The 259846-nt window shown below is 48.4% G+C and overlaps 1 protein-coding gene across 1 annotated transcript; it reads left to right on the top strand.

The window, feature by feature from the left end:
* The first annotated feature begins 55159 nt into the window (after nt 1-55159).
* Nucleotides 55160-238577, top strand: PAPPA2 (pappalysin 2). Its single transcript, XM_030572563.1, is given in 26 exon segments — nt 55160-56212; nt 102603-102748; nt 122414-122707; nt 129861-130053; nt 132864-132985; nt 137875-138367; nt 142006-142134; nt 143785-143876; nt 144030-144223; nt 145702-145838; nt 149885-149957; nt 149960-150017; nt 150674-150731; nt 150733-150829; nt 150831-150889; nt 168940-169108; nt 174190-174210; nt 174212-174347; nt 174350-174367; nt 176147-176360; nt 185323-185491; nt 187740-187872; nt 192192-192301; nt 197630-197701; nt 235484-235582; nt 237991-238577. Coding segments are annotated over 26 exon segments (4305 nt in total). The 5' UTR covers nt 55160-55268; the 3' UTR covers nt 238066-238577.
* The last annotated feature ends 21269 nt before the right edge of the window (nt 238578-259846 follow it).

Genomic DNA, 259846 nt, shown 5'->3' on the forward strand with positions numbered 1-259846 from the left:
CAACTTTCTCTCTCAGGGATGTGAAAAAAACACACCCCTGAGCACAGCAAGTTTCAGCGCTGTAAAGCTCCAGTGTAGACTGTGCACCAGTGCTGGGAGCTATGCCTTTCGTGGAGGTGGTTTTTTTAGAGCACCGGGAGAGCTCTCTCCCAGCGCTGCACCACGACCACACACGCCACATTAAAGAGCTGCCACAGCAGCGCTTTAGCAATGCAAGTGTAAACAAGCCAGTAGTAGCTTCAGGTTCTGGTAAATAGGTTGAGAACCACTGCTATAGTGTATGGTTCCCAGGTCTGTAGGTAATTCACACCTGAACTTTAGCCATCCCCTCTGGCATTCTAGGTGTGCCCTGTACAAGTGAAACTGAGTTCTTCTTATAAAGATTCCTTATGCCATTTGTGACTTTGCATTCCATAGGTTTATGGAAATATGCTTATGAGTGTAAATACAATGTAATTGGAATATGCTTTATGCAAAAGGTCACTTGTAAGGTATCATTACAAATCTTATCTATCAAGTGCGTTCCTCCTATTTGTTTGTATGTATGTATGTCTCATTCTTGTATCTAAAACTAGAAATATGAAGCTAACTCTGAGGTCTTACTGTAATTATGCAAAGTGTGGGCCATTAATAGTGGTTTAGAATCTTGACGGCTCCCTTTAATGAGGACAATTGATTGTAAATGGCTCTGTTTACTTGTAAGCCTTCCTGTGTTCATGTGAGTCAGGCTGGAAAGAATGAAGGCTTGGGGTCTCACAGGACATGTGGCCATGTCATCTGGTACTGGAATCCATCTTAAACCTGGTGCTTTTACATTTAGAAGGAGGGGTAGGGACCCACAGAGACAAAAGATTCCCTCCTTGTGCCAAAGCCATAAAAGGAGGTGGAACAGAACAAAGAAGGTGGTGCCAGTCATGAGAAATCCCCTAGTTAACACCTGAACTGGAACAAGAACTGTACCGAGGAAAGGATTGGGTGCAGACTAGGAAGGAGTTTAGTCTGTGAAAGAAGCTTATTGGAACATCTCTGAGGGTGAGATTTACCTGTATTCAGTTTCTTAATGTATAAGGCTTAGACTTGCATGTTTTGCTTGATAACTTACTTTGTTCTGTCTGTTATTACTTGAAACCACTTAACTCCTACTTTTTATATTTAATAAAATCACTTTTGTTTATTAATTAACCCAGAGCAAGTGAATAATACCTGTTGGAGCAAACTGCTGTGCATATCTCTCTATCAGTGTTATAGAAGGCAGACTATTAATGAGTTTATCCTGTATAAGCTTAATGCAGAGTAAAACGGATTTATTTGGGGTTTGGATCCCAGTGGGATCTGGGTGCTGGAGATAGGAAACCTGCTGAACAGTTTTGGTTAAAATCTGCAGCTTTGGGGGTGTGGTTCAGACCCTGGGTCTGTGATGAAGCGGAGTAGCATGTCTGGCTCAACAAGACAGGGTTCTGGAGTCCCAAGCTGATAGGGAAAATGGACTCAGAGGTAGTTTCAGCACATCAGGTGACAGCCCCAAGGGGGTGTTTGTGACCAAACCCATCACACCATTGATCTGGGGAGTAGGCATTTCCTGGGCCCTTCCCATTTGGTTAATCCATCCCCAGGAAATATCCTGTTGAAGGCGATTTCTGCACTTATTAAAGATATATAGCATTTGAACCTCACACTGTACAAAGCCAAGTCTTTCCTTCTTGCCAAGCTCTAGTGACTGTCTCTTTTCTTTCCCGAGTGAGAACTGAGGAGTGTACTTTAAGGTCCTGGGGATCTTCTCCTCAGCTAGTCATAGCAAGGACATTAGAAACAGCCAACACATAGCTAGCCCTAAGCAAATCTGTTGCTTGTGCTGTGCCCAGCAGCTGCCAGGACAGGGCTTTGGTGAAGCTGATGGCTATGTAACTCACATAAGGAAATCTCAGTAGCCATGGATGAGATGGGAATGTACACCCATACGCTCAATTTGCTCCTCCTGCTTGGCCCAGCTGTGTAGAACAATCATGTTCTTTGTGATAATGGGACTGATTTCCAATTGCCCTGTCCCTTGGGTGGATGCTGACACCAATGCGAAGTGATAATCAGTGCACATGACTGCATGGGGTCTAGGCCTGGTGTCAGAATTCTTCTGGACTGCTGCTATGCTCTCAGGCTGAGTCTGGAGCTACAGCTGGGTCAAACCACTTCAGTCCATCTCTGAAGGACCATAGACCCCCACACGCCACGTGGGTTCCCCCTTCACCTGGAGACCCAGTTCAGAGTCCTGTTTCACACGTTTAAAGCCTCCCCTGTCCGAGGGGCCATTTACCTGCAGAACTGTTCTCTCCTGTGCCACCCAATGCTCCTGTGATGGACAGGTGCACTACAGCCGATGGGATGCAGGGAGGCAGCTTCCCAGAGGTGGAGATGCAGCATCCTTGGTAATGGTCACCTGACTGCAGATCTCATCATACATTCATAGATCCATGGAGTTTAAGGCCAGAAGGGCTGATTAGAGCAGTGGTTCTCAACCAGGAGTATGCATACCCCGGGGGTACTCACTGGTCTTTCGGGGGTACATTAACTCATCTAGAGATTTGCCTAGTTTTACAACAGATTACATAAAAACACTAGAGCATGCCTTGTTTATGCTGCTCTATATACTATACAGGGAAATGTAAGTACAATATTTATATTCCAACTGATCTATTTTATAATTGTGTGGTAAAAATGAGAACGTCAGCAAGTTTTCAGTAACAATGTGCTGTGCCACTTTTTTCCATTTTTATGTCTGATTTTGTAAGTAGTTTTTAAGTGAGGTGAAATTTGGGGGTAGGCAAGACAAATCAGACTCTTGAAAGGGGCACAGTAGTCTGGAAAGGTTGAGAGCCACTGGATTAGATCATCTATTCTGTCCTCCTGTCCAACACAGGCCATTACATTTCACCCAGTTATCCCTGTCTTGGGCCCAATAACTTGTAACTCTCTGTCAAAGGAGAATGAAATCCTGTCCCTCCCCACCCCCATTTTGGGGTACTACCCCAGATTCAGCTGTTTGTGTAAGCCTTTTCTCAACAGAGGGAGTGAGCTATGTTTCCACTCACCAACAGAAAAACCACCTGTGACATTAGAACCTCTCTCCCTCCCCTCTCAAGGATGGGACGCTGGGTACTGCCCTACTGGTTTGACACTGACATGTGCCATTTCTGTATTCTGTGCCTAGGTACTATGATGAACAGCCCAATATAAATGCATTGTGTGATGGGGTCTCCAAACCCTACTGGAGTCAGGAAAGGGCTAATGTGCTGCTGGGGGCCCAGTCATCTCCCCTCCCACCCACCCCCCACACACACCTGAAGTGGGACTTAGGCTCTGAGGGAAGAGCTGAAAAGGGAGAGCCCAGCTCAGCTGCTGCCTGGCCAGGAGGGAGAGCAGGGCTGGAGCTCTCACTGTACAAGAGAAGGTGGGCTGGGCTGGGCACTGAGCAAGATGGCCACCTATCAGTGCCTCCCTGAAGGAAGGCATGAGTGGGTTTATTTTGGACTTTGGATGCCGTGGAAGGGCTATGAGCGCTAGCTGGAGGAGTAGGCCACCGCAGCCTGGAAGGTGCTGGAGACTGGAGGGAAACAGGGGTGGAGCTGCTGCTGCTGCACTGTCATGCCATGAGGGGTGTATTCAGGGAAGGTGTGCAGCCACACTGTACAGGTAGGTCTGTGAAATTGGGATGGTAGCACCTATGCGTGCCCTGAGCATTAATAGGCTGAAAGGGAGTCAGGTATAGCTTCCTGAGCCTGGGGATAGCTCAGAATAACCTGGAGATTTCTCGAAACTATGCTGGATGGCTGTAGCCCCGGAAGAGACCATTGCCAGCAAAGGAGAGCCAGCATGCATGATCACCAACATGTCTCTGTCACAGGGCCTGTGGTGGAGGAGCTGTCTCTGTCAGTTCTAGCACCACTGGGGACTCCCTCCTCTCAGGATCTGCCCAGTAGGGGAGATGCGGCAGCTTTCTTCTCCCTTGGCCCTGCCGGAGATGCTGGGCCAGTACTTATAAGGCACTTTGCAGAGGGAAAGGGCTAAGCTTTTTTTTTTGTATTACAGTCTCACTGGACAAGACAAAAGTGGTGGAGGGGAAACAGGTTTCTATGGAAAGCAACTAAATAATGACTGGAAGTATCATTGCATTATCAATCCTGCAACCACTATGAGTCATTTCACTCCTGTGAGGAGTGGTATGCAGCTGCTTAAGACTGTGATTTCTCAGAGGCATCTTAAGGTGTTAGGTGCCCAACTAGAGCCGGCCAAATATTTTTTTTCAATATTGTTTCTAATGGAAAATTGCGGTGTTGTTGAACATTTTTTCACCAAGAAGTGTCAGCTTTCCACCCAAAAAATAATTCAACTTTGCATCAAACCCGAGCATCAAAGCTTTTGTTTTTTGGACAAAACATAACATGTCTAGTTTCAAAATCGTTGGGCCAAAACATCCAAAATTTCCAGTGTGGCAAACCCAGGACAAATGGCTACAAAGGGAGGGGTAGTAATTAGTCCCAGGGGGTTAAAAGGCCTCTTCCAATCCACTGAGGAGAGATAACCAGGGGGAAATAAGGTTCAGCTGGAACAGGGGTTACCAGGGAACTAATTAGGTTCAGCTGGCTGCAACTGCTGGAGACCTTTCTAAACCTTCCCTGGCATGGAAGCAGGGGAGAGAGTGAGAGAAGCAGGGAAGCTGCCAGTAAGTTAGGTGCAGCAAGGCAGGCTGTGCTCTGTCCCCAGAAGGAGAGAAAACAAGCACAAGAGATTGACTGAGGGAAGGATTAGCCAGACCCTGTGCTACATAGAAGGGTTTGCTTTGCCCAAGCCTGTGTCTCCAAGGCTAAAAAGGACTGAGCCTGCTGAGGAGAAGAAGGTACTTTGCCACACCAGGCATATGTTAAATTTTCCAAACAGCCATAGGGCATCAATGGCAGTTCACAGCTTAACTCCTGTAGGACTCTGAAAATCCTTACATCCATGTTTGCAGGACTGGGGCCATGGACACCTGAAAGTAAAAAAATGAAAACTCTGTGTATGACCTCTGGAGAAATCCAGCCATTTAACCTGCCTTGGTTGGATAATGTCACCTACCTTCCCAGCCCAAAGGATCCCAGGGTTTAGATTCTAAACTCCTTTGGGTGGATGAAATGACTCCTGCATATGCAGTTGGGACTATGATTACTTAGGCAGCACCCAAGGTCTTGCATATGCAGAAGTTAGTTCATCCAAAAAAGAGCAGCTACCCCTGGAGTGGAACAGGGAAGCTGTTCAATAGCACACAGCAGTTTAAAATAGAGAAGAACAACATATCCAGTTGAAAATACAGAAGGATTTCTTGAAAGGTGACATGTCATTATCCAAACTGGAATTTGGCCAAGGCACATACTAACACCCAGACTCTTATAGAAGTATGAAAGGATTTTTTTAATGACTGCAACTAAGCAGGCCCTCTGTTTCACTTGTCCTCCAATGGACAGTGCCTTCGGCAGCAGAGCTGGGGCACTTGTCCAGCCTTGGTTCAGATGGAGGAGTGCCACCTATTAAATCACCAGCATCACTCTCCAAAGATGGTTCTTTGCTTGGAAGATGTGACCAGATCCCAGTCAGAGGTATTCTTGCATCCAGCTTTGCCAGTAGGTTTCTCTTACTGCTCCTCTGGTGATGTTTCTTCTGTTGTTGACAGGCCCCAGGCCATGAGCCACTTGGCATTAGTAATCCAGAAAGTGTGCTTTGCTTTTTCCACTCAGGCACTGGCCCTCAGATGGCTGATTTCCTTCTCCCTGGAAAAAGACACATACCTACTTCACCAGTGCAACCCACACAGGAGCATTGCTCACCCTCAATACACAGTCCCTGCTTTTGACCTAGGTTGTCATTTCTAAGCCTGCTGCTGGTGGCAGGAGCAGCTCTAGGAAGCAGCAAAGCAAGCACCTGCTTGGGGCAGCCCATTTGCAGGGGCGGCAGGGATCTAGCATGGGAGCTGAGAAGCAATAGGGGGCTCTGGGAGCTGTAGTTCCTTGGTTAGCTCCCTGCTTATAGAGCCAGCCCTGGAGCAGGGAAAGAACTACATTTCCCAGCATTCCCTTGACCACTACCAACTGGAAAGAAAGGAGGGGGACCTCATGCGGCAGCGTGCTGTGAATGGTAGTGATACCATGTTTTAACATTCAAAAAACAGGACACTACACGGGGAGGGAGGGTAGCCCCACCTGCCACCATCCACTCCCTCCGACTGCCCCGCACAGAAACCCCAACCCATCCAACCCCACCCCTGCTTCCTGTCCCCTGATCACCCCCTCCCGGGACCCCTGCCCCTAACTGCCCCCCAGGACCCCACTCCCTATCTAAGCGCCGCTGGTCCTTGTCCCCTGATTGCCCCCTCCCAGGACCCCTGCCCCTAACTGCCTCTTCAGACCCCACCCCTTATCTAAGCCTTCCTTCTCCTTGTCCCCAATTTCCCCCGCCTGAGACCCACCCAACTTCTCCCCTAGATCCCCACCCCCTACCTGTCCCCTGACAAACCCCTGGGACTCCCATGCCTATCCAACCGCTTCCTGTCCCCTGACTGCCCTCCTGAACCCCTGACCCATCTAACCCCCCCTTCTCCCTGCCCCTGACTGTCCCCCTGAACCTCTGCCCCATCCACCCACCCCCCGCCTCCTGTCCCTTGACTGCCCCCCTGGAACCCCCTACCCCTTCTCCAACCCCCCAGCCCCCATACCGTGCCACTCAGACCAGCGTGTCTGGCTCCGTGCAGCGCCAGACACGCTGCTGCATACATGCTGCCGTGCTCCCCCGCGGAGCCCACAGCCCCCCCCCCATACCCACAGCACCTGCCTTCCTGATTTGAACACCTCAAAATTCAGGCATGCTCAAGCTCAGTTTGAGCAGCTTTTACTTCATTTCTCCCAAATCAAATATACTGATCCACTGTAACTTGCTGTAGAAAAAGTAGGATAAATTTGAGCAAGAAATGCTTCCCAGTGGTTATTAGGACTGGGGCGTCAGAGGGGTGTGGGGGGGAGCCCAGGGTTGGGGCGGGGGGCAGCCAAAATTATTTTTGCTTGGGGCGGCATAAAACCTAGGGCCGGCCCTGGCTGGTGGCCAGCTCTGATGCTCCTGCTAAGGGGCATCATTTATGACCCTGGAAGGGCACGGGCCCAGCATGGGAGACTGCAGTAAAGCAGCTTTCTGATTTGGCTATACAAAGAGTTTGCAAAATCCAATTCAAAGAGAAGCATTTTCAAAAGATGCACTTGATCTGCTTTGGTTTGTCTCTGGGATTGAAATGCACAGTAAACAAACATCAGCAGGGGCAACGAGTAAATCATATTGTTTTTTTTAAATCCTTGAATTTTTAATAATTAAAGGTGATATCATCATCCTAGGCATTTGAAAGCTGCTACTCTTCTGAATCCTCCTTAAAACTTCTCTTTGCCATTATGTCCACAAATCATTACAGTGTTGGCAAAACAAATGACAAGCTGTCTCTGACTTTTTTGCTCTTTTTGTTACCTCGTCCTTCCATCTTTGCGGGAGGCTGGTTTTGGGGGTTCTTTTATTCTCTTCTCTGACGTAGATTGTGAGTGCTCTAGGACAGGGACTATCTGCCTGGTGATATGTCCAGTTTGAGCATATGTCCAATTTAATCTGGGATGGGGGTTCCTCAGTGGTACTGGAATATCTATAGTAAATGATATCAGTAGAGGTAGGTAGAGTAACTGCAACCGATGTGTCACTGAAATAATTTTTGCTTGGTTTGGGATCAATAGAACTGGAACAATTTTGAAGCTTTTCTGCACAATGTTGTGCAAAGCTCTTTCCACTTTTCAGATGTCTAAAAAATTGAGTTACTTTAGCACAAAAATCTGCCTAGTGAACTTGGGGGGCAAGGGGTTGTAGAAGAAGGCTCATTAGCAAACCTAGCTCTTCTTGGTACTCTGCTCCGTGCACCTGTACAAAACCTGAGCAGGGAGCTATAGCCATGCTTAGCAGAGCCTGAATAGTGCCTCTGAAAACTTGTCTGGTGGGTCTGTCATGATACAGGGATTCATGAGAGTCCAGTTCAGCTCCTGGCTCTGCCATAGATTTGCTTGGGCAAGTCATTAAGTATCTCTGTGTTGCATTGCGATCTCTTATTCTGTCTGGCTTGTCTATTTAGACTGACAGTTTGTTGGGCCAGTGTAACATATTCAGGGTACAGTGCAGGCTAGTGAGTAGCTGTGCCATCTCTGACCTAGGCTGCCCTTTATAATGCCTTGTTGCTGTAGCCTCTGGTGTGAACTGCTCACAAACAGCCTCCAGCATGTAAGTCACTCCCAGCCACGTTTGTGTGTGCTGCAGCCAGCCAGACCTTGGTTCTCACCGGCCTTGGTTATACTGCAGGGTGACCTGAACACACTTCCAGTCCTAGATTTTTTTCCCCAGAAATGTACATCTTGTACTGCCCAACCCCCTCCTGGACAATATATGCCTATATAAAGTCTGGCATTCTTATACAAATCCTGTTATCTCATATAGAGTTTCCCAAACATTTCAATTCAAACATACCAATGTAGATAAAACAATAAAACAAGAGTATTGACTACAAAGAGAGAGATTGAAGTGAGTACAAGTAATGAGGCCTGAAAGTCAGAAATGACTATAAGAAATATAAAGATAAAATGCAGCTAGTGCCTAACTCAACAAACTATGTTAAATTCAAAGATAAGTTTTTCTCACCACATGTGCTCAGTAGTCTTACTGGCCAAACTCCTTAAGCCAGGACCCCTTCTTTAGTGTAATGACTGCTTCCTTTGTTCCTTCTCTTGCAGTGAATGGATGGGAAGAGGGCAGGGTTCCCTGTGGTATCTTCCCCTTCTTTTTATAGTCCTGTCCCCCCTTTGAGAAGCATTTTCCAGCTGGGAGCACAGCAACAGGCAGGCAGTGTGGACGGGAACCCTATGCTGTTTCTTTGCTAACATATCAATTTATAGCACTTGCCCCTTTTCCTACCAGTGAATAGCCACTTAGCAGGCAATGGCCCATTGGCCTTGTTCACACCTGGCTGAGGTGTCAGCTTGTCCTTTGTCTCTGAGGAACTGGTTTGGCCACTCCCCAGACTTGGAACATGTTTTAGTAACACCATACAGTGGAATATTGTAACTTTACATTATACAATGTTGCCACACAAATTTTTAGCAGAACAATATTGAGCAGCAAATCATGTGTTTTCAAATGATACCTCATAAGGTGTACTTTATCCAAAGATTATTACAGTAGTGTGCAAGGGATGAATACAGGGGTATCAATAGCGTAGCTAGTGGGGTGCAGGAGAAACAGCTGCTTCCTCTCAGCACATTTTCAAAAAAGCCGGGGCTTAGGCGGGGTTGCCATGGTGCCGGGGTGGGGCCCATGCTCCGCTCTGAAACTTGACCTGGCTTCTTTATTGGAGCACCTTTTGTTGGAGAGAGAGAGAGAGAGAGAGAGAGAGAGAGAGAGAGAGAGAAGCTTTGGAGCTTTCATGCAGTTCTTTCTTCTTCCTGAAGAAGAGTTCTGTGAAAGCTCAAAAACTTGTCTCTCTCACCAACAGAAGCTGGTCCAATAAAATATATTACCTCACCCAGCTTGATATATATTACTCCCCCTCACCCATATTACCTCACCCAGCTTTCCAGGAGTGAGTTTTCATGATGACATAGGAAGTGCTCTGACTGGTCCTGACTTCTCTGTATCAGCCCTTCTAGCTTGCCCTGCAGCCCAGTACCTGGGGGCCAGGTGCCTGCGGCCCTGAGACTCTGTGACATCAGGGACTCACAGACCCTGCTGGGAGGGGAAGGGCACTCCTCCTCGGCCTCTCTCTTGCTGCCTTCTTTTCCTGAGTGCATCATGATACACGGAGCCAGCGTGGCTAGGTGCTGCTTTGGAGATCTCCCAGTGCAGCCCCCTACCCCCTCTCCCCCATGTGAACTCTATCCGATTGTCTCTCTTATGCAGAGGACTGTGCTACCCCCCTCCCCCACTCCTGTGTGCTGCCTGCTTCCAGGGCCACAGATTGCAAAGCAGTCCCCTCAGGAGAGATAAGAGGGGCTGTCCCACTGGGTGCGTGCGCAACCCCCTGGAGCACTGCTTTGTCCCGTTGTATCCAAATTCGTGTTATATCGGGTTGCGTTATATCGAGGTAGAGGTGTAATTTGATATGTCGAGTGGCACCTTTTTTTTATGTGTTTGCTCCCCCTGATGTTGGAACCTGGCTACGCCACCGAGGGGTACAGTCTGTAATAGGGAAAGACTGTCTCTACCACAATAGAGCCCCCATCTTGGTTGGAATCTATGGTTACTATTGTCAGAAAAAAACCAGTAAATAAGAGATCCTGTGGTCCCTCATGCTCTAGGCAGAAAATGCTGCAAACTAGCACAGTCAAAGCACTACTGTTTACTTAGGGTGAAACATCTAAAGCTGCACTCAGTCTCCTTAGAATGGATCTACAACTTTAAAAATCTCTTACAACAGTCTTTCTCTTTTGAAGAATCTATAATTATAAAATCACTTCCCCCAATCTTAAAACTGGGTGCTTTTTTCTAAGCATGCCAGGACTTGTTACAAATTTCCCAGTTGCTTTATAATGAATTTCTTCTATATTTTTGTAGAGCACCTAGCACAACAGAGCCTGAGCTGTCTGCCCAGTAGGGATCACTACCGCATGATCTTAAATAACGTGCAAGGCAGCTGTGATCCACAGACCAAATATATAAATGACTATGAGTGGAAAGGCTTTGACCTTGGTACTTTTGTATTTAAAGAGAGCTATTATAAAAGGAGTGGGTCAAATGTATTGCTCCACTGGCTTCAGTGGTGTTACATCAGGGATGGATTTGGCCCTACAGCTAAAACACAGCCTGATGATTAGGGACCGAGATCTGCAGGTTGTTCCTTGTTCTGTGTGAAACGAGATGGGTGGTCAGTCTGGTTTCCAGTGACGAGGAGTCCATATCCTAAAATATGCCACCACAATTGGCACTGGCGCTGCTATTGAGGCATCTCAGCAGAAAGGCCAAATTTTGAGGGAGACTTTCCATTGACTTAAATGGGCTTTGGATCCATGGGTATACAGCTGCCCTGTCATCCCTCTGGATTAAGGTCGAGATCAGTTGAAAGGACAGCATGGAGGGGGAGCTCACTGGACCTAGCTCATGGATAAATGGAGGGCTTCCATTTCCAGGGCTGCCCATCTGACATCTTTTGCCAGAACTAAATTAATCTTTTTTAAAAAATTAATTGAGAGAGAATATAGGATCAAACTGATCCCCTCCGCTCTTGCACCCTTCCCCCCACGCTTGGCATCTAGTCCCCAAAAGGAAATCCAGAGCCCAGCCACCTGATAGCCATATGACTGACCAAGGGCCAGGTGGGAATCAGCATTACTGCATTGACACCAATGTGGCTGCCCCCACTTGCACTAGCTGAGAATCTAGTCCCCAAACCTACCTGGGTCATGAGCTGTTTTTTAAAATGACTTATGCATGACTGCTCTGACCAGCTAGCCAAACTATACCAGCGGGTTTTGTATCTCCATTCCCCCCCAGGATACAAAGAGTAGCCCCCAGCCTAGCTCTTGTCTTCCATCCCTCCCTCTCTTCCACCCCCTCCCCCTGGCTGCTCTGCCATCCAGCCGTCCGTTCTCTCCTGAGCTAATGGAGCAGGAATGCACAAGCAAGGTTTCCGAAAAGAACTCTGAACCTGAAGTGACAGGAGAGAGAGGCTTTTTGAATATTGAATTAAGGCTGTCTCCAGCAGTATTGATATTCCCATAAGAAAGCAGTTAGCTGCCTTAGTGCCCCATGAATATTTCATCGCTTGATTTAAGCACTGTGAAAATAATTTGACCACACAAAGCACCTTCCTGGCGTACAGACCTCATTCCAATCAAGTGCACACGGCTCCCAAGTCTCGCATCAGCTATGAGGTCACTATGGCTGGCAGTCGGAGCCATCCAACACTTAGCCATCTAAATATGTCTAACCAGGGCAAAATTTTTGGCAGAAGCAAAGCAGGAATTTCCAGGAGATAACTGGTTGGGATTCAAAATGCATTAGTGGCTGACTGAATAAAACTGCTGTGAAAGCTGCGAATGTCAGGGCCGTTAGCTCAGGGTGGCTTCTTAGGCTGCTTGCTTCAGCATTTGGCTTCTCGCTCTGCTTCAGAGTAAAGAAAAATGAGAGGGTGACTATAACACTAGCTCAAGGGAGTCTTTCCTGGGGCTAATTTCCATGGGGTATTTATATGTCAGGGAGCTGATTCTCCACTCGCATATGCTGAGTCACTCATGCTTTATACCAGTGTTAGTGAATCGAGACTAAGCCCCATAGGATTGAGGTGTTTAAATCTGAGAGGGTGGTCAGGGACCAGGGGCGGTTTCTTGTTGGATGTTAATGCTGAGTTGTTTCTCTCAGGCTGTTTTTATGGGAAGATAAGCCTGGTCTCAGCGGGATGCCTTTAATACGGATTTCAGTGCAAACAAGAGGTCTAGGTACTTGAACTGCTCTGGGACAATCCTCAGTGACTGAATTCTCTGTCCCATTCCTAGAGCTATTAGCATATTGCTCTTCAGTGGCTGTAAGCTTCACAGAACAAAGCCTGGGCCCCAGCCTCAAACATTGCTGGTAGTTATGCAGATGCACGACCATAGAAGGCTGAGGGTCTTTTTCCTTGCAGCATCTCACATGCTTTCAAGCTGCTGCTGACGTAGGCTTCACAATACGCCTGTGAGATGGCTAAGTGTCATTACCCCGTATTACAAATGAAGTCAATGAGGGACAGAGATCATCTAGCAGTTCAGTGACAAAACTGGGATTGAATCCCAGACACCCTGACAGCCATTCTTATGCACTGCCCGGTAGGCTGTGCTGTCACTCCGTTCCCAAAGCTTTGGATGCTTCGCTACTTTCCAAAACTCTGGAATCTACCAAATTAGACAGAAAAACTCCCAAGAGCAGGCTCTTTCCAGAGATTATCCCTTTATTTCCACCTACACCACTGATTCTCCAGTGCCTCACGCTTTGTGGAGTCACTTACATCCATTCAAAACGGAGGTGAAAATGCTACCACTGGGATAAGCAACTGGGCCCAGATTCACTAAGAGTTCATCTACGCTTCCAGAAAACCCCAGCGGCAGCAAGTCTCCGAGCCCAGAGCTACAGACTTGGGCTAACAGGGCTTGTGCTACGATGCTACAAATAGCAGTGAAGATGTTCCTGCATGGGCTGGAGCTCAGGATCTGAGACCTACCCGCCTAGCTGGGGTTCAGAGCCTGAGTGGGAAGGTCTATGCTGCTATTTTGAGGGCCAAAGGCCAAGTCTGAGTCCATTGGGACTTGTTGCTGTGGGGTTTTGTTTTGGGGTTTTGTTGTGTTTTTTTTTTCCCACATATACCCTAAGGGACTTCAGAGTTAGACATTGCAACACCTGGAATCTGCAAACCCTGTGTTAGGTGCCTAGGCCCCCTATACAATGCAGGGGGACAGACAGAGGCCTGAGAAGGCAATCCCCAAAAGCCAGCATGCTAGATCGGGAGCTGTCTAAGGTAGCTAATAGAAGTTGCTGATGAGAGGAATGTGTCCTAAGCCCTGCCCCTCTCAGTCCAGGCTGCAGGGAGGTGCTTATCTCTCCTTGCAATGCACAGCCGGAAACTCCTCCCCTGACATCAGGCACCTAAGCCATTCTTGCAAGAACAGCATAGGTGCCAAAACAGCTGGTGGGAGGAAGACCCCAGGGGTTAGATCATTCACATGGGATGTCAGAGACCCCGTTTCAGTTCCCCCCTCTGCCTGAAGAGATTTCCCATTGCTTAGATGAGTGCTCTACCCACTGGACTACAGAATGATTCTCACTTTCTCTAGCCCAATTAATATTTATTAATCCAAAGTGGCATGACTTCAACCCTAGTGCTTATGAGAGCAAAGATCAGAATATCCCATAGCACCCACCTGAGAGGTGGAAAACCCCTGCTCAAATCCTTCTGGTTAACGAGAAGAAGAGGGGAATTGAACCTGGCTCTCCCATATCCTCAGTGAGCACACTAACCAGTGGGCTAAAGGTTATGATGGTAGCTGCTGCCCCCTTAGCTGCCTGGTGGAAAGTGAGGCATGCTCTGAACTAGGCAGATGGGTGCTTACCTGAAGCAGCGGTGCATGTGCCCAAAGGCAGGTGCCTAAAGTGCTTTCACCCTGCTAGCGTGGGTGCTGAGTGGGTGAGACACCTCCAAGGTTAGGTGGTAGTGAAATGGGGGTTTTGTGGATCGCAGTGGGTTCTCAATCCGAGGCATTGGTGCCCAGGTCCCTTTGTGGATCTGGGCCCTGATGGAACCTGTTTGGATCACATTTCACATCCACTTTGCACTGGTGTACAGGACTGAACAAATGCCTCAGGATTAGGCTTTGTTTTCCATAGTATTTCAGCATTTCTATGTTGCCTGACAGGCGAGTGAAAAAGAACACTACTGAGAAAGAAAAGTTCCCTGAATTGGCAGAAATGAGCTCGCTCTAGTTCTGTAAGGAGGCTCTGGCTGCTTCTGATTTTTACTGGACTCATTCACCCCATCCTTAAGTATTTGCTCTTGTCGCAGGCTTGTGTTTTGGAAGTGCCAATAATCGGCTCTTTCCCCAGGATCCAAGAGAGTCGTCTGAAATCATTTACTCAGCAAACATTCTAGGCAGACGCGGCTGCAGTAAGATTCCATTCTCTACATTACTCGGTGGGTTCAGAGGCCCCCTAACCGCAGCACTTAACATCTCTCTTTGCTGTTGCCAGATGCTTCTGGGTTGATCTGGCGTTACCTGATTCGGTCACTGTTAGCTCTCCCTTCTTGTCTGTTTAGACTTTAAGCTCTTCGGCGCTGGGCCTGTCTCATGTGGTGTTCAGCACAGTTCCAGGTGCTACTGAAATACAAGTGATAACTTATCATAATAATGATCCAAAACAACATGGATAATTCAGAAGAGATGGAATAGTTCCTTCAGCGGGTGCCACCAGCTTGCATTCCTCTATTCCTAGCACCAGCTTGGGGACCAATCCTGGCTTCTTGGCCACTCCCTATAACAGAGCTGTATAAGGCACCTGAACTTTTTCCCTTAACCTCAATGAGAGGAAAGATGAGCTAGTGGTGAGAAGGGTCTGGAACTCTAGTTTCATTCCTAGCTTTGTCGCAGATTTCCTTTTACATCCTATACATTTTGCATCTCCAAAATGGCAGTGCTACAAGGCTCCTGGGGTTCATTCAGCCAGATAAAGTCTTTTGAGATTCTGGGGTGGATGGTTCAAAGTATTCTTACTCCAGCAACCCAGCTTCAGGAATTACAAAGCACTTGGCAGTAGTTCAGCAGATGCCAAGTCATATGACACATCCTGCCATATGCCATCCTCCATCCACCCATATTGCGAGCCCTGCTGGCAGCCTTCTGCTTCTAGCAGCTTTGGGTAGCAGCTAGCCAGGTTAGTGTCCCAGGTTGAGCTCATTAAGGATGAACAAGTGCTACTGACTGTTTCCTGCAGTCTGCCTCTACCTCGTGTGTGTGTGTGTGTGTGTGTGTGTGTGTGTGTGTGTGTGAGAGAGAGAGAGAGAGAGATGTGAGAGCAGCATGTTCTTTCAATAATAAATGAGAACATATTGCTGTAGGGCTGAAATATTCATACTCTTTTGCAATTTAATTAGGAGAAATGAGAACCCCAGGTTAAAAGGTCACACGTTTTTATGCATACACTCTCTATTTTATTATAACATCAAAATGGCAACTCCAAAGTATCTCTCATCCCAGGAAAAAACATATGGCCAGATTTTAAAAGGGGCTCATCATACTGGGAGCTGAGCTTTTTTGGTAATCTGGGCCCAGTGATGGATGCTGATCATTTGACAACCTGATTGTGACCACGTCTGTGAGGCCTGATATTCAGGGGTGCAGCACACTAGCAGCTCCAATTCACTTCCAAGCAATTTTTCAGAAGTGCTGAAAACTGGGCCCATGTAGTCTACAAGAGCAGAGCCCTAAAGTAAAACAATGTATCATGCAGTCATTTGGACTGCATTAGTTTTGGTGAGATGGATTGCTAGGCTCATAAATAGGACAGCTAGATAAGCATGATGGATGGATGGTCACAGAGCAAGTATGCTGTAGACAGATGAATAGGTCACTTTGGCTGTTAATATACTAATGGGAGATGCAGACAGAACTCAGCTTTTAAACTTGGGCACTGAAGTCCAAGTTTAAGCACCTATAATGGTACCTAGGCACCTAAATCTGGTATTTTAAATGACTGCAATTAATTAGGATCGATAAAAGCCCACAAGTGTCCATCCTGTGTTTGGGACACCTTGGCAATTGATGTTATCCAAGCGCTAAACATTTAGGTTGATGAATGGCGCCACCAAAGTGAAATAACCATCCTCCTCCTCCTCCTAGTAGCTCTACTAATAAGTCTTCCTTCCAGCCTTCAACCTGTTCCCTCCCCGATTGTCCCAGAGAAAAGATGAGCCTGAAAAGTCTACGGAGCTGGGCTTAAGCCACCCAGCAGGAAGTGAATTCCAGGGGCCTTGACACACACACTGTCTCCACTGATCACAGCTAAGCATGGAAATTGGGACCAAGCAGGTTATTCACAGTCAGCACTGGGCCTGTACCATAATGGCTGTTCCTATCTTGCTATAGAACCCAGTCTGTATTAGCTGCAAGTTGTATGTTCAGAGGTGATCAGTTGGTCAAAATGTGGGCACGTTTTTTGCACACATAAAAAAGTGTGAAAATATTTGTCCTTCTTTTGTGTGCAAAATGTTGAAGTGTGAAATTTTTCAGCCAGTTCTGGTGATCAGGTCTTGGTGATGCAGAGAGCCTCGTATCTATGAAAACCAGGTACTTGGGGCCTTTACTTTTGGATGTATCCCACCAGTACTTCAGGAAAAGGTAACTTGGAGCTGAGGCAAATTGTTTCCTCTGCTTGGCACACCAGAGTTGCATGGATTTGAGCCTCAGGGTGTTCTCTCCTGATGATGAACTAGTTAAGTGTGGTGGTGAATTTTGCAGAATTGTTATAATTCAGCAGGTCAGTATGACTTCAAGTTTCCTGGACCCCAGCTTAGCGAAGTGCTTAAGAATGATCTTAACTTCAAACACTTGACTAAATCCCACTGAAATGAATGGGACTTCAGTGCATACTCTAGCACTTTGCCAAAGTGGGGCCCTGGTGTCTTATCCAGATGGCTCACAAGAAATGCGTGTCTTTGAATTTCAGGGCACCCTGTCCTAATAGCAAGCCTTAGGTCTGTTGGCAAGCTAGGTGTGGAGTATCTCTGGTAACCTCCCAGCACACAGGTGAAAGAAGTGGGTATCTCACCTCTGCCCTTTCCCAGAGCTCCTTTGTCTCTTTCCCTTCCCAAAGTCACCACCCACCTCTTTCCCTGCAGCATCCACATCTTGCTATACTTCTCCCTGAACAGAACAGGTCTGCCTGCTCCTGTAGCCCATGCTTTAGGGATAGGGATCCTAGAAAATGGGCCTTTTCTGCAATGGAACGTGTGTCAGTCATGATGCTTTACTGAGCTTTCCTGATTCATTTTCAGTGCCCACTGAACTCAGTGGAAAGGTTCCAGCAAGTTTTGAATCAGTCCTATGGTTCTCTAGCTACCTATCTACTCACTCTATGCCTAATGACAGCCTTCACTATCCTGATGCCCATCCATGTAATCATGGCTCTGAATTTTGGGGTCTCTTGCCCTAATTACACCCCAGATGAAGATGACTTTGTGTTCTGTAATAAACATCATTTAATTAATTCCAATTCCAGTTAAATGTGGCAAGGATTTAGAAGGCATACAGGGAAATCAAACAATTAGCAACATCTCCTGGCTTTATTCTCACTCACTTCTGGTTCATCCTTTTCAGTCTGGTTCTACAGACTCCAGTACTTCCCCGCTTTCCTTAAGAGCTAAAGAAAGCTCTGAAAGATTACTGGAATTGATGGGAAAAGTCTGTCTCTTAGGCATTCCCAGCTCTGTCTATAGCCATCACCAGTCTGTTAATTTCACTTAGCAATAAAATAAAAACCTCCATTACTCAGCCCTCCCCACTCCAAACCAGTCTGGATTTTGCATGAAATTTCACTCTGATATCAAAAGCTGATACGGTTGTTTTCCCTCAGTCAGCTCCCCTCTTTTGTCTGACTTAATTATCCTATGATCAATCTCATAAAGACACAGCAATGTGAGAATGGCAGATGGGGGAGCAGAGCATGAATATTAATTAGCAAAGAATTCAAACAGAGGACTTTAATTACATTCAAAGCGCAGGCTTGCAGGCAGAGACTGACTTCCTGCCGCAAAGCTTTTGAAAGGTCACTGCCTCAGCTGTGTCAGTGCATGCACGTACATTTCAAGTGGGTGGGGGGCAGAAATATATTCCTGTTTTCAAATTAAAAAGAAAACAGTCACGTCAGTGAGAGCACTTCTCTTGCTGGATGCTTTTAGAGAGACGATTATTTTGTGATGACATCCTTCTATGGGGGGGGGGACTGAACTGGAGACCACTGAATCTAAAAGTATGATGCCTGAATGTTGGACTATATGATAGGGCCTATACACTTGTTTGTAGCTGCAGATCCAGGAAACTTCATAGCTGGTTTAGACACTAGGGGGGGCCAAAGAGCCACACTGTGTGAGTTTGGGTTACTATTTTCATAGATTCCAAGGCCAGAAGGGACTATTGTGATCATCTTGTCTGACCTCCTGTATAACACAGGCCAGAGAACTTCCCCAAAGTTCTGGTTCCTGGAGCAGATTTTTTAGAAAACAAATCCCATCTTGATTTAAAAATGGTCAGTGATGGCGAATCCACTGGGACACTTGGCAAATTGTTCCAGTGGTTAATTATCACTGTTAAAACATTTAAGACTTGTTTCCAGTCTGAATTTGTCTAGCTTCAACCAGCCGTTGGATCGTGTTATACCTTTCTCTGCTAGATATTTGTTCTCCTTGTAGATACTTGGCGACTGTGCTCAAGTCACCCACTTAACCTTCTTCTGGTTGAACTCAATCTATTTATCTTATCTATTTTATTATCTTTTTTTCAGAAGCACTGTTAGGTGTGTATAATGCTTGCTAATCACTTAAGCATCCCAGAAAAGGAATAAGATCTCTGCCTTGAAGAGCTTACATATTCAAGTCTCCAGTCCTGCAGCCCCTTCCTAGAGCAGTAGCAATGAAACCATCCATCCTGAATCTGATCTTAGAGTGGCATAAATCTCATATCTATTATTATTTTAATTGATAATGTGCATTGCTGTAGCACCTAGAGGCCCTAACTGAGATCACATTGTGCCAGGCGCAGAGGTGAAAGTAAGCCAGTATGGCCCAGTACAGTGTACTGGCAAGAGCCAGTACGCCATGCTGGGCTGTACAGCTTCCCCAGTGGAGATTTAAAGGGCCCAGGGCTCCAGCCGCTGCAGGGAGCCCTGGGCCCTTTAAATCACTGCCAGACCTCTGGCAGCCAGGCTTGGGTTATCCCAGAGGCAGCAGGGCTCCGGCGGCACTTGAAAGGGCCCAGGGCTTCCCGTAGGGCAGGAGCACCGGGCCCTTTAAATCCCTGCCCGAGCCCTGCTACCGGAGCCCGAGCGGCAGCAGGGCTCCGACAGTGCTTTAAAGGGCCTGGGCCTCCCCTCAGTGGCCAGAGCCCCTGGCCCTTTAAATCACCGCCAGAGCCCTGCCGCCCTGGGGTAATGGCGGCAGGACTCCCATGGTGATTTAAAGGGCCTGGAGCTCCGTGGCAGCCAGAGCCCTGGGCCCTTTTATTCACCTCTGAGCCCCGGGTCTCCCAGCTGCCTCTGCAGCTGGTAGCTCCAGGGTGATTTAAAGGCCCTGGGGCTCCCAGCCACAGCCGGAGACCCAGGGCCTTTAAATCATGAAAGGCTCCACCTCTTCTGGTTGAGGCCATGCCTCTGCTCAGGACTCTGGCGTACCACTAAGTCCTTTAAGTTACTTTCACCCGTGGCCAGATGCCCCCAAGGGATTTACAATCTGAATAGGCAAGGCAGACACTATGTGGAAAAGAGGAATAATTACTGTCCCCATTTTTCATATGGGTAATCAAGGCATAGAGAGATGTAGGGCTAGGTTTTCAGAAATCTGCCCCAGGTTACAAGAATTGAAACCAGACCTTGTGAACCACAGGCTAGTACCTTATCTACCTTCTGTTCCTAGAGCTTGCTGATAATCACTGGAATTACCTTAATATAAATGCAGAGTAGTGAGATCAGATGTCAGCCTCGTGTTGACTTGACTGCAATTACATTAGGAATGAATGTGGCTTACCGATCCCTTTATTCCCACCGGGGGTGGTTTCATCCGTGATGTGGAAATAGCCCTTCCTGACCAGCAGGGTAACCATCAAATTCTGGTGGCCAACACAACAGGAACAAGCATGACTGCTGTCCCCTCCTTACCACTGATAGACTCTTCAATGGTAATACCCATGTTACTTCCTGAGGAGGGATATCACTGGTGTATTACTGACCAGAGGATCATATTGGGCATCAGGCTCTTTTGCAAAACTCTCTGGGGGGAGTTATTTTCTCTCTCCTTATTTCAGTATGCACCTTTAAGGGCTGGGGGATAGGAGATCCTGCCCTGCGGCGTGAGAAGCAGCTTACTAAAACTGTCTCAGTTCCATTGTCAGCTGTGGCTTTGGTAGATCTCAGAGGCTAGAAGATGAGTAGACCCTTGCAAGGTTCCTGAAAGGCAGAGCTGAGAATCATGGATCTCTCCTGGGTTGCTCTGGTAGGTTTGATCCCTTGCCGCTGTTTGGAGGTAATACGGGCACCTCGCCACCTTGTTTGGAGGGAGAGGAGGAATGCCATGGACCTTGTTTTCCTCAAGATTCAGGCCGTTTTCCCCCACAGGCTCCCAAGCAATGGACTCGATAGGGCGGCCTTGAGGCTGGTTTGTCTGGGCGCTCACTTTGGATCATTGCTGTTCTGTCAAGAGCGCATGGCAGGTGGCTGGTGTGCCCAGCATATTGGCAATGGAATGCAGCTCTCTTTGCATTTAGTGCATTGTTTCAAATCCAACTGGGTCAGGGCTGGAGTACCAGGATGTGGGGCCAGTCAAGACCAAGGTGCACTGGCAGAGCTGTGTGTAGGGTCCAGGAGTCAAAATGCAGACCAGCAGATTGGCAGCGTTCTGCGCTTCCACCCAAAAAAGCAGGGTCATGGGTGGTCTTGGGCCATCCCTCCACAGAATCTAAACATACATGGAAACTGGGGACCAGATCCTGAGCTGCTGTAATGCAGCGCAGCACCACTGACTACAGTGGAGCTATGACACTTTACACCAGCAGTGGATCTGGCCTAACATAGCTGGGCTCCATGGGGCAGTGTTATACACTGTGCTCCCATGACTACCATGTACACTCTCCCCCGAATCCACCCCGCCAACCTACAGAACACCAGGGAGGAGCTAGCCTCCACTAGCTCTGTGGGCTGCAGAGTCCAGGACAGCAGCTGCTCAGGAGTGGAAAAGACAATAACTGGTGGTCTCTAGCATGGGGCTTGAACATTGGGAGAGTTTGGACCCGAACTCTATGGCTCTCATTGTTTCTGAATGAGAGTGGCTACAAATCCCCAGGCCCCTGTTTGAGACTGAGCTTTGGATTAGGGTCCCACCACCCACAAGGAACTGTTCAGAGACAAATCCATCTTCTCTGCCTCCAAAGCCTGGATTCTCTACAGAGCCTTCCAGCCCTTGAAGGGAAAAGGATTCAAGAGCACAAAGGAGGACAGGACAGAGCGCACCAGAGCGCATCCCCGGTAGCTCCATGAACCACTGCTTCGCCCTAGCAGATGTTAAAAGAGCACCGTCTCCTTGGCTGCAGTACTGTCTGGCAAGCCGGGGGGCACAATCAATCCTCACAGATGGGCAGACTGTGGTTATTGATGAAGCCAATGAGCTAATACAAAATGCTTTCTAGCCTATTTGCATCAGTATCCTTGCTCAGCAGCAGCTCTCAGTGGGTTGTTTAAAATCATGCTAATAGCCGACCAGGGACAGCTGAGGCCTAGACATTTCCTGGCAACTTCCAGGATATTCCCTGGGCTGCAGAGCCACCAGTGGGAAAGAGCGTCTGGATCAATGAATAACTGGTGGCTCAGCCTCCTGCTTGCCTGTGCGATAGCCAAGCCAGGGTAGTTCTGTGGCATCACTGTGCCTCGCAGAGTGCTGTGTAATCACTAAGGCCAGCATTTTCCGAAGCCACAAGTGGGGTCCGAATTTCAGAAGCGCTTAGCTCCTGTTGAAAACGGTGGAGAATCTGACCCCTCCTCCAGACTGAGAGCACTAGGAGCTGCTGGGGATCTCTTTTGAAAATCTGGCCCTGAGAAGGTACCCATCTCATTTCCACACCCTGGCCCTGGGCCTCCAGGCAGGCTGAGAGGGGAAACTGGCAGCATCTTTGCTACTAGAGACTGCCTCACTAGCTCTGCTCCTGGGCCTGTATAAACTTTTCCTTGTCATTTTACACTGGGTGCCCAGCGGATGCCAAGGGAACCACAAGGACCAGTGTTAATAAACCCCGGGGGGACAGAATGTCTACGCTTTTGCCTTAGCACAATCCTCCACAGATTTCCTGGAGGTGTTTCCAGACAGCGATATGATCTGTCCTAGTCCCCCAGAGAAAGCTGTCCCCTGCTCTCCCCATGTCTTGAGGGAGTGACAAAGATTCACAGAAAGAATCTTTTTTTTTCTAGCACTGAAAAAGGAGCTACTCCTTGTCTTCTCCGTCTGTTTCACTAGAACCTTCCCCAACCCCTGCCTGCCTGGCTTCCTGCTACAGATTTAAAGACCACAGATGGTTTCCATCTCCTCTGGTTTTCTGCTTTCTCTCCCCCACCCCCATGCATTTTTGGGGGGGGGCTGATCTTGTAAGATGCTAAGCACCCAACAGCTTCCACTGACTTCAGTGGGAATTGCAGATGCCCGGCACTACTTCAGATCTGAACATGCGGCTCTGCCTGCACTAGGATACACAGTGTTTTTTAACATGTTTGTGAAACTCTTGTGTAGACGGGCCGGAGATGCTAGCTGGTAACGGTCCACCCCTGACTCTCCACTAGGGCCGACCCCTACCAGCTAACCCATTACAATAAGCATTGTTAGCTAACACATAGATTCTAGGACTGGAAGGGACCTCGAGAGGTCATCGAGTCCAGTCCCCTGCCCTCATGGCAGGTCCAAATACTGTCTAGACCATCCCTGATAGACATTTATCTAACCTACTCCTAAATATCTCCAGAGATGGAGATTTTGCAACCTCCCTAGGCAGTTTATTCCAGTGTTTAACCACCCTGACGGTTAGGAACTTTTTCCTAATGTCCAACCTAAACATCCCTTTCTGCAGTTTAAGCCCATTGCTTCTTGTTCTATCATTAGGGGCTAAGATGAACAAGTTTTCTCCCTCCTCCTGATGACACCCTTTTAGATACTGAAAACTGCTATCATGTCCCCTCTCAGTCTTCTCTTTTCCAAACTAAACAAACCCAATTCTTTCAGTCTTCCTTATAAGTCATGTTCTCTAGACCTTTAATCATTCTTGTTGCTTTTCTCTGGCCTTCTCCAATTTCTCCACATCTTTCTTGAAGTGCAGTGCCCAGAACTGGACACAATACTCCAGCTGAGGCCTAACCAGTGCAGAGTAGAGCGGAAGAATGACTTCTTGAGTCTTGCTCACAACACACCTGTTAATCCATCCCAGAATCATGTTTGCTTTTTTTGCAACAGCATCACACTGTTGACTCATATTTAGCTTGTGGTCCGCTATAACCCCTAGATCCCTTTCTGCCATACTCCCTCCTAGACAGTCTTTTCCCATTCAGTATGTGTGAAACTGATTGTTCCTTCCTAAGCGGAGCACTTTGCATTTGTCTTTATTAAACTTCATCCTGTTTGCCTCAGACCATTTCTCCAATTTGTCCGGATCGTTTTCAATTATGACCCTATCCTCCAAAGCAGTTGCAATCCCTCCTGGTTTGGTGTCATCTGTAAATTTCATAAGTGTATTTTCTATGCCAATATCTAAGTCATTGATGAAGTCCAAACACCTTTTCACCCAAGTGAAGATGTACCCTAAAATCTTATCCAGCCTAGGTGGGATGTTAGATGTTAATTCACATGTTCTACAGGACTAGCGCAGCAAAAGGAGTGCTGACTTTAACATGTGCTAACATGGGTGAGATAAAGTCTACACCTCATGTTATGAACATTGTATGTGACCAGGTCAATGAGGGGATGTGATTGCATACTGGGGTTATAAGACATTCCTGTATGAATGCATTGATCTAGCTGCTAAGGGGCTGTGGGAAGAATAAACAAGAAGGCAATATGCTGGTCCCAGACAAGCAACCTCCTAGCAGACATCCAGGGTAGCTATAAGACTTGCATCCTTCGCAGCTTTAGGCTGAGTGACACAGCTGTTTGGCCAGGCTGGGAGGCTAGAGATCAAAAGGACTATAAACTGTTAAACAGAGACTTAATTCCTGCCAAGGGGTGGAGTTGAGTCACCAGGGGCTGTGCGGGGGTGTTGTCAGGGACAGGGAGACCAGCTGACACAGACAGGGCCACTGCAGAAGACTATATAGGGAGTTAGGCCCAGACCCTCAGGTACTGAGGCTCCTAAATCTCATTGATTTTAAGAGCCTAAATACCACTGAGTATCTGGCCTTAGTCTTCCCAGGGTCCCTGCATGGAAGATGGTGATGCATCTGGTCAGACAAATAGACAGGCTGGTTGATTGGTTTTAGGTTATGTTGTCTCTGAGAAGTTTTCATGCTACATGAATGATGCTTTGCTTTGAGGTGACTGTTTGGTCACTGAGGCTGTTGTCATTGCTCCCAAGGGAGATGAGGCTGCAGGGGAACTTGAAAAGGCTCCGAGAAGGGCAACAAAGATGATCAAGGCTTCTGCATGAGGACACTAAAAAAAGCAGAGCTGTTCAGCTTAGAATAGAGACAACTAAGTGGGGACGTCACAGAGGTCCACAAAATCATGAATGGTGTGCTCACGGGCCACCGACAGTACCAGGAGGCATGAGCCAAAGTGACATCGTTCTTCGACTATGAGAAAGGGACCAAGAGACTTTCTCCGTTGGATCATATACTCTGGAACTGTAAATTCCCTGCACATTACATCTCACCAAATGAGGGTCAATCCATCCTCATCATCATATCCACTCATCATACTCCACACCCGAACATAGCCACTTTATGAACTTCACACCCTCATATCTCAATGTCTGTACTTCGATCCATCATCCTTTTACCTCCAACTGGGGATATTGCAGATTATGTATTCCTTATGCCATCCGATTTTAAACCAAACTTTGCACCCTCATAATCTGTATGTTATTCCCTGATAACCAGAAACTTCTATGCTTAAACTCTGTACTATTCACTTTTTCTTAACATCATCTTAATAACATTTTAAAAAATGAATAGAGGAGTGTTATTTACCCCTTCACACAATACAAAAACCAGGGGTCACCCAAGGAAATTAATAGGCAGCAGGCTTAAAACAAACATAAGGAAATATTTCTTCACACAACGCACAGTCAACCTGCGCCATTCATTGCTATGGAACATTGCAAAGGTCAAAAGTATAATTAAGTTCATAAAAGAACTAGATAAGGTCATGGAGGATAGATCCATCTATGGCTATTAGCCAAGACAGTCAAGGATGCAACCCCATGCTTGGGGTAAGCCTAAACCTCTGACTGCCAGAAGCTGGAAAGGGAAAACAGAGGTGGATCTCTTGATAATTGCCCTCTTCTGTGCACCTCCCTGAAGCTATGGTAAGGGCCAATGTCAGAGACAGGATACTGCACCAGATGGCCCATTGGTCTGATCCAGTATAGCAGCTCTTATGTTCTAAATCAGACCAGTGGAGGCAACCACGGTTAGTGCCAGGGGACTGCAGGCCAAGGCCCCATCTGAAAGGAGAGTTGTGTGAGTTCTCCCTGAGCCAGGTGGCAGCTAGCGGCCCCAGGCCTAGGAAGGCGTGCGTTTAACAAGAGCAGGAGGGGTAGTAACTGCATCACTGGCATGCAATGCAGGGGCTTTCTGAGGGAAGCAATGTGGTGAGCCTCTGTTTCAGAGGTGGGTAAACTATAGCCCGCGGGACCCTCCTGCCCAGCCCCTGAGCTCCTGCCCCTGGAGGCTAGCCCTGGTCCCTCCCCCACAGCCTCAGCTCACCATGCTGCCAGCTCAATGCTCCGGGCAGCCGGGCAGCACAGCTGCAGGGTCCAGCCTGACCCGGTGCTCTGCGCTGCGCGGTGTTGTGGCTGGCTCCAGCCGGGCAGTGCAGCTGCAGGGTCCAGCCTGACCCAGTGCTCTGCGCTGCGTGGTGGTGTGGCTGGCTCCAGCCGGGCAGTGCAGCTGCAGGGTCCAGCCTGACCAAGTGCTCTGTGCTGCGTGGTGGTGTGGCTGGCTCCAGCCGGGCAGTGCAGCTGCAGACTCCAGGCCTGACCCAGTGCTCTGCGCTGCGTGGTGGTGTGGCTGGCTCCAGCCGGGCAGTGCAGCTGCAGGGTCCAGCCTGACCAAGTGCTCTGTGCTGCGTGGTGGTGTGGCTGGCTCCAGCCGGGCAGTGCAGCTGCAGACTCCAGGCCTGACCCGGTGCTCTGTGCTGTGCGGTGGTGTGGCTGGCTCCAGTCGGGCAGTGCAGCTGCAGGGTCCGGTCTGACCAAGTGCTCTGTGCTGCGCGGTGGTGTGGCTGGCTCCAGCCGGGCAGTGCAGCTGCAGACTCCAGGCCTGACCCGGTGCTCTGTGCTGTGCGGTGGTGTGGCTGGCTCCAGCCGGACAGCACAGCTGCAGGGTCCGGTTTGACCAAGTGCTCTGTGCTGCGTGGTGGCGTGGCTGGCTCCAGCTGGACAGCGCAGCTGCAGGGTCCAGCCTGACCCGGTGCTCTGTGCTGTGCGGTGGCGTGGCTGGCTCCAGCTAGGCGGCGCCACTGTAGTGCCACCAGCCACCGGTGCTCCAGGCGGCACAGTAAGGCGGCAGGGAGCAGGGGGGGTTGGATAGAGGGCAGAGGAGTTTAGGGTGGTGGTCAGGAGGCGGAGTGTGGATGGGGTCGGGGGGGTCAGAGGGCGTGGAACAGGGAAGGTTGAATGGGAATAGAGGTCCCGGGGGGCAGTCAGGAAGGAGGGGGGGTTGAATGGGGCAGCAGGGGGCAGTCAGAGGTGGGGATTCTGGAGTTGAGAAGCAGGGGGGGATAAGGGGTGGGGGCCGGGCCATGCGTGGCTGTTTGGAGAGGCACAGCCTCCCCTAACCGGCCCTCCGTACAATTTCCAAAACCCAATGCAGCCCTCAGGCCAAAAAGTTTGCCCGCCCCTGCTCTATTTCAAGGGAGGGCAGCGGGGGGCACATTTAAAGGTCAGCAGTGATGGCTTGTAGGCTAGTTGCTGAACATTGACTAGCATGGCCAGCCCTGTGTAAAGAGCCAGTCACTAAATGCGCAGATCACTTTGTGTAATACAGCTGAGAAATTAGAAAACAGCAACCAAAATGATATGGGGAGTTGGAGGGAACAAAGATTAAAAGGACCAAATATGTATCGCTTGGCTAAGATGAGGGACATGATAACAGTCTGCAAATATTTGATGGGTATAAATGCCAAAGAAGGAACTGAACTGCGGGGGGTGGTACAAAGGGCCGAGCTAGGGATAATAGGGTGCCGTTAAGTCTGAGAAGCTTTCGGCTGAATCCTGGCAGTGAGCTCTATTAGCCTGCGAAGCTGTCTCTCAGGGGAAGTGGAGGAAACCCACGTCACTTGGCATATTGGACAGTAGACTAAACAAAACACTCAAGTACACAACAGTGTATGGAAGGAGGGGCTTGTGGGTCAGGCACTGGACTGGAACTCAGGAGATCTGGATACAGTTCCTGGCTCTGCCCCCAGACGCTCTGTGTGACCTTGGGCAAGTAATTGAGACTCTGGGCCTCCATTCCTCATCTATAAAATGGAACTAATAATACTCCCTTTCTCTCATCCTTTGTTTAGACAGGATGCTCCCTGGGGCAGGGACTGTCTCTTGATATGTGTATGTACAACGCCTAGAACAATGGGGCCTGATCTGGTTTGGGACCTCACGGCTGCGCTGCAGTACAGATAAGAAAGGAAGTAATCCTGCAGTGGCAGGGAGATGTACTAGAGGAACAAACAGATCTGGAGCTAGGCACAGCGACCCACTCCTGTTGCTCGGCACCACTCCTGCAATGCAAAGCAGCTCTCAACAGGATTTCACCTTAAAATGGTTTGGGGGCTGCTTTTGCACTCCCAGAGCAGCACGAAGCAGTGACAGCATGCTGGTGAATCTGGGCCCTGCTTTCTGTGCTGGGAACAAAATCACATGCCAAACACTTCTGTTCCTACCTGTACATTTCAAAAAAAAAATCCCCCCAAAACAAAACCCTCCACTGCACACACATTTCTCCCCTGGAGGGAGGATGAGAGAATCCATCGCATGTGACAGGTGTTCATCACCTTGCTTAATGCTGCAGTGCGGAAGGTGCTGAGATACTAGAGATGCGTGCAGTGTAAGAGCCAGAATAGAATAGAAGACTAAGTGTAAATACCAAATAACCCTCAGGGACACATAGCTAACATGGCTGCTGCAATCATACTTGACAAGTCTAGAGCTTGCTTCCTCCAGGGAGCTTAAAACTCTCTACCAATATTAACTGAACGTTCAGAACACCATTGTAAGGAAGACATTGTTTTCCCTGCATTAAAGATGGGAGAAGCTGAAGCCCAAAGCGATTAAAGTAGCATGCCGCAGGTTGGAGAAGGAGTTGAGCAAAGATCCCTGCAGTTCTGCTCTTTGGTCCCCTGCTCTAAGCATCCATTCACTGCATTACCAAATAAAAGCTGTGTGGAAACCATGGCTGGTTGTTAGATATGTTAGATTTGATCATGCTGACATCGGCAGTGCATAGATGGCTTGCATGGAACTATTGAATCAACACCATTACCTTTGATATCCCATCATTCTGTTTATAATGGGACTTAGATGACAGATTTGCACATCTGCTGTGCTGTGGGAACTCTATGAAAAGCTAAGCGTACTGGTTTGGTTCAGAATGTCAGGTACGTTTTTGCAGCCTTGAGCAATGCTGGTGCTAGTGTCCTGGTTCTACGCCTGGTTCTACGTCTCAGGTCTTGTTGCTACTTCTAATCTCAGTTGTCAAAGTTCCACACCACGTCCAGGTGATATGACCAAAAAACCCCATTCAACTCAATTATCCCTTTTCTTATATCAACTTTTCACTCTTCCAGACGTTAAAGATATTGGAAATGAGGAATGTCTTAGATTGATCTGGCCAGGCAGGTTTTGTGTAGTTGGCCTCCTCTTTCTCCTCTGTTGTTGGGTTGCTTTCTCATCTGAGAACTCCTATTGCTGTCTACTTTTTCGTTAAAGCTACAGACTTATCTCATCTTCCCTAGCGAAAGTACAGTTGCACACCACCTGCCAATCAGAATAATTAGGTGGGCATGCAGAACAAAACAACGTCTCGGTTCCACCATCTCTCTTATTCCCGCTGGTGGATCATACTGCTAGTATGACAGACTTTGAGAGATTGGTTCCCTTTAGAGAGGGGCCTGAGCTATAGAATTTGCATCTCGATTTTGGACCCTCCAAAGTCTGAGGTGGTTTGCATAAGGGGCTTTTGCCCATTTCAGCAATAGAGTCCAGCTGCACAATTCACAGCAGCATCCAGTTTGGATTCAAAGCATCTGCCCTCAAAGTTTGGTGGCATTTCAGTGGGAGATTTTGATTTGGCTCCAGATGTCATTTATACATGCTTCCCGTGGCATAATGGCCAAGGGTGCATCTGCTTTAAGAGATTCCCTTTGGGAAGGCACAAGAATTCAGACTGGATACGAATGTGCAGCTATTATCCTTAGTGCAAAGCATATATATATATCTATATATCCCAGACTACAATTAGGGACAGTATATTTTATAGAAACTATATCTCATAATCTTTGCGTAGTTAAATAATGACAAGGCAGTATGTGGTATAAATTACAGGAACAACAAAGTAAGTACACTGCATGTTGAATACCTTTTGAGGATCTCGACCTGAGACCCGTTTACTTGGGAGAGTGCACACACATATTGCAGGAAGTCAAATGGATAATATGTAAGAGCTGGTGGAATATGATCTGTGATGATGCAGAAGTAGGGTCTGAGGGAGGCTGCCTTCTTCCACACAATGCTTGAAGGTGGGAGCCCTGCCTCATCCTTTCCAATATATAACGATGTATAAGGAAAGACATTCAGTTCTGAAGAAGCCTTGGCTTATCCCTCTTTAACTCGTGTTCAGGTTTTGTGCAGGACAGAGCATTCTACTGCTGAATTTTTCTTTGAAGGGAAAAAAAATCTATGAAACTCCACACAGAGAAGACATAAAGAGAACACTGAGGTTGCAAAGTGAAGCTCTCAAAAGCCTGGAAAAACCAAAGTGCATGTTGTGTGCATAAACCTTATCTCTGCCCCTTTGTATGTGTCCATTACAATACAGTCTTAATTACATGATCACATTTCCCCCTCCCCATCACTGACGCCCCATTCAGCATACAGTTGAGATGCCAAACGAAGCAGGTTATGTAACAAACAGGACTGGGGTCTGCAGGACTCCTGCAGTATGTCACACAGCAAACAATGAAGAGGAAAAGTCCATACCAAAAAGCTGCCACTTTCACAGAGCACTATCCAACCTTCACACTGTATGAGATGACAGTCATGCAGACAAAGGTACCGTGTGATCATGTTATTCAAGAATGCTTCGGCTGGCACACCCACAAGGGGCGGAGCTAAGGCTGCATGCTCACCTTCAAATCTGGAATTTCTAGACTACAAAAACAGCTGCACTTTGCAGCCTCAACGGTCTAATAATAAAGTTATTTTTTATATGATCAGAAGACACTTGTCTTCAGTGCAACAGTTAGCTCAAGTTAGTAGACTCGAGTTGCTCCACGCTATGTGACCATGCTGTGACGCTACACTCAAGCTACACGGAGAGATTTGATTAGCAGTTGATGAGTCGTAACTTGAGTTGCTGCATCCCCGCTACCTTACCTAGCTCAAGCATCAACAGCACTGCAGCTCCAACCACCCCCCCACCCCATTTTCCACCCTGATGGGCCAGCTAGGTTGATCGTAACTCAAGCCAGTGATATTTGTGTGTAGATGGGAGTGGGGTTGGAGGCAAAACTTAAATTATTACTTGAGATAACACTGCAGTGAAAACAAGCCCTGAACTGAGAAATGACTGTAGGTGAAAAGAGATTTTGCTGCATGTAGAATAGCTAAGATGGTGTCGACCCAGAGAGAATGTAAACACAATCTCTCAGGTTAGGCTTTGTCTACATGCAAAATATATTCTGGTTTTGCATCAAGATAGCTAACTCAAGAACTATCTGATGGACAGTCCCAGTGGAGACCAAGGCACTGTAGTTTTCACTTCAGTGTAGTTATTCTAGGTCAACCCCAAGTGGATAGGTGTCAGGTTGACCTCGTCTTGTTATAACAAATTAATAACTTCCCTTGCTTTGTCTCTACTAGGATTTTCCAGCATGATAGCTACCTGGGTGTAAAAACACCCCTCTTTGGTACAGTGAAACGCCACCTTCAACTTAATCAAGATGCCAAAACTGGAGTTAAGAACAGAGCTAACTGTGTGGTCAAGGCAAGGCCCTAATGGGAAAGGTCTGTTTTCAGTGTGGAGTGAAATCAAGTTGGATGTTAATCCACTGTGAGAAGATTTCATAATGCCAGGCATAATGGTCACATTGCAAAGAAGCTGTAAAGTTACTGCAATGCAGAACTGCTCCATCCTTTCTCCTTGGGCCAGGGCTGGGTATTATTTTTTGTTTGTTTGTTTGTTTTTGCCAGCTGTGCCATATTTCTTCAGAGCTTTTCTCCTCTAATCCTTTCCCTAATGCCAGGAGAAATATTACCAGCAACACTGGAGTAGCTCCAAGCAATTGATGCACTGATAAGAAACTGGCTACGGAACTGACCAACATTACTTCATACATGCCCTGGAAACTTTTTTTTTTCCATGGAAAGCCAGGGAAATGAGATAAGGCCTCAAAATTCAGTGTTATGGATCAGAACAAAGCAGAGGGAGAGAGGAAGAAAACAATTAAACCAAAACTGATTTTCCTGTCCTGTATCATCCAAAGAAATGAACAGGTGCTGATGGTTCTGAGCAAGAAGACTGGAGACAGTCCTGGGCACTGTGTTTGTATCCAGATAACTAACTTCCCAAAAGTTTAGAGGTGCTCAGCTCCTTGCTTTTGGTTCAAACCACTGTAGGCATGGGGGCCTGACATGGCGTGTTCAGGGTTGTTAGAGTCAAGGATTTTTCCTCCTGCTAACAGGTTCCAACCTATGGCTAAAATATACTTTACTTTGGAGATGGTAGAGATTGGTTTACACCAGGAGACCATTGAACTGGTGTAGTGGTTATCTCATCTGTCTCACACAGGAGCAGTTCCCAGCTGAAAACACAAGGGGAGGTTCTTTAATTTAGATGATAAAACTCATTGGACCAGGAATTGTCTCTGATTCTATGTTTGTGCAGCACCTAGCTCAACGAGGCCCCATTCTCGATTGGCCCCAATCCTAATAAACACACCAAATACTAATATTTAGGTATTTAGCTTAAATATAGTAACAAAACACCTATCAAAGGCTCTATGCACCCAAACACACCATTAATAATACACTAAAATCCACTCAGCCAGCCTGAGTTTCTTAGAGAAACTCCACTGTACATCATCATCTGGAAAACATACCTTCGGCGCTCTCCAAGAACCCTGTCAGTCGTATTCCCCTTGGTATCTAGCTGCTAAATGCAAATGTTAACAAGTTGCATTGGGGTGTTTTTTCAGGGGAGGCAGCCAAAGGCACTTCTCTTACACAAAGGCCACTCTGCTAAATGTAAAGGCCCCACTCCAAAGCATCGGAGTGCTAGAACTTTCTAAAGAAAAGGTTGCTGGGATTTGTTTAACATGGGCAAAAAGATGTGTCCTTCCCTAGCCTCATTCTCTGAAGCAGCTGAACTGTTTCGGCTGGAATCTTCCAAAAGTATTCTGCCTGAGGCAGACACCTGGCATGGAAAATTTCAGCCCAAACCATTAAAGTTTAACAAAGTCATTAGCAAAAGGGCCTTAGAATGGGAAGTCTTAGGCAACCTCAGTAAGAGGCAGTGCTGCAAGCCCCACCTAAAATATGTCTCTTGGTCAGACACTCTTCATGGGGATGATCCTGCTCCTACCTCCTGACTCCTCAGTTGCTATTCTTTTTAACCTCGGTACTATATGCTGTGTGAATGATAGGATGTTCTCCCTTCTAGAGATGCAACCTCTATCTCCATTATTTCCAGTGTTTGTTTGGGTCATTTACACAGTTGAAATCTGCTCTGAAGATGAGACCCAGATTAGCCAAACAGTATAGCTGGGTGAAAAATCCAAGCTGGAAGTCAACTGAATTGTATTTGCTTATACCGGGTTCAAATTTCGCTCCTTGTGTCTATTCTGTATAGTTGCTGCACTTCTTGAGACAACACAGCAGTTGCTGAGTTTGGAACATCAATTGTGCATCTTGATCTCCACTTTTGTAAGCCACAAGAGAGATAGAGAGAGAGAGAGACGGATCAGCTATTGTTCAGTGAAGGATAGATGCACGTTTATGAGTTGTTGGTAAGGTAGGATGTCTCAGGATAAATCTATTTTATGAGTTTTCACAGAGATAAGGGAGCTGGTTAGGATTAAATATGAACTGAGCCTGAACCTTTCATGTTTCTGTTTTGTTGGTCAGAGCCAAACTATAAACAGGTGTTACACAACTGGCTGAATAGTAGGACATAAGACATCATGGCTACACGTACATATTTGGAGCAATGTGGTGGATCCATCTGTAATTCACAGTGCCAGCCAGTGCAAAATACTACTCTATCTTGAAAACAACTAAATCCTTAACATCATCCATGGGCAAGCTAGCTGCTTGGATTTCTGAGGCACTCATCACCTGAGCAGCTGTTCTCTGAGTCTATGTTTTTAGCTGGAGAAATAAGATATTAGGATGGGATTTTCAAAAGCATCTAAGGGTTTCTTTTGAGAAACTTATCTTTAATCACCATAGATGGGATAACTATTGTTTGAAAGATTCTGCAAATATTCGTTCCAGGTCTAAAAGAAATTTACTCTGCCTTGTTATTTTTTGTGATTATTCTAGCAAACGGCTTTCTGGAGAGGAATGGTTGTGGAAACAGCAAATGGTAAAAGGCATATTTGTTGAAATCAGTGGGGTTATGCTGAATTACACCAGCTGATTTAGTTCATTATTTTTCACTGCTATCAAGGTCCAGTATTTTATTCTGCAAGTGTGGATTCATGCTAGGGCCAGCGTGGGAAATGCTGGCGTACAGCGGGAGCAGCTGCTCTTATTATATCCACAGGCCAACTGGAAGCAAGAAGCCCCAGCAAGCTCCTGAGAAAGCTGCTTCTTGCTAGGCCAAGAGAGCTGGCTTCAGGGGTCCTGATCATCTGAACAGGCTTCTAATCCACTTAGGACAAGAGCTGAATGTTGGGTGGCTTACTGAACCTATGATCCTTCGCAGGGTCACCCGTTTCTGGTCATGCTTTGCTTTATGTGCTGTGCCCAGTACATAGACAATGTGAGTCTCTCCTCGCCTGAGCTAGGGAGGCTAGCTGCTTAGCTCAAGTTGTAACAACACATGCTTTTAGCCCTGGGGGTCCCCAGTTCAATTCCTCATGTCTGCAAAGATGGGGACTGTCCTTGAAGTGCAGGCTTGCCTGTTATTCAGACTGTTGGGCCTCAAAAGCCCACAGTGAGCTTTCCCTTTCCAGATAATGTATATAACCCACAGAAGATGCCACCTGTTAAATTCCCCCAGCTAAGGCCCCAGGCTCTGGGAGGATTGGGTGTAGATGGGCACACACAGCTGACATTTGGTATACAGCATGATGTGAAGGTTTCTAACCATTAGAGGATTGAAGTTCTGGAACAGCCTTCCAAGGGGAGGAGTGGGGGCAAAAGACATATCTGGCTTTAAGACTAAGCTTGATAAGTTTATGGAGGGGATGGTATGATGGGATAGCCTAATTTAGCAATTGGTCATTGTTTATCAGCAGGTAAGTATGCCCAGTGGTCTGTGATAGGATGTTAGATGGGTTGGGATCTAAGTTACTATAGAGAATTCTTTCCTGGTTGCTGGCTGGTGAGTCTTGCCCACATGCTCAGGGTTTAACTGATGGCCATATTTGGGGTTGGGAAGGAATTTTCCTCCAGGGCAGATTGGCAGAGGCCCTGGAGGTGTTTCGCCTTCCTCTGCAGCATGGGGCATGGGTCACTTGCTGGAGGATTCTCTGCAGCTTGAGGTCTTCAAACCACAATTTGAGGACTTCAATAATTCAGACATAGGTTAGGGGTTTCTTACAGGAGTGGATGGGTGAGATTCTGTGGCTTGCATTGTGCAGGAGATCAGACTAGATGATCATAATGGTCCCTTCTGACCTTAAAGTCTATGAGTCAAAGTTAAGCTGCCTTGCACCACAGCTGAGTGTTGGATATGCAATACAAGTATAGGGCAATTGGAAAGCAAGACAGCTGAAGTGTGTGATCAGACTCTGCTAGTGTTTGTGGAAACTCCTGCAAACATCTATTCTTTGTCATCCATCAGCCATATGCAAGGAACATATTGCATGAAATATGGTGCAATGTAAGGGGCAGCTTGATGTAAGGCATTGTTTTGCCAGGTTGCTCAGTCAGCATCTTTGTGCTGCTGCTGCTGCTGCTGCTGCTGCTGCTGCAGTGGAAGAAACAGCAACATCGATGATATCAAGAGAGTGCCAAAATGCAGGGAAAAAAGGCATCTAATTCTCCGTTGCCTTGCACCTTGTGCAGTTGTGCAAGATGCTTCCATTCTGCTTTACTAGCCTTTTCCACCTATTTTGCACTGCTATAAATGATTGCAAAGGAGCAGGATGATGGAGAATCAGGCCCAAGATCTCTCTACCATATTGCTAGCACTGATATGTTTGCTAGACTTCATTGTGCAGATATATGTGTCTGCGTTCTCATGCATTCGTCACATGTAAAGGCACCTCAGTAATTGTTAATTTCATTTGAAATATGCAGCTTACCTCCATGCATTTTCAGATTATTGAAATGCCAGTGAAGCCCTGAAAACTGGCCACACTTGTCTTTTATGAATTTATTGTGAAAACATACATAAAAAATACTTTGCACCTATTGTCCATAGCATTTTTTCACCTGAGGATCTCAGAGCACTGCTGCAGATTGTAGGACTCACAACATCCCCTGTTCTGCTGACGTCAATGGGAGGTACTCATATCCTGCACCTGCAGAATAGAGCCCAGGGTCCTGGGTCAATATTATTACACCTGGTTTAGGGAACTGAAACACAGAGGAGTTACGTGAATCATTCAAAGCTACACAGTTGGGGCAAAGCCAGGATGAGAATTCAGGAGTCTCAATTCCCAATTAGCAAGAAACTTGAACTGCAAAATTTTCATCCCAATCTGAATTCTGACCCCTCCCACCCCCACTGCCTTAGTTACAGATGATTGGATCTGGTGGGAGTCGGTCAGGATCTGTTCTAACCACAGTAGAGAATGCATCCTCGCCTATGTATTGTCTTCTCTTTCTTACCCGCACAGTGGTGGAGGGCAGTGGCTCTGACATAAATTTACCCATTGTCAGTGGAGAATGCACTAGAGCTAGCACAAGTTAATATTCAGTGTCTACTGTTGTCAACCAAGGTTGTGTCTTCATTTTTGCATTCCAATTCCATGCTGCAGGTTCAAGACTCACCCAGGGCTTGGCCTCAGCTTTCTATCTATGTGCATTACATGGGGTATTAAAAGTGTTGGACAGCTAGGGGGGACTTCCCTTGGTTGAGACATTAAGCCACCAGCCCTTATGCCCACCTCTGGAGGACACAGAGTTAAGTTAAAAACTCTATGGCATCTTTTGAAATCTGCAGAGGATAATAGTGCCAGCTCTACATGATATCCTGTTTTGTGACTATGGTGGGTCCATGCCTGTGTGTGAGCTTTTGCTGAACACATGATGACAGCTGCTTGGCCTAGGGGGGGCAGGGAGAGATGGCTGGATCAGTGGTTTGAGCATTGGCCTGCTAAACCCAGGGTTGTGAGTTCAATCCTTGAGGGGGCCATTTAGGAATTTGGGGCAAAAATCAGTACTTGGTCCTGCTAGTGAAGGCAGGGGGCTGGACTCAATGACCTTTCAAAGTCCCCTCCAGTTCTAGGAGATAGGTATATCTCTTATTATTATTACAAAGCCATCCTCACTGAAGTCAGTCAGTTGGCATGGTGCCGCTTTGCACTAGTAATGGATTTGGGTCCTGCTAGCTACCTCACTGCTTTGTAAGGCACTTCACAATATCTTGAAATGATCATGTAAATGTCTATGTAAAACCAAATGCTCATTTATTCTACTACAATTGCATTAACTCTGCAGCATTCTGGCACCTCTCACTACATGTGCAAACAATTTTATACTAAGGCACAAGACGAGTATATGGAGAAATCACTCTCTGTTCAGTATAGACGACAGAGGCGAGAAGCGGGAACAATAAATCAGTCTTTCCCTGGGAAAGGAGAGCCTTCTTCACAGGATTTCTCTTCTTCCAACCCAACACTCGCTGAATAAATGGCGCTGCAGAAATATTTGTTTCCGGGTGTCATTTTATCAAGCAGGCAGCTAAGACTGCTCCAGCTCCTATATATAGAACCTTCATTTTAGTGCATATTTTGGAGACTTTTATTGCTACAGTCTCTGGATCAGTCCCAGACAGGCTGTCCCCAAGGAGTCCAGTTTTGAATCAGAACCTCAGTGATCAGAAGCCATTTTAAGGGTCTCTCAGCTGTCACTTCTGTGGACTCTGAACTCCACATGGAGTGGTAATCTAGCTAGTTTAGGGTTCTGTGGGGCATGATGAGCATTAATAATAATAATGAATCATATCACTGCCACCAAACTAAGCTAAACAATCTGGTGGGCTTTGCATTTGTCGAGCTATATTACATCTAGGACTGAACTAAGCTCACACTTACACAAACTGGCACACCCTTTAGACCAGGAGTTGCAAACTATGTCCCGCAGGCTCTGTCTGGCCCGTGAGCCCATTTAATCTGGCCCTTGAGCTCCTGCTGGGAAGTGGGGTCAGGGGCTTCTCCACGTGCACGTGCTGCGGCTCCCGGAAGCAGCGGCATGTTCCCCTCCAGCTCCTATGTTTAGGGGTAGCCAGGGGGTGACGCCCCCGCAGCTCCCATTGGCCGGGAACTGCGGCCGATGGGAGCTGCAGGGGTGGTGACTGGACAGGACCAGGGGCGGCTCTGTGTATTTTGCCACTCCAAGCAGCTCAGTCAGGTGGCTTTTGGCTGCATGCCCGCGGGAGGTCCTCTGGTAACGCGGATTCAGTGGCATGCCTTCGGGAGGTCTGCTGGTCCCGTGGCTCCAGTGTACCCACCGCTGAATTGCCGCTGAATCTGCAGGACTGGCAGACCTCCCACAGGCATGCCACTGAAGGCTGCCTAACTGCTGCCCTCACAGGGACCAGCAGAGAGCCTCTGCAGCTTGCCGCCCCAGGCATGCGCTTGGTGTGCTGGTGCCTGGAGCCGCCCCTGGATGGACAGAGTACAGAGCCACCTGTAGGAGCTGGAGGAGGGACATGCTGCTGCTGCTGGGAGCTGCTTGAGGTAGGTGCCACCCAAAGCCTATACCCCTGACCCCCTCCCATTCCCCAATACCCTGCCCCAGTCCTGATCCCCCTCCCACCCTCCAAACCCCTCAGTCCCAGCCTGGAGCACCCTCCTGCGTCCCAAACTCCTCATCCCTAGCCCCAGCCCAGAACTCACACCTACATCTGAAGCCCTCATTCTTTCCACACCCCAACCCCCTGCCCCAGTCCGGAGCCTCCTCCCACACCCTGAACTCCTCCACCCCAGAGCCTGCATACCAAGCCAGAGCTCTCACTCCCTCCTGAACCCCAACCCCAATTTCGTGAGCATTCATGTCCCGCCATACAATTTCCATAGCCAGATGTGGCCCTTGGGCCAAAAAGTTTGCCCACCCCTGCTTTAGACAATAACTGTTGGCAATGGCCCAGTAGACAGATCATTTGGCAGACACAAGCAGAAGCCAACAGGTAACATTATATGTCTTGCACTAACAGAAAGCTTTCAAAGATAGATTTGCAATATTTTGTATTTGCCTGATGACTGGAAATCTCTGTCTCTGTAATCTCTCTCTATCTCTCTCAATCTCTATTTTATCTAACTGAATCAGTTTGTTGGTGATCCTGGTCTAGCTTTTTCTTCTTGTCTTTTTTTTCCCCTCTGACTTCTTCATTTCTTTCTTGGTTCCCAGATTCTGATCCATCCTTTTCATTTTCTGTCTCAATATCCTGCCTGTCTTTGTTTGCTTTGTATATGAGTGTGTCCCCCCGTTTCTCCCTGAGCTCTAATTCTTCCCCCTGGACATTTACCTGCCGGATGAGACACTTCTTAAGCAGTCCTCAGAGAAGAAATGAGCTGTCTTTCTCCTTTCATCACTTGAGTTTTTCCACCAGTGATATTCCTCCCTATCCCTTTCCCCCTCTCACTTCTTAAAAAACGCAGCCAGCTCCTGCTGCGTGTCCTTAAATCCATTCCCTACAGCTTTGCCGGTCTGAAAGCCGGTACCCTGGAAGGGGCCTCCCAGCTTTTGTTGGCAACCCAGCTCCAGTCTGATCGCCGCAGATAGTGCTTTGGGATGAAGGACTGGGGGAAATCGCTTCTCGTTGAGGTTTCAAAACTGAACGTGCCCACCTTGAGATCCGCGCGCTTGTGTCAGGGCGGACTCTGGCTCTTCATAAACAAATCAACGACTTCTGAAGTCCCCCCACCCCACTTTAAATGGGTTTCCTTTGGCACATACTGCGTCTTTCCCTCTGGCACGGGGGGTGGGCTCTGTGCACTTCTCGCTGTGCCTGTCTCTTTTGATGCGATTCCCCGCGGCGTGTTGTGAAATTAAGCAATTAATCGTTCGGTACGGATTTATTTTGTGGCGTTCCCCCCCCCCCCCATGGCTCGAATCCAGCCCACCTTTCCGCACATGTCAAACATGGGATCATTGGGAGATGCCTGGTGCTTGGATCGGTGCGGAGGGAACAGGGCACCCTGGTCTCTCGGCTTTGTACATGTCACACATTGGAACTGACACAAGCACTCCCCCGCTTGACAAGGGACTTTCTCTTCCCCCCTAGGTGAGGGGTGGGATGGAAAGGAGGAGCAGAGGGAAAGAGGGCGGGCAGATCTATGATGTCACAGCAAGAGTTACAAGAGGAGGAAAACACAGACATGGTTCAACTTTAAAAATAATAATAATAAAAAACCTCTTTGGACTGCCAAGAACGGGCGAGTGGTGAGCAATGGAATGAGAGCGAGAGAGGCTGAGCTGGAGACCTGTGCAGATGCTTGTTGAAGCCTTATGAATGGATGCTGAACTGCAGTGCCCCAGCTTGTGGTCCCCAATAACAGGCAAGGACAGTGGAGGTGATGCAAGCTCACTTCCCATTTTAAGCGGGGGACAAGCCAGCATGTTATTCTTTCTCGTGCAAAGAGTGCTAGGAAGCCTTCCTTCTGGGAAGGGGGAGGAGCCCTCGCGTCTTCCTTGCACCTGGTTCTCTCGCTCCGCTTGTTGTCTCTGCCCTTCTCCCACCCAGCCACTTTCCCCAGCGCCCCGTTCTCATGGATCGAATTTTCCTCTGCCCACTTTTCGCCGCCAGCGCCCGTTTCCACCATTAAGGGTCATCTGGGGCGGGGGTGGGGGTTGGGGGAGCAGCCCGGAGGGACCCGAGAGCACGGAGAGTGGGACCAGAGATGGGAGCACGTACTGACCCCCAACCAAGAAGACCCAGAAGACTCTCCTCAGCCCTGCTCGCCTACGGATTGCACAATGGTGCCAGCTGAGCTCTGGGAAGCGCAATTTAAGCCTCTCCTGGAGACACCCATTCCAAGAAACGAGGTGTTTTATTTCGGGGTGGGCGGACTGGAGGTGGGGGTGGGGTTTGTGTATAGCAAATGTAAAGAACCCCCCCCCCCCGTTAAGAAAGGGACATGCTGTCAAAATAGCTCTCTGAGCGCGACTTCAGCAGAGCAAGGGAGAAGAAGGAGGTTTATATTGCCCAGCAAAGGGAAGTCACGCGGGTTTGCTACCTGTAGCTCTGGGCAGAAGTAGCGAATGTGTGGGAGCCTCTGTGTAACACGGATGGAGTGTGAGAAATCCCCGGTATCTAAGAATAACCCCATGGCAAAACAGGGAGAAAGACTCTTTGCCCGTTTACCTCTCTCCCGTGTGAGATCTCCCTGTCTGGGTCCTGGTCCGACCCCTGTTCATTTCATGTGCTGTCCCTGTACCTCTGTAGCTGATGCTTTAGCAATGTCTCAGAGGCACTTCCAGTAAGAGAGAGATTCATGCAACTTCAGAACGATGCTTCCCGCAGAATAACTACGACTGAGCTCTTAGCGATACATTATTAATAATAATTAATTATTATGATTATTGTTCCCCCCCCGCAATTGCCCATCCCCAATAGCGTGCAGACCGCTTTGGCTCTCAAGAGCAAGAGTGAAGAAAACCAGTTGCAAAAAGGCGTTGCTTAAATGGGACTGAAAAGCGAGATAGACTGCGGGGGTGGGGGGCAAGTGTAGTGATCTGGTGTCTCTGAGCAAGAGTTTGGCCGTATCACTGTAGACTGGGGGCGGGAGGGGGGAGGGAAGAGATTATTGATGGATTGTTATTGATTGTCTGGGCTGAACAAGAGTGAAAAAAAGAGAGGCAGCATCCACCAGTGCCCATGTGAGGAGGTGATGATTTCCAGAAGGGAGGAGGGCACGCGGGGGAGGGAAGGAGGTGGAGTGATGTGCATCGGACATCAATCATCATCATCATTTTCAAATAAAGCAAACAAACAGGGCGAGGGGGGAGCCAGACTTTCTAGATAAGTGCGTCTGATGCGCTGCCCTCTTCTCTTTGCCTTCGCAGGAGCCTACAGGACCCCAAGAAGGGCGCAGATCTCCCAGGGACCTCAGAGCCAGACAGTGACTGGCTATCACCTGAAAAGAACGTGGACCATCTACGGGAAGGGAAGAGCCCCCAAAACCAACCCGAGGAATGAGCTGCAAACAGAAGACAAGCCCCGGTGATGGAAGTTAAGCACTAGCTTGCGTTGCATGCTCCCAACTCCTCTGGGGGGGGGGGCATTGATCGTGTATGTAGGTGCCCCTCGGTCACCTCCAGGGTGATCCCAAGACCAAGCCGAGGGCAGCGGGAAGAGAGAACAACGAACGCCTTGCATAGGGAAGGCGAGTGGAAAGGAGCAGAGACAGGCTCTGCCCGGAAAGATGCTGAAGGGAAGTTTGTGAAGTGAACCTGAGAAGGGATGCGCAAGCCGGAGAGCCATGTGGGAACATGACCAGGCGCTCATTTGCTAGCACCCACTGTCCCACAAACCAAACCTGAGCGGTGTGTCCTGAGCAGGCAGTGGGAAGGAGAGACCCAGGGAAAGGCAGAGAGCAGAGCAGGGACTCCAGGAGATCAGTGGGCAAGGGCAGAGAGCTGCCTGGGTTTAGATCCCAACGGGGAGAGACGATTCCCCGATCCCGCTGGCTGAAGCCCCTGCGCAGGAGATCAAGCGGGGCCACGTGCATTAATTAAAAGCCCGTGTATGTCTCTCCTTGCCCCGTCCACCTGCTCAGTTGGCTCAAGGTCCTGGGTGCGCAGGAGCATGCTGCTGGCAACACCCCTGCTCCTAACTACCTGGGTGCTCAGCGCTGTTGACGCTGACCCAGCCTGGAGACATCCCCAGTCACTGGCGCTGAGGAGGGACCAGAACCAGAGCTCCTTGGAGGGCGAACGATGCTGGCTCGGAACCAAGCTCCGCCGAGCCAGGGCCATCCCGCAGCACCACCCCCGTGCGCTCTACCCTGGCAGAGGCGCGCAAAGCCCGGGCGCAAAGCCCCGCGGAGACTGGGCGCGCAGCGCAGGCGTCCAGGAGTCTCCCAGCAGCACCAGGTCCACAGGCAAAGTCGGCGCCACCGCCGCATGGAGCCCCGGGGAAGGCCCGGGGGTGCAGCGGCTCCGGTACCCCAGGAGCGCGGAGCCCAGCGGCGTGGAGGACACGTGGGAAGAGCCTGATGCCTTGCACCAGCGCGCACGCCCCAGGACTAGGCTGCGCCAGCTCTCCAGGCGGCGCAGCGGCTCGGGCTGGGGAGGGCCAAGCTCCCCCCCTCCAGGCGGCCTCTCCGCCCTCTACTTCTCCGGGATCCGGGAGCAGCTGCTGGTGCGGCCCGAGGTCCTGCCCGAGGTCCCCAGGAACCAGTTCACCATCGAGGTCTGGGTGAAGCCCGAGGGAGGACAAAGCAACCCGGCCATCGTAGCAGGTGAGGTAACCCTGTGCCAGCGCACGAGTGCACGAGAGAGAGCTGCCTGCTCAGCATAAGCTCCCATATACCAGTGGGTGCAAGTCCCCAGGGGAAAGGTCTTTCCCGAGCAATGCTGCATGAGAGGCAAAGCGCCAGCCCCAGACATGGGCTAGAATAGGCTCCCTTGGATCTGAAACTCCAGCACCTTAGGGAGAAGAGTGGGCCAGATGATTAGACTCCATTTAGGTCCAACTGTAGAGCTGGGCACAGAATGGTATGATTAATGAATCCATCTCTTCAAACTGGGTGCCCCTGGGCTGCCCCTTTGTAACCTCTCGTCCAGCCACAAACTGGGCTTGTGCATCCAGAGCATGCAGGTGCTGGGTGGTTTAAGATGTAGCAGATGAAGAGGCATCCAACTGTGCGAGCCAAGCCATGTCAGTCATAAAATACAATCCTGGCTGTCTGATCCAGAGCCAGCAGAACTTTCCAGCAGAATCCCTCAAAGCTCCTACTGCCTGATACTAAAGGTGCAGAGTTTAGACTTGGTTCAAATTGGCACCTCTGGACCTGATTCCCCATTGCCCTGCACCCTGTGCAAAGTGGCTTTAGATCACCTACCATTCTGATTTGGTAGCACTTTACATCCATTTTACACCAATGTAAATGGCTACACAGGGTGCAGGGCTAAGGGGAGCTGGGCCCAACCTTTGTCAGACTCAGAGATTTAGCTCCAGACGGCAACTCTGTGTGGTCTTGGAGTTTTCCTGGAGGAGACCCTTGGGGAAATACATATCTGAAGAATTGCTTAACCTGCTGCTGGCACCAGTACTGAATAGAAAACAGCATCTGGGACTGATCAGTGGAGGTATGTCCTTATGGGATAAACACCTGGCAGCTACTAGCTGGATGCTGTGATACCTTGAAACAGGAAACAAGGTTATTAATCTTTCCCATCAAGGAGTCATTGGGAACATGTGGACCTGACATGCCCTCAGCTATCTGAGGTCTGTACCTAATCTTAAATGATAGATCAACCCAAAAGGATTGGAGTTCAGATTCAATTCCAGTAAGTGCCAAAAAGGTTGGATGCATCTCTAAACCTTGCAGGAACTATGCAAACCTCTTGGGTCTGCAACATTGGTTGAGAAATCTCGAGTCCCTCAGGAGATTTGGTGACTTCTCACTTCCAGTCAGGCCAGAAATACTGTGAGACAAACCTTCCTCCTGGTGTTCTGGAAATTCCAGACCTGAATGGGGGCAGAGAAGAGTAGGGGCACAGGTGAAATGGAAGGATAAAGGTTTGGAAAGTTAATCGAACTGGGTCATTGTGTGAGGGGTTTTTTTTGAGCCTCTAAGCAGTTTTGGGTGAAGGTTGGGATCAATTTCTGTTGTAGTCAAACTGGTCTTCTTATCCCTATGAAGTTCAGACCAAGTTGACCTCTCTCCCATACTCCTCTGGTCTTATAACTATCGTCATTACTGAAAAAATTACTGCCATTTAGGAACATCTGAAGAATAATATGTACATGTAGGAAATGAACCTCTCCTAATTTCCACCTTTCTGTGCTGCTGTGTTTTGTCTGAGCTGTGGCAGGTGACAGCTTGAGGGTGACACCTTGGGTTAATTGAACCTGGTCACTGGCCATCCCAGAGAGATCCCCTGAGTGAAATACTCATATACTGTCTGAACTCAAGATGTGTCTGAAACAACCTCCCCATAGCCCCAAACACCACTCAGCTTTGGTGAAGTTCAGATCAAAATCTAGATCAGATCCAAACTATTATCTAGTTTCTATGTTTCCTTTCATCAACTGGTTCTGGCCTAGGTGAAGCAAGGACAAGTGAAAAGATTCTTTGGGGGTATATCTTGAGTTCATAGGGTTCCTTTAAGACCCTCCACTGCATCCCGCTGCTGTTCTGCAGGTTTGGATGGGGGTTCCCATTCTTCCCAGCTGAGTTAGCCACAGCTGTTCTCTCACATTCCCAGCCTTACTTGGCAGGGCTTCTGTGTTTAGTCCCCTTCAAGAGAACATAACAGCAAAGTTCCTCCTGGTATTTGTCCAAGGAATCCCATGGGAGATCTGGCTGCAGGGAATACGTGCCTGCTGGCCACAGGGTGGCACTATTGCCATACACAAAGGTAGCCAGACCAGTCTGGTTAAGACTACAGGAATTGTAAGGACAGGGTAACTCCGCAGCCTGCACCTGTGCAGAACTATGTCTTCCCTTGGGGCCTTGCTCGCTGGTGGAGAGAGGTGTTTTGGGGGGAAAGAGAGGAGAAGAGCTTTGCGGAGGGAGCATGGCTGATGAACTTTTAAGGACTCCTTTTTCCACCGGCCATTAGTGAATTTAATACTGGGGAAAGGTGCTGACCCACCCGCCCTGGAGACGACAAGGCTTTTATTTTGCAACAGAGCAGACACAGCACAAGTCACAGCAGCTAGGCCAGGCCTCCCTCACCTCGCCCCGCACCCTGTCTCTGTCCTGCTCTTGAGTGAGCCCTTCTAGCAGGGTAAGGGAGTTCCGTCTCCTTGGCTAAGTGTGTTCTGGGCCTCTCTGCTGAGGCTGCCAACAAAGGGTCTGATGCGCTGACAACATTTGTAATATAGATACTTGTCCACTATGAACTAGGCCACCAAATCCTTTCTTAGAGGCTACGAAACAGCTGTGAGATCAGGGCTGGCTCTAGCCATTTCACCGCCCCAAGCACGGCGGCATGCTGCGGGGAGCGCTCTGCCGCTCGCCGGTCTCGCAGCTCTGGTGGACCTCCCACAGGCGTGCCTGCGGATGCTCCACCAGAGCCATGGGACCAGCGGACCCTCCGCAGGGATGCCTGTGGGAGGTCCACCAGACCTCCTGGCAACTGGCAGAGCGCCCCCCGCAGCATGCCGCCCCAAGCATGCGCTTGGCGTGCTGGGGCCTGGAGCCGGCCCTGTATGAGATGGTGCTGGGCTTGGCTGAGGCGGATCAGGAGATCAGAACTTGGAATGAAAACATAAGAGCTGGCTCTGTATGGCGCATTGGTGAGGAGAGGCTCACAGACCTGCTTAGAGAAGGAACCACTCTCTGAGGCCAGGGTGGTGCTGTCTGCTGTGGGTGGGGTTGGTATTAGATTTATGTCTGGCCTGCAGAGGTGGGAATAGCAGCCAAAGGTGTCTGGCCAAAGGTGGGAATAGCAGCGAAAGAGTTTGCAGGTTGAGTGGGTTCAGTTATGGGCGTGTAGAAGATTTTTCTGCTTCTTCTCTTCCTGTTTGATCTTGCGGGTGTTTATCCCCTCCCTGCAGCCCTCTGTGAGCATTTATGGATGGTCTCCCCCGTCTGCCCTAATGCTCTTCCATAACCCCACCTTAGCTCAGAAGGCTTCCCTCCACCAACGGAAACTCCACTTAACCTCAAGGAAAAGCAGAATGTCTTTTTTTCCACTAGTCTGGCAAGCGCTTACCATAGCAGCAGGAGCTTCCTGCGGTCTCCGAAGAGGCGGCTGCATCTTTGCTGCGGTAGCAGCCTCAGGCGCTAGGTGAGAGGCAAGGAGGGGAAAAGAGACGAGCAGCACAAAAGAAAACAGAAACAGAGTGTTAATTGTGCTGCCTGCCGGCCCTCTGAAGGGTTCCATGCCCTCCCCACTGTGTTCGCGGCAGGTTGAGGCTGGCAGGGTGCTCCGCAGATACACCAGCAGGGCAGCTGTGTGGATCTGGCTCTCTGGCCTGCAGGTGTTGAGTTCGGTCTGCCTGGCTAGTCAGATTTTCAAGTGGCCGGGCCCGTTGTTACGCAGAGAGGAGATAGCTGTCCATGACTGCTGGCACCGACGTTAGTAAATAGCTCCAGGGTTCCAGGCCTTGAGTTAACCGAACACTACTGTCCCTTTCCACCCCGGTTCCGAGTCGCTGTCTGATTGGCTCTCTCTGTCCACAGCTGGCAGCTCCGTCTGCATGTGGGAGGAGCAGTTTCCTGGGCACAGGTGGCACTGCCAGTGCTTTCATGCGTGTTGAGCTTATGCCAGTTCTTGGTCTCTTCAGTGTTTCCTCCCCACCCCCTTCAGTGCAGGAGACTGAGGACGGGACTGTCTGGGGTGCCTGTGGTGTTGTTAGGGGTTCTCCCTACTTGAAGATATTATAGGCGATAGTGGAGGAAGATAACAGAACTGGATCTCTCACATTGTTGCTGTTACCTGCTAAGCGAGGTCACGCTGGCTTAGTCATCCTAGGCCTGAACCTCCCTGTAGCTCGGTCCTTCTGGCATCTCCATGCCCTCAGAACTCTCCCCTCTTAGCAGGTCCTGTTGCACTTGGATTGTTCCTTTGTCGGTGATTCCTGGGCTTTGGCTTCCCTGTGATTCCCTCCATGCATCCTGCTAGCATTGTCCACCTGGGCTTAGTATTTACTCCATTGCTACCCCTCTCTCTTTGCTAGCAGTCTGTGTTAGGGAGTAGCAGGCTGTGCCTCTTCATGGCCCAGGGGATTGGTTTCCCTTGACCTGTGCATTTTCTCAACTCCTCTCCTTCTCCTGCAGGAGGCATCACAGTGCAAGGGACAGGGCACCACTGTGTGGCTTAAGAAAAGTAATTTGCCTGGTCTGTGCCTCAGTTTCCCCATCTGTAAACATAGAATAATAAGGCTGAGCCCCTTGGTAAAGCATGCTAAGATCCAGAGATGAATGGTTATTATTTGTACTATTACTTGGTTTTCTTTTCTTTCTTTTCTTTCACCCCTCCCACTCACCACTCCTTTGGCTTCTATCCACATTCTTCTTCACCCACCTCACCCTCATTCTGCTTCCACAACACACGTCAAGCCCCTTCTGTAGCCCCCCTTCAAACTTCCCCTCTACCTCTTTCCACCTTCTAATCCCCCCTCTGCCCACTCCCTTCCACCTTGCGGCTCCCTGCTAAAGTTGCCCTACTCCCAGGGATGAAAGTAACTTAAAGGACTTAGCAGTACGACAGAGTCCTGTGCAGGGATATGGCCTCAACCGGAAGGGGCGGGGCCTTTCATGATTTAAAGGCCCTGGGTCTCCGGCTGTGGCTGGGAGCCCCAGGCCCTTTAAATCACCCCAGGAGCCCTGCTGCTGCTACCCTGGGCCAGCAGGGCTCCGGCGGTGATTTAAAGGGCCCCCGGGCTCCCCGCGGTGGCAGGAGCACTGGGCCCTTTAAATCCCAGCCTGAGCCTGGCTGCAGGAGCCCCAGGGCTCCGGCAGCAATTTAAAGGGCCAGAGGCTCCAGCCACTGTGGGGAGCCCTGGGCCCTTTGAAGCACCACCAGAGCTCTGGCAGCGGGGCTCGGGTGGTGCTTTAAAGGGCTCGGGGCTCCCCACAGGGGCCGGAGCTCTGGGCCCTTTAAATCCCCACCTGAGCCCTGCTGCCGGAGCTCCCGCGATGATTTAAAGGGCCTGGGGCTTCCCGCAGCAGCTGGACTCCTGGGCCCTTTAAATCACCTCTGGAGAAGCCGGTCCAGTCCGGCACGGCATACTGGCTCTTGCCGGTGCGCGGTACCGTACCGGCTTACTTTCACCTCTGCCTGCTCCCCTACTTCTTTGTTCCATGCTGACACCACTCACTCATGGCTGGGTGGAGGGCGGGGGAGGGGGCACTTGCTGGACCCCTGACAGGGGATGGTCCAGATCAGTACTCACTGCCAACAAAGATGTGTGGAAGGTCTAGCCCACTATCACTTGCTGTTCTGATCCAGTTTCTTTCACCAGGCATCTCTCAACATCTTGCCTATTGCCTCTTCACTATCCTCATGAACACTTCTCCCAACCACCCTTCCTCTGCTCAGATGTTTGCTACATTCTAACTTCGCAGCTGGAAAAGATTCCGCCATTGCATTTGAATTCTGGTGCCTCATCCTTCCCTGATCCTCCTGGAACCTAGTACCTCCCCCAGCTCTCCCTGCCTTACCCAACCCTCTGTGCTCCCTAACTAACCTCCCATCTACAGCCACCTTTCATTAGCAAATGCTATTCTTTGCTGTTGAGGCATTCAGACTTTCCTCCTATCCAGAGTACCTTTCTCTGGGAGTTGAAGATGCCTTGTTCCTCGCATCTGAGCATGGATCCTGCTCTCTCCCCATTGCTACTCTTGAGACTATTGATTATTCTCTCCCTCTTTTGCAGCGTCCCCAGCACTCTGCTCTCTTGTCTGGGCTCTATTTTCCTGCCTTCCCAGGGCATTACTACTTGACCTCGTCCCTTCCACTGTGGAATGGCCCAATACACATGCCTTGTCCTAGTTCCTGTCTCCTCTGGGACACATGTCTAGCATTAGCCTGGATTATCAGCTATGCAAATAGCAGCTTCTGTTCTCTGTTACCCTTTTCTCCCCTTTCTTCTTTTCTCAGTTCTTGAAAACACCACAACAAGCAGCTGCTGTGGATTATTTTCTAAGCTGTAATTTTCCATGTCATCGCCTCCAAAACTTGGGTCAGAATTCCTCTTTAACTTGGCCCTAACTTTGCTGAAATCTTTGAAGGTCAGGTGCAAGGGAAGAGCTGCTGGCCTGGATTATCAAAAGGTATTATAGGTCAGGATTGAAATGCAGTGGTGGCATGCCTGGTTTTAGCATGACAGCGTGTCATAAACAGATAGCTAAGGGTTAATGTTCTTTTACCTGTAAAGGGTTATCAAAGGGAACCAAACACCTGACCAGAGGACCAATCAGAAAACAAGATTTTTCAAATATCAAGGGAGGGAAGTTTTTGGGTGGGTGTTCTTTGTCTTGGTTCGGTGGCCCTCTCAGTTCTGAGAGTGATCTCTCTATCTCCAGGCTTTCTAATCTTCTGTTTCCAAGTTGTAAGTACAAGGATAGTAAGACAATAGGTTTATATTGTTTTTTTTTGTATTTACATGTGGGTAGTTGCTGGAATGTTTTAAATTGTATTCTTTTTGGACAAGGCTGTTTATTCATTTTTTTCTTTTAAGCAATTGACCCTGTATATTGTCACCTTGATACAGAGACCATTTTTATGTCTTTTTCTTTCTTTTTATATAAAGCTTTCTTTTTAAGACCTGTTTGAGTTTTTTCACTGGTTAAGGCTGAGGAACGAAGGGAGGGGGAAAATCTCTTTGTGTTAGATTTACTAAGCATGACTTTGCATACTCTCTGGGAGAGGAGCGAGAGATTTGATCTCTCGGTACTTGTGTTTCAAGGACTTGAAGCAGGGAATATCCTAGAGTACCCAGGGCGGGGAAATCTGGGAGGAGGTAAAAAGGGGGAAGGGAAGTGGGTTATTTCCCTTTGTGGTGAGACTCAGGGCATCTGAGTCTTGGGGTCCCCCAGGGAAGGTTTTGGGGAGACCAGAGTGAGCCAGACACTGGAATTTTCTGGCTGGTGGCAGCGATATCATATCCAAGCTGGTAATTAAGTTTGGAGGTTTCATGCTAGCTTCTCATGTTCTGAACTCTAAGGTTCAGATCTGAGTAGGAAAGTTATGACACAGCGGGTGACCTGTACATGCAAGGAACATCCATGCTGATGTCCTGTATGAGATGTACTAGCAGCCTTTGGCATAGCTGATCACAAAGCTGGCTTGTTTATGAGACCTGGCAGGAATGAGTGGGTCTGCTTAACCTGGGTCTGCTTGTTTTCCTTGGACATATTCCAAAGAGTCAGGATGAGTGGCTACTCCTCCTCCTTCACATCTCTTTGCACAGGCCTCCCTGAAATAGAGAAGACCTCAGACCACCCAACTACAACTTCCCTAGGGAACACAAGCAAGAGGAAAACTGTGACGTCTGTGGAGGGATAGAAAGTATGAGCTTTCCAGATCACTGTTGCTCCTTCGTTTGTGCACATAATGCCTAGATATCATGGTGATGGCCAGGTCGGATATGCAATAGGCAGAAAGACAGGACTGGAATGGCAGAGGGTACTGTGAACTTGAGATGCATTGATCTATGTGTAGAGAGGCTTGCACAGTTTTGATTGTAAGTCAGTCTCAGGCCAGGTCTACAAACCAGTTTAGTTGAGCCAATGCATCCCTGCGTGTGGCCCCTCTTAAATCAGTTTAAACCTGGCTTATATTGATTTGGTCTGCACTTGCAAATTACAGGTAATTGACAGGTGAAAGGGAAATTGATACAAACCAGATTTAAGGCAATATAAGCATATCAACACAGGTTTACGCCAGTTTAACTAAGGGTTTGTCAACACACAAACCACTACGGTGGCACCACTGCAGCTGCACCACTGTAGTGCTTCCATGAAGATGCTACCTCCCGTTGGCATAGGTAATCCACCTCCCCAAGAGGCCGCAGCTAGGTTGATGGGAAAATTCTCCTTTTGACCTAGCGCTATCTACACCTGGGGTTTGGTTGGTTTAACTGAGTTGCTCAGGGAGTTATACTGCCCTAATTTCTTAGCATAGACCAGGCCTTGATCTGTTTCTAAACCGATTTACATTAATCCAGGGCAATGTCTGTGTGTAAACAAGACCTTAGCAAAAAGGGAGCCACTATGTAGAACAGGAGCAGAGAGAGATGCATTGACAGGAGACTGAGAAGTGCCCCAGGTGTAGACAGAGGGCAAACTCAGGAGTGGTATTGGAGCATAGGGCATCTTGGAGTTGTGACAAGAGGAAAGGGTGCGCGTGTGAAAGGCATGTATATAACACACTGCAGGTACACTTAGCAGTGTCTGACGTCTCTGCGTGGGAGCCACCACATCTGGCAATGATGTGTCTCAGTGGTGAACCGGAGGGCAAGGGGCTCTAGAGGCCGGGAGGGTAGTGGTGCCGAAGAGTTATCATGAACTCTCCCTTCAAGACGGGATCCCCAGGAAGGGGTTGGAGGGCTCCATTGCTTTTCTGTTTGCTGGGTTTTCTAGACAGTTTAAACTCCATTTTGCTTCCATGAGCTGTTGGTCTTAGGTGAGGGCCAAGATTTTTAAAAGGGAGCTGTGATTCTCGGTGCCTCAGATTTCATGTGCCCAATCAGAGACCCTTGAAAAGTGGTCTGAGGCGGAGCACCCGCCCTCTCGAAAGGTATTTCAAACTGGCCACCCACACGTTGATGCCCCCGGAGGACTCAGTCACTTTGGAAAATCTCAGCAAAACTTGTCCAAATGAGAAAGTGGCACAGGCTTAATTTTACGGTGTAATTTTAAAATAAAACCATTTAGTTAAATTGGTGCAAAAGGGCTATGTGGACACACTGATGTCAGCTTAAACCAGTCTAATTACAGTTTAGTTCAAGTCAGGTAACACTCTCATACTCTGGTGATGGGCAGCAGTGTAAAACCTTAAATTAGACAGACAAGGACTTGGTTAAGCCAAACTGAATGTGTCCACACAGGGCTTTGCACTGCTTTGGCTAAATCTCTTTAAACACTGATTGAAGGCCCTGTCTGCAGGATAAAGTTGCACCAGTTTAACTTAAGTTGGTTTTGAAACACGGAGGGTAACATTTACAAAATGCCGAAGAGCCAGCTATTTGAAGGTATTTAGGCTCCTAGCTGGATTTTCACAGGCATCTACTGATTTCAATGGGTGTTAGGAGCAGAGAGGCTTCTGAAACTTTCATTAGACATGTACATACCTTTAAAGATTTGGCCCTGAGTGACTTAGGAGCCCAAGGCCCATTTCCAAAAGTGAGGTACATCCTTACGAGGCTGTCTCAATGACAGCCAATGGGATTTAGGTGCATTGGTCACATAGGCACTTTTGAAAATTACCCCCCTCTCCCAAATGCATGTAAGGGTAGGTGCAAAGAGACCTGAGGCCAAACCCACCACTACTGCAAACCCGCTGAAAATGAATTATATCTGGGAAAAATATGGGAGACTTGGAGACTCACCTGCCTTGCCCGGCTGGCTGTCCTCTAGCTGGGCTGAGGTGCATTGCTGTGGCATATAGGTGGCTTGCATCACACCTGTCTGTGCTGTACCAGGTCTGGAGAGGGGGAATGAGTCCTTCTTTTCCCTCTCTGACCCTCGCCCACCCATGCGGAGTGCATGACTGAGAAGAAAACTAGAGCGTAAAGGAAAGCTATAAATCTGTCTAGAAGCTGTAAGGGAAACAATTCCTGGAGGAGTCTATTTTGCTTGGGGTTGCCGTGTTCTAATTCTTAAAAGCTTTGGCCTGCAGATAAAAAGCTTAGCATCTAATCCCATCCCAGAGGAACACTGTACGGAGAGCTGCTCAAAAACACCTCGCTCGCCTCAGACTCGCGCTTTTGCCTCTCATGCTTTCTCCTTCCCTCCCTTCTTCCTTTGCTTACTCTCCATCCTGTTCTCCCATCCATCTCTCCTCTCCCCTAGCTGTCCCTCAACCTGCTAATTGCTTCTGCAGACAGCAGTGGCACCCGGCAGAGCACCCGACGGCCTATTCTCTTGACTCAGATCAGGTTCATTTAAGCTTGTGTTTTCAATCTGGCCAAGATTCCCCTTCCCTGCCCCTTCCCCCTACAGAAAAACAGATGACATGTGTTTTGAGTTATTGCTTCTGGTGTTGCTCTCCTGACTGCGCCGCTGCTTTAGATACCTCCTCCCTACCCAGAAAGACAGCAATGCTTTCTGGGTTAGCTAAGGGCTTGGGAACATGGGTGGCGCGCGAATTGCATGTTTGAGGAAGCTAGCCCCCAGCTTTGCCCCTTCTGCCCCCCTTCCCTGCTGGAGCCCCATGCTCCCCACTGTGGCGGGAGGAGCCCAGCCCTAGCCGCCCTGAGTCCTGGCCTGCCAGCCCATCCACCCTAGCTCCAGCCCCGGTCCCCACCAGCTTCAGGGGAGAGGTTGAGCAAAGGCGGGAAGAGGAGCAACGTGGGCAGGGGCTCGGAGTGGAGCATTGGTGGGGCCATGCCTGGCTGTTTGGGGAGGCTTAGCGTCCCCTGGCCTATGATACGCACCACCCATGCCTGGGAAGTGCCAGAGGATTCCATTGGTGAAAGGTTCTCTAGCCAACCTGGTAGCGTGGGTTCCTGCAGCAGTGGCAGCTATGAATTTCAAGGAAATGCAGAGCATCCTTAGGCATTGCTTTAGTGTGCCAGCTAGGCGGTGTCTCCAGGGAAGCGCCAGCCAGGCCAGCTGTGGTGAGCAGTGCAAGATTCCAGCCCACAGTGCTCTGTCAACAAAAGTTATGATTCTAGTGGCAGCAGCTCTGTGACAGTGCCAGATGTGGGCAGTTGCACTCATTCAGGGCCTTGTGTCAAGCAAACGTAGCGCATGGCCCTTGGAAGCACTCTCCAAGGGCACGGGTCATGCACGGGTGGCCGGGGAGTGGAAAGAGCATGTGTAGGCCTTGAGAAAGGGCTTGCATTAGCCATGAGCTCACCCGCCCTCCTGCAGCTGGGCAGGAGGGGGAGAAATCCCCAGAGGGTTGCTGTGGAATGGCTGCAGCCTCAGGACAGGGCACCAGGACATGGAGCCCTCTGGTTCCCATAGCAGGCCCCAGAGCATCCTTTAGCTCAGCAGCAGAGTGAGGTTTTAAGAGGTTCTGCCAGATCCACCAGATCCTCCTCCCCCTGCCTCTGAACCTGTGGGGCAAAGCAGCAGGAGTCCCAGCTCTCCTGTCTCATGACCTGGATGCTTTCCCGTCACAGTTTCTCATGTCCCTTGCTTTACATTTTATGAGTCCCTTCTCTGCTCTCTCCTGCCCCCTGCAGGTGTGTTTGACAATTGCTCCCACACGGCCAGTGACAAGGGCTGGGCGCTGGGCATTCGCACGCTGCAGCGCTCAGGGAGGAAGGATGCCCGCTTCTTCTTCTCGCTCAGGACGGACCGGATGAGGAGGGCCACCGTGGTGTCTGGCTACCGCCGCTATCAGCTCAACACCTGGACTCATGTGGCTGCCACATATGATGGGCAGTGGATGATGCTTTACCTGGATGGGGTACGGATGGGCAACAGTGACTGGCAGGCTGGCGCCCTTCATAGTCCCTTCATGGCCTCGTGCCGCAGCTTGATTCTGGGAGGGGACAGCTCCGAGGATGGGCACAACTTCCGTGGGCACCTGGCGTCGCTGGCACTCTGGAGCGTGGCTCTGCCCCAGGCCAGGCTGCAGCGCGGCTTCTTACAGAAGAGCGAGGATACAGAAGCTGCCATGGTGCTTGGTGCTGGCTTCACCCACCTGGAGGAACAGTGGGTGGCTTTCAAGGACGGGGGTTACCCGCTGCTCGAGTCGCTCCATATGCCAGAGCCTGAACTGCTGTCTCCACTGGTGCCCCCCATCTGCGGGCAAACAGCCTGCGACAACGTGGAGCTGATCTCCCACTACAACGGGCACTGGCCACTGCGCAGTGAGAAGGTGGTGCGGTATCGGGTGGTCAACATCCACGATGACCAGGGGCTCCACCCCACCGTCAGCCGGGAGCAGGTGGTGCGCCAGCATCAGGCCCTGAGCGAGGCCTTCGGCCGCTACAACATCAGCTGGCAACTGAGTCTGCACGAGGTGCACAACTCCTCCCTGCGCTACCGCACCATCCTGGTCAACTGCGAGCCCAGCAAGATCGGCAACGACCACTGCGACCCCGAATGTGAGCACCCACTGACCGGCTACGATGGAGGCGACTGCCGCCTGCAGGGGCGCTGCTACTCCTGGAAGAGACGGGACGGCGTCTGCCACATGGAGTGCAACAACATGCTGGATGACTTCGACGATGGGGACTGCTGTGACCCCGAGGTGGCTGATGTCCGGAGGACCTGCTTCGACCCAGACTCGCCCCAACGGTAGGCAAGGGCATGGGGAGGCTCATGGGTGGTATAGGCTCCCACACAGCTCTACCAGGGCACCTGTGTGCAGGCAAGGCAATACCTCTGCTGGTCCACTGCTGGGCTCCCCATACACACAGCTCTACCAGCGCACCTCTCTCCAGACCACCAGTACCCCCTGCTGTTCCATTCACATGTCCATGTCTTCTAGTGCACCTGAGCCCTGACATGTAGCTCCACCATTGCAGTCCTGGCATAGCCCCTTCTTCCACACATCTCTCCAGAGTTGGTGCTAGCACACGAGGGGTCTTAGCAGGAATATTTCCCCCCCACCCAATACTGAAACAGACACCTTATAATCAAAAGCAAATAGGGAGCCCCCTTGCGCTGCTTAGGGTAGTGATCGATCTATCGGGGATCAATTTATCGCATCTAGTGTAGAAGCGATAAATCGATCCCCGAGCGCTCTGCCGTCGCCTCCGGAATTCCATCACTTCCGAGAGGCGGAAGCGGAGTCAACGGGGGAGCCGCGGCTGTTGACCCCGCGCCGTGAGGACGGGAGGTAATTCGATCTAAGATACGTCAACTTCAGCTACGCTATTCTCACATCTTAGATCGATTCCCCCCCACCCCCAGTGTAGACCAGGGCTTAGTCTGCTTATGCCTAGTGCCAGCTTTGCATCTCTCTCTCAGCATACCTTAGCCCTCATCAGTAGCCCCTGCTATTCCAGTCCTGAGCCTGTTCTGAGGGGCACCTGCCATTTGCCAAATTCACAGTGGTTGTTTGTTCGGTGGACAAACATCCAGTAGGAACTAGGAAATTCATTTCATTTTTCCATAACTAGGATCTGAGACCAGGTGAGCAGAGATGAAACAAATTTAGCATCAGGCTATAGAACTCATCTGGTGTAAAAATCTCTGAATCTAATTCACCGGTGCCCTCCAGCTACTTGGCGTCGCTGCAGTTGAGCCAAGTTCACTGCTGCTTTGCCGAGTCAGCATAGTACCAAGAAGCCAGCGCGCAATGGTGAATCTGGCCATTTGTGTCCATGCGAGTAATTGTGGTATTACAGAGAGCTGGGATGCATACTGCAAACATTTCTCCATCAGTACCCTTTCAATGTTGTTAAAAAAAAAACCCATTTTCAATAAGCTGAACTATCAATGCAAGATACAAACAAAAATAAAAGGTGAGGGGGGAGGTGAGATGCATAAAAAGAAGGCGCTGTAACTCATCAGGGAATCTGCAGAAAAGCTGGGAATCACACGAATAAATTCCATAATCTGGAAACATCTGGAGAGATCCCCCTGGAATGCCCTGTCCCATGCTGTAGGGAAGAGAGAGCTCACTTCCTGTGAATCTCAAAGGGTCGCTAAGGGCAAGTTTCCCACCTGCAAACTGTAGAAGGTGACAGATCTCTTGGCCCAGCCCTTGTGCACCTCTAGCACTACTGTAACCTTGCCTGCAATGACTCAAGAGAGTGGGGTACCAACCTCAGGGCAGATGGTTAGGGACCAGGGCACAATCCTCTAATAGGCTCTGAGTTCTATACTTAGATTTCACCAGCTCCTCGTCAGGTCTACACTCCTCAGGTACTATGACAACCTAAACATGGAATCACAGACAGTCCCCGTGGGTGTGCCCGTCTGGCTTGCCCCTGAGGAAAGCTTATCTTTATGATAGATGGTCCCTGACATTAATAATCACAGCAATGTTAGGGTGACTCCCAGTCCCCTACCCCAGGTCACTGGCACCTTAGATCATACACCTAAGAGAGCGCTATAATAAAGAACATACAGATTTATTAAGTAAGAAAAGGAAACGAGTTTTTTACAGGGTTAAAGAAGGTAAGCATACATACACAAATGAGTTACAATCTTAAGTTTCAAAAAATAATAGAAGCTTTTATAATAAGCAATCTCTGTATGACCCTTAGGGCTAACTAGGGCTAAGTACTGGTGATCTCATGCTTATACCTAGCAAACTTGCCCCTCGGAGTCCAAGCAGCATAGGGATCCTCACTTCCTTCTGTTTGGGGTTTTTATCCCCCTCCTGCCATGTGCACTGAGCTGCAAACTCAGCTGAAGGGAGGAATCCATTTGCATGACTTTTCTTCATGTGGGGAAGAGCAGAACAACCAGTGTATTTTGTCCTTTTTAACCTCCCACAATAGTCCATCTGGTGTTGGACAGGACAGAGCACTTTCTGTGGAGACCAGCAGCTCATGCTACTTAATGTCTTGCTCCTGTCTGGTGGTTTATACAGAGGCTCACAATACAACCAGTCCAATATTATCTTATGATTATGGGATACAGAGGTTATAAGGGAGATTACTGCAGGTGGCAACTCCCCAGCATCCAATCAAATCTAAACATTAAACACATTCTTATAATTCCAATACCCATTTTAATACCACCAACACACAGGTGAGCCAGACTGATCCCAGCTAAGCCTTTGTCAGTGTTCAGTGGAGACCTGGAGACTTCGGCATTTGCTGGCACCTGGTTTGCCAGCATCACACGCACCTTGCCTCCGGAAGGAGTCATGCAGACTATCCCCTGCATTTTCATCAGTGGAATAGGGTTTGCTCCCTCTTGTGGAAAAGGCTGTGGGACCCTTCCCCAAACCATGCACATCCTTGGGGATCCGCACAGATCCTGGGTACCCATGAGGTCAGGGCTGTCCATGCAGATGCCCCATGGCCCCATTGCAGCTCTGTGCTCATGGCAGCCCTCCCCCACCTCTTCCTGGCAGCCCAGCTGTTAAGTTCAACACCATCAATCACACTGTACGAGGTGTCTCTTTCCAGCTGGCTCCATGGGCTATTCGGAGCTGTGCCAACGAGGGAGCAGTTGCTATTAATCATTACTGCAGGTATCATTATTGATTGTTTGCCCTGAGCCAGCAGTGTGCCGAGCAGGGTCTGCATTCCCAGGAATGGGGGGCATAGCTCCTGGCCCTGAGACACCGCAAAGCCCTATGCTGCATCACCTTCCCCAGGAAGAAACAATGTGCATCATCCCAGGAGCCAGCTCACCCAACCTCGCCCTCTGCACCAGTAAAGGCAGCTGTTGGGTCAGGGGGAGGCAGCTGAGCAGGCATGAGGGAGAACCATGCACAGTGCTAAGGGGCATGGTCTCCCTTTGGCCTAGTGTGCAGAGCCACAATCCCTACCCCTTTCATGGTGTGTGTGTGCATCACAGGATCTGAGCACAAGAGGGAGCAAACCCCATTCTGCTGATGAAAGCGAGGGGGGTGGGGTGACGTTGTGGGCCTGGTTCTCACTCTCTTGCCATTGTTGTTGTCAATCACAGTTGTGCAAAATGGACTTAAAACGCTACTATTGTCCACACGCCACACTGTGTCTGCATGGGGTCATTGACTTGGAAAGAGGCGAGATGGTGGAGAACCCGGGCCTGCATCTTTGTATGGATATGACCTATGTCTGCAAAAGTGCACAGTGGTTTGGGGGGCCTATGCTTCTTGAGGCCTTACTGAAGACACCTGAAAGGGGATATGGATTATCTGCTCTCTGCAAATCAGGCCCCTTTCGGGTGTCCTAGCGTGAGCACCCAACTCATCAAGTCACTTTTGAACCTCTTAATTATACCCGTACCAACACTGGCATGGATGGGATCACTGGGGTCGGAGACAAGCCTGCTCATTCCAGGCTAACCCCTGTGCACAGAGAGCACTGGGATTCCCTGCTAGAGGAGGGGCACTACCCACTGCCTCCCAAGAGACAGGCAGATGGTGCCACTGTTGGAGATGGATGTGGCATCGAGAATCCATGCAGCCTATGCTGCTGGATGGGTGAAGGGAGGAGACAGGCGCTCGCACAGATCTCCCTGAGTCAGCAAACAAAACCACAGCAAAAGCAGGCTGCTTCCTTCCCAGGCTCTCTGTCAGCTGGGAGCTGAGCCCACGGAAGTCCGTGGCCTAGAAGAGACATGGGCTGCCTGGTTTCATTCCAGCCATCCGGGCTATCCTAAAGGTGCCTTTGTCATGCTTTCTTTAGTGCTTTCTTTCTGCACACCGGAGCGAATCTCCTCCTCTCTCTCTGCTTCGGCCTGGCTGGCTTTCTGTTGCATCAGTCGCACACTGAGATGCTCCCGGGGTAGGGACGTAGCAGGTCTCAGTGGCTCTGGAGGGAGGAATCTCTCTAAGTGGGTGGAACGCAGTGAGTGGAAGTCGTCAGTGGCCAAGGCAAGTAGGTGAAGTAGCAGAACCTGGTGGGAAAAGGTGCAACATGGACTTCTTGGGATCTGCGACTCACATCCCCACAAGGGGCTGGAGAGCCTGGGGCTGAGCCAGCACTGATTACATGCTAAGCCTCACTGGGGAGGTTTTGGGTAACTGAAGATAAAGGGCTGCAGGGAAGGAGTGGCGGTGTGCGTGCTCAGAGGGGCAGCAAGGCTAGGGAAGCCAAGGAAACAGAAAACTGCACAGAGCTGGGATCGATGTAGGACTATGGGTTTGTTTGGAATTGCAGAAGGTTTGTGTTTGGTGAGTTTTGTTTTGACACGCTCGGGAGAAGGAGGAATGAAAGAGGACTGTGAAGGTGACTGGAACTCACGTGAGTTTTAAATATCAGAGGGGTAGCCATGTTATTCTGGATCTGTAAAAGCAGCAAAGAGTCCTGTGGCACCTTATAGACTAACAGACGTTTTGGAGCATGAGCTTTCGTGGGTGAATACCCGCTTCGTTGGATGCATGTAGTGGAAATTTCCAGGGGCAGGTATATATATGCAAGCAAGCTAGAGATAATGAGGTTAGTTCAATCAGGGAGGATGAGGCCCTGTTCTAGCAGCTGAGGTGTGAAAACCAAGGGAGGAGAAACTGGTTTTGTATCTGGCAAGCCATTCACAGTCTTTGTTTAATCCTGAGCTTATGGTGTCAAATTTGCAGATGAACTGAAGCTCAGCAGTTTCTCTTTGAAGTCTGGTCCTGAAGTTTTTTTGCTGCAGGATGGCCACCTTAAGGTCTGCTATAGTGTGGCCAGGGAAGTTGAAGTGTTCTCCTACAGGTTTTTGTATATTGCCATTCCTAATATCTGATTTGTGTCCATTTATCCTTTTCCGTAGAGACTATCCAGTTTGGCCGATGTACATAGCAGAGGGGCATTGCTGGCATATGATGGCATATATTACATTGGTGGACATGCAGGTGAATGAACCGGTGATGGTGTGGCTGATCTGGTTAGGTCCTGTGATGGTGTCGCTGGTGTAGATATGTGGGCAGAGTTGGCATCAAGGTTTGTTGCATGGATTGGTTCCTGAGCTAGAGTTACTACGGTGCGGTGTGCAGTTACTGTTGAGAATATGTTTCAGATTGGCAGGTTGTCTGTGGGCGAGGACTGGCCTGCCACCCAAGGCCTGTGAAAGTGTGGGATCGTTGTCCAGGATGGGTTGTAGATCCCTGATGATTCGTTGGAGGGGTTTTAGCTAGGGCCTGTATGTGATGGCCAGTGGAGTCCTGTTGGTTTTTTTCTTGGGTTTGTCTTGCAGTAGGAGGCTTCTGGGTACACGTCTGGCTCTGTTGATCTGTTTCCTTATTTCCTCGTGTGGGTGTTGTAGTTTTGAGAATGCTTGGTGGAGATTTTATAGGTGTTGGTCTCTGTCTGAGGGGTTAGAGCAGATGCGGTTGTACCTCAGTGCTTGGCTGTAGACAATGGATCGTCTGATGTGCCCGGGATGGAAGCTGGAGGCATGAAGGTAGGCATAGCGGTCGGTAGGTTTTTGGTATAGGGTGATGTTAATGTGACCATCACTTATTTGCACCGTGGTGTCTAGGAAGTGGACCTCCCGTGTAGATTGGTCCAGGCTGAGGTTGATGGCGGGGTGGAAGCTGTTAAAATTGTGGTGGAATTTTTCCAGAGTCTCCTTCCCATGGGTCCAGATGATGAAGGTGTCATCAATGTAGCGTAGGTAGAGAAGGGGTGTGAGTGGACGAGAGCTGAGGAAGCGTTGTTCCAGGTCGGCCATAAAAATATTGGCATATTGTGGGGCCATGCGGGTGCCCATAGCGGTGCCACTGATCTGGAGATATATATTGTCATCAAATTTGAAATAGTTGTGTGTGAGGATAAAGGCACAGAGCTCAGCAGCCAGTTGTGCTGTGGCATCATCAGGGATACTGTTTCTGATAGCTTGTATTCCATCTGTGTGTGGGATGTTTGTGTAGAGAGCCTCTACATCATGGTGGCTAGAATGGTGTTTTCTGGAAGGTCACCAATGCATTGTAGTTTCCTCAGGAAATCAGTGGTGTCACAGAGATAGCTGGGAGTGCTGGTGGCATAGGGTCTGAGTAGAGAGTCCACATATCCAGACAGTCCTTCAGTGAGAATGCCAATGCCCAAGATGATGGGGAGTCCAGGATTTCCGGGTTTGTGAATCTTGGGTAGTAGATAGAATAACCCTGGTCGGGGCTCTAAGGGTATGTTGATTTGCTCCGGTGTTAGTGTAGGTAGTGTCCTGAGTAGATGCTGTAGTTTCTTAGTGTATTCCTCAGTGGGATCTGAGGGAAGTGGCCTGTAGAATTTAGTATTGGAGAGTTGTCTGGCGGCCTCCTTTTGGTAGTCAGACCTGTTCATGATGACAACAGCACCTCCTTTATCAGCCTCTTTGATGATAATGTCAGGGTGGTTTCTGAGGCTGTGGATGGCATTGCGTTCAGCACGACTTAGGTTATGAGGCAAGCGATGTTGTTTTTCCACAATTTCTGCCTGTGCACGTCGGCGGAAGCATTCAATGTATAGGTCCAGACTGTCATTTTGACCCTGCCCACATATCTACACCAGCAACACCATCACAGGACCTAACCAGATCAGCCACACCATCACCAGTTCATGCACCTGCACATCCACCAATGTAATATATGCCATCATGTGCCAGCAATGCCCCTCTGCTATGTACATTGGCCAAACTGGACAGTCTCTACGGAAAAGGATAAATGGACACAAATCAGATATTAGGAATGGCAATATACAAAAACCTGTAGGAGAACACTTCAACTTCCCTGGCCACACTATAGCAGACCTTAAGGTGGCCATCCTGCAGCAAAAAAACTTCAGGACCAGACTTCAAAGAGAAACTGCTGAGCTTCAGTTCATCTGCAAATTTGACACCATAAGCTCAGGATTAAACAAAGACTGTGAATGGCTTGCCAACTACAAAACCAGTTTCTCCTCCCTTGGTTTTCACACCTCAACTGCTAGAACAGGGCCTCATCCTCCCTGATTGAACTAACCTCATTATCTCTAGCTTGCTTGCATATATATACCTGCCCCTGGAAATTTCCACTACATGCATCCAACGAAGTGGGTATTCACCCACGAAAGCTCATGCTCCAAAACATCTGTTAGTCTATAAGGTGCCACAGGACTCTTTGTGAGTTTTAAATGGGCTCTGCTGAGTGGGAGAAAGAGGCAACCAGAGGCGTTCAGGAAGGCAAAGGGAAGTGGAAATGCAGGAGGACAGGCAGCTAAGGGCTCATGGGTGTGAGATGAGTGAGGGGAAGAGAGACCAGGCACTGCTGGCCTTTGGTTTTCCTTCCTAGGCTCCTTGAATGTTTCTTGCATTTATCTGGACGGGCTGCGGAAATACTAGTGGAAGATGGAAGAGCTGTCTGTCAAATGGTCCTGCTCCCACCCTGGCTACTGTCTGAGTAATACAGCTGGAATTGTGTTAGAGCTCCCTGTCATGAGACGTTCCTCCTGCCACTGCAATTACCCAGGTGGCAATAATATTCACTGTGCTGTGTCTCTAGGTCTTTACATTTTCCTAGTGCTTTCCAAGCACTGACCCATTTATGTGAGGCTGTGGCCACTTGAGGCCACTAAAAAACCCCAGGCATTTTTACCAAGAGCAGGGAAGATAAATCTCATGTCCCATTTAAATGCAAAAGTGGAAAATAGTTCTGCCAACCGAAATTCCTTTTACAGTTTCACATGGTTCACTTCCTGTTCTTGGCTGCTGTGTAGTGTTGCCGCGTGCTGTCCAACAGCGTTCTATCCCCAGAGGTGGCTGCATTTTACTGTGTGTAATGGGGTGAATTGATTCTTGTTATTTATGTGTCATGAATGAAATGCTTTGACTCTTTGAGGAGAAAGGGTCTATCTTAAATAAGAGAGGCCACATTTTATGCTGTTATAAATTGGTGTAGTTCCACTGCTTGTTCATTGACTTCAATGTGGACAACAAAATGGCAGATGAAATTCAGTGTTGATAAGTGCAAAATCATGCACATTAGAAAAACTAATCCCAACTATACATACAAAATGATGGTGTCTACATTAGTTTTACCGCTCAAGAAAGAGATCCTGGAGTCACTGTGGATAGTTCTCTGAAAATATCTGCTCAATATCTGCAGCGGCAGTCGAAAAAGCTAACGGAATGTTGGGAATCATTAGAAATGGGATAGTTAATAAGACAGAAAATATCATAATACTACTATATAAATCCATGGTACACCCACACCTTGAATACTGCATGCAGTTCTGGTGGCCCCATCTCAAAAAAGATATATTGGAATTGGAAAAGTACAGAGAAGGATGTGACAGGGTATATAAACCTCTCACTGGACAGGAGGAGAATAGGGAGCAGCTCTGGGTTAAGGAGACTCCGCCCCTCTGCCCTTGCTGAGCATGCCCGGATTGGAGGCATGGTTTTAAAGCCAGCCAGGCAGCTCAGTCTAGGGCTGGCAAGCCAGGGAGGGTGACGTTCCCTGTGAGCTCCAGGAGCGGACCAGAACTGAACCTGCATCGATCTGAGGAGCAGAGGAGCAACAGCGACTGAGACAGGGGCTGGAAACACAGAAGGCAACGTTCCCCAGGGAAGGATGGTGGCCAGATGGGGTGCAAACTGAGGTAGGAGGTGACTCAGGGAAGCTGACGCCAGACAGAGATGGGTGAGCAGCTGAACCAGCCTCCCAGGGTCCTGGGTTGGAACCTGGTGGAGTTGGAGGGCCTGGGTTCCCCTCCCCCTTCCTGCACCATATCCACTGGTTAGGTGGTTTTGCTGCCCTGCAAACTGTAGCCACTAGGTGGGTTCCCCTCTGGCCCACCCCGCTGCACCCATTGGGGTGACTGCCGCTGTACATGCTAAACATTAGGCAGGAGTCCCCGTGCCCCAGTCACAAATGATTAGGGATATTGAACAGCTTCTGTATGGAGGAGAGATTAAAAAGTCTGGAACTGTTCAGCTTAGATAATGTATGTCTCAAGAGGTATATGATAGAGCTCTATAAATTTGTGAGTGATATGGAGAAGGCAAATTGGGAAGTGTTATTTACCCCTTCATGTAACACAAGAACCAGGGGTCATCCATTAAATTAATCAACAATAGAGTTACAACAAACATAAGGAAATACTATTTCACACAACACACAGTCAACCTATGGAACTCATTTCCATGGATGTTGTGAAGGCCAAAAGTATAACTGGGTTCAAAAAGAATTAAATGAGTTCATGGAGGATAGGTCCATAAATGGCTATTAGCCAAGAGGGTCTGGGACGCAACCCCATGCTTTGGGTGTCCCTAAACCTCCAATTGCCAGAAGCTGATACTGGATATGAGGGGATGTATCACTCGATAATTGCCCTGTTCTGTTCACTCCTCTGAAGCACCTGGCATTGGCCACTGTTAGAAGACAGGATACTGGGCTAGATGGACCATTCATCTGATCCAATATGGCCATTCTTAATGTACATGAGCAGAGAATTTAGCCCAGGAAATTTTTCTTAGGCAAACTCCCACTCATTCAAGTCTTCAGGATTTTGGCCCTAAAATACTGTAATTAAATGAAAATTTATGAGGAGAGGGGGTGTCGTGGGAACTTAAAGAGGGATTTGCCTAATGTGGGGGTCGGTGAGGGGAGAACTGGAATAAAAATAAAATGAACAATCAAGAGAAAGCAGTAAAATGGGAAACTTGTGCTTATATCTGGACAGAGTCTTTTAGTCCCATAATTGCAAGAGACAAAGGGCAAGACCCTGGTGTAAACCATTGCAACTGATTTACACTATCTGAGGATCTCTAGGCCAAAGAGTTTATTTCAGAGATTTTGGGGCCTCTAGTAGAGCTGGCAAAAACTCCAAACCCCAAAATTTCCATCCTGTGGGAATTTAGGAGACTTCAGCATTTCGTTTTGTCCCAAATCAGGATGAAAAGTTGAAACTTGGAATTTTTAGTGAAATGAAATATTCGGGAATGTTTTGCTTCAATCTTATCATTTTAATTATTATGTTATATGCGTTGAAAAACTGTGACTTTGGTATTGTAATATAACACAAATGTTGAAGTAAGACGGTTGAAATGAAATGTTTTGATAACTTCACGTTGAAAAGATTGACGAAATCAATCCTTTCCTGGGAAAGTCTTTGATTGAATCCAATCAGCGGTTTCTGAGGGAGAACAGTTCTGTCAGCACATGTGCAGTTGGCTTTAGTCCAGAGGCAGGGAGGTGCAGATAGCAGTTGGAGCGTGGAGGTGCACGCTGGTGGATGCATTGCTCGCCTGGGCCCATGGCCCTCTCCCAAGGCCGGCTTTGCGCCATCTGCTCATCAATACAGCTGTGTGTAAATAAAAAAACCCCTAAGGAACCAAGAGCACCTGCCAGTTGCCACTGGAAGAACTCCCTCCTGGATGGTAACAATCGTAGGCCAGTGTGTGTTCCATGTATATCTCTGCACCCAGGGGCAAGATGTCAGCCTGGGGATTAATACAAGCTGGTGCCATTTGGCAGAGGGACTAATGCCCATCCTCTCCTGTGCTATGGCATACTGGGAGCTGCCCGTGCATGGGGCACACAAGAACCCTTATCCTAGCTCTGCATTACCTGTGGTTTGAGCACAGGGACTGCTTGATATCTGCTCTGACAAGTACAGACAGAAAGGGAGGCCGGCTGGGGTGGGGAGGAGACAGGGCCACGGTGTCACACTTCGAGGCAACTGCACCTGTATTCCCCTTCTATGGTCCAGCAAAAGCACCTGCTCTAGGCTCCAGGCTCCTCCGACATCCCCTCTCTTGGGTGGTGACATGTGGCTCTTTCCCTCCTGAGTGGGGTGCTTTCAGACTGCTCGGTTCGCTGACTCTGCTGTGATATCCCCGGCAAAAGACAGCCTGGCTAAGCAGGCCTGCTTCCCTTCTGTCCTGTGAGACAGTTCACAGCGCGACTGCCACCGTTGAGTTCCCACACAGCTCTGTCTAAGCACTCTTTGAGTCCCATGGTAAAAGCACTCCAGAGAAAATGTATTTAATTCACTGAAAGGACCTGCCTGCCTTCTACTAAGCTCACCAGAGATCACCCTCTGTCCCAATCCCCACACGAGATCTGGCTGGCGATTAGTCCTTCAAACCCCACTCAGACTCACAAGTTCATCCCAACTGCAGCTCAGAACAAGCCCCTCAGTCTTAGGGGGCATCCAGGGACCAAAGTCCTGCCAGCCCTTCCCTAAGGATTGGGGCCCTCCTTGGACAGAAGGTCCTGCCTGTTTGTTGGCTCAGAATGAAAGCCCCGAATCAGTTTAAAATGAGGCAGTTTATCCAAACCTTCTTTCTTTGTCTGTTGGTCCCTGGACAACCCAGTTTGAACCAGTATATGTGAGCCTCTGTGGAGATGTTACAGCCTGACTGAATTTGCCAGGCCACCCCCCTGAAGATGCTGCAGTCACCCTTCCCTATGGAAATGCATACAATCCCTCAAGAGTATGTACACTTCTGCATTTTGAATACAGTGAACTCGTAAGAGACTTACTGCAGCACAGGGTGTCCAGAATATTGTCATATCTGTCTGTCATAAACAGATAGCTAAGGGTTAATGTCTCTTTCACCTGGAAAGGGGTAACAAAAAACACCTGACCAGAGGACCAATCAGGAAACAAGACTTTTTCAAATCTGGGTGGAGGGAAGTTTTGGGTGTGAGTTCTTTGTCCTTTGTGTTGGGTCTGACCCTCTCGGCTCTGAGAGTGATTTTTCAATCTCCTGGCTTTCTAATCTTCCGTTTCCAAGTTGTAAGTACAAGGATAGTAAGACAATAGGTTTATATTGTTTCATTTTGTATTTACATGTGTGTAGTTGCTGGAATGTGTTAAATTGTATTCTTTTTGGATAAGGCTGTTTATTCCTTTTTCTTTTAAGCAATTGACCCTGTATATTTTCACCGTTATACAGAGACTATTTTTAATGTCTTTTTCTTTCCTTTTTATATAAAGCTTTCTTTTTAAGACCTGTTGGAATTTTTCTTTAGTGGAGACTCCAGGGAATTGAGTCTGCAGCTCACCAGGGAATTGGTGGGAGGAAGAAGTCAAGGGGAAAATCTCTTTGTGTTAGATTTACTAAGCCTGACTTTGCATACCCTCTGGGTGAGGGGGAGAGATTAGATCTCTCGGTACTTGTGTTTCCAGGACTGGAAGCAGGGAATCTCCTAAGGTCGTCCAGGGAGGGGAGCCTGGGAGGAAGTACCAAGGAAACAAGGGGAGGGGGATATTTCACTTTGTTGTAGGACTCAAAGCATCTGAGTCTGGGGGTCCCACAGGGATGGTTTTGGGGAGACCACAGTGAGCTAGGCACTGTATAATTCCTGGCTGGTGGCAGTTTTACCAGGTCCAAGCTGGTAACTAAGCTTGGAGGTTTTCATGCTAACATCCATATTTTGGACGCTAAGGTCCAGATCTGGGAAAAAATGTTATGACACTGTCACACACGGCAGCAGTTGTATATGGAGCGGGGCTTGGGCAGCATGCTACTCCATCTTGGACAGTCTGCCTGGGGCACTGCAGGTCTGCACCATTCCCTCGGCGGGGCTGGGGCATGAACACCATCATCAGGCCCTGAGGGAAGGAGGGTTGAGCAGAAAGGCCATTGTTGGTTTCACTCCAGATGAGCAGTTGTTCCATCGCTGGCTACTGCCATACAGTGTTAGCACAGATGCACGGCTGGCCCAAAATCTGGGACACAGAAGGCAATGCTGGCAGCTTTGCAGAGAACTTTAACTTGCATAGATATCTAAAATTCAGAATAACAGCCTCCACACCTAATATTTGCCTACTGCCATGCCCAGCTTGTTAGTTTGACTTCCCTGGGTTGCATGTAAACCCGTGCTTCAGTTGTCAGGAAACACAGACTCACTAAGATCTGCTGCCCCCAAATCCCCCATGCCTTATTTTTCAATCTGCAATATTTTAGGTGATGCAAAATTAAATTATTTAAGGCTGTTGTGATTAGAGTAAACTCAGAGAAAGTCAGAGGGGCCTAACAAAGTTAGGGGAGTGGGCAACATGATGTCCAACGAAAATCAGTATTGACAAATACAGGGGTAATGCATATTGCAAGGAATACTTCGAACCCATCGTTGAAATCTAAATTAATTGTGACCACTCAAGAAGACATTTATGTCATAATGGGCAGCTCAATTAAAGCCTCTGTTTAGTATGCAGTAATGGTTGATAAAGCAAAGTCTTAGGATGGATAGATTTTTAGGGTAGAAAATAATACTGAAAGCATTGTAATGTCACTATATAAATCAATGATATGCCTTTACCTTGAATACTGGGTTCCGTTTTGGTCACCTCTGGAAAAGATCTAGCAGAAATAGAGAGAGTTAAGCGATGGGCAGCAAGAATGATCAGAAACTTGGAAGACTTCCTTGGGAGAAGAGATTGAGAAGGTGAGGATGGCTCTGTTGAAAGAGGAGACAAATAAGGCTATGTCTGCATGGCACAGTTAACTAGGCACCCAGGTCTGTTCACCTGGGTTAGCTTAGTCTGGGTGTGAGCAGCCACACTGCAAACCCTACCCATGTGACTGGGGGCTCTTGGCTGCTGCACTCATATGTGTTGGGGACATAGACCAGGGTTCTTTGTGGTGTGACACTCTAGGATTCTTTTCTGTTTGGTCATGGGGATTGTGGGGGAACTTGTCTGCCCTTTAGGGGGAATTGTGTGAAGGGCATTGGAGGATTACCAGCAGCTGAGTGCATCCTCACTGCAAAGCGGGCAGGTTTAAAGAGGCTCTTGGTCTCCGATCCACATGCCCAGCTGGGTATGTTAGCTTGGGTTTCAAGCACCTCCAAATCAGGGTCAGTAGGTTTTGCGTGTGTGGAGGAAGGGGAGGGGTTAAGGCTGAAACCCAGGTAAGAGTCTGGGTTAACTGTAGAAAGGGGACATGACAGAGATATGTAAAATGATGAATGTTTACAGAAGAGGTGAATGAGGCGCTCTTGTTTTACCCTGTCTCATAATACAAGACCCAGGGGACTGCCAATGAAATTGAAAGGCAACGGATGGATCTTCTGAAATGACGGAACCTAATTCAGCTACAAACTGTCATGCTTAATGCAGGAATGACAAGGTGAGGTTCTGTGGCTTGTGTGATGCAGGAGGTCAGACTATGTGTTTGTAATGGGCTCTTTTGGCCTTACAAATCTAAGCCTCTATACAGCTGATAAAAGGAAATTTGCCCTTTTTTACTCAATGCATAATTAGCCTATGGAACTCCCTGTGACAAGATGGCCTTGAGGCTAAGAGCTTAGCAGGGGTCAAAAAAGTGATTGGACATTTATAGAAATAATGAAAACATCCAAAGTTGCATTAGGTACAATAAATTTTTAAAAATAAAGAGGTAAAACCATCCTGTTGAATGGCACAAGTCAGCCACTAACTGATGGGATCTGAGAGGGGTTTTTCCTATGGGCAGGTTGTGCCATGACTGTCCGTTTCATGGTTGTTTGCACCTTTCTGCTCAGAGGGAGGAGACTGGGCTAAATGGAGCACAGGTCTGATCTGGTCAGGTAATTCCTGTTCTTACTTACGCGCCAAAGTTCTGCTTATAGACCCTTGGCTAGCGGAATCCGACATGTACTTTGAGTAAATGCTAGAGACTTACCATAAGATTGAGGACATTGGCAGAGCAGTGTGGAAGAAGCTTGTACTTTGGTCCCCCATGCTGTACCTGCTCTATGCAGGGGACAATACAGAGGGCCAGTGGGTCTCAGTTGTTAGCTATGGCTTTTGTCATATCCTCTGAACAGAGGTGAATTTCACACTGGGTGAAAAGAAGACTTATTCTCCAGGAAAGTCAATTCTGCACCTTTCCACACTGCCTACTTAAATTTAAAACAGTTTGAAAAGTTATTTAAAGTCAGCAACTTCTTTTTAATAATTGAAAGTCACAGCCAACAAACACCTCTAAAAGCAATGCTATCTGAAGTTATTTTGCACTAGAAATTTTTCCACTGGTCCAGCAGCTCCCCAAGCCGGCCAGCCATCTGCCTTGCATAGGTTTAGAAGGCCTTTAAGGGTGTGTTGCTTGTCTGTTCATTGTAGTGGTGAGTAACCAAAACAAACGCTGCCAGGAAAGCTGTTCTCTCTCTGCCCTTTTCTCTTCTGATCCTGATTAAAAGCATTTGTGAGGCGTTATTACAGTGCAGTGCCAGAGTCATCCGTAAACTTGCTTTGATTTGCTGCAGACGCACAGCTTACTGTGCTTGTGTGCTGTTCTAACTGGTCCTCTTGGGAAAAAAAGCAGCAACAGCTCATTAGCAGCAATTAACACTTAGCAAGCATCTCCAGATCCCGGTGTGTCACCGTTTACATGACATGGAAAGCCACTGGTGTCTGGATGGCTAAAGAGGATGAGGATGCGGTTATAGAGCTTTTCACCTCTGGGTTGCCAGCTGGAATCCAGGCAAGGTAGAAGGGACCAGAAGTTGTGATCTGATTTGAGATGACTTGGTGGGTCTCAGTCCAGTTCCCAGAAGACAAATGTCCATATCTCATAAGCCAGCCCCATATCTGGCAGCCTAAGCAGAGAGGCCAAAGGGATGGCTGGGCCATGAACTGCTCTCTCAGGCCTGGTCTACACTAGAAAAACCCACTAACAGTTATGTGTTCAGCCACTGCAAATGCAGAGCAAGGCAAATGCGGGTCAGGAAATCTGAACCGAGCCAATGTCTGTTTCCAGCACTTCTTAACTATGGTTTCCTGGTGCCGTGCATGACTGTCCTGATCTGTGCTTGTAGCTAAACTGTGTGCAGCTGAACCTGTTGTTGAGTATTGTCAACAGCAGGCAGTTCTGCTGGTGTAGAGCGGGGCTTGTGAGGTGCCTCTAGAAGGGGTCTGAGATCTGTTTATGGGGCAGAATGTGGAGATTTCCTGGCTGCTGCCCTTATTCTGTGCATGTGTAGAGCCCTTTAGTCCTAGGGCTTGGGACTCAACATGCTTCATCAGTAGGAAGTTCACTAGGAAAAAGAACTGACCAGAGACACCTGCTCCAGATTCTGTTACCAGGCAGCAGTGCAGAGCTGAGTGAGACTGAAAACCTGACCCCTGAATAGCCCTTTGAATCTTTCCATCATTTGCTTGATGCTGCTATGCTTGAAGCTCATTTGGGCTCCTTTCCTGCTGATGTGAAAGGGTGAGAGTTTGTACTGGGAACCAGTGTTTGCAGACAGCGCATCTCACATTCGTATGAGGGATCTTTAACTGGCACATGACTGTTCATGCAGGAAAGGAAAGGCGAGATTGTGACCCTGGCTGAGTGAGGTGTCCTGGGATGACCTTGCAGTCACTGCCTGTATCACAAGTAGCAGCGCAGTGGGGAGAGCAACTTCACAGGCCTGTTGCTTTCCCTCTCTGTGGGTGGGCAGGGAGTGGGCAGAGCTATAGCACCACCTTTTCCCGCTGCAATGCACTGCCTATATCATCAGGGATGGGGAAGTCATCTGCACCATGAACTGGGCTTGCATAGGAAGAAGGTAGGAACCAGGGATAGATTATAACTGAGTCACAATCTCATTCCTTCTGGGTCATCATAACTATGCATGGTCCCTTGCTTAGGACTTATGGCACTGAAGGCACAATGTGACCTAAGTGTGGCTGAAACTGAGCTCCCCATTGCTTCTCCTCACTCCTCTCTCCCTCACTTCAAACACCACCACCACGCTTCCCATGGCTCAGGCTCCCAAAGTCAGCAACACTCAGGGGACAATGTAAGGCTCCTGGATAGAACTCAGAGAACTCTCTGCTGGCAGATGCACTGTTAGTGCTAAAGGGGAAAGAAAACATTAGCTTATAAGCAGAGGCAAGAGAGAAGAAGAAGTGCATGCTCAGTCAGGGATGGGAAAAGCAGATTTAGGCCAGGTCTACACTATCAAGTTGCGTCAACCTAATTTAAGTCAACATACAGCCACCACAGTTATTAAATTGCTTGTGTGTGCACACTCGGCTTCTTGTGTCGGCAATGTGCATCCTCACCAGGAACACTTGTCTCTATTGAATTGTCAGTGTGGGGCATTGTGGGATGGCTCCTGAAAGCCAGTTACAGTCAGTGTAAACAACTCAGTGTCTATACTGAAACTGCATTGTCCTAATTGTATCAACCGTGATTCTACACTGCTCAGGGAGATGGTGTTACTAAATCGGTGTAGCGTCGGCAGGAGCCAAATTTAAGTGAAGACACTTCCACAGCTAGGTCAACTCAAGGCAGCTTACGTCTACAGCTTGCTACTAAACCTGTAGTATAGGTCAGGTCCTAGTGACTGAGCAAAATATAGGAGGTGCTGGGAGTTTTGATTAGAGCTGGTTGGGGAAAAGAAGGAAAATATTTTTTGAAACTAAAAATTTCTCCCTTTTCAAAATTTGAAATGTTAAAATGTTGTTCAGCTCTGTGAAGTTGGATGAAAAATGGGGAGGAAAGAGTTCATGAAATTTTGAAATTTTTCTTGATTTTTTTCCCCCTTGAATTTCAAAATTTTGTCAGAATTTGAAAAATTTCAACCAGCTGTCATTTTAATACCTCATGATACTCAAGTGAAAGCCAGGTAGGTGAAGACCAGATATGGCAAGTGCTAATTTACCATATCTGTGATGAAAGTATTGATGTACCTATTGATGACAAGGAGATATAGTGTAATTGACCCAACATCTGAGGGCAAGTTGCCAGTTGCCTGATGGATTCACATGTGGATTATATAAAGCTTCCACAGAGGCATTGTAATGTAGTTGAACAGTTTCCTAGAATCCTCATGAATTCCAGAATCAATGGGAGAAGCCCATAGCTTATTGACTTTGAACCCAGCAAAGATAAAATTGATTGTGCCTCTTCAGATATATTTCTCTATTACACAGTGATGCCAGGATAATTAGCAAGATGCTTGCTAATACGCTAGACTCACTGCTGCATGGTTAATTGAGACCAGACAGAGCATCAGAAAGGAGGAGTGTAGTGGATTCATTTGGTCCAGTCAAAATGTATGCCTGGTATATTGCAAAGAAGGCCTTTGACCGGGTTAAATAGAATTATTTAAGAGGAACACGTGGGTAAATGGAATCTCTTTATATAATCCATTCAGCCAGAGTCAGAGTTAATAGTAGCCATTCTGAACCTATTGATCTGAACAGAGTCACCTTGCAAGGGTGTCCTCTCTGACTGCAATGGTCATGGAATCTTTTGCAAAGAAAAAGTCAGGAAAAATGACATTATCTTGTCAATTAATGGAGGAGGCTTGGAACACCAAGTGGTGTTTTATGAAGGTAATGTTTTAGTGATGACTGTGGACTCACTCTGAGACTCACATGACAGAATGTACTATGGAATTATCAAAATAACGCCCAGATAAGAAGACCCATCCATTCCATAATACCAACTTGCTCTCACCCCTTCGGACAGCAGCCCTGGCAGAATCTGGGAAGAGGAGAGAACCCTCTGATAATAGATATTGGTTCTTGGAGTAAGAATATGCTCAGAATGGACTAGCTCATGGATGATTGGAGACCTAAAGAGCATAGTTTTCTAGCTTCCTTTTCAAGAGTAGGAAAAAACATAAGATAAAAGAAACAGAAAGACCTGAGAAATACAGACGTTTTGTTTCACTTTGAAGCATCTACACTGTTTAGCCGCCATATTAGAGATGGACAGAGTTAATAGAAAGGATGGCCAGGTCACTATCACCTCTTTAAAAAATAGTGCTGGAGTGTAATATGAAATGTGAAAATGATTTTCCCTTGTAGCTGCTCAAAAGCCCCAATCTAGCAAAACACTTAAGCGCATGCTTAACTTTCAGCATGGGAGTTGTCCCATTGAAATCAGTGGGGCTACTTATGTTTAAAGGTGTTAAAGTGATGTGGCAGGTCAGAGCCAAAATCTGTGAAACATTAAAAAAGAAAAAAGTTTTTAAACAGGTTCTGTGCTGCAGAGACCAGTGAGTTTCACTCTGCAGACCTCTGAAGACAAAACCTTATTCCCGTTTGCTCTAAGGACTCTTTACTCTTCTAGATTGATGTAAATGTGCTTTAGTGGAAAGCAGAACAAGGCCCCGAATCTAAAAACACAGGATTGATCTCACAACCCTTGTTTCCCATTCAGTTATCTCCCCCCATCTGCACATATTGTATATGCCCTCCCATTCACACACACTTTTGCGATATTCCTGTTTCACACACATACACACCCATATTTTCCTTATGCTGAACTATCACTAGATGGGAGGGAAGTCTCTTTTTGATTTTCAGAAGTGATCGTTTTCCCATTCTGCACTTCCAGCGAGCTTTTTCCCCAATATGTCTATGCTCAAATGATTTCACGCTCACCTTTCAGCCATTCAGTGACATACACTCTTATAGTCCTGGCTGGTGGAACAATTTTCTGGGTGTTCTCATCCCACAGTGATAGAAACCTAGCTAGGGAGACAAAGGAGATACATTTCTCAATCATTGGCCAAAGAGAATGAGGAAGGTACTGTATTCACCTTTTACACTCTTGCCACATTTGGATAGTTAAGGGGAATTGCATAGTCCAAGAGCAGTTTTTAGTGGTTTGTTATTATTGCCTTATCTTTTCTGTGATTACTCTGTTGGTTTACTTAGATTTTCTAATTTCTACCACTATTTTTCATGATTCCTTATGTTTTTATGGCAATTTATCCTGAGTTTCTTGTGCCAGTTTGTTTATTTTTTCCTTTCTGTCGAAAAGCAAATTCCATTCATCCATCCCACCACCGTACTAATGTGACACCTATTTCCTTTTCCCTCACAAGTCGTCTTGTGCTGGGGGAGTATCTAGATTAATATCACATGGTGTATGGTTTTGTTCGGCGATAACTTCCTTATATGATGGATGAGGTTGCGTGATTGATATTTCTAATGGCACTTTGTAGCTTTTGATCTCCCCAGGTTTACAGGAGTCCTGAAGGAGGATGTAAAAGAGGAAAGTCTGGGAAAGGGCAATGGAAGCTGATAGCTACACTGCCTTGGGCTGTGACCTTGTCAAAGTGCACACGCTAAACATGGCAGGCCCACTTGGGTTTTGGGTGTGGGATCATATAGAGGAAGGTCAAGGCAGGTTGTGGCCGTGATTCAGGAAGCAAAAGGAAGTTCTGAGGCCTTGATTCTGCAAAGACTTTTCGATTCCATTTACCATTGGAGCAGTCCCAGTGAATTCAGTGGGACAGCTCGTATTGTTACCATATTCAGGTTTGAGCACTGGAGACTCAGGATCGAAGTCATTACTGAGTGTGCCCCTCCAGCAGGGCTGGCTCTAGGCACCAGCGCTCCAAGCATGTGCTTGGGGTGGCACTTTCCAAGGGGTGGCACTCCAGCTCCTTTTTTTTTTTTTTCCGCTTGGGGCACAAAAAGCCCCAAGTGGAGGTGAGCTGAGTGGAGGTGAGCTGTGGGGGGGGGGCTGGGCGTGGGGAGGGCCGCAGGAAGTAACCCTGGTGGGAGCAGAGGAACCACTTCCCCCCAGCCTCACGTCTGCTCCACTGCTGCCTGCTCCCCCGAGCCGCTGCTCCGCTTCTCCCCCTTCTCTCCCAGGCTTGCCGCATGAATCAGCTATTTTGTGCCAAGCCTGGGAGGGAGGGGAGAGAAGCGGAGCGGCAGCGGTGCGCTCAGGGGAGCAGGCGGAGAGGAGGTGAGCTGCGGCGGTGGGGGGTGCGGGGAGGGCCATAGGAAGTAATCCTGGGGGGGGCCAGAGGAACTGCTCTCCTGCAGCTCACCTCCGCCTCCTCCGAGTGCGCCGCCACTCTGCTTCTCCCCCTCTTGAGGGGGAGGTGTAGGAGGGGAAATGCGGCACGCCCAGGGGAGGAGGTGGGTCCTGGGATTTAGGAAAGGGGTTGGAATGGGGCAGGGAAGGGGCGGAATTGGGGCAAGGCCGGGGAGGGGGAAGGGGGTGCAGGAAATTTTTTTGCTTGGGGCAGCAAAAAACTTGGAACCGGCCCTGCCCTCCAGCATGGCATTAGGAGGGGCTGTGCTGCTGGGTGTTCCCCTTTCAGACAGGAGAGGAAATTGATGCGCAGGTCAGTCTAGATCCTCTGGTGCATTTTGCAAGGATGGGGGTGTTAGCCTCATGTACTGGTCTAACACCACTGTGAGTAATAACATAGCACCTTCCTCAAATACCTTGCAGAGTTTTGGTCGGATACAGTGAGTCTAATATGCCACTGTGTTACTCCAGGTTCAGGCTTGTCTAACTCCACAAGTATCAGTGAATTGGACTGGAGGAGTGCAGCAGTGAAGCAAACCCACTATTCATTTTCAGTCCCCAGTTCAGCAACATTTAAGCACTGCTGAATTAGGGCTTTAAACACGTAGGGGCAACTCCTATTGAATTTAACAGAGCATGACAGCATTTGTGCAGAATTCTTCAACCAGGCTTTAGAATTCTACTGCTAGAATATCATCCTCAATGACATTGTGTAGGATAATTTAAGAATTTGATAGCAAGTTTGGGAGGCAATTTCTATAGAACTCTACCAGTTTCATCCCTATTAAATTCCCTTGGACTTTCCCCGTATGTTCCAAACTATTGGGCAGTGTAGCTGTGCTGCCATGCCCCACCCCAGAGGTGGCTGCATTGCAGTGAGAGATGGATGAAATGATCCCTGTGTACAATATGTAGAACACCTGGGTTTCTGTGGGAGGAGAGGCTAGCAAAATGCTAGCTGTTGTTATAGCAAATATGTTTGTAATGGAGAAAAACAGAAGAAAGAGGGGTGATTCTGTAGGGATAACAATTGTGAAAGAACAATATGTGCTTGAGTAGTTAGGGAGGTTGCAGGGGATCAATTTTTGCCCTTGCTTTAATTTTTGTATAAGGCCCTGCACTATGGTGACCATCTTTCTGGCTGCAGACAGCTGGATATTGCTGTCTTCATCTCATCGATGCTGCAGAGCAACCTTGGGGTCACAGCCTCTGCTTTCCTCCCAGCCCCATAGAGTTTAAAGTCCAGCATCAGACTGGACACCATCTCTCATCCTGTCAGCTAGAGAGACCCCCCCCGCAAAACAAAAATGAGCAGCAGCGAGGAGACTGGCAGAGAATTTGGCAGAGAATTTGGTGGGATTCATTCAGCTCCCAGTAGAAGGTCTCTCTGGAATGATTTATACAGCATTTGGGTTGGCAGGCTCCATTGAAACCGTTGGAATTGTTAAATGAATGTATTGTTTTTAGTTTTCTTTGGCTCAGCCAACCCCCTTATTTAGGAAATAGGATTGTCCATTTTGCACGGGGAGAGCGTACTGAGGGCCACCAAGCTCAAGCTGTCCAGAACAGTGCAATCCAAACAAAGCTGATTGAAGACTTGGGGGAGAGAATTCCGAAAGCTAGCAATTATCGCCTGCCAAGGGCAACACTGAGGATGATAGGCGGCCTTGGATTTTTTTTGCCTGTGGTTAAAATGCAATCGTTACATTACAAAACTTCCCCAATAAATTATCAAGTGTCCTTTTTATATTCAAGAATGAGGCATTATTAGAATGCTGGCTTGAGTGTGCCCTGCTCCCAGCTGGAACACCCAATCTTTCGGAGCTAAAAATAAATCTGAGATTGACTTTATTTTTTAAGATTGGGAAGAAAAGAATCCCCCACCCCTATCCTGTTCTTTCCCTAACAGATATTGAGGCTGCAAAAATTGTCCTTGAATGAGAGAGCTTTGGGAATAAATGCATCTAAATGGGAGGCACTGTGGACAGAGCACTGATCTGTGACTCGGGAACACTGGGTTCTAGTCGTAGCTCTACCACTGGCCTGCTGGGTGACACTGGGCAAGTTGCATCCCCATCCCCATGCCTCAGTTTTCCCATATGGGGATAGGGATAATGATACTGGTCTTTTTTGTAAAGTGCTTTGAGATCTACTGAGGAAAAGGTATTATTAAATTTTAGGTTTCATCCTGTTGCCAAGCATTCTGCAGACTCTGTTGAAGGAGGTGGAAGCTAGTGATACCCATCCCACACAGGGGAAGGCTCCTTAGCTCCAGGTCACATCTTTATTGTTATTCAATGGCAAACAAGTCTATGTTAATGCAGAGTTAAGGTTGCTTGGTGGTATGTTGTCCTCTGGCTGAACTCAAGCTTTTGAAAAGCAGGAAATACAGAGTTAAGGTTGTACATGTACCCGTAACTCTGCCCTCATTCACCAATGCCCCATTATGCCCTATTAACACACATACCTGTACTCTGCTAACTCTATAGTGCACCTCCTTTTACAACTCACAGGATCCTATTTAACACTGTTACAGGGAGAATAAAGGTCGGTCATGCCACCCTCTGTTCTCCTGGCAATAGCCAATGATAATTATTTGGATACACTCCAGGCAGAGTCAGTGTGTTAGGTGTACCTACAGTAAGTGGTGGCGGCACTGCTTGGTAAAGGTGTGTTTGTGATACGAGGATGTGTGTGAGTGACTTTGAGGAGTGTGACAGAGCTGTGGTATTATGTTCTGCACCTCTGTGTGTGAGTAAGGGACAAGCTACATGGTTCTTCAATACATCATGTCAGCATAGAATTGTGCATGCTGTACAATTAGCAGGACACAGGTGTTTTATTAGAAAGGGTCCTGTCTGTAGCAAGCTGGGTTAGGAGAGCCATCTATGCGTTTGTTATCTGTATGTACGCCGGGTACAGTGAGTGTGGTCGGTGTCCAGTGTAGCTGTGCTGAATGGTCGAGGTAGTAGAGAGCTCTGCTTGGCAGAAGTGTGTTTGTGACTGAGATCTGTGGATTACTATGAGGGGTATGACAGAGCCGTGACTGTGATAGAGGCAGATGTATGGTTTCCACCCTCTAATGTGTGCGAGGAAAGGGGAGAGGTGAATGGGTACATGCAGCATGGAGCATGCATTGTTTCTCTGGAGAATTGGCTCCGTTAAGTCAATAGCAGGACACGGGGCTTTTATTCAGGGTGGTTAAAAAAATCAAGGTTTTAAAAAAATTGGATTTATATGATAAATACTTTTTGAAGAAAAAACCTATCTAAAGATAGTTTTAATTAAGATACATTATAGCTCAAAGATATCTCATCATGGAATAGGGATTATAAATTCTAATTCTATAGGATGAGACAATATATTCATGTAATGATTAAGACAAGTTTTGTAAATGAGTTCCAATAGTTCGTGGATTAGGGACCCAATTTTATGGGATTCCACAGGCTTCTGTATAGATGATTTAGGTTAATCTTTCTATCTACCCAATGGGACTCAGTGCTCAGTCTAGAAGATACCATCAGAGACGCTTAGTTTTGCAGTTCTCAAACTGTGGATTTGTGTCTCCAGAGGTAACATGCTTGTTAACAGCAAAAATGTTTTTAAAGAAATCAATACATAATATATAGAGGTGAGAAATAACACATCTCAACTCTATTGTCCCTCTTCAAATTTGTGTACACAGAGTCAATCCCTTACCTCTCTCTAAATATGCAACGTTTCAAAAAGTTCAATGAATAGAAGACTGTTGGGGGCCGAATAGATCTGGACGAGGAGAAGTCTGGAGATAAATGTGAGATGTGAGGAATATATGCTTTTATTGTAAAAATATTATGTTTGCTGTTGAAGAAAAAAATCTAGAATACTTAATGTTGTTTTAGTGAAATAAAACAATTTAAATGTCTGTCTGGTGATGTTCTCCTCCTAATACAGCCTGGCAAGAAAATCCTCCAAATATTAATGATTAACCTGTTGAATTGGAGATTGTTCATCTCCCAATGACTTCATAAGTATCTGCCTTAGTTACCATTGGTAAATGAAATAACCAAGCAATCATTCATTTTCTGATATAACTGTAAAACTAATCAGAAAAGTTTTCAAAATAAATCCCTGTTTAAAAATGTATAGTGTGTTCCTTCTAAAAATACAACCCGCATCTATCTCTGAGTTGTGAAGAATATGTAGTAAGATTATAACAACCAACAAGAATGCACTTTTATATAGAAAATGAAGATTAAATCGAGTGTTCCTGACTAATGATTTAAATCATGATTAAATCAATTTGATTTAAATCAAATCCACCCTGCTTTTGTTAGAACAGATACAGTCAGCAGTCAGGTTTCATGTGACAGGGTTCTAATGCTGTAAGGATAGTGAAGTGTGGGGGGAGGTGGAGGGGATCGCCAGCGGGTCAGTAGAAGGAAGCTGTAAAAGGTGTGAAGTGGTTCTTCACTTGTACACAGATTGTATTCTTCATCCTGTCCCCAGACCTTGTGCCCTTCTGTCCCCTAATAGCCTGACATGGATCCAGGCGGGAGTGAGGGTGCGGGATGAAGGTCCAGTTATCCCCATGGAGAGACTTCCAGTGACATCAGTGGGTTTTGGATCAGGACCTGAGATGCCAAGCTGCATGGACAGAGAGACTTTTTCTTTTCCCCTGAGAACTGTGCTTTAAAAGTTTGCTGTGAACTTCAGGATGTTGGGCTATAGAAACTTGCCAGCAGGGGTCAGATGCTCAGAGTTCTCCCTACCCCCACAGCAACAGGCAAAACTGGGTTGTGCCACCTCCTCACTGGGCCAGCTGAACAAAAGAGGAAATGAAAAGCTGGTATAAATCAGCATAATTCAATAAAACTAGGCTGATTTACACTGGGTGAGGGTTTGGCCTTAAAATGGGAATCAAGGGGTCCTTTCACTGGAACGTTTTGGAACTCCCATTTTAAACCATTTTGAAACGGTACAATGTGTCCAAAACGTGAAACCTACATGAGATTCTTTATCTTGGTGCCTGTACTAGAATGAGTCGCCTCTGTCAAAGCCTGGATGCTGAAACTACATGGCTGCAAACAACCTTGTGTGTTTTCCCCATCATCCTCCCTCCCTGTATGTGTTCTGTATAAGACAAACATTCAAAAAGTCAGCATCAACATATTATCCCCTCCCAGACGGGGCCTGATCCAAAAGCCGGGGAAGTCAGTGGGAGTCTTTCCACTGACTTCAATAGACTTTGGGTCAGAGCCATAGAGAGGAGTCCAGTGCTCCAAGGGTGAATGCAGCCAAGAGCAGCCTAGTCTCTCTGAAGCTATGTCCAAAGGTAGAAGAGAGCGATATCTAAGATGCATGAGCTCCTGCCCAGCACTGGTCCCTCCCTCCCATCACAAGTGTCCCATCGCATGAGTGCCATACTGCACCTTTTCTACTGTCTCACGTCATTGGCTCCTGGTATGCACCAAATGAAATGTGCATTTCGAAGATTTTGGCAGCCAGCCCTCTGTAAAGTAGTTGAACATCTGATATTGCTGTTTCTCTTTCTTCCATTTCTGCTCCCAACTCTTTCCCCTCTGTCTTTTCCATTGTCAGTTTTACCTCTTATTAATGGATTTATTTTCCCCCGCTCCTTTTTGTACAGGCCAAATGTTCAGCCAGGCCTCAGGCTGTCATCATGAACGTGGTGTAAATGCTTTGATTGCTAGGTGAATCGCTAGATGCATTTGGGTGCATTTTGGAGCTGCAGACGCCTGTGCATGCACTTCAGACGGGGATTTTCAAAAGAATTCAGTGGCTATGTCTGCACTGCAGCTGGAAAGTATTGTTTCCACCTTGGGGAGAGGTACCCATGCTGGCTTTGATTAAGCCTGCTTGTTAAAACCGGGGTGTAGCCGCGGCAGCACAGGTGATGGCATGGGCTAGCTACCTGTGCACAATCCCGTCCGAGAACCTAGGTAAGTACTTGGGCGGCTATGTCTCTAGCTGCAGTGTAGTCATGCCCTTTGTTGGGCTAATTCTGCCCTCAATGGGAAAGCTCCTGTGATTTCAATGGGAACAGTTTTAGGCCCACACTGAGAGCTTTGGAAAAGCCCGCCCTTCAAATTCTCACTCTGGTGTATGTACAAGTGTTAGAATTTTCACCCACAAGCTCCATTTGTCCAGTGGCAGATCTCATGCACAAGGGCTAGGATTGCTGCAAGTGCATGAAAAGGTTACTGCCTCTGGAACCTTGTAGTCATGTCTTCTGCATAAACCATGGCAAATATGGCACAGGTTGTCCACAGGTAAAAGTTTACAAGGTGTTAGGTGCTTCCATTTGCCTGGATTCTTGTCTAATCTCCCAAGTGTATTTATTGTTTAGGGTCTGTCTACACAGCAGTTAGACACTCACGACTGGCCTGTGCCTGCTGACTTGGGCTAGGGGGCTCGGGCTAAGGGGCTGTTTAATTGTGGTGTAGACTTTCTGGCCCAGGCTGCAGCCCGAGCTCCGGGATCCTCCCATTTTGCAGGGCCCTAGAGCCCAGGGTCCAGCCCAAGCCTGGTTCAATGGGACTCAGGAGACTTGGGTTCAGTTCCTAGCTCTGCCACAGACTTCCTGCATGACCTTGGACAAATCACTTAAATCTCTCTGTGCCTCAGGTTCCCGTCTGTAAAATGGGAATATTAGTTCTTCCTTTGACTGTCTGGTCTATTTCAATTGTAAGCTCTTTGGGGCAGGGACTGTCTGTGTTTATGTAATGCCTAGTACAGTGGGGCCCTGATCTAGGCTGCTGCTGTGATGCAAAGAATAGTGATTGATAGTGGGGAGAGGGCAGGTGTGGTACAACCCTGAGGATTGCTTCACGGTAAAGAAGCAGCACTGGAAATGGGAATGTGTGGGGCCTGCGGATTGCATTGTGGTAAGAGGTGTGCACTGAGAACCCGTAGCCCTGCTGATTGAGTCAGGATGAGCGCAGTTGCATTAGTAATGAAAGAAGTTGGGAGTGCGGCAGAGCATGGAGGGATTGCAGTGGTAATAAGGAGAGAGCAGAGATGCTGCACCCTTATGGGTTGCCTCAGGAGGTTTCATTGTAAATGCAAGGCTGGGTGGTCCATGAATTGTTAACTGGAGTGTGGGGCTCCAGAAGCAATGCAGGCTGCACTGTGGCTTGTGAATTGCCATGGGATAGAGGCAGGGCTGGTGCAAGGATGTTTCGCGTCCTAGGCGAAACTTCCACCTTGCGCCCTCTCCCGTCCCCGAGCCCTGCGGCAGCTCCCTGCCCCCCCCCAGCCCTGAGGTGCCCCTCCCCCCACGACAGCTCCCCGCTCCGCCCTGAGGTGCACCACCCTGCCATGGCAGCTCCTCTCCCCCGCCCGGGGAGCCATGCGGCAGCTGCCCGTCCCAGCTCACCCCTGCTCTGCCTCCTCCCAAGCACGCCGTCACTGCTTCACTTCTCCCGCCTCCCAGGCGCCTAAGCCGATTGGCACTGCAAGCCTGGGAGGCGGGAGAAGTGAAGCAGCGACGGCGTGCTTGGGAGGAGGCGGAGCAGGGGTGAGTTGCTTCACTTCTCCCACCTCCCAGGCTTGCAGTGCCAATCAGCTTAGGCGCCACAAGCCTGGGAGGTGGGAGAAGTGAAGCAGCCACGGTGTGCTCGGGGAGGAGGCAGGGCAGGGGTGAGCTGGGGTGGGGAGTTCCCCTGTGTGCCGCCCCCACCCCTTACTTGCTGCAGGCGGCCCTCCCTACGCTCCCCTGCCCCAGCTCCCTCCACCTAAATGCCAGCAGCGACCAGGGCGGCTGAAGATCCGGCCGCCGTGGTCACCGCCGAAGAAAATGCCGCCCCCCAAATCCTAGTGCCCTAGGCGACTGCTTAGGTCGCCTAATAGGTTGCACCAGCCCTGGGTAGAGGGATGCACTGCAGGCATGTGTGTGGTGGCGGAGGAGTAAGGCACGCATGCTGCAGTGCTGTGAATTGCCTCTTGGTACTTAAGTTGCAGTGGTAATGGGGAAAGGGTTAGGGTTGCCCCAAACCCCACACAGGAAGTGATTTGCGGGTATGGGGCAGGGAGGGCATTGTTATTGCTGCTGTTAGAGAGAGAGAGGGAACGTGAGAACCCCGTGGATTGCACATAGGAGAGGCACTGAGAATGGGGGGATAGCAGAACAGGAGACAGGATTTGCATCCAATGCATCACCTCTGCAGACAGCAAGACAGCTCTGCTATCCAGCTGTCCCTTCCCATTAGGCCTCTGCAGCTCGTGCTCTCCGCTGAAGAGAAATAGCTTGCAACATGCAGGCTGGCTACTGGCGTCAGCCGTGGTCTGCTGTGCCCCATCTGAGGAGAGGTCAGATGGTTCCTATTGAGTCAGCAGCTTGATCTCTCTCGTCTGTCTCCCTTCATGCCTCCTTTAATCAGCTTCACTGCAGCCCTGCTTTCCCTGTTGACAGCCTCCTGTTTCCATGCTGTGCCTGTGTGCTCGACCCGCTTTTTCCCCTCCCGTCCCGTCCGAGTCCCATCTCTCACTCTGTTTTCTAGGAAATGTGAGTCTGGAGTTCAAGACTCTGTCTCTGAGCCTTGTTCCTCATCCGGCACCCCTGCCCCCTGTGACATGGTGCTACCACGCGGCAGTTGGGCTGGGAATCGATGGGAGAGGACGATGAATTGGTTTTCTGTTTTGTAAGAAAATTTAGCTCTGGGGAAGGAATGTGCTGGATTCGCAGCCCTGAAGGCTGAAGCCCTCTTCTCCCCAGGGCTGACATTGGGCAAGGTTCTGCCATGGAGGGACCGCCTACAGGGTAGATCCCTCACTGGATTCTTGGCAACACTGGTGAGATTGGCAACAACTCTACCCATCGGTGCGGGGGTCTCCGTGGTGTAGGTCCCTCTCCACTGGGAACTCTGCCAAAACCCCAAGTCACTGAGCAGTCAACAGAAAATGACATTTGGTCACTTAATGCACCAGGCCAGATTCAGTCCAGTGACTCAGAGGAAGGTGATGAGGGGAGACAGCTTGGAAACTTGTCTAGCTTTGGGTTTATTGGAGGGTGCGGAGGAGTGTGGAAATGGATGCAAACATCGTAAAAGCAGTGCTATTCAGGGATCCAAGCCTCTGATCCACATCTGATCCATGGGAGATTCAAAGCCAGCAAGCTAAGCTGCAGCATAATGCTCAAAGCACTGGCAGGTGAAGGAGAAAGGGAGGCAAAGGAAGGTGGTTATCAGAGCATTCAGTCTGATTAGAGACTGAACTACCCTCAGATATGATTTGCAAACTATTCTGTCTTTTCCACAGAGGGGTGGAGGGAATTCCCCCTCTTATGGTAACGGCCAGACACTTGGGGGCCAGCGACTGATTGATATGGATGGTTTGGCATCATGCAAGAGAAGAATCAAAGTCTGCAAAATATACTGTGAAAAGCAAAGCAAAGTTTTTATTTGAAGGTGATGTGTGTTTCTTGCCACCGAGGGCCTTCCGAGCTGAACATCTGTCTGTGGTTTGTGTGAGTATGTGTGTACACACAGGGCTGCTTATCATGTGCAAGGGTGCAGCTTGTAACAAACTACCCTAGAGGCATGATGCTAATCAGACCCAGCCGACTCCTTCTCCTACTCCCTCAGACAGCTGTGTGCACTGCTGGAAGCTCCCAGCTGTAAATGCATCTGGATTTTCTGCTCTTGCTCTCTGATAGCCAGAACGACTCCCTGGCTGGCAGCAAATAGAAATGCTTCATCTGCACTTGCTTATATTTCTATTTCTTAAAAGCATGTTGTCACGGAGTGTGGGGAGTCCGGCCCTGCACCCCTCTTCCTGGGACCCACAGTGACTCTCGGCCAGCCAGTAAAACAGAAGGTTTATTGGACAACAGGAACACAGGTTACAGCAGAGCTTGCAGGCACAGTCAGGACCCCTCCACCGAGTCCTTCTGGGCTTTCAGGGTGCTTGGATCCTAGCTAGGATACCCTGAATTCCGCCCACACAGCCCCAAGCCCAAACTCAAACTGCTTCCCTCCTGCCACTCCCTTCCTTTGTCCCCTTCCCGGGCAAAGGTGTTGACCTTTCCCCTCCCTTACCTAGCTCAGGTTACAGGCTCTGGCATCGTCCATCCCCTCAAGTCCTCCCCTGCTCTCCCACTCCCCACACAGACAGTCCCTACTCCATCACATCTCTCCCCCCTTCGAGACTGAACTGAGCGGGGTCACTCTGCCCAGTGACCTGGGGAAGTTCAGGGTCCCCTCTCCGGGACAACGCATCCGCTGTCAGGTTGGCACTTCCCTTCACATGGACCACGTCCATGTCATAGTCCTGCAGGAGCAGGCTCCACCTCAGGAGCTTGGCGTTGGCTCCTTTCATCTGGTGCAGCCAGGTCAGAGGAGAGTGGTCGGTGTACACGGTGAAGTGTCGCCCAAAGAGATATGGCTCTAGCTTCTTAAGGGCCCACACCATGGCCAGGCATTCCTTCTCGATGGCCGCGTAGCTTTGTTCCCGGGGTAGCAGCTTCTTACTCAGGTACACGATGGGGTGTCTCTCCCCCTTTTCATCCTCCTGCATTAACACTGCCCCCAGTCCCGTGTCTGAGGCATCAGTGAACACCATAAAGGGTTTGTCAAAATCTGGGTTTGCCAGAACTGGGCCACTAACCAGAGCCTCCTTCAGCGCCCGGAAAGCCTCCTGGCACTGCTCAGTCCAAATCACCTTGTCTGGCTTCCCCTTTTTGCACAGTTCAGTGATGGGGCCGGCTATGGCACTAAAGTGGGGCACGAACCTTCGATAGTACCCCGCCATCCCAATAAAGGCCTGGACCTGCTTTTTGGTTTGGGGAGCAGGCCAGTCTCTGATCACCTCCACCTTGGCTGGTTCCGGCTTTAGGCAGCCGCTCCCCACCCGATGGCCCAGGTAAGATACTTCAGCCATCCCCACCTTGCACTTCTCCGCCTTTACTGTTAACCCAGCCTTTTGGAGTCGGTCTAGGACTTGTTTAACCTGGGATATGTGGTCCTCCCAGGTCTGGCTGAAGACGCAGATGTCGTCAATATACGCCACGGCAAAACTCTCCATCCCCCTCAGTAGCTGATCCACCAGGCGCTGGAAGGTGGCCGGCGCTCCCTTGAGGCCGAAGGGCAGGGTCAGAAACTCATAGAGCCCCAGAGGGGTGATAAAGGCCGATTTCAGCCTGGCATCTGCGTCCAGCGGCACTTGCCAGTAGCCTTTGGTAAGATCCATAGTGGTGAGGTACCGAGCACCTCCCAGCTTGTCTAGGAGCTCGTCAGGCCTGGGCATAGGGTAGGCATCAGATACGGTGATGGCATTGAGCTTTCGATAGTCCACACAGAACCGGATTGACCCGTCCTTTTTGGGGACTAGCACCACTGGCGAGGCCCAAGGGCTGGAAGACGGCTGGATCACCCCCAAAGCCAGCATGTCCCTGACCTCTCTTTCAAGATCCTGGGCAGTTTTCCCAGTGACCCGAAAAGGGGAGCATTTTATAGGGGGATGTGACCCGGTCTCCACCCGGTGGACAGTCAAATTAGTGCGTCCAGGCTGGTTGGAAAACAGCTGTCGGTACAGATGCAGCACCCCCCTGATCTCAGCGTGCTGGCCCGGGGTCAGTTGATCAGAGAGGGGAATTGCCTCCAGGGGGGAACCAGCCTTTGTCCCAGGGAATAGATCTACTAAGGGGTCATCTCCCTGCCCCTCCCAATGTCCACACACGGCCAACACCACATTCCCCCTGTCATAGTATGGTTTCATCATGTTCACATGGTACACCCGACGGTGATGTGCCCGGTTTGACAGCTCCACCACATAGTTTACCTCATTCAGTTGCTTGATAACCTTGAAGGGCCCTTCCCAGGCAGCCTGGAGTTTGTTTCTCCTCACGGGGATAAGAACCATCACCTGATCCCCGGTGGCGAAGGCACGGGCTCGTGCTGTGCGGTCATACCAGACCTTCTGCCTCCTCTGGGCTCGGGCCAGATTCTCCCTGGCCAGGCCCATGAGCTCGGCCAGTCTTTCCCGGAAGGTCAGGACATACTCCACCACTGACTCTCCCTCGGGAGCGGCCTTCCCCTCCCATTCGTCCCTCATCAGGTCTAGGGGCCCCCTCACCCGCCTTCCATACAACAGTTCGAAAGGTGAAAACCCGGTAGATTCCTGGGGCACCTCCCTGTACGCAAACAGCAGGTGAGGTAAGTACTTGTCCCAATCTTGCGGATGCTGGTTCATAAATGTTTTTAGCATCCTCTTCAGCGTCCCGTTGAACCTTTCTACCAGCCCGTTGGACTGAGGGTGATACGCTGAGGCCCAGTTGTGCTGGATCCCACATTTCTGCCATAAGGACCGGAGCAGGGCCGACATGAAGTTGGACCCCTGGTCCGTTAAGACCTCCTTGGGGAACCCCACCCGGCTGAAAATTGTCAGCAGCGCATCTGCCACTGTGTCTGCTTCGATAGAGGACAAGGCCACCGCCTCGGGGTAGCGAGTGGCAAAATCCACCACCACCAGGATGTATTTCTTCCCTGACCGGGTCGTCTTGCTGAGGGGTCCCACTATGTCCATGGCCACCTTCTGGAAAGGTTCTTCTATGATGGGTAAAGGCCTCAATGCCGCTTTCCCCTTGTCCCGGGCCTTCCCCACCCTCTGGCAGGGGTCACAGGATTGGCAGTACTGTCGGACATGGGTAAAGACCCCAGGCCAGTAAAAGTTCTGTAGCAGCCTCTGCCTGGTGCGCCGGATTCCCTGGTGCCCTGCGAGAGGGATGTCATGAGCCAGGTACAACAGCTTGCGACGGAACTTCTGGGGAACCACCAGCTGCCTCCTGATCCCCCATGACTCTACTTCCCCTGGGGGAGCCCATTCTCGGTACAGGAACCCCTTCTCCCACAGGAACCTCTCCTTGCAACCTCTCCTCATGGTCTGTACCGCACTAAGGTCAGCCCGGTCCCGGTGCTTCCGCAAGGAGGGATCTTTCTGCAACTCGGCCTGGAACTCAGCAGCTGGGACAGGAATGGGGACTGGCTCTCTCTTGCTGGCTGGGTCTGAGGCCGCAGCCTCTCTGCACCGTGCCCCTGGGCGTTCCCCGTTCCCTGAGTTAGGGTCCTGCACCTCAGGTCGAGTACCTTCCCCGTTGTCGGGGAGCAGTGCCATTTGCCGACTCTGACTACGAGTCACGACCAGGGCACTCTGGGTGTTACTAGGCCAGTCCTCAAGGTCCCCTCCCATTAACACGTCAGTGGGCAAATATTGGTGTACCCCCACATCCTTGGGGCCCTCCTTGGCCCCCCATTTCAGGTGTACCCTTGCCACGGGTACCTTGAATGGGGTCCCGCCCACGCCCATCAGGGTCAGGTAGGTGTCGGGCACCATCCGATCTGAGGCCACCACCTCGGGCCGGGCCAGCGTCACCTCTGCGCCTGTGTCCCAGTACCCAGTGACCTTCCTCCCATCCACTTCCAGGGAAACAATGCACTCTTTCCGGAGGGGCAGCCCTGCGCCCACCCGGTAAACCAAAAACCCGGAGCCTGGAGCATCCACAGGTGGTATGTTGCCAACCCCCCTTTCCTGGGAATGTAGCCCCTCCTCCAATTGGGTTTTTACCCAGTCCACCCTCTGTGGGTTGGGTCTGCTTGGTCTGTCCCTAAGCTTGGGGCACTGGGCCCGTATGTGACCTCGTTGGCCACAGCGATAGCAGCCCATATCTCGTGGGTCCCCTTGAGTGGGTCGGAGGGACCTGCCGCTGGATGTTCCCCTTTTGGGGGGGTTCTCCATAGGCCCCCTTTGGGAGGTCCCAGGATGACTCTCTCTCTGCGTTGAGGCAGGCCTGCTCCTTCGAGACTCCTTCCTGCCATCCCCTGCCCGACTGTCCACAAATTGGTCAGCCAGCTGGCCTGCGTGCTGTGGGTTCTCCGGCTTCTGGTCCATCAACCACAGCCTCAGGTCGGACGGGCACTGCTCGTACAGGTGCTCCAGTATGAATAGGTCAAGCAGGTCCTCTTTAGTTTGGGCCCCAGCTGTCCACTTGCGGGCATACCCCTGCGCCCGGTTGACCAGTTGTAGGTATGTGACCTCACGGGTTTTACGCTGGCTCCGGAACTTTTTCCGATACATCTCAGGAGTCAGCCCAAACTCGCGGAGCAGGGCCTGTTTGAACAGTTCGTAGTCCCCTGCCTCCGCCCCTTTCAGTCGGCTGTACACCTCCACGGCTGTGGAGTCCAGTAAGGGGGTGAGAACTGCGATCCTGTCTGCAGGGTCAACCCTGTGCAGCTCGCAGGCATTCTCAAAGGCCGTCAGGAATGTATCTATGTCCTCCCCCTCCTTACGCCGGGGCAGCAAGTGCTTATCAAAGCTCTTTGTAGGCTTGGGCCCCGCCTCACTCACCGCAGCCGGGGCCTCACTGCTCCTCAGCCGGGCCAGGTCCAGCTCATGTTTACGCTGTTTCTCCTTCTCCTCCCGCTCATGTTTACGCTGGTTCTCCTCATGTTCACGCTGTTTCGCCTTCTCCTCCAGCTCTTTCCTCTTTAACTCGAGCTCCTCCCGTCTCAGCTCCCTTTCATATTCCAGCCGCCTCCACTCCACGGATGCCGAGCGTTGCCGGGAGGATCCCCTGCTGGGGGGTGAGCTTCGCCGGGCGGATCCTCTGCTGGCCGGGGATGTCACGGTGCCCTCGGTATACACTGGGCTCCTCCCCGCCCTTCCCCTACGCCTAGGAAGGGGGGGTCTCGGGAAGCCCTCGTCCGCCAGCTGACCGCTCCCAGCGGGGACAGACACTGGTGCCTGAGCTGCATCTGCTCGGCTGCTTCCCTCAGAGACAGGGCTCCGTTCATTCATGCGGTCTCCCTGCTCCAGCTGGGCAATCAGCTGGTCCTTGCTGAGCCTCCCCGGGCGCAACCCCCTCTGCTTGCACAGCTCCACCAGGTCACACTTGCGCCGCTTGGCATACATCTTCCTGCTGGCCACTCACAGGCCGGGGCGCTCGCCGCTCCCCACGGTTTCCAGGGGGACCCCTAGTGCACCAGCCCTTCGTGAGGTCACCACCTCTCTGCCAGGGTCGAGCTGCAGACTCCTCCGCCCCTGGGACCGCTCGCTGCAATCCCCCGGGGGACCCTGTTACTGCAAAGTCCTTCTCACTGGGCACACACTCCCAGGGGTTAATCACCCCTTCGTTTTACTGCTCCCCAGTCACTTACTGCAGGAAGCGCCATCCACGGGGTGCAGTATGTCCCGCCGCTGCCACCAGTAGTCACGGAGTGTGGGGAGTCCGGCCCTGCACCCCTCTTCCTGGGACCCACAGTGACTCTCGGCCAGCCAGTAAAACAGAAGGTTTATTGGACAACAGGAACACAGGTTACAGCAGAGCTTGCAGGCACAGTCAGGACCCCTCCACCGAGTCCTTCTGGGCTTTCAGGGTGCTTGGATCCTAGCTAGGATACCCTGAATTCCGCCCACACAGCCCCAAGCCCAAACTCAAACTGCTTCCCTCCTGCCACTCCCTTCCTTTGTCCCCTTCCCGGGCAAAGGTGTTGACCTTTCCCCTCCCTTACCTAGCTCAGGTTACAGGCTCTGGCATCGTCCATCCCCTCAAGTCCTCCCCTGCTCTCCCACTCCCCACACAGACAGTCCCTACTCCATCACACATGTCAACAGGCTCCCATCCTGTGCCCAGAGCAGTATTGCCTAATGATCTGCTCCCCAGCTCAAGCAGGTGGATACCCATGTGTAAATCTAAAAGGGATCTCCGTAGTTTTCCAGAGTCAGATCCAAACCCTGCTCTTTCCAGGCAGAATCCAGCCTCTACCTATTGGGGGTCAGGAGGGAACCTTCCCTGGAGGCAGATTATCCAATCGCCTTTAACCTCAGGGTTCTTCCTCTGGAGCAGCTGGTGCTTTGCACGGTCAGAGACAGGACACAGAATGAGATATGCCCCTGCTCTGATCCATTCTGGCACTTCCTATCTTCTTATCTCAATGCTCAAGCCATTCCCTCCTCATCCCTTGCCCAAAGGGAAAAGGTGGGCTTCACATCATGTCCACAAGGGGCAGTAGCCATAGGACCTTTAGGTAGAATGCCCTGCTAGCACCCCTGCTGATAGTCACTCAGCCCCTATGTTGCTCAGGGCACTGGCTCAGTCCAGTTGATGGTGAAGGGGCTGCCAATGGTAAATCACTCTGCCTTTCCCCAGGGAAATACGTTGATGGGTTTTTCTCTCTGTCAAACTTGGTGAAACTTGGTGCTTATGAAAGTGATGGATGGGTAGCACTGGCTAGAGCCAGGGATTCAACCTATGCTGCTCTCACAGTGCATCTCAATCCATACTCACAGTTCACCTACTGTTCCTATCCTGGCTCCCATGCACTGCCAGTGCGCCTGATCTGCAACCCCACGACCACTCCAGTGCTGCATAGCCACATGGCTCTTCCTGTGCACCTCTGTCCTCACTCACAGCACCCCTTGCTATTGCAGTGCTGGGTCCCACATACAACTCTGCCAATGCACTTCAGTCCTGACCTGCTGCCCCACAGCTCTCCCCAGGCTGAATACGCTCACAGCTTTGCCAGTGCACCTCAGCCCATGCCACGCCTACCTGCTGTTCCAGTTCAGAAGCCAGATTTCCCTCCTGCAAATAATTCTGTTAAAGTAAACAGGAATTCCCTGTGCTAGGGGGAACAACTGGGGCCCTGGGCCCTTTGCGTATTGCACTGCATCTCCATTTCCCCACCCCCCAATAAAAGGCCTTCGCACAGTGCTTCTTCTCGAATATGAAATGACGTCTTTGACTCCACACTGGCAGCAACAGGTGCTTTCTAGGTCCCCCATCAACTGGCAGTGTCTGTCCCTAAGAGATATGTCATCAGGTCCATGTGGCTATGTGATGCTCTTATCCCAGGTGCACACACCTGCATTTAAGCTCTTGAGCCCTAGTCCAAGTGGGGGGGCGGTTTCCTATTGATGGCGGTGGACGTTGGTCAGGAACTTTGTGCCTCTCTGGATACTGAGAGAATGTCTGGCTATCCTTCAAGCGTCCCTGATCCTCTCAGGAATGCTTTATCCTTCCCATGCGACCAGACTCTCTCCCCAGCTTAGCGGCAGCGCTTTGGATGTGACATCATTGTGCTTTTGCCATGACGTGTCCACGGTCATGGCTGGCACCTTGACAGGTGCTGCTCTGGAAACTGAGTTGTTAATCTGGAGTCTCCAGGCTGAGTTGGATATGAGACCCTCTCACTTGACCAGCAAAGAAGAACCTCAGCGAAACAAACTAACCCTGGTCACAACACTGCGATGCCTCAGGCTGGTCTGGCATGATGAGCAAGGGATCTCAGGGATGCTCTGTACTATGAGATCACACTATCACTGTAAGGATGGGTGGGAGCCTCATGCCAGGGACCAGCGCTGGGCAGGAGCTCATGCACCTTAGACACTGCTCTCTTCTACCTTTGGACGTAGCTTCAGAGAGACTAAGCTGTTCTTCGCTGCATTCACCTTTGGCACACTGCAAATGCTGTGTCGAAATGCCTGCCTAATCGCAAGCACCGCGGGCAGCCCAGCACCAGCTGCTAGGAAGCCCTTCCTGGAGACATCACTTCCGTCAGCAGGGACTGGGGAATGGAGAGTCTCCCAGGTTGGCAGGGGTAGAAGAGAGGACTTTCCCTGCAGAATGGGAGCTTGGTGAGGGATATAAAAAGACAACCAGAGTCTCAGATGACTTCAGCAGCCTGGGTGCTTAGCTTGGAGTTGGCTGGCTCAAGTATTTCCCAGTGTCTGTGGAGGGTACTTTCGGAGCTTGCTCCCAGCCCCACATCTTCACTGGTCTGTCGGCGGGGAAAGAGCTCCTATTTTTGAACGGCAATGGAATTCCTGTGGAGTTACACACTGTGTCCTTAGCAATACCCAGAGAATTCAGCATGATTTATGTTACAGCACGGGATATGTGCTGGCCTCAAAAACTACGCATAGGCTGGGGTGAAAAGATATTTTCCCATCTGATATCTGGAATGGGGAGAAGACTTGAGACCTAGAAATATGCAAATACGCTGCTCTGGATGCCAGGGACTGCAGTGAAAGCTCACCATCCCCCACACCCTGAGAGGCTGTTTTGTGCCCATGCCATTGACAGGGTCCTGAATCTTCCCATCATATAGTTTATTAGTTAAGCCTACTTATTCCTTCCTCCCTCCCAGAAAAGGGCTTCTGTAACACTGACAAACCCCAGTCATCAGCGGGCAGGATTCAACTTGTGACATCTAGAGCTTAGTTCATGGATCTCTCCTACATGAGCTAAAAGCCAACTGGCTGTTAGCTAAGGTTGTAGAGCAGACTCATTTTATCTCTCTCTAAGTGGTCTCGGTGCCACTAGATGGGACAGAACACCAGACCCAGGAGGTGTGTGGGTTACACTTGCATCACAGATGCTCTCTCCAGCTCCTAGAGCCTGCACTGACCAAACACAGCACCACATCTCTTCCCTTCTCCTGGCTACACACAAACAACGCTCCTTCCCCTGCGGTGGAGAAGCCTAAGCTGATGAAAGCAGCTGCAGCCCTGTCCCTACAGGTTGTGGTGTTAACTTCCCCGTAGAGCCACATGCCCCAGTGCATGGCACAGAGCAAGCAGAATGACACCTCCACTCCGACAGGCTGTGAGAGCATTGCAGCTACAAAGGTGCAGAGCTGAATGCATGGCACAACACAATGAAAGTGGCACCTCTACCCCTGCAGGCTGCGGTGCCTTGTGCATGGCATAGCATGAGGAGATGCGCACCTGTAGTGTGGGAGGATGTTTCCTTTGCAAGACCACTACAGTCATATATGTTCTCTACCCCTGCTTACTAAATTCTCCTCCAGTTGATTTCATCAGGGTTGCACTGGGATAACCCAGGGGAGAGTTTGGCTGATGCTCACCAGTAGCCTGCATACTTGGATGAAGAAAGACTTGTTTTGCTTCATTTGGAAAACCCAATAGCTCCTCCTTTTTCTCCTTCAGCCTTTTTTTTTTTCCTCATTGTTTTTGTATTCCTTACTCCTGGATGTCAACTCACACCAGCCTGCCGGCCATGCGTGTCGTCCAATTTGGAATCCTCTCATTTGGGGGAGCTGGGAAGTTATTTGGGGAATGGGGGAGGGTTGTAGCTTAACCAGTGTGTGGAGGCAGAAGGAGGTGGGAGGCTGATCCCCCATCCCTCAGGAGAAAGTAACGGAACTGCCGAGGACGAGGGCTAGCATAACTTTGGCAGCTGAGCCAACGACAGGCGGAGACGCCAGTTGCATGCTCATAGGGGAATTGAGGGAAATCAGAGAATTGTCCATTCCGGAAATGTTTTGGTCTCTCTAGCATCTTTGGGGAGATTGGCGGGAAGATCTGTGTGCTTACGTTGCTGCTGTGGGAGAAATCAGGGACCGTTCCTCTCTCTAGCCCATCACTCACCCCCTAACATGGCCCTGAACTGCACAAGTCTCTCGAGGGAGGAAATTATAGTTCCTCACAATTAAGGGTAGAAAAAAAATGTTGCTGGTGTCAGGGGACCAGCAGGCGACGGCCAAAAAAACATCATGTCTCCAGAAGAGAGGCGTCAGGAATATCCCTCTGAACACTACTGACGTCAGCCCCCGGAATCTGGATGGCTTGGGAGGGCTTGGGGCTGTTTTTCCAAGATATCACAGGTCAAGAAGCAATGTTATTTTTAAAACCTGGGTCCCCCGAGCAGCCCATGTGCACGAGGGAGCTTTTCTCCTACTTCCATTCCTGTTATGCTTGTGCTTCTGTTCCTTCTGAGTCATGCCACAGAAATGTCCTCCAGGTTTATTTATGGGCTCAGGAAGGGATTTTCTCCCTCCACCCCCGCCACGTGCTCTGTGTGGTTTTTGGTTGGTTGGTTTGTTTTTGTCTCCTTCCTCTTAAGCATCAGAGGTGGCTACTGCTAGAGATGGGATGCTGGCCGGGGTCAGCTGGTGCTCTAAAGTGGCACCGAGCATTCTGTCTCTCAGGTGCTTGGCTGGCTGGTTCTTGTTCCTGTGCCCAGGTTTAACTGATCACCTTCTGTGAGGCCAGGAAGGGATTTCCCCCAGGTCAGATCGGCAATGAGCTTGGGGGGTGGGGTTCACCTTCCTCTGCAGCCGGAGGTACCGGACGTTTGTCAGGATCGTGTGGGTACATCTGACATCACAGGGGCCTCAGGCATTGGTGCATCTCGGTCCTGTCTGTTCGCAGCCTGTGTCACATAATAGTGTCGTCTCCAGAGGGTTTCAATACTTGGTTTAGTTGGTGTGGTGGTGTTTAGTGTGTGGGGTGCTGCTGATGGCCTGCATTATGCAGGAGGTCAGGTGAGATGATCTGGGGGTCCCCTTTCCTGATTGCTCCTGTCCTGGTGATGAGATGGTGTCATCATGGCGCATGTTGGGGATGGCCTGGTGACTAACATGGCAGGGGAAGTGTTTTCTGGGAATGCTGCTTGTGATGAGAAGTGGGGGATCTTGGTAAGAAATGGGATCCTCTCAGCCCCACCCTGGAGCACAACCACTGGCTCCAGCCAAGGTTTCCCAAAGTGACTAGTGATTTGGGGGTGACTCCGTTTTTGGGGCACCTGAGACACCGTCAAGGGGCTTGATTCTCAGAGGAAACAGACTCAGCGCTTTGTGAAAAGAGGCACCTGGAGGTGGTCTCAGTTTGGGTACCCAAAAATGGAGGTGCCTGATATCGCCAGTCGATACTGAAAATTTTGGCCATTTCAGAATCCAAATTCAAAATGTTCTCTTTGGTTTTCCCGTGCCCCATGGGCCTGCTTTTAGCCTGCTTCAGAGGCTTTGTTTCTCTCTTCCAGTCCCTTTCTGCTCCCACATTCTGCCAGCCACAGCCTCCTCTCTGTCTCTCCATCCTCCCCTGGGGGGGCAGGATGAGCTTTCAATGCAGTCCCTGCATCCAGAACAGCGTATTTGCATATTTCTAGGTATCATTAAGGCTTCTCCCCATTCCAGATATCAGATGGGAAAGTATCTCTTTACAGACCCAGACTAACACGGCTACCCCTCTGATACTATCTTTTCACCCCAGCCCATGTGTAGTTTTTTGGTCTCTCTGCCGTCACTGAATGCTGCAGCTTCTGTGAAAGCCGGTATGTAAAGTACAGTTGCATTTTTTGTTTGCCTGCATGAATGGGCGGGGGTGGGGGAGGGGAGGTCCCTTGGTATCTAGCCCCCAGTAGGGAGAAGTGGCTGAATTCCCCTCACAATATCTCCCTACCATATAACTTACAAGCTGCCAATTGCTACGGAAAGATCATGATAGCATGTGATAAATGAGGCCTTTTTCACCATTAATTATTTTATCAGCATTGTGCTGTATATTTATTCTCTAAAATGCTACATTCCCATGGTGGTGTGTTTTTCTCCCAGAAATCTGTTGCTCCAGGTCACTCAGGGCCTGATCCAAAGACTTTCTAGTCAATGGGACTCTTTCCACTGGCTTCAGTGGGTCGTGGATCAGACACTGTGTCCTTGAGTGGACACAGAATATATGTCCTTCTTTGCTGGGGCTGGCTGTCACCATATTGCGGTGGCTAATGGGGTTCATGAATGCATTAGCAGTGAGAGCTTTGTGGCAGGGCAACGACTCATCGGCACCGCACCTCCTGCTGGTTGTCCAGGGAATTAGCTCTTCCAGCCCAGAGTGCTCTCTGCAGGCCTGTGTCTCGCCTGCTGCTGGCTCCTGTGCCCTTTGCCCAGGGGTTCTGCCCACCACAGTATCCCCTCACTCTGGGTCTCCCCGCCCAGGGGAACCCCCAACTCCCTATCCCCACCTTGCCTCAGTGGCTACTGCCAGTCATCATCTAGCCCCTGCTCACTGGGGCAGATGGCAGTCTGTAAACTACTCATCATCAGCAAGGGGTGTTGGACTAGTTGCCTCTGCCTATTCCTGGGCTGCCCCTCTGCAGCCCTAGTACCCTTCTGTGGGCTTTTAGCTTGGCCTGCAGCCTGGGGCTTTGCTAGGCTGGAGCTCCCCCAGCTCCCTCTGCCCTTCCCCAGCACTGCTCCACCCTCGATACCCTTCTCGGCTTCCCCGGCAGCCAGGTCCTTCTCTCTCAATGAAGCTAGAGAGAGTGTCTCTCAGCCCTGGTCTACACTATGAGTTTAGGTTCAATTTAGCAGCATTAGATCGATTTAACCCTGCACCGTCCACACGACGAAGCCATTTTTGTCGACTTAAAGGGCTCTTAAAATCAATTTATGTACTCCTCCCTGACGAGGGAATTAGTACTGAAATCGACCCTGCTGGGTCGAATTTGGACTAGTATGGACGCAATTCAATGGTATTGGCCTCCGGGAGCTTTCCCAGAGTGCTCCATTGTGACCGCTCTGGATGGCACTCTCAACTCAGATGCACTGGCCAGGTAGACAGGAAAAGCCCTGCAAACTTTTGAATTTCATTTCCTGTTTGGCCAGTGTAGCAAGCTGATCAGCACAGGTGACCACGGTAGTCCAGCATGGACCAAAAGAGCTCCAGCATGGACCAAACGGGAGGTACTGGATCTGATCGCTGTATGGGGAGACGAATCCGTGCTATCTGAACTCCATTCCAAAAGACAAAATGCTGGAATATTTGAAAAAATCTCCAAGGGCATGATGGACAGAAGTTATAACGGGGACCCGCAGCAGTGCCGCGTGAAGCCTACCAAAGAATCAGAGAGGCAAATAGCCTCTCAGGGTCAAAGCCTCAGACATGTCGCTTCTATGCTGAGCTGCATGCCATTCTAGGGGGTGCCTCTACAACTACCCCACCCCGTTCTTCCCTCCTCCCCCACCCCTCCCAGGCTATCTTGGCAGTTATCCCCCCATTTGTGTGACAAATTAATAAAGAATGCATGAATTTGAAACAACAATGGCTTTATTGCCTCTGCAAGCAGTAATCAAATAGGAGAGGGGAGGGCGGCTGGCTTAGAGGGAAGTAGAGTGAACCAAGGGGGCGGGTTTTCATTAGGGAGAAACAAACAGAACTTTCACACCGTAGCCTAGCCAGTCATGAAACTGGTTTTCAAAGCTTCTCTGATGCATTGCGTGCCATGCTGTGCTCTTCTAACAGCCCTGGTGTCTGGCTGCGTGTAATCAGCAGCCAGGCAATTTGCCTCCACCTCCCACCCCGCCATAAACGTCTCTCCCTTATTCTCACAGATATTGTGGAGCACACAGCAAGCAGTAATAACAATAGGAATATTGGTTTTGCTGAGGTCTAACTGAATCAATAAACTGCCCCAGCAAGCTTTTAAATGTCCAAAGGCACATTCTACCCCCATTATGAACTGCTCATTACTACTGTCCAGGCTTCATGATCCATGGGAACAAGGGGTAGGCTGGGATAGGTGCGACCGCGTGGTGCTGCCAACTGCAAGAGCAGCCTGAGGCAGAAGCCTCCAGCTGGCATGATATTCCAGGCAGGACTGAATCTCCATTAGACGAAACTTAAAGAAGAGAATGACCTGGAGTCATTTCCATTTTTGTCTAGGTGCCCCCGACCGACCTCACTGAGGTTGGCCAGGAGCACCCTCGACGACAGCTGGCAGTTGTATTGTACTGTTTGCCATCTGCAAGGCAAGGCAAGGGGATGCTGCTGTGTAGCACTGCAGTACCGCATCTGCCAGCAGCACCCAGGAGACATATGGTGACAGTGAGCTGAGCGGGTCTGTGCTTGCCGTGGTATGTCGTCTGCACGGGTAACCCAGGCAAAAGACGAGAAATGATTTATTGCCATTGCTTTCACGGTGGGAGGGAGGGAGGGAGGCCTGACGACATGTACCCAGAACTACCCGTGACAATGTTTTTGCCCCATCAGGCACTGGGAGCTCAACCCAGAATTCCAATGGACAGCGGAGACTGCGGGAGCTGTGGGATAGCTACCACAGTGCAACGCTCCGAAAGTTGACACTAGCCTCGATACTGTGGATGCACAATGCTGACTTAATGCGCTTAGTGGGGACACACACAATCGACCGCATCAAATCGATTTCTAAAAAATCAACTTCTATTAAATCGACCTAATTTCATAGTGTAGACATACCCTCAGGCTCTGGCCCTCAGCCCTCTTATAGGGCCAACTGTGGCCTGACTGTAGTGTGGCCCCCACCTGTGTCTGCTTCCCCCAATCAGCCTAGCTTTTCCCCTGCCCCAGCCCTCTCCCAGGGCTGTTTTAAGCCCTTCAGGGCAGAAGCAGGGTGACCACCGTGCTATAAGCTTTAATACATGATGATAATGAATCCCTTGGACTGATGGCTAGCTTCGCTCAGGCACCCGCCCAACAGCAGCTGGAAGAGGGAGCTGCTCAAGAGGCATTGGCAGGTGCCTCACAGAGCCTGCCAGGGTAGCCAAGCTCTGGATGCCAGGAGCTGCATCCCAGAGTAGGATGGAGGAACAGAGAGGAGGCTGCTGCTTGCAGAATATAGGAGCAGAAAGGGATTGGATTCTGAAATGGCCAGAACTTTCAGAAGTGACACATGATTTCAGGCACCTCCATTTTTGGCTGCCCAAACTCTGAGCCCCTTGAGGTGTCTTGGCATGTCTGTATGTGCATGTCTCTTGGACTGATTGATTCTTCCCCTCACTTCAGATATCAGATGGGAATGTATTGTTTCACCCTGGCCCACGCTTAGTTCTTTGGTCCGTATGCCATCACTGAATGCTGCAAAGTGGAAGCAGGAGTCCGGTTGGAGCAGGGCAGGGCAGAGATCCAGGTACAGAGCTGGGAGGGGAGCAGGGAAGGGTCATCACTGAAAGAAGGTGGGTGAGGTATGAATGGAGGAACAGAGAGAGAATAAGGATCTGACTTCAGGTCTGTTTCAGGGAGAGCTCAGCCCCTTGAGAAACCTGGGGGTGTCTCACTGAAACCAATACAGTTATAAGCACCTATCTCTTCTTTCTCCTTTTGGGTAAACACCCTTTCTCTCCCTTGAGTTCCCCCTTTTCTCTTTCCTAGAGCGAGTCCCCTTCTCTTCCCCCACAGTGGGGGTGGTCTCTTCCTTTCCTCTCTCTCCCTGGAGTCACCTATTTATCTCTTCTCTCATTTCCTCTCTGCATTGTTCTTCCTTCCCCCTTTTCTCTCTTCTTGGTGGTCCCCCGGATTCCTGCTGCCCCAGGACAGGTACCTTCTCTAAGAGCAGAATTACCTCTTAACTAGGGAGAGACTATAAATAGCAAGAATTATTTATATTTGTTTGGCTGCATCTCTGCCCAAGCCCTTTAACTAACATATGACTCAGCATTAAGGTAACGAATTAACAGTCTTGTTGGACGTCTCCCTAAAACTGGCCAAGCCTTCCCAGACTTTCCCAGAATGCACTGGATCTCAAGGGATGGATTCTCTGGGGCTGCTTCTGCTCTGGTTGTTCCCAGGCCTCTCCCAGGGCCCTGTCCTACACCAATTCAGCACAATCCTGCTGCTTCCTGCTGCACTGAGATATCTGCTGACTGTCTCCTGTTCCCTGTCCCTGCAGGGCGTACATGAGCGTGAAGGAGCTGAAGGAGGCACTGCAGCTGAACAGCACACACTTCCTCAATGTCTACTTTGCCAGCTCCGTGCGGGAGGAGCTGGCCGGTGCCGCCACCTGGCCATGGGATAAAGAGGCCCTCAGCCACTTGGGTAAGCCATTCCCCTTATGTGACTCCTATGTGTCAGCTTCTCCCTCTGTGACTGATGCACAGGGGGCAGCTGCCTGCTACAACTCTCATAGGGCATGGGGAGGCAGGTGGGGCCAGTGATCTAATCCAAAGCCCAATGGAGTCAGTGGCAAGACTCCAGTTGGATCAGACCCTGTGGCCTTCAGCATATGCAGCAGAGGCCTGTGCTTTGGAGCTAGGAGTTCTGCGTTCATCCCAACTAGGGGCTGTTATACTTGAGAGGGCCAGCCCCTTGGGGTAGGGATGGAGCACAGGAAGAGCACTTCCTCAGGACAGGTGCTTCTCTCCAGGGGAGCTGTGATGGGGGGTTCATATGGAAAGGAACAAGGGAATCTTAACGTCAGGCCTGACTATGGCCACACCAAGAGAGTTGGCGCGGATGTGCCAGAGAGGTTCAGAGTAAGAAGGTAAGTGATGTGGATCCATCCATATTCATTGGTGTGACCCCCAAGAGAAGCTTTGGAGAGAGGTTCAGAAAAGTTCCTTTTTCTCTTTTTGAGAGCAGAGGGGCTACAATTCTGGCTGGGAGTGGGCAGGCAGGGCTGTCCTATGACGTGTGCAGCTTCCAAGGGGGGTGCTTGTTCTCTCCCCGCCACAGCATGCTTCTGTCTAGCCCTACAGAGCCAGAACTCCCCCGCTGGGGTAGCACACAAAGAGAGGCAGCAGGGGCTGCAGAAGTAGCAATGCTGGGTTCACAGATTAGCTGTGTGTACAATTCGCAGCCTTCCTTTTGTGATTTCAAGAGAACTAAAAAAGAGATGCGAACACTTCCAGAGCAGGCTCCTCTGGGCAGACATCAGTGCAGATGCCAGATCTAGTCACTTTTTTACATCCTGATCCAACACCCAGCAAAGTCAATGGAAACATTCCCACTGCCTTCAGTAGGCTTGAGAACAGGCCCCTAAATCAGCCCCAATAAAAGGTGTGAGCTGCTCCCCTAATGGGGCACAGACAGCTGGTGTTCAAACAGAACTGATGTGGTTCATGTTTCCTTTTCTTCTGCATGTCTTTTTCTTTTTTCTCTTTCTTCTCTTTCCTTCTTTTTTTCTCCCTCCCTCCGCTCCCTCTCTCCACTCTCAGACATTTCTGGCAGAGCCCTTTACTCTTTGCAGTCAAAACATCTTACTGAGCAACACTTATGTAACTGGAAGTAATTGCTCCCGGCACCTGCATGCCAGACCTTGACCTTCTGCTTTCATAGCGTGGGATGTTCAAACCTTCAAATTCTAAACAGCCACTGGAGCGCTGTTTTAAAGTTGTTATTACCAGTTTCCTTTCTTCAGCGTGCTGAATGCTCACAATGCCGTGGATTTTGGGCTGGCTTCTCAGCTGCAGAGTGCTCCACTTGCTTGTTGAGGAAGGCAGATCTCCGTGGGATCCATTGCTTTGGCTACTGTCATGGTATAATCCCCACTCTGAACCTTAGCGTCCAAAAAGATGGGGTACCAGCATGAATTCCTCTAAGCTTAATTACCAGCTTAGAACCTATAGCACTGCCACCAACCAGGAATTACAGTGCCTGGTACACTCTGGTCCCCCCAAAACCTGGCCCGGGGACCCCCAAGACCCAGACCCTCTGGATCTTAACACAAGGAAAGTAAACCCTTTCCTTCACCATTGCCTCTCCCAGACTTCCCCTCCCTGGGTTGCCCTGGAAGATCACTGTGATTCAAACCCCTTGAATCCTGAAACAGAGAGGAAAATGCACCTTCCCCCCTCCTTCTTTCTTCCCCTCCCAGATTCTCCCTGAGAGAGACAGTAATCCTAACACAGAGAGAAATCAGCCTCTCTCTCCCTCTTCCCTCCTTTCTCCCCACCAATTCCCTGGTGGATCCAGACCCAGTCCCCTGGGGTCTCACCAGAGTTAAAAAACAATCAGATTCTTAAACAAGAAAAGCTTTTAATTAAAGAAAGAAAAACAGTAAAAATGATCTTGTAAATTTAAGATGGAATAGGTATAGGGTTTTTTAGCTATAGACTCTGGGAACACCCTCCCAGTCAAAGTATTCAAGTACAAATTAAAATCCTTTCAGCAAAATACAAATTTGAACTCCTTCCAACCAAATACACATTTGCAAATAAAGAAAACAAACATAAGCCTAACTCGCTTTATCTACCTAGTACTTACTAGTCTGAACTTATAAGAGCCTGTATTGGAGAGATTAGAGAGAAACCTGGTTGCACATCTGCTCCCTCTGAGCCCCCAGAGTGAACAACCACCAAAACTAACAGCACAGCACAAAAACTTCCCTCCCTCAAGATTTGAAAGTATCCTGTCCTCTGATTGGTCCTCTGGTCAGGTGACAGCCAGGCTCACTGTTCTTGTTAACCCTTTCCAGGCAAAGAGATATGAAGCACTTCTGTTCTATTAACTTTTCTTATCTGTTTATGACAGCTACAAAGAATCATTTTCAAGGCTCAGCCACTTGTGACTGACAGTTATTTTCCTACAACCAGCTCCTCGGTCATACTCCTTCTCTTCAACCCCCTCTGGTTGTCCATGTGTGTCCCCTATCCCCTCCCTTCATCACCAGGCCTTTCCTGGCTCCTTTCCAGTGCATACCTCTGATTCTGTGTTCACTGAGAGGCGTGCAGAAGTCAGCAGGGTAGTCTGATGTTTCAAAACCTTGCATTTACCTCTGGGATCATCCGGCCTCAAATCGTAAGCAGAGCGAGGCACCTGCTGCAACATTTGAGTCAAGTGCTTCAACTAAAGGTGGTGGGATGGGGTGGGGGTTAGCTTGGCATTAGAGCCCGAGCTGGGAAGTTTGAATCTGGATCTGAACTTTCCCAAAAGTCAGGCCTGGATTGAAGGCTTTGGTTTAAGCCCAGTCTCTTGTGAAGGAGGGTGACAGCTTTGCATTCAATCAATAGGTGTTTCCACCACACAGACAACACTTCACATATTGTAGCATGCATACCTGTCTCAGTTCAGAAGAGGCCTAGGAACAAGCAGATAGTTCATTTGGACTTCAAAAAACATAGCTTTTGACAAAGATCCAGATCCTCAAAGGTGCCTAATGCCCATTGGTTTTAATGGAAAGTAGGCACCTAAATACCTTGAGAATCTGGAACAAAGTCCCTCACATGAGGCTATTAAAGAAAAAAAGTAAACATGAAGTGAGAGGCAAAGTATTGTAATGGATCAGAAGCTGGTTAAGAGATGCCAGAGGTGTAGCCGTGTTAGTCTATATCTATAAAAACAATGAGGAGTCTGGTGGCACCTTAAAGACTAAAAGATTTATTTGAGCATAAGCTTTCATGGGTTAAAAAAAACACTTCTCCATGCTTCTGAAGAAGTGGGGGTTTTTTACCCACAAAAGCTATGCCCAAATAAATCTGTTAGTCTTTAAGGTGCTACTGGACTCCTCGTTGGTTGAGAGAGAGGTAACTGAGTAGGGATAAATGGCCAACTTTTAACATGACAGAAGAGTGATTGTGTGGGATGACCAAAAGTTCTGGTGATATTTTATATATTTACTAGTATTCTAGAAAAGGGGTAAGCAATGAAGGGTCAAAATTTGCAGATGACACAAAATTATATAACTCAGTCAAGAGTGGAGAAGACTGTGCATCTTCAGAGGGACGTAACCAAGACAGTTGAGTGGATAACATTACAGCAGATGAAATTCACTTCTAACAAGTGCATGGTACTGCACATTGGAAGGGATACCCTGAACTACTCAGACCTTCCACTCGGGAAGAAGCCCACCACAACTCAATAAAAACCTCTGCCCAATGCACAGCAGTGATTGAAACTGCAAACAAAAAGCTGGGGTGAATATAATTGATGAGAGAGAGAACAATGCCAGTTTATCCTTTAGTGAGAAGCCCTCACCTGGAATATTATTGTGTTTAGTTCTGATCATACTGGGGGCACTGGGACAATACCACCCTTCAGAGTCTGTCCACTTTGCCACCTACTTCGCCTTGGAGGGAACCACTGACAGGAGGAGTACTAAGCTCTGGTTATAGTGGTTACACCAGAACTAGCTAGACTACCATTGTCATCGCCGGATGAAATGGTGGCTTTGACATACCCTTCCCCCCAGATGACTTCAAGCAGTTCCAAGACCTGCGCCATCTCAAATGAACTTCAGTTCCCACTAGAGGAAATCCAAGACTCCCAACACAAGCTCTTGGACATCCTCCACACCTCAGGACCTATGAGAATAGCCCTCCCTGCCAATGAGGCCATACTGGAACTGGCTAGGACAATGTGGCACAGCCCTGTCACCTGTGCTCCTACCCCCAAAGGGGCAGAGAGACACTGTTATGTGCCAGCTAAGGGCTCAGAATTTTTATGCTTGCAATCCAGCTCCCAGTTCGCTGGAAGTTCAGGTTGCTTCAGAAAGGTCCACGTAGTGACATCTTGGATCTATACCCAAAGATAAGAAGGGAAATGCTTAGACCTGCTGGGAGGAAAGTTTTCTCGTCCTCTAGTTTACAGTTCAGGATAGCTAATTATCAAACACTATTGGCTAAATATGATTTCCTGAACTATGCTAAATTCGATGAATTTGCCAGCTGCCTCTCACAGCAGGTTTATACTCATTTCCAAGCTCTTGCTGAGGAAGCTAAATTGATAGCCAGAACTGCCCTCCAATCTGCAGTCAATATGGACAATACTTCCTCTAGAGCCATGGCTATGGCCATGGTTATGAGAAGAGAGTCCTGGTTTCATACCTCAGGGTTCCCCAGGGAGGTCCAGAACACCATCGAGGACCTCTCCTTCAATGAATCTCACCTCTTCAATAAGATGATGAATGAGTTCCTACACACCCTAAAGGACTCTGAGGCTACCCTTTGATCGCTGGGCATCTGCACACCTGCCTGTAGGAGAAAGGTTCATCACAAGTCAACTACACCATGGTATAGTTCTCAACACTATTATCATCAGAGATCCTACAAACTACCATGCAAAAAGCAAAAGGTTCAAAGGTCCTTGACATCTAGGCTTGACATCTCAGTCCCAGCCCCTGACCAGAAGATATTTTTGTCATGAGCTTGAGAGCTGCGAACCACTGAGCCTAACACCTCTTGACCCCATTATTCCGTTCAGTGGTCATCTATCACTTTTTCGACACCTGGAATCCAATAACAGTGGACAAGTGGATGCTGAATGTCATCCCCTATGGCTATATAATCATATTTGTAATGCTACCTGCTCCTTTGGGGACCACTCTCACACCAGTATCCTCACTCGGTAGGTGAGCTTCTTACTGAAGCAAGGAGCAATAGATAGTGTTCCTCCACAGTATCAAGGAACAGGTTTTTACTCAACCAACTTCCTAATACCTGAGAAGAAGGACGGGTGGAGACCAATCCGTGACCTCCATCATCTCAGTCACTTCATTTGCAAACTCAAATTTCACATGGTCATGTTGGTAGCAATAATTCCATCATTAGAAAAGGGCATATGATTCATGCCTCTTGATATGAAGAATACTTACTTTTATGTCAATATTCATCCTGCCCACAGACGTTTTCTCAGATTTATGGTGGCATCTGACCATTTCCAATGCAGAGTACTACCCTTCAGGATAGCTACCATCCCTAGAGTCTTTACCAAGGTATTTTCAGTGGTGGCAGCTCACATCAGACGTTATGGCTTCATTATTTTTCCGTACCTCAAAGACTGGCTCCTCACTTGCAGATCCTGCGAAAAGGCTTACACATTGACCTCTATAATGCTCCACCTCTTCTACTCACTGGGAGTCAGTGTAAACATCAAAGAGTCTGTTCTCACCCCCACACAGTCTTTGGACTTCATTGGGGCAACTTTGAACACTCTCACCACAAGGGTGTACTTGCCCACAGACAAGTTGTAGACTATAAACGAGACCATAGCTCGCATCACAAGCAAACCTTGGGTAACAGCCAAGACATGTCTGGCTCTACTCAACCACATGGGCTTCTGCACTTAGGTCACTCTGTTCACAAGTCTCCATCTTCGTTGTCTTCAAGCATGACTACCGTTGGTATACTCACCAAGCCATCATTCGTGAACCTTCTGTTCACGGTTCCCGCCAAGGTACTATCTTCCTTCCTATGTTGGACAAATCCTTCCCACGTATGCATGGGAGTCCACTTTATCCCCTCTTCTCCGGACAAAACTGTAATTTCCAATGTGTCCCTAATAGACTGGGGAGCCCATATGGACAACCGCATGACACAAGGAATGTGCACATCTCAAGAGTCCAGAATGCATACTGATGTCCTGAAACTTTGAGCAGTATGAAAGGCATGCAAGTTCCTTCTTCCATTCATCCACTGTCACCATGTCCTGATAATGTCAAACAACACTATGACCGTTGACACGGAGTCACCGGGCGATGCTCTGGGAACTGCTCCCCACCAAGCCAGTCAGGACTTTGGGGAGCCTCCTTTCCCTTGGAGCAGACTTGTTCAGGGCAAGAAGCTCACACAGCTTCACCTCCTGGGTCTCTCCTTGGAGCGTTCAGCATCCTCTGCCCCTCCGTGCGCTTCCCACAGCGAGTCCACCCCAACGGGGTCCTGGGGAAGCCACCGGGTTCTGCACCCCCACTTTGCAGTCAGACGTGACTCTCAGCCAGCCAGTAAAACAGAGGTTTATTCGATGACAGGAACAGGGTCTAAAACAGAGCTTGTAGATACAGCAAACCAGACCCCTCGGCTGGGTCCATTCTGGGGGGCAGTGAGCCAGACCCTCAGGTCTGCCCTCCACCCTCGACCCCAGCCAGCTCCAGACTAACAACCGCTCCCAGCCCCTCCTCTCTCCTCAGCCCCTTTCCCGGGCCAGGAGGTCACCTGATCCCTTTGTCTCCAACACCTTCAGCTGGCACCTTTGCAGGGGAGGGGCCCAGGCCATCAGTTGCTAGGAGACAGAGTGTCAGGCATTTAGGTGCACTGGCCCTTTGCTCTGCCAGATACTTAAGAACTGCCATGGGGACACTGAGGCACCAATACAGTATTCAGAGAAAACATTAAGAACTTTCCCAGTTCGTCACATCTCTCCCCCCTTCGAGACCGAACTGAGCGAGGTCACTTCAGCCAGTGACCTGGGGAAGTTCGAACCCACCAACGTTCCCATGGATGCCCCAGCATCTCTCCCATCCCTTGGTGTGAGTTACACCAGGACAGTCCAGTCTCACGCCCTCCCTTAGGTCGGGTGTGCTTGATGGCACTTGCAGGCCGCATGTGGGAAGGTTTATGCAGCCCACACCCTTTGCCACCCCAGTACCCCTGGGCTTCAAGCTGGGATTGGGTCTTTTCCCAGCACTCTGGTCTGTGATTCGGGCTCCCTTGGTTAAGAGCCCCCATCTTGGCCTTTGCCAGCTCTGGGCTTGGGCAGCCGCTTCCCACTTTGTGGCCCAGATACAACACCTCTGCCGTCCCCCCTTGCACTTTCCAGCTTTTACCGTCAGTCCCACCTCCTTGAGGCAGCCCAACCCCCTCTTCACCTGGGACACCTGTTCCTCCCAGGTCTGGCTAAAGATGCACATGTTATCATTGTCTGCCAGGGCCAAGTTCTCCATCCCTCTCAGCTTGTCTAGAATCTCCCCAGGCCTAGGCATGGGGTCAGCATCGGACACTGTGGTGGCTTTAAGCTTCTGATAGCCCCCATAAAACCAGATCATCCTGTCTCGCTTGGGGATCAGCCCCACGGGTGAGGCCCATGGGCTGTAAAATGGCTGGATCCCATCTAAAGCCAGCATGTCCCTGACCTCTCTCTCCAGGTTCTGAGCTGCTTTCCCAGTGACTCTGAACGGGGAACACCTGATGGGGAGATTGTCTCCCACCTCAGGGAAGAGATCCCCCCGGGGCTCTTCCCCCTTCTTCATCCAATCCTCCCTCTTCAGGTCCAGGGGTCCCTTCACTCTCCTCTCATCCAGCAGCTCGAAAGGGAAGAACCTTGTGGATTCCTGGGGTACCACCAGCTGCCTCCCTATTCCCCCCAGTTCTCCTTCCCCTTGGGGAGCCCATTCCCGGTACAGGAATCCCTTCTCCTGCAGGACTCTGTCCCTGCAGCCTTCCCCAAGGGGGTTTGCAGCGCTCTGGCCAGCAAGTTCCCTCAGCTTCTCCAAGGAGGGATCCTTCTGCAGCTCGGTCTGGGATCCAGCTGCTGGGGCAGGGAGTGGGACCTGCTCCCTCTCGCTGGCTGGAACTGGGGTCACAGCCCCCCTGAGCCTTGTCCCTGGTAGCTCCCTCCCTGCTGTGTAATCACTTCCCAGCAGCACGTCTGGACCAGGCAAACCTTTTTGGCAGCTGACCTGCCCTGCCTGGGTGTCCCTGCGCTCGGCTGGGGTCTCAGCTCCCCGCGTGCTCAGCGCTGCCCTTGCTGTCCCAGTGGGGGCAGGCAGCGAGCTCTCTGCTCTGGTCACAGCATCAGAGCCAGCGTGAGCCCCCTCTCCGGTGTGCAGGGGGGCGGGGAGCATCTCTCCCTCCCACTCAGCCCCAGGGGGCTGGTTATAGGTAGGCAGGTATCCTGAGCCCAGCAGCCCCTCCCCCCTGCCAGCCAGGTTATTTGCATTTTCACTGATCATTTCCATCCTAGCCAGTTGGTTCCCTGGATTTGAATTCAAACCCTCGGCCGTTATAGGAGCGGGGCCTGGATCCTGTCCCATGGGGAGACAGTCACCCCCCAACAGGGCCTCCCAGCCGATATCCTGGAGAACCCCAACTACCAGCCAGACCGACCCCTTCTGGGTCTGCACAGGGATCTGGGCCATAGGCAGGGTGAGGGGCCTCACCCCAGGGAACTTCACCCAGGTTCCACAGTCCCTCAGCATCTGGGGCTGCACCACCACAGTTCTCTCTGTCCCAGGGACTCGCCCCTGCAGGCGTGTTTCCCCACTGACCCCTGGGCAGCCCCCTATGTTTCTCTGCTCCACCATCACCAGTCCACGCTGCTGCTGCTTCTCCTGCAGCTTTTCCTCGGGCTCTTCCTTTCTCTCACGGTCCTCTCGCTCTCTCAGGCTCTGCTCCCATCCCATCCGTCTCCAATCTCCTGATGGGGAACCCAATCGTGAAGACCCTCGTCTGATTGGGGACCAGACTCCCGGGGATGCCTGGCTGATGCTCCAGCTGCTCTCAGATCCTCTTGTAGCCCCATCTGGGCCAGGAATCTGCTCCTCAGAGCGGTGCTTCTCCTTCAACTGCACGATTAACTGTGCCTTGGTGAATTTCCCCATGCGTAATCCTTTCTTTGTGCACAGGATCACAATGTCCTTCTCAAGGAGATGGTGATAGGCCATCACTTCACCGTTCCCAAGTGGCTCTGGACTCACAGGCCTGTGTGCTCTTGGCTCCCCCATGGTTTCCAGGAAGAACCCCGGGTGTGCCAGCCCTTCTCGTGATCACCACCTCTTTGCCAGGGTCGAGCTGCAGACTCCTCCGCCCCTGGGACTGCTCCTGCAATCCCCAGGGGAACCCTGCTACTGCAAAATCCTTCTCTCTCCCAGGGTCGAGCGGCAAGCTCCTCTGCCCCGAGACTGCTCGCTGCAGTCCTCAGGGGGACCCCGTTACTCCAACAGTCCTTCTCGCTGGTCACACACTCCCAGAGGTTAACCGCCCCCTGAAACCATCCCTCTCTGAGCCTTCAGCACGCCTGGTCCTCATTTTCCCTCCTTTGTTTTACTGCTCCCCAGTCACTTACTGCAAGCAGCGCCATTCACGGGGTGCAGTACATCCCACCGCTGCCACCAGTTGTCACGGAGTCACCGGGCGATGCTCTGGAACTGCTCCCCACCAAGCCAGTCAGGACTTTGGGGAGCCTCCTCTCCCTTGGAGCAGACTTGTTCAGGGCAAGAAGCTCACACAGCTTCACCTCCTGGGTCTCTCCTTGGAGTGTTCAGCATCCTCTGCCCCTCCGTGCGCTTCCCACAGCGAGTCCACCCCAGCAGGGTCCTGGGGAAGCCACCGGGTTCTGCACCCCCACTTTGCAGTCAGACGTGACTCTCAGCCAGCCAGTAAAACAGAGGTTTATTCGATGACAGGAACAGGGTCTAAAACAGAGCTTGTAGATACAGCGAACCAGACCCCTCGGCTGGGTCCATTCTGGGGGGCAGTGAGCCAGACCCTCAGGTCTGCCCTCCACCCTCGACCCCAGCCAGCTCCAGACTAACAACCGCTCCCAGCCCCTCCTCTCTCCTCAGCCCCTTTCCCGGGCCAGGAGGTCACCTGATCCCTTTGTCTCCAACACCTTCAGCTGGCACCTTTGCAGGGGAGGGGCCCAGGCCATCAGTTGCTAGGAGACAGAGTGTCAGGCATTTAGGTGCACTGGCCCTTTGCTCTGCCAGATACTTAAGAACTGCCATGGGGACACTGAGGCACCAATACAGTATTCAGAGAAAACATTAAGAACTTTCCCAGTTCATCACATCCATATTCTACATCAACAAGCAAAAGGGAGGAAAGTCTGCCTCCCTGTGCGCAGAAGCAGTCAACTTCTGCAACCAGTGCATCAGATCACTCTATCTGCAGCCTACCTTCTGGGGAAGAAGAATGTGCTTGCAGACTCCCTCCAGCAGATGCTTTGAGATCAACAACGAGTAAGAACTACGCGACAGGGTGCTACTTAACTTTTCACGCAATGGGAAATCCCAACCAGAGATCTGTTCACTTCTCAAACCAACAGCAAGTGTGCCACATATTGCTCCAGAGGAGCTCTAGGTTATCACTCCCAGAGCAATGCTCTCCTTCTCTCCTGGTCAGACCAGCTCGGCTCTGCTACCATTCTTGTCACGGGTGCTGCACAAGATCCAACAAGACAAGGTGACTGTCATTCTCATCACCCCATTCTGGCCCAAACAGTTTGGTTCCCCAGCCTCTTGCACACATGTTGTCTCCCCTGCCGATTTCCATCCTGACCTTTCCAGAGCCAATCCATGACTGCTTCACCTCAGGGCATGGTATTTGGATGGGCATCATCCTTAGAACGTCCATGCTCCTCAGTCATGCAGGATATCCTTTCTGTTAGCAGAAAGGACTCTACTAGAAAATGTTACCTGGCTAAATGGAAACGCTTCTGCACTTGGACACAGCTAAGAGGCATTATGTTAGAAGCCGCAGACATTCCCTTCATTTTAGACTATTACTTGTCTTCAAAGACATTGGGTCTTTCCCTCAGCTCCCTGCGAGTCCACCTAGCAGCGATCAGTGTATTCCGTCTTCCTACTGAGGGCTATTCCAGATTTGCACACCCTCTAACCAACCGAGTATGGAAAGGCCTCATAAGAATCTTTCCACTTCCTCAAAAGATCCCGCCCCCGTGGGACCAGTTCTTGTTCTCTCAGCACTAACAAGTCTCCCTCTTTGATCCTTTAGCTACTTGCTCCATGGCCCTTCTCTCCATGAAGGTCGCCTTCCTTGTAGCCATCGCTTCAGCAGAAAGGGTTGGTGAACTTGGAACAAGGGTGGCAGACCCTCCATTCATTGTGTTCCACAAAGATAAAGTTTCCTTACATTTATATCCCAAAGTAGTTTAGGAGATTCACAGTAATCAATCCATTCACTTACTTGTATTCTTCCTGAAACCACACACATCTGTGGAACGTAGACTCCACTCCCTCGATGGGCGACGAGCTTTGGCCTTTTCCCTACAGAGAACAAGACCAACCAGGAAGTCCCCAAGATGGTTTATCACGTTAGCAGAGAAAGTCAGTGGGCATACTACCTCCTCTCAGAGAATTTCTAAATGGCTACCCAGCTGCATTCTACTCTACTATGAGCTCTCGAACCTCCTGCTCCCTACAGGGGTACAAACTCAGTCCACTAGAGAGCAAGCAACGACCAGGTTGTCTCTTCATGACGTAAACCCCCTAGACATCTGTAAAGCAGTCACATGGAGTTCCAGCCACACATTTTCAAAACATTACGCCCTGGTGCAGGACTCAATTGCTGATGCCTCCTTTGGAATGGCAGTGCTCCGCTCAACCCTACCGTCCTCATCCTCACACCCTCATCTTGCTTAGGTACTGCTTGTCCGTCACCCACAGTGGAATACAATAGGGACCATCACTCAAAGAAGAAGAGGAGGTTATTTACTGTAACTGGAAGTTCTTCGAGATGCATGATCCCTCTGTATATTCCACTACCCACTCTTCTTCCTCTCTGCTTTGGATCTCCTCTTGATTCATGGCAGAGAAGGAACTGAAGAGTTGGTTGGTCTGCCCAACCCTTTATCACCTCCATCAAAAGGACAAGGTGAGCCAGGGCACATGCATGGACCAGCAGATGCTGTTTTCAAAATTCTTTGACTCCAGGTGCATAGCACACATGGCTAATGCACAGTGGAATATAATAGGGACTACCCATATTGAAGAACCTCCAGTTACAAGTAAGTTACCTCCTTTTTGTCCAGGACATCACTACAGGGCAGAGTAAACTTGTTTGAGTGCCTTAGCATAGCATGTTTCCTATAAGTGTAAACTTAACTTTGAATTTCCTGGGTTTATAATGTTTGGGTTTTGGGGTAATTACAGCATCTCATAATTTCTTTTTCCTTTATTTATTTTTTTACTCTCAAGTTACTGTTAGTTACTTTAAACTGTACATCCATCCAGAAGGCAACAAATTTAAAACTAATGAAAATAAATACTTTTTATATTTACATAATTAATCATTGGAACTCACAGCCACAAGCTATAGAGGCCGAAAGCTAATCACAGAATGATTCAGGAGGGGGTCAGAGGTTTCTGTGGCTAGTAAGGCTATCCACAGTTATTCAGCCTGCCTGCCTCAAGACAGAAGCCAGTTGATTAAGGCCCTAGGATTTGGAAAAAGTTTCCTTTTGAGCACATTAGTGCAGTAATGATCCATTCTGGAGCTTTGACATCTGTCTCTAAACCAGGCCTGGGTGAGGAGGGAGTGTTACATGGGTGGCACTCCACTGGCTGAGAGTAGTAAAGTCCCTGGGTCTATAAGTTCTAGGGAGAGTAGAGAAGGAGCAGCTGGCTCTCTCCCTCCACCTCCTCCGTGGGTTTTGTCTGGGTCTTTGCTCTGGCCCCTCTCGCCCCCTCACCCAATCTGAGAGCAGCCCCTTTCCTCCAAATGCAGAGCGCTTAGCTCCAGAGCCCGGGGGTGGGCACAAGGAAAGTGGCAGGAGACTCCCCACCACCTGCCAGCAGCATGCAGACCTTGTCCCTCTCACACCTCCAGGCCCCGGACCAGCCCACACCCCAGCACTACCTCCATCCCCTGGCCCAGCCCCCACCTCAGCTGCGCCACCCTCTCCCTATCACCCCCAACGCCCAGCTCAGCTGTACCACCCTCGCTCAGCACTCCTAGCCCCCACCCCACCAACCCAACCCGCACCCCATCTCTCAGAATCCCCAGTCCCCATCCCACCAGCCCATCGCCCACCCCAGCTGTACCATCTTCCCTCAGCACCCCCAGTCCAACTCCCACCCTAGCTGTACCACTGCCCCCATCATTCCTCACCCCACCAGCTCATCCCCCACCCCAGCTGTACCATCTTCCCTCAGCACCCCCAGTCCAACTCCTCCTGTCTGAACCACTCCCCATCATACCTCACCCCGCCATCCCATCCCCAACCCCAGCTGTACCACTCTCGCCTAGCACCCTCATCCCCAACTCACTAGCCCACCCCCCACCCCAGCTGTACTACCCTACCACTAGCCCATCCGCTACCCTAGCTGAACAACCCTCCCCCGGCATCCCCAGCCTCCACCCCAGCATCCCTGGCTCAATGCCCCCCACAAACTGCCTGCCTACTGTTTGGATATGTGCCATACAAAATGGCCAAAACCCGCATCTCATGACCCGAGTCCCACAATCCTTTGCACCTTTGATTGGGTGGGTTGCAGTTTGATTTTTTTGACTATCGTGCGAGTCACAGACCGATGACGGTTGGAAACCAGAGCTCTACAGCATCTGTCACTGATCACAGTGAGAGGCAGGAGACTGGCCTTGGGCTGGAGACCTCTGAGGGAAGCCCAGGTGCTGCAGAAGTGGTGTTGGTGACTCAGGTCTGTTTTCCCTTGGAGTCAGTGCAGCAAAGCTCCAGCACGGTGGTTAGAGGCACTGGCCTCCTGGAGGTGCAAATTGTTGGATGCTGCATAACAATGGAGTCCTGGAGCACTGGGGACTTCCTTGTGCTTTTCCTCAGGAGTCCGGATGTGAGTGAGCATCTGTGGCAAACCCCAACTTGATGGCTTATGCTCTTCCCTGAAATCCCCTCCGCAGTCTTCAGGCGGAGGTTATTCTTCATGCCCGCTCCCTCCCCAAATACAGGGCCATTTTGTTTCTCTGGGATTCTGGCTGGAGACAGCAGGCTCTCCTTTCCCTCTCTTCGGAATCCTGGAGACAGCAGGCTCTCCTTTCCCTCTCTTTCTCCCAGGAGGAGGAGGTGGATCCAGGGAGACAAAAGGAGGAAGAAAGGGGACTCCCAACTGGGCAGACCTCGGTGAGTTCCCTGGCTCAGCACTGGTAACTGGCTGGCCTGATACCAGGGCACAGGGCCTTTGGGAGGTCACTAGTCCACCCAGATTAGCATTCGGGCTACTGTCGATGCAAAGGCCTTTGTTACAGTTATTGACTGGACACCTCTAGCTTGCTGAGCAATCTTGAGGCTCAGACCTTAGTGAGTTAATTGTCTCAGCATCCATAGCTAGCAGGTCTGGTCTCCCAGGACAGGCTGCCATAGGTCACTGGCTCAGCTTCTCCAGCTTGCTAGGGTAATTTTGAGGCACAGCATTGTGGAACGTTGCTGGGCTTATGTCAAGGCACAGGCCCGGGGAAAATCATTGGAACAACACCTCTATCTTTCTAGTCTGACGTGAAAACACAGGCCTCTGGGACATCACTGGCATCTCTATCTTTTGGGGCTTCTGTGTGAGGCCCCTGGCTTGCTGGGATGATGCCAAGGCACAAGACTCTGGGAGATTAGGGTTAGCTTGCTCATCTCATGTCAAGGGCTCTCGTGAGCTCACTCGCTGGGCACCTCTAGCCCGCAGGCCTGATACAAGGATTTCATTGAAAGCCAGTTGAAATCTGTGCCAACAGGACTGCATAAGATGGAGGTGAAGGAGGGGAGAAGGGAGAGACAACAGTGAAAGGAGGGAGTGGGGGGAAGGCAAGGCGGGGGGAGTGGTTCTGCTGCAGTAGATGTCTATCCTTTCAGCAGCAGCAGCAGATTTTGAACCACTTTCTCCCACTTTCAGGGGCACGGCATTGGGAGACCCCACCCAGGTCCCAAACAGCATGCTGGAATTTATCTCACCAAGAGGAAGGAGGCAAGGTGGGAAGAGTTCTGGAAATAGTGCAGCATTCTCCCTCTATTTCAGCTCCATCCATCCATCCATTAGCTTTAACAAAAATTGGCTTTCCTTTTGTTGGTGGTGGGGAGCTCAGGCCTAGGGTCTTGGCAAACGATCTCTGCAGCAACTCTCTCTCCTTATGAGAATAATTCTTTATTCCTTTCCCGAGGAAGGGGTTTCAGATTTCAGTTCAAAGGTGGGAATATTAGATTACAGGGCCTCTGATGCCCTGAGCAATCAGACCCGAAGGGATCGGTTTGTCATTCCTCGCAGTTAGTGCCATGGGATCAGTGCAGGGCTTTCATATCGCATTCATTTCTTTCTGAGCATTGTTTTCTTTCTGCACGTGTGTCTCACCCCTACCCCTTCCAGCTCGCAGGCAGGGAGCCTCCCGCCTCGCTCAGACTGGGGTTTGGCTGGAAAGAGGCTTTTTTCTCTTGCACTTTTGTTTGGAATGAAATGTGAAGAAGTTTTGTGTTGGTTTGCTGGCATCTCCATCGACCGAGCACCCACTCTTACCCACTCCCTCATGTGAAATCAGGTCTCTTCTCTGGGCAGCTCCCGGGACTTCTCTGGGACATAGAGAGTGGTGGAAGCTGCATGCCGGGTGCAATTGGATCAGAAAATGGGAGGAAGGGGTCAAATGGTGTAACTTGCATCAAACTGGTGCAGAGCAAGGCTCCAATTCATACCTGGGTTAGTGCAAAGTTGACCAGAGCTATTGAGCTTTCAGGGCCTTGTCTCTCTCTAGTCCACTTTTACAAGATACCTGCAGGGCCAACAAGAAATGCATTAGTCCAGCCCCCTCACTGGCCCACCCCCAGCATGCCCTCTCTGCTGGAGGCTCTGGCAGGGGAAGAGAGGTGCAGAGGCAGCGGGACATGGAGGGGGTGTTTTCTGCTCTAGGAGTATTCACCAGGGGGATCATGCAGTCACTTTGTGGCCCCTTTTCACCAACACAAAGGAGCTGCAGGGTAACTGTGAATTCAGCTGCTGGCGTGCAGAACAAGTGTAATTTACACACCAGTGGGCACACTGGGAGAACAGTAGGAAAACCAGCTGCCAGGAGCGATGGAGCTGCAGAACCGTGCCAAGCCTGCACAGTGCTTTGAATGTGCCAAGTGCTGCATGGGGGCTGTCACTTGGTTACTGATTATTGTTATTTTTTGAATTCTCTCGTGGGGCCGCACACTGCTCTCTATTGCATTTGTGTCAGTTCCGAGCTGCTCCGGCAAGTCATTCTGAATTCAGTCTGGCGGAGCAAAGAGCAAATTCCAACCCTCTAAACCAAATCCTGCACTTCCTAAGCCACCCTCTTGCATCCCTGTTGGGAGATCACTGGCGGATAGCTCAGTCACTTGCCTGCACTGGTGCCCTGCAGTTCCTCCTGTGATCTGCCTGGGCTCTCCTGAGGGCGGTAATATTTTAGTCTGATTCTAGTTGCTGGGCTTGGTGTGGGGCTGGCTGGCTGGAGTTGCTGGCCTGTGAGATACAGGCGGTCCGACTAGATGATCTAGTGGCCCTCTCTGGCTTTAAACTCTGCAACTCTAAGGACTGCTTAGGGGATAAATGGGGCAGAATCTAGCCCTATGCATCTGGTTCCAGTCATATCCTGGTATACATCGGGCATAGCTCCACTGAAGTAGTTAGAGTCTCCTGGGTGTAAATCCGGACACACTGAGGTCAGAGTCGTGCCCTCCCTCAGAAGGAATGCCTGCACTTCCTAGGGCGGAGGCAAACATGAGCAGCACTGGTACTGCAGCTGGCAAACCGGTGTTGCAATAGCACAGGCAGAACCATGAGGTAGAGTAGCAGATTGGTCCATCGACAATAGAGTTCAAGCTTGCCCCGGGGTATGTCTGCCCTGTAATCATGGGGTGGAACTGGAGCACATGTAGGCATATCCAAGTGTAGCTAGCTCAGATTCTGGAGTAGTGAGGCCATGGAGGCATGGGGTTCAGCGTGGGCTAGACCTGGGAATAATTACCCAGCATTCCTGGGAGGCTTGTACTGCCTGTGCTGAAGGGCAGGCTTCTACCGCTTCAGCGCTATCAGTAGCTGAGCTAGCTAGAGTAAAGCTGTCTCCAGTCTGGCTATAGGCTCTGCAGTCACACTTGCCATGCAGTATGAACGGACACTCAGACAGCATTGCTGGCCCTAAGAATGTGTTTGGGTTTTGGCTTTTCCCTCTCTTTTTTTTCTTTACCCCTTTTCTAGTAGCAAAATGAAAAAAATGGAAACAAGGAAAAAGCAGGAAGGGGCGGAGGGAGGAAAAACTTCTTTAGTTTTGTACATTTTTTGATTGAAAACCTGGAAAATGTCAAAAGAAACCAAGGTTTCAGAGTAGCAGCCATGTTAATCTGTATCCGCAAAAAGAACAGGAGTACTTGTGGCACCTTAGAGACTAACACATTTATTTCAGCATAAGCTTTCATGGGCTAAAACCCACTTCATTGGATGCATAGACTGGAACATACAGCAAGAAGATATTTATACATACAGAGAACATGAAAAGGTGGAAGTAGCCATACCAACTGTAAGAGTCCAATCAATTGAGATGAGCTATCATCAGCAGGAGAAAAAAAAAAAACAAAAACCTTTGAAGTGATAATCGAGATGATCCATAGAAGGGGTGAGGAGAACTTAACATGGGGAAATAGATTCAATTAGTATAATGACCCAACCATTCCCAGTCTCTGTTTAAACCTAAGTTAATTGTATCTAATTTGCATATTAATTCAAGTTCAGCAGTCTCTCTTTGGAGTCTGTTTTTGAAGTTTTTTTGTTGCAAAATTGCCACCTTCAAGTCTGTCACTGAGTGGTTAGAGAGGTTGAAGTGTTCTCCCACTGGTTTTTGAATGTTATGATTCCTGATGTCAGATTTGTGTCCATTTATTCTTTTGCATAGAGACTGTCCAGTTTGGCCAATGTACATGACAGAGGGACATTGCTGGCACATGATGGCATATATTATGTTGGTAGATGTGCAGGTGAACAAGCCTCTGATAGTGTGGCTGATGTGATTAGGTCCTATGATGGTGCCACTTGAATAGATATGTGGACAGAGTTGGCATTGGGCTTTGTTGCAAGGATAGGTTCCTGGGTTAGTGTTTATGTTGTATGGTGTGCGGTTGCTGGTGAGTATTTGCTTCAGGTTGAGAGGCTGTCTGTAAGAAACCAAGATTTTCTGCAAAAGTTTTCACTGGGGCCAGGGAGGCAGTTTTCCATTCCCAGTGGGAAATTTGGAACCAGTGCTAGTACAGCCCTGGAACTGCAAGAGGAGAGAGGGTGCTGAGGATCAGGGTTGCCGTGCATTGGAACAGGGCCCCGGGAATGCTCACATGCTTGTGCTATGCTTAGCTCGGACCAGTGCTGTTAGCCCTGTGACCTTTGTAAGCATTAAACCCACATATAGTTTTAAGAAAGAAGCAAACACCTTCGTCAAAGCAGGAGATGGCATGGGGGGGCTTGACTTTGGAGCCATTCCTATCTGAGTGAGTGACTCAGGTATCTCCACGGGGGGCTTAGTAAGCAACAAGGAACCAGTTGGGGGGGTCTCAGTTCTGTGTCTAGTCAGCAGATGTCTGTGTTGCCCCCAAAAGCCATCTAGTTTCCACCTTTGTTGGCAGTCTCAGCAGAGAGATCAGGGATTGCCTGAGCGTGGAGCAACCAGGTCATCTCTCTAGGGCCTCTTGTTGGGATAGAGCAGCGAAGCTTGTGCTTGTGTTGCTATGACCAGCAGGTTCCAGTGCATTCAGTCTCGCAATTTTCACCAGCTTGAAAACTCCACCGCCCAGAAAGGGCAGGACTTTCAAAAGCATGTAAGTGAGGTGGAGCACAAATCCCATTGGCCATTGTTGGGACTCATTGTTGAAAAGCCCACCCCAAATGGATCATGGATTCAGGGCCAAATTCAATCCTGGTGTAAGCAGGCCCCACTCCACCAGCTTCTTTGGATCTGCACCTGAGTTTGAATGTAGCCCTTAGTCTCCGGGGAGGAATCAAGACTGTCCTGGCATGAGCATCACACATCTCAGTTGGGTGCACCAGGTCAGATATACATTTATAGGGTACGCAAGGCTGTAAATGAGAGTTTTATTTCAGAATAGACATTAAAGGAAACCGCAGCTGAAATGATCTGATGACCCAGGTGTTGGAATATCAAAGGACCTGACCCAGTGAGGTGCCGATCAGCTCCTTCAAGGTGCTGAGTGCCTTCAACTTCCTGAAAGTCTGTCTTGCCTCAGACACCTTGTTTGTTATCACTAAGAAAACAGAGACATGAGTATTAACTGGACTATATCATTAGAGGTAGTTGCTTCCCCACATCTCTCTCTTAATTATACTGAATGTGCTTTCAATTCCAGGTGGCGTGGTCCTCAATCCAGCCTATTATGGCATGCCCGGCCATACCAACACCATGATCCATGAAGTAGGACATATCCTGGGACTCTACCATGTCTTTAAGGGAGTGAGCGAAAGGGAATCTTGTGATGATCCCTGCAGGGAGACTACACCTTCCATGGAGACTGGAGACCTCTGTGCTGACACAGCCCCTACCCCTAAAAGTAAACTCTGCCGAGATCCAGACCCTACCAATGACACCTGTGGCCACACCCACTTCTCCAGAACACCATTCAACAACTACATGAGCTACACAGGTAACGGGAGGGAATTGTTATTGTATCAGCTAGAGATTCAGCTTGTATTTCATTCCCATCTGTGTATGTTTTTTCATTCCTTGGATAGTTCCTTCCTGTAGACAGGCTGGACTCATCCCTGCAGCGCCTCCTGCTGCCCATCCTTGGGAATTAGCTTGATTCAGCTCTGGAGTGCCTCTGCAGGCCAGTGATCCACCTGTCCTCTGGCCTCCATGTCCCTCCCTGGACCTGATGACCTTTTTCCTGGGGTGCTGCCCCCTGGCAGTAACCCCTTTCTCTTAGGATCTCCCCTCCCCAGGGAACCCCCACCCTCTATCCCCACCTTGCCTCAGTATATGGCTACTGCCAGTCATTGTCTAGCCCCACATCCTGGGACAAACTGCAGTATCAGCCTACTTATCACTAGCAAGGTTGGGTTTGGACCTGTTGCCTTGGCCTACCCCTGGGCTGCCCTCTGCCACCTTCAGTACCTGTTAGCCCAATCCTAGGCCACAGCCTGGGGCTTTCCAGGCTGGAGCTCCTCAGCTCCTCTGCCTATCCCCAGCCCAGCTTCACTCAGGTACCTTATGTCCAGCAGCCAGGCCCACCTCCCTCTATAGCTAGAGAGAGACTGTTTTGGCTTCTGGCTCACAGCCTCTTATAGGGGCCAGCTGGGCCTGATTGCAGCATGGCCACAGCTGAGCCTACTTTCCCCAGTCAGCCCAGGCTTCTTGCCCCAGCCTAAAGGCTGCTTTCTCCAGCCACAGCCCCTTCCCAGGGCTGTTTTTAACCCCTTCAAGGCAGGAGCAGGGGTCCATCCTGCTACATTTCCTTTCAGGAATTTGTGCCCTCAGGTATCCAGGCCCACCTAGAACTTGGTTAGTCTATAAGGTGCCCCAGAACTCTGTTGCTTTTTACAGATCCAGACTAACACGGCTACCCCTGTGATACTAGAACTTCAAGTGGCATAAAATAAGCACTGGGGCTATACCAATTTATATCAGCCCAGTATCTGGCCCTTGGTGTGTAGGCAATACCCTGCTCACCCCTTTGTTCTTGGCATCAGTGATTTTTCTCCCTCCTGGCTTGGCTTTCTCTGGGTGACCAAAGCAGTATTGAGACCAACATGTGCAAATCTAGGTGCCTACGTTCAGGCATTTAAATCTATATTTAAGCACCTAATTAAATGTCTGATTTAGGCACTGACTCTGGGTTGAGATGCCTGGTTTTAAGTCACCTCTGCCCTGATTTCCAAACGTGCAGCGCACCAACAGCTATCATTGACTTCTACTGGAATTGTGAGTGCTCGGCACCTCTGAAAATCAGACTGCCCTCTGCCAACACCACCAGGCCAATTCTTCTCTCACCCCACTGCCAAGGAGGAGTTATTCCATTGCAGTCAGGGGTGTGAAACTGGGGTTAAGTGAGCTGAGACTCAGACCCCTGGACTCAGTTGAGACCATTGCCACTCCATGGATACAACTGCAGATGGTATTCTAGGTGCAGCAAGCATCCAAGCACCAGTGAGTTAGTCTGTCAGCTCACCTCCTTTCTCTCTGAAGCTGGAGACGAGAACACACAGTGGATCTTTCTTCCAGGATTTTCTAAAGTGATGGCAAGCTGCTTTGTTAGAGGGGCTCCCTTTAGTTGTACAGTGGCCGAACAAATGGATACAGAGGGCAATAGCGCTTTCTTTCTCCCACCCCTTGTCTGCCCTGCTTGTTTAGATTGTAAACTCTCCAGAGCAGTGACTGTTTCTCATTATGTGTCCATACAGTGCCTAACACAGTAGGGCCTTGTGTCACGGAGTCACCGGGCGATGCTCTGGAACTGCTCCCCACCAAGCCAGTAAGGACTTTGGGGAGCCTCCTCTCCCTTGGAGCAGACTTGTTCAGGGCAAGAAGCTCACACAGCTTCACCTCCTGGGTCTCTCCTTGGAGCATTCAGCATCCTCTGCCCCTCCGTGCGCTTCCCACAGCGAGTCCACCCCAACGGGGTCCTGGGGAAGCCACCGGGTTCTGCACCCCCACTTTGCAGTCAGACGTGACTCTCAGCCAGCCAGTAAAACAGAGGTTTATTCGATGACAGGAACAGGGTCTAAAACAGAGCTTGTAGATACAGCGAAGCAGACCCCTCGGCTGGGTCCATTCTGGGGGGCAGTGAGCCAGACTCCCAGGTCTGCCCTCCACCCTTGACCCAGCCAGCTCCAGACTAACAACCCCTCCCAGCCCCTCCTCTCCTCAGCTCCTTTCCCGGGCCAGGAGGTCACCTGATCCCTTTGTCTCCAACACCTTCAGCTGGCACCTTTGCAGAGGAGGGGCCCAGGCCATTAGTTGCTAGGAGACAGAGTGTCAGGCATTTAGGTGCACTGGCGCTTTGCTCTGCCAGATACTTAAGAACTGCCATGGGGACACTGAGGCACCAATACAGTATTCAGAGAAAACATTAAGAACTTTCCCAGTTCGTCACATCTCTCCCCCCTTCGAGACCGAACTGAGCGAGGTCACTCCAGCCAGTGACCTGGGGAAGTTCGAACCCACCAAGGTTCCTATGGATGCCCCAGCATCTCTCCCATTCCTCGGTGTGAGTCCTTTTGCTATCCCCAATACCCCTGGGCTTCAAGCTGGGATTGGGTCTTTTCCCAGCACTCTGGTCTGTGATTCGGGCTCCCTTGGTTAAGAGCCCCCCATCTTGGCCTTTGCCAGCTCTGGGCTTGGGCAGCCGCTTCCCACTTTGTGGCCCAGACACAACACCTCTGCCGTCCCCCCTTGCACTTTCCAGCTTTTACCGTCAGTCCCACCTCCTTGAGGCAGCCCAGCCCCCTCTTCACCTGGGACACCTGTTCCTCCCAGGTCTGGCTAAAGATGCACGTTATCAGTGTCTGCCAGGGCCAAGTTCTCCATCGCCCTCTGCTTGTCTAGAATCTCCCCAGGCCTAGGCATGGGGTCGGCATCGGACACTGTGATGGCTTTAAGCTTCTGATAGCCCCCATAAAACCAGATCATCCTGTCTCGCTTGGGGATCAGCCCCACGGGTGAGGCCCATGGGCTGTAAAATGGCTGGATCCCATCTAAAGCCAGCATGTCCCTGACCTCTCTCTCCAGGTTCTGGGCTGCTTTCCCAGTGACTCTGAACGGGGAACACCTGATGGGGAGATTGTCTCCCACCTCAGGGAAGAGATCCCCCAGGGGGTCTTCCCCCTTCTCCATCCAATCCTCCCTCTTCAGGTCCAGGGGTCCCCTCACTCTCCTCCCATCCAGCAGCTCGAAAGGGAAGGACCCTGTGGATTCCTGGGGTACCACCAGCTGCCTCCCTATTCCCCCCAGTTCTCCTTCCCCTTGGGGAGCCCATTCCCGGTACAGGAATCCCTCCTCCTGCAGGACTCTGTCCCTGCAGCCTTCCCCAAGGGGGTTTGCAGTGCTGTGGCCAGCAAGTTCCCTCAGCTTCTCCAAGGAGGGATCCCTCTGCAGCTCAGTCTGGGATTCAGCGGCTGGGGCAGGGAGTGGGACTTGCTCCCTCTCGCTGGCTGGAACTGGGGTCACAGCCCCCCTGAGCCTTGTCCCTGGTAGCTCCCTCCCTGCTGTGTAATCACTTCCCAGCAGCACGTCTGGACCAGGCAAACCTGTTTGGCAGCCGACCTGCCCTGCCCGGGTGTTTCCCCACTCAGCTGGGGTCTCAGCTCCCCCCGTGCTCAGCGCTGCCCTTGCTGTCCCAGTGGGGGCAGGCAGCGAGCTCTCTGCTCTGGTCACAGCATCAGAGCCAGCGTGAGCCCCCTCTCCGGTGTGCAGGGGGGCGGGGAGCATCTCTCCCTCCCACTCAGCCCCAGGGGGCTGGTTACAGGTAGGCAGGTATCCTGAGCCCAGCAGCCCCTTCCCCCTGCCAGCCAGGTTATTTGCATTTTCACTGACCATTTCCATCCTAGCCAATTGGTTCCCTGGATTTGAATTCAAACCCTCGGCCATTACAGGAGCGGGGCCTGGATCCTGTCCCATGGGGAGACAGTCACCCCCCAACAGGGCCTCCCAGCCGATATCCTGGAGAACCCCAACTACCAGCCAGCCCGACCCCTCCTGGGTCTGCACAGGGATCTGGGCCATAGGCAGGGCAAGGGGCTTCACCCCAGGGAACTTCACCCAGGTTCCACAGTCCCTCAGCATCTGGGGCTGCACCACCACAGTTCTCTCTGTCCCAGGGTCTTGCCCCCGCAGGCTTGTTTCCCCACTGACCCCTGGGCAGCCCCCTATGTCTCTCTGCTCCACCATCACCAGTCCACGCTGCTGCTGCTTCTCCTGCAGCTTTTCCTCGGGCTCTTGCTCTCTCTCACGGTCCTCTCGCTCTCTCGGGCTCTGCTCCCATCCCATCCGTCTCCAATCTCCTGATGGGGAACCCAATCGTGAAGACCCTCGTCTGATTGGGGACCAGACTCCCGGGGATGCCTGGCTGATGCTCCAGCTGCTCTCAGATCCTCTTGTAGCCCCATCTGGGCCAGGAATCTGCTCCTCAGAGCGGTGCTTCTCCTTGAACTGCACGATTAACTGTGCCTTGGTGAATTTCCCCATGCGTAATCCTCTCTTTGTGCACAAGATCACAATGTCCTTCTCAAGGAGATGGTGATAGGCCATCACTTCACCATTCCCAAGTGGCTCTGGACTCACAGGCCTGTGTGCTCTTGGCTCCCCCATGGTTTCCAGGAAGAACCCCGGGTGTGCCAGCCCTTCTCGTGATCACCACCTTTTTGCCAGGGTCGAGCTGCAGACTCCTCCGCCCCTGGGACTGCTCCTGCAATCCCCAGGGGAACCCTGCTACTGCAAAATCCTTCTCTCTCCCAGGGTCGAGCAGCAAGCTCCTCCGCCCCCGAGACTGCTCGCTGCAGTCCTCAGGGGGACCCCGTTACTCCAACAGTCCTTCTCGCTGGTCACACACTCCCAGAGGTTAACCGCCCCCTGAAACCGTCCCACTCTGAGCCTTCAGCACGCCTGGTCCTCATTTTCCCTCCTTTGTTTTACTGCTCCCCAGTCTCTTACTGCAAGCAGCGCCATTCACGGGGTGCAGTACGTCCCGCCACTGCCACCAGTTGTCACGGAGTCACCGGGCGATGCTCTGGAACTGCTCCCCACCAAGCCAGTCAGGACTTTGGGGAGCCTTCTCTCCCTTGGAGCAGACTTGTTCAGGGCAAGAAGCTCACACAGCTTCACCTCCTGGGTCTCTCCTTGGAGCATTCAGCATCCTCTGCCCCTCCGTGCGCTTCCCACAGCGAGTCCACCCCAACAGGGTCCTGGGGAAGCCACCGGGTTCTGCACCCCCACTTTGCAGTCAGACGTGACTCTCAGCCAGCCAGTAAAACAGAGGTTTATTCGATGACAGGAACAGGGTCTAAAACAGAGCTTGTCGATACAGCGAACCAGACCCCTCGGCTAGGTCCATTCTGGGGGGCACTGAGCCAGACCCCCAGGTCTGCCCTCCACCCTTGACCCCAGCCAGCTCCAGACTAACAACCCCCTCCCAGCCCCTCCTCTCCTCAGCTCCTTTCCTGGGCCAGGAGGTCACCTGATCCCTTTGTCTCCAACACCTCAGCTGGCACCTTGCAGAGGAGGGGCCCAGGCCATTAGTTGCTAGGAGACAGAGTGTCAGGCATTTAGGTTGCACTGGCCCTTTGCTCTGCCAGATACTTAAGAACTGCCATGGGGACACTGAGGCACCAATACAGTACTCAGAGAAAACATTAAGAACTTTCCCAGTTGGTCACACCTTGATCTCAGCTGGGGCCTCCAGCTTCGACTGTAATTCAGCTGATAAATGATAATAAAGGACCAGATCCCTGTGAAGTGACACGACACCTTTGACTTCACCGGCACTCTGGCAGTTTATATCCACTGGAAAGCTGGCCCAGTAATAATCCTCTGGCATTTTCAGGGCAGAAAAAATGGAACATCTCAGCATTTGGGTCAACATTCCCTCTCTGAAGAAAACCAGGGCCCTAAGTCCAAAGCGATGCAAGGGTGAGGGCTGAGGCCCTACAAACTAGTGCTTTGGCCTGCACAACCACTGCATAGCGGCACAATTGAATTAAATACCCTGTGCAAGTGTTTTGTGGTGCCACTGGTCTGAAAGGTGCCATACAAACATATAACCAACATCTGTTCTTCTGCTGACAGTCAGTGAAATGGGCCAGACCCTAAAGACCTTACTGAGTTTTTACTCAGGCCTATCTCCTCCAAATGCTAATTGACTTAAATCTCTGAGGCAGAGGTGCTGTAGACACAGCAGCGGCTTTGATGAGTGAAGAGCTGTTTGCAATACCTGGATGGCAAGTATTAGGGTCGATAATAACATGTGCCATTATGCATGTGCTAAGTACAAGGTAATCAGATCTCATGCTCCAGGGTATAAGATGGTCACTCGCTGGGCTCAGGAAGGAGTACGCTTCCCACGAGCCATCCACATCATTGCACAGTGGATTAATTGTCTTCTGGGACTCCTCACCTTCCCTGGCAGCATCAAGTCAGGGCAGGTGCTGGACGCAGGATCCTACATCAGATGTTGTGGGCTGGAAGCTCAGCGGATGTAAACTGGCATAGCTCCATGGAAGCCAGTCCAGTAGCACTGGCTCTGACTCTGTGCTCCTTCTACGCATGTGTTGGAGAAGCGCAGCGGAACATGTGGAAATGCCTGGTCTGCCTCATCATGGCAGCCACGCAGTGTCACTAGCAGCGATGCCCTTTCTGTCCTTAATGAGGTCTGATGAAAGCCACTGATTTTCATCTGTATGTTCATTTTTTTAAAAAGAACCTTGTGGTGTGCTCCGAGTCCCCTGGCAGGCCCCCACAGCTTCATCCCCATGTGGCCTAACAAGGGTATTTGGCCATCCGCATGCCCCAGGAAAGCAACCTTGTGCTGCGGAGAGTCTACCCAGGAAAACAAACAGCTGCTGAAATAGTGCCATCTTGTGGCCGACTGGAGAAATACCATGAGAGGAGTCATCTAGGACAAGCCATGGGGAATCTCTCTAGCCCAGGGCATTTGTGTTCTTCTCTGGTCCTCCAGGAGAGCCTTAAAAGGGCTATATTTAGTAATAAATACTGCTAATACTGCTAATGACCACTTACATAATGCTTTTCACACAAGGATCTCAAAATGTTTCACAAACAAGTCCCCTCCTTCCTTTCTCTCTCAGACGATGACTGCACAGACAGTTTTACCCCCAACCAAGTGGCTCGAATGCATTGCTATTTGGATCTGGTGTACCAGCGATGGAGCCAGAGCAGAAAGCCCACTCCGATCCCCATGCCCCCAGTGGTCACTGGGCAGGGCCAGGAGTCCCTCACCATCCACTGGCTGCCTCCCATTAGTGGCGTTCTCTATGAAAGGTAAGAGACATTGTCGCTGAGAAGATCCCATGCTTGGCTGAGCATGCTGGAAAACCGGCGTAAACTAAAATGTGCCAGCATGTCTGATGGCCTCTTGCTTCCTCTAGATCAATTTGGCCAGGGACCAGTTTTGTAGTCCTACCACTGACTTTGGCCCGTAACTGGATCCCTAAACAACTGCCTGTGCTTGTTTCCACTGGGAATTGCTTGTCACAATTTATTTGTCCGTGGTTCCCTAGGAAAAGTCATTTGGCACTGAACCAGGGAGTTTCAGAAGTTAGTGAAGGTGATGAAGATGAGTTGGCAAAACCCTCAAGCTCTTTGCCAACTGGCAAACCCTGCCTGGTTTTTTTTTTGTTTGTTTTTTTTGTGTTGGAGCGAGTGGGGAATGGGCAACGATTTGTTCAGCTGCCTTGTTGAAATAGAGGAACGAGGCAATACTCCCAGCCCCCCAGTTATGTCCACCAGAATAACACGTCTGGTTATGAGTTTACTACTGTGATGGCAGTGTGTGCTGGGGTGTCAAGCGAGTGTCCTCCAAAAAACATTCCTCTACTGGGGGGCTCAGGGAGAGTGCCAAAGGGTTGTGTGCCATCAGGAGACAATGCCAAATGCAACCTGAGAGCGCAATTACTGAATGAAAAATGAGCTTCACTTAGCACTTACTGGATAAACTACTGATTTATGAGGAGGGAATATGGTCTTGTGGTTAACACACAGGACTAGGAGCCAGAAGATCGGGATTTGGATCCCTGCTCTGTGACTTTGGACATGTCAGTAATATTTTCAGATGTCAGTATCTTAAGTTAGTCCCTTCAGTTCCTAGCTAGGCACCTAACTAAAAGGAGCATGACTTTCAGGGTGCGGAACAGCCACATTCATCTGGAATTGAGGGGGCTCATCATTCTGAAGATCAGGCCTCATTTGTCTGAGTGCTTGACTATGGATTTAGGCACCTAACGTCAGGCACTCAAAGTTTGCAAATATCATCTACGCTAAATGAATATTTAATATTTAAATCCTCTGAGACTCTTGAGCTGGGATGGGCAGCAGGTTATTGCTCTGATGTAGAATTTGCATCATATATATTTTTAAAAATCACATGGGTCAGAGTCCTAATCATGAAGTCAGTGAAAAGCTAGTGTGGCCTAATTGATAGAGCACCGGTCTGGGATTCAGGGGACCTGCCGTCTAGTCCTGGCTCTGCCACTGGCCTGCTGGGTGACCTTGATCAAGTCACTTCCCCTCTCTGTGCCTCAGTTTTTCTATCTGTAAAATTGGGGTAAGGCTATTTATGGGGGAGGGATAGCTCAGTGGTTTGAGTATTGACCCACTAAACCCAGTGCTGTAAGTTCAATCCTTGAGGAGGCCATTTAGGGATCTGGGGCAAAAATTGGGGATTGGCCCTGTTTTCAGCAGGGGGTTGGACTAGATGACCTCCTGAGGTTCCTTCCAAACCTGATATTCTATGTCCTATGTAAAGAACTTTGAGACTTATTGATGAAATGTGTCATATAAGATCTAGGTAATATTTATTTATTTATTACTCCCTTTGACTTCAGTGAGTTTGGAGAGGACTGTACGTAATCTGTCCATTTCTTTATCAATGCCCTGGGAAATGTTTGTATAGACCTGACACTGATAGTAGCTGAGGCCCTGATTCACTAATCCATCCATGTTCACCAAAGCACTTAAGCATGCGCTCATCTTTAGGCATGTGCTTCTGTGGTCCCACTGACTTTAATGGGACTTACGCACATCCTGAAAATTAAGCGCATTACATTGTTTAGGTGAATAGGGCTTAAATATTGTCTTCATTTGGGACCTTGCAAAGCTTAGTGGCTTGTGAAAGCTGTAAGTTACAATGGTGGTGCAAAGCGGCTATGCCCATAAGCCGTTCAGAAAAGAATAAGAGCAATACTTTACACTTCTCTAACAGCTCCCAGCTCAAAGCCCTTTGCGAATGTGGGCAAAGTCTCGCATCCCCCTGAAAGCATTTTACAAATCTGGCCTTTCAAATGCTTTCTAATTCAGAGAAAATCGATTTCTGAGGACATCCTGGCCAGTTATGGAATAATTGCTCCCTCTTGCACCAAATGGCTCATATGCAGGGCTGTTCCTGGCTCCCGAATGGCATATGTCACCCAGTGAGTGCACAGACAGGCGTCTGAAGCCTCAAATGGGCTCACATCATTAAAAGAATGGCTGAGAAGGAAAGTGGAGGCTTATGACTGAAAAATACTGCAGAGCGTTCAAGACTAACTGAATAGAATGTTTTGACATTATCTTTGGAGCAGGAAATACTCCCCCAGTCCTTCATTAGCTTAATGCTGGCACTTTAATTAAACATGATCATTTATTTGTTTTATGGGGGCACCTGGAGGCCAAAGCTGAGTGCACGGCTCCACTTGTGCCAGGCTCTGTATGTATGCATAGTATGAGATGCACTTTGGCCCAGACTGCTTGCGGTCTAAATAATCAAGGCAGACACAGGAAGGGCTATTCTACCCCATTTTAGAGAGAGGAAACTGAGGCACAGAGTGTTTACTAACCTGTCTGAGGTCACATGGGGAATCCGTAGACAAGCTGAGGATCAGCCCAGATCACTAGTACGGTATCTTAACCAGAAAGTTTCCCTTTCCCTCCCCAGCCTATGTCAGAGCTGGCTGTGAGAAGAAACAAGCCAAGCAGTTGGCTCTTGTGGGCTTTCCACATCATGCATAGATGGGGATCAAGTGAGGAAAGTTCAAGTGTGATCAGAAACTGGGGGGAAAAGAGTCTTCCTCATTCTCTCTCTATCTGTTCTGCAGGGACCCCAGCACCCTCTGCGGGGACTGCGCTGAAGATGGTACTTTCAGCCAATATGTGCATGAGGCCTCTTCCCCTCGAGTTTGTGACTCCTCCGGCTACTGGACCCCTGAGGAGGCAGTAGGTAAAGTGCCTTGTCCTCTCTCACTCACGGTGACTGCCGCTCCCCTCAGTGGAGATTAGATGATCTGAGGCCCAATTTTCCATATTGGTCTGATCTATCTAAATTTAAACATGCAAAATAAATATGCAAAATCCTCCTGGGAAAGTAAAGCTCAGCTCCCAGGGAGCGTACTGGAGGTACTAGCTACTTTGGGGTGCAGTGTTACTAACAGTTTCCCAAGAGAGAGTTGGAGAGAGAAAAGAGGCACCTGGGAACCTGTTAAGTTGGACTGATGTCACCAAAAGAAAAGCCAGTATATGGTGCACTCAACTCTTAGGGTATGAGCCAAAGCCAAGAGGAACCTTCTTGTGGACTGCCAGGGGCTTTGATACAGCCCTAGAGAGTGGCATACTCTTCCCGAGGTGTTGGTGACAATCTCATTTCTTGGGTCATTTAGGTCCAGGCAAAACCCTGGAGAACACAGCATAGAGAACAGTCCTTCTTCCCAACCAAGGGGATGGACGGGATGAACTGATAGGTGTATCCAGTTTCATGTGTTTATAAGCCAGGGAGCTCAGTTTAAAAAGCGCCCTGTGGCAGGTTATCTTGCCTCAGGCCTTGCCTTCCAGATAAGTTACAACATGAATCACACTAGTATGCATGTGCCCCTGGCATAGGAAAGAGCCCCGGGTTTCATGATGTCACTGGAAACTTCACCTTGAGACTGGAATGGGATGGAAACATCTCTCGCAATCAGAGAAAGTGACAAAATGAGGAAAAAAGAGGTTTGTGCCAATTTGGTTAAACAGCAGAACATTTGGAGCTGTCAGTTTCAGCATTTCCCGTTTCCCAGGCTGTCAGATGACTGTGTCGATCAGAACTGGCTTTTCCTCTTAGCAGATACTAAACTTTTCTCCACACCAGTGTGTATTTTCATCAGCACGTGTCAGCTGGGGTGAGAGAGAGGCACTTCTGCACAACCTGGGGGATTTCATGGGGACAGTGACTTGAATCCAGGCCTTGGATGGGCACTAAATAGGACCACTGTTTGTGGCCTTGGAGAAAATTGGGCATTTTCAGCAGAGTCCATGAACTTGAAACTGGTTTTTATGCTGAGCTTCTCTTTCCATGACTCAGAGCACATCTGTGTTGGTTTCCCTTGTTGACTGCATAGGGCTCAATCCTGAGCAAGTTTTGCTGCCGTTGATAGAGTGGAGGCAAAGGTGGCTCTCGGCCCAGTCCGCTCCTGGGATGAGATGGGCCCCTGATGAACAAGACTTACACTAAGTTGAATGGTCCCCTAGTGACTATTCTGCTGGCTTGGGATCACCAGTGGACCATGCCCTCTCCTGCCCTTGGCCCACCCCAAAATGCTCCTAACACTTTAGCCCACTCCCTGTGACAGAAGAACCGCCAACTGCCCCTATAGAAAAGCATCAAGTGCCTTTTGTGCAGCTTAGCCTGGGCGAATGATCTAGTCCTCAAACCCTTCAACCTTGGATCGTTTGGAGATCAAATAAAAATTCAGAGGCAAACTTGGCAGCATGGGCCCATCTGTACTGATGACACTCAGCCCTGGTCTGCACTATGAGTTTAGATCGAATTTAGCAGCATTAGATCGATTTAACCCTGCACCTGTCCACACGACAAAGCCATTTTTGTCGACTTAAAGGGCTCTTAAAATCAATTTCTGTATTCCTCCCCGATGAGGGGATTAGCGCTAAAATCGACCCTGCTGGGTCGAATCTGGGGTAGTGTGGATGCAATTTGATAGTATTGGCCTCCGGGAGCTATCCCAGAGTGCTCCATTGTGACCGCTCTAGACAGCACTCTCAACTCAGATGCACTGGCCAGCTAGACAGGAAAAGCCCTGCAAACTTTTGAATTTCATTTCCTGTTTGGCCAGCGTAGCAAGCTGATCAGCACAGGTGACCACGGTAGTCCAGCATGGACCAAAAGAGCTCCAGCATGGACCAAACGGGAGGTACTGGATCTGATCGCTGTATGGGGAGACGAATCCGTGCTATCCAAACTCCGTTCCAAAAGACGAAATGCCAGAATAGTTGAAAAAATGTCCAAGGGCATGAAGGACAGAGGTTATAACAGTGACCCGCAGCAGTGCCATGTGAAGCCTACCAAACAACCAGAGAGGCAAACGGCCACTCTGGGTCAAATCTCCAGACATGCTGCTTCTATGATGAGCTGCATGCCATTCTAGGGAGTGCCCCTACAACTATCCCACTCCTGTGCTTCCCTCCTCCCCCACCCCTCCTGGGCTACCTTGGCAGTTATCCCCCACATTTGTGTGACGAATTAATAAAGAATGCATGAATTTGAAACAACAATGGGTTTATTGCCTCTGCAAGCAGTGATCAAATAGGGGAGGGGAGGGCGGTTGGCTTACTGGGAAGCAGAGTGAACCAAGGGGGTGGGTTTTCATCAAGGAGAAACAAACAGAACTTTCACACCGTAGCCTAGCCAGTCATCAAACTGGTTTTCAAAGCTTCTCTGATGCGCAGCGCTTCCTGGTGTGCTCTTCTAATCTCCCTGGTGTCTGGCTGCGCGTAATCAGCAACCAGGTGATTTGCCTCAATCTCCCACCCTGCCATAAACATCTCCCACTTACTCTCACAGATATTGTGGAGCACACAGCAAGCAGTAATAACAATGAGAATATTGGTTTCGCTGAGGTCTAACTGAGTCAATAAACTGCGCCACAGAGTTTTTAAACATCCAAAGGCACATTCTATCACCATTATGAACTGCTCCTTACTACTGTCCAGGCCTCATGATCCATGGGAGCAAGGGGTAGGCTGGGGTAGGTGCAACCGCGTGGCCCTGCTGACTGGGAGAGCAGCCTGCGGCAGAAGCCTCCAGCTGACATGATATTACAGGCAGGACTGAATCTCCATTAGATGAAACTTAAAGAAGAGAATGACCTGGAATCGTTTCCATTTTTGTCCAGGCGCCCCCGACCGACCTTACCGAGGCCGGCCAGGAGAACCCATGTCTGCCCAGGCGCCCCCGACCAACCTAACCGAGGTTGGCCAGGAGCACCCATGGGACGACGATGACAGCCAACAGTTGTATTGTATCACCTCCCATCCGCAAGGCAAGGCAAGGGGATGCTGCTGTGTAGCATTGCAGTACCGCGTCTGCCAGCAGCACCCAGGAGACACACAGTGACAGTGAGCTGAGTAGGCTCCATGCTTGCCGTGGTATGTCATCTGCATGGGTAAATCAGGAAAAAGGCAAGAAATGATTGTTTGCCGTTGCTTTCATGGAGGGAGGGAGGCCTGACAACATGTACCCAGAACCACCCGTGACAATGTTTTTGCCCCATCAGGCATTGGGAGCTCAACCTAGAATTCCAATGGGCGGCGGAGACTGCAAGAACTGTGGGATAGCTACCCACAGTGCAATGCTCCGAAAGTCGACACTAGCCTCGGTATTGTGGACGCACACTGCCGACTTAATGCTCTTAGTGGGGACACACACAATTGACTGTATCAAATCGATTTCTAAAAAATCGACTTCTATTAAATCAACCTAATTTCATAGTATAGACATACCCTCAGAGCCAGCTGGGTGCGCTCCCCTGCTCCTCCTCACTCGAATGCACTCATCTAACAGGGCCATGAGCCCTGCATTGGGATCTGCCTGAAAACTAGTTTCCTTAACTTCTCCTCTGTTGGCTTGTGCCTAAGAATGGGAGGGATTGTCAGAACGAACTCTAGCATTTCTCTCCATCTCAGGTGCATAGTTAGTATGCCAGTGTCACTGAGACCAATCATAGAATCCTGCTTCGTGCAGTCGGTGTCTGTGTGTGTCCAGGCATGTGTGGGTTTGTGTGTGAGTGTGCAGGTATACCTGTGTTTCTGACAAAATGCACACATGTGACTGCAGGTGTTCCTGTGGATACACAGGTATATAGAGTATGTGTTTGTGCCCGAGTCATTGTACAGTTCTTTGTAAAGGGGGGATGTTTACACCGACCTGTTTGATAAGATGGGGGGTGGTCCTGTCTTGTGAGAATTTCTGAGATTTTGAACATTTTTCCCCTCTCAGATTGGAACAAAAAGTCAAAATCTTGAACATTTTTCTGAATCGATAAACTGAAAAATATTCTGGTTTGGGATGATTTCAAAACATATAGATTTGGACTTTTTTTCATTTTTGAAACATTTGTAATATAAGTGAAGTTAAAAATAAATTAATGGAGATATATGTATCTCCTAGAACTGGAAGGGATCTTGAAGGGTCATCAAGTGCAGCCCCCTGCCTTCACTAGCAGGACCAAGTACTGATTTTGCCCTAGATCCCTAAGTGGCCCCCTCAAGGATTGAACTCACAACCCTGGATTTAGCAGGCCAATGCTCAAACTCAAATGTTTTATTTAGCCAGTGAAGAAGTGACCTGTTTTGACAATGTCAAAACTCTTTTTCAACTTTTTATTGGTTGCACAATTCAAGGAGACTGGCCCTTACCACAAAACCATTGGTTTTGGTTTCGACAAATCAGCCAAAAACATTTTGTTGAAAAATTCCTAGATATGCATGTTTAGGCCTGTGTATGTCTGTGTGGGCATGTGTGTTGGGTGGGATATGTATGTTTGTTTCTTCATGCTGTTAGGGATCTGAAGATTTATGCATGAAAACACGTGTGTTTGTTATCTTTATGCTCTGAGACATTTGAGCACACACTGTATGTTGGTGCCTACGTGTGGATGTGTGCGTATGATGGTATCATTGTATGCACATGTGCGTATGTATCTGTGTTTATATGTGTGTACATTGGGGGTGTTCATCTCGATGTGGGTGCATGTATGTACAGACGATTATATATCTCTGTTTGCTATTGAAATGAACTGCCCTGCTCCTTATAGGGATCTATATTCTCCCCTTGTCTAGGCCCCCCAGATGTGGATCAACCTTGTGAGCCCAGCCTGCAGGCCTGGAGCCCAGAGCTCCACCTGTACCACATGAACATGACTGTTCCTTGCCCCCAGCCACATGGCTGTATCCTGGAGCTCCGTTTCCTGCATCCCGTGTACCCGGAGTCTCTCGTACTGTGGACCACCTACCTCTCCACAGACTCAGCCAAGGCCTTGTCTGACATTGAAATCCTGACAGAGCATGGGGAGTCCGTCCACCTGGGCCCCCTGGACACTTTCTGCGACACCCCCCTCACCGTTAGGCTCAGCATCAACAGAAAGGTGTCTGGGGTAAAGGTCTACACCTTTGATGAGCGGATGGAGATAGATGCAGCTCTCCTAACCTCCATGCCCCAGAGCCCCCTCTGCTCCAGCTGTAAGCCTGTGCGGTACAGAATCCTGCGGGACCCCCCGTTTGCTAGTGGCTCCCCCATAAAGGGGTTGCACATGCACCGAAAGTTCATCGACACGTGAGTAGCAATGTTGGCCCACCAAAGGCCGGGGGTGGTTGTGGTGCTGTTCTAGTTCTCCTTGCTTTTCTGGCTTCTGTGTTTGGTTTTTAGAACACAGCCTCTCTGTGATGAGCAGTGCCATGAATGCCCAGCCTCAGAGTTTGCCCAAAACACCCCATTGCATATGACAGTTCCATGACACTAGCATGATACTCACCAGGAAACTGTATCCCACTAGAGAAAACACTTTAACTTTGACACATTTCCCCAGGGTAATGACTGTTCAAGTCACATAGGGTAGGGGATAATTTCATGTGATGGTCCACCTAGAGGGAAAAGTGGCAGGTTCCTCTGATTACTTGCCACAGATCCTCTGTCTGTAGCCTCGGCTCATGGCGATTGTAGAATTGGGGGGAAGCCTGCCTGTGCTTTTGGCTTTGTGTGTGTGCCATGGTGCAATACATTCTAGTGGCTTGGATATACTGGCACCCTGAATGTTTTATTGATATAGAGATGGGCCATAACCATAACCTCATATTCAAATATCCTCAGACTTTGGAGACATGGGAAATTGGAATCTAGATTGGAATTTGCCAAATTATCCTTGTCTGCCTGCCTGACTAAATTTACATGCTAGTTTCAAACACCTTGAACTTGAGGGGTTTCAAAGCCCAGATCTGGATTCAGATCTGAACCATGTGGCTTCTTTCCATCTGCCCATCCATGCCCAGGCCAAGCCAGGCAAATTTCATTGAGGTTCTGAGGACCATCACTCCTTGTTGCCTCTCTTTTTTCCCTCTATCCCTCACATGCACCAGCTTACCTTTTTCCCTTGTAAACACCAGGATCCTGTGTTCATTAGGGTACAAATTTCAGAAACTACTTAGGACCCTAAGTCATGTTTTCAAAAGTGACTTAGCCTAATTCTCATTGAAAGTCAATGTGAATTAGGTGCTCTGGAAAATGGTACTTGTTAACTCGTCTGCACACTCTGTATTGTATTCCTAGTGCCCAGGGCGGCACCCCTAAGAAACAGAAGGATGTTTAGGGCCAGATTTTCAGCTTTGGCTGAACTCTGCTCGCAGTGCAGCCAGTGAGAGTTTCATCTGTTAAAAATCCCACCTTAAACCTTCTCCCAAGGCCATGCTCCTCTTGGCTGGGGAAACATGCCATGCCCTGGTGTTGATCCCCAGCTCTGCAGAGGAAGTAAAAGAGTTCAGGACTGCGCCTCGGGCTAATTTTAAGGGCTAAAGGAGTTAACGGTGTTTATAAACTTTGTTATTGTTTAACATTAAACCAATGAATACTGTAATGCCAACAGACCCTGGTTGTAGTTGGCCAGGATCAAACTTGGGACCTCTGGAGCTTAATGCCCCTCTACTGCATGAGCTAAAAGATGCCACTCTCAAGGCTGTAACAGACTCATCAGTCACTAGCTGGTCTAGCGGCCCCTAGAGAGGACAGAGTGCCACATTGAGCAGGCATGGGTTACAATATTAAGTTTGAAGTTTTGGACAGGTCTGTAAGGGGTTCGGTCACTGTCTGCCTTGTATCCCTACGTGTCTTGTGGCTGTGTAGCTTTGGTCCACAGCTCTGACCCCAGCAGCCAGCCAGCAGGACATAAGCCTCATCCTGGCTTTGCCCAACCTGGTTACTACTGTTTACAGCCTGACCTTCGTATCCTTCTAGCCCCAAATTCATCCCAAAATCTTCCTACTGTACGGACCAGCTCCTCTCACTGGACCCTCCCAGAGAAAGTGTTAGGTTTGCTGTCTCTCCAGAGACACTCCATTCTGTTAGCTTTCTAGATGCACACACGTTTAGAAATGTTTCATCCTACTGAGGAAAATAGAAAGGAACGTAAACTCTGTCAAGCCAAGTATAAAAGGCCAAAAAAGAATTTGAAGAGCAACTAACAAAGGACACAAAAACTAGCTGAAATTTTTTAATGTACATCAGAAGCAGGAAGCCTCCCAAACAATCAGTGGGGCCACTGGATGATCAAGGTGCTAAAGAAGCACTCAAGGAAAACAAGGCTGTTACGGAGAAGCAAAATAATTTTTTTGCATCAGTCTTTAATGCAGAGGATATGAAGGAGATTCACACACCTGAGCCATTCTTTTTAGGTAAAAATTTGAGGAACTGTCCCAAATTGAGGTGTAAATAGAGGAGGTTTTGGAACAAACTGATCAGTTAAACAGTAATAAGTCACCAGGACCAGATGGTATCCACCCAAGGGTTCTAAAGGAACTCAGATATGAAATTGCAGAGCTACAAACTGTGGTACGTAACTTATCACTTAAATCAGCCTCTGTACGAGATGACTGGGGAATAGCTAATGTGATGCCAATTTTAAAAAAAGGCTCCAGAGGCAAACCTGGCAATTCCAGGCCAGTTAGCTTAACTTCAGTTGCAGGCAAATTGGTTAAAACTTGAAACTGTAGCAACCTGTGGTCCGTGGACCCCTGGGGGTCCGCAAACTATGTCTAAGATTTCCAAAGAAGTCCTCATCTCCATTCAAAAAATTTTAGGCACCCATAAATGAAAAAGGTGAAAACCACTGACATAGATGAGCATGATATGTTGGGGAAGAGTCAACACAGCTTTGGTAGAAGGTAATCATGCCTCACCTTTGGATTGTCTTTGTCTTACAAGTCAGGAAGGCCTCTTGGGGATTCAGTTTCCTGTGTCTCTCTGGGGTGCAGGACCCATGTTCATTCCCTGTCTCTAGAGCACAGGATTAGGACCCCTTGTTTGACAGTCTCTTAGTTGGTATCAGATATTATCACTTCCCTTTGGGGGAAAAGAGAAGTAGTTAGTTGAAATGGGCTGGAGCTGTTGCTGATGATACTGCTGTTAAAGTCCAATCCTGTTGCATCCTAAGTGTTGTTGGGGATTCAGTTGGAGCTGGTAGAGGCAGTGATGTTTTCTGGAGCCCTCTTTCTGGCCTGGGCTGGTCAGGACATCCCTTAGGATTAGGATGACGAAGGCCCAGGGTCCCAGAAGATGGTGGATGTGGCAGCCATGACTGTGAAGCTTGCTTCAGTAGCCTCCATCTTTTATTTTTTAATCTTCTCCCCCCCCATCTCTTTCTTTAAGGACCCACAAAGGGAATGGTGGGTGGAATAGCCCATGTCTCCATTATTTTGCCCACAATTAGGCCTAATATCTGACACTTCAGTTTTTATTTATTAATTTCCAGTTCCACATTTTCTGTTTTTACCAAGTGTGATTTCAACATGGTGCTTGAATTATATCAACGTGGCCTTTTTTGTTTGGACTAATTTAGTCTCTCTGGTTCTCTTGCACCTGTTTACAACACTCACTACTGAAAGCAACTTGACCTATTTTTCATTAACATTTATTATTATAGATCATTGTATTACTTAATAAACTGACATACTCTTTACAACTGAGCTACAATTAGGGTAAATTCATCAGTCAATTATTGCAACACTTCCAACCTAGCAGGGCAGCATCCTCAGGACCGTTAACTTTCCATTCTGCTTAGGTACGACACACATGCTTTTTATAACCTATAGCAAGAATCCCCTTTGCCTCTAATGAATTCACTGCAAATGGCCACATACAGACGTATGTTTCCCACGTGGTATTTGTTCTCTCCTAGTTTGTTTCATTCCTCTGTATTTCTGCAGGGATGTCAGACCGGGCCAGTTGTACCGCTACCAGGTGCAGGCCATGGCTGGGGCAGCTGTGGGAGAACCATCTCCATCTGTGATCCATACACACGGATCTCCCTATTGTGGAGATGGAAAAGTGACCATGTAAGTGCTGAATTCTACACACATTTGGGAGATGTTTTTAAAGCTATTCGGTCTAGTGGGGTAAACCCAAAGGTAAACAGAAGACCTGATCCTTCACTCCATGACACCAGATTTATGCCGGCATAACTCCACTCCAGTTAATGGTACCAAACCATTGCAAAAGAGTGAAGGCTCGAACCCAAAGTGTTTTGCAAAATCTAATGCTTCTTAGAAGGTAAAGATGGGCCTGGCAAGGTGCGGAGTTTGGATCTGGATTCTGATCTGAACTTCCCCAAAGTCAGTGTGTGCTTGGTCCAATGCTTAGGCTAGAACCAATCTCTATTAAGTGTCATAGATTTTTAACCCCCCAAAGGAGCATTCTGATCATCTAGTCTGGCCTCCTGCATAGTGCAGGCCAGAGAACTTCACCCAATGATTCTGCATTTTGCCCAGTAACTTGTGGCTCTCTGATAGAGCATATATTTTAGAATGCACAAGAATCCAATCTTGTTTTAAAGACCCCAAATGATGAGAAACTTACAGTATCCCCTGGTAAGCTGGTCTAATTGTTAACTATCTTCTCTGGTAAAAATTTGTGTCGTGTTTCCAGTTTGAATTTTTCTGACTTCAGCTTGATTGTTTTCCAGTGAAAACAGCTTTGTAAATTGTTAGTGTCCCCTTGCAGTGTTGTGAAACCCAACGCAAAGTGATTGTGCTAAGTGCATGACAGCCAACAGGGGAAACTGGCTTGAAGGGCCAGATCCTCAGCTGGTGTAATTCAGCATAGCTTCATAGACTTCATTGCTGATTTACTACAGTTAATGGTCTGGGCCTCTGGAGAGTGAATGACCACTTTAGTTCCACTGTCCAAGCTGAGTGAAGTTGAAAAAACTGAACAAGCAGCGTAAATGGAAGGCAAGTAGTAGAGATTTGTGATATGCTTTTAATGTGACTGATCTAAACGGTGGTTGGGAACACAACTTAGGAAGTCTTGTTTAGTAAACAATTTTAAACTGTTAGGAAATAACAGTGAGTCAAAGTCAAGAGAGTGCAGAGACAAGACTGATTTTCACATTGTGCATCTTTGTGTATGAAGAGTGTGTGTGAAGCAAAGTTGCTTGAATATTTGAAGTTTTGAGTGTGAAGGTGTATGTGTGCGCATGCGTGCTTATGTGTGTGGGGTGCACATGAGAATAAACCTGTATTCACTTAAGCATGTAATTTTTGCTTGTGGTTTTCTCATGAAATGTAGCATGTGGCTATTGCTTTCCCCCACCTCCCAGTCACTAAACTTATCCCTATCCCTTACCCAACCTTGACTTGTCCAACACCCAGTGAAAAACTGGCCATTCTTCACATCCGACATCACTGGCAGCTCTTCTCCTCTGACGCAGGCTTGGTAGTTGCACTTGCTCCCACCCTGAGTTCTCCAGAGAAGAGAGTGATGGGGTGGGGCCTCTTTTCTCCCACTCTGGCTTTCCCAACTCCTTCCTCACCTGACAAGAGTCAGACTCTTCTCTCCCTCCTTGTAGCTGGCATCCCATAATTCCTCCAGTGAAATCTGACTTGAGGGTTGTCCTTAAACATGGGGTCGTGACCCTTACAGAGCTGAAAAGCTCAAAGGGCAGCTAGTCAAGAGGGCGTTAACATTTCTTGTTGATGGTCTCTTAGGAACTTGGAAGAGGAGTGTGATGATGGAGACCTGTTAGATGGAGATGGCTGCTCTGGGAAGTGTAAAAGGGAAAAAGGCTTCAACTGTGTTGGTAAGTCATGTGCTGAGTCAGCCTATTCATTCTCTCCTTGGCCACCTGCTTTTTGGGCTGTGATGGCCCCCCGAGGGAAGGGTATAGTTTTTTCTCCTGTCCCCAGCAGAAACATTGTAGACACTAACCTTCTAGTCTTTGGCCTCTCTGCAGGAGAGCCAAGCCTGTGTTATGTTCACGAGGGGGATGGAGTGTGTGAGCCCTTCGAGAGGAGAAGCAGCATCCAGGACTGTGGCCTCTACACTCCCAAAGGGTACATGGATCAGTGGGCAGCACAGGCCTACAGTTCCCACCAGGACAAGAAGTCATGTCCTGTTTCCATGGTGACCGGAGAGCCTGTTGTGAAGGTGAGGCTAGGCATTTCCTTGTACCCGGGGAGTCCCAAACCTGATGTGATCTCCACAGTGTCCTTGCCTTTCCTGTCCCTCCTGATGGAGCACCTATTGCCAAAGGCCTATGCAACTCAGTCCTCCCAGCAGAGCAGCTTTCACGCATTGGGCAGCTTAAAATCAGCCATATAAACTGGAAAAGAAAATCCAGACAACAATCCTGGCATTGCCATGACGTGTTAAGCTTTGCTTTCCATCGCACTGCATGCATCCTTATAGGATCAGGGTATGAAAGGATATAAACCCTAATGCTAAGGATATATGCCCACCACTTAGTGTCTGAAGCAAAGCCCCTTGAAGTTAGTGGGCATCTTTCCACTGACTTCAATGGGCTGTGGATCAGGGCTGAACGGCCCGGAAGAAACTTTTCTCATAGGCATGTTTGTGCATACTTCTCATTGCATCTTCATCTGAAACATTTGGTGCAGGTCTTTGTCTGAGACAGGATGCTGGCCTAGATGGACCTGGTGTGGTCTGGAAGTTTCTATAGCTCTGTGCTCCATCCTCTTAAATAATATATCATTTTGTAAAATAAGCTCATTGAGAACATGGTCCCTCTCTGCATATACCATTGCTCTGGAGAGAGGCAGTGTGGCCCAGTGGATGGTGCACTGGACTGGGATTCTGGAGACTTGGGTTCTTTTCTGCCTCATCTGCTGGGGGACCTTTGCAAGTCACTTCACAGCTCTATGCCTCAGTTCTTCATCAATAACGTTAATGGCACTGATGTACTTTGTGATCAGCTGGTGAAAAATGCTATAGAAGAGCCGAGTGTTATTATTACATCTGTCTGTTCAGTGCTTTGTACCTTTTTGGTGCAATAATTGTCATCAACCCAATAAGGAATTGAGATAAATTCACAATATCATATAAATATTTTGTACAAAGAGGCAAAGAAAGTGGAACAGGGAGCGTGGAGAAGTGTGCATATGTTGTAGCCACTTGTGTGTGCTCTTCTCTGGCCAGTCCTGGTACAGTGGACAATCTTAAGACCCCATGTCCCTTGTTCCAGAGGAATCAAGATTTCAAGGGCCAGGTTCTCATCTGGTGTAAAACTGTGTGGGTCCATAGGACTATACTGATTTATGCCAGTTGAGGATCTAACCCTGTACATTGATTATTCAGAACGTTTTTTCTTCTAGACTATTGAGCCTGAGTCACAGCTGTTGTAAGTTGGAGCTCCTGTGCTGAAATCAGTGGATTTGTGCTGATTTATACCAATGATCTTGCCCATAGTCTTTCCCTCAATCCCACAGGTACCCTGAAATATACTTTATTCAAGCAGGTGACTTCAGTTGCCCCTCCCCTTCTGCTCTGGTTAACGCTGTGGTGCCTCTGTCCTGGTGGGCATGTAGGAGGCTGGTAGTTCTCTCCCATCCTTTCCCCTTCCTTGCCCAATGCTGCTGCTTCTGGGGTTGAAAATATCTCCTTTCCAGGTGTGCAGATCCGACCTTCAAGATATGCCAGAGCATCATTCCCTCGCTGCTGGTTCCCCCTGCACCACCAGCCTTGAAAATGCTCAGGTTGCTGATGGGGAGAAAACACCCTTGGATGATGAGAGCGTTTGGCTCAAGTAAGTGTCGTTGGGCACCTGGGCTTAATAGGGAGGATATTTTGTAGGAGTTGGAGAGGGCTTTCCTATCCTTGTCCCACACTTTCAGGGATAAAGGACAATTTTTTCCCTTCCTCCTGTCCTGGAGTAATGAAGAGCTCTCCTCAGCTGTGTCACAAACTCATCAGCTACAGCCAGGCATTCTACAGATGAGTTGTAGCAACTGAAAGCCAATGACTGGCACATGTATCACTTGTTTCGTCCCCATTATTATATGAGTCTATGGCAGCAATCCATCCTGGAAGCTGCCAGCGCATGGATCACCACCACGAGGGAGACAGAACCCTACAACAGTGTTCTGTAAATGAAAAAGCCATTGCTAGGCAAATACAGTAATTCCTCGTTAACACTGTAGTTATGTTCCTGAAAATGCTACATTAAGCAAAACGATGTTAAACTAATCCAATTTCCCCATAAGAATTAATGTAAATGGGGCAGTTAGGTTCCAGAGAAATTTTTTTCACCAGACAAAAGACTATACTTTTATATATATACATGCATATACACACACAGTATAAGTTTTAAACAAACAATTTAATACTGTACACAGCAATGATGACTGTGAAGCTTGATTGAGGTGATGAAGTTAGGGGGTGGAAGAGGGCGGGATATTTCCGTGAGAATGCCTTACTGCTAAATGGTGAACTAGCACTCGGCTGAACCCTCAAGGGTTAACACATTGTTGTTAATGTAGCCCTACACTCTACAAGGCAGCATGAATGGAGGGAGGGGAGACAGCGTGGCAGAGAGAGACAGAGACACACACCGTGTGTGTGTGTGTGTGTGCGTGTGTGTGTGTGTGTGTGTGTGTGAGAGAGAGAGAGAGAGAGAGAGAGAGGCGCATTGCCGCTTTAAGTACAGTAGCCGCACTCTAAGTACATTGCCTTTTTAAGTAGATTAGTAAATTGAGACAGCAGCTGCTGCCAGCAAGCTCCCTCCCTCCTGAGCCCTGTCGTGTGTCTTCCCCCGCCCCACATGGAGATAAGGTACAGAAGTTAGGGGGGAGGAGCGGGGGGAGCGGGGCATCCTGACATTAGCACTCATCTTCCCCCCACCTCTGCACAGCAAGCAGGAGGCTCCCTGAAGCAGCTCCAAGGCAGAGGGCAGGAGCAGCACACAGCACAGGGGGAAGGGACTGGTAAACTGCTGGCAATTGCTAGCCTGCTGGATGACTGCCACACAGGGAACTTAGGGGCGCAGGGAGGTGATAGGGGGCTGCCTGTCCACCCTGGTTCCAAGCCCCCCACCAGCTAGCTCCAATGGGCTGCTCTTTCTGCAAGCAGTGGACAAAGCAGGCAGCTGCCAAAAAACGTTATAAGGGAGCATTACGCAACTTTAAACAAGTATGTTCTCTAATTGATGAGCAATGTAACAATGTTAACCGGGACGACTTTAAGTGAGGAGTTACTGTACCAAGAGGGGTTATTTGGGATTTTACTATTAGTCTTCAAGGACACCTTCAGCATCACCCTTGCTCCAGTGCAGAGTGGGCGCAAACTGCTGCTGTTCTGCTTTAGCTCAGTTTTCATACAGGTTGCACTAGTGTAATGACTGCACTAGGGGCAGTGTGGCCCCAAGGTCTATGAGCTAGTCTCTTCTGGGAAGTGAGAAGGCTGGCCTGGAATTCCTGACCATGCCTACAGACATGTTAGAGAGGATGGGAGTCAGGGCCTTTCTTACCTGGCATCTGAGACTCTGTTCCTCAACTGCATTGGCCTCAACTCCACCAGGGAGAGTAAAACCTGGATTTTAGTCACATAAGGAGGACTTGAGTAGAAGAGACACAGGGAGCTGATACATCCATTAGGGAGATGCAGTTCATACAGTGCTGATTTTCTGATTGTAACCACAGTTTAATTTTATGTGGCTGCTGCCTTCTATTATTGGGAGGTTGTTATTTGTCTTGCTCTTTCCCTACAGTTTATATGGGGCATGTTGCCCTGTTCAGTCCTAGATTGCTATAATTACCTTTTGTTAAGGCACTTGGAAGACTTAATGCATCATTAATCATTGGTCAATAAACAGTGTTATTACCTTTCTGTCCCCAACACCCCTGTATCCCTAACATCCTATGCCTCTACAGAGAACTCTGCCTCAATAGTCTTCATTCTCTTCTGCCTCTATGTCTTGGACCTTCTCTCTGGGTTCCCTACTGTGCTTATGCCAGGGCAAATACCCTCCATTTCTTCCTTTACTCACAAGAAAAAGAAAGGCTCCCTCTTGGTGCTGCCTTGATGGAGGCTCACTTTCCACTTCTCACCAGGATTAACTCATATTCCAGTGCATTGGAACTTGTGGTCAGATGTTTATATGAAAGACTTTCATTACTGGCTCCACACGCTCATTTTAGGTGTGCTATTATTTTCTGCCCATAAAATTATTTATGGGCTAGTAATAAATATGCCTATGTTCTTTCTCTTTTATAGTGTTTGCCTGATTGCTAACAGATTAGTCTGGGAAGCAGGTTTCTTATTTACACATATATATGAAAAAACACTCTCCCATAGCTTCATATAGCTGTTTACACACACATCTCAGTAACACGTGCGTACACCTCCACTTACAGGACTATTTTAATGCTTCATGTCACATGCTTTAAATGAGCAATCACATCGCTCATTAGGTACAAGTTTCCAGTTGTATGGAATGAAACATTTTCAACAAGTGGCACTAAGGAGCAAAGAAATCATTGTGCCCCTATATGAAGGCACAGACTTAAGTGGGTGTGGCCATCTGCTGAAGAATGCAAATATCTGTGCAACATAACTAGCCTCCCATAGTGCACCTCAGCATAGCTGGTATACTTGCAGATATGAGTTATTCTGATATATGGAGGAACACTTTCCAGTGGCAGTGCTTTGTTCTCTATTTCCTACACATCAGATTCAGGGAAGATTTGGAGTCATGTCAGAATGTAACAAGCAGGAAATTAAGCAAAAGAAAAAAAATTAAAATATAGCCAACGGCAGCTCAATCCATAATAAGAAAAAGGAAGCACATGCAGGGAATATTTAGTGAGATAAGCCAGATACGGCAATTCTAACTTAGAAACAGATTTTGCCAAGTGCCTGCACAGGGGAGCAGTAGGGAAGGATGGAAGAAGGAGTTTCCCCAAAATTGGCACAAGCTGAGGATCTGATCCTCACAAGTTAGGTTGGGATGAATGCTCGATATTGAGGTGCTTATCCAAACCCCCCAAGCTTCTTGGGTATGCAGAACTGGAACTCTCCATGGTAACGTGCTTCCTGCTTTGGAGCAGGTTGTGGTGCTGACGGGATTGACCTTCATGGTGTCTCAGGGCTTCCAGTCCTGGACATGAGATGGAAATTCAACAAGCGTGAAATAATAATGGGAGGGAAATGTTACTGGGAAATTGCCCAGCCTCAGTGATGGTTGAGTGGAAATTTGGAGTGAAGGTGCAAAAAGATATTTCCTCCATCTTGCTTTGCCCTTTGGCTGTGCCAGCTCTTTGTTTGCCCCAGGGAGTGGGTGCAAAGCTGAAATACTTGTCCCATCCTCTGATCAGTGTATCCTTGCTCACTGTCCTGAGCTCACTGGGGTGCTCTTGGGCTATTCCTCATTATGAGGTAGCACTAGGGTGACCACGTGTCTGGTTTTTGACCCAAGCCGGAGCCCTCACTCCCTCCTGCACCCCAGCCCCCTGTGCCAGCCTGGTGAAAATGGGCAGGTGAGTGAGGATGGGAGAGCGAGCAACAGGGGGCAGGGTGATGGAGTAACAGGGGTGGGGCCTCGGAGGAGGGGCGGGGCCTCGGAGAACGGGAGAAGCAGGGGCAGAGCAAAGGTGTTCAGTTTTGTGCAAGTAGAAAGTTGGCAATGCTCAATACACACCAGCCCTCTTCAGTCATGGAGGGTCATCACCCATTTGTTTATTTGTCTGATCAACAGCATTACTTCTAAAATGCAAAGACCTATGCCATGTAGCTCTGTCTGCTTTGCCATTATCCCCCACCATAATATCCCCCTTTGGCGTTGTACCCTCGTGCCCCGGTGTGCTTCGACAGACCTGGACTGGCCACCTCAGTCTTTATTTTCCTGGCCTCTGATGGTGTTGCCCTGAGGTGGACCAGCACAAGCCGACCGTGACTGTCCAGCTGGGGGATGAGAGGAGGCACAACCACTACCGCTGGGTGAGTGCACTCAGAGCTGACATGAGGAGGGGAGCTCCCCTTTCCCTTCTCCTCCTCTGCCTCCCTCGGCACCTGAGTACCTCTCTGCTTCACCCTGGGCTTTCCTTTGCGAGGAGCGAGCCGTCTAGCAGAGTCTGAGGAAGCGCCTGAGCAGCTAAGGCGTGCTGTGTCAGACAGCTCCTAGCAAACAGCCCAAATTGTTTATGGCCTCTTTTGCTCAACCTGAGTTCAGTGGGAGCTGGGAGAGCTCAACACCTCTCTTGCAGTGTCCTCCTTGAGCTCCTTTCTGCCTCTTTTGTTGGCTGGGATGTCTGTTGCCTCATGGCAGACCAGGATGAAAGAGGCTGTGGTACCCTCTGCCTGGTGGGACAGAGGGTACCACCTCTCTGCATCCCGTTTCTCTCAGCACTGGCTCTCCCTCTTCCTGCTTTCTTGACCCTAGTCTAGTTGCTGATTGGCCCAAAGCAGAAGGATTGCCTTTGCCTTGGACGTGTCCTGTCTGATTTCCTTGGCTGGGAAGGAATCCCTTGCAGGTGCTTAGTGGAAAAGGCAGACCACAGGAGTAGAGTCTGAGCTGTGGAATAACCCCAGGCAAGCTAAACAATCCCAGAGTTGGGCTAATGGCTTCTCTCTCTTGTTACTTCATCCCGTTAGGGACCCATGAGCTGTCATGTCAGCGGAACCCATTGGTCATCAACGTGACCCAGATTTTCTTTCCACCGGATCACCTCTGTGCTGCTCAATTTCTCCTCCCGTTAGTGGGCATCTCAGCCGTGGCCTTGGCGGACTTCCTCCCTCCTCAGCCTCTTCTGCCCTGAACACCTGCCTCCTGGAACATGAGGGACATGGCCTCCAGAGACACAGGTACCGCATCGCCTCGGATTCTTCTGTGTTGCTGCTGGGCGAGGGCCATCACTCTTCCTGCAGAAGGTGACATCCAGCTTAGAGCATACTCCTAAGGGCTCTGCCAGAGGGAGACATTCTTTCACTCAACTAGAGCTGCTACCTCCTTGTTCCTGGACACACTGTAGGTATAATGACTTCGAGCTGGAGCTGTGAATTCCAGCTCAAGAAGCCAGACCTGATCTGCTCTGATTTCCAGAGGGCTAAAATAGAGAATAGTTTTGGTGGCACAAGGGGTGTGAAGGATGAGCCACCCCAGATGCATGCCAGCTGTTTCAGACAGGGCAACTAGTCCTCCTGCTACTCATGGCACCATGGCTTTGCTCTATTCTCGATCAGAGCTAAAGCAGGCATGTAAGGAGTAATCCCAGGGTTGGTAGCTCTTTCTCATCTCTAATTTCTGCTTCTATCGCAGTAAAGAGTCTTGGCTGGAGTAGAATATAAGGGGCCCATGCAGCCACCAGATGAAGGGCAGTGCAAGTGGGTGAAGTCCACACCAGGTTTGGACATCAGCTGGAAATCACAGCAGTTCCTGTACCCAGCCTACTCCGCTGCCCTTCTCCCTCTGCTGCTAAAACAGTAGAGATTCTCTCTGGAGTTAGCACTACACTCTTAACTTGGGCCCCTCTCCCTCTAGACATGTATGCACACACTCCCCATCCGCCTTTCTGCTCAAATGATTCAGCGTTGCACTCAGACAAAAGGATTGAGGTTTGATTCGCTATCTGATTGCGGGGAAAAATAGTTGGGAAATAGTTCAGTTTGGTGTGTATGTGTGAGAGAGAGAGAGACAGAATCTTAGTGTTAAAAAATGTCATTAGGATTAAGTGAGATGATGCTAATATTGAGGTCCCCTGAGCAGCCCTGATTCAGCCCCTTGTTGTGTAGCATTATATACAGTCTTAATTACAAAAACAACGAGGAGCCCTTGTGAGACCTTAGAGACTAACAAATTATTTGGGCATACGCTTTCGTGGGCTATAGCCCACTTCATCAGATGCATGGAATGGAAAATACAGCAGGCAGGTATAAATACATGCACATTAAAAAATGGGAGTTGCCTTACCGAGTGGGGAATCTGTGCTAACGAGGTCAAATCAGTAAGGGTGGATGTGGCCCTTCTCAACAGTTGACAAGAAGGGTGAATATCAACAGAGGGAAAATTACTTTTTGTAGTGACCTAGCCACTCCCAGTCTTTATTCAGGCCTAATTTGATGGTGTCAAGTTTGCAAATTAATTCCAGTTTCTGCAGTTTCTTGTTGACGTCTGTTTTGAAGTTTTTTTGTTGCAGAATTGCCACTTTTAAGTCTGTTATTGAGTGTCCAGGGAGACTTAAGTATTCTCCTGCTGGTTTTTGAATATTACAATTCTTGATGTCTGATTTGTGTCCATTTATTCGTTCGCATAGATAGTATCTGGTTTGTCCAATGTACATGGCAGAGGGGTATTGCTGGCAAATGATGGCATATATCACACTGGTAGATGTGTCGGGTGAACGAGCCCCTGATGGTGTGGCTGAGTAGTTAGGTCCAATGATGGTGTCCCTTGAACAGATATGCAGACAGAGTGGCAACGTGGTTTGTTGCAGGGATTGGTTCCTGGGTTAGTGTTTCTGTGTGTGGTGTGTAGTTTCTGGTGAGTATTTGCTTCAGGTGCGGGGGGGGGGGGGGCTGTCTGTAAGCGAGAACTGCCTGTTCACATACTATTTGTCCTAAGGAGCCCTGCCTCTGTCAGGCCTTGATCCAGCAAAGCACTTAACCATGTGCTGAACTTTTAGCATGTGAGCAGTCCCACTGACTGAAAGATCTACTCACATACTTAGAATGATGCATGCGCTTGTCTCAGCATGCTCAGAGCCCCTTGCGGGATCGAGCCTTGGACATCCTGGCATTGAACATAACATGCTGGTTAACAGCATCCCTTGGGAGATAAAGTTGAAACTTCCCAAGTCGCTTTGGCACCCACCAATCTCTCATTAAACTCGGAGAGAGAGAAACATGAGGAGAGCGACTCTCCATAAAACAGACCATTGGCGGGAGCTTGACAGATGCCTGCCTTTCCATTTGTGTTTTGGTTTCCTTCCACTTTACCACCGGATGTCCCAGTCCTGTTCCAAAAAGCTCCACTGGGGAAGGGAATCTCCTCTCTTCCTGCTTGGATTTGGGTGCCATGCTAGATTCCTCCAATACCTCTGCCCAGAGCTCCCACCCCATCCCTCAGAGGCTGCTCCTTTACCAAGTCTCACACGGCTGCTTCAGTAATAATACTAATAATTAATTAATAATAACAACACCTTTAATTTATTGGTGTCCAGTGCTCCAAGGCCTCCAAATATCTTAGTAAAGTATGTAATTGAGGAGCAGTATTTGCAGAATAGGGCAGCATGTTCCAAATAAATCACACTGCAAAAGAAAAGAGAGAAGAACTGACATCCAAGATTGAATGAATAAATAAATAATGCAAAAAGCGCATTCAAAGCCAACCACACAGAGTTGAGAAGGAATTAAAGAAAGGTAGTAAGATTTGTTCTAATGATGATAACAGATGATGATGATGATTGATGATGCAAAGTTTGGCTGTGGATCCCAATCCTAATTTTTCCAAAGTTTAGAAGTGTCCAGATCCAGTGTTCACATTCAAGCAATTATGCAGATAATGTCCAACTGGGAATTTGGATTTTGTCCATGCTCATCTCTACTAACTGTTACTGTTGTTATAAGTTTTCTTTATGAATGGCACTGCACGAAAGAATGAAGCAAGTATGTGTTTATGTGTGTGTGTGTGTGTGAGAGAAAAAGAAAACAGTAATGTGATGTATCTGAGTTATACAGAGTTCTGGAATGCATAACCGGAGTTTCAGGATGAATGTGATTTACATAGCAACAGAAATTGTGGCTTTCTTAGTGAATAAACTTGTAAGCGTTGGTCTCAAGCCCTCACTGAAGGGCCACCATTCACCTGAAATCGAGTCAGTTTCCTTTTGGGAGTAGTCACAGGTGCCACACATGCCGCTCAGCCCCTGCCAATGGTGTGATTTTGTAATCACATTTTCCAGACTTAAAAATATATTTCTTTCTCCGGTTGCTGTGTGAAAGACCCACACAAACAAGATGGGAAACAGACTGATACTGAAGGAATGGTGGAACAGGCCATGCACAAAGGCTGCCAAATACACAAAGAAAACAAGTGGAAAAGATAAGGAATGGCATATTTTTTTCCCTATGATCTCTTTACTGAAATCTCAGGGAGGTTATTTGTAGCAATAATAGATACATTTCAGACCAAAATATCATTTTTAAATGAGTGGTGTCCCTTTAAAGTACTGACATGAGATTGCAAAGAGATGTATCACATCGCCTTCACGCCATACGAAAGCAGATTTTAAAGTACATACTGCCCTCTAATGAATAGCATAGCTTTACAAATCCTGTGTCTGAGTCCTCTCTAGTGTAGCTCCTCTGAAGCCAGCGGGCTCATGCAAGGCATAGAACTTCATGAGTTGATGTACACCTCCTGGGGTTGCTGGGAATCGGACTGAATCCACAGCATAAGCTTTGTAAGCCTCACTCATCATGCCAAGTGGAGTCCACACCTTCAGTGATTTTTCTGTGGGTCAGGCTCACCCAATGAGGTGCTGAGCTGCATGAACGCATCATCTGCCAGCGGTAGAACACGCTCACCAGCAGCAATGGGAATCATGAGGCTAGTGGTACCTCGTCGTATTCCCTTTGAAGGAAGGAGACTTTTATGGGGGGAAAGGATCACGGGGGGAGGGAGACAGTTGGGGAGGGGGAGTCACACCTCTGAGCTCTTGCCATATGGGCAGGTGTGTGGAGGCAAGTCCTGGGGAAAGGGGCAGGTTTGCTTGGACCGAAGGGATGATCCATCTCTACCTCTCCTCAGGCTTTTGTCTGAGCTATAGGAGAGGGGATAAAATTGTTGGGGGAGAGATGCCCCCTGCTGGCTCTGGAAGAGGAGCCAGCCTCCTTGTCATCAGTGTGCTGAGTTTGTTCTGCTGGGTGGTAGGGATAGGAGCCCACATAGATCTTTAAACCTATTCTTTCTTCAGACATCATGTGGACTATGGTGCTGGCCAGGCTGCTTTGTCCTGGCTCAGTTCAGCGTGGTCCTGACACCACAGTCTGTGGCAGCTGTGTCTTCCCTTTCCTCGCTCTGTGACTTCCCAGTGCTGGAGGCCTGGGGGTTCTTCCTCCACCCTTTCCAGGAGGCATCATGGTTAGGCAGGGTGCTAGGAGCCAGGACTCTGGGATCTAGTCCCCTGTTCTGCCACTGACCCTTGTCAGGCGAGCCATTCCGGGGGCTGATTCACAGAGATGAGTGCCTGCCACCTCAGGTGGAAGGAAGAGTGCTCAGCATCTCTGGCCATCAGCCCCTCAGGACTGGATATTCCAATGAGCTCCTCAGGGTAGGTGCTGTACTTGTTTGATAATCGGGATGTGCTGGGTACTTTGGAAAATCTGGCCCATGTTGAAATGGGAGCCAAGCTCTTTTTGAACCTTTGTGGGTGTGCTGAGAACTTGGAAATCTTGCCCTCTGTGCATAAATGTGGGCATCCAAGAAACGGGGCATCCAACATTAGGACCTTTTGCTTCTCTTGACTCATTGTCACCACCTATAAATCCAGTATAACAGCACTTACCTTCCAATCTGGGGTCTCATTAGGAGTCAGGAAAGTGCTTTGAGTAGCTCGAATGATGGGGGCTTTAGAAGTGCAACATATTCATATATCCCCATCTTGTGGACAAGAGGGTCACTTACTTGTCGGGGAGAGGACCTGTCATAACATTTTTTCCCAGATCTGGACCTTAGCGTCCAAAATATGGGTGCAAAATATGGGTGTTAGCATGAAAACCTTCAAGCTTAGTTACCAGCTTGGACCTGGTATTGCTGCCACCAGCTAAGAATTATACAGTGCCTAGCTTACTGTGGTCTTCCCAAAACCTTCCCTGGGGGACCCCAAGACTTAGATTTCTTGAGTCTCACAACAAAGGGGAATAAACCATTTCCCTTCCCCCTCCTCCCTCCAGGTGTCTCTCCCTGGGTTCCTGGAGAGATATACAGAAGCAAGCTCCGTGAATTTAAACAAAGGGATTCTACCCTCCCTGTTTCAAGTCCTGGAAACACAAGTACCGAGACAGCTAATCTCTCTCTTCCCCATCACCCAGAGGGTATGCAAAGTCAGGCTTAGTAAATTTAACACAAAGAGATTTTCCCCCTGACTTTTTCCTCCCACCAATTTTCTGGTGAGCTGCAGACTTAATTCCCTGGAGTCCCCACTAAAGAAAAACTCCAACAGGTCTTAAAAAAAAGCTTTATATTAAAAGAAAAAGACATTAAAAATAGTCTCTGTAATAAGGTGACAATATACAGGGTCAACTGCTTAAGAAAAAAAGTGAATAAACAGCCTTATTCCAAAAGAATACAATTTAACACATTCCAGCAACTACACACATGTAAATACAAAAAAAATATATAAACCTATTGTCTTACTATCCTTGTACTTACAACTTGGAAACAGAAGATTAGAAAGCCTGGAGATAGACAAATCACTCTCAGAGCCGAGAGGGCACAGACACAAGACAAAGAACAAAGAACTTACACCCAAAACTTTCCTCCACCCAGATTTGAAAAAGTTTTTTTTTCTGATTGGTCCTCTGGTCAGCTGTTTTAGGTTACTGGTGTTACCCCTTTACAGGTAAAAGAACATTAACCCTTAGCTATCTGTTTATGACAGGATCCATAAAGCCCGGCTCCCCTGATTCCTAGTCTGCAGAAGCTATAATAACAATAACAGAGCCTCTTTACCAGTTCTGGAAGCGCCTGGCTAATTATTTCCCCCTTTCTTTCATTTTAAAAATGATTTTCAAGTCCAAAACAAACATACCAGAATATTAAAACAAAGCCTAATAATACATTGGGTATAAATGCAGGTGGAGTTTGGGAAGAAAATACCCCGTAAAAATTCAGGAATAAAACGTATTAGCAGGTTCAGAGACTTCCACTCACCAGTAAAAGATGAAATCTGTGGTGTTCCAGTAAAGAATTGAACTGACCACACATGCAGTGTGTACGTAACCCTATATTAAAAATAACCCCACAAAAGCAACAAAGGAGACTTGGAAAAAGAGATTTCTTGGCCTTAGTCTAGTTTCATTTCCAGTATAATAAAATAACATCCCTGTATTTCTCTTGCATCTTTCATCCTGAAGGATCCCAAAGTGCTCTGCAGCCTGTACTACAATAAAGAGATCACACAGGCATACATGAAATGCAGGCATCTCCGGTGAACATGGCAGTCATTCTGCACTGGCAATGAGACATAGTTGTTTCAAAGAGGGAAAGCGATTAGTCTCCCCAGGTGAAACTGCAGGAGGAATTATAGGGAGTACAGAAACTGCCTTAAGGATCACAAGCTGGCACACCTTTGAATCTTGTCTCCTCAAAAGATGCCCCCACCCTTAGTGCCCTCTAACACCATGCTGGATCATGGGTGCAGAATGGATGGCAGCACATTGACTCCCCTCCTCACCTGGCACTGCAGGAGCAAAAGGTTGTGCTTGCTACCTGTACCAATGCTGGGAGACTGAGTTGCTGTCCTCCCTGAGCCCACATGGGATCAGCCATCGAAAGCTCCCAGCAGCAAGGAAGGAATGATTTCAGCATGTATCTCGTTAGGACCTGAGCCAATGTGCACTGAAGCCAGTGGGAGTCTCTGTTGACTTCAGTGGATCTTCCCTTAATCCCAAAGGATCCAGTAGGAGGTCTACACAACTGCTTACGTCACTGTAATTTACAGGGGTGTGAAGAAGCCACCCCCGTGAGTGATGCAAGTTGCAGCAACCTAATGGCTCTGTCAGCAGGAGACGCTCTCCTGTTGGCATAGAGCATCTTCATCAGGCACGCTGCACCGATGCAACTGCACCAATGTTAGACTTCTAGTGTAGACTAGCCCTATGACATCCTATGCCGGGCATGTCTACAATGCAGCTGGGAGCAAGCCTCCCAGTCCCGGTAGACAGACTCGCACTGGCAGGGCTCAAGCTAGTGTGCTGAAAATAGCCAGGGGGTCAGGTGGGCTTGAGAGCCTGCACTGCAGTGCTCACAGTGCTATTTTTAGCGTGCTGTCTTGAGCCCCGCTAGCATGAGTCTGCCTATCCGGGTTGGGAAGCTCACTTCCAGTGCCGTGTAGACATACCTTCCTCGCACCCAGAGTATCTGAAGCGGCGCCTCTGCCTGGTACTTCAGCCCCTTCCAGTTAATTGCTTTTGTTCTCCATCCAGCCTTTCCCTTTGCATGTGAACACCGAGCCACATTCCCTCCTGTTTTCTTTGGTATGGACTGTACATCAAGTCAGGGCAGCAGATTTTATTTATTGACTTTTTAAACTGCATTTTATTTTTAGCCTGTTGGAGTTTACATTTGCTTGTGCTGGGAAGTGCCTTGGCACTATTGAAGTCCCATCTGCATTGTATTCTTATTCCCCTCCCCTCCACCCCCAAAGTCTTAAAGGATTAAAGAGAAATCTGGTTTGGGGGTTTTGGAAGTTTTTAATTTTTGCCTTTTCTTGTTCAGCAAGGGAAGAATTGCAGTTCCATTAGCCTTCAGGCCCAAGTATCTGACTTTTACCCAGGAATGATTTGGCCTTTGGTTTTGGTAATTAATTCCCAGGCGCCTCCAAAGCTGGGCTATCCCCTACTGAGAGGGTGAACCTCGAAAGAAGAGCTGGACCTCTTGGTGGGGATGATAATGGGAGGACTAGGATAATAGGTGGATCACAAAGAGAAGGCAGAGTGGGGGAAGGGAGGAGGGAAAGAAAAGGAGAAGGCCAAGAGGGAAACAAAGGAAGGAAATGGGAAGAGGCAGGGAAGTGTTAGAGGGAGGGATGCAAATGAAATGGAAAGGGATACATGGGTTTGTTTGAAAAACATTTGTTCCAGGGTAGTTTAGCACTGGTGAAAGGTGTGGGACTGAGAGCCCCATTTATCACATACAGCCTGGGAAGCATCACAGCAAGCTTCCTCCAGGCTGCCCCACCCACATGCCTGTCATCAGACATGGTGGGACCCCCCCCCACATTTCTAGAGGAGAGACTCAGATCTTGATAATCCTAGTTTGTAGGGCTGGATTTTGAACTTGGCATGAATAGACTCCAGCTCTGCCCTGAAGTCTCCTTCCAGCTGTTTCTCCTCAGGCAGTGGTATACCCCTAGGGCATTCCTTGGGCATTAGTGACAGTCATGTAGGACTTGATGGATGAGCTTTGCCACCCGGGGAGCTTGTTTCGGTGAGCGGTTCACCCATCCCCAGAATGCCCAGGGCCAAGTCTGTAATATGGCAATGCAGACAAACATAGGTGCATATGGCTTTTTTGTGAGCAATGCTCTTTCTTCTGCTATATGCAGGCCATTTCTAGAGCTTAATGCCTTGTACATTAGCTATTCAGAATGCTTGAGCCATCTCGCTCAGTTTATAATCTACAATAAAAACACATTTTCCTATCTTGGGGTACATGATTGCACTGAAATGGCCTCTGCCTTTGTCATAGACTCTTAGATTCATAGATCCGAAAGCCAGAATGGACCATTAGATCATCTAATCTGCCCTCCTGTATAGTGCAGGCCACAGAATTTCGCCAGTTATTCCTGTACTGAGCCCAATAACTTGTGTTTGACTAAAGCGTCTCTTCCAGAAAGCCATTTTAAAGGGGTAGGGGTTGTAGATTTGATTTCCAGCAGTACGTTCAAGGACGTTGCATTCCTTGCCCAGAGGCAGAGAGGTGGGCAAAGTAGTCCTGCTCCAGCCTTCTTTATGATTGTCACATAGGCCCTGTCTACACCAGAGAAGTCACTAACATAGATTCATTGGTAGGAATCAGAGCAAAGCTGGCACACCAGCTGTCTGCCATTTCCAGCACAGCATCATCTAACCCTGCTAGGAACAAGTCTGACCAATGAAGTGCTTATAACTAGGTCAGTGGCTGGAACAGCCTCTACACTAGGGCTCCTAATGTTGCCAACAGCAATGGACCTGAGCTGATGTAAACAACAGTGGGGGATTTTTCCTCCAAGGCCTTGTGGCTTCTTTGTTAGATACCATCCCCTACCCATTTAGCACATATATGTGTCAGTGAAAGGCACCTTAGAAATACAAAAGAAAGAGGGAAGGTTAAAAATTTTGTCAGGACTGAAGGCAAGTCGCCTTCCCAGTGAGAAATGTACTTGTTAGGGTGAGGAAATGAGATACTGCATGATTGGTCAGCTCTAAAAAAGGAGACACTAACTCAAATAATAGGACAGGAAAGGCCCTCTTCATCCTCGGAACCAGGAGCAAGCTTGCAGAAGTCTTGAAGGCAATTTGAGGAGTCCCTGTCAATGAGCTCCCGGGACATAAGGGGATGACTCAGTGCTGGATTTCTCAGTGTGGCACGTGGGATGAGAATAAACCACATGAGATTCCTGTGGCCACTTGAAATGGGCTCTGGGGAGAACCCTTGCTAGTTGGTTGTGCACGTCTGTGGAGAGGGACCACAACTGTTGGTGGAATGTGCAGTGTAAGGAGAGATGGAAATTGCTCTTGGAGGCTTGCATAAGTGGATGTTTTATTTTTTAAAATATCAAAAATCTTTTAAAAAGAGTCAAAATGAAACATTTCATTTCACCCAAACCAACATTTTTATCGTCTTTTTCAATTCATAAAAATTTACATTTTCAGTTTGACAAGAAACAGTTTTTTTAATTACAGCTAACTAAACAATTGTGACTCACGTAAACTCAGTTTATAGACATTTTTCCAGTTTGTTTCATAGGTTGTCTATTATAGGTATTGATGTGATGCTTGGCATGACCATGTATTATAAATGGGATGGATGGATGGACAGATAGATAACCTCACCATGACAAAGGCACGAATTACTGTATTGAGGTTCTCATCTGTAAAGAAAAAAGGTCATAACCTTCTAGTCAAGTGTGGATAACAAATCAGTGGTGTTGGCTGATGCTGCTCGTTAGTCAATCAGAAGCAGCTGAGAATCCAGCAGGACCCCCCCCTCCAATCTGCCAGTTCTTTTCAGTAGCTTCCTATAATCTACAAGCGCTATTCTAATGCTGTCCAGGTTGAGTCTCACCAGCTAACTGTCATCAGTATTTCAGGTTCTTGGCCAATGAATCTCAACTATAGCATCTGGCAGGGAGAGACCCTGTGTATACACAGCCCCTTTGTGTGTGCCTCAGAAGTGACAGACTTGCTGTGGCTGTCAAAGAGGGAATTAGGAATCTATTCCCACCAATCCTGCTCTAGTGTTGAGATCTGGTGGCCCAACTGGGAGTCAGGACTCTTGGGTTCAGTCCCAGGCTCCACCACTGCCCTGCTGAGCTGTTTGGCAAGTCATGTCACTTCTCACTGCCGTATTCCTCTATCTGTATAGTAGGGATAATGACACATACCTGCCCCACAGGGACTTTGAGACATAATTAGTTTTTGTCTGTAAGAAGCCTCGAGAGTCCTTGATAGAAGGTGATATCTTGGATGGGGAACTGTGACAGGGTCAGGCCAGATGGCTACAGGAGAGTGTTGGAAGGCAGACCTATTAGTTCCAGATTAAGTAGATCCCTTTTCCCTGAGTAAGGTAACGGGCAGTTCCAGAACAAGCAGGAACTTGCTGAAACCAATTAAGGCAGGCAGACTAATTAGGACACCTGGTGCCAATTAAGAAGAAACTGCTAGAATCAATTAGGACAGACTGGCTAATCAGGGCACCTGAGTTTAAAAAGAACCTCACTATGAGGAGCTGGGAGCAAGAGGCACTAGGAGCTGAGAGTGGGAAGGCATATTGCTGGAGGATTGAAGAGTACAAGCATTATCAGGCACTAGGAGCTGAGAATGGGAAGGCATATTGCTGGAGGATTGAAGAGTACAAGCATTATCAAACACCAGGAGGAAGGTCCTGTGGTGAGGATAAAGAAGGTGGTGGGAGGAGACCATGGGGAGGTAGCCCAGGGAGTTGTAGCTGTTGTGCAGCTGTTCCAGGAGGCACTATAGACAGCTGCAGTTAACAGGGCCCTGGGCTGGAACCTGGAGTAGAGGACAGGCCCAGGTTCTCCCCAAACCTCCCAACTCCTGATCAGATACAGGAGGAATTGACCTGGACTGTGGGTTCTACCAGAGAGGAAGGTCTCTGAGCTGTTCCTTGACCTACATGGTGAATCTCTGAGGCGAACAAATCCACTAATAAGCACAGGACCCACCAAGATAGAAAAGGAACTTTGTCACAGGAACGTACTATAATTATTAGAAAAGGAGACACAAAAATGCTCCCTGCTCAACTCTCCCTGTACATACTCAAATGTGTGGGGCAAAGAGAATGAAATTGTATTAGAGTAACAGAACAGGAACAAGCACCTTCCTCAAAGAAGCTGCTTTGGTTTGAGGGAAAAGAGAACATCAGAGAAGACCTCTCCCAACCATCACACCACGTTGCATCATGTTCTACCAAGGGGAGAAATCTCCACCACTGCTTTAGAAGCATGAGATCCCAGAGGAAAATTATTTTTCAGTCTGCAAAAGACCATGGAGATTTCCAGTAGAAACTGCACTGAAGGAATTTCTCACACATATACAATCACCTCTCCTCATTTATCCATCAATCTGTTTTTGCCAGATTGCTTTGGGGAGGCATCTCTTATTTGATTGGCAGCATGGCCCTGATCCAAAGCCCTCTGAAGTCAATTCCAAGACTCCCTGTGACTTCAGTAGCCTTGAGCTTCCATTGTCCATCACTGTGTACATTGACAGCAGTATAGAAATCACTTCTAATAATACTTTTCACTTGTTAAAAGTGTGACTTAATTTTTAAGGCTGTTTTGATAGCAGCCAACGAGACTGCAGCCTGGGCAGATGTTACAGCAGATTTATGGATGATTTATGGTGCCTTAGAAGGTTCTGTTTGGTTTGGTTAAGCCCACCAGTATTTTCTGGGCTCTTTGAAATATTCACAATAAAATACAAATTGTCATGTTTTCAGAAATTTGAGGTTTTCTTATTTTGCTTTGCTTGCAAAATTGGTCCAATTTTCTGAAAAACCTGCACAGTTTCACAGCTATTGGAGCCCTCTTTGTGCAGTTTCAGATATTTCCAGATTTGAAATTTTGTTTGGTTGATGAGTTTTGCCCTCAAGCCTCATGGGATGGTTCAAAGCATCACATAGTTGTTTGCCAAAATGGCCATTTTCCAAAATGTCACAACAAATCATTTGTTTGGGCTGCCAAAGAGGCTGGGATACAAACACCAGTATTTTTTGAGATGTTGCATGGAGGAAAAATAATATTGGCTACTTGATTTTTCTTGCACGATCCTCATCCAAAAATCTAAGTGTCATGGGACTGCAAGGTGGGCTGATGGGATAAGCTGTATCCATCTGTTAAAATCAACAAGAGAAAGAAAGATCTATTTCACGCCGAGGTCAGAGCTGTCCTGTCTATGACATGTCCCCACAGGTACTGCTAGAGGAGTATAGATTCCCTGGGCCATTATGGACAGACACTTGTTCCTGAGAATCATGGCAAACCATGATATGCTATAGATTCTAGCCTCTAAGTTAGCTGTAAACATAGACCATCTTTGCGTGTTTGTAGTGCACCGAGCATAATGGTATCCTAAGGGCTGCCACAGTATATGATGTTCTTTTTATGAGTACTATTCTACTGAAAAGGAATTCTGTGATCAATGATCACTGAAACCGTTCTGGAGACAACCAAGCCAAGTCCTCTCCCTTGATATAACTCCTCTGAGGTTTATGCCAGCAGAGCTTTTGACCGACCCATTTTTAAGCACTATTGTAGCTGGTATAGTTCTCATCCCACAGCCTACGCTTGTCACCCCATCCCCAAGTACAAAGCCCTGTTCAGTATCAGAACTGGCAAGCAGCATATAAAATGGTCTCCAAATGGCTCCACAGCATCATTGCAGCGCAGCATGCTGACACTGCGTCGCTGGCTCATGAGCTTACGAAGTTGCATCACAACATAGGTGTGCAGCAGACATCATGGTGCTGTGGCACAGAAATCAATATTGCAGGCTTCCTAGTTTTGTCACCCCAATATTCCTCCTCCAGCTTGATGTCTTTGCCTGCCTTTCTATAGTAGATTGTAAGATCTTTGTGGCACGGACCTGGCCTTATAAAGTGCCAGGAAGTAAGAACAGGACAAATTCCTAGTGACTGTAAGCGTCTCAGGGCAGGGACCACTTTTTTGTTCTATATTTGTACAGTGTTTAGCACAGTAGGGTCCTGGTCCAGTACTAGAGCCCCAGGGTGCTACGCCAATGCAAATAATCAGTAGTAATAAAAGTGGCGTCCTTAGGGTGGCTTGCAGAAAATAAGCAAATTCCCTTGTCACATTCCTTGTTAGTGTGAGACTGGAGACACGAAAATGTCCCAAGAGAAAGGCCACCCTCCCACACACACACACCCATACACCTGGGAAGGTTACACCGAATAAGAGCTCAGATTATTCTATGGGAGGTAAACACAGGGATGTGGAAGGGTTGTGCCCTTGGGTATTGGGGCACAGTTATGGAGCAGTACAGCCGCATGGGGAGAGAGGAGAGGGAGGTCGACAATTGGTACCAGATGCACTCGGAAGCTAATAACCTGACAAGCGCTGTGCTCATAAAACAAATTCTTTCAAAAGGAAGCAAATGGAAATATAAGCTAGTGAAAGAATTTGCAGTGGCTGCCCTGAAACCATTTCTCACTTCATAAACAGGTCTGTGCAGGAAAAACAGCCTTTTTTTTTGTGGTCCTTTCTCTTGCCATTTTCCCCTCCTCCATCCACCTCCAACCCTGAATGGGCTGTTCCGCGCAGGTTTCCATGGCAACTTTGGCTAATGGGACGTGGCTGGAGTCAGCAATGAGTTCTGTTCGTTCTACGCATAAGTCCACAGCATTTTTTGGTGACTTCACTCAATGGAACCATTTGTCCATGGTGGCTGAGTGGGTTCCTTCCACACAGATGGCTCCTGCAGCTGTAACACCTGGTGCTAGCAGCCTGTGAGCTCTCACAAGCTGAGCTGTCTTGGGATTTGGATGGGAGACCTTCGGGGCTAGGGGAGGACTCCAGCTGTTACAGGAAGCTGTGTGGCTGATTCACTAGGTAGCACTCTTCCCTCTGAGCAGCTTTAGGAGTGCTGTGCCTCTTGAAGGTACTTCTTTTGGGGGAGCCATAAAGCAAAGGTCTTGAGCACTTGCAATCACTAAATATCCCCTGGCACTTTTTTGCAAAAGTTGGAGCATAAACCCTAATGTCTTGGCCAAATTCCATTCCAGGTAATTACATTCTGCGTATTTAATTTCCCTCTGCAATTTTAAATGGCTCCAGCATTCCTTCTTCATTTACGTGATTTTGCACAGTATTGCTGTGGTCAGTGACAGAGTAGCCATGTTTTATCCAAGCAGTGGCTGCGTTTCCTTGGCGGGGGAAGTGAGCCCTCTCCGCAAACAGGGAGCAGTGTGATGGCAAATCACACTTTGAAAGCTGCCCCACGCTCTCCCTGATAACTCTGAATATCTTTTGTACAGAATGCAGTGTGATTATTTTGTTGTGATACAGTAGCACTTTGAGACTCCAGCTGACAGACCAAGACCTCGTTGTGCTGGGTGCTGTCCACACACTCAGTGAGAGGATGGTCTCTGCCCTGAGTAGCTTAGAATCAAAATAGACAAGACAGGATGTGTGTGTGAGACGGGGAAAGATTAAGGAAATGAGACACAGAGAGAGCACAACTTGGGAGGGAGTCTATGGTAGAGCCAGAAGTGAACCCTGAGCACCAGGCCAGCGCCTTAATCACAAGCCATCCTTCCTCCTACTCGTCTTATACTGTAATAAGTAGACTAAATTCCTGGCTGCATGCATGATGGTGCTAATGGGTAGTAAGGACACCTCCTGTCGAGAGTAGGTAAAGCCCAAATCCTTGATCCATAGTTACTCCATATTCAGTTTTTTAGCACATTTCCTTTTTTAACCACCCTCACTTGACAGTTTCCTTGCCGACCCTGCAGTCAAAGCAGAGATGGCCGTGTGGGGAGAGAAGAGGGACAGAAGGAGTGGGGAAGATGGTCTGGAGAGGAATGAGGGAGTGGGGAAGATGGTCTGAGAGGAATGAGGGAGAGTGTCTCAGGTCATGTCTACGCTACAGACATTGTAGTGGCATAGCCAATGCCTCCAGAGCTGTGTCGCTGTAACCCCATAGTGTGGACACAGATTATAGCTACAGAAGGGGTTTTCCTATCACTGTAGGAACACCACCTCCCTATGTGATGGCAGCTAGGATGACAGAAGCATTCTTCTACCCAACCTAACTGTGCCTATGCCAGGAGTTAGGTCGGCGTAGCTCCAGTACTCAACGGGTGTTGAGCCCTGAGGCCCCATAGCTATGTTGACTTGAGTTGTAAGTGTAGACCTGGCCTGAGCTTCCACACACTGTTCAGTCCAGGATGTATTTAGCTGCAGTGGATAAGTGTCCAGTACACAAAACCCTCAGCTCAGTGCTTTGCTGACACAGACTTTGCAGGAGCTGGCTACTGTGTATTGGGTTTGTTCAGGTCTCCATAAGGGGTTTTTTGGGGTTGTGCCTGCACACAAGAGTGACCTAGGGGAGGAAGGCTGCTCGAGTGGTTACGGGATAGCCTGGGACTCGAAGAGACCCCTATATGTTTGTGTGTCTGAAAGTGATGAATGTTTAACTCAGTTCACAAGCCTTTAATAGCATGACAAGCTATACAAAGAGGTTGTCATAGTGTATACAAAACACAGATCTCCCTCCCCCGATGCAGGTATCGCTCGCTCTGAGATAGGAGTGACAGCGTGTGTGTGACAGAGAATGTGTGTAGTTGTCAGTGCATGAGGCTGCCTGTGAGTGCAGATGAGCACTGTGTCACTCAGGAGGAGGTGTGAGAGTACGTGGGAGACTGTGTGTGAGCCAGGGGCGGCTCTAGGCATTTTGCCGCCTAAGCATAGCAGGCAGGCTGCCTTCGGCGGCTTGCCTGCGGAGGGTCCGCCGGTCCCGCAGGACCAGCGGACCCTCCGCAGGCAAGCCTCCGAAAGCAGCCTGCCGCGCCCTCGGCGGCAACTGGCAGAGCACCCCCGCGGCTTCTGCCCCAAGCATGCGCTTGGCGTGCTGAGGCCTGGAGACGCCCCTGGTGTGAGCAACAGATGAGCACTGTACTGTTTTAACATGTGTAGCTAATGATGAGCGATTTCCCCTGGGATTTGCTTGGTAGCCTAGTCCCTGCCCCCATTTCCATCTGACGACCATTAACACATGACTTAGAGATCAGGCTTGCATCAACTTCCAGATTTGTAAAGTAAACCCAAACGTCTGGGGAGATCCCTTGTGTGGGGGCTGTGTTACATGGAGCAACGCGCCTGCTCCACTTGTGGCTGTGCGTTGTCCCTGGGGATTCTTTCAGGCAGGGTTGGGGCTCCTTACAATCCATAGGTCCCCATAAAGCCCCTTGTTTGTACATCTCTACTCAGCTGTCACAGCTTTTCTGAGTTTCCAGGGATGCAGAGATGTGGGGAAGCAGATCCCCAAGCAGCATTGTTTTATGTCCTGAGCCTGTGAGATGCCGAGCACCTGCAGCTCCATGTAAGTGCAAATTGCTCAGCACATCTCAGGATGTGCCCTTAGTTATTATTTCTAATGACAGCTGATGGGAAAAAATGGTGCGAATCCTCAAGTAGCCTAAATTCAGCACTGAAGTCAGCGGAGCTACACTGATTGACAACGCCTGAGGATCTGGTCCAGCATTTCTTAAAGGGACAGTCTCGGGGGAGGGGAATATCGGAAAAATCCCTTTGCCTGCAAAAGGAACCTTCGGTCTTTTAAAATTGTCGTATGGTTGTTGGGTTTTTTTTGCCATTTTTACCTTTTGCACTCAAAGCCTGCTCTTGCTAGACTGTCTCTTTTTATGTGTTGTACAGCTCAATAATGTCCTGGAAATGTTGGTTTGAAAAACATGCCCACGTTGGGCCTGATCCTGTGATTGGATTCACATGGGCTGATTCTGGTGCCTGCACAGTCTCATTAACTAAAATGCTGTTCCCCAGAGTTTCAAGGGTCTGATTCACACTGCACCTAGTGGCTAAAACTGAGATCAGGGCCCCATTACACCAGGTGCTGCACATACCCGTAGCGAGAGGCAGTCCATGTCTCAGAATGCTTACAACCCCAAATATCAGACAGATGAAGGCTGAGAGGAGAAACAGAAGCACAGAGGGATGAAGTGAAGAGTCCAGGGTCATGCACATGGCAGCTCAGTGAAAGAGCGGGGAACAGAACTTAGGTTCCCTGGCTGCCACTGTACTGCTCTCTCCACTAGACAGCACTGCCTCTCGCCCAAGCATAGGACCGGGGCCTTAACTGTAAATGTGTGGGAGTTTGTGTGCTGGGAGCAGGTGGAGATTAAACTAAGGCAGAGCCGGGGGAGTGGGGGATATGCTGGGATCCAGTAACTCCTGACACAAGAACACATCTCTTCTCCCCAGAGCAAACCTTCATGAGTGCATGCCTAAATAAGAAGTTGTTGGATATGGGGTGGTTTGAGCCTCCTCACGCCATCCTTCCATTGGTGCTGCCATCTCTGCAGATCATTAATAGAGGACTAGACTGCAGAGAAACTCCATGTGTTAACCATCTGCCATCCAGCGTCTCCCTTAGGAAACCAAAGGGGCCGGTGTAGAATGAGCTGAGCTTTACAGCCTGCCAATCTGAGAGAACCCCAGATCCAGCCACGGTGTTGTCTGTATTGTCCCATCCTGGGCTGGACGTTGGAGCCTGGACACAGACTGCACTGACCCATCCAAGCCGGGTACTGGCGCATGGGGCATTCCCTTGTGATGCCACAAGGAAGGAGCTCCTCCTGCTGCAGAAGTGCTGGTTCCCCACCATGGGGAGCTGCCTTTGATTCTCTTCTCCCACCTTTGTCTCCTCTACAGCTGTGCCCACTGGACCTGTGGGGAGCAGGGCAGCTGCATGCCACTGCAGCTCGACCATGCCTTTGTGAACTGCACGTCCGGTGGCCCAGGACACATGAAATGCACTGTTGTATGTGAGAAGGGATTTGTCCTCCAGACCAGCAACGGGAAGGGTCTGAGCCCCAGGGAGGTGAGTTCTGGTGGAAATAACCATGCAACCTGACTGAGTGACTGCTAGCTGAGACAGGCTGCTACCCAGCTCCGTCCAGCTTGCCTGGGAGCATCCCCAGCTCTGCCAATGCACCTCAGTCCTGACCCACAGCGCTCTTTGCTTTATTGCAGTGCAGGACCACCACCCTCAGCAAGACCAGTGCCCTTCAGTCCCAGTCCGTGGCACACTGCTGTTCCAGACTTGGGCCCCTCTCAGCCCTGCTAATGCACCTCAGTCCTGACCTGTGCCACCTACTGCTCAGTCAGTCTGGGGCCTATTTGGTAGCAGGGCTCCCAGTCAAGCCAAACTGAAGGATGTCATTGTGAAGTGAAGAGAGATTCCCCAGGGTATAAAGATATTCCTGGGGACAGGGCCGGTGCAAGGAAGTTTCATGCCCTAGGCGAAACTTCCACCTTGTGCCCCCCCAGCCCTGTAGCAGCTCCCCGCTCCCCCTCTACCCTGAGATGCCTCCCTCCCATGGCAGCCTCCCCCTGCGGCAGCTCCCCCCCCGCGCCTTGAGGCACTCCCTCCGCAGCAGCTCCCCACCTCCTGGCCCAGGGAGCCGTGCGGTATCTCCCCATCCCAGCTCACCTCTGCTCTGCGTCCTCCCCGAGCACGCTGCCCCCACTCTAATTCCTCGTCCTAGGTTTGCGGTGTCAAACAGCTGATAGGCGCCGCAAGCCTGGGTGGCAGGAGAATTAGAGCGGGGGCAGCGCATTGGGGAGGACCCAGAGCAGAGGTGAGGAGCCTGTGGCAGCTCCCCCTCCCCCTGCCCTGAGGCACCCCGCGGCAGCTCCCCACCCCCTGGCCTGGAAGCCATGCGGTACTTCCCCACCCCAGCTCACCTCTGCTCTGCGTCCTCCCTGAGCACACCACCCCTGCTCTAATTCTCCTCCCAGGCTTGCGGTGCCAAACAGCTGATTGGCGCAGCAAGCCTGAGAGCAGGAGAAGTGAAGCAGTGACTGCGCGGTGGAACCCCCCCGGGCAGCCAGCCGCATGCTGACCCAGGGGATCCTCTGGGCTGCTGGCGGTGGCTCAGATTCCCTCTCCCTCCCAGCACAGTGGGCCGCTGAAATGGCTTTAAAATATTTTTTGGGGGGTACTGCTTTTTGGCACCCTAGGCAACCACCTAGTTCGCCTAAATGGTAGCACCGGCCCTGCCTGGGGATGGTGAGGAGAGAAGTTTTCCTGGGACTCTCTCTTCTGGGTTCCAAAAACAGGAACACTTTCATTAAGGGAGCACATCTGTCATGGGTACAGGATCACTCCTCAATTTGATTTCTTCTGGAATGCAGAAGAGAGATGCCCCTTCATCCACTTCTCCCCTGGTAGTAGTCTCTTTTGTGGGTGTGGGGCTGAGGTGAACCAGAAGGGAAGAAGGCAGCCACGGTTACCCGGCTGCTCCCCGTGGTCTGCCTTTCCTGCTGCAAGTTGTGCTAGTCATATTTGGATCTCTGTGTCTCTGCAAAGAGCAAACACCCTTTCCCTACCTCCTTGTTAAATATGCAGCACTAGGAGTAAACTGAGGCACACACAATAGTCATACAAAATATCATGAAAATTCCACGCTTCATCACAGTGTGCAAATCTGACATCAGTAAGTGGGCATAAGGGAGTCTTCCAGAGGGAAAGCATATCTAACTTGGTGTCATTTGCACAATGAGGGGTTGAAAAGGGATACACAAAGTTGTACATTAAAAGCAGTGTGTTAGGGGAGCTACCTGAATGTACACCTTCCTCTGCCTTCCCTATTAGCTGCTTTCCCTCTAGCATACCCTTACCCAGCAAGTTATACCTCATGCTCTCTCTTAGGGTTGTCTGCACAGGGACATCCAGGGAAGTTAATTCAGATTAACAGGTGTGAATTTGAAGTGGATTAGTTCAATCACATGAAATCCCTGTGTGAACACCAAAATTCAGAATTAAAGGCTCCTCAGTCTTCAAAGTGAATTAAACCAAATTAAGGTCACTTTAATTCTGATTGACAGTGTCTGCACAGGGTTTAGTGAAGTTTAAATAATCCACTTCAAATTCACACTTTTCCTTAATTCAGATTAATTTTCCTGGATGTCCCCATGTAGACAAGCCCTCAGACTCAAGGTATCTCTGATGGAACTCCATTAAAGTCAGTGGAAGTACATCAGAGATTAATTCAGCCCAGCTAAACTCTCTCTTGCCCAATGCCTCAACTCATTTTCTGAATTTATCCAGCAATCTGTGGGTCAGTCCTATGCCACACCCTCCAGCTTTCCCAGTCGCACTAGCACAGAGGCGGCTGATGAGCAGCCAACCTCTTGTATCGCAATATGCTGCTCTCTGCACCCCAGAGGGCCAGTCCTGATGAATGAAATTGCCACATACCGCATTTGCAAATTCAATCTGTAGACAAGCATATTATCCAGCAGGGAACTGAACACCACATGGAGGTGATGGTTGTGGCAGTGCACGAAGTCCCAGAGAGTATTCTGGGTGGCATACCAGAGGAACAGATGACATGAGTCCATGACAGTTCCGGAGGGAGAGATTAGATGACAGGTGTCTCCAGAGTGTTGTCACTGTTTAAAGGGTAAGGTAATGTTCGTGTTTTGATCAGAAGAAGTAGGTTAGAGAGAGGCGTTTGAAGGAATCTGGATGAGGAGCGAGGTACTAGGACGTGGAGCCTTCGTTACTCTGTTGGTCACTTGGTACTAGTCTGTGTGACATGAATTTGGCCTAGTTCCAAGCAGGCAAGGATCTGTGTTTTAAGCCACCACTATTGCTAGCTCCCTTGTTAGCTGGAAAGACCAAGGACTGAAGGGCCTGGACATTGAACTGCCTAGAAATGATCCTTGCAAGTCGAGGTGGTAGAGTCCCTTTGGCAGGGCGCTGGGCACAATCCATACTGCATTTGCTGGTACCAATAAGTATGGACTGCTGGACTTGAGTCTGTCAGGTGGTGCTCTCTCCAGTGCCGGACCAGAGAGCATAGTGTGAAGTGAGGTGAAGATTAGATGTGAGTATAAGGAGAGTTTAGGAGACCTTTTTCCTGAGGCTAGAAGCAGTTCATGTCTGGAAGGACAATGCAACTGTGAATGTGTTTCCCTTCAGTACTAGTTAGATGGGCACTTAGAGAACTATTAGAGTATGAAGATTAATCAGGCAGATGGATGAATCTAGACGGGCTGCTTGGCCCCTATCTCTCCTAAATTTTATTAATCATGTGGCCTTCCAGCTAATCCCTATGTGGGTCGAGGCAGGCATCCACTGGACAGCAGGTCCCATAAACACACACTGGTGCATTCTCAAGAGGAACAAAATGTTCTTTTTGTCTCTAAATGAAGCCACACAACATAAATTCTGCCTGGTTGGGAGTTCTCAACATTTGGCAGTCAAATGGGAAGTGTATGGGCAGGGGCTGGGCTGCAGGCCCTGTGATCCAGCAGATCGGAGTTGTTGCAGGTGGCCTATGGTGAGTTTTGCAGTCTAGCACTGCTCTTCTAACTCATCACAGGGCAGTGGTACGTGCGGGGTCTCTATTATTGGATGAGCAGTTGGTGAGACGGTGATGCTTGGGAATGCTTCTGTTGTGATTTCCCAATGCGGCTAGGCAGGTAAGTGTCACTGTCCTATGCTGCTCCATGTAGGCCCTCGTCTATGCTGCAGAAGAAATTGGTGCTTCATATAGCCAAGGTTATGGTTATAGCTAATGCAGCTCACCATATCCTCACATTTTTAGATGGTAACCCATGTGCCACACAACTGGATTATTTCAGTGCATTCTGGGAAAAACCAAGTTGCTATCCCATCCAGCAAGGGGCAAAGGATTATTGGGTTGGCTTTAAAACTGGTGCAATGCATTTTCAAATGTCCTCCGTCACAGTGATAGACATTGCATTGCAATTTCTACACTATAGAAAAAAACATTGTTTAAAATGTGACTCCATCTTGCATTGTGCACATGCTGAGCTACAATTTAACAATGCCCCTGAACTGGCTACATATGTCAGGGCCTGTTTGTTTTGCAGCTATCAGTGAGTTTTGCAGCCAGGTTGTAACATTTTTGACTACACACACACACATGGGTGTACCACATTTCGAACCTGATCGTGATCAGGGTTATAATATAATTGATAGATCGTAACCAGAGTCTCAGATGATTCTTCTGTTGTGTAAAGGCAATGTCCTTAACTATGTTTATTTATCTGGTTATCCAGTAATCCAAATCCCCAGGTGTCTGTGGGTCTATATAGAATAGAAAAATAAGCTTGGAAGACCCACTTACAATATGGCTGTCCTCCGATATAGTTAAAATAGGGCTCTGTTTTGCTGCGTAGGAAAGACCAAGTCACATTTTCTAACATATTACAGCCTGGCTTAGGAGCTGTGTGCTAACCATGTGTTTTGCGAAGTTTGCCACACTACTAACTGATGGCAAACATCTCTAATGTAGATGACCTTTGCGTTACCACAAAGGCCCCACTGTGCAGCAAGGAGCCACACATGCATTGTGCTCCCAGAAACGGCAACATGAGCACATGCCTTGTGCAGGACAAGGGATGGTTTGAGCATGGTGTCCCAGTGGAGGAAGAAAGGGAGGGACACTGCTATTCTTTGAAAACCCAGGCCAGCCTTTTTGCCACTGTAGTAACTTCTAGGCTGTGTCTATGCTGCACACTAATGGTGGTGGTGTGTAGGGTACAGGTCGCTACACACTGCAGTGACAAGCAAGCTGTGTCCATGCTGCAATGTGTAGGCACGCACATCAGTGAAAGGCTCCAGCTGTGGGGAGCTGCTGGAATCTTTCCCTGAAGCAGGGAGGCAAAGGGACATTAAACTGCTAAAAACGGCAGTGTAGATGGGTATGTAGAACCATGTAGGGTTCATACTAATAAGGTTCAGGCTTATCTTCACTCTCCTCACTGAAGCTGTGCTTCACTGTCTACACTGTTTTTTGATACCCATGCTGGGGGAGCATGCAGTGTATGTACGCTACATGCCACCATAAGATCTGTGCCACGTAGACCTACCTTTAGACTACAACTCATTCGTAAAAATCAGAAGCAGGCATGTTTTCTTCTTAGAAAGAGTTTCTGCTGTCATGCAAACTCCGGGAGGTGGGACGATCCGTGACCTGCAAACCCCGTGGACTGCAGAGTTCCTGACCAGTCCAATGTGTACTATGCTGAGTTCTCCTGCCCACCCGGGACCACGTTCCTGGAGCGCTGCTCCTTCACCTGCATCAGCCTGCTAAGCTTCAAGGTACGGGATGCCACAAGTGTCCATCCTTGTTCCATTCAGAGCTGAGCTTTGCCTCTCCATCCCTATCAGTGTTGTTCTGACTGTGCCAGCCAAGCAGGCTTTAAGTCTTCTGAGGCCACCTGGGAAGATGTGCTTTATCTGTCTCCTTCCCTCCCAGTTCTAATGGCAATCCCCATGGCCACTTGTGGCGTGCCACTTCAAGCTATGGGAATGTCCCCTCCCATGTGATTGTGCAGCCTCTGTTAGTCCCTTTACATAGATCTGGGAAGCCAGGAGTAGAGCAGAAGTGCAGCTGGCCAAATTGGGATCGGGGGGGAGGGGCTTTGCTAGGGACAGTCAGATGGGAAATCAAAGGATGGCACATGGCTGAGGGGCATGTGTATGTATGTAGCACTAGACTCCTGGAAGCACAGGGTCTTTGTAGCCACAGAGGCCACTACTGCAGTCTATGGCATTATGACTCCATATGTTTCTTCCTGCCCACCACCTCCTTCAATCCCTAATTTGTGGTTTGAAGCCAAGATAAGAAAAGAGAGCTGCTGTTACTGTCTCTACAGGACAGAGATGGATGGGATTTGGGGATTATTGTCCTGACAGTTCCAAGCACTGGGCTTTGTGTGAGTTTCCACTAGCTTATTCATTCTAGCATCACCTACAATAAATCATTTTAATGTGTGTCCTATTTAGCGAGACATTTATAGCTGAAATATAGGAAAATTGTTCCTCTTTTTATCGAAGATACAAACCACAGTCAGTGAATCTGATTTTCCTGTCAGTGAGCATGCCTGCAGATCCCAGCGTGAACAAAAATAAATACTAAAGATAGATTGTATCATCTATGTGGCATCAGTCCTGGGCACTACCTTTCAGGAGATCCAAAGTAAGGAAAAGCCTTGGGACGCAGGCCCTCCGGGAACACCAGCATGGATCGGAGAGGCCACCAGTGCAGCATCTTAAGCTTAGCTAAGAGTTGTGAGAATACCATGCCAGCCAGAACAGACTTCTGCTCACTTCTTCAGGCTGGGTGGGCTCCATTTTGTCCAGTACAGGAACCAGATATGAGGGCGTAAAAATGTCTTGGAAGATGATGCTACATTTCCTATCGCGTGTCTGACTGTTCCTATTCATTTATTTCTGGAGTTTCTGAGGTACCAGTTGTGGTGACAGCTAAGCACTGACACAGCCCCTAAGGAGAATGATAGAAATTATTATTATCATTGTTGTTGATGATGATGATGATGTATTTATTGCATAGCACTTAGGGGCCCCAGTTAGGGATCATGGCTCCATTGCATGAGGCACTGTAACAAATTGATGGCCTGTGTCCCACAGAGCTGCCAGTTTAAGACAAGTTACAACAGGTAGCTACAACAAACAGACAGGGAACACATGAGGAAACAAGGTGATTGCGACTGGCATGATAAACTAGCTATCTAGCCATTGCTGAGCCATTGCTCACAGCAGAGGGGAGTTTTAAGGAGGATGTGAAGGAAGTTTAAAGAGCTTGTCAAATTTCTTTATAGAGGTGTCCCTCCTCCTCTAGGAGTTGTTGCAATGACTTCCTACTGTGCTCAACCGGTCAGTTTCAGTAAGGGCCTGACCTAATGTCAAGTGAAGTCAATGAGTTTCTTTCCATTGACTTCATTGGCAATGCCATCTGACTGTATAAGAGCAGCTCTTGCTGATTTCCATGCCCGTAGGGGTTGTGTCTGCTTCAGGGAGTCCTGCTAGAATTCTCCTGTGTTCTGAGCATGCTCTGCTTCTCTCTCATGGAGTCAGGACTGAGTCAATGGCTGACCTGCCTGGAGGATGGGCTCTGGTCACTCCCAGAAGCTTACTGCAAACTGGAATGTGATGCACCTCACGTGGTTGCCAATGCCAAGCTGCTGGTGCCCCGGTGCCTGCAAGGGAACCATGACGTGGGTTCTGTCTGCCGCTATAAGTGTAAACCTGGATACCACGTGGCAGAGAGCATGGAGAGCAAACCCAGAAAGTAAGTCCGAAGCTCATCTGTCTCAAAAGCTTTTCCCATGTTCCTTTAATCCTTTAAGCTTCATCTCTTCTACTGCTGCTTACCATAGTAGACCCACTGGGGACAGAGAGATGTTTGCACACTGGCTTTGCAAATTAGCTTGGTTGCCTGTGTGTGTACAATTCATCGACCTTTCCTAGTGTTCACACACATCACTGTGTAAAAATGAAGTTTACCTGTTTGTGGGGAAACTGATGGGGAAAAGCTGTAAATTTCCATTGTGCTCGCATGCGCACATGAATAGGAGTCCTGCCATCCAGCCTTACAGACTAAGCACAGTTGTACTGGCTCTGTACTCAGCAACAGACCTCAAAGGTTTCTCCCAGAGTGCTAGTGGTGATTCCACAGATGGTGCTTGTCTCTCTTCTTTCTTAGGCAAGTGCTTAACTATAAACATGTGAGCCCTGTCAGTGACTTCAGTGGGGCTCTACACTGGCTTAAAGTTAAACATCTGTGTGAGTGTTGCAGAATCAGGGCCTTAAACTGGAATTAGCTGATGCTCTACCATGAGCACACTGTGCTGCTGGAGTAGCTGTCTTGAAATGAGGGATAAAACCTCGGTCTTGACTGCTCGTGGGCACGAAAGAGCTTGTGGTGATTTTCTGTGGGGACAGAGACGTTAACCCAAGTGTCCTGGCAAATTTCAATCAGGTAATTACATTGCAGTTGGAAACACTTTCTCGTCTGCAGGAGATGGTGTTGGTGAGACGGGGGCACTGATCTCTGTACTGAGCCAATACCCTCCCGAGGGTGCTGCAATGTCTTTTGGAGGGAAACACACTGAGGCCCGGCTGGTTATGGTTATTAGAGATTCTGAGCCAGTGTTTGTGCACTCCCACGAGCTTGGCCCAATTCCAGATCAGGTTATTACCTTTGATTATCTAATCTCCCTTTTCAGTTTTAACTGGATGCAGCTTTCTTCTTCCCTGGCTCTTCTGAGCTGTGGGGCAGTGCTGCTGTGCACTGTGAAATGGTTGTCATTTCCCCCCCTGCCCCATAACCGATGAAGTGATTACTGCACACACCTTTGTCAAGGACTGTCAGGGTTTCTGGCACTGGGAGGGGCCAGACAGAAGTACAGTCCATTATTGTCATGCATGACGATAGGCATGTGGGACTGAGACGGCATTTGCAAATCAAGGCTTTCTCAGCAATTAATTCTGTGTAACTAGAGTGAGTTTCAGGGTTGTATTCTGACTATTTGTGTGCATTGCTGTAGCAAGTCCTGGCCCAGTACTTCTTGTGTTGGGCACTGAAACAAACCCAGAAGAAAAAGATGGTCCCTTATTAACATCTGCATTAACAAATACAGTGAGGGCCTGATTCAAAGCCCATTGAGCTCAGTGGGAGTAATTTCCTGGATTAGCAACTGTTGATGTGTGATTAAAGCTTTGGTTTACACATGTTTACTTAAGAGTTTACTGATTAGTTAATTATACTTATAAAGCATCTGGAATCAGTGGGACACAGTAACTTACATACCCAATTATAAACTATGCAGACTTTATTTTTCCATGCACTCTGCCTGTTAAATCTGGCAAATGCACTAACTCAGATGTTAAGGGGCTTCCCCTTCCTTGCGCCTGGACAGACTACGGGCAGTGGAAGGCTTTTGCAAATCTATCAAGCTCTCTTTGCGTTCACAAAACTGATTGGTGTTCACAAACCTTCCTCCTGTGAAATATAAACCTGGGAGGGGTTAAAGGTGGCCTTTGGCTACTTTAGCATATCCCCCAATCCTGGGGCAGCCAGGGGCTGAACCCCAGCGCAAGTCAGAGAAGCCACAGGTTTGGTTAGTTCTGCTGGCTGGAGATGAGCACAGTGCATTGCACCCCAACTCTGCCTCCTTCTCTCTGGAGGACTTTGGGTGAAATACCCTGAAGGGGACTCTCTGCTGTTCTAGTGGTGCACCCCCAGTGATCTTAGTGAGGCCTGGAGTTTTTTTTTTTTCCCATGGTGATTCATTTAAAATAAAGCATGTTGCTCTAGCTATGGGGAACCCTGTGCTGTGAAAAGATGAGAGAACCCACCTTCCCTCCACAGCTCAGCTTGTGCAAATAGATGCTTTTTAGGTGGTATATTTCTGCAGTGATGCTTTTGTTAGACATTTTCTCTCTAATTCAGTATCTTAACTACAAGGCCAGCCTTCCTCCCTCTTTCTGCTCCTTTTTTCCCAGTCCTTCGTAAGCAGATGCAAGATCACTAGTGCGCATGTTAAACTCTCAGACCTATGTTGTATGAGTGGCTTCAGAAGCTATCTGTACATTGCCGGATGTGTGAGATGCTGCCCCCCATCCCTCAGCCCCAATGCCATTCACCTGATTCTTGCTGCGTAGTCATTCCCTCAGATTGAACATTCTGGGGCTGGCGGTCCAGCTGGGCTGGAATTCCCCCTGCTTTGTTTGGTTTTAATTGATTTTACCAGTGGGAAAGCAATTACACAAAGATTTGTTTTTAAATATGTACACAAATTCTGCCTCCTCGTCTCCTGCTGCGATATCCTCTAATTCCCTAACAAACACCGCCATGGCTGATTACATAAAGGTAGAATGCAGTTAGGTAACAATGGATTGGATTGCTACATGCAGCACATGAGGAATCTAGGCTGGGCTGTCACGCTCATTCCTGACGTCCCAACTTTTGTAGGTTTCTGCTCTAATAAGGAAGAGCTGAGCGCTGCAATGACCTTAATTTAAAGACATTTCTCATTCCCTTGGTGGAGGGATGGGATGTACAAGGAAATTCTTTATCTGATAGAAAAGGCTATTCAAGAGTTGCTCCAAGTAGTTAGACACCCCTTCGAGATGTTTATTGACAAGGAATCCCTTAGGAGATGTTAGGAATGGCAACATACAAAAACCTGTAGGAGAACTCTTCAACCTCCCTGACCACACTATAGCAGACCTTAAGGTGGCCATCCTGCAGCAAAAAAACTTCAGGACCAGACTTCAAAGAGAACCTGCTGAGCTTCAGTTTCATCTGCAAATTTGACACCATCAGCTCAGGATTAAACAAAGACTGTGAATGGCTTGCCAATTACAAAACCAGTTCTCCTCCCTTGGTTTCACACCTCAACTGCTAGAACAGGGCCTCATCCTCCCTGATTGAACTAACCTCATTATCTCTAGCTTGCCTGCATATATACTACTGCCCCTGGACCATTTCCACAACATGCATCTGACGAAGTGGGTATTCACCTATGAAAGCTCATGCTCCAAACGTCTGTTAGTCTAGAAGATGCCACAGGATCTTTGCTGCCCTTAGAGATTGTCGAGCGTACAGTTAAAGGTCTATGCAATGATTGCTACCATTTAATTGCAAGGGGCTCTCGAATGACGTGACTGAGGATTGTGAGAGGGGAGGTTAGAAGCATCTTGAAGCTTTTGTCTGCACTAGGGAAACCTAACAATTTCCAGCAACACTGGTGCAACTGGCCAGCTGTCAGCCACATGGGGAGTTCTTGCATAGACAGGCCTCCCCCATTGCACCCTCTGACGAGTCTGACAGACAAGGGTTACGAAACAGTAAGTGGCTGTGGGAGTTCATTGCTAGTGCTCATGCTTGTACTGACAGTGGTTTAGTCCCACAAGCATTAGCAACAGTGGGGAAATTTGTAGGAAATGGCCTTCGTGTGGAGAAGGGCTTTTTCAGGGAGGAGAAGGGGTTCCTTGGAGGGCACTGAAATGAAGACTGATAATCAGAAGGGGCTGGGCTGGGGGATAATATCTCTTGAGATTGTGATGATTGGATGTGGAGGATGGGTTCTCATTGTGTCCCATCTGGATGAGACCTATTTAGGAATCCTCATAATTTGGTTGGGTCACCCTTGAAAATGGTTTTCCTTTGGGCCATCCAGGCCCCTCAACGATGTTGGTACTTAAATATGAGGCCCTGAGGTCTCCTGTTGCTTGGGGAATGACAGACGACTCCTAAATGAACAAAATACTTCAAGAGGCCTTCTCCTCACTGCCAAAGCCCGCTCTAAAGAGAGAACACTGCCACGGTGCTGTGAAGGCCATCAGGCTCAAAGAATAACAGGTCCACAGGCAGGAGGCCCACTGCAGAGGAGAGCTCTATCGCAGGAGCCAGCAGCAGTGGCATCCCAGCCCATCTTAACAGCCGCCATAACAGGACAGAATGGGAGTGGTGGATTCTCAGGTAACTGGGGCCCGGAACATTTGGGATTTTGTAGATGAGAGTAAATGTCCTGGAGGAGAATGAGCAGTTGAATGCAAGCATGGCACACTAGGTTATATGCTCATGGCAGCCTGTCCCACTTAGGAGGTGGACAGCCCAATCCTGTGCCAGCCATAGCTTCCAGAGTAATGCCTTGCCGTTATTGGGCAATGGGTAGGTGTCCGATGTTGACCCCAGTGACTGGGCCAAGAGAGGATAATGGCCCTACTGTTTCTGCCAGCTGTTGAGGTTTTCCTATAGCTCAAGGGGTGGTGGCCTGTGTTTTTTGGAGTGGAAGGGCCAAATCCTGTGTGATTTCTGTGATAAGTGTATCCTCTGCTGCACAGGAATTCACTCCACTGGCTGATTTCAAGGACAGCGTGAAGGAAAGTCTATTCACTTGAAATGGGATTTGCAAAGCTGCCTACAGGAATAAAACTAATGGGAACTGAACTTCCAAGATCCTCTAGGTGCCTTAGACAGCCTCAGCCTACATTCCTTCAGCCCCAGCCTGTCTCCAGTCTCTGTTGCTTCCGTCCGCCACAGGCGCTGACACTGGAGCCGTCCCCTCACTCTCCAGTAGGGTAGATATAAGATGTCAGAGCGGCTGAGCAGCAGATGGTGGGTGAGCATTTGAGGGCACTGGCCAAAGAATGATTTGCATCTTGCCCCTTGACTAAAATTCACGCAGCCCTGAGATGGCCCAGGAAAACCCAGACTTAATGAACTGCACCCCTTCAGGTGGACCTGAGGTGTCCATCTCCCTGTGTTGTCCAAATACTACAGGGGACTGAAGTAGACCATGAAAGGGGAAGAAAGGTGGATGTGGGGAAAATGAAATGGAAAGCGTTAGCAGATAGGTGCTGGAAGCACTTCAGAAAGGCCACAGTGGGGCAAACAAGGACAGACTAGTCCAGGAGCCATCCGAGTGCACTGGGCACAGGGCCATCTTATATTAGCTGGGTATGAGCATGGGCTTTAGCTCTTAAGCCATAGATTCCCCATCCCAGACAAAATACGAGTGTCTTGCATAAAGCAGGGGAAAGAAAAACATAGGCTGACAAACGGATTCCCATGTATTTACATATCTAATAGCACCAATAAAGATTTACCAACCCCAGCTTGGGGCTGGGTGGTTGGGTTTTTTTGTCCCTCTACCGTTACAAGGGAGAAAGGCAGAAATCCAGTGACCCAGCTTTGTCTGTCTTTTAGTTTATCCAATAAGCAACCCCCCCTCTCTTTGTTAGACTTGAAATCTTTGAATCTCCTGCCATTGGCAGATAATGTGAGCTTTCGGCTTGATTTACGGCAGTCCCGTCTTGGACCTCGAGTGCAGTGGATCCTCTGCCTCCAAGTCCTGGCCACTCTAATACACATCTGGGGCGCTAGCCAAACTCCCTGCTGCATGGTTCGTGAAGCTTTAGAGCCAACATTTCATGCCTTTCCACATCAAACGCAGCTCCTGCAGGCCTCATAAGTCTTCCCCTGCTGCCTTCACCTTCTGCCCATTAAACATTTGCTTGAAACACTTGATTTTTATTTTATTTCCTGGGGCTCCCGGTTCCCCTGCTAATCCGAAGTAAATGTCGCGCTCCGAGATCAGAAGGAATCAAGGTGTTTTTCTTGCACAGCGAAGTTTAGGGCTACAGGTTTAAAAAGTCTTTCCTCCCACCGCTCCCTCCCAGCACCTTTCTGGTAACAGGCTGCTTAGCATTCCTGGGTCAGCAGTATCAGCACTGGTATCGCTGCCACCTTCTACCTTGGGGTCAGGGAAGGACAACCCTATTGGGAAGTAGCCTGAAATGGGAGATTTGCCTTGAGTGGGTCCCTGAAGATATGAGTTATTGTTTAGGATTCGTAGGATGTACCTTTTTCACATTGGCAGTGGGGGGAGGGGAGGTGCATCCGGTGCCAAACTCTTTTCTATCCCTGGAATATTCCACTGCTAATGAGGAAAGTCAGCATGCTCCCGATAAGCCCCTGCTTTAGTAATCTATGGCAGATGTAGTTCAGATCCAGCGGGCAGAGAGCTGCAGTATTTGCAACCAGCTCCAGTCCCCCTCCCGGTTCTGTCTGACAAAGCGTAATTTTTCCCTGTGTGGCTTGGGCAGACTGGCAGGCAGCTGGAAGCCCCAGTATGTTAATTCTAGCACCACATCAAAGCGAGAAGGCGAGTGATGAGTAAAGATCTCACTCACCACACAGGACACCTGTGCAAATCCCACATTCCTTAGGCATGTTGCAGACTCCCAGCTCTTTCGATACTAAGGGTTTATGTACGTGGCGAGTTACTGTACCATAAGCCAGAGTGTGACTGCAGCACTGCAGAGTCACACCTTGGGTTGCTGAGCAACAATTCATTATATTGACAAGACCTCTGGCTCTTTTCTTATGGAGTTACCTTGCTTCTGCTGAAGGGCCCCTGGATGCATTTTTGAAGAGCAACAGTGACATATAATAGCTGGATCAGTTATTCCCAGTGTTTGTCTAGTGAGTGTATGCACATCACTGTCCAAGCCCAAAGGGATGTTTCTTGTTTAAAGGACGTTGCTGAATGATGAGAACTGGTTTATGAAGCCTCTTCATAGCCTTTCTCACAGGATTTATTTATACTACAACCAACTTTAGCTCCCCTATGAGACACTGCCACTTGCTGAAATGCTATTGTAGAAAAACAGGGCTAAATTGTAGCTGTAAGGTCATGCCACATGGAGCATTATGCAGGAGGCATACAGAATGGGCCAGACTGACTCTCCTCTAGCTCTTTTGCTGATACAAAACCTAGCATCACCTTTTGCCAGTGCAACCTGATGCTGTGAGGACACACTGTGCTGGTGAGGGCAGCCAAATAGGAATGCAACCTGCTGAAATAGCTATATCAGTGGCAAGACTTTTGCCAGTAAAACTTCCTTGTGTAGACAAGGCCTCAAAGGCACAATTTAGTCCTTGCACCGCAACTGATGGAAAGCAGCTATGCGCTGCCCCTTATTTGAGCTGGATTGTAAGGTGCTGATTCTCCTGCCTCTATTTCTGCCACACACAATGGCTGCCCTGCTTTTCAGATCCTATAATCACACTCAGAGATGTGCAAGGAAATTAAAACTATCTGGCTAGCTGCCTATTGTGTCCTAGAAACTTTGAGCTGCTGCCTCTTAGGACTGTGTCTGCTGGAGGTGAGGGATGGAGAAGGAAAAAGTGAGGGATCAGTCCTGGACAACGAAAATCATCATTAAACTTGTAGAAAAGTCCAACAGTAAAGGAGCATGACTAGTAAAAAATCTGGGAAACTTACAAGTGGTCAAAAGATTCCAGAGCAGAGTCAGGCAAGAATAATTAAACATTGAATTTAATAAGGATCCTGTCTGCAATTATATTAGCAAGGGTAAAACTCACCAGAGCTACAAATCCTAATGCATCAAGGGTGTAAACTCATTCGTGACTGGAGTCAAAAAGACTTTTCTCCCCCATGATATGAGTACTGCTCAGTTGTCCCAGTGCATCGTGGGGTTTTTATGCCTTCTTGTAAACTATGTGGTATGTAGATGGTTGCCAGCAGTAGAATACTTGAGTAAATGGAGTGTTGTTCTGTACATTTTTCTTTTTCATTATTTTTTTGGCAAGGATTTAAATGTTATATTGTTTTAGCAATACAAGCTGATATGGGTCTGTTCTGGTATGGCAATTCCGATACCAGAAAGATATTTACAAATTGGATGGAGTACAGAGGAGAGCCACAAAAATGATAAAGAGGCCAGAGGGATTTACTGATGAGGTACATTTGAATGAGCTAAGTATATATCGCTTGGCTATGGGATAGGGCACAGAGATGGAGTGCACATATCAGAAGGGTTTGAGCAGCATGAAGGGAGAAGAATTGTTAGGGTGGTGCAAGGGGAAATAGCTGGGAGGGGACAAGGGGATGAAATTGAGGAATGGAAAAATTCAACTAGAGAAGGAAAACTTTCCTGAAAGTGATATCTGTTAGACTGGCCTAATCTCTCAATTTAAGTGAAGGAAGCACCAAGGCTTTGGACATTTAAACCTGTACTGGGCAAAGCACTGGGCAATGTGCTGTAGGAAGCAGTGCTACATAGGGAAAGGCCTGGATAATTAAGGCTCTGCCTGAGCAACACAGCAAACTCATGCTGAAATCAAGGCGAGTTCAGTGCATGCTGAGAGGGAAGAGTTTTTCTGAACTGGGATGGCTTTAAGTGTGTGATTAGGTGTGGTGCTGAAGTGGGGCCTAAATGAGTCAGCGCCCGATCCAGCAAATCACCTAAGCATGTGCTTAACTTTCAGCGTGTGCTTAAACCCTGGGGCTCAAGCAGAGGTTTCAGTGCTTTGCTGAATGGAGGCCTTAATGTCGTTTCTCTGATTCTATGTTCAGACGAAGGCAGCTGTATGTGCAGAACCATGTGTTATTCAATATTGGTTATTATTTGCAATCCTAATAACAAAAGCTTCCAAACATCCAGTCAAATTTGTTTGCAGGAGGTATTGTTGCTCTCTTCTCCTCTCCCCTCCCTTCCCCTTCTCCTGACCCCCACTGCACTTGATCATCAGATGATGTGGATTTGAACACAGTTCCAGCCAGGAGCTTAATGTGAACTTCCTGTACTCCAGGGGAAAAGATGTAAGCTGAAGCCACAGAACTAACAGCGCCCCCTTTCATAAGTGAGCGTTGGCGGCTTTGGGATTGCTCTTTGGGTGTACGGTACAGTAACTGTCTTGTGCGTGTGTTCCCCAGAAAGTTATTGAAGATCCACTGCCTGGAAAGTGGAGTCTGGGAGGAAGGCAGCTGCATCCCAGTACTGTGTGAGCCGCCCCCTCCTGTGTTTGAGGGGATGTACAACTGCACCCATGGCTTTGAGCTGGACACCCAATGCATGCTCAGCTGCAACCCGCAGAGCAAAAGGGTAAGAATGACTTCTTTAAGGGGGAATACAAGAGCACAGCAAGCCAGCTGGAGGACACCTTGGCAATCTTGTTTGGGTATGGTTTGAGCTGGCCTGAAAGCAGCGTGGCTGGCTAAAGAGATGCATTGCAAAGGCTATTCCATGCCCTAGTTCTTAATTTATTTGCTGAACTACAAATCCATGATATACTTGGTGCAATCAGCATCTAGGGTAGGATTTCCTTGGGAGCCTGCCAGAGACATTTGCACTGGAGTCTTGCAGGTGGATAGAGGAATTTTTCTCTTTGTCAGTTCAGGAGAAACTAGCCCCTCAATCATGTGAACACTTAGCCATGTGCAACTTGTGTGTTAAAGTTAAGTATGTGTGTTTAGTGGGTAACTGGGGCCAAAATAAAGGAAAACCTGAAACAGACCCTGATTCAGCCAAGTACTGAAGTTTGAAAGGGACTTAAGCATGTGCTTAAAGTTAAGTACATGCTTAAGGGCTTTGCTGAAATGAAGTTTGGATTTCTGTGCTTGGCTTGAATGGACATCAAGACAATTCCTGGGAATTAGAGCAGAACCTGGCCTGGATTTCCTGGCCTACCTGGGACAGACGCTGGTGCCTGCATCAGAAAACAGCATCTACCACAATGCTCTGCTGTCTCCCTAACTCATGTGACACTGGTCTGTCCCTTAATTGGGTGACCTTGACGTTAGTCTACACTTCAGAGCACCGTATAGAACTTTCTGTGCGCTGTAGCAGGATTCACACGGCGAGTCAGTGTGCGGCAAGCTAGTGTGCTGTAGATCCACACTCTGGCTTGCTCGTGCTAACTCGCTGTGTAGACAAGCCCTCAAGAGGAGCCAACGTTGTCTGCGGACATTCAGAATTGTTTGTTGAATCTGGCGTCCAGCTAATGGAGAGCCTTTCAGAATGGGTGTGAGTGCACTTCCATTGCAGAGCCCCAAATGTTTCTTTGCACTGGTATTTGCAATGCTCTCTGCCCATGTTCTTGCAAATGAAAATTTACTCGCTCGAATGCTCATGAAGGAGCAGAAGTACTGAGCTGCTTATTAACATTTGATCTGTCAGCCAGGTAACCTGCTATCACCTGATCCCTGGCCTCAAAGCCATCCCTGGGAGATGAATTACTAGGTTCAGGTGGCACTGAGGCCAGCTTCCCTTGGAGGGCTAGCCAGCTCTGTGACAGCAGGATGCAGATGTAGCATTGGCAGCTACTCTGCAGATTCTGTTTATTTGGGTATATTTGGGTTGGGCAGTTAACCTGTAAGCACTTGGCCTGGGATTTCTTTCTCCCACATTCAGTTGTAGAAAATCTCAGGTCTGTTGTCAATGTCTTTGTGATGCAATGGTTTTCATGGGCTCTCATAGACTTTAAGACCTGAAGGGACCATCGTGATTCTCTAGTCTGACTTCCTGCACATCACAGGTCACAGAACCTCGCCCACCCACTCCTGCAATAGGCCCATAACCTCTGGCTGAGTTACTGTGAGCACCAATAAAACTCAACACCTGGGAGTCAGCTAATGGGTCACAAGTGGAGCTAAGCTCACTCTCCCAAAAGGGCCAGCCCACCCAGCAACAGTCATGCACTCTTGTAATACTCATGGAAGAAAATAATTTGTACTGTCAACAATTCTGCTTGTTTTTAAATGAAAGGTTAGTAACCTTTCATTTAAAAGGTTAGAAGCAGTTGAAGAGTCCCTTTAAGCATGCCCTGGGAGCATTACTAATGTTTTAGCAGAGCTTAGCAGAACCCTGGTTGGTTTGTGACATACTGTCTGGCAAGGGGCTTGCTCAAGGAGAGGAGCTGCTCACTGATCAGCTGCAGAAGGACTGCTGCAAGTGTCTCATTGAAATACATCTGGCGAATTTCCTGTGATGGGATCAGATTGCAATGTGGAACAGTTGGCTTCATAAGCATTCGATACTGACCATCATAGATTGGATTCCCCATTTCGGCATAACTTATAAAAGACAGCATCCTGCTTTCCCTGTAGTTGATGGAGAATTTACCTTTGATTTCAGTGGGAGAAGGGTCATCCTAAACTTCATTTTATGAAATTGATGTTAGCGGCGAAAAGGATCATATGATTTAAATGGGCTCCAGTGGGAGGCAGGTTACACTTTCTGGTATAACTACATGTGGCTAGGGCAAGGGGAATAGACGCAAAAGCCATTGCAGAGCCTCTTGTACTGGTTGTACAGTGCAGTAATGTGGATTCCTCTCTCTTTGCTTTTCTAGGTTCCTATCCTCTGCACTAAAGAAGGCTTATGGACGGAGGAGTTTAAATTGTGTGAGAACCTGCAAGGCAATTGCCCTCCGCCTCCAGAGCTGAATTTAGTGGAGTACAAGTGTGAACAAGGCTATGGCATTGGTACGGGCAAAAAAGGATGTTGATTTCTGATCCAAACCTGCTTCTCTTGGAACAGGCTGTTTGTTGAGTCAGCCAGGTCTGTTGCGGTCCCAGAGGACTAAGTGAAAGGTCACATTGACTCCTTTGCTGCTCCAGAAACATTTGAATTTATGACAAAGTTCCATTTTGTTTTTGGTCTTCTGTCTGGCATAAAGCCAGTTGGGCGGTTTATGGATGTGCATAACATCTGGCCATGTTAGCAGAAGAGCGTTAATCCTAATGCTGGCTTCGGGATAAGGATGTGTAGTTTTATAAGGCGAAGGAATATGTCAGTGAGGCAAACCACAGCCATTTGCAGTATTTGTCCACCTTTTGCAGTTGTTTTTACTGTGAGTGATTGTGGTGGTGATGGTGGTAATTCCTAGAGGGATGACCTGAGTCACCTGGCATGTGAAACTAGGCAATTTTACTCTTCATGGGACCATGCAAACTGTTTCTTTTGTCTAAATCCACTTGGGTTTATATCTCTCCAGCTTTAAAGCAACACTAAATCATAGCTGCCACATTGCACTTGGCTTCGTGTCTAGATGGAGTGTTAATGCAAAACCCACACAGTTTTCAGTGCAAAACCATAAATCACCCAAGTTTGATCAAAACTGGGCCCAGGCTGGTGAAAAAGACCCATTAAGTTTAGCAAAACTTCTGACAAGCCTGAGTTTGGGGCATGTGATGAAACAAAGGCATTTTCCCATGACTACAGGCTCCATTAGGAATATTTTGCATAGCTGTAATTTGATTTTTTAAATCTTTATTAAATTTAAGAAATAAAAAGATCAAGGGCTAGATCACAAAGGAATTTAGGCACCAAACTGCTACTGTAGGCTCCTATATTCAAAAGTTAGATCCTCAGAAACCCTGCTCAGCTGCCACCTAACCCTGTAGGTACCTAAATTTCCTAGCCACCTAAGTTTCCACTAGGGAAGTGCCCTAGGTGCCTACATTTCCACCAGTGGGTATGCACACAGTCATCTATCATGATGGAACCAAGCTGGTGGGCACCTCAGCCCCAGTGGGATTCTCAAAGTAGGCATTCCCCCTGTGCTTCACTTGTGAGGCCAATCCTGTCAATGTGCTCACAGGCAGCTCTCAGCATACCTGCCGGATCAAGCCTCCCACAAAACATGGCATGCAGCCCACGTTCAAATCCTCAGCCTGCCTGATTTAGACCACGGATGCGAACCTCCCAGGCAAGTGCCCTATCCACTGGGATATAGGGTACACTGGGGTAGGTCTCTTTGGTTGAAGCTTTTTTGCTTTGTGTTAAGTGCTTCAAATAATTTTCAGAGTGGGGACCGGAACCTGGGTCTCTCCGAAGCTTGCCTGAACCACTGGGCTGTTGAGTCATTCTCACTCTCTCTGGCCTGATGACTGTTGAAAGTATTTCCTACCAAGTGGAACAGCTCCCCCAGGAGAGATGGAAGACTATGCCAGAATAGACTGTAGCTCAGTGGTAGGGCACTCACCTGGGGTCAAGTTCCTGCTCCACATCCGGCAGAGTGGGGATTTGATCCCAGCTCTCCCACAGTCTGGATGAGTGCTCCAGCCACTGCACTATAGTGCATAAGGCAGCTGCCACCACCACTGTTTTTGTGAGACTGGGCTGGCCTGGCTTAGGTGCCAACCTGCAGGAGTAGGTTCATGGCTCTGAATCAGAAGTGGAGGCAAGTGCCTGCCTCCAGCCAAGGGGGTCTTAGGCCACACCCCTCTCCTCAGCACGTGCTAGCTCTGTTACAGGGCTCCCTGCTCAGCTTGGCTTTTGAGGACCCTGTCTTAGATACCAGACTGTCCCCATGCATAGCATAGGGAACCTGGGCACCTAACTCGGGGCAGTAAATTCCACCAGGTGGCAGATGGCCTAAACGTTAGGCAGTGCAAGGCTGAGCCTAAGTCTGTGGAGCCAGTTCCAACAGCGCAAACACACTGATATATTACCTGAACTTATTAAAACATGTTAGAGAGGCAAGGCCATCTAGTGGAAGACACATTGGACTGATGCTCAAAATACCTGGGTTGTAATCCCACCCGTGCCTCTGACTCGCTGTGCAACCTTATGCAAATGACTGCACCTCTCTTTGCCTCAGTTTCTTCTCCCACCCTTCCTCTCTCTTTTTCTATTTAGATTGTAAGCTCTCTGGCCCAGAGATGGCCTCCTGTGATGTGTTTGTACAATGCTCAGTACAATGGGGCCCTCACCTCAGCTGAGGCCTTTAAGAAATTATTGTCTCAATAATAATAGTTGTTGTTATTATAACAGTACAAATGAGACCCAAAGCAATCACAACAAATAAACTGAATAACACTAGTATCCTCCTGCCCCCGAAAAACAAATATTCCCTCCAGCCTTCAGAAACAACACACAGACCAGACAAGCTGAGCCATCCCAAAAGCTCCCCTGGTTTGGAATGCCCTGGTATATGGAAGAGTAAACCGCCTCTATCCATGGCATTATGTAAATAGACATTGGTCATAACATTTGTACAACAATGAAAGCTGCTGCATAACCTTAAAGCATCCCAGCAAAGATTCCTATAAGATTGTACCCTGTACAGTTCAGTACCTTCAAAGGATAGTTCATCCTGTGTCTTACTCCTGGGGGAATTCTGTGCCAATTTTTTTTTAAATTCTGCACACAACATTTTAAAATTCTGCAATATTCTGTACATTTTATGTGTCAAAATAACACTATATAATCCATGCCAGTTTCAATTATACCTGTGAGCAACTATGTCTGTACCAATACAGACACCCACAAAAAAAAAATTCCCCCAGGAGTAGAGAGTTAAAGAAATCCCTATGACAACCTAGTTTCTGTTTCTCTGCTCCCTCCCCACCAGACCCAGCTGAGGGGGCCAGACACCTGCACTCCCAGAGCCCAGCCATGGGGTATCCCCCTTGCCCAGACATTCACACCCCCTTTACCCCAAAGCCCAGCTGTGTGCTCCCCCCAGCCCAGATACCTGCATCCCATACTCTTCCAGAGCCCAGGGATCCAGAGGGTCAAACAGCCTGATGCTGGGTCCTGAGCTTGTATGGAGTTTCCTGCACGCTGCCTTCTTTCTTCAGGGTGTGCAGGGAACTGCAGCTGCCAGGGGTCTCCAGCTCCATCCTCCTCCCCCCAGCATTGGCTTCTATTTGCGAGCTAAGGAGTTGGGCTCTGGCAGGTCCAGAAGTCCCTAGTGGCAGCCAGCAGCTCTGCAGTGCCAATTCTATTGGAGGAAAAGGAAATTCTGTGCAGAACATTAATTCTATGCAAATTCTGCATTGTGCAGTGGCACAGAATTCCCCCAGGAGTAGTATCTGTACCTTTTTACCTGTGTAGCTGCCTCCAGGTTAGTGATTTATTAGGCTGAGATTTTTTTCCATTCTAATTAGCCTTTTAGCCTCAAGCTAATCAATCTTTTAGCCTTTAGCTCTTAGGAGCCAGGTCTTATTGTACTGCCATGGGACAATAAGTCAGTAGTTGTGGCCAACTTGCATTCCATCCTGAGATCCTCATTCAATACCCCATTGATTGTGCAGAACACAGTGCTGTTCTGTGCTCAGCTGTCCTTCCTGCAGTCCCCAGGAGGCTGGAAGACATAAACTATGGACAGCTTCTTAGTTCCAGAATTGTCAAGCAAAGATCTGCACTGCAAGGTCTGATTTGTGGGATTGTTTTTCAGAAAGTCCAAATTATCTATCGATTGGTTACATAGTCAGTTGCATAACCAATAGATTTTATGCCCTTAGGGCCAAATCCCAGTTCCACTGAAATCAATGGGAATTTTGCCTCTAACATTATGAGGGCCATGGTTTGGCTTGTTGAAGATAATGTAGGAATCACAGTAGGATCATCACTAAATATACAGGACACTCCTATTTTTATGGGTCTGTCCCGTGTCCTGGCAGCCAAGCTTGCAGGACAATATAGAGTCACCAGTGCACAAAAGTCACTTCACCACTTTCTAGATGCTTCCTTCTGCATAACATTGGACTTTGTTTCCTCTGACTTTTCAGTTCAGTTCTGGGGTGGACAGCATAGGTGCGTGAACCCCGAGATTCTCCCATGATTGGTTGGGATTTTGGAAGAGAATTCTAGCCCAATCCCCAGAAAGGGCAAATAGAAGGTCTCTCCTGGGTCTGCCTCTATCACACTGTAGTGCCTAGTTCTTAGCACTGGTGAAACCCCATTCTTCTTAGAAAATAAATCCCTTGTTACCAGAGAAAGCACTACAGAGTGTGCAGCCCATAACTGTAATGATCTGGTTGATGAGTCTCCAATCCTGTCTCCTCTACCCCAGGGGCAGTGTGTATACCATCCTGTATAATCCCCCCCAGCGATGCAGTGATGCTCCCCGAAAACATTACTGCTGACACTATGGACCACCGTCTGGAACCTACCAGAGTCCAGGTAAAGGGTATGTGTGTGCGGGGAGTGTCTCTCTGATTAAGGTACATTAAGGCAAAATGGTTCCTGAGATGTGAAGTTATCATTTTGATTCCATTGTAGCTGGCTCCCAGAGCAGCTTTCAGCAAATTCTGGGGATTAAAAATGAGTTGGTTCCTCTCACCCTCCACCTCCCGTGGCGTTAGAGTAAAGAGTGGCAGGCCTGTGGGAAGAAGGAAGAAGAGATTGGGAGAAGGAGGGAGGTTGGGAGAGACTCAGACCTTCTAGGGAGGAGTGTTCAGCAGGGACACACGTCAGACTTTATTCAGAGAATGGTGAGCAAGTTGGAGAAGCCCCTCCTGGTACCAGATGTGAATGTGGAGCGAGCAGCCATCTCTGCTTAAAGAGCAGAGGGAAAGGGGTTTTACCTTAAAACACCCAGGCAATCAGACACGACCACGGAGCTGGATTTAAAGGCGCTGGACTTCTGCAGACGAACCCTTCCCTTCCCTGGGAGCTGTCGGGGCCTCAACACCCCTGACAATCAAGCCACCTATTTCATAGAATCATAGATTCTATTTACATGCCTGAATATAGAATTAGGTGCTTCCTCTTTGCCATCTGTTATGGAATGGCCATAATGTATTAAAGGCAGGGCTGGTAGTGCTGCCTATAGTTCACTTCCCATAACACATCCCATTATAAAACCCAGTTTTCAGTTGTTTATAACTTTGCCAACCTTTAACCATTAAGGGTGACATTTTTCAGGCCGGGTGTCGAATTGTTTTGGAACGTTTCAGCGCAAATGGCTCAGCCATTTCCGAAAATCAGATTAGGGAAAAATACATTGTTTTGCCCATGTTAAAAAAATTATTCCTGGAGGAGCTGTAGCATCCCGATGCTTTGGAATAGACACTTGACATTTGGCACGGGGGGCCTTTGTGTCAGTGCTTGGCCTTGCACCATCTGTGTGAAAATCCACCCAAATTTGTCCAAGTTATAAGCCCTTGGAAAGACTCCGTTCACGCATGCTCTGTAGAGACTTGTTAGACGTTGGCAGCTAAATTCTCCACAGATTATGTCTGCACTGGGCAAGCTTCAGCCCAGAGATGCAGGGGCTGAGCAGGACTTTTCCTGGAATTGCTGCTCCCTGCTGCTTCTAGCTAGAGTGGGGCAAGGCACCAGAACTATGACCACAGACCTGTTTCTCCTACACTCTCAATGACCCTCTGCCTGGCACCCAGGCAGCCTGGAGGAGGAGGAAACTGCCTGACTGAAATGCAAGGGGAGGACAAGAGCTGGGGTCTGAGAAGGGAGTGGTGTTCTAGAAGGAGTAGATTGGAATAAGGAGCATGGGAGGATGTGTTACCCGGGGTTTTCAGAACCCCCAACAGGGGCAACTTAACTGTTTTACTTTAGGCAGTGTAAGGAATAAATCAACAGGCACTCAGCGATTCTGTCTGATCAAGGAGTAGTACAAGTAAGTGTGCTCTATCGAAAACTGGAGTTTATTAGATTTAAGCACACACAAACATAAGCAATAGGTCTAGAACATTCCAGATATTTACCTAACATTCTTACCTAATCTTCCTACATTACTGGGTAATTAACAGCAGGTTCGCAGTGGCTAATTGCTCACCCACCAGAGAGAAAGGGTGTCAGGAAAAACATTTCTCAAGGTGGCTTCAGAGGACTGCTCCAATGTATACTTTATTACCTAATTTTTATCGGTAATTTTTATAAAACACATAGGTTATAATGACCCCTACTGTATTATTATTTTTAAATTTTTATTAAACTGTTAATATTTGAGGCAACTAGACTTATGTTTTTTCATTATTAATGTTTTTAGACTTAGTTGTTTATTTATTTGTTTGTCTTTTATTTTGATTAGCAGAAACTGCCAGCTAGATATGACCTTGCTTTTGAAAGCCTGTTTTTTAAATTAACCCTTAATTATGTGGTGGTCTATTTTATTAATTTAGGGTGGCTGAATGCACATACTTATGGTTGCAATTAACGTGATTACATTTTGGGGTATACACACCCTTTAAATCCAGGGCAACTGGGGAACTAGAACAGGGGAGCATAGGGGAGTGTGGGAGTGTGAAACAGAGGGGTGCAGGGTAAGACTGAGATCAGATGAGGACCTGGGACTGGCTGGGCAGGGAGCTGGTGAGGTGACTGGGACTGACTGGGGCGAAGACCTGCTGGGGTGGAGGAGGAGAGACAGGACTGGTACAGAGACAGGCTAGAGGGTACATTGACAGAAGGGGTCAGTCTTGAGGGGAACAGGCTCACTCTAGAACCTGGACTGGAACCCAAGATTCCAGAGCCTCAGCATTCCCCTGCTCTCATCAAATAGCTATGAAACCCACTGCCAAAGTGGTCCCTCTAGAGTTTAGGGCCTGGTTCACAAAGAGGACAGTAACCTACTACTGCTATCAGTTTAGTCTTTCTCTTCCCCTTGGTGCCTCATCCCAGTATCTGCTGATGTGCAAACTGGAAAAACAGAAATTCCATCAAGTGGAATCACATTGACATCACATGGGTCATCAGCAGGAACCTTTAGATCTGCCACAAAGACCTCTGCCCCTTTAGCTACAGTATTAAGTACCAGGAGAAGAGCCCATGAGGAAGTTAATAATTCTATCTTCAGAGCAGCCTTTGAGTAGCGTGCAGTAAATAAGGCCTGGGGCCACCCACTGAACAAAGAGGAGAAAACCAAATATTGGTTAGCTGCTCCTTCAGTGAATGCTGTCCATCCTGTGCACTGAGTGAGGCAGGTCATTGAATACTTTGTCATACAACATATGCTGTCATACAACATATGGGGGCCCAATCAGGATAGCACAGGCAACCTTAATTCAGGCATTTCCTAACTAGTGAGTGCTTGAGCCTGCAACTTTAGTAATGTTCTTGTAACATTACTGTGTATAATATAATACGCAGTACAAAAAACACAGACGAGAAGTGTCCACTCACTGCTTTGGACTTTCAGGGAATGAAGGTGCTGCAGAAATCCAAGAGGAGATTTAGGAGCAATGAATCCCCACTGATTCTTCAGTATGACTTGTTCTTCTAAATCCCTTAGGTGCTTTTGGAAAGTCTCCCCCAATGGGCCACTGTCTTTAGTAAATACACAAAACAACACAGATACAGAGCTTCAGCCACACACAAAGCCAAAGTAACATTTGTGTCTGGCAGACTTACTAGCAGCTCAGGCTACACTTCCGCCAGGCATCTCAGGGCACTCTCACCTGTTGACAGATCCAGGACTCATTGCAGATTGTTCCAGTGCCTGATGGTGGTAAAGTGTGGAGCCTTCACCTCCCCCGACTGCCCTCTCTCCTTCCCTTCCCTCATGTGCTTTCCAGCAGAAAGGCTCAAATACTTGGGATTATAACATCCAAAAGCAGCTCCGCCAGGGGTAATATTCTTAAAATAAAAATGAAACGCGTCAGAGGGGGTGGAAGAGGAGCAAGTAATATTATTGAGAGCCAACGTTCTCTTCCAGCCACCTTTCTCCCCTCCTGGGAGCCTGTAGGAGTCTCAGGGTTACCAGAACTTCATGCCTGTGGATACTCCTGTGCGCCAGTTTGATCAGACTAGCTGCAAATCACTGGCCTGGAAGGGCCCAGTCGGGGGCTCGGGGAGGGCTGTGGCATGTGGGATCGTTAGCTGGGTCTTGGAAGGAGGCCTCGGGTATGACGGATCATATCGCTTAGCTCTGCAGGACGCCGGCTTTTGGCTTTCCTTCCGCAGCACCATCGCCTCTCATGAGTGGGGGGTGGAGGAGAGCAAGGAAGGGGTTATTTTAAGAAAATGTCTTCCCTTTGCCAGGACCTGTCACTGAAACATGTTGTTTTATTCGCTCCCTTCGCCTCTGGCCTTCCTCCCTCCCTGCTGATAGATAGACATTTCTTTCTTCCCTCAGAGCATGCTTTCCTCTCACAGCACTGGCCGTTGGTCAGGGACCTCTGCAGCAAGAGCTGCCATTCAGCAGAGAAGAAAAGGGTGGGGGTCCACAATGAGCCTACTTGCTTAGAGTGACATAGGGTCACGCTCCAGTTCGACTCCGCAACTGACTGGCTTCATGCCTTGAGCAGGTCACTCCATCTCTCTGCCCTAATATCCTCTAGACCATGGGGAGAGGGGTGATACTGCCTTCATCTGTGGCGCTGTGGGGAGGATCAGTTACTTAATGTCTGTATGCTGCTGAAGCATTCTGCATGCGTGTAGGGTAACGAACTGAACAGGCTTGCTCCCTCAGCCAGCATTCTGGGCCGCTGTCCTGGCTAGAATTCGGAGACCCTGAGTGGAGAGTGATGGCCTAGGGATAGACTCTCCCTTATTACTGAAGAGGTTGGAATTGAGGAGGGGCTCAGTGAGAACAAAGCGGGCAATGGTGAGAGACTGAGAAAAACTATGGAGTTGGGGGTGGGGGAATGGGTTTAACAGAGGGTCTGCTCTTTTAGCCCCTGGGAAAGCTGAGAACAGCAGGGTGATTGGAAGGCCCTCGCTGTAGGGTAAGTGCTGTGGGACAGAACTGAGAGCACACTCAGTGCTATGATTATTTATGTGCCCTTGGGCTGCCGTCAGCTATTCAAAGATATGTTTATGTCAAGCAGAGGGAAACCCAGCCAATAGGACTACCCAGCTATGTGGAACATCCTCACACACAGCTGGGCTGATAGCTCAGCTAAGTCATGGGCCTCTCGATTGCGCAGCCAGACATTTCAATTCAGAGCCATGGGATTCCTCAGCTTCTGCCTCTCTCTTCCTACATGAGGATCCCCTGTTATATGTCCAGGATTGGCAGTAGCTCTGTCAGCAACGGAGTCATACTGGAAGCTCATATTTAGCTGATTATCCACTAGTGCTGAGGCCAGACTTTATCTGTGACCATCTACTGGTGAACCAGTTGAGCATCTCTAGAGGAGCTGAACCCAGTGTGACAAGCCAGTGCATTGGCCGCCATGTTCCTGGCCTCCACCACCTCTCTGTCGCTCAGGAGAGTTTAATTCCTTTTTAATTCTTTAATCGTCTTCTTCAGAGATGCCAAGTCGCAATCCCTGCCTCTTCAAACTCAACAGCATTCGTACTTCATTAGGCATGGAAGGAAGGTCCCCATCTGGACCTCCTCAGCTGGCAGTAGTGATTGCTGTGACAGGATCTGAGGGGTGGTGAGAGAGTGAAATCTTTGGGTTGCACAGCAGATGCACAGAAAACCCAATGCAGAACCTGAGCAGACCACTGTGATGCAGAGAGATGTGGTGGTATAATAATTCTAATAGGCTCCTTTGCCTTTCCTGAGTCATCTGACAGCTGTTTTCTCCTTTTCCTCCATAGAACATTGTGTGCACTGGCAGGTTGCGATGGCACCCAGACCCTACAGTCATTCACTGCATCCAGTCATGTGAGGTAAGGCCCCTGGCATGAACAGCACTTCGGGCTGGGATTTCAGACTCAGTCCATCATAGGGGTGGGGCTAGTTTGCCTTGGCAAGAGTTTGAATGGTCTACGGCAGGGCTTTCTGTCTTAGCAAAGAGGCAGGATAAGTGTTCTTCATAAGCAAAGGAAAAAGCCTGTGCACCAGTTGAGTAACGTGCAATGACAAGTCTGGATTTTCAAAGCACCTTCTCCAGCTAGGATGTCTCCCCTGGTGGGCAAAGCCCAAAAGATTGGAATAAGTGCCAGCCTGACTGATCTGAAATCTCCAGATGATGGGAGTTTAGAAGCTTGGTCTTGAAATCTTGTAAACACAGGGTTTCTTGTGTGATTTCTGTCACTCTGGACCCAGGCTAGCAACAGGAAGTGTGAAATGAACAACAGTTAGAGATGAGGTCCACAGCACAGTTAGGAGGCAGATCAGAACTTTCCCAAGCTTGGGAGCGTAGGGATGAATTTATTCACACTTCTTTGATGTTCAAGTTCTGGGAGAAGGCTCCTGTCAGCTCTTTTATGCTGTCCTTTATCTCCTGTATCCATAAGAAAAGCTGGACAGGAATTTAATTTACAGGCCACAGCACAGAGCTAATGAATGAATGCAAAAGGGTGAAATAAATGAGTAATGAGAGAGTATGTGTTCCTAATGTGTTTGAGCCGCAAGTTCCAGAGGGGGTGCTGAATGGCTTAATCGGTCACCAGTCGGTAGAGTGCTGCTGGGCACGAGAATGACACAGACCCATGAGCACAAGACATGTTGTCTCATTGGAGGCAGCTTGCATTTGGGAGCAACTTGACTCCGTTTTATCATGTTGTATGGTGTTCCATGTATTTCTCTTGACTGTGTTATGTCTCCATTTACGGTATTTATTACAATGGGCGAGTTTTGAGGAGGAACTTAGGACACAGAGAGTGTCAGGTCACCCTCCAGGGCCAGTCCAGATAAGTAGCAAATGGATGGCATTACTGTCTCAGGGCTGTTCAGTGAAATGAGTTTGCTGGTTTCAGCCCATCTCCCAGGGAGCCCCTAACCAATTGCTGCTGTTGGCAGTTTCAGCAGAGAAGTAAAGGCCTGAATACTTGTAAAATACCTGATTCCCCTTCCAGGTCAGGAATGAGGCCTGTGGCAGGGCTGTGTGAAAGTCGTCTTCATGGCTGTGCTCTATCCGTGGATAAATAGGAGACTTGAGTCTCTAGGGCTGCCAGTCTGGCACATTTCACAAGCAGGCTTTAATTAACAGGAGTGATTCCTCCCCTGAGGCCAGTGAAGCAATGTAAGTATCAATAAAGAATTGGGTAGCTATACGGATATCAAGACTATCCAGAATATCATAACTAAAGACAATTAAAATGTATGGAAGAGCCATTGAGCCTCATGCTTCTGGTTTCCGCACCTCACTTCTTGTTTTGAGCAAGAGCATTGTAGAGAATGGTGCAGGAGTGCTGGCTGTGGGGCAGCTAGAAGCTACTGCAGTCCCAGCCTCTGCCAGCAGGAGCATTGGGTACAAGAGAGAGCACTTAGACACCTCAGGGCCTCTTATTATGAGAGAATCACTGGCTGTGCAGGAATTCTTGCTGACTTCTGTTGCAGTCTCTTCCAACAGGAGTCACTAGCAGGTGGGGTGTAGGAGTGCTGGCTGAGGGCAGTTCCAACCTGTCCCAGCCCTAGCTGGAGTAATTCTAGGGAGCTCTAGCTTCCAAGCCTCTAGCTGGAAATATCAAGTCACTTTCTGATGACATTGAATAATTTACCTTGTCTCCATCATGCATCTGGCACTGGAGCAGTCCAACTGTCCCGTCTCTCCCTGTCTTCCTTCTCCACCCATTAATCTTGATGTCTGTCTGATACTCTCTCTCTCTGGCTCTTGCCAAATTCCCCATCCAGAGAGTGGTGAGGCACATAATGCAAAGAGCAAGAGAGGGATAGAGGATGTTCGGAGTGCTCATCAGGAAAGCAGTTTAGTGTGGAGTGGGCTCTGCAGCTCAAGGCCAGCGGAACAGCTCATCCTGTGCCATCAGTGAAAAAGCAGATGGCAGTGGAGGGAGAAGGGGGGCATACAGAGTGTGCAGTGTGAGTTGGGAAGAGAGATCAGAAAGCCCGGTGCTGCAGAAGGAAGCCACTGGATGAGGCATTTGGTCACTTTGTGGCATTGTTTCCTAGGCAACCATTAACATCTTCACTGGCTAAGGCTCAGCCCCACACCTCCTAGGCCAAGGGCAATGAGTAGCCCAGGAGGGGCCATCCGCTCCTGATGAGGGAAGAATGAGCAGGCTGCTTCTTCCCCCAACTTCAGTGATTGCTTGGTTGACCTGTGCTGCTGCTCGTGGCTCTGTCGTTCCATGTAACAGGAGTGGGGTGGTTTGCAAAAACAATTGAGCACTGGTTTTGAACTCCCAATACCAGATGTGAGCATACTATTTTGGGCATGAGCACCCACCTACGGCTTGCATTCCTTGCCCTCCAGCCGCACCTGTCTGCACGTCACCATTGCAGGCAGACAGGAAGAGCTAGCTGCATGAGAATAAGAGCAACATGACAAGATGGGCCATCAGAAGATGGCTTCAGAGTGGCGCGAAGATATCCAGTAAACAACACAGTCCTAAGAAGGATTCAAATGGCACCTGAAATACCTAACAATCCTCCTGTGCAGCACCATAGGGAATGATATAATCTGTTGATAGTCCTCAATGCAATGTTCTATAGATGCAAACGGCTGGCTAGTACATTTCTCCCTGTGTCCACCTAGCGTATGACTAATAATGAACCGATTGTTCCAATGATCTGATGCAGTGTTCTATAAGTTCATATGTAAGACTGAGAGGCAGAATTCCTCACTTCCTCTCCTGGGTCTGCCACTGACTCACTGTATGATCATGAGCAATGAACTTACCATTTCTGTGCCTCAGTGAGCCAGTAAAATGTGGGTAATAATTCCCCCTTACCAACAGGGTGAGTGTAGGGATAATGAATTAATGTTTGTAAAATGCTTTGAAAATATAAAGCACTGCATGAATTCTAAGGTGCAAATTCTGTTCTTGGTTACATGGTGCAACTTCTATTGAAATCCATGGGACTCTCACTTGCAACTGAGAGCTGAAATCAACTCTGAGGAATGCTGGGTGAATTCGGCCTCCAGATACCTCCACATAACTCCTCTTGAAGACATTGGAAGTTATGTGTGTAAATCTGAGGGCAGAATGTAGCTCCTTATAATTGAAGGGGACATCAGACTTGCGGTCCTCATGACACAGGCTGTAACAAGGACACAAATTGGCATCACATTACACAGGGTGGATTTGATTTAAATCAAATTGATTTAAATGACTAGTCAGGAAGACTCGATTTAATCATGGATTTCTACGTAAAAGTGCATTCTTGTTGCTTGTTGTAGCCTTATACATATTCTTCACAACTCAGAGATAGATGTAGGTTTCATTTTTAGAAGGTACACACTATACATTTTTAAAGTGATTTATTTTGAAAACTTTTCGTATTAGTTTTACAGCTATATCAGAAAATGAATGATTGTTTGGTTATTTCATTTACCAGAGGTAATTGAAGCAGATATTTACAAAGTCATTGGGAGGGGAACTATCTCCAATTCAACAGGCTAATCATTAATATTTGGAGGATTTTCTTGCCAGGCTGTATTAGGAGGAGAACATCACCAGACAGACATTTAAATTGTTTTATTTAACTAAAACAACAACATTATGTATTCTGGATTTTTTCTTCAACAGCAAACATAATATTTTAACAAAACAAGCATATGAATTTTTGAATTTAGTTAAACATTCAAGTTTTTTTAAATCAGGTTTGTTTTTGTTAAAAATTTTTCAACAAAAATATTAAATTAATATTAAGAAAAAAAACAAAATTACATTGACTATGTCAGCAAGGTCAAGATAGAAACTTAAAATATTGGCTTCTGCAGCTAATTTAGTCATCTTCACTTTCATTTTCCTGTTTGTTCATAATCTGGAAAAGAAAAACAGGCTTTCCTGCTTTTTCAGGTCCCAAACGATTTCTCAATTTGGAATGAATTAGTCCAAAGGAAGAAATATTCTTTCTACACTGGCAGAAGAAGCTACTGCGGTTAAAAGTGAGATTATCACGTCAACAGTCTCTGAATCCAAGTGCTTAAGTGACTTCCACCAGTTCACTGGTGTGATTTCTTTAAAACATCATCAGCAAACATATATTTCTTGAATGGTTCTTATTCCCAAACTGGGTTTCTTTTCTGGCCTGCTGCCATGATAGGCTGTCATAACATTTCTTCCCAGATCTGGACCTTAGCGTCCAAAATATGGGTGTTAGCATGAAAACCTCCAAGCTTAGTTACCAGCTTGGACCTGGTATTGCTGCCACCAGCCAGGAATTATACAGAGCCTAGCTCACTGTGGTCTCCCCAAACCTTCCCCGGGGGGAACACCAGACTCAGATGCCTTGAGTCTTACAACAAAGGGAAATAACCCCCTTCCCTTGTTTCCTTGTTACTTCCTCCAAGCTCCCCTCCTTGGACGACCCTAGGAAATTCCCTGCTTCCAGTCCTGGAAACACAAGTACCGAGAGATCTAATCTCTCTTCCCCCTCACCCAGAGGGTATGCAAAGTCAGGCTTAGTAATTCTAACACAAAGAGATTTTCCTCCTGACTTCTTCCTCCCACTAATTCCCTGGTGAGCTGCAGACTCAATTCCCTGGAGTCCCCACTAAAGAAAAACTCCAACAGGTCTTAAAAGAAAGCTTTATATAAAAGAAAGAAAAAGGACATAAAATGGTCTCTGTAACAAGGTGACAATATACAGGGTCAATTGCTTAAGAAAAAAAGTGAATAAACAGCCTTATTCCAAAAGAATACAATTTAACACATTCCAGCAACTACACACATGTAAATACAAAAGAAAAACATATAAACCTATTATCTTACTATCCTTGTACTTACAACTTGAAACAGCAGATTAGAAAGCCAGGAGATAGAAAGATCACTCTCAGAGACGAGAAAAGGAACAAACCAAGAACAAAGGACTCACGCCCAAACTTCCCTCCACCCAGATTGAAAAGTCTTGTTTCCTGATTGGTCCTCTGGTCAGGTGTTTCAGGTACTGTTGTTACCCTTTACAGGCAAAAGAACATTAACCTTAGCTATCTGTTTATGACATAGGCTTTCCCTTCCAGTGAGAGAATGGTATGGTAGATCTCAAATCAATGAAGGCTACACTCAGAATGACCTCAAGACTTCTGAATATGCTGCTCAAACAGTTTCACTTTGTTCTACTGCCTGTCCCTCCCTGCTCACATTTATCTCCAGACTTCTCCTTGTCCAGATCTATTCCGCCCCCAACAATCTTCTATTCATTGAACTTTTTGAAACTTTGGACTTTTAGAGAGAGGTAAGGGATTGACTCTGTGTACACAAATTTGCAGAGGGACAATAGGTTGAGGTCTGTTATTTCTCACCTCTATATGATATATTTTAAAACATTTTTGCTGTTAACAAGCATGTTATCTCTGAAGACACAAATCCACAGTTTGAGAACTGCAACACTAAGCATCTCTGATGGTATCTTCTAGACTGAGCACTGAGTCCCATTGAGTAGATAGAAAGATTAACCTAAATAATCTATACAGAAGCCCCTGGAACCCCGTAAGATTGGGTCCCTAATCCATGAACTGTTAGAACTCGTTTACAAAACTTTTTTTAAACATTACATGAATATATTGTCTTATATACTATAGAATTAGAATTGTAATCTCTATTCCACGATGACATATCTTTGAGCTAGAATGTATCTTAATTAAAACTATCTTTAGTTAGGTTTTTTCCTCAAAAAGCATTTAATTAAAAAATATATTTAAATAAAAAAATCTGATTTTTTTTATTTTATTTTTTTAAATCATTGATTTTATCCACCTTGAAAGTATAGGCAGTTCTCAAGCAAGTGTTTGGAATGTTTCTAGCTGTCATTTTATTGAAAACTGGAGTCACGGCTAATCACTAATAACTTTATTTGGGAGCTATTCATTCACCAAGTGTTCTTTGCCTTGTCGTTACCTGATATAGTAAAAACCAGCTGAGTGCTCCCGTTCACCCTTTTCCATAACGCAAGAACAAAGAGATACTCACAATCTCAGGGCAATGTCCACGCTGCATAGGCCCACTAGCTTTAATCTAGCTGGTGTGACTAAAAAATAGCAGTGAAGATATGGTGGCTCAGAGATCCGTACGGGTTGTTTAAGTCCACCCAGAATCCTGTATACATATTTGCATTCCCAGTCTGCACCAGGGTCAATGGTGCTGCATCTTCTCTGCTATTTTTAGCCGCACTAGCTAGATTAAAGATAACATGGGTGTGCCTACACATGCTGCAATCACAGCTCCGATTGCAGTGCAGACATATTCTCAAACAGAGAGAGACATCCTCTCAAACGGAGAGTGGCTGCTGTTGGCCAAGTGCCCAGCTCTGAAGGTGGTGCCCTTCCAGCAGCAGCGCAAAAATAAGGATGGCAAGGTATGGTATTGCCACCCTTACTTCTGCACTGCTGCCTTCAGAGCTGGGTGGCCAGAGAGCAGCAGCTGCTGACTGAGGGCCCAGCTCTGTAGACAGCAGTGCAGAAGTAAAGGTGGCAATATCATACCATGTCGTCCTTCCTTCTGTGCTGCCGCTGGTGGCAGCTCTGCTTTCAGAGCTGGGCTCCTGGCCAGCAGCTGCTGCTCTCCAGCTGCCCAGCTCTAAAGGTAGCGCCGCCTCCAGCAGCAGCACAGAAATAAGGGCAGAAGTACCGCAACCCCCTCTACAATCACCTGACGACCTCCCCACCCCAACTCCTTTTTGGATCAGGACCCCTACAATTACAACCCCATAGAATTTCAGATTTCAATAGCTGAAATCATGAAATTTACTATATTTAAAATCCTATGACCGTGAAATTGACCAAAATGGACTGTGAATTTGGTAGGGCCCTAGTTAAAAGGACTATTGATCCTGAAACTTCTAGGAAACACATTATCCCCAGCAGGAGTCAGGAAACCACTTTCCTTCTATCACATCGGATGGCACAATCGGTTGTATCGGGACGATTTTATGCCTCACTTGGAATCATCTGCTCCTGGCCATTCTGGAGAAAGGATTGCAGATTTAATGGGCCATTGGTCTGACCCAGTGCAACAATTTCTATGTTCCTGGTTGTAAATCAGCTCTTAACAAAGGCGGTTCTGTAGTCAAATCTGTTCTGGCATGTGATGACTCACTCCTTCTGTGTGGGTGGCCAGCAGGAGCTCTGTGTTACTGCATTTCAGCCGACACCTCTTGCTGTACTCTTTCTAGGAAAAGGAGGAAATTGGACATCCTATTTGACTTAGTCTTGTAACAGCTTTAAGTCTCTACCCTTGGATCCCACAAGCCTTGGATTCTGCGTTTTGGGGGACTCCTTAACACTCCATGCCCTCAACTCTGTTCTGAAAGCAGTTCTCCTGCCGGGTGATGGCCTGTGATGAGTAATTGGATCACCAGCCTTCATAGCATAGAATAGGGAGACATGGCATCGCCTTTAGCCCATGTTTTAAATCAGCTGTCAGGCTGTTGAGATGAAGCTATTGATCCACCTCTGAAATCAGGACTTTGCTCCCGGGAATCTGCAATAGATACTTGGCAAATGGGTACTGGAAGGAGGGGGAATTGAGTGTGTTTGTGCAATAACAGCAGCATTGTGTGTGCATGAGTGTGTGATCTGTACCTAGGCATGTACACACATATGAGTGTAGTTTCTCTGAGGTTAGTAGTAGATCCTAGCAATATTTCATCCCTAATTCAATCCATCTGTGACTGCATTCCACAAATTCTCTTTAATCCCCTGCCCTGCTTGTATGCCCTCTCCCTTCTCTCTCTCCAGCTTGTCTTATACATATTTCCAGACCCAGGCCTTAGGTTGTCAGCCTGTGACTCCTGCTCACCATATAGGAACCTGGGAAGCATTGGCCTCTTGCAGCATCTGGGGGGTGGCGGGGTGGAAGCCTGAGGTAGTCTTTGGTGCCAAGTCAGAGCCACTGTAGCACAGAGTTATGTGTTCCTGTGCTGCGATGGTGACAACAAAATCACTCCAGGTCTGTGAAAAGCTTGTCTCTCTCCCCAAAACAAGTTGGTCCAATAACAGATATTACCTCACCCACCTTGTCTCTCTAATAGCCTGGAAATTTTGTGGCTACAAGTACACTGCATACAACTTTGTAAATATGGCAGTGGCTCAATCGTGCAATAGGATGGGTGCCCCCAACTCCCAGGGAAGTCAATGAGAGTCAGAAGTGTCCCGCCCCTTGTAGGACTGGGATCACCCTTGTCTTCAAGTCACAGCTGATTGAAAAAGCTAAAGTTTGACAAGCTGGGTTCTGTTCTATCACATGTAGCAGCTCTAAAACCGCCAGCCGTCCCAGCTCCAAGTTCCCCATTCCTGGTGATGCTGCAAGATGCAGAGACAATGCTGCCTGGCTTTGGAGTTTGCCACACTGGCCACTAGAAAATTCATCTTTTGTCTTGCAAACAGAGAATAAACCGATGGAGGGCAGGTTGCTGTTTGGACAGTCACTTCTCTGGCTGGAACCCTATCATTCCGGACTCAAGATGATAAGTTCTTTCTGGCACCAATAGCGCATTTCCTCCCACTTCTGTGTTCAAACAATTCCTCACTTGCTCTTTTGTCAAGAACTTCTGGAAGAAAAAACACATCCTCTTTTTTTTGAATCCTGTTTGACTTGGTTTTCAGAGGGTTCATGAGGGACAGGGAGGGTTCAGAGGTCAAATCCCCCTCTCCAGGGAGCTATATAGTTAAAGGGATAGATAAATATGGTTAAGAAATCTCAAGAGGCTGTTATTTGAAGAGGAAGAATTACCTCCTCTTGGCCTTGCTGTTTTTCTAGGGACCCCTAGTGTTTGATGTGTTGGGGTCAGGACCATGGACCCTTGGTTGGAAAGTGGAAGCATCTATATTCAATCTTTCCACTCCTGTAAGGTTCCTTCCACACTGCAAATAGAACAATATTGTATGCAACTAGTCTCTGATACGCTCATCTGACATCATCCTAGTTCATAACATGATTTGTCAGGGCTACCCTGCAATGCTTTTCCTGACACAAGTATAGAATCATAGGACTGGAAGGGACCTCAAGAGGTCATCTAATCCAGGCCCCTGCACTCATGACAGGGCTATGTATTATCTAGACCATAGACCATCCCTGACAGGTGTTTGTCTAACTTGCTCTTAAAAATCTCCAATGATGGAGATTCCGTAACCTCCTTAGGCAATTTATTGCAGTGCTTAAGCACCCTGACAGATGGAATAAATTACATTGTATGTGTCAGTTACATTGTCCTGTCTGCTTCTACTTCAGTGTACAGGCCTATTTGCGTGAATGCACTGTGGACAGCTATCCCATACTGCCTCAGCCGCTGGTGATAGGAGCAGAGGATTGAAAATGCTTTTCATAGTGGGCAATGCACTTTGAGATGCCCTCCTACATGGAAACTTGGAAGGAGAGGCCAACTAAGCTGGTTACACACAAATGTAGTCATGTCTGTACACATGCTGAAAGCTGGTTACAGTATGACAGTCATGTTAGAGCCCTGCTCCTAAGCAGGATCAAAATACAGGACAATCACACAGGACATACCAAGGATTTAGCCTGGCTGCAGAACATGATTAAAGTCCCATCCACACTACAGCTTAGAAAGGAGTTATAACCAAGACTCCTGGCTCAGTTGTGTTTGTAGGGGAGGTAGGTCCTAGAAACCATAGGTAAATAGTTTTGTGTGTGGAATCAACCGTGATACAACCTGATTACAAACTTCCTAGAAATCTGTTGTATAGACAGACCCTTTAATTAATGGCTCTGTTTATTCTGCCTGCAGCCGAACTGCACTGGCTATGATCTCCCCTGAATTCCTAAGCATAACCAGAGTTGGGCCTTTGCTCTTGGATGAGGGATCTCCTTAGTGTTGCAGAAAGTGGCACTGATGTTTCATTAGGTAGCTGATTCCCCTCTGACTCAGTTCTGAAGCCATGCTCCAATATGGTATATAGAAAGGCTGTGCTGCAGTGCGTGCCATCTTTTCTAGGAGATGTAAGACCAATGTGCTGGTCATTAAAGACCACACGGCAGCTTTGAGAGCATGGGTGTTAAAATTAGTGTCCTGGCCAAATAGTAATTTGAGTGGCAAAATGTTGTCTTGCTAAATAGTGTTCTCCTTCCCTTCCTACCATAAGCTGTTGTGTGATGTTGTTGTGCACTGTTAGACAGATGCCTTGTTCCACCTCAGAAGTTACTACACTTCAGCGGTGGGAGAACTGATTTCCCTTTTAATTCGGCAAAGCTCTGAAAGTCCTTTGTAATGAAAGGGGCGATGTACTGGAAAGGTGCTTGTGGAACTAGTGTTATAAAGGAGGCCTCTAGAGGACTGGTATGTGGAGTGAAATTAGCACACTGCCCTCTGCATGGGGATGGCTGGGAATATGGCCTTTCACAGGGACATCAAGTGATCTTGTTCTTTCTCCCAGGCCAGGTTTATGGGGAAGAAGCTCCTCATATCACCCCTAAGTGCAACATCCAATTGGCTAAGGAATGGTGATAATGGGCTCTGAAGAGAGTCATCTCCAATTCTCTTTAGCCACTTGGTTGGTCTCTGGTGTTGAGGACCTCCAGAGAGGGTGGTTGAAATGGTGAGTAATGGGGGAGAGGGCAGGAGAGGGGAAAAATAATCCCCACCCATTTCCGAAACGCAGTCACCATCTGGCATGATCCAAGGCAAGTACCTTTCCTCTCTTCTCCTGGATCATTTTCCACCTGCTCCCATACTACTATTCACAGAGCTGCACTTTTGGCACCATGAATACCATGTTCTCCGCCTCCCCAGTGTTAGGAACCTGGAAATGCCAAGGCAAATCTCAGTGCTGTTTTTCTTTTTAGTAAAGTTCTAGCCCTTTTCCTTGAGAAGATAGCCTGGAATGTGCAAAGCAGCCCACTCCAACAGAGACCCATCAGCTGGGCTGAAGAAATGCCACTGCTGTGTCTCCTAAAGACCAGGAGTTAGTTGTGGTTCCCCATGCCACTGATGCTGCCAGAGCAGCCAACCTGGCCTCTTGTCACAAGGAGGAGCAGCTCAAGCACATGGATGGCAGCACAGGCTGCGGACGAAGCTCAAGCCTGAAAGCAAGAGAGTCCTGGGTTCGAAGTCAGGGTCTGGCACTTACCCTCTGCCTGCCTGCTGTGGCATCAGTTAAGTTAAGACACTCCATTGCCTGAGGTCCAATTAAGTGTTTTGAGTATCACAATTTCCTGGGTGATCCACTGGAAATCCCCAGGGCTTCATGCCTACATTGACTTCAGATGGAGATGGGGGGTGCTCAGCACTCTGGAGAACCAGCCCCAAATATGGCAAGTTGGGCACCTAGAATCTGAGGCACCCCCAATCGCTGTCCGCTTTAGACAGCGCAGGCCTGACTGTGTAAAATGGGCTCAGTGGTAGCCACCAGCCAAGGGAGCGGGAGGGTTAAACCTTCCAGTGATTGGGGTCTAATGGCCCTCATTTCCTATTTGGAAAACTTTACTGCTGCTGACAGATTAAGGGCTGGATCTCAGCTAACACATTCCTACAGACGGAATAAGGAGGCGGAAGGCACCCCATTGCACCAGCTGCCTTCATCACAAAAGCTTTGGTTCTGTCCCTCATTGCCCCAGGCAATGCAGATGTGCCAGGCCCTGGTGGACATATATTGCAGGGAGTATCCTCTGGAGCAAGGGAGGAAATCCAGGAAGTAGCTTGTTACTCTGCTTCTGAGGCAGTGTAACTGCTCATTGTCCCTTACGCAGCACTTGGGCTGCCAAAGGCATGACTGGGCCCCAGATGGACGAAGGGACAGAAAGGGAAAGTGAGGTGAAGGGACTTGCCCATGGTCACAGAGTAGGTCAGAGGCAGAGCAGGAAATAGACCCAGCTCTCCTGACTCCAGTCTAGGGGCATGGATAAAATTTCTGCCATTGAAAGATTTAAAAGCTAAGAACAGTTTAGCTTAAAGAGGGGATATGTTAGTGGTGGAAAGAAGGTAAATCAGACATTCCTATTGGTCATCCAAAACCAAGGGGACTCTGCAAATAGGGAAGATGAAAGACAAGGAGGTGAAATGACTTGCCCTAACTCAGTGTCTTGCAACCTTTCCAGATGACTGTACTCCTGTCAGGAGTCTGATTTGTCTTGCCTACCCCCAAGTTTCACCCCCCTTAAAAATGACTTGCTTAAAAAATCAGATATAAAAATACCAAGGTGTCACAGCACTGTTACTGAAAACTTGCTTACTTTCTCATTTTGTCTGTATGAAATTTTAGTTTGTACTGACTTCACTAGTGCTTTTTCTGTAACCTGTTGTAAAACTAGGCAAATCTCTAGATGAGTTGATGTACCCCCTGGAAGACCTCTGCATACCCCCAAGGGATATGCGTACCCCTGGTTGAGAACAGGGCCGGCACTTCCATTTAGGCAACCTAGGCGGTTGCCTAGGGCACCAGGATTTGGGAGGGCGGCAGACTGCTCCGGTGGAGCTCCCGGAGGCGTGCCTGCAGATGGTCCGCTGGTCTCACGGCTTCAGTGGACCTCCCGCAGACGTTCCTGCAGATGGTCCGCTGGTCACGCGGCTCCAGTGGAGCATCCTCAGGAATGCCTACGGGAGGTCCACCGGAGCTGCGGGACCGGTGAGCCGACCCTGCACCTAGGGTGCCAAAAACCTTGGCGCCGCTCCTGGTTGAGAACCACTGCAAGCTGGAGGCAGCGCCAGGAATACAGTATTCCAGTAACTGACTCCCATTCTGTTCTTTGCCTGATAGACACCCCCCGCCCCCACTCCCCAGTGATACTGTACGTATTGTAGGACCTTCTTCAGATAATCAGCACTGGGTGCTTTCTACACAGGCACTCAGGATCCTCAGACCCCAACATTACTGGCTACCCCTTGTTCCCCATCTTGTCTCTCTTCCTCAATATCTGTCACCTCCCCTCTGTCTCTTGTCTGCCTGTTCTCTCTCTCTCTCTCTCTCTCGGCTGATCACTATCTCTCGTCTAATAACAAATAGATGGAAAATCAGTGACCCTTCTGATAATAACTAACCTCCCTAGCCACAGCCAACTGCTATTCCAACACGAATATCTTCAGCTCCTACAGCCTTGTACATTGCTTTTCTTTTTGTGTAAGATCTATACAAGAAATTGGCAGAAATCAGATACAAGTGGGTCAGGAGGCCCTGGTGGTTTTTAAGGCTTGTTTTCCATAACCCATTCTATCCTGTAGCATACTTAGCGGGAATGGCTTGGCAGGAGATCTAACCCACAGCAAGAGGCAGGCTGCTGAGGGCAGCATTTCAGGCTGGGTGCTGCTGGAGTACAAAGCCTTGGTGTTTCCTTACACACGCAGTACCAGCACACGAGCAGCAGGCACTGGGGACTTGTCTTTGAGAGCAGAGGAGCGCTAGCCAGGCCGTGCATGGCATTTTCTTGTTTAGCACCATTTGCCAATTCTGGTTTTGTTTCTTCTTCCCACTGGGGCTGCTCTGGGGAAAACAGGGAGGGTTCACTGCAAATGCAGGACTAGTCCAGGGATGCACACCCTGGTGCTCCCCAGACAATCCATGTACTCACCCAGAGACACAGAAAAACCTATGAACACCATGAAGGATGCACCCATCAACAGACTGTGCTTAACTACAGACTCCAGTACTGTCATTCTAAGAAACAAACCAAGCGGAGGCCTGAGCCTGCGTTATCTTCACCACAGAGCTCCCAAGAAGAGCAGGAGCACCAGAAAGGCAGAATGAGGCCCCGGGTTTGCCCTTCTATCTGCATATTGCACCAATTCACATCAGAAATTGTGCTGGTTCTTCGATATTCCCCTCCCCCAAGCGGATGTTGGAACCATTGACCTGCAGTTAATTCATGCCACCTGCACTGGTATGCAGCAGAACCACCAAGTACCAAATCTGGATTTGGTCATATTTTTACGTCCTGGGCTGTTTCTCGTAACTAAGGCATTGAGATTGACTGCTGCCACTATGCCAACAAGATATGGAGGGGCCACCACCTCAGCACTGCTTGCCCTATTGAATTGCCACAGCAAAACGTGACCAGTATCCTGGAGTTGTGCTCCCATCCATTCTGCTCTTGCTGTGCTGCATGCCCTGGCAGAACCAGCATTCAGTCCCTGAAAGTTCTCTGCTGCCAGGCCAGCACAGCACTTCAGAGGAGCAAGGCAGATGAAATGTCAAGATGCATTTTTTTTAACATCCCAGTAGATTTTGCAGATATCAACCCTAACTCAGTAGCCCCACATGTGAAATATGCTGACCTTTGCAATGGAGGCACATCTGAGCCAAATCCAGGATCCAGACGCCATGCTCCTTTCCCCAGATTCTGGCCAAGGTCGGCTTCAGATCAGGGTCCAGATGTTTGCAGCTGGGGCCCATCACTGCTGTGCAATTCCACTTCCCAAATATCCCCATAGCTCTGTAGAACCTCCTGAAGTCTCATCTATCTCCTCCTCACTCCATGGCACCAGCATCAAGCAAGCAGCCTTGTGGGCATACTTGCCCAAGGGTGCCTGATGCCTGCCTAGCCCTCAGTTTGCTATTGTCGGCATTGTCAGTTATCTTGTATCGCCTCTTTCCCTCAGGGTGTCTGAGAGCTGGTGTCATGAGGCTGACCCTGCATCTCCATGTTAAACCTGCCTCTCCATCAGCGCTAACTACAGTGTCATGGAACTGGTGCTTGGGTTAAGTTCTGCAGTAATTTAGCAAGGGCCACAGGCTTTACTCTGAACGTATATCTATACTGCATGCTAAGCCCAGATTTGTGGGACCCAAGCTTGTGAACTTGGTGCTCTCAAGCCGTGTTTGAACATCGACATGGTGTTGTAAACCTGGGTTTACAATTGCTGGACCCAGATCTCACAGCCATGCTAACACGTCCATACTGCACTGTGCAGACCATCTGACTCAGATCTGCCTGCTTGACTTGCGTCCACACTGCAGAATTACAGGGTTTGGACCCTAGTATCAGTGGGACTTGGGCTCTAAGCCACTCCCCTAGCAGGTTCCTAGGACCTGAGTCCTGAGTGCTTGCTGACCTGGGTCAGACTGATTTGTGTGTGGATGGTTGGGGGGCTTGGGCTCTAACCTGAGTCAGAGTCTGGTCTTATTGTGCAGTGTAGAAATACCCCGAGTGACTGAGTAGTGATTTCAGGATCTGCCCATAGAGATGAGGATCACGTGCTCCCTTCCTTAGACAAAATGGCTATGAGTTGGGGAGTTTAGAGTTCAGAGAGTTTCCTTTGGTTTGGTTTTTAAGGAAGCTCTTTTTATTTGTTTACATTTTAATTAAAAGCTTTCTGTATTGAACTCCCCTCTTTCTGTGCAAACCTGGTGGCACTGATCCCGAGGTGCACTCACTAACCTAGCCTCCCTGCAGCAGTTAAAATGCAAGGCTGGGAAGATCCTGTGATACTATTGCTTGACCTACTGGGATTAACAGTCCTCATCCAATGGGAGTCATTCCATTGATGTCAGTGTACTTTGGATCAGCGCCATGGTGATGTTCCACACAACAGTGCAAAACCTCAGGAATGCTGATGCAGGTGCCAGTGCCAAACCCCTGAATACTGATTCAAGTTGCCCCCTTTATCATTCTGCATTGCTTTCTTCCAAGGTTATTGAGGGTATGACTGCGTTGCAATGTAAGCCCAGGGTTAGTAGAACTTGAGTTAGCAGGTTGGTTAACCTGGGGCTTGAGTATCTACACTCCTTTGTAACCCTGGGTTAGGAATTGTTAAACCCAACCTGGGGCTCCAGTGTCTACAATGGGCCCAAGTCCAACCACCCATATCCTAGACTTCCTAGCACCCTCCCAAAACGTGGCTGCTCTAGCTTTGTTTGTGGTTCAGTGTTGGAAAACTTGTCTACCAAATTTGACTGTGCAGAGGACAAAGAAAGTCAGCCCATGGAATTGTGGGATGCTTTTGGTGGACTCCAAGAACATGAGCTTAGTGGGGCTGTGTCTATACTGCAATTCAATAGGGCTTGAACCTTGGGTCCAGGCTTGACTCAGGCTCAGACCCTCCACCTTTGAAAGGTCCTGTGACACTAGTTCCGAGCCCTGGGTTAGGGCAATTTATGTCTCAGTGGAAGAGGGGCTAGTATTGCATCTGAGTTTGAACCCTGGGCTTACATTGCAATGCAGGCATACCCTCAGGGTCAAGCAGCAATGCGGAGAATGAGCTGTGTTGCCTGGGAGGTCTTCGCCATCTTCTTTCATATGGAAATAGCAACATTTACAAGCTAATAAAAAGGTTTGAAATCCATTTGAGGGTTTCAGGAGAAGCCGAGTGCACCTTTGCTATACCTCCTGGAAATGAAAAGATAGGACTTTCCTTCACGATGTGTTCAGTGGTTTGTAGGTCTCCGCAGTCACACTGTGTCCATCCATCATTCTCCAGTTGTGCATCAATTCCGCGCATCTTCCATGTAATGTCCTAATTCCATGATAGTCATCCACTGTCTTCGGTGGAACAAGAACCCAGACAGTTTGACAGTGGGATCATCTGTGTGGGAAACCAGGTTAGGCAATTGTAATAGTACCTTCTGGCCTTAAAATCTGTGAAACTGTATCAAGCACATTTTTTACAGACTGGGTCTGAACTGGGCTTTTCCGTCTAGCCATTGAGAAAAAGTAACTGTGGGGATAGAAGGAACAGACTGCCCACTGGTGTCAAGAAACTTTCTAGAGAGCCCTGATGTTCGTTACTGGGTGAGCCATTCACTGCATGGATCATTGGCAAAGCACATTGTTAAGCCAATGGTACCAGAGCCAACAGAAACCAGAACTGATATTTGTACATGGAGTGTTAGGTTTCAAACAGAAATACCCCGTTTTCTGGGTGTGTGATTGTGGAGTGAAGCAGAGTGGGGACAGAGATCTGGGAAGCTGCTACAAAATATGCTCACACAGGCCTGAGAAGAGCCCAGAGTAAATAGGAGGAAGAATGTGTAGCTCATTTGTCTGAAGCTTTCTCACTCACTGCAGTCAGCTTATCAATGTAGTGCAATGGCTTTACAAATTGCAGGGTCCTGAGATGTCTAAGGGTCATGGAGGCCTCCCTGGCCTCAATGGAGAGAAGTCGCCAGGGGCTTTGGCCAGCATTCAGCTCTGTTACCTTCTGGGCCCTCACTGTGTGGCTCAGAGCTGATTTCCTTTCTACATGCCAGACTGCCTCAGGAGGGGGAGGAGGGAGAGAAAAAAATAAAATAAACGACACTCAGCAACAGAGGGATGGCCAAGAAAAATATTTAATCCAAACAATGAACTTTGATGTTTCCTCCCACAGTCTGCATTCCGAGCCAGCTTCCATGGGCAGGCGGGAGGAGCCAAGAAATGCCGGGCTTGCTGCCTCGCCAGCTTGTGTGTGTATATGTGTGTGCAGCACACGTGCGGCGAGGACGCTGTGGTGTAGCATTACTGCAACTGGCTCCTGCTTTCGCTGCTGCCCTCCCATGTGCTTAGAAGAGGCCAAGATGATCAGAAGGGACTAGTGGTTTGGGAGGGCCTGGATTTCCAGGAGCCCAGCTTGTGGGCCCTGGAGGAGAGGACTCAGTGCTTTCTGAAAATGGGCTCCTTTTCATCTGTCAAAGAGGCAGCCAGAATAATTGGACATTTGTGAAGAGCTTAGCTAGCCTGTGGCAGGAAGGAAGGAAGGAAGGGAGAGCATGCAGCGTAGGGGGCTGAGAAAGGGGAACAGTGGGGCTGTTAGTGTTACTGACATTGACAGGAGGCCCCTCCAGCATGTACATCCTTCATTCCATTGTCCCCTCCCTCCCTCCCCCCCTCCTCCCAGGCCGTCCCATACTGCAAAGCATATGGTAACTGCATAGCCTTATGTGACAACAGTTCCCTTGGACTCGTGTCCTGATGTGGTGAGACCCTGAGATCCGCTTAGTGACGCACCACCTGGAGCTGGAGGGTGCTTGTGGCAAGTGTCCTAAAATCCTTTGATTCAATTTCACCTGCTCCTGCAGGGCAGGTTCATAACCAGCCACTCCATGGAAGCCCAGTGATCACAGACCGTAGTGGTGGCATAAGGCTGCTCTCTGACCTTGTGTGATTTGCAATCACTGGCCTGGTGTGGGATCCCTCCTCCTGCCAAGCAGACATGGGTATCTGGTCTGTCTAAGTCGACTATCTCAGCTCTGGCACTTGCAAGTATCTTGGCTTCAGTGCTTTAGTCTACACTGCTGTCATTGTGGACCAGTATGTGCTTGCAGTTGTTGGATGTAACATGAAGCTTGAGGCAGAAAAAAGGTGTGTGTGTGGGCCGGGGAGTACATGGTGGAGGGGGCCAGAGCTTGTTTGATAGTTTGTCTAGAATGTGAATATCAAAGGGGTTTTCTGAATTCAGCGGCACTTGCTCATTCGTCCCTCAGTTTTCACTTGAAGCACAAGGATCTATGCTGATGTGTAGCGATAGCTGCAGCATGGGCATGACCAGCCTGGGATTCAAGATAATGACAATACTTTGTCTGTATCTGCTGCCTGGCACATGAGGATCTCAAAGCCCTTTACCACCAGCGATGGGCCTGGAAGGTAGCTATTAATAGACACACAAACTGTGGCTTAGAGAGGTGCATCCAAAGTCTGCACAGAGTCTGTCAGATGCTCACTAGACTCCAAGACATGAGCCTTACTCACAGTGCTTTCCTCCTTGTTACCCCTCCTCCCTGGCAAATATCCTTGCAACAGCTCCAGAGACCCATTCTGCATTATTCCCGCTCCAACTCATCTAATGCAATCTCCCAGCTCCAGCGCCCCGGGGTGGCCATGGAACCATGACTGTACCAAGGGCAGTAACAAGTGAGGAAGTGGTATTAGAAGAGCAGTAGCAAGAGCAACAGTGACAGTGGTAGAGTGGGACTGTAACAGCCTGGCAGCCCCACTTTCTCTCTGGCCATTCATGTTAGCAGTTCTCCATCTTCAATACTGACATGTGGCTTGTGGACTGTTGAGTTTTCTCTCCATCCTCATAATATATTTCTCAATCCTTTGCTGCCTAGTAATCTGTCTCTGATATTGGTTTGGAATGTACAGGGGACAAGGAGTATGACATGCAATAATTATTAGCTTTCTTGCCTAACTATCCAATTTGCATGGACAAATGATTTGCACAGGCATGTCCAAGGTTTTACATGTGCAAAACCAAAGGCACAAAATAGAAGTGTCAAACAGTGAGTGTGCAGGAACATACAAACTCCTGCCACTTTTACCCAATTTTCTAAGGTGGGATATTGAAGCAAATTCCTTAGTAGGACCTTAAGAAGGATTTGATTCATGCAGTATCATTAAGGATAAAGGGCTGCACGTTGCTGTCAGTTACACTGGTATAAATCTGGAATTATTTCAACAAGGTAGGAATCTAGAATACCTCTAGTAGAATAGAATAGAGATCACAGGCACTTTCAGTCCCCATTCTACAGTGCAGAAATGAATCAACAGCTGGGGTTAGGAAGGAATTCATCCCTCCTGCTAGGGTAGTATTACATAATTGGCCAGGTGCACTGTGCACTTCTTTTTATCACCTTCCCCTGAAGCATCTGGTATATGCCATTGCCAGAGGCTAGATACTGGAACTAGATGGACTACAGATCTCTTCTGCTATGGCAAATCCTACTTGCCTAAGAAATCATTTTCATCTAAATGTCTATGGCAGAGCTCCAAACACACAGATATTTATGATATTTATAATTTATTTTTCACATTCAAGTGCATTCCTAGAATCCATCATCTTTATTCATCTGCCTTGTTTATCTTCTCTGTCACTCTGTGTGTGTGTGACTTTCTCATGTTTCTGCATAGTAACTCAGCCCATCATAAGGTCTTGTAGGACTGATCTGAATCCTGATCCAACTGCCCCTAATGTTGCTGGAAAGACCCCCATCAATTTCAGTGAGAAATAGACTGGACCCAGGATGAGCATACGTTTTACGCATGTCTCTAAAGTGTACAGCAGGCTCTGTTTAGTTGGGAAGGGAGCCAACTCACAGCCAATAAGCTTTGCAGTGGATCTCAAGAATCTGCAGAAGTAGTGGACAGGAAAGTGCGTGTTGCACAAGACATTCTTCCCCACAGGGCATCTCTCTGCATAGGGTGAAACCATACGACAAATCCCTCTGAAGTGCCTCTACTCAGTAGATTTTATTATCTAAATAGACAATGTGCAAACACACTAGGAGTGATGTGGGGCGCAGCATGAGATTTGTAACAGCCCTTTCTTGGTTTCCTTCTTTCCTGTTTTTTTAAAATGTTATTTTTAATTCTTCCCTATTCTGTTGTTGTTAAGACAATTTACATATTCAGACATTTTATATATTATCATTATTATTGATTACTGCAGCAGCTAGAGATCTCGAGTAAGATCAGGGCCCTGTTGTACTAGGCACTGCACAAACACACAGTGAGAGACCATCCCTGCCCCAAAGAACCTACAGTCTGCGGCGATCTGGAAGCCTACTTTTGCCGTCTCCGACTCAAAGAATACTTTCAGGACAACACTGGACAGTGCACTGATACACAGGTACCCTCCCACCAACAGCATAAGAAGAAGAACTCCACATGGACTCCTCCTCAGGGTCGAAATGACAGTCTGAACCTATACATTGAATGCTTCCGCCGACGTGCACAGGCAGAAATTGTGGAAAAACAACATCGCTCGCTTCCTAACCTAAGTCGTGCAGAACGCAATGCCATCCATAGCCTCAGAAACTATCCTGACATTATCATCAAAGAGGCTGATAAAGGAGGTGCTGTTGTCATCATGAACAGGTCTGACTACCAAAAGGAGGCCGCCAGACAACTCTCCAATACCAAATTCTACAGACCACTTCCCTCAGATCCCACTGAGGAATACACTAAGAAACTGCACCATCTACTCAGGACACTCCCTACACTAACACTGGAACAAATCAACATACCCTTAGAGCCCCGACCAGGGTTATTCTATCTACTACCCAAGATCCACAAACCCGGAAATCCTGGACGCCCCATCATCTCGGGCATTGGCACTCTCACTGAAGGACTGTCTGGATATGTGGATTCTCTACTCAGATCCTATGCCACCAGCACTCCCAGCTATCTCCGTGACACCACTGATTTCCTGAGAAACCTACAATGCATTGGTGACCTTCCAGAAAACACCATCCTAGCCACCATGGATGTAGAGGCTCTCTACACAAACATCCCACACACAGATGGAATACAAGCTGTCAGGAACAGGATGCCACAGCACAACTGGCTGCTGAGCTCTGTGCCTCTATCCTCACACACAACTATTTCAAATTTGATGACAATATATATCTCCAGATCAGTGGCACCGCTATGGGCATCCGCATGGCCCCACAATATGCCAATATTTTTATGGCTGACCTGGAACAATGCTTCCTCAGCTCTTGTCCACTCACGCCCCTTCTCTACCTACGCTACATTGATGACATCTTCATCATCTGGACCCATGGGAAGGAGTCTCTGGAAAAATTCCACCACGATTTCAACAGCTTCCAGCCCACCATCAACCTCAGCCTGGACCAATCTACACAGGAGGTCCACTTCCTAGACACCACAGTGCAAATAAGTGATGGTCACATTAATATCACCCTATACCGAGAACCTACCGATCGCTATGCCTACCTTCATGCCTCCAGCTTCCATCCCGGGCACATCAGACGATCCATTGTCTACAGCCAAGCACTGAGGTACAACCGCATCTGCTCTAACCCCTCAGACAGAGACCAACACCTACAAAATCTCCACCAAGCATTCTCAAAACTACAATACCCGCATGAGGAAATAAGGAAACAGATCAACAGAGCCAGACGTGTACCCAGAAGCCTCCTACTGCAAGACAAACCCAAGAAAGAAACCAACAGGACTCCACTGGCCATCACATACAGTCCCCAGCTAAAACCCCTCCAAAGCATCATCAGGGATCTACAACCCATCCTGGACAATGATCCCACACTTTCACAGGCCTTGGGTGGCAGGCCAATCCTCGCCCACAGACAACCTGCCAACCTGAAACATATTCTCAACAGTAACTGCACACTGCACCATAGTAACTCTAGCTCAGGAACCAATCCATGCACCAAACCTCGATGCCAGCTCTGCCCACATATCTACACCAGCGACACCATCACAGGACCTAACCAGATCAGCCACACCATCACCGGTTCATTTACCTGCACGTCCATCAGTGTAATATACACCATCATATGCCAGCAATGCCCCTCTGCTATGTACATCGGCCAAACTGGACAGTCTCTATGGAAAAGGATAAATGGACACAAATCAGATATTAGGAATGGCAATATACAGAAACCTGTAGGAGAACACTTCAACCTCCCTGGCCACACTATAGCAGACCTTAAGGTGGCCATCCTGCAGCAAAAAAACTTCAGGACCAGACTTCAAAGAGAAACTGCTGAGCTTCAGTTCATCTGCAAATTTGACACCATCAGCTCAGGATTAAACAAAGACTGTGAATGGCTTCCCAACTACAAAACCAGTTTCTCCTCCCTTGGTTTTCAACCTCAGCTGCTAGAACAGGGCCTCATCCTCCCTGATTGAACTGACCTCATTATCTCTAGCTTGCTTGCATACATATACCTGCCCCTGGAAATTTCCACTACATGCATCTGACGAAGTAGGTATTCACCTACGAAAGCTCATGCTCCAAAACCTCTGTTAGCCTATAAGGTGCCACAGGATTCTTTGCTGCTTTTACAGTTTACATAGACAGGGTAAAGGGGGGTGAGATTTCCTGAAACAGCCCAGCTCATTTGCTCTGCTCTGCCAAAGCAAAGCAGACACCAACCCAGCTTAAGCTTCACATGGCCAAAGTAGCCAGCGTAAATATCTAATTCATTTTCCCCGTCTATGTAGTTCATTTCCTTTCTGAATGTCTCTAGCTCTGGACAATGAAACCCATCTAGTCATTTTCACTGGCTCACATGCACTAGGCCACTATTGTTGTATTTGGGGATCTATCTCTTCTTCCACTGCTTAAATCCAAAGAAGCTGTTTGCGCTGAATTTTTTATATTTCTATTAATAGCTGATGTGCATAAACCTTCCTTTATAAAACTTTCTATTTGCTTTTCATGAATCCTAAATTAGAGTAAAAAGTAGCCTGTGCGTGTATGTATCTGTCTGTTTCACACCCACACCACTGCACCGGCTGCGAAATTGTACTTGAACAGGGTGGGCAAACTTTTTGGTCTGAGGGCCACATCTGGGTATAGAAATTGTATAGTGGGCCATGAATGCTCATGAAATTGGGGTTGGGGTGCGGGAGGGGGTGAGGGCTCTGGCTGGGGGTGCGGGCTCCAGGGTGGGGCTGGGGATGAAGGGTTTGGGGTGTAGGAGGGTGTTCCGGGCTAGGACAGAAGGGTTTGGAGGATGGGAGGGGAATCAAGGCTGGAGTAGGGGGTTGGGGCCTGGTAGGGGGGTCTGGGTGCAGGCTCCGGGTGGCGCTTACCAGAAGCAGCAGCGTGTCCCCCCTCCGACTCCTATGAGGAGGCACGGCCAGGCAGGTCTGCTGCCTGCTGCCCGATCAGCAGGCACCACCCTGGCAGTTCCCATTGGCCACAGTTCCCAGCCAATGGGAGCTGCAGGGGTGGCTCTTGGGGTGGGGGAAGCATGCGGAGCGGAGCTCCTTGGCTGCCTCTATGCTCAGGAGCCAGAGGTGGGACATGTCGCTGCTTCTGGGAGCCATGTGGAGCGGCCACCGACTCTGCTCCTTGGCTGGAGCACCGGAGCAGGGCAAGCCCCAGACTCTGCTCCCTAGCAGGAACTCGAGGGCCAGATTAAATGGCTGGTGGGCTGGATGCAGCCCACGGTCATAGTTTGCCCATCCCTATACTAGAACCTCTTGTCTTCACACACAGAATCATAGGACTGGAAGGGACCTCAAGAGGTCATCTAGTCCAGTTCCCTGCACTCGTGGCAGGACTAATTATCCACACCATTCTTGACAGGTCTTAGAAATTTCTGATGATGGGGATACCACAACCTCCCTAGGCAATTTATTTCAGTGTTTAACCACCCTGACAGTTAGGAAGTTTTTCTTAATGTCCAATCTAAACCTCCCTTTCTGTAATTTAAGCCCATTGCTTCTTGTCCTATCCTCAGCAGTTAAGAAAAACATTTTTTCTTCCTCCTTCTTGTAACAACCTTTTACATACTTGAAAGCAGTTATCATGTCCCCTCTCAGTCATGTATTTTCCAGACTAAACAAACCCAATTTTTTCAATCTTCCCTCATAGGTCATGTTTTCTAGACCTTTAATCATTTTTGTTGCTCTTCTCTGAACACTCTCCAATTTGTCCACATCCTTCCTGAAATGTGGTGCTCAGAACTGGACACAATACTCCAGGTGAGGTCTAATCAAAGCAGAGCAGAGCAGAAGAATTACTTCTCGTGTCTTGCTTACAACACTCCTGCTAATACATCACAGAATGATGTTCGCTTTTTTTTTGCAACAGCGTTACACTGTTGACTCATATTTAGCTTGTGGTCTACTATGACCCCCAGATCCCTTTCCACAGTACTCTTTCTAGGCAGTCATTTCCCACTTTGTATATCTGCAACTGATTGTTCCTTCTTAAATGGAGTACTTTGCATTTCTCCTTATTGAATTTCATCCTGTTTACTTCAGACCATTTCTTCAGTTTTTCCAGATCATTTTGAATTTTAATCCTATCCTCCAAAGCACCTGTAAGTGTACTCTGTATGCCATTATCTAAATCATTGATGAAGATATTGAACAGAACTGGACGCAGAAATGATCCCTGTGGGACCCCACTTGTTATGCTCTTCCAGCATGACTGTGAACCACTGACAACTACTCTATGCTACAATAAATTTGTTAGTCTCTAAGGTGCCACAAGTGCTCCTATTCTTCTCTGGGAATAGTTTTCCAACCAGTTTTGCACCCACCTTATGTAGCTTCATCTAGGTTGCATTTTCCTGGTTTATTTATGAGAAGGTCATGCAGGATAGTATCAAAAGATTTGCTAAAATCAAGATATACCACGTTTACTGCTTCCCCCCTATCCACAAGGCTTGTTACCCTATCAAAGAAAGCTATCAGGTTGGTTTGACATGATTTGTTTTTGACAAATCCCTGTTGACTGTTACTTATCACCTCATTATCTTCTAGATGTTTGCAAATTGATTGCTTAATTATTTGCTCTATTATCTTTCCAGGTACAGAAGTTAAGATGACTGGTCTGTAATTCCCTGGGTTGTCCTTATTTCCCTTTTCACATCTATAGTCAGAGCCTGATTCTCCACTGCTTTGCATGACTTTTTACATCAGTGCCAAGCAGGTTTTGCACTCACCTTGAGCAGGTGTGAATGAGTGGAAAATGAGGCCCAGAATCGTAACTGGTAAGTGTAGGGGCCAATACGTTGCAGATATAAAGTTGTTCTGTTCCTCTTTCCCTTATGAAGATTGAAACCAGATGCAGTCTCTTTAGAAGCAAAAACAACCAGCTTCAATTCATCTCCATATTAAAGTTAACAAGAGTCGCAGCGACTTACTCCAGGTCTGGCTTTGGCCAATTGTCTTAATTTGTTTCAGGTCTGTGTTGTAACAGAACTCACCCACCCTATCTCATCTATCAAGTCAGGCACTGATTTGTGGCTGTTTTATAGGACAAAGAACCCTGCGGTTGCTCCTTGATGTTACAATGCGACTTGTGCATTTTGATATTGTAACATTACAAAGTCGCCTTATTATGCAGCATCAGGACCTAAAGTAGGAAAGATCATCAGTGAGAGACCTCAATTTAATTCCTTGCTGTGCTACAGACTTCCTGTGTGACCTTGGACAAGTCCCTTAGTCTCTCTCTGCCTCATGGAGGTGTTGTGAAGATAAGTGCATTAAAGATTGTGAGGTGCTCAGATGCTAGGGCACAGGGGGCCATGGGAGTGGATTGACACGTTACACTGCATCCTGACCTCTTGTGAACTGATATGCACTCAAGACTATTCAAATATCTTACAAGATGTAGTGTCCAGTGACTGTAAAGATCACTGAGGTGCAGCCACGTCTGAAGTAAAAACCAGCAGCTGTGGGGTTGCAAACAGCTGTGCTAGACAACACTTTAGGATGGGATGTGAAAAAGAATAGTGGGTCAGATGCTCAGCTTGTGTACTTCACCATTGCCCTGTAGAAGTCAATGGTGCTAATCCAGGTTGCTCCAACTGAGGACCAACCCACCCTGACCAGTCAAACAACAGTCAGAAGTAAGAAGAATGTAATGAGTTAATTTGAAATTTGGTCCAGACCCCTGAGGTTAGCACGTCTGCTCTTTCAAAACACCTCTTAATGATCACAACTCGGCAGGAGAACCATGGTTGTGCATCTCATGGGAAAGACCAAGGTAATGCATTTTATTAATGAGACAGGGACAGAATGGATTTGCAGTATCTGGTCAGAGCTTGGACACCTTTCACTCACTGAGACACAGGTCATGGAACTGGGCTTCTAGCTCTTTTGAGCCTTTGGTTCAATCAGTCATTTTCTATTTTCCTCTTGTATGTTTTTCCAATGTAATTTTGAGCATGAGCTGTCAAAGTTTCCCCAACAGACGTTGCGATGGGAGCCTGTATTTGTTTAGGGTGGGGACTTTTATAGGGGAGGGAAGGAGCAATTAGTTCTAGTAGGTATACAAAGAAAGAAAAAATCTCCCCTCTTCATCCCCTTCCCCCCTGCCCCTATAACTAGACACTGCACATGAGAAATGATCTGGAAATCATTGAGACCCATGCATCTGAGACAGGCAATTCTTTGCAATTATGTGGAAACTAAATAAGAAATAGATTTTTGTTTTTCCAGTGACTCATGACATATGGAGCAGAGTTGAAGGAAAAACTACAGCATGGAATCATGCAAAAGAATTCAGACCCCACATCACACCCTTCCCTGGGTGCTGCACTAGATGTCACTCAGGCAGGGCCCAAGCATGGTGCTAATGCACATGGTGCCTTTTCTCAGATGGGACAGAGGACTGATGTCCTCACCCACAGTCAGTTAAGACCCCTTGGCACTTTTCACAAGTGTACAAGTATTAACCCTGCTGCCTGCTCATATTCCAGTTTGGGTAATTGCAGGCTGGCAGGCTATTCCCCCAACAGTTTTAGCTGGATGCAGTGTTCTTCATTTCCTGCCCTAAATGGTTGTGTATCATTACTGTTAAACCTGGGCAATGGATCCTAATGCTCAGGAGCCCTGGCTGCCAATCCCGATTCTGACAATGACCAGCTGTGAAGCCTTGAGCAAGTCACCCAATGTCTTGTCCTCAGTTTCCGTATATTGAGGGGATTATTGGAAGTCTGTGAAGCACAATACAAGGGCTAAGTATTATTAAACACCTTTTGCCTTCTATCCCAGAAGTGTCTGCATTTCAGTGATGGATGCGCATGCACAGTATGAAAACTTGGTAAAATGCTTTGCTTCCAGGAATGAAAGGTATTAGATAAATACAAGTTGTTGCTATTATTGTTCTTGGGTCCCGTGCTGTAGGGTCAAGGGGTAGGAGGAGGGGCAAATGTAAATAGGCAGTTGGGGTACAGGGTAATACCAGACCGAAGCCATTGACCATGCCTATGTAAAAAGAGAAAGTATGAAACGTGTGGTTAAGGCGCTGGACTGGGATTCGGGGAGATGGGCTCAGTTCCTGGCTCTGCCACAGACACTGTGTGACCTTGGATCAGTCACTTCACTTCCCTGTGCCCCGATTTCTCAACTGTAATATATGTCCTTTCTCCCACCCTGTACCTATCTGGTGTATGTAGACTGTAAGCTCTTGAGGGCAGGGGCTGGCTCTTACTCTGTGTTTGTCTGTTAGGTCTCTGAGCTTGGTTAGATACTGCAGGTGCTACTGATAATGGGAGTGGGGCATTAGTCCACTGATTCATTGATTTTCGACCTGTCCTAGCTCTCACTTCATCCTCCCTTTTGTGGTAAAATTACATCTGGTTTGTCTTGGGTCTGTCATATGATGCTCTACTCACCACTGGATGATGCCATCTTCCAGAGATTATGTCCACCTAGTTGAGTGCCTCCTTCAGGTCTTCCAGTGTGCAGTTTTCCTCCCACTTCTGCAGTCTCTGTCCCTGAGGTAAGGGAGAAGGAACAGGGGGAGGGGGAACTAGGAACCCCTGAGAAAGTGTTTACCTAGTAGGCCTAAGAAAAAGGGGCCTAACTAGGAAGGCTGAAGAGTGAGAAGCTTGCAGAAGTATGGTAGGAAGTAGTCCGGGGTGACAGCAGTAAGGTTGATGTACATGTAGACTATAACTGCTCGCTATAGGGCCCTGGACTGGAACCCAGAGTAGAGGGCAGGCTGGGTTCCCCTGCTAGCCAGCCTGCCCAGAGTAGTGTTACTGGGGCAGTGAATGGGGAGACACTGTGGGAACAACATAGGGCTGCGGGCATGAGGACTGCCTGTCGTTGCTTGTGTGGAGAGACTCCCCCGGAAGGGGAAAACACAGAGCCGCCTAGCTTTATAGAAGTTCCCTCACAGGGAGCTTCCTTCGAATTAGAACCGTCCTCACAGCCTAAATCTCCCCCCTTTGCAGCTTAATTGGTTTATTGGGCCCACCTGGCCTAATTCAACTCTTTTGGGGCCAGTTTAGGGAGTAGACTCCATCACAGGCCCAATCCCAGGTTTTGTTCTTATCAAGTCCTGAGGACAGAAGTAGGCAGATGGAGATCACTGATGACAATGCGGGCTGTTATAATCTGGTCCAGCTGCGGTTGGTGGTTATTGTGATGTATTTGAATGTGTTGGGCAGAATGTTGAATCTCTTTGTGTGACTTTGCAGGTATAGTTTCTTAAGCAGTTGCTTATGTTGAATCCAGTGGTGAGCTGGAGCCGGTTCCCACCGGTTTGCGGGAACCGGTTGTTAAATTTAGAGACCCTTTTATAACCAGTTGTCCCGGGTCTAAAAGGGCTTTAAATTTAACAAAATCTGTGGCAGCTCCCTGCCCTGCCCCCGGCCCCAGCTCACCTAGTTCCACCTCCTTCCCTGACGCTCTCCCCGGCTTTGTGTGAAGCAGGGCTTCCTGCAGGTGAGCTGGGTCGGGGCACGAGGAGGGCTCCAGGCGCCGCGCGGCCTCGCCCGACGCCGGCCACACAGCGCAGCTCTGAGCTGGGTCCGGCCCAGGCCCCAACTCCGGCTCCGGGCCGGGCCCCGGCCCCAACTCCAGCTGTGTGGCTCTGGGCCGGGCCCTGACTCCAGCCATACGGCGCGGCTCCGGGCCAGGCCCCGTCCCAGGCCCTGACTCCGGCTGTGCAGCGCGGATCTGGCCCGGGCTGGGCCCCAACTCCGGTCCCCAGCCCCAACTCCAGCCATGCGGTGCAGCTCCAGCCCGACCCTAGTGGGGGTAAGAGGCCGGGCTGTGGAGGTTGGATAAGGCAGGGACAGGGAGCAGGGGGGTTGGATGAGGCAGAGGTTCTTGGGGGGTGGTCAGGGGATTGGGAAGGGGGAGGTTGGGTAGGCGCCGCGTGGGAGTTCTGGCGGTCTCTTGGGGTGTTGGTAGATGGGGTCGGAGTAGTCAGGGGACAGGGAGTAGGGCGAGTTGGGCAGGGCATGGGGTCCTGGGGAGCAGTTAGGGTTGGGGGTCTCAGGAAGGAGTGGTCAGGGGACAAGGAGCGGGGGGGCGTTATGGGTTGCGGTTTCTGAGGGGGGCAGTCGGGGGCAGGACATGGGTGGGAGGTGTACTCACTGGGTGGTTCCCTACCGGGTCTTCAGCGGCGGGTCCTTAACCCGCCGGAGCCGTGTTCGCCAAAGACCCGATAGGGAACCAGTTCCTAAGATTTTGGCAGCTCATCACTTGTTGAATTCAGTGTTCTATAGGGGTTACTATGTTTTTCATCTGTCTCTATGCAATACAGAGTCAGTCGTCATCAAGGCTCCAGCTGCCTGCGCATGTCTGTGTTTATAATCAGGAATTTGTGCCATGTTCACAATACACAACAGTTGAAAATGAGGATTTCAAGGACCTTCTATGCATCAGAGTCACAAAACAGTCTGTGACATAACATGCAGTCCCTGTGTGGGGAGAGGAGTCTGCTACAATTAGCAATATTTGGAACAACTAAGCTAACAGCAGCAAGGTGAAATGTCAAGCTGTATCGGAAAAATGGAGGACTTTGTCAATGCCATGAAGGACTGGCCTGCATAGAGAGAGAGGCTGGAGCAATATTTTGAAGTAAATGTGATTCCCCCAGAAAAACATGTAGTAGCATTTCTGAGTGTGATGGGAGGAAAAACATAAGAGTTTAGTACGCAGTCTGATGTCCCAGAGAAGCCAGCCAGCAAAACTTTTAAAGAGAGAGTGCAAATCGTTCAAGGGCACTTGTCATCCAAGTCCTTGAGTATAGGAGAATGGTTCAGGTTTCATAAACAGAATCAGCTTGAAGATGAATCTATTTCCTCCTTTGCAACAGAGGTTAAAAAATTATCAGAACACTGTGGCTTAACGAGGCAGCAAGAGACAGAATTGTGTGTGGACTGCTTAATGAAAGCATACAGAAGAGGCTCTGAACTGGGGAAAATCTTCCCTCTAAACGTGCAGTGGAAATTGGAGTAGCAATGAAAACTGCAGCAAGGGATGCAACAGAATTGCGTAGCTGCCCTCAAACAGAAGTAGGAAAGCATAAACTACTGGTAACCCAAGGCAAGAGCCAGTCCACTCAGCAGACAGAGGTGTCATCAGTGTGGGAAAAGGTTCCATATTCCTTCTAACTACCAATTTACAGATGCCTACCGCAGAAGCTGTAATAAAAAAAGTCATAGCCACGCAGTTTGTCACATTAAGAGAAATAAGAAAGAGACTAACACAGGGTATAGAAAAAGGAACATCAATGTACATTCTGTAGACAGATGCAGTAGTGATACATACTGGGAGAGTGGAGTAGCCAGTCTCAGTATATATAGTGTGAGCAAAAATGACAAGGCAGCAACCTGGGTGACACCCAGGTAGCAGGGAAAAACACTTAAAATGAAATAGGACACCATATCCACAGTGTCTCTTATTTCACATTCAGAATATGAGAAAGCTTTTAAAAATACAAACTGAGGAAGACACCAATGTTACTAAAAAGTTATACAGAAGGAAAAGCAATGCCAGTTGGAGTGATGCACGTGAATGTGAAGTATAAACACTGCTTATTGTTATTAGACTTATATATCATTGAGAAAGGGGAGCCGGCCCTGTGGGGCCATGAATGGTTATGTAAGCATCCTCTGGAGTGGATATCCATAACGATGCTGCAGTCACTTTCAGCAGACTCCACTAAAACAGCCAAACAGCAGCTGAATGGGATACTGAATGGGCCTTGGGAGTATTCTAAGAGGGCATAGCAACTCTAAAACACATGAAGGCTGAAATAATCCTAGATGAGAAAGCACAACCCAAGCTTCATGAAGCTCAACCTGTCCCTTATGGTATCCACCCGAAGGTAGACGCTGAATTGGAACGTCTGGAAAGGGAGGGCATACTTTCAGAAGTGGCCAGGAGTGAGTGGGGAACGTCAATCATTCCAACTGTAAAAAAAATGTGGTTCAGTAAGGGTGTGTGGAGTGTTTAAGAATACCATAAACCCTGTACTGAATGTTGAAAAATACCCTCTGCCTCGATATTTTTGCTACACTGGCAGGGGGACAATGATTTAGCAAAAACCGATTTGTCGGAGGCCTACCCACAGATGGAAGATGAGGAAGAGTCTAAGGCAGTGATTCTCAAACTTTTGTTGTGGTGACGCCCTTCACACAGCAAGTCTCTGGGCGCAATCCCCTCTTATAAATTAAAAACACTTTTTTTATATTTAACTCTATTATAAATACTGGAGGCAAAGCTGGGTTTGGGGTGGAGGCTGGCAGCTCATGACCCCCCAGGTAATAACCTCACAACCCCCGGAAGGGTCATGGCCCCCAATTTGAGAACCCCTTGTCTAAGGCATACCTCACAATCAGCACACAAGAGAGTCTGTACCAGTATAACTGGCTAGTGTTTGATATTGCTTTAGTTCCTGCTATATGGCAATGGGCAATGGACTAAGTTTTGCAAGGTGTCCTGAGAACACAGTGTTATTTGGATGACATTACTGTGACTGCTGGAAGTGATAATGAACATCTGGAAACCCTAAAAGGGGTATTAAAATGTCTAGGAGAATATGGGTTACAAGCTAATTGCATAAAATGTGAATTTTTCAAGGACTCAATGGCTTATTGTGGGCATGTTATTGATGTGCAGGGCCTATATAAATCTCAGGAGAAGATTAAAGCAGTCCTGGAAGCTCCACCGCTAAAGGATGTGTCATATCTTCGGTCATTTCTGGGATTTATCAACTACTATAGCCAATTTGCACCAAACCCAGCAACCGTTTTGCATCCACTGAACTGTTTACTGCAGACTGGTCAAAAGTGGGTTTGGTCAGCTGAGTGTCAAAAAATTTTCTGGAAGCAAAACAATTGGTCACATCAGACAGTGCACTTTAATCCATCCTTGCCTATTAAGTTAGCATGTGACATTTCCCCACATGGAATTGGGGTAATTATATGGCTCAGAATGCCAGGTGGCAGTGAGATACCCATAGCATTTGCTTCAAGATCGCACACAGTGGGAGAACCTAACTATGCATAAATAGACAAGGAGGCTTTAAGTCTGGTATGGGGCGTGAAGAAATTCATCCAGTGTCTATGTAGGAGAAAATTCACCCTTGTCACGGACCACCAACCCCTAATAGCAATCCTACATCCAAGGGAAGGAGTTTCTGTGACAATGGCAGCACGTATGCAACACTGGGCTCTCTTCTTAGCTGGTTACACCTGTGACATCGAATTCAAATGCAGATGGGCTTTCCTGCCTGCCCATGCTAGCTGAAGGACAACCTGGAATAGAGACAGAATCTGTCGAATTTGTTTCAGAATGACTAATCCCCAGTGACTTGTATTTTAATCAAGCAAGAAACCAGAAAGTATCCCACACTAGCTTAGGTTTATGAAGCCGGAAACAGACTGATAGTCCTAATCTGACACCCTTTTACACACACAAAAGTGAGCTTACCCTACATCAAGGGCGTGTCATATGCGGAATTCATGTTATCATACCTAGTAAACTATGTGCAAAAATATTAGAAGCGCTCCATGTAGGGCTAGTAAAAATGAAGGGACTCACCAGAAGTTTTGTATGGTGACCAGACATTGAACAACGAATACAGCAGCTCACTCAGGGAATGTTTGTGATGCCAACAGGTACAGGGTAATGCTTAAACCAGTGCCATTACACCCCTGGGAATGGCCATCAGCTCTCTGGCCATGTCTGCATATTGATTGTGCAGGGACATTTTTAGGAATGATGTATCTAATAGTGGCGGATGCCCATTCCAAATGGCCAGAAGTTTGTTGTTTTTTTTTCATGAAAACCACCACAGCTGTACGAACAGGAGAAAAACTTCTAAGTTTGTTTGCAAGAACTCGACTGCCAGAGCAAGCTGTGAGTTACAATGGTCCTCAGACACGAAGAAAAACAGTACTAGCCATATTCCCTCAGCACCATATCACCCAGACACAAATGGTTTTGTTGAAAGGTTAGTACAAACTTTTAAGCAAGCCCTGCTATCCATGACAGATAAGCAGTCATGACAACCGAAGCTGTCATGCTTCTTGCTAAAATATCGAAACATAGTACATACCACGACGAACCAAACACCTGCAGTGCTGTTTATCAGCCAAAATCTCGTCACCCTTGGACTTATTAATGCCAGATGTACAGCTGCAAGTTAGAAATCATCATCAGCTACAAGTGGGTCAAACAGTTCAGGTGCATTATTATCGGGGTCACAGTACATGGCTTCCAGCAGTTGTTAGTGCACAAACAGGTTCTTTGTCCTACACAGTACAAGTGGCACCCAATATGTTTTGCTGCCACCACACTGACCAGTTGAGAGATTTGGGTGTGACTCCGCGGCTGACAAGAGGCAAAATTTGAAGACCTGATAGTTGCTCCAACATCAGTGCCCCAGTTTGACACAACCACCAATAACATTATGCCAGAAAGCAGCTGTGCTGAACGACTGGCATCATCTTAGTCAGACATTGCTGGAAACACACCGCCTCCTCAAGGGAGTGCTCAAAATGTTGGCAGATGCTATCCAGAAAGAAAACGCAAGCCACCTGAAAGCCTTGACTTGTAACTGGACCTTGTTTCCCACCCCCCCCACACACAAACCCAAGGCCTTCTGAAGTTGATATGCCCATTTCATTTCAGGGAGCAGGATAGAGGTGATGTAGGGAATGTTTTGAGCAGAGTGTTGAATCTGTTTACGTGAATTTGCAGGTATAACTTCTTAAGCAGTTGCTTATGTTGAATCCGTTATTATATAGTGGTTAGTATGTTTCTCATCTAATGCAATACAGTACAGAGTCAGCCCTCATGGTTCCAACTGTATGCATGTCAGGGATTTGTGCTGTGTCCACAATACACAACAGTTACATCTGTCAGCATTGCTTCTGCATCGGGAGAGCTGCGATACTTATGGTGCCTGGTTCTGCGTTTTGGCTTCCACTGTTGTGGGCATAATGCCATCGTGTTTTAATGCTCATTCTCAGTAACGCATGCCTTGGCTAGACAGGGAGGACTCTGCTAATGGGGAGTGAACCTCAGAGGTTTGGAAGTTTGATTCAGATCAATGCTCAAAAGGCTGGATGTCCATTTGGGCCATCAAATCCACTTTGCTCTGCAAAATGGAACTGGTAAGCTCATAAGATCAGGATTTCTGGCTGTATTTCCAATATGTCCAGCTCCTGATGAGAATAATCTTTCCAGTGGCTTTTGGTGCAGGTCAGTACCCAATAGCATGTAGACTAGAGCCAGGTGAATATTTAATTCCTAATAATGTATTCAGTGAATGCTGCCTCCTTTCTGTTATTACCAGAGTGTGACATCACATTTATGTGTTTCTCAACTTTATCCATGAATTTCTCTGGTAAATAATTCTCAGTTACAGCTTGTTCCTGAACAGTTCGTTGCAAATTCTTTGAATTCATGCAATAGCGTTTAGTTACACAAGTCACATGTCCTAGTTTCTCATCGTTGATTGGGTATTTCTCTTCCGTGATTATATGGCTCCTAACTAACCAGCAATGGTGCAGATTTTGACTCGTGTGTTTGAGTGTAAACTTTGCAGTCAGACAGCTGCCCTGTTCAGTAGTTGTGCAATCTGAAATTCCCTTTTGTCTGGGAGTGAAGTTTATTCACTAGAGGCTTATCTGGTTGGGGATTTTTTTAGCTACACTGATAGAGGTGCACCAGTGCTAACCCAAGAAGAACACATGCTGCATTATTGTAAAAAGTGACCTGTACCTGTGTGGCTACTGGGTTAACCCACACTAGTGCCAGCCATTTTTTACATCCATGCAGTGCATTTGTACTAGGTGTTTGTAGCAATGTATCTGCATCAGCCTAACTACACCAGGGAAAAATATCTCACTGCAGGACGAGAGGGATCCTAGGTGACTTAGGAGCACAACAACAATGGGACACGTGATCCTAACTCACTTGGGTTCTTCTGCAAATCCCACCCCAAGCCTTGACTATTCCCAGAACATGAACACAAAAGGGGAGTTGGAATGAATTTGTTTAGCAATTCCAGCAAATGTTCCTGGGCACTTGTTCTGCAGTATTGGCCCAGCTCTTGTAAGGACACACAACAATGAGAAAGTTTTACAAAACTATTGTGTAAAAGGCTAAGTTTTGGCTGAAGGTAAAGATAGGGGGGAGCAGTATTCCAGCACCTCTAGTCATCATTAGGCTGGGGCCCTCTGCAGTGAATCACAGTCACAGGCTGCTACTCTGAAACCAGTCACGAATCAGGGGCTGAATTTTGCCTTGCCTTCTGTGGGCATGCAGGAAAATGAAGCAAAATGGCATGAGAACCTCCTCTCCCCTTGGTGCACTGGCCAAGCATGGCTGTGGTCCTTGTGCTCCCATCTGGCAGGGACTGGAGTAGTTTAGTGCGGAAGATGGTGATAGATTCCCCAAAGGAGGTTTGTGATGAGGTTGGGGCCCTGGCCGTGTCCCCTTTCCTGTGCACTAGAGATGCAGTGGGGCTGACACATAGGTGGGAGCATTTTGCACTCTGGATAAGATTATCATTAGGATCTGTGCTGTGTGACTCTATTCAGTGCTTCTGTGGAAACTTGGGAGCTAAGCTATAGCATCTTGGATAAGTAGCAATGCAAGACTCACCTGGCATGGCGCCTCCTGATGGATGTCCAGGGAATTAGCTTGCCAGCCTCCGGAACCCCCTTCTGTCAGCCGGTGTCTCGCCTGTCGCTGGCCCCCACGTCTCTCCCAGACCCCGGTGCCCCTTCTCTTGGGGTTCTGCCCCCTGCAGTACCCCACAGTTTAGCTGGGTGTCCTCTCCCCGGGGAACCCCCAACTCACTATCCCCACCTCGCCTCAGTCTTGGGCTACTGCCAGTCACCATCTAGCCCCCACTCACTGGGCAGACTGCAGTATAATTGCTACTCATCATTGGCAAGGAGGGTCTGGACCTGCTGCCTCTGTCTACCCTTGGGCTGCCCCTCTGCAGCCCTAGTACCTTTCTTGGCCTTTAACGAGGCCTGTAAGGGTTTTCCAGGCCGGAGCTCCTCTGGCCTGTCCCCAGCCCTGCTCCACTTTTGGTGCCCTGTTCAGCTCCCAGCAGCCAGACCCGTCCCTCTCAACATCTAGAGAGAGACTCTCTGAGCTCCAGCCTAGCAGTCCCTTTATATGGCCAGCTGTGGCTGCTTCCCTAATCAGCCCAGGCTAATGGTTCCCCGCCACAGCCCTCTCCCAAGGCTGTTTTAAGCCCTTCAGGGCAAGAGTGGGTGACCACCCCGCTACAGATGGATTTTCCTGCCCTTTTTCTTAGTCCCAGGCAGATTAACCATGTTCTGTACTGAGCTCTGACTGTGTGATCAATAGGCAGAACCTACACAGCTCTCTCATACTTAGCTGTACAGCCTAAGCCACAAAGCTCAAATGTGGAACCAAGATTCCTCAACGTCTGGGCTGGGGAGATTTTGGGGTCAGTCCAGTATGCAGTCAGTCTAGGGCTCTGATCTCACCATGACATTAACTTCAGTGAGCCGCATCGAACTGGAGTAACTCATCGGAAAAGCAGGGCCATGTAGCTCAGAACTGGTTCTGAACTCACCCAAAGTTCAGTGGCATTTGATTCTGAGGTTTGGTTTGAACCATTGTTGAGATAAAGCCGGCTGTGAAGCTCACCTCTGGATTTGAACTTCCCTGAATTTCAGGGGGTTTGGTTTGGGCCCGTCTCTAGAGGTAGGTGGCATCCTAATACACTTCCCTCACTTTTCATGGCTGTACAGAATTGCTCCTCAAGCCGTGGGCTACACCCCCTTCAGAACTGAGCCCCACACTGGCCAGCCCTTTTCTGGGGACACTTTCACTGTAAAAGCTTTGGGGAAGTGTGGCAGGGTTGGGCCCTGGACAGTAATGGTGGTGCATGAGGGCTTTGTTGAAGACCCACAGTCGCGGGTCTTGGGAGGAATTTTCCATTCATGAAGCATCCTAGCTAGTCTCCACTCAGCAGTTACTCATTTCTCTCCCTAGCCTTTCCAAGCAGATGGTTGGTGTGACACCATCAATAACCGGGCGTATTGCCAGTATGATGGGGGTGACTGCTGCTCCTCCACACTGTCCTCAAGGAAGGTAAGTGAGCTTCCCACAGGAGGCAGAGGGGAACAGGCTGAGTTCAACTAAGAGCTCAAGGCAGCCAATAGTTACAGGCTTTGCTGCACCTTGGAACAGAGCCTGCAGGCTGATACCCAATCAAGTGGAAAGCAGACCTCAAGGGGCTTGATCCAAAACCTACTGGGGTCAGTAATTGACCTAAATGGGTTTGGGGTCAGGGCCAATGGGACTAAATGTTCAATCCAACTCCCACAGACATCCATGGGACTCTTTTCCCTTCAGGAAACTGGTCACTCAGACAGCATCAAGTTACTACAGTGAGATTTGGTGTTACAATGTTGCATGACTCAGCATCTCAGTGATGCAGTGATTTTGTCATCCCACCCAGTTTCTTTCTTTCTTTCTTTCTTTCTTTCTTTCTTTCTTTCTTTCTTTCTTTCCTGCTGGACTTGGCCTTTATATTCCACCTTAGAAAGCTGTGCCTGTGGATAATTTAGCAGTTGCCTCTTTTGATTGGTGAATCAAACTAGCCCCTTTTTTTCTCCCATCCCTAGCTTCCTTCTTTACTACCCCTGCCATCACACCCAGGTTTCACAACATTTCCTTCCAAAAGACATCCAAGAGAAAAACAAACCTTAGGGCACAGTTACTTTCTCATTCCAAAAAGATGTGGGTCTGGTTCTTTTCTTCCTTCCCTTTATTTTGGATCTTGAATCATTCGTCCTTTCATCACTTGTAAAAAAAGAAAAATCAACTGCTAATGTGTAAGCTGGATGACCGGAAATGGGTGTTGTACTAAAACAACTAGAGCCGGGCACCTATAATTTCACTTGGCGATCTTACAGAATTGCCGTGATACATTGTAGGGGTAGGATTGAATGAAACTCTGATGATCCTAATAATATTGACATCTTGGGGGTGGAGAGAGGTGAGGTGGTGGAGGGCAGAGGTCGTTGGGGGGTAGCAGTCACCTAGCTCCATTGTGAATCCTCCAAAAAACAGCCAAATCAAACTGCAACTCGTTCCATCTCCTCAGAGCCCCACTAGCTTTTCACATGAGCACAAAAACCCACTGAACCGATTTGTTTATATGATCAGAAATGGAGGAGAGCAAGAAGTTAGGCTCAAATACAAAACAACTGGCACAGACTTCTCATCAGATCGGATTGAAAGAACCCAGCACGTCTTTAAATAATAAAGAATTCCTGGCTCCGAGTTTGGTTTGTATGAAGATCTCCAGGCGGAAGACTGGCTTCCAAGACCCTCATCTGTCAACTCCCTTGCCTGTGGTACCTACCCCGTGCTACAGTGTTACTACGGTCCAGCTTGGGAAGGTCCTAATCACAAACATGCAGCAACACTGGGAGTTTTGCTGCTACCAATTAAGCCACATAGCAAAACAAGCTTACTTGGTTTGGTGAGGTCAAGGGCTGGAATAGAAGGGGTGCTGCAAATTGGGATATATAATCACTGGCAGAGCTGGAGGATTCAGTGCGGTTAGAGAAGGGGGTGCAGGTCAGGACAGAGACTCCCTAAGTGCAAATGCATTACATAGATCTAACCCTACCCCCACCCTCCCATCCCCTCCATACATACCACCACCCAAATTTTTCCTGGAAGTCTTCTGTTTTAGCTAAAAAAAACCTATCTACTATTTTTTTTTAATCAATCCTCCCAAATTTTCACTTTTTTGTCAAAAATTGAGAAAATTCCACCCCAAAAATTGAAAAAAATACCAATTTGAACAGTTCTAACCAGCACCTCTCCCAAACTGCCTCTGTGTTCTACAGCCTCTCGACTTTCATTTAAAAATGATAGTCTGTAGCTGGTATGATTGCAAAATATACCTTGTCAACATGAACCCAGTGCAAGCATCTGCCTGAGTTTGCACACAGCATGAAACAATAGCACTGAGAGGAGTGACATGCCTCTCTCGACTCGGTGGTAGTTAACTCAGATGCCAGGTATGGTCATGAACATAGGCACTGTGGCCTCTCAGATGGTAGGAGCTTATTTTGTGGGTAGAGTTTGGAGAAGTACCTCTACTTCCCTCCACTCTCCACCAGTCAAGCTCTGTGGGGTATGGTCTGCATCCGGCACAATCCAAAACCTGATTGAGCCATTTGGGTGCTACTGTAATACATAGGGAGAACCATACTAACCTTGGCTGGGTCCTATATTGGCTATCTGGGTGACCAGTCCTGCCTAACTTCATTCCTGACCCAACTCTCACTGAATCATGGAAAGACCCCAGTTGACTACAGTGAGAGCCTGAGGTTAAGCCCTAGTTATTGGAACCAATTAAAAAGCCATTGGTCCTTGTATTCTACCCTCTTAAGCCTCAGAAGGGCTCATTGTAATCAGGTTTCACATCCCTTTCCAGTGAGCGACTCTGCAAACCCATTTGCTTCTTTCCTTCCCCTCAGGTGATCCCATTTGCTGCTGACTGTGACCAAGATGAATGCACCTGCCGGGATCCAACTGCCGAAGAGAATCAATAATGGCACCTGTGGGCGAGGCGAGCACCAGAGGAATAAATGGGAAACAACCGGGGCCGGTGGGAGAGTGAAAGGCGGCTTGAGAGAGGAAAGAGGAGAGTTGGGAGGAGGAGATGGGAAGGAGTCAGAATCCAAATAAGGATGATCTCTGCATGAAATTGAGCACAGGCACCCAGCATCCTGAGGCATCGTGTGAAAGGAGGGATGTGCATGCTGAGGAGAAGGGGGGAAACAAATTGAGGAGATGGTGGATTGAGAGCGGGAAGACAAATCTGCGGAACACATAGTTACACCTCCTACCCTTCTATCACCCCCTTTCAGAACCAAAACTGAGATCCAGGACTTGAGCCAAAGCCCAGTGAACTCAGCAGGGATGAGTCTTTCCATTGACTTCAGCCAGCTTTGGATCAGGCCCTAGAGCCAACAGATGAGAAGCTGCTGTGGACACTTTATGTTACTGTATCAATGGTTTGCCACCTACGAGTGTCTGTGTTTGCTCTGAATTTCCTCACTACTCGCTTCCTCTACTGTATAGGCTCCTTTTAGCAAGGTTGAGGCAGTTGTGATCTCTCTGCAAATATTTAAACATAATTCTATATATATATAAATATATATATATAAAATATATATTATATTTTTTTTGCTGTTTATTTAGCTGAGAAAGAATACCCTTTGTAACACCCATGCTGCTGTGAAGTACAAACTATTGGAAAAAGAGGTTGGAAAAGAAGTGAACTTCCCATAATTTGCTGGGAGGGAGAGGGAAAGAGAGAGACACCAAGCAGGGCCTTATTTCTAATAGGAGATGCCTTGCCAGTAACCCAAAATTAGGGGCAAATTCTAAGAAGTACTGAGCACCTACAAATCCCAGGGACTATGATGCGATTTGAAGGTGCTCAGCTTCATTCAGAATTTGGTCCTAAAACAGTATTTGAGATATAGTTATCCTTCAAAATATATGACAGTCCTCTTAAATAGCTCTAACAAATACTACAGCTTACTGTAGTGTTACTACATGATGATTACTCTGGAATACTATAGTGCTATCACTCGAGAATACTATGACTCATTCCTCCAGAATTTTCTAGGGTGGTTCATTATGCCAGAATACTCTAGTGTGTTCTAGAATACTCTCATATGGTCCATTACTCCAGAATTTTCTAGTATAGCGCGTTATTCCAGAATACTCTGCTATGGGCCATTATTCTAGAATACTCTTGAATGAGCTGTCTCACACTGTGTTATCATCCTAGTCACTGCTTTGTTCACACTGTCTCTCTCCCCCTTCAGCTGTTTGTGACCTGGGTTGTAAAGGAAAGTGTAAGAGCCAGGCAATCAAGAACATCCCATCCATAAAGATAAGGTCCATTCTGCTTAAAACCTCCTCTCTGGTCATGGGATCACCATGATCCAAACATGGTATTGGCAGCTTCTCAGAGGACACCTGGGAGATGCTTCACTAGCTTAAAACACTTTCCAGGACAATTTTTGTGTCCTTTTTTTTTTCTCCTGGGGTTCATTTTTCTGGTATTTATTGCCTTTAGTTTATACCATAAAATATCAAGAGATCTCTTAGCCTGACCTTTCCCTTTTGTAGTCACCAGTGAAATAAATCAGATGAGTTTCTAACCAAGTATGATCCCAACCAACAATGTTTGGACCCAGAACCAGACTTCCCAGAAGTTCACATAAGTGGGTTGGAATCAGTCCATTGGAGACAGATGCCAGACTTGAGACTTAGATCCAGATATGAGTTGCCCCGGTGTTTGAGCTTTTTCAGATCTGGAGGTTAGATGAGCCCCCTTTTAATTCAGATTTTTGGAATCACTTTACAGAGGGAGGGTGGGCAGGTAATTGAGGAGAAATGAAAAACTAGGGTTCAGGGGAGGAGAGAAAGGGAATAGAAAGATGGAGAAAATGTGACTGTTTCAGTGTCTCTCTGTTGTTGGGTTACGGGTGAGGAAATCTCCAGCCAGAGCTTTTCCTTTGACAGTGGAAGGTTGGAGGAATGGAGCAAGCTATGAAGCCAGTCTTGACCAGGCCCTTTTCAATATGGAAACGTTCCTCCAGCTGAGGAACACGTGGAGGGAGAGTGACTCTGTAGGGAGCCTAGGGAATTTCAAAGGCCAGCATGCAGTTTCTGTGATTTTGACTCTTGCTAGTCCGTTTGTCAGGCCTGTCAAAAGGGGACCTTATGGGTAAAGCTCCCTGCTCTACTGTGTGGGACCCTGCATCAAGTCCCATGTCTTAGTCTCTCTTCCTTCCCTGAGCTGGGAGGGGCAGGATACATGCATAGCTCCAGGGGATAGGTGGCAAGTGAGTCAGTGTGTCACTTCACTCAACAGTAGAGCTGCTCAAAATGTTTCTGTTGAAACTGCTTTTTTGATGAAAAATTGTGGTTTTGACCAAGCAGAATGTTTCGCAAAAAGGGTCTGCTTTCTGCGGAAAATTTTGACCGAAGACCTGAAAACCAAAAAGTTTGCAGTTTTCAGCCAAAATCTGAAAAAAATTGATTTGGAAATCCTGTTATGGTGCCTCATACCCCCATTCTTCTCCATGGCCAGGCCCCCAGCTGGAGTAAATATCCCATGATGCACTGTGGTGAGGGACTCTTTGGATATACCACAGTGGCTCAGCAAGAGGACAGATTGTAGTGCATCGTAGGAGAAGGAGTTTAGAACATAAGAACGAGCATACTGGGTCAGCCCAATGAGCATCTAGCCCAGTATCCTATCTTCTGACAATGGCCAATGCCAGATACTCCAGAGGGAATTAACAGAACAGTACAATTATTGAGTGATCCATCCCCTGTCATCCAGTCCCAGCTTCTAGCAGTCAGAGGCTTAGGACACCCACAGCATGGGATTGCATCCCTGACCATCTTGGCTAATAATCATTGGTGGCCCTATCCTCCATGAATGTATCTAGTTCTTTTTTGTACCCCCTTATACTTTTGGCCTTCACAATATCCCCTGGCAATGAGTTCCATAGGTTGACTGCTTTGTGTGAAGAAGTACTTCCTTTTGTTTGTTTTAAACATGCTGCCTATTAATTTCATTGGGTAACCACTGGTTCTTGTGTTATGTGAAGGGGTAAATATCACTTCCCTATTCATTTTTCTCCACACCACTCATGGTTTTATAGACTTCTATAATATCCCCCCTTAGCTGTCTCTTCTCCAAGCTGAAGAGCCCTGGATTGTTTAATCTGTCCTCATATCAAAGCTGTTCTATCCCCCTAATCATTTTTGTTGCCCTTCTCTGTACCTTTTCCACTTCTAATATATCTTTCTTGAGATGGGATGACCACAACTGCATGCAGTATTCAAAGTGTGGTCGTACCATAGATTTATATAGTCACATTATGATATTTTCCGTTTTATTATCTATGCCTTTCTTAATGGCTTGTAACATTCTGTTAGCTTTTTTGACTGCCACTGCACATTGAGCGGATGTTTTCGGATAACTCTCTACAATGACTCCAAATCTCTCTTGAGTGATAATTTAGAACCCATCATTTTGTATGTATTGTGGGGATTATGTTCTCCAATGTGCATTACTTTGCACTTATCAACATTGAATTTAAGCTGCCATTTTGTTGCCCAGTGACCCAGTTTTGTGAGATCACTTTGTAGTTCTTCCCAGTCTGACTGGGACTTAACTATCTTGAGTAGTTTTGTATCATCTGCAAATGTTGTCACCTCACCGTTTATCTCTTTTTCTAGCTCTTTTATGAATATGTTAAACAGCAATCGTTCCAGTACAGATTCCAGAGGGACTCTGCTGTTCTCTCCATTCTGAAAACTGATCATTTATTCCTATCCTTTGTTTCCTATCTTTTAACCAGTTATCAATCCACGAGAGAACCTTCCCTCTTATCCCATGACTGCTTAATTTGCTTAAGAGCCTTTGGTGAGGGACTTTGTCAAAGGCTTTCTGAAAGTCCAAGTACACTATATCCACTGGATCCCCCTGGTCAATATGTTTGTTGACAGCCCCCACACCACGCCAACCAAAGAATTCTAATAGATTGGTGAGGCATTATTTCCTTTTTCAAAAGTCATGTTGACTCTTCCGCAACAAATCATGTTCATCTGTGTCTGATAATTCTGTTCTTTGCTATAATTTCAACCAATTTGTTTAGTACTGAAGTTAGACTTACTGGTTTGAAATTGCCACGTTCACCTCTGGAGCCATTTTTAAAAATTGGCATCACATTAACTATGCTTCAGTAATCTGGTACAAAGGCTGATTTAAATGATAGGTTACATATCATAGTTAGCAGTTCTGCAATTTCATATTTGAGCTCCTTCAGAACTCTTGGTGAATATCATCTGGTCCTGGTGACATTACTATTTAATTTATCAATTTGTTCCAAAACCTCCTCTACTGACACCTCAATCTGGGACAGTTCCTCAGATTTGTCACCTAAAAAGAATGGCTCAGGTGTGGGAATCTTCCTCACATCCTCTGCCATGAAGACCAGGAGCTGAACCCATAGAAGAATGTGGGGGCATGAGGCCCCTGAACTACAGCTCCCATGAGGCACCACAATGGTATTTCTGAATCATAATTTTTCTGGTTTTTGGCCAACAATTTTAGATTTTTGCATTTTTGATGGAAAGTTGAAATTTTCCAAGGAAAGAATTATTTTTCAAGCAGCCCAACTCAGCCATATAAGGAGTTGTGCTGATGGGCCCATCTAGATGTGTGATGCCTTCAGAATAAGGGGAATGGGCTGGAAAGTAGGGAATCCTCTGATAGCTTCCTCTTTGACAACTGCTCAATGTCAAGTCCCCTCTTCAAAACAAGCTGCAAGAGGAGAGAGGGGGAGCTACAGCCCTGGTATAGTGAGCACAACTCCACTGATGTCAATGGAATGACTGCTGCTCTCACCAAGGCTGAGTCTGTCTCAGAATGAGAAGCCAAGCTCTTCAGCACTGCAGGACACACATTCTGCACCCTTTTGGTTTGATGGCAGAGTGCCATATGAGGCTGCTTGCATGTTCCCTCAGCGCTTGAGCTGCCACGTCCCTTTGGTTCATGCATTGTGATTATGCAAGGCCCCAGTTCCAGCAGGAAGCGCTGCAGTGAGACCAGAAACCAAGTTCCGATCCTTGCAGTGATGTGCCAACAAAGAAGGGCTATTGCAGCTAAAATGCTGTAGGCCCAGATACCGGGACACAATTCCACTTGCTTTAGCAGCACTTGCCCCGGTGTCACGGAGAGCAGAGTTTAGCACGGTGGTGCTGTTTTTTTGAATCAGCACTAATCTGTAGTGATGGAGGAATTTCAGCATCATGGGTTTAGATGAATATCCAGAAAAAGGGATGCTTATCATAACTTCTTTGTTCTGCGGCATTGAGCTGGGAATCTCCTGGGAACAGGCTCTGCTGTGAGATTTCCAGGACAGCGAAACCTTGGTTAACTGAACTCACCAGAGGTCAGTAATGTCCTCCAGTTTTGAAGTTGCTAAGCAGCATTCAGGACCTAGTGCTGCCCAAGCAGAGACATAGCTGATAACAGGCTCTGAGGGCAGCTGCAGTGGTCCTGTGTGCAGGCAGGGGACTGCAGAAATGCTGCTCAGGCTCAGGATGTGTGGAGTAAGGGTGACACTCAGTGGGGAGATGGGAGAATTTCAAATATCTGCATCCTACTGCCTCTGCCCTTCCCAGCCTAATTTCAATAGGAGCTGCAGGTGCCTCTGAAAACCAGGCCACTAATGTAGGTGGGGAATGTTAGGCTCTCGGGTTTGAAAAGCTTTGCCTTATGGGCTAGCCCCAGGTCCCATCGCTGATGGGAGTGTTTGTCACATGCATGCTGTAGGCAGATGCTAACATGTTACATGATAGGCACAGAGAAGAACATTCTAGCAAAAGGGGATGCCATGGGGGGTGGGAAAGCTGTGTGGAATGCCAAGCTAGGGGCCAGGGTGAGAGCAGCTGAGGACGGATCTGATGGGAATTCCAATAGAGAGTTTGCTTCTCGTGAATCAATAGCTTTTATGTAACAAGAATTTCATTCTTCTGTAGCAACACTGAGCGTTTTGTTGCCTTAGGGTTTCATTCACAACTGAGGCTGCTGCTATTTTTGTTTTTTTGTATTTGATAATTATTTTTTATAAAAATCTATGGAAATAAATAATCTTCTCATCTTCTGCCTCTTCCTCCTCCTCATCACTGCATGTAATCTGAAGACTCAACATTGCCAAGTAGGAATGGGGCACCCAGCCTGGTGCTGCAGGGACACACTGTCTATGCGTACTCTAAGAACTGGGGGAAAGGCTTCTAGCTCTGTGTTGTGTATGGTGGTAGTTGTTTTAATTTTTTATGCCATGGAGCAGAGATGGGTTCAAGCCACAAAATCTGGACTAAGATCCAGGGTTCAGCCCGCTCCCCAGGCTCAAGGGGTTTAGTTTGGCTGATTATAAAGAAGATCCCAGAGAGACTTCTCAGAAGGCCATTGTGCTTGGTTGCTGTCTGTCTGTCTCCAGCATAGCATTGCTTATAAGGCAGTATCCACAGCGGCACCTGTCTGGCCAACCTTGCATGAGTGGTTTGGGCATTATCATCTACCTTATAGATCCTGGGCCTGCTTCTTCTTTCGCCTACACTGGTGTAAATCAAGAGTAGCACCACTGAAGTCAATGAAATTACAAACTGATATGAGATCAGAAGAAAATTGGCTGTCTTAGCTCACTTTAATGCCAAAGGCAGCATATGCACATCAATATATCATGAATGATCCCATGTCTCTCTGTGATTCTTTTCTTAATTAAGATTATGATTTAAAAGCACTGCCTGTCACTGCTTCACACCAGGAACAATGGATGATCATTCAGAGGTTCCAGTGAATGAATCAAAATCTGCTTTCTAAAAAGTACAGATGGCCCCAATCCAAACCTTTCCAAAGTTCCTGCATGGGGAGGGTTTTAGATCCAGCATTCTGGTTCAGACCCGTCCCTACAAAAAGGAGGTGTGACAAGGTTCAGACACTGGAGCAAGCTGGATGAGCATTCAGTTTGCTCCATCATCTGAACATTTTTGAATAATCTATCACAAAGGTGCGGAGAAAAGACCATGATCTTGAACGGTGACTATTTTCAGTTATTGCTGTGGTCCTTGGGAGAGAATGCATCTGAATCCAGATATGCTGGGAACCAAATTTATGTGGACATATTAGAGTTGCCCAGAGACACTAATTTAGAGATGAGGTTGGATGAGCTGCAAAAACCATCTATCTTACATTTCCATTTAGCTCTGGACCTCTTTTCCACTGACTAGAGCTATGGAGTGGCAGTGGATGCTGTTCACAGAACTAGATAAATGTTCCTCAAACCCACCTGAGTCTTAAAGAGCTTGTGGTACTTTATGTACTGCATTTTATCACATCCTCAAAACAGAGGTTTTCCTTAGCTATTGGAAAGTGGTGTTGGAGATCATCAGTACTGTCTGTCTTTCTAAATAGTGATGATCCAGATTTGGATCATAGCTGCACGTTTACTCCCATTATTAGTTAACTAATTGCTGATTTTTTGCCTCTCTGAAAATGCTGCTTATCCTAATGGGGAGAGCTCCTCAGCTGCTCTATACTGATATATGTGTCTTTGAGTCAATGGAGCTACATTGAGCATCTGGCCCAGGTTTTATAAGTAGGGTTCTCCTTTGACTGGTGAAATAAACAATCACTGTTAACTTCTTGTCTAATAATGGCGGCTTCACGTAGATGAGCACAGATATCTAGTTTAACTTCTTCTCCTCTTGTAGGCTGTTCCTAGAGTCCATTCTTTGTAATATGTGAAGGAGTGGTGTTGGCCCTTTGGTAACTAAGTGTCCTCTGAGATGGTCACATGTTCATCATGGCCTTGGCTTTAATACTCATATAAACTGGACTCTTGATCTGTGCCTGCAGTATCCACTTTTCATTGCATTTCATTTTGTCACCAAGGGGTTTCTAGGAACTGGCTGAGAGTGCTGACAAACATATGGCAGATACCATTACACAGCTACTAATGCCACAGGAAACTTCTGTCCTGCTGTTCATTGGTATGGATGAAATGAATAAAATTGCTGGCAGAGTGGGGTGTATATTATAAAAACACTACTGTCACAACCAGGACTAACTGGTCCCATTGGCTTTCCTTACATTGGCGAATTTTGCCTAAAATCCCCCACCATGGCTACCCTAAGTTCAGCTGCCCCAGTGCTATCTATAATGAGCCGACTAGTGTGGATGAGACAACAGCCACAGCATTTGAAGACCCATGCCGTGTAGATCTGTGATGGGCAGAGATAAACAACTTGGTGCAGAATGGTACCCTGCAAAGCTTTTTGCAGTTTGTTCACTTCTACAGCTTAGGAAACTAATGGTCTATGAAGAGCCAATCCTGCTGGATCTATTTTTGTCTGAAATCTTGTTTTTAATTTTTTGGAGTCTTTTAAAGAATTAAAAATAGTGGCTTTTCTCCCCCTCCCACCTCAGGGAAGAAATTGAGTGCAAGCGACTAAGCTCTGCCCCTTGCTGACATCACTGCTATCTGCATGCCAAGCAGATGCAAATAGCATCCTTCCTCTTAATTTATATACACTGCTATGCTCCCCTCATCCTGGTTATAGCTGCTACACTTTTTTGGTTACAGCTGTTCCACTGTCTTGGTTAAAGCTGCTACATTGCTGCCTCCCAGCACAAAGAACAGAGGAGGGGGAAAAATCTCACTGACTAGCAGGAGCTCAGATCACATCTCATGGATTAACATGGCCTGGGGTTTGTGATGTCACTATTTAACAAGACAGGACATTACACCAACTATGGAGGCCAAAAGAGGTAAAAGAGAAAAGAAAAGTTTGTTCCTTTAAAGTTATTAGGAGGACTCAAAAACATAACTGCTGATCATATGAAGGCAGGCTCGAAGATTTCCAAGCAGCTTTGCAGGTTACCTTTCAGACCCTGGAGTTCACTGCCACTCCATCTTATATTGCTTCCCTTATTGCTGCCATGGCTAAACGGATGGTGGGAAATTTTAGTAAATAGTCCTAGCATATACACAGCTTTTGTGGGCAGCCTGAGCAGGGAGGCCAAGGATTGATTGGGCCCTTGATTGACTCAGGCCATCCATCCAAAAGTGGCTGAGCAGAGGACTTCAGCCTTCAGCTCACCCAGCAGCCCAGGGCACAAGCCTTTGGTCAATCTAGCATGTCACTATCACTACGAGTAACTCAGAAAACATAAGAGCTATGCAGCTCAGCTGGCATTGTAGCTCTGTTCAAAATGCCCATCAGCACTAGCACTGTATGACCAGGTTAATCTCTGAGGCTAACATTCTTGTGTTGCTAAAGTACAGAGCAGCGAGAACAAAAAAAACCTCCTTCCTCTTTCACTTGAAATGCAACATGCCTTGCTCTGTAACCAAAATGAAAGATCAACAGCTGACTGGTATTTGTCATGACTATAATAAAATAAAAGTCCTTGTAGCTTTGGCAAAGCTACCCAGACGGGGCAAAAATTCATGAGAAACATTTCTTTTTCATTCCCAGCAAAATTTGAAAAATTTTTGAAATTCAAAATATTCTGACCCGCTCTGTTCCTCAGGCTATGCTGATTATTTTTACATTTTGGCTCAGTCACACTGCTGTCTTTGAGCTGATTAGGGGATTGGATACCTGTGATGGGAGGGGAGACATGGGCCATGACCACAAAAGCCAGATCTGGATTCAGATCCATATTTTCCCCAAGTGAATCAAGTGTTTTGACCCACTACAGAGATAAGTGCCAGGACTGGAGAGAGACTGAATTTCCCTGAAGCTCTGGCACATTGGGATTTGTATGTCAGAGCTGGAATAGACCTGTTAAATCATCCACTCCTCTGTGGGACTGTTGCCTACATGAATTAGTATGCTGTCCAGTCTAGTTTTAAAAGTCCCAAAGCAATGAGGCTGCCATCACTTCCCTTAGCAATTCCGGCCACAGCTGACTACATTGCACTGTCTGGGGGGCTAACCCTGAGATTCAGCCGAAATTTTGGGTTTGGGTTTGGGACCGTCTCTTAATTTTTGCTGGAGAGAAAGTCCTGGAGGTAAGAGAGTGATGAGGGGAGTGAGGTAGGTTGTTTCTCCTTGTCTCTGACTCCTGCCAACCTCAAGCTGGTATTTCTAAGAAATAGGCTGCACCTCAACCACAGATTATTGAGCTGGCTGCAGGAACTGCAGGGCAAAATCCTATGGCCTGGGCTAGGAAGGAGGTCAGACTGCATGAGCACAGTAGTCCCTTCTGGCCTGTGAATCTGGGACTCTACATCCCTAGGGAATTTGGCATAGAGGTTACTCCCTACACTGGCTGAAAGAAGCAGAGATAGGGGCAGCGACCTTTATTGGGTAGGGCTCCCTTCTCCCCAGCAAGGATTGGAGGATTATTTCTGGAACAAAGGACGCCTTGCTTGGTCTTTCCCACAGAGTCATGGTGAATGGGGTTTTGGTTTGTACTTGTGTATTTTGAAATGTACATTTGTTTTTTTGCTGGAATTCTTAGCTCCTCATTGTCAGCCCAGTTGTGTACCACCACTACTTTTCTCCAGCCATGTCCACAGGGGAATGCTGTATGCAGAACTGCAATGGCAGGGGCCGTATATTCACCATATCAGAAGAGGGAGGGAGAAAGGCGGGTGCTCATTTCCTCAGGTCTGACTCAGACTCACAAAGCCTCACTGGCCAATTTCTGCTTTCCCTGCCAAGTGAGCACCACCCACTTACATGAGATAATAGATTTGGAATTGGGATGCCACTGCCACGAATTCCAGAGGATCGCCACAAGACCATGCCCAATGCTGTTCAGCTCTGGAGGCAAGTGTGTTATGGAAGTATCCTCTAGGCCGGGGGTCCCTTTACCTGACCTTCAGCTTCATTGTCCTTTACTCCCAGGCCTCCATGTCCTCTGAATGACCACAAAATGCCTCTTTTCTCTCATGTTCCCCTGTAACGAGTCTAGCAGTTTCGCCAGCCTGTGTCTTGGAAATGAATCTCTCTCACACCATCACTACAGTCTCTGGTATAGCTTCCAGAGCACATGGGTATGCATGGATGAAGGGCTGACCTACTGCACATGAAACCAAGCCTGCTGCCCACAGAGCACGCCACCCAGCTGACAATCCTAGCTCCCATGAAAACGCCACTCAAGCTTGTCAGGTTGAACCCCATGGAAAAGCATGGCTGGGGACCCCATGACAGGAACTGAGCTCCTGGGCTGAGAAACTGCTAAAGCCAGTTATTTTGTAATAGCGTAATATGTTAATAAAAAAACCCACAAAAAGTGAAAGACCTGCCTGATAAGGTTCTTCAGCCCAAACTCAGCATTAGTTCCCTTTTCCTCCCCTGGGATCCCTCTCTCTTGCACTCCCATTTCCAGTGTCTCATGAGACTAGAACCAGGGCCCTAACACTTTATGTGCCAACTCCTGTGCTCTGTAGGCTTCACCCTTTATTTTTCATGCAGCATTGTCACAAGCTTGGGGGGGAGGGAGGAGCTTTAAGGAGACTCAGACCCAGCTTGCAGGTACCCTCCCAGCTGTTTCTAATTAGTTGGGGGGATGTCAGGTAGCCTGGGGAAATGATTGGACCCAGCTGAGGGAGTGAGCGGGTTTGCACAAAGGCTGAGAGTGCCCCTCTGTAGAAAGGCCCTGCTGCAGGGTGCTTTTGGGACTGTGTCCTATGAGTACAAGCACTAGGGGTGAGAGACTCCTTGAACAGGCTAACCCCTAAGCATCTGACCTTGGGGCAGCCTGGAGGTGAGGATCCAACGTAGACGAAGGCACTCCAGGGCTAGCCTGGGGAGGCAATGCTGTGAAGCATGGGAGAGCAGTCTGCTGAGCCCCAGAGGGGTAGAGTCTGTGGAGCAGCAAGCACTGAAAGGAGCTATGGGAAAGGCCTAGGACCAAGGTAAGGTAGGCACTGATAGCTGGAGCTTGCTGCTGTCTAGTGGGGCCTGGGACTAGAACTCAGAAGAGAAGGAGGGTCTGGGGTCCCCTACTGGCTACTGAGGGAAGTGGTGTGAACCCCTGAGGCAAGGGGTAGAGCTTAGGGGAAGCCCTGAGAGGGGTATGTGTGTGTGTGTGTGTGTGTAATGACCCCTGGGCCTGGTGCTAGAAGGCTGGAGACCAGGTGGAAGGATGTTGTACTATTGCTTTCTGGCCCCCTGCAAAAGTGGGGAATGACTGTAAGTGACCTAGCCAGAGCATTGCAGAACTGGAGTGACTGTTGGTAGCAGGCACTAGATGGGCAGAGCCTGCCATGACCAGCTGTGAAGGGATGTACCAGCAGTGAGGCCACTCCCCTGCAGTCCCTAAACTCAGAGGACTGCACTGCCCAGATATTGAGCAGTCACAGCACTGCTTGGCAAGGTGTGAAAACTGCCCAATGCATGCTAGCCTGTCCGCTGTCTCCCTGCCTTCCCTAACTGCTGCTGCTCCCTGTACTCACCACCCACAGGGTTGCCCCTCTGAAAGGCTCCTCCATCCCAGTCAGTGTTCAGGGCCTACAGGTTAATGCAATCCCACTTGCTCCTCCGTCACAAAATTTCCACCAACCCCTTGCTCAAAGCCCCTCTGTCAGACAGAGCCATGCCCAGCTCTGTAGCAGCTGGGCAGAGAAATTCCTCTTCTCACCGCTCAGAGTCGATTTAAATGGCCCCCTTGTCAACCTGCTGTAGTGTCAATTTCTAGAAATGCTAAAAGAGTGCTAGTCCTTATGCTCTAGGCACCCTTGACATAACTGAAAAATACACCACCAGCGTATTGACGTCAATGGGCATTAGGCACCCAACTGCTTTTGAGGCTCTGGGCCTCAAGGCCTAGCTCTGCTTTTGCTTGGACGTTAGGCCCTGATTCAGCCAGGCAATAATTAAGCACGGAGGTAACTCAAACCATGATTAGTCCCTTGAAGGCAGCCTATGCTGCTTGACTTCAATGCTTGCAAGCTTACCTGAAGGCTTAAAAGCCCGGCTGATCTCGACTCCAAATGCGTCAAACTCTATTGAGATCACTAGAATCCAGTGTCTCTAAATGAAATCCCCACTAGTGTGGTTTTTGTTAGGGGCTTATCTAAATGACAGTCCTGTGCATGTTATTACTGTGTCTGCTTGATGCATTCAAATCTGCTAGTGCTGTCAATCATTCTTCCTTGGCTGTCCCTGCTCAGCATTGCTGCTGGTGGTCTCTCCTGGAACAGCACTGGGCTGAACTGGGCCTTTGCAGGGCATCGCTGCCTGACAAAAGGTGCAGACGTGTGCTCCTTTCTCAGGGAATGAGGCCAAGGAGGGTTTGCTGAATGAGTGGGCAGAGTCCATGCTGCTTCTTTGGAGAGGCACCATGTGGAAGGCACAATCTGAGAGGGAAGCCTCTGGAGTCTGGGCTGCTGGAGGAGCCAAAACAGCCTTTGGTATAAGCCCTGGAGGCTGCTCTAATTGATGACAATAGCCCCATAGCTGCTTGTTTGACTGAGCTGTAGTCTGCACTCTCTGTAGGGCTGAATGCATTGGTGACTACTCCTCCCAGCCCAGCTTACCCTTCCTGCCCCACCTGTACCTTCTATGTGGCAGCCTAGGGTGGCTTTTATTGATCCTAGTCTGTTCTTGCACTGCAGGATTCTCCTAGAACTCATCATGGCTCTTTATAGCCCCTGCATCGTAGCATATAGGGGCTTGGGTTGGGCCGCTGTGAATTGCAGGATTGGATCCTCCTAAATGGGAGGGGAGCGCTAGGGAGAAGGAGTAAAATGACAGATTGAGAAGATACGAGGTGATGAGAGTCTGTAATATGGGCCTGGACCTCCTGTTCAAGTCTATGGCACCAACAGTACAGATGAGGATAAGGTGGCTGACCAGTCCACGCCTTGGATTCCATTTACCCTCCTAGGAGCCGTATTTGCAAACTCATCCCTTTGGCTCTGCAGCCATTTCCCAGACTCCCCTCGCCCACCCCAACACTCACCACTGTGAGTGTGGGGGAGGGCACAGCCTTAGGGTAGGCCCCGCTGCTTCCTTTGAGTCCCTTCTAATCCTGCCAGCTACCCACCATTCCTCTATCCTGCTCCGAGTGGAGCAGACCTGGCCCAAGCAAGCCCTAGCTGGGCCGGGCAGCCTGCAAGCATTCCCGCTACCATGGAAGCACATCGTTAAGGCCCAGGACGGGTCTATTCCCTGCATGTTTCCACAGGTTACCTTGTTGACACAATGGCCTTTCTATACATAAAGCCATTCTCCTCCATCCCTCCTCCCCTGGGGCTCTTCCTCACTTCGTCTACGTGGAGATGAGGCGTGGGGGCTGTTTCCATTTTACAATGGGCAGAACAATCGGACACAGTGATGGAATAAAAGGAGATGGTTGGCTGGCAGGCTGGTGCTCCTCTGAACCAGGAGAGACTCTCTGGCTAGGTGAGGGATGGGGCTGGCTCTGGTTGTGGATCCCCTTGGCTATGAATGATTGTTGAACCTCCCTTTCTCTGGACAGCTACAGCCAACCAGGGGCTATGGGCCCAGAGGGGAAAGCTGGTCCCTCTTTGGCACACAGGTGTAAGCTTGTCAAGGACACCACTGATTTGAGGTGTCGCAACTTCTGAGGGTCTCTGCTGAGCCACCTCAAAGGCTGAGCATCCACCCTCTGCAAATCAGGCCCCTTTGAGGAGTTTCAAGTTGGGACCTCAAAATCACTAGGAATGTTTCACGATGTAGGTCATTCCTCCTTGTTAGCAACAAGCAGTGAGGCCCTTGGTGGGGTTTTCCTAATCTCTGGCAGTTGGGGGCACTGAGTGAAATGAGATTTGGGGGGGTCCCTAGTTCCATGATTCCTGTGTCACACTTGGGTTGCACCAAAAGGGTGCTAGGCACTTAGCTAGGCCAAGAGCCTGTTCCATAGTTACTGACCACATTGGACTATGGGTGGTGGTGAGGACCATTGGGAGGTACCAGCCCAGCCGCTAGTGCACACGGTTGCAGTCATTTGTCATCTTCCCCAGAGCAAATGGGATTGTTCTGCATGGCCGCCTTGGGAGGCCAGGCCTTGGACTGAGGCCACCACTCCTCCCTAGCTAAAGCCAAGAGAGGTTTAGTTGTGCCAAGTGCAGCCCTAAGCCACAGACTTGGAATACTGACCAAGACAACTTTCCCATGGACAGCACAGCTGTGCCCCCTGGCTTTCCCCTTCCTGGTGTCAATAACCTAGTCCCAGATTTGGACCTTAGCGTCCAAAATATGGGGGTTAGCATGAAAACCTCCAAGCTTAGCTACCAGCTTGGACCTGGTACTGCTGCCACCACCCAAAAAATTAGAGTGTTTTGGGGCACTCTGGTCCCCCCAAAAACCTTCCCTGGGGACCCCAAGACCCAAATCCCTTGAGTCTCACAACAAAGGGAAATAAACCTTTTCCCTTCCCCCCCCCAGGTGTTCCTGGAGAGATACACAGAAGCAACCTCCGTGAATCTAAACAGAGGGATTCCACCCTCCCCGTTCCCAGCCTGGAGAACAGAATTACCGAGAGTCAATCTCTCTTCCCCCCTCACCCAGAGTGAATGCAAAGTCAGGCTAGTACATCTAACACACACAGGTTTTCCCCTGACTTCTTCCTCCCACCAATTCCCTGGTGAGCTGCAGACCCAATTCCCTGGAGTTCCTCACTAAAGAAAAACTCCAACAGGTCTTAAAAGAAAGCTTTATATAAAAAAGAAAGAAAAATACATACAAATGGTCTCTCTGTATTAAGGTGACAAATACAGGGTCAATTGCTTAAAAGAAATATGAATAAACAGCCTTATTCAAAAGAATACAATTCAAAGCACTCCAGCAACTATAGACATGTAAATACAAAAAAAAAACATATAGATCCTATCTGATCTTTTGTACTCACAACTGGGAAACAGATTAGAAAGCAGGAAATAGAAATCACTCCTCATCCGAGAGAGCATACAGGCAGAAGACAAAGAACTCAGACACAAACTTCCCTCCACCCAGAGTTGAAAAAACTCCTGTTTCCTGATTGGTCCTCTGGTCAGGTGCTTCAGGTTACTTTTTCAGGTGAAAGAGACATTAACCCTTAGCTATCTGTTTATGACACCTGGTCTTCTCCCCACTTTCTTCTGCATGTGGGATACCTTTTCTTCAGTGCCTGTTTTTCCCCTCAGACTCATTTTTTAAACGATTTCACTCTATTTTCCCCTCCCCCCTTAAATCCTTCTGTTCCAGGATGACTGGCTCTTTAAGGGGCGATGGGTCCCAGTCTCACCTGCAGCACAATTTAACTTCCCTCTGGAGGGAGGAGGAATGTCATGGGTCATGCAGGTCAGGTGGGAGACAGATAGGAGAAGCCAGGGGAGAGCCAGACATGAAAGTTGGGGGCAGGGTGAGCCTATTGCATGATAAGGAGCAGAAGGGCAGTGGGCACAGCCTCCACAAAGACTTTTTCTGGCTCCGAGGGACAGGACCCGGGTTAGGGGGTGAGAGCCAGTTCCAACCAAGCAGGCTGGAGTGCAGGAAAGAAGGTGGCTGGTGGAAGAACCACAGGCAGTTTTTCCTTTTGAAAGGTATGTGAACAAACCAGCCCCTAAGAAGGACTGTTGCCACTGAACACATGAAAGCCTTTGTGGGTGAGTGAAGAGTCCAAGAAGGGAAACTGAGGCAGGAGTGAGCATGAGCCTTGATCGGACAGTTAGCCCTCTCTGCAAGTTCTCACCTTTAGTGCTCCTCCTCTCGCCTTGCCCTTCTCTTTCCTTCAGTGTGAAATCCCCTCCCCACTTTACAGGAAGGGAGAGCAGAGCTCCTTTACCCTCAGGGCTGGCTTTATGGAAATTGGTGCTCTGGGCAAACTTGTATTCTGACCCCACCTGCCCCAATCAACCACGGGCTCCCTGGGCTTCCCATCACCTCTGGGCTCCACTGCCTCCACAAGCATTTAATTTGTATTGAAAGAGATGACAGAGCTTAGCACTGGCAGGGCAGCGTGATACTGGTGGGTGCTGGCCGGGTGCCCAGCTCTGAAGGCAACACCACCGCCAGCAGCAGCACAGAAGTTAGAGTAGCATGGCATATGGTGTATTGCCACCCTCACTTTGTGCTGCTGCTGTGCCTCATGGTGTCTGGTGCTCAGCATGTTGCTCAAGGCTTCATGCTGTCACAGAGGGGCTGCATCATGCCAGAGCCCACGGCCCTCCTGCAGCCCTTGGGCCACTCCTGGCTCACCGGGGCACCATTTCAGATGGTGGGGGAAAACTTAACCATGATTCTAGGGACTACTTAGGCACCTGAAAATCAATAGAATACCAATTGAAATTGAAATTTATTCACTATTTTTGGACGTTTTTCTGTGTTGTAATTTAAATCAATATATTTAAAAATGTAGAATACCAAGTGTACAGTGCTCACTTTTTATATTTTTATTACAAATATTTGCACTGTAAAAATGATTTTAAAAAAGATAATTTTTTCAGTTCAGTTCACCTCATACAATACCATAATGCAATCTCTTTATTGTGAAAGAGCAACTTTAAAATGTAGGGTTTTTTTGTTACATAACTGCACTCAAAAAGGAAAACAATGTAAAACTTTAGGGCTTACAAGTACACTCAGTCCTACTTCTTATTCAGCCAATCACTCAGACAAACAAGTTTGTTTACATTTACAGGAGATAATGCTGACCACTTCTTGTTTACAATGTCACCTATAAATGAGAACAGATGTTTGCATGGCACTGTTGTATCTGGCATTGCAAGATATTTACATGCCAGATGTGCTAAAGATTCATATGTCCCTTCATGCGTCAACCAAAATTCCAGAGGGCATGCTCCTCAAAGAATTACATTTAAGCAGAGAAGAGAAATAAAATTATGAAATGCACAGATCAATCAGAAAACTAAAATAACACACTCTATTCCTTAACAATTTTGAAAGAATAAACTTAGAGAGAATATATGTGCATTGCAGGAAGTACTAAGAAGGAATAACAATAATACAAGTATGTGTTGGGTGTGGGCAGTGTGAAAGACTGTGTGTGTTTGTGTGTACGTACCTCAGTGACATTTGGCAATGGCACATGGCCACAGTGGGCTGAATCCATCTCTGTTGTACACCTAGTAAAAAAGACGGTTACTCACCTTTGTAACTGTTGTTCTTCGAGATGTGTTGCTCATATCCATTCCAGTAGGTGTGCGCGCGCCGCGTGCACGTTCGTCGGAGACTTTTTACCCTAGCAACACTCGGTGGGCCGGCAAGGTGCCCCCTGGAGTGGTGCCGCTATGGCGCCAGTTATATACCCCTGCCGGCCCGCCGCTCCTCAGTTCCTTCTTGCCGGCTACTCCGACAGTGGGGAAGGAGGGCGGGTGTGGAATGAATATGAGCAACACATCTCGAAGAACAACAGTTACAAAGGTGAGTAACCGTCTTTTCTTCTTCGAGTGCTTGCTCATATCCATTCCAGTAGGTGATTCCCAAGCCTTACCTAGGCGGTGGGGTCGGAGTGAGACGCTGCAGAGTGCAGAACCGCTGAGCCAAAGGCGGCATCATCTCTTGATTGAGCCACGAGCGCATAGTGAGAAGTGAACGTATGCACTGATGACCAGGTAGCTGCGCGGCATATCTCCTGGATGTGGATGTGTGCCAGGAAGGCGGCCGATGAGGCTTGAGCCCGAGTAGAGTGGGCGGTAAGACGGCCAATCGAGACGTGGGCCAAGGCGTAGCACGTCCGGATACAGGACGTTACCCATGATGAGAGCCTCTGAGCCGATACAGGCATACCTTTCATACGCTCCGCCACCGCTATAAATAACTGGGGCGAGCACCTGAAGGGCTTTGTCCTCTGGATGTAAAAGGCGAGGGCTCGACGGACATCCAGGGTGTGAAGCTGTTGGTCCCTGCTTGATGCGTGCGGCTTCGGGAAGAAGACCGGGAGGAAGATATCCTGATTAATGTGGAAGGCCGAGACCAACTTGGGGAGAAAAGCCGGATGCGGGCGTAGCTGCACCTTGTCTTTGTGAAAGATTGTATACGGGGGGTCCGCCATCAAAGCACGGAGCTCCGAAACCCGTCTGGCCTAAGTGATAGCCACCAGGAAGGCCGTCTTCCAGGACAGGTACAGCAACAAGCAAGTGGCCAAGGGCTCAAAGGGTGGGGCTCTGAGCCGAGCCAGAACAAGGTTGAGGTCCCAGGTAGGGGAAGGAGGCTTAACCGGTGGGTATAGGCGCTCCAAGCCCTTAAGGAATCTCGAAACCATCGGGTGAGAGAAGGTGGAACTGTTCGCCTCCCTTTGATGGAAGGTGGAGATGGCGGCTAAATGCACCCTTACTGACAAGAGTGCCAAACCTTGTTCCTTGAGATACCACAAGTATTCCATGATAAGAGGGATTGAAACGGCCTCTGGAACTAGGGAACGTTGTGCACACCAAAGAGAAAACCGCTTCCACTTGGCGAGGTATGTCATCCTCGTGGAGGGTTTCCTGCTTCCCAAAAGGACCTATTGGACCTGGGCAGAGCAGCGGAGCTCAGATTGGTTCAGCCAGACAGTAGCCACGCCGTCAGGTGTAGGGACTGCAGGTCTGGATGGTGAAGCCTGCCGAAGTCCTGCGTTATAAGATCCGGGCAGAGTGGCAGTGGTATCAGAGTCGTTAGGGATAGATCGAGCAACATGGGATACCAGTGTTGCCTCGGCCATGCGTGGGCTATCAGTATCAGTCTGGCCTTGTCCCTGCGGAGCTTGAGCAGGACTCTGTGCATTAGGGGAAAGGGTGGAAAGGCATAGAGAAGATGTCCCTTCCAGGGGATCAGGAACGCGTCCGAGAGGGAGCCCCGGGAACGGCCTTGAAGGGAGCAGAATACCTGGCATTTCCTGTTTTCCCTGGAGGCAAATAGGTCTATCTGGGGAAAGCCCCACTTCCGGAATACAGAAAAGAGGATGTCTGGACGGATGGACCATTCCTGGGACAGGAAGGATCTGCTCATGTGATCTGCGAGAGAGTTCTGGACTTCCGGAAGGAAGGAGGCTACGAGGTCTATCGAGCGGGCTATACAGAAGTCCCACAGTCTCATCGCCTCTTGGCAAAGGGGAGAAGACCATGTGCCCCCCTGTTTGTTTATGTAATACATGGCCATTGTGTTGTCTGTGAAAATCGCAACACAACGGCCCTGTAGATGGTGTTGGAAGGCTTGGCATGCCAAGTGGACCGCTCTCAGTTCGTGAACATTGATATGCAGTGCCAGCTCTTGCGAGGACCAAAGGCCCTGGGTGTGAAGGTGCCCTAAGTGTGCAACCCAGCCCAGGGATGAAGCGTCCGTCGTTAATGACACCGAAGGCTGTGGTGGGTGGAATGGGCGACCGGCACACACCAGGGAAGGTGTCAGCCACCAGTTAAGGGAGTCCAGGGTTTTTGTTGGGACTGTGATTACCATGTCCAGGGCATCCCTGCGGGGACGATAAACCGAGGCAAGCCAAGTCTGGAGAGGGCGCATGTGTAGTCTTGCATGCTTTGTCACGAAAGTGCACGCTGCCATGTGGCCAAGTAGGATGAGGGTGGTACGGACAGAGGTTGTTGGGAAGGCTTGTAGCCTCTGGATGAGAGAGACTATAGCCTGGAACCTCTGTGGAGGTAGACTGGCCGTTGCCAGATTGGAGTCCAGCATGGCCCCAATGAATTCTATCCTCTGCGTAGGAAGCAGAATGGACTTGTCTAGGTTGAGGATCAGACCTAGATGGGAAAATAGGTCCTTGATGACACTTACGTGTGCGGCAACCTGAGCCTCGGAGGTCCCTCGAATAAGCCAGTCATCGAGATACGGGAAAACGTGAACTCGATGGCGGCTGAGGTAGGCGGCGACTACTGCCATACACTTTGTAAATACTCGAGGGGCCGAGGAGAGGCCAAAGGGAAGGACCGCAAATTGGTAGTGGTGGCGGTTTATCACGAAGCGAAGGAACCTTCTGTGTGGGGGGTAAATCGCAATATGAAAATATGCGTCCCTCATGTCGAGAGCAGCGTACCAATCTCCAGGATCCAAGGAGGGTATAATGTTTCCCAGGGATACCATGCGGAACTTGAACTTCGTGATGAACTTGTTCAGAGCTCGCAGGTCCAGGATGGGCCGGAGGCCCCCTTTTGCCTTGGGAATTAGGAAGTACCTGGAATAGAACCCTCTTCCCCTTAGGTGCTCCGGAACCTCCTCTATAGCTCCCAACGCAAGGAGCTTCAAAACCTCCTGCAGAAGGAGTTGCTCGTGAGAGGGGTCCCTGAAGAGGGACGGGGAGGGAGGGTGGGAAGGAGGGGACGAAATAAACTGAAGGCGGTAACCACACTTGACCGTGCTGAGAACCCATCGGTCCGATGTTATCTGGGACCATGCAGGGAAGAATGCAGCAAGGCGGTTGGCGAACTGAAAAGGATCCTGGGAGGTAATTGGTACAGTGCTCCCGAGTGCACCCTCAAAAGTTTTGCTTCGGTCCCGCCGGTGGTTTGGCGGGTCCGGAGTTGTTACTCCCTTGCGGGCCCGATTGGCGTCTGCGGGAGTTACGGCCTCTCCTTCTGGAGAAGTCCTGTCTTGGCCGAGGCGGGGGATAGTGACGCTGAGGTTGAGGGCAGAAAGGTCGCCTCTGGGTCTGTGGCACATGCATGCCGAGGGACCGCATGATCATGTGGTTATCCTTCAAACTTTGGAGGTGCGGATCTGTCTTTTGGGAGAACAGGCCCTGACCATCAAATGGTAAGTCCTGAATAGTGTATTGCAGCTCTGGTGGTAGACTGGACGCCTGCAACCATGATATGTGCCTCA

The sequence above is a fragment of the Gopherus evgoodei genome, chromosome 8 (genome assembly GCF_007399415.2).
Source record: "Gopherus evgoodei ecotype Sinaloan lineage chromosome 8, rGopEvg1_v1.p, whole genome shotgun sequence".
Lineage (NCBI taxonomy): Eukaryota > Metazoa > Chordata > Testudines > Testudinidae > Gopherus > Gopherus evgoodei.